The sequence below is a fragment of the Schistocerca gregaria genome, chromosome 8 (genome assembly GCF_023897955.1).
Source record: "Schistocerca gregaria isolate iqSchGreg1 chromosome 8, iqSchGreg1.2, whole genome shotgun sequence".
NCBI lineage: Eukaryota > Metazoa > Arthropoda > Insecta > Orthoptera > Acrididae > Schistocerca > Schistocerca gregaria.
In genome coordinates, this window is record NC_064927.1 from 430,452,675 (window position 1) to 430,741,032 (window position 288,358).

A 288,358-nucleotide genomic window follows, 5' to 3' on the forward strand; every position below is an offset into this window, starting at 1 on the left:
GCACCGCGCATCGCTGCACGACGTGACAAGCATTCGGCTGCCCACATGAACGGGGTGTGAGTTGGCTTCCATCTCCGCTAACCAAACGAATTCCGAAGCAGTTTAATGATGCACGTTGTAATTGTCCCAGAACGGTATAGTGCAACGAAGTATGTGGACCTATATAATCTTTGAAATTGCAAATTGCGTATCGTGATCACTCTAGGCTGTATGATTAGTGAAAATTATCAGACTTCGCTTTCGAAAGACAGTAGGTTCAGGTTGATGATAAGAGAAACAGAAAATGTAAATTAGTAACAAAGTCACTCCAATGGTGGACTGGGGCAACGTCGAAGTGTTGCGTCTCTCCCACAACAAAAGCTGAGAATCTGAGTAGTAGCACAATGATTATTAACATAAATATGTGGACCGGTATTGTAATAAAGTATTCAGACACATTTCGAATTAAAATTAGTTTAATATATTACACTACTGGCCATTAAAATTGCTACACCAAGATGAAATGAAGATGATGAAAGGGTATTCACTGGACAAATATATTATACAGGAACTGACATGTGATTACATTTTCACGCAATGTGGGTGCATAGATACTGAGAAATCAGTACCCAGAACAACCACCTCTGCCCATAAAAAGGGCCTTGATGCGCCTGGGCATTGAGTCAAACAGAGCTTGGATGGCGTGTACAGGTACAGCTGCCCATGTAGCTTGAACACCACAGTTCATCAAGAGTAGTGACTGGCGTATCGTGACGAACCAGTTGATTGGCCACCATTGACCAGACGTTTTCAATTGGTGAGAGACGTGGAGAATGTGCTGGCCAGGACAGCATTCCAACATTTTCTGTATCCAGAAAGTCCCGTATAGGACCTTCAGCATGCGGTCGTGCATTATACTGCCGAACTGTAGGGTTTCGCATGGATCGAATGAATTGTAGAGCCACGGGTCGTAACACATAGAAAATGTAACGTCCACTGTTCAAAGTGCTGTCGATGCGAACGAGAGCTGACCGAGACGTGTAACCAATGGCACCCCATACCATCACGCCGGGTGATACGCCAGTAAGGCGATGACGAATACACGCTTCCAATGTGCGTTCAGCGCGATGTCGCCAAACACGGATGCGACCATCATGATGCTGTAAACAACACCTAGATTCATCAGAAAACATGGCGTTTTGCCATTTGTGCCTCCAGGTTTGTCGTTGAGTACACCATCGCAGGCGCTCCTGTTTGTGATGCAGCGTCAAGGGTAACCGCAGCCATGGCCTCTGAGCTGATAGTCCTTGCTGCTGCAAACGTCGTCGAACTGTTCGTGCAGATGGTTTTTGTCTTGCAAACGCACCCATCTGTTGGCTCAGGGATCGAGACGTGGCTGCACGATCCGTTACAGCCATCCGGATAAGATGCGTGTCATCTTGACTGCTAGTGATACGAGGCCGTCGGGATCCAGCACTGCGTTCCGTATTACCCTCCTGAACCCACCGGTACCATATTCTGCTAACAGTCATTGGATCTCGACCAACGCTAGCAACAATGTCGCGATACGATAAACCGCAATAGGGATAGGCTACAATACGACCTTTATCAAAGTCGGAAACGTGATGGTACGCATTTCTCCTCCTTACACGAGTCATCACAACGTTTCACCAGGCAACGCCGGTCAACTGCTGTTTGTGTATGAGAAATCGGTTGGAAACTTACCTCATGTCAGCACGTTGTAGGTGTCGCCACCGGCGCCAACTTTGTGTGAATGCTTTGAAAAGCTGGTCATTGACATATCACAGCATCTTCTTCCTGTCGGTTAAATTTCGCTTCTGCAGCACGTCAACTTCGTGGTATAGCAATTTCAATGGCCAGTAGTGTAGTAATTATTCATACCTACAGACAACGAGGCTGATGATATGACAAGTGCAGGATGGTAAAGGACATAAGAGAACAGATATGCGTCTCCTGCCTGTCCTCGAAGAAAATGTTGAACGCCACAATTATTGACGTTCGGCCTCTTGGGTCCTCAATCGACATATCAATTATATCTTCCTTTGCACAGGCACATACAAAATTTTACACAATAAAAATAATTTTTCAGAAAAGGTGGTGTTTGATGCCAAGAGAGAAAGCAAGAGCAGTAAGTGACTTCAGGGTAATCGGACGGGTACTCTGACGAATGCGGCAGCTACGCAGTTCTTTACTCTAGCCAACCAATTGAATGCATAGTGTGGAGCACATGCTCCTTCCTGGAGAGACTGTATGATAGACACATGTAGCGGCGTGAATGATAAGAGTAGTTGCTTCTGCGAGCGAGCCTAGCAGCCACTGTGACGGGTAATTTCTGTTGGAACATATCACTGTGCGTTAACTGTGCTGTGGCGTGTTAGAACCACTTGTTTGGTCACATCTTAAAATACTTATGTAACAGGGAACGGTCTGCATATGAATGTCAAATACATTCATTAGCGAAAGGGGCATGGCTATAAAACCACTACTCTTTCATGTGCTGTGGATAAAATGGTGCTGACCGTATGACTTCCGCAGTCATGCCAAAATAGTGTTCACATGTCAAATATCTAACAGAAAAGTTCACCGCCCTACCTCACTTTAGGTCATTTCAGTTTAATTCATTTCAATTTGCACAATCATAAAAGCATTTCATTGTAACACTTTTCTAAAGAAAGTAAAGTTTTTGGTTTTCTGTACGTTTTATGTCCTTGTTAAATAAGAATTTAAAATTGTCATTAAACGAACGGATTAGTATTTTCATTTAAGTAAGAAGCTTTTTTATGAGAAAATCGTCCCAATCTTTCTACAAGTATTTTAGTTTTTGTTTAGCATATTTCAGCTGTGGTGGTTTCTTCATGCTGTGCTGTTTGCTACTGATTATCCTGTAATTTTTCAGGTGAGATTCTTCTCACATTTTGTTGGTCCTTTCGTTTCCCATCTCATGTTTCCACTGCGCTAATTCTAAGCAGTTTCTTTGAAATTCAGATTTTTAATGGGCCATTGAACGTTGTGAGTTTCATAGTGTTGCTACGTTACTTCAGTGTTTCAATTTTTTTGAGCAGTGCACAGTTTGATTATGGTAGTGGTTTTTGAGTAATAGATCTGATATAACTTCAGCCCAGAACCGCGCTACTGCTACGGTCGCAGGTTCGAATCCTGCCTCGGGCATGGATGTATGTGATGTCCTTAGGTTAGTTAGGTTTAAGTAGTTCTAAGTCTATGGTACCGATGACCTCAGATGTTAAGCCCCATAGTGCTTAGAGCCATTTGAACTATTTGATCTAATTTCCTGCTGTAAAAGTAAACTACTTGAAACTTTGTTGCATGTTTTGTCCATCACCGGTCAATCCCTGCCAGCAGTACTGCATTCTTTAATACGACACATTTTTTTTCTAACGATGGATAACTGGAGGGATACCTTCTTTGTACAAGCCTGCATTCTGGCATTTTAGGAATCGTTCAAAATCAAAAGTTACATCTCTGTGACTCTGCATAAGACTGTACAGATTTATTCATCCGAGGAAAGGGCAAGAAACACCGATGTCATGGTCAAGTTACTGTGGTGTTATTCGATGTGTACCCTACAAAAGAAAATAAAAGAGGACAAAGAGCACCAAAAGAGCTTGTTGTTCCCCGCTAAAATCTTGTGCAGCAGTTCTCTTTGATGGTATCATATTTCCGAAGATGCCAAAGGCTAAATTGTTAAAAAAAATCCAGTTTCATCTTGTTGCTTCGGAAGAATTTCAGGGAGCACAAATGTTCGCCAAATAGGCTATAGAAGAAGCACAGGTATTAATCGTAAAACTGGCATTTCGTTGTGCCCCGAACACTATTCTGTTGTTGTTAATGAAGAAGACATTGGTCTTTCCTTTTTGGTGGTGGTTCTAATGTCAGACAATGTGCTCTTCTGCATATCTGGAAGTGGTAACATAGGAGATGTGCTTTGTTCCGAAACATCCTCCAGACTTAAAAATACTGTGGAAAACATATTTTCCTTTGCAGTTAGTGGTTGCCACCAACTCCACTCTGATCGGGCAGGAGGAAAGTAAATTTTGCACTATACTTGAGATTAATGCTTCCTACAGTAAAAGTGTTTCTATTTTGAAAGTTTCAGCTGCAGGCTCTTTTGTGAGCTGCACGGCTTAGTTACGGCTTCTTTAGCGAAGTGCTTGGGGATTTCCGTGTGCACCAGGACTGCGAACATGCACCTGGAAACAAACAAAGAAATACACTCCTTTAAATGGAAAAAAGAACACATTGACACCGGTGTGTCAGACCCACCATACTTGCTCTGGACACTGCGAGAGGGCTGTACAAGCAATGATCACACGCACGGCACAGCGGACACCCCAGGAACCGCGGTGTTGGCCGTCAAATGGCGCTAGCTGCGCAGCATTTGTGCACCGCCGCCGTCAGTGTCAGCCAGTTTGCCGTGGCATACGGAGCTCCATCGCAGTCTTTAACACTGGTAGCACGCCGCGATAGCGTGGACGTGAACCGTATGTGCAGTTGACGGACTTTGAGCGAGGGCATATAGTGGGCATGCTGGAGGCCGGGTGGACGTACCGCCGAATTGCTCAACACGTGGGGCGTGAGGTCTCCACAGTACATCGATGTTGTCGCCAGTGGTCGGCGGAAGGTGCACGTGCCCGTCGACCTGGGACCGGACCGCAGCGACGCACGGATGCACGCCAAGACCGTAGGATCCTACGCAGTGCCGTAGGGGACCGCACCGCCACTTCCCAGCAAATTAGGGACACTGTTGCTCCTGGGGTATCGGCGAGGACCATTCGCAACCGTCTCCATGAAGCTGGGCTACGGTCCTGCACACCGTTAGGCCGTCTTCCATTCACGCCCCAACATCGTGCAGCCCGCCTCCAGTGGTGTCGCGACAGGCGTGAATGGAGGGACGAATGGAGACGTGTCGTCTTCAGCGATGAGAGTCGCTTCGGCCAATGATGGTCGTATGCGTGTATGGCGCCGTGCAGGTGAGCGCCACAATCAGGACTGCATACGACCGAGGCACACAGGGCCAACACCCGGCATCATGGTGTGGGGAGCGATCTCCTACACTGGCCGTACACCTCTGGTGATCGTCGAGGGGACACTGAATAGTGCAGGGTACATCCAAACCATCATCGAACCCATCGTTCTACCAGTCCTAGACCGGCAAGGGAACTTGCTGTTCCAACAGGACTATGCACGTCCGCATGTGTCCCGTGCCACCCAACGTGCTCTAGAAGGTGTAAGTCAACTACCCTGGCCAGCAAGATCTCCGGATCTGTCCCCCATTGAGCATGTTTGGGACTGGATGAAGCGTCGTCTCACGCGGTCTGCACGTCCAGCACGAACGCTGGTCCAACTGAGGCGCCAGGTGGAAATGGCATGGCAAGCCGTTCCATAGGACTACATCCAGCATCTCTACGATCGTCTCCATGGGAGAATAGCAGCCTGCATCGCTGCGAAAGGTGGATATAAACTGTACTAGTGCCGACATTGTGCATGCTCTGTTGCCTGTGTCTATGTGCCTGTTGTTCGGTCAGTGTGATCATGTGATGTATCTGACCCCAGGAATGTGTCAATAAAGTTTCCCCTTCCTGGGACAATGAATTCACGGTGTTCTTATTTCAATTTCCAGGAGTGTAGTTTCGTAACTTTATGTTTCGAGGGTGTAAGCTAAAATTCCAAATTTCCGGTTGTACAATGTACGCCTATGACTTTGGAAGAACGGATTCATACTAAGATGTGAATATTTGGTAAAATACGCACATACTTTGAGAGACATGAAAAAAGCACTGCACCTAGATAATACATAATAGAAACAGTCCAGTACTGCAGAAGACCAGGTCATATTCTGCATCTTCAACGTGGAAGTATGAATTGAAAAACGGCTTCAGTCACCAATTTTTGTCTTTTATTAAATACACGACGCCCACAGGGTGCATCCTCAGGTGTAAGTTCTCTTAATACATGATTTATTTCCGCTCTTGAATGAAGTGAAATGCATGTTCATGCCATAAATCTTTTCAATACAGGAACATGAATTTCACCTCACTCAATAGGAAAACTAAATTATATTTTAAGACGATTTACACCTGAGGATGTATCGTCTGTTTATTAAAGCACTGAAATTTGTGATGAAGGCATTTTTTAATTCATGCTTCCAGTGCATTACACATAATACATTAGGATAAATAAATAAATAAAACAGAACATTATAAATTCTTAAGTGTTTATATTGATAAGAGCGTGAACTGGAAATCACGTGATACAGATTTCCTAAAACGTCTACGAAAGTTTCAAAAGGTTGACGTGGGTTTCCTTTTCTCACTCACTGACGTCTTAATAACATCATATTCTGCGGCAAGTAATTACAGAGGAACAGAGTGATTGCTCCACAGAAGCGTTAAATGCGAATAATATGTGGTCACTTTGTAACCTTTTGTAGATAGCTGTTTAAACAGTTGGACACAGTGACAACATCCCCACACTGCGTTTACTCGTTTATGTGAATTGATGTCAACAAAGAACCACAATCGAAAACAACATTAACAGAACGACTTACACTGTCCTTCACTAAGCCTTAGTGTGGCGCAGAAGGAAATGAGATATTCAGCCATAGAAATGCTTGACCACGTATCCAGTCATACAAAGAATACAATAGATTAACGTATTCTCAGACGTAAAGGGAAATCATATCTCCTTGACATTCAGTTCTATTCAGTAGATGAGTTAAGGGAAGTTTATAAACATAGAGGGTTTCATAAGAACGTAAACATACTCGATTTTTATCTTTTCTAACACCGTTTTTTATTTCTTTCAGCCGTTTCATTATCATGGCTAGTAATTTAAGCAACGATCGACGGAAGTGGATGAATACACAGCACTGGAAGACAGAATGCCGAACATGATCGACAAAAGTGGACAGGAGAATTCAGTGCACTTCCACCAAGCAGTCTATCAGTTTACAGGTTGCGCGACACATCTGATCGAACTGGGTCCCATCTGCAGTGCGCCAAGGCGTGGTCGACCAGTGAGCGCTTTTACTCATGAAAATGAGATGGTAGTTGCGCAGGCATTTGTCCAAAGCCCAAAGAAATTTGAAAGGAGAGCATGTCTTAAACATTTTCCGTAGATCCTCGGGTCGTCTAAGGCAACGTTTGGTTTTGCAAGCGTATCAGCCAAGATTACTTCAAGGTTTACAAGAGTATGATCCTGATCACCATTTATAAGCCTGCGAAATTCTTTTGAATGATGATATATGCTGTCATAATATTGTTCGAAAAATTTTTGGGTCTGACGAAATGAATTTTAAGTTGTCAAGTGCTACTCATAGGCATAACTATGTGCACTACAGCACAGATAACTCTCATACAGTAATTCAAAGCCGGTCGGGGTGACCGAGCGGTTCTAGGCGCTACAGTCTGGAACAGCGCGACCGCTACGGTCACAGGTTCGAATCCTGCCTTGGGCATGGATGTGTGTGATGTCCTTAGGTTAATTAGGTTTAAGTAGTTCTAAGTTCTAGGAGACTGATGACCTTAGAAGTTATGTCCCATGGTGCTCAGAGCCATTTGTTTGTAATTCAAAAACAACTGAATCAGCTTAGTGCTACAGTTTTGACATGTCTTTCAAGGGTTCATTGGACCTGTTTTCTTTCTTTTTTCATTAAAACTGTTACCGACGACGCCTGCCTTAACGAGCTGCCGTTTACTGGTATTTCACAATTATGCCTAAAGCGCTGTAATGAAGAGTTCTGATTCCAGCAAGAGGGAGCTCCATCCCTTTGTGCTTTAACGGCGTGTGGGTTTCTTGACAACGAATTACCAGACAGGTCGAGAGGCCGACGAGCGCAAATTGAATGGCACCACGATGCCAGACCTTACTCCAACGTCCTTGTTTTGGGTGCTGTCAACGACAAAGTCTCTGCAAGAAAATGACGCGCTGTTGATGACACGTGTCAGTTCGTAAGAGAACATGCCAGGATATTGATAACAATAAAGAATTCAGTGCCAAAGTGTGCCTAAATGTACAAAAAACAGACCACAGGAATGGGTAAATGCTGAAAACATATTTTCTGTAATTTTCTATAGTACATTTTTCATTCTCATTTCATTACCAAACGATATTCTGTAATACATAACAATAATAATAATAATGCCTACCGTATACCTACTTACGCGCTACCTCCCATATAATGTGTTGTGTGTGTGTGTGTGTGTGTGTGTGTGTGTGTGTGTGTGTGTGTGTGTGTGTGTGTACGTGTATGAGAGAGAGAGAGAGAGAGAGAGAGAGACAGAATGAACATAGTCAAGCAGAAGTCGTAGTACGTTAAAAAGAATACTTTAAGAGAAGCATGTAACTTTTCCGCATGTTACACTGGGAAAGTATATTATAATAACTGTGAAGCTGTCTTGTCCTCACCACCCACACCATAGCTATCGATCACAATGTAAGACATTGAACACGCAGAGAAGAAAACTAACTATACCAAAGTAGGTAATGCAGTCGTCGAATTTAATTAAAAATAAAACTTTTTTTAAAAAAAAATATTACCTATGTGATTAACAATGAAATCCCAGGTAACAATAATAAAAGTAACAGAAATACTGAGTATAAATTACTTTTTTTCAAATCATTCAAATATAGTTAATGACTTTATTTAAAAGTCTTCAAGAAATGTCAGACCTTGGACGTTTCCAACAATGTTTTAGAAGGACACCAAGGCCAAGTATTGTTGAAGGCTATTCAGAATTCATGTGGTACAGTGTTTCACACTTGTTTGACGAGTACCTAATGATATGATTATACCTCTGGCCTTGGTTCACTGAATGACTGCTGTTCCCTTGAAATAGACGAGTTTTGTTACAAGGTAAGGTCCGATTAGTCACGAAATGAAAAACCCATGTGAAAATAAAATAAAAGAAATGTTTTAATTGAAACAGTTAGCTACGCCTTGTAGCAACATCTCCACATAGTCGCCGCTTCGACTTCGATATTTGTCAAAGCGTTGTACCAACTTTTAAATACTCTCGTTGTAGAAGACAGCCGGTCGTTCTTTCCGCAAATTCTCTCCGCTGCTCTAAAGCTCGTTGTGTGTGGCGAAATGCTGTCCACAAACGCAGTGGTTCATATAGATGGAAATAAAGTTCAGAGGGAGCTAATTATGGGCTGTCTTGTGCCTCATCGAAAATCTTCTTTGCCCAGAATTGTCATGAGGAAGGGAGTGCATGACAGTTGCGGAATTGAAAACAGCGACATGACGCAATCAACGGGCATACTAGAGACACTGGCTGGCACACCCGTGAAAAACTTCGTCTGATTTTCACGGTGGTTTCCATTCCGGCCGAGTTTGGAACTTACGTTCCTAATAACTTTCGTATTATGTTGTTTTTATTGTGGTCTTCAGTCCTGAGACTGGTTTGATGCAGCTCACCATGCTACTCTATCCTGTGTGAGCCACTTTATCTCCCAGTACTTACTGCAACCTACATCCTTCTGAATCTGCTTAGTGTATTCACCTCTTGGTCTCCCTCTATGATTTTTACCCACCACGCTGCCCTCCAATGCTAAATTTGTGATCCCTTGAGGCCTCAGAACATGCCCTACCAACCGGTCCCTTCTTCTTTCCAAGTTGTGCCACAAACTCCTCTTCTCCCCTATTCTATTCAATACCTCCTCATTAGTAACGTGATCCATCCATCTAATGTTCAGCATTCTTCTGTAGCACCACATTTCGAAAGCATCTATTCTCTTCTTGTCCAAACTACTTATCATCCATGTTTCACTTCCATACATGGCTACGCTCCACACACATACTTTCAGAAACGACTTCCTGACACTTTAATCTACACTTGATGTTAACAAATTCGTCTTCTTCAGAAACGCTTTCCTTCCCATTGCCAGTGTACATTTTATATCCTCTCTACTTCAACAATCATCAGTTATTTTGCTCCCCAAATAGCAAAACTCCTTTACTACATTAAGTGTCTCATTTCCTAATCTAATTCCCTTAGCATCACCCGACTTCATTCGACTACATTCCATGATCATCGTTTTGCTTTTGTTGATGTTCATCTTATACCCTCCTTTCAAGACACGGTCCATTCCGTTCAACTGATTTTCCAAGTCCTTTGCTCTCTATGACAGAATTACTATGTCATCGGCGAACCTCAAAGTTTTCATTTCTTCTACATGGATATTAATACCTACTCCGAATTTTTCTTTTGTTTCCTTCACTGCCTGCTCAATATACAGATTGAATAACATCGGGGAGAGTCTACTACCCTGTCTCACTCCCTTCCCCACCACTGCTTCACTTTCATACCCCTCGACTCTTGGAACTGCCATCAGGTTTCTGTACAAATTGTAAATAGCCTTTCGCTCCCTGTGTTTTACCGCTGCCACCTTTAGTATTTGAAAGAGAGTATACCAGTCAACATTGTCAAAAGCTTCCTCTAAGTCTACAAATGCTAGAAATGTAGGTTTGCCTTTCCTTAATCTTTCTTCTAACATAAGGCGTAAGGTCAGTATTGCCTCACGTGTTCCAACATTTCTACGGAATCCAAACTGTTTTTCACCAAGGTCGTCTTCTACCAGTTTTTCCATTCGTCTGTCAAGAATTCGCGTTAGTATTTTGCAACTGTGACTTATGTAACTGGTAGTTCAGTAATTTTCACATCTATCAACACCTGTTTTCTTTTGGATTTGAGAGCAGCTGGAGATTATTTGGAGAAACTGGATGAGAAGACACAACTTTTCAGGCATGTTCTGACCTCCACGTATTTTCTGTTTAATGTATAACGCTGTGAACAAACGATAGGAATCATAGTGGGCAGCCTACTCTTGCCTGTGGGATTGGAATTATTATATTCCTCTTGAAGCCAAGATAGATTATGTTATCCCTTGCAAATCTCATAAGTGATTACAGTACTTGAGGTCCATGCCAGCGGATGAGTCCTCTCTCATAAAGTAGAACCATACATGAACTTTGCGACTTAACACTGCATATGGTTGAGACGGGTCGTGTCTAAATTAACAATATATTTTTTTTTTGTCTAATGTGAATCGAGAACATCGACATATCACTGGCGATGGACAGCACATGTACTCAGTCATGTGCTACACGTGCTGACCATACTCGGAGGCTGGAGGACTGATCGTAGTGTAGCACTTGGGTGGGAGGAAGTGTGGGTGGGAGGGTTTGGGGGGGGGGGGCAGTAATTGGCAAACAGGAGGGGCGCTCACTGTGTACTGTGCGCTGTTTGCAGAGCGTCCCTCGGATGGCCAGTGAATTCTGGCGCGAGCCCATCAGCCGCTTGGCTTCACCAGACGGCAGACCACCACGAGGATCTCCCGCACCACGAAAGCGTACCTTAGCGAGGGAGGCGGCATGAAGAAATGTGCGCCGTTGGCCATTACAACTGTGGCATTGTGATGCAGGCTTACAACAAGGGTGAAATTGGCGTGGAGAGTACTGAATGCTCAAATACGCAAATTATTAATACTTCATTGCAATCGACGACACAAAGAAGGTAGTGCCGCGCTGTGGAGAGGGAGCTGAAAACAGGACAATTATCTGCGACTCTGGAGTGGTGTGGAGACCTGTGGATTCTTCATCAGGTGCTAAAAAGCCTGAAGAAGGAAGCCAATAAGCTACTAGTGATACGTTTTGTCAGTTAGATAACTCACCAGGTTACAGGCAAGATTTGGAATTAAAGTTTGTAGACAGATATAGAGTCACAAAAAGACCATGTGAGGCATTCTACTGAAAGACTACTATCACCTACTGCTCCATCACACAACGATGGCTCTCCAGTAGTCTCCCATATGGAGACTGCCTGACTGCCTGACGATTGACGATTACTGGGTCCTTCGTCACTGCAACCCTCAAGTATCTATCTAGTGACGTGTGCTCTTTGCGTCACGTCCCAGAGCCCACACCCTCGCGTTTCTTCGAGAAATTTCCATTGCCATTTCAAATAACGTGTAAGTGGTCCTGTGAGCCCGTTTACATCGCTCTTGCTCATCCCTGAATACTTGCTAATTTGCTGCTTCTGTCTATCCGGTGCTACATTTTAAACATTTTCACCAACTCCTTTATTCGCCACAGCACAACTAACGCCATGTTCCAGTATAAAACGAAAGATTATTCTGCTGGTTTTTCAATCAGAAATCGCATTTGAATGATAGCTGTTTGTGGAAAGATAGTACTATGCCTCGTATAATCCAGATGAAATAGGATGTCCAGGACACAATCTGTATCGTATACTGCAGCCGTACAGGACGACAGTTCTTCGTAAGGAAGCAGTCAAGTCCAGCCAGACACAGCAGATTGAGGCAGGTCCCGTCATTTATATTATATGTACGAATGAATTTCCGGAGCAGATCGGCGGAGAGATTGCTCACTATGCCGATGACGCCGGCGCTTACAAAAGTAGTTGCAGCGTGTTAAAAATACATTGAAACCTGCAACATCACGTGGACAAATTTTGTCCAGTGGTGTAATCGATGGAAGATCAAGACCAACCCAGCCAAGTGTAAGGCCATCTGTTTTACCCCAAAGCCAAGCTCCCTTATCGTCAACTCGCCATTCACGGCAGGGAATTGGTTTGGAGAAACATTATCACATACCTGGGCCTTCAAACTGATGGACACCTAATGTGGAACATGCATCGCACCATTGCAGCAAAGAAAGGCTTGCGCACTTTTCTACAGCTTGTGTCCCCTCCTGAAAGGTGACGGAATCGGCGTTCAATGCAAACACCTCCTCAGACGCCAGCTGATAGCTCTGATCATCTTGCATGGCCCGGAAGTATGGTCTATGGCGTCGGACACAGCACTAAAAGACTGCAGAGTCTCCAAAACAAAGTTTTCCTTGTCATCTCAGGAGCTGGTAGATACGCTCCCAACACACATGTAACAGACCTTTTAGGCCAACCCACCATCGGCACACTTATTCAGGATAAATCTACAGAATTTTGCGAAACAACACAAACTTCGCCCCACATTCTCATACAAAATTTAGGACACGAACTACCATAAGCTTCTCACAAACGCCAATAAATAGCCCTTAAGCGCAACGTTAGGGGCCAATAACACACATCCAGAACAAAGCACAAGTTTACACCCTGAAAACACGTACACATCTTCACGAAATCCCCTACAGCATTCGAAGTCAGAAAGGCAAAGCGCAGTGGTACTTCACGTACAACATAGCACAAGCATAGCCTTCATCTCCTCGTATAAGAAGAAAACACCTCTTCCAGCATGTGGCAGAATTCGATAGCAGCTGGACCGTGGCCTATAGAGACTTCAGTTCATCGTTCGCAATATTGTTGCTCGCATCCGGTGGGACCCCAGCATGCAAATATATAATCGATGGTTAACGAGAGCCATATATAAACCACGCAACATCTCGACGCAAACGAGCGACTAGCGTTGAGACGACAGCCATGTTAATTACTCTGGCATGCAACAATTCACAGTCACAATACATAGGTTGAGTCACGAAATTGGCCTGTTGGTAGCAAGACACCATCCTTGCGGAGACTGCGGCGACACATGCAACACCATGCAATCTCATCGTGGTGACAATGTTGTGGCTTCTCTCACTGCAGAAGCAAAGTGCAATGGAGCACCCATCAATAACAATAGACAGAGGAGTCACCACGCCGTCCTTTCAGACTAGTTATGCTTCTGCGTACACCATCACTATAAACCTAGCCATTTGTGGAGGCTCCGAGAAAACTTCTTACATTTGTGATCGTCACACGTGCCTACTACGTGACGTCATGGTATAGACCGAGACTGCGTCGACAAGAACACTGGCTGTTGCTCACATAGCCAATATTTTCGACAGTAAGTTTTACATTACTCATCTGTTAAAGGGTGCGATGACGTTGTTGACGTTATGTCATTAGCAACTTTACCCCACTAGTAGAGATGCCATCTCATCGGAACTCCCAAGGTGTATGTGACGCTAAAGTAAGTCATTTCCCATCGTTTATCATGTCATCTTTTTCCGACTTCCGCTGATGGTGTCCTGCACAAGTCCCATCCCCAGCCACTCTCCCAACGTTTTATTCCTTTGTTTCGTAAACAACTGATACACATACCAAGTTTGGCTGAAATTGCTCCACGAGCGCCTGAGTTTGTTTACAGTGTCAATTTCCTCACAAAAACTAGCAGCGGTGCGACGGGTCTTAGCCCTCTCTCCCCCTTCCCGTATACTGTGACTGTACTCGGTTTGGTTCAAAGCTCTCCGCGTATAACAAACTGCCTGTTGGCTTCTCTCTCGGGTTTTTCGACCGACGTTCATCTGATGATATTTCTGACTTTTTCCAGGACGACTGGCTGGAATTGTCAAAGTTTCACCCTCCACTGTTTGTGGTGGACTGGAGCCGTGGTTGCGGCGCCATACTACATGTACCTGGCGTGCCGACGTCCAACGGCTTCTACGCGGTCTTTTCCGGTGCTGTTCTCTTGTTACGTGCGACAGTCGTTCGCTGCAGCACGGGAAACCAGGATCCGTTTACCTTGAGGCTTTCTTCTTTCTTGTTAAAACTATTCTAGTGTTTCTGTATTTCTACGTCTTCTCTGAACAAGTGGGTGCAATAGTTCTTCTCTACAGCCAGAACTTCCGTGTCGGCGAACTTTACTACGTGGTCGCTCTCACACAGCGCGTGCTTTGCAACAGCCGATTTCTCCACCTGCCCAAACCTGCAACGTCGCTTATGTTCTGTGATTCTGGTGTTGACCGATCTTCAGTTCATTGCAACACAAACTTTTCCGCATGTGCATGATATGCGGTATACCCCCGACATTTCAAGTGGGTCCCTTTCTCCTTAACCGATCTCAGACACTCTTTGGTTTCTTTGTCGGTTTGTATATAGTCTTCACGCCGTGGTTGTGCAATATACTGTAAAAATACTGTCCGTCACTCTGGAAATGTCAAACTCGTCATTTCATTTTCTGATTTGTGCTTCTGCGAGTGTGTGGCTCTGTTATATTTCTAATACAACTTATGGAGTACCCACTGCTCCTCAGAACACTTTCCAAGTGTTGTCTGTCGCGTCAGACGTGCTGCGGCTCACATATTCGTCTTGCTCGCGTTATGAGATTGATAATAGTGCCTTTTTTTTGGCTCGGGTGGTGATTTGATAGTCTGCTCAGGTATCTGTCTGTGTGTGTCGGTTTTCGATACCCACTGTGTTCCAATTTTTCACCATCCCTTGTGACCAGCACGTCTATCTCCATGGTAAGTTTTATGTAGCCAAGGAAGTTGTTGAGGTAGCTTAGGAAGTCACCGAGCTGTTCATCACCACAACGAAGGTATCATCCATGTATCTGTACCACAGCTTAGGTTTACAAGGTGCCAAGTCAAGTGCCTGTGCTTCGAAATGTTCCATAAAGAAGTTGGCCACCTCTGGACGAAGAGGACTACCCATGGCGAAGCCTTCAAGTTGATTGTAGAAGTTGTCATTCCACATGGAATAGCTCGTGGTGAGACATGTTTTCGGGAAAATGGAACCCATGTGCTCCAGAGAGTCACTGAATAGCACTTTAGTACACAAAGAAAGAACACCAACGCTGACAAGGATGTCGTTTGGTGTGAGTTTTAGTTTCTTCAGCTTCTCAATGAAATGTCCTGAGTCTTTTATGTATGTGTCAGTCTTCCCATCGTACTGCTGGAGCGGAGAGGCCACGTGTTTTGCCAGTTTATACGTCGGTGAGCAAGGAGCGTTAACAATCTTCTTACGGATCTTAGGTAATCCATACAGCCGAGGTGGTAAGGTTTCTGTGCTGCTCAGGTCCCCTGTACGTCCGCCAGCAGAGAAGGCGTCTTGACTAACCGATTCATATTCCATGTGACACGCTGCGTCGTGTCTGTTCTTAGTTTTCGGTAATCTAATAGTTTTCGTCGAATCTAATAGGTCCCGGACCTTCAGTTAGTGATCTTCGGTCTGCATTACGATGGTCGCATTTCTCTTGTCGGCAAGCAGTAGCAATATACTGTTGTCGGCGTTAGGGTTCTTAATAGCTTGTACGTATTCTCTCTTCACGTTGCAAGCTGGTGGTTTTGCTCAGAGCAGTATCCTGAAGATCGTAGATTATGAGCAGAAGATCTTGAACCTAACAGATCCGACGGCACACCGAAAACTAAGCGCAGATCCGAGGCAGCGTGTCATACGCAATACGAATCAGTCAGTCAATCTTCTCTGCCGGTGGACGTACAGAGGATCCTGCACAACACAGAGTCAAAAAAGAGATATGATTAAGACGATCACAAAACGAGCAAGACGAATATGTGAGCCGCAGCACCTCTAACGAAAAATACGACACTTGGAGAGTGTTCTGAGGAGCAGTGGGTACTCCATAAGTTGTATTAGAAATATAACAGAGCCATACACTCGTAGGAGTAATGAAATGTCGGGTTTGACATTTCCAGAGTGACGGACAGTATCGACAGTATATTGCATGAACACGGCGTGAAGACTATATACAAACCGACAAAAAAACCAAAGAGTGTCTGAGATCGGTTAAGGAGAAAGGGACTCACTTGAAATGTCGGGGGTATACCGCATACCATGCACATACGGAAAAGTTTATGCAGGAATGAGCGGACGATCAATCAATACCAGAATCACAGAACATAAGCGACATTGGAGGTTTGCGCAGGTGGAGAAATCGGCTGTGGCAGAGCACTCGCTGTGTGAGACTGAACACGTAGTTAAGTTGTCCGACGTGGAAGTTCTGACTGTAGAGAAGAACTATTACACCCACTTGTTCAGAGAAGACGTAGAAATACACAAAAACGAACATAGTTTTAACAAGTAAGAAGAAAGCCCTAAGATATACGTATCCTGACTTTCCGTGCTGCAGCGAATGACCGTCGCAGGTAGCAATAGGAGAACCTGTAGCGTCCCCTTAGAAAAATTATTGAATTACTGTGCTGATAAATCTCTTACATTATTTGATTTTCAAACAGATGAGCAAAACTGAACGTACTCAAACATTCCGCTCTTTACCTATTCTGATCAAAACTAAACTGACACGCAATATTTTTAGCGCAACGCAATCTGACTTTCAATAATCCCTACAAAAGAATGGCCCTGACTAACATTAATACCTTTCACAAATCAATTACCTCACAAAAATCTTCGTTACTCAAGCTACTGCAATACAGCGAGCGCCACTACCGCCAGCTAAATAAAAGATTCAAACTACTGAAGGCACTAACTACTGATAGGCATAGTTAGCAAATGAAAGATTTTGATAGAGAAAAAAACAATGTTTTTACCTTAATATTGTTCAAAAGTCATATTACATATATCAGTTCATGACATCTACTCTTACGAATTTGCTGTCTCTGTTGGACACACGTCCAGATCGTCCGCTCTCAAAATTCCGCCATCTCTCTCCCCACATCCACCACTGCTGGCGGATCAACCCCAACTGCGCAACGCGATGCGCTGTTAACAGACCAACACTACAGTAGTGAATATTACAACAGTGCCACCCAGCCACAAACTGCACACAGCACAGCCAGTGATTTTCATACAGAGAGCTACGTGGCGTTACCAATATAAAAACCTAAACAGCCTACTTACAAACCGCACCGGAAATCATCGCGGAGATGCCCTTGGACGATGGTACGCCAGGTACATATATCTTGGGGCCGCGGGCACGGCTCCAGTCCAACACAAACAGTGGAGGGTGCTGGCGAAACGTCAGAAAAATCATGAGATGAAGGTCGGCCGAAGAACCCCAGACAGAAGCCAACAGGCAGTTTGTCAACAAGTGGCCACGAAAGCCTTAACAATTGTCCATGTATTCCAGAAATCAGAAAAATATTGAAACACTAAAACACAACACATTATCGCTCCTAATAAGATGTGGGAACGAGGCTGGCGTTCAAAACAGCTTCCCGTCGTGTCGGAATAGATAAATACAGGTCCTGGGTTGCGGCCGGCCGCGGTGGTCTCTCGGTTCTAAGTACGCAGTCCAGAACCGTGCGACTGCTACGGTCGCAGGTTCGAATCCTGCCTCGGGCATGGATGTGTATGATATCCTTAGGTTAGTTAGGTTTAAGTAGTTCTAAGTTCTAGGGGACTAATGACCACAGCAGTTGAGTTCCAAAGCGCTCAGAGCCATTTTGAACCTGGGTTGCGACCTTGTACAATACTCAACGTCAGGAAACTCATCAGATCAACGTCGGCCGAAAAACACAAAACAGAAGCTATCAGGCAGTTTGTCAACAAGTGGCCACGAAAGCCTTAACAGTTCTCTACGTATTCCAGAAATGTGCGAAATATGGAAACACTGCAACACAACACATTACCATGCCTAATACGTTGTAGGAACGAGGTTGACCTTCAAAACCCAGTCGTCTGGGAATAGATAAATACAGTTCCTGTTTTGCGACCTTGTCGAGTACTCATGGAGTCAATGGAATACCATGAGATGGCTTCCCAAATCGTCACCGAAGCCGCACAGTGTTTCACTATGGGACATAGACTCGGCCAGAAGTTGGAAGCAGTGTGCAAGCAGATTCATCCAAGCAAATGAGTTTCCGCCATCGTTCCATAGACCAGGTTATATGACTTCGGCACCAAATTTTCCTATTACTGGCATTTTCATCACTGATGAGTTGTTTTAGGATTCCAGTTCGTCCTGGAATTCCCAGAAAATGAGCCCCCTTCATCTTGGTTTGGTGGGGACAGGATTCATGCTTGAGACATTCATTTCTACAGTGACTCTAGCTCCGTCGTCCGCCTATTTTACGTCAGTGACCATCCGCTACAGTCAGTCAACACACACTTGCATCCGCGTTGTGACTTAGCACATGATGTTTTCTCACTGCCCCTGCGTGCAGTATAAATGTTCGATGCGTTGCCCCTTGAAACACCGAACACCATATAGCCCCTATGGGGATGCAGGAGGTTTTGGCGGAGCTACAGCGGACGAACGGACAAACCAAGGTTACATTTATTATTTCGTCGTAAACAAATGCCCTTCTACACACACATATCTTCGTAACTACATCGTGAAATTCCAAAACAAATGGACGGGGATGGAAAGTTACTATACCACAAAGCACCAATGGGGCTGCAAAATTCGGTTGCAAGTTTTTGGCTGCATACACAAACACACAACACTTGCTTTTCTTGCATATACTGATTTTTCTAATACGCCTTATTGTATTGTAAGATTGTAATACTACAAGTTTTAAGTTGTCTTACAATGATACCTGTAAATACTAGCCTAAAACATTATACAATTCATGTGGCCGCGTTAGCTGTCTTACTTTTCTGATACAAAATTAAAATGCTTCGGGTCTTAATAGTTTAGTATCGCTTGTATATGAACCTACACGAACCTTTGTTTCTGGATACAAGTGAGAGTCAAACGAAAATCTTAAATAATTTTACTAATCTTTTACGCCGGCCGGGGTGACCGAGCGGTTCTAGGCGCTACAGTCTGGAACCGCGTGACCGGTACGGTCGCAGGTTCGAATCCTGCCTAGTACATGGATGTTTGTGATGTCCTTAGGTTAGTTAGGTTTAAGTAGTTGTAAGTTCTAGGGGACTGATGACCTCAGAAGTTAAGTCCCATAGTGCTCAGAGCCATTTGAACCATTTTTTTGAAACGTCGCTACGCATCGACCAATTTACTCCGCTGATACACCGAGAAGGGTTCGGCAGTACAGGGATTTTACTCCACTGGGATATCTTTCAAGCGTGCTTTCTTAACAGATGTCTTATTGCGCCTCACTATGAATACACAGTGCTACGTAACATACTTTAAAGAATATTATACAAGACTAAAACATGAGTGAGTTCTAAAATAATAATCAAGGTTACTACGACTAAGAAATGAGCATGCTGAAGCAGTACATGATTCTTTTTCCCTTTGCTTATTAATTTCATTCGAGATAACACGTTACACTTTATATTTTATCATTATAATAATACTATTAAGTGATATAGTCTAGCTATGTAGTCTAATCGCATCGGTTTGCTCAAAGGCTGACGAGAGAAGAACTACAGAGGAACAATAAAAAAATGAAAGTCACACAAGACGTTTGATGGACGAATTTAAGCGAAATTGCGTTTGTATTATCTTTTACTGTATCTGCTAATTACTAGAGTGCCCGATGTAAATACTAGATGTATGTAATCAAAACACTACATAGCTCCTAACAACTAGCTGTAATTTACTTTAACCAGTTAGGGGGTTCTTCAAAATAAGTATCATATCTAGCCGCGAATTTGTCATAGTGGACACAGTTTCTCTTACACTTTACCTTTGTCTGCACCTTTTTCTATTCTTCTGCACACCCCCTTCACCGCACATTTATTAACGGAACTGTAAGTCGGTTTTCCAATACGTTTCTTCTTGTGCGAAATGACATCTACAACGGTTCATTTTCCAGTCATTTCATATTGAGAATGCAAATACACAAAATGTGTTCTTGTTTCCCCAGCTTCCATTCAGACTGTGTAATCAGCTGCCTTACAATTTTCTTGATTACATCTAAGTTTATACTTGCTGTGCACGTATCTATTCATATTTAATACAGAGTAATATAGCGTCTCCCCAAGCTCAGCGCAATACCTTTATTTCCCCAGCGTCCTATTTCTGTCCTGACGCTTCTTCGGTGGCCAAGAATTGAGTGTCTTGGTTCAGTGCGGGCCTAACTGCCATTTTATGTATTATATCACTCGTTGGGGCGGTGCCAGTATACTATGTCTCCACAGCTTACAAGTTCGTACTATGTGTTCAGCCTGTCCAACTGTGCGTCAATGCTAAGGTAATTGTCGAAGCACTTCGCGTAAATGGGAATACATAACAGGTACCTGGTAAGACTCACACCATCGAAATTCCGAAAATCACCAATATCTTTATTGTTACAAAGCGCAGACCTGTTTAATATTAAGACCCCCCTTTATGACTTTTGAACCTTATGTTCGGGATGGAAGTATAAACTGTGTGGTGAACGAAAACCTAGTTGATGTGACTACGCCACTTGCAAGTCGACAGCACCAAGGAGCTGGATATGGAATGCTGCGTATGAGTTCTTTGAACTGGCACACGACAACGCCATTTATACTGTACCACGGGCTGGGATCAGACGCTATTTAAAAAGTTTTTACCTTATATTATCTTCTCCCTAGGCTGCGACAGCGAACTGCTTTTTCCAGGCGGACAACACCAGCGAAAACCTACGTCTTACTAGGTATCATCAGCAGTTCCTTTTTTCCAATATCCATGTATAATATTGTGGTAACCGTACTTCGGCTCTATTGTCCTATAAGAAGCAATGCAAAATATAGCTACCAAGTCCAGATGGTACAGTTATTTCTAGGAAGACAGTACAGTTCAACGTTTATTGGGCTGCCGTGGTTAGTGCTAAGATTATCATCATAAGGAGAAAATTGCGCCGGTCGGAGTGGCGGAGCGGCTCTAGGCGCTACAGTCTGGAATCGCGCGAGCGCTACGGTCGCAGGTTCGAATCCTGCCTCGGGCATGGATGTGTGATGTCCTAGGTTAGTTAGGTTTAAGTAGTTCTAAGTCTTCTGTGCCCGTGGTCTAGGGGTACCGTCTTTGATTCATAATTAAAACGTCTTCGGTCCCGGGTTCGATCCCCACCACCGCTGCATAAATTTTGATACATAATCAGCATTGGCGGCCGAAGACTTCCGGCGTAAGAAGTCAGCCAACGGCCTTGTCAAAGAGGGCGGAGGAGCGGATAGAGGTTCAGGGCACTCTCTTGTCCTAGGGGTGGGAAATTGCCCCTAAAGGCGGAAGAATCAGCAATGATCAACGACATGAGGATGCAGAAGGCAATGGAAACCACTGCATTAAAGACACGTAACATGTATCCACAGGACGTGTGGCCTGTAGTTGAAGAAGTGTCATTGGCAAAAGATTCCGGAATAGTCCCCCATTCGGATCTCCGGGAGGGGACTGCCAAAGGGGAGGTTACCATGAGAAAAAGATTGACTAATCAACGAAAGGATAACGTTCTACGAGTCGGGGCGTGGAATGTCAGAAGCTTTAACGTGTTAGGGAAACTAGAAAATCTGAAAAGGGAAATGCAAAGGCTCAATCTAGATATAGTAGGGGTCAGTGAAGTGAAGTGGAAGGAAGGCAAGGATTTCTGGTCAGATGAGTATGGGGGAATATCAACAGCAGCAGAAAATGGTATAATAGGTGTAGGATTCGTTATGAATATGAAGGTAGGGCAGAGGGTGTGTTACTGTGAACAGTTCAGTGATCGGGTTGTTCTAATCAGAATCGACAGCAGACCAACGCCGACAACGATAGTTCGGGTATACATGACGACGTCGCAAGCTGAAAATGAACAGATAGAGAAAGTGTATGAGGATATTGAAAGGGCGACTGGAATGCAGTTGTAGGGGAAGGAGTAGAAGAAAAGGTTACAGGAGAATATGGGCTTGGGACAAGGAATGAAAGAGGAGAAAGACTAATTGAGTTCTGTAACAAGTTTCAGCTAGTAATAGCGACTACCCTGTTCAAGAATCACAAGAGGAGGAGGTGTGCTTGGAAAAGGCCGGGAGATACGGGAAGATTTCAGTTAGATTACATCGTGGTCAGACAGAGATTCCGAAATCAGATATTGGATTGTAAGGCGTACCCAGGAGCAGATATAGACTCAGATCACAATATAGTAGTGATGAAGAGTAGGCTGAAGTTCAAGACATTAGTCTGGGATACGGATGTTCTAAGGAATGACGGGTTATGTTTGATGTTCTCTAACTCTATAGATACAGCAATAAGGAATAGCGCAGTAGGCAGTACAGTTGAAGAGGAATGGACATCTCTAAAAAGGGCCATCACAGACGTTGGTAAGGAAAACATAGGTACAAAGAAGGTAGCTGCGAAGAAACCATGGGTAACAGAAGAAATACTTCAGTTGATTGATGAAAGGAAGAAGTACAAACATGTTCCGGGAAAATCAGGAATACAGAAATACAAGTCGCTGAGGAATGAAATAAATAGGAAGTGCAGGGAAGCTAAGACGAAATGGCTGCAGGAAAAATGTGAAGACATCGAAAAGATATGTTTGTCGGAAGGACAGACTGAGCATACAGGAAAGTCAAAACAACCTCTGGTGACATTAAAAGCAACGGTGGTAACATTAAGAGTGCAACGGGAATTCCACTGTTAAATGCAGAGGAGAGAGCAGATAGGTGGAAAGAATACATTGAAAGCCTCTATGAAGGTGAAGATTTGTCTGATGTGATAGAAGAAGAAACAGGAGTCGATTTAGAAGAGATAGGGGATCCAGTATTAGAATCGGAATTTAAAAGACCTTTGGAGGACTTACGGTCAAATAAGGCAGAAGGGATAGATAACATTCCATCAGAATTTCTAAAATCATTAGGGGAAGTGACAACAAAACGACTATTCACGCTGGTGTGTAGAATATATGAGTCCGTGCGACATACCATCTGACTTTCGGAAAAGCATCATCCACACAATTCCGAAGACGGCAAGAGCTGTCAAGTGCGAGAATTATCGCACAATCAGCTTAACAGCTCATGCATCGAAGCTGCTTACAAGAATAATATACAGAAGAATGGAAAAGAAAATTGAGAATGCGCTAGGTGACGACCAGTTTGGCTTTAGGAAAAGTATAGGTGCGGAGAGAGGCAATTCTGACGTTACGGCTAATAATGGAAGCAAGGCTAAAGAAAAATCAAGACACGTTCATAGGATTTGTAGACTTGGAAAAAGCGTTCGACAATATAAAATGGTGCAAGCTGTTCGAGATACTGCAAAAGGTAGGGGTAAGCTATAGGGAGAGGATGGTCATATACAATATGGACAACAACCAACAGGGAATAATAAGAGTGGACGACCAAGAACGAAGTGCTCGGATTAATAAGGGTGTAAGACAAGGCTGTAGCCTTTCGCCCCTACTCTTCAATCTGTACATCGAAGAAGAAATTATGGAAATGAAAGAAAGGTTCAGGAGTGGAATTAAAATACAAGGTGAAAGGATATCAATGATACGATTCGCTGATGACATTGCTATCCTGAGTGAAAGTGAAGAAGAATTAAACGATCTGCTGAACGGAATGAACAGTCTAATGAGTACACAGTATGGTTTGAGAGTAAATCGGAGAAAGACGAAGGTAATGAGAAGTAGTAGAAACGAGAACAGCGAGAAACTTAACATCAGGTTCGTTGGTCACGACGTCAATGAAGTTAAGGAATTCTGCTACCTAGGCAGTAAAATAACCAATGACGGACGGAGCAAGGATGACATCAAAAGCAGACTCGCTATGGCAAAAAAGGCATTTCTGGCCAAGAGAAAACTACTAATATCAAATACCGGCCTTAATTTGAGGAAGAAATTTCTGAGGATGTACTTCTGGAGTACAGCATTGTATGGAAGTGAAACATGGACTGTGGGAAAACCGGAACAGAAGATAATCGAAGCATTTGAGATGTGGTGCTATAGACAAATGTTGAAAATTAGGTGGACTGATAAGGTAAGGAATGAGGAGGTTCTACGCAGAATCGGAGAGGAAAGGAATATGTGGAAAACACTGATAAGGAGAAGGGACAGGATGATAGGAAATCTGCTAAGACATGAAGGAATGACTTCCATGGTACTAGAGGGAGCTGTAGAGGGCTAAAACTGTAGAGAAAGATAGAGATTAGAATACGTCAAGCAAATAATTGAGGACGTAAGTTGCAAGTGCTACTCTGAGATGAAGAGTTTGGCACAGGAAAGGAATTCGTGGCGGGCCGCATCAAACCAGTCAGTAGATTGATGACCAAAAAAAAAAAAAAAAATTAAAAAAAAAATGAAAACAATGTGAGAAACCACGCTTGAACATAAATGCGATGCTAGCCAAGTCTTCAGACTGCGCTCTTGTATTTGACCATGAATGATATCTGTACAGTGTCCTTAATACGCTACAAGAATCAGTTGTGGCCAGAACAGTGTTCTATGTGATTATGAGCGGATTATGAAGGAATAAGTGAATTCAAACTTGGGCGAATAAGTGGTTCTCGTATGGTGGATGATGCCGTAACCGAGAATTATTTCCTTAACTTGGCTACAAGTCTGTGCTAGGTGGTACAGCTATTTCTCAGCAGACAGTACAGTGTTTGACACTTACCCCGCCGTTGTGATTGCGAAGCTTAAGAAGCCTAAATTACTGTGGTTTCGTTCATACCTGACGTCTCGCCAGTAGTGCGTCATGTCCGGCACCTTAAAGTCACAATGGAGCAGGTAGTATCTAACATCACCCATGGTTCTGTGTTAGGTCCTATACTCCTCTCATTTTGTGTCAATGGAATGACAGTAAACATGAAGACAGCCATAGAAATCTCAATGCAAACCTGTGTACACTATCAAAATGGGCGCAGGATATGCTCAGCCGATCCTAAACCGAAATGGTAATATTTGGTTATTCTTGGCTCATTATACCGAAATGTTGGAAATCTCTACCATCTTGAATCCCAAATAGGACAAATATCAACTTCTCTCCTTCAGCAAACAGTCTGGGAGTAGTAATAGATAATAAATATAAATTGGACTGAGCATGTAACTCTACTGTGCAAGAAGCCATCGGCATCTCTCCAAGTTCTCCAGACATATAAAAAGTTCTTCCTTCTTTACCAGAAGAAGAAGCTTTTACGAAAACTTATAGTTCCAGTTATTGATTACAGCAATGTTCTGCTTCAAGGCCTTTGTTAGGTAAGAGCACTGCTCCTGGAACTGGTTTTATCTGGCTGTGTTGATAATATCTGTGATGTTTGGCTTTTTGATCATATTGCACCTCATATACACAGCTATTCTGGCTGCGTGCAGACAAGCGCAGAAATTTCTATACCCTCTCTCTTCTCTACTGCTTTATTTATGTACACTGTCCCTCACGTCTCTCCTCTACCTTAATGCTCTTGTCGGAACAACAGAACAACATGGCGGGAACACCCGTTTCCATCGGACCAAAATCCCTTCTGCCCCACTCCATCGTTAAGCCACTTTCTCGAAGCCCTTTTCAATAACAGGAACCAGACTCTGCAATAAACTCCGGCATTATATTAGAGAACTGAGTAACATCTTCAGCTTCAGAAGACAGTTAACGACATATGTACCAAAACAAAAATACTGATCCCCGCCGTCTCTGTACGCATTCGTTACCCTTGTACATCTCGTCGTCGGCCGTGCGGTTCTAGGCACTGAAGTCCGGAACCACGGGACTGCTACGTTCGCAGGTTCGAATCTTGCCTCGGGCATGGATGTGTGTGATGTCCTTAGGTTAGTTAGGTTTAAGTAGTTCTAAGTTCTAGTGGACTGATGACCTAAGATGTTAAGTCCCATAGTGCTCAGAGCCATTTGAACCCTTGTACATCCGTCTTTCCAACCAGGCCTTCGTCAATCCGCAGTGTTCTTAAATGTCCATTCCTCAGAGCTCGGTATATTACTGTTTTCTAACCTCTAAATTCTCTTTATATGTACCAGTAACGTTACTGTTATTATTGTTATTATTATTTTCGTTATTATTATTAATAATAATATTAATATTTTCAGTGTTATAGACAGCAGCATTAGCAGTGCGAGCACTGCCAATGTTAACTTTATTAAATCACCGGCAGCATTATTTAATCATATTGTCACTAAAGACACTCACATCAGTTTAACGCATTACTGACCACTGTCCCTTTTTTGGGACGCGTATATTTTACTTATTTCTACGTAAGAAATGGAGATTTTAGCCTTTATTGTTGCACCTGTAGGTTCAACTAACTGCTACAAAGCCTGTAAATGTAAAATAAAGACCTTTTTCCTGGACGACAATGAACACTGATTTAGTTGTCCGGGCGTGTTTGTTATGATCATATGGATATCCGTGTAAGATTAAGTATACTTCAGATTTTTTCAAGTAAGTGCAACATCGATATATCTTATGAGTCCCAATAATGGAACAATGGCATGTTTCACCATCATTTATTGTTGATGTGCCCTTTTCATGTATACACGTATTGTACAGAGAAGAATTGCATTTTACGTTCTTTATATCTGCTTTTTTTTCATATTGTATTGAATTTGACGATTCCAACAGGATAAAAACATGCCGCGTGGACTTACACTTGAAGAAATTCCATCAGAACTAGAGAACCATCAAGAGAGTGACAATGAAGATGATGACGTAGAATTGGCGATTATTCCACCCGATGCAGATGTAATAACAGATGAAGAAGACATTGAGGAAAATGTACTGAACAATGAGTGTGTTGTACAAGACGTAGGCTGTACTTTAGAGCTCATAACCAGCCGAGATAAACCTAATGCTACAGTTGTACCTCCAGAAGACAAAAAAAGGAAAGCGTTAGGAGATGGAGAAGAAAGGGGTACGTTATCTACAAAAAAAATATAAATGTAAGTGGTATAAATGTTAACCAACGTGCACAAACACTAGTGAACCAGGGAAGAGCAATGAACATTATGTTGCGGAATGTCTATCAAATAAGACAGTGCCCTAGGTGTTAGAAGATTTTTTTCTGAGAAACTAATGGATATAATTATTGGACAAAGCGGAATCTATGCTTGCCAACATAACAAAATAAATTTTATGCTAACCAAAGTAGAACTAAAATCATTCATTGGCATACTACTTCTGAGTGGTTGTCATAAGCTTCCCCGTGAGAATATGTACTGGGAACAGGCTCCTAATGTCGGTGTTCCTTTAGTCTTCAACTCCATGTCAAGAAATAGGTTACGGGAAATAAAGAGATTCATTCATCTCAATGACAACTCGAAAATAGACAGAAACGACAAGATGTGCAAACTGAGGCTGTACTTTGAAATGATGAAAAAGGAATTTGGCGTATTTCATTTAGAACTCTCAATTGATGAAATGATGGTACGTTATTATGGCAAACATTCAGCTAAAATATTTATGAGGAGAAAGCCTTACAAATTTGGATATAAAATTTTGTGTCTTACAAGTTCCAATGGCTTTCTTTATAATTTTTCGCCATACTGTGGCAAGACTGACAACAAACAGGAGCCTTTAGGTGCAAAGGTAATAAATGAACTATCCAGTATGATTCCAGAATAAGAGTATCCCAATTATAAGCTTTTCTCTGACAACTTTTTCACCAGTGTTGGCACACTGATCACAAGCTACAGAACAATGAGATTCGAACTAATGCATGTCCTTTGATTGACTCGAAAAGAATGGCAAAAGAAAAGGAACGAGGATTCTATGACTACATGTTTGCCAAAGAGAACGGAGTCCTGGTTGTGAAATGGAGTGACAACAAACCAGTATGTGTAGCGACAAATTACAGTACTATTTCTCCTCTGAGTTCCACTAAAAGATACTCACGGGCAAATAAAAAGGAAATATCTGTTACAATGCCACATCTAATTGAAGAATACAATGCCCATATGGGTGAAGTAGATCTACTGGACTAGCAGATATCGCTTTATGGGACTGTGTAAGGTGATAAGATGATAAACATTTGCGTAGTATAAGCATGGCGTGCATACCAAACTGCTAACTCTAATGGATGTCCGACGGAGAATAGTGATGTTTTACCTATGAAAGAAAACAGGATCAGTACCAAAACGCAGAGCACCACAAGGAAGCAAACTGATGGGAGGACGGGTGAGCACAGATGTACGACTAGACCCAGGAAATCATTTCATTGTGCCAAGTAAAACACAGAAGAGATGTGCTTACTGCAAGAAAAAAACAACAAAAATTAGTGATAGGTGCAATGTTGGTGTACACGACAAGTGTTTTGCTTCATTTCATACTGAATAGACATTCAATAACATTAAAAGATTCTTGATTTATTGTTTGTGTTGTTTCTTACAATATTATGCATGGAGAATAAGGTTGTGAATTTGGATAGCGCATTTGGCCTATGTCCCAAAAATGGGACGGTCTGTAGTTTTTGTTCTACTAAACTGAAAATTTTCAAAACAACTTTTTATTCAGTTAATCACTCAATATAACGTATTTATGTATAAAAGTTTGCAAAAAATGATCCGATAGAGTTTTGGCCAGTAATGGGTTAATACTCTTTGTCATATTAAGATTGTTATTACTTAGGTAACTATGATATAAAAATGTTACTGTAAGTGTGAAAACATGGTTCGACGTAAGAGAGGGCCTGACAGCCCTAATCACATCAGGTTAAATAATTAAATATCTACACCTACATCTACATCCATACTCCGCAAGCCACCTGGAGGTGTGTGGCGGAGGGTACCCTGAGTACCTCTATTGGACTGGAATAGAAGGGAGAACCCTTCTATTCCAGTCTCGTATTGTTCGTGGAAAGAAGGATTGTCGGTATGCTTCTGTGTGGGCTCTAATCTCTATCTAATCTCTAAAAATAAGTAGATAAATATCAGGTATATAATTTTGATTCCGAAAATGTTGGTAACTAATGAGATACGTGTTCGTCTACAGTAGTTGGAAACGGAATAAGATTCTAAGTACGACCAGTTGCTCGTAAATGGTTAGACAGACAGTTTATAAGTAAACAGGCTTCACACAATGTCGACACATTTGCCCAGAGAGGTTCTATACCTTTGATGATATTTACAGATTATCGTTTACTTAGCTCTCTCAGTTGCACAGTTATGTTTAAGAAATGACTAGTTTCGATCAATGCTGAGCATCTTCAGACATATGTAGTTGCTTAAGCAACACACCGTATCCATATGGAAGCATACATGAAAAAACTTGCAACCTCCCCCTCACTTATCGACCTTCATGACAGTCAAAAGTTAAACCGCGTGCACCTAATGGAAATTTGAGAAAAGCAGTCGTCACTTAAGTTAATTTGGCGGTAAAGAAGGAGGAAAGGGTTACATCTAAAGGAAAGGAATACTGCAAATGAAATTGGTGGAAATTACTTTTGAGAAGTGGGTAAAATTAGTAAAGAAAGTAAATATGCGTTCGTTACGTTAACAATTAATTGGCGTTAATTAGATATTTGAGATTTGGGGAAAATTACGGACGCCAGTCCTATGGACAGCTACTATAATAACTGAAAATGAAAGATTAATGCACATATAATTAGCACTAAAATCGTGGCAACTGAAGGTTGACACGTGTTGTGTGAAAACTGAATGTTTGTCAGAAGTAATAAATTTATCTACACTCTGACTTAATTTAGCGAAAGAATTAATAAAATCGGAAAATTGAAAGTTAATTTAGTTACTGAAATTAATAGTGAACTTTGTTTCTGAAGCACTACGAAATTCAATAAAATAAGGATAGTCTTGGGATACCTCAACAATCATTTCTAAAGATACTTGAATCCACGCATTTTAGAAATAAGAGATTTAACTTTGAACTTGAATTAAATGATTCTGAACAATTAACAATAATAAAATTTAGTACGTAACAAGCTGAGCTTTAGTTACAGGTAAGCTAAAATATGGTAACAAAACCCGCACTCTTAATTTGTGCTTTAAACATTGTAGCGAGCTATTAATACTTTAACTGAACTTTGATATTAAAGCAGTGAAATGGAATGATATTACTTAAATGCTGGCGTTTGAATTTCAACGACACTCGGGTTCATTCCGGAAAAGGAAGAGACCCTGCTTGGTAATGCAATTGGGACAATGAGCAACAAATGTTCATACTACGTTGCTCTAATTTTGTGAAGCAAATTGAACAGTTTGAAAAGCCGAGGTCTGCCATACAGCTCTAAAACTTAACATGCTTCCAGTCTTCCTTGTTGGTTGATTGAAGGTTTGAAGTCGTCGATCGAGGAGGTGGCGACAGTGACTCATTATCGGCGGTCGCTGTTGCAGAAGCTGGATGTTGGCGCGCCTTCTTCTCGACACCGTCACTAGGCGAAACGGGCTCTTGATGTGCGGCAGCTAATGCTTCCCGTCCGCGACACCGTGTCAGAAACTATCATAGCAAGTCGAGCGCAATTACATGCTGCCAAACCCCGAAAGCGCGGCAACTCGCGTGAGTGTCACACAGCACACCTGCTCCACCGTTCTACTCTCGCCTGACTCTGCTCTGCCTGCGCTCCACGCGGCAGAGTTAACACGGCCAAAGATCCTAAACACTTTGGTTCTCCACACGATCTATCGATGTAGTCGTTCGATAGCATAGTTTTCTCTAGGCAAGACCCAGCGTAAAAATACAAATAATATTTACAAAACAAACCAATTATACATCGACATATATCAATTACAATATATAATGACCCAGAAATGCCATACCTTCAGGTAACAAAATAAGGAAAAAATTTATAGTACAATAGATGGAAAGAGGAGGATATGCATTTGCGGCGTTACAAACTGTTCACACAACTACGTACATCTGAAGATGATCGACATTGATCGAAGCCAGTCACATCATAAAAATAAGTGTGCAACTGGGACATCAGAATAAACTGAAAATTTTAAACAGCTTACTAAAACCAAATGACACATACTATTATTTTAAAAGTAAAAAGACTGCACAAACGGGTATTTGTCGTTTAAGTCTTACAATGCACCCTGCTACATGAGCAAATTTAGAGAGTTTGTTCACTCAACTGCACACCATCTCTTAAGCGACTTTTAGTGCAAACTTTGGTTCTAGATAGCAACAGAATAACATCCGATTTACAAACGATTAATTGAACGTTTTATTATTCTACGAGCTCTACCGTTTGCAACAGGGTACTTCGAGCGGAGTTTTACTGATGTGAATAATACCACAATACAAGCGTCCCAAATTGAACTGCGTCAGTTAAATAAAATAATCGCTTCATAATATCGACATTCCAGTCAAGAAAAAAACGCAAAATATTTACGGCATCTGGGCGAAGCTCACTCCTTTGATCAAACGCAGTTGATAGAAATTTTAATTTAATCGAGTTTTCGTTTGTCTCGCATTTTTTTATTAATCTGTCACAGGCAACATTCAAATCCACTGTTTTCTCCAGCAGGGCGATGGTGAAACGCAGGACGGGGGTTTAATTAATGAAACTGAAGCCCCTGATCGTCGTCTGCTTTGAATGGAAAACGTATCGACAGGACATCAAGTCTCGCGCACACGGCCTCGACGCAATGTTCTCAGTCACTGCTGATTAGCGCTCTCTCTAATGAATTAGTTTTTTGGTGAGCACTCGTTCTTTTTTATGTATAGCGGTTGTATCATCGCGACAGTTTTCGTTGGCTTGGTTGTCAATCTTCTGGCTGCTTCACACCTGTCTTTCGTTTTCCTGCTTGGTTCAATGTAGACTGGTTGGTTTCTCTGTCTACAATAAACTCATTCCGTAATTCCAATGTTTATTATCTGCTGCATGAAATATAGCAGTATAAGCTAGTTACGAATGAAATTAATAGTAACTACAGGGAAGGTGAAGCGAAACAGCTGCAGGAAGAAGGAGAAGAAGTCGAAAAGGAAATGAGTGTTGGAAGGGCCGATTCAATATGCAGAACAGCAGAAATAAATTCAAGCGAAGCCACCTTTTCACATGTGACACCCATGCAGGAGTTCTCATGCGATGTCTAAGAACAAATAAAGATCACGTGTTTAATGAAATTAAAATTCATGTTCCTACGGAATATTGATTCCCTCATTACAATTAACGCTCTGCTGTATTTAATTTTATATAAAAAACTATTTGTATAACGTAACATGTGCATATCCCAATCAAAGAAAAATCGGGGAGTAAAGAAAACTATAATAGCCAGATTCCTTTATACTGCATAATGGTACACGAAAATCTGGTCAATGATGCGATCATTATGAGGAAACGTTGTAATTTCTGCGAAAGGGCGACAACCGCTACAGTCCGCGAAACAGTAAACGACTCCTTTTTCCTGAAAAAGGCGCCTGGCGTCGTTTGGGGCCTAGGAATGATGGGAAACCTCTGAGGAACGAAGGTATTACCTGCTTTCTACATTGACAGAAAAAAATAGTTAATGTATGGTAATGAAATTTCGGGCATATGTTACTCTATGTAACACTTTCAAGTGATTAACATAGCAAAATGACAAGCTAATGTAAGTGCAAGATGAAATCCTTCTTACCAATGGAGCATGGAGGTTTTATGTCTAAAAGAAATTGCTGTGATGAAGTCCTTGCCCTCACAACCTATATCGAAAAGGGCTATCAGGATACGAAGAAAACTGGCGTTGTCCTGTTGGATCTAAACTCAGCATATGATACAGTGTGGAGGGATGGCCTACTTCACAAACGGGTAGAAAAAATTCAGAGGACGCAGACCTACAGACTTATGAAGAACATTTTAACTGGAATAAAAATTAGAGTAACTCTTAATGGAAAAACCAGCAGATACATAGCCATCAACAACGGACTCCCATAGGGCTCGGTACTGGACCCCTTATTGTTTAACTTTTACACTGCGGATATCCGAGAAACAACGTCTCGTAAGTTTAAATACGCGGACGATATGGTAAGAGCTTATCAAAGCAAATCTTTTGAAAAAATAGAGCTGAAGTTGAACGAAGATATAAACCTGGTGCACCTATACTACACGAAATGGCATCTACAACATAATCCAGACAAGGCGGTACGTGTAAACATGCATCTTATTAACAGAGAAGCCAAGATAAACCTGAATATATGCATGAATAATCGGACCATTAAAGATGAAGACAGTCCTCCGTACCTTGGAGTAAATCTCGACCGGTCCCTAACGTACAGGGCCCATCTGGAGGATAAAAAACAAAACCTGAAATCTAGAAATCCCATTCTTGCCACCTGGGGATGTGATCCAAATACCTCGAGAACTTCAGCCTTGGCACTAGTATACAGCGTGACCGAGTACTGTGCATCTGTATAGGCCACAAGAGTGCATATATCAAAAACTTATGTCCAGCTAAGAGAAACAATGAGAATAATATCGAAAACCTACACCTATAGATTGGTTACCCGTACTGTCTAACATAGCACCTCCAGAAGACATCAGCTACTATCAACAGAATATAGTTAAATACTAGCAAACCCATATCTTCCCATACACCAGGGCCTGACCCCAAAGAAAAGCCGCCTGAAATCAGAGTCATCTTTATGGGAAAAAGATGAAGAGGTGTTTCCCTGCGACCCAGAAAATGAGTGGAAAATGTATGGAGTAGAAGCACAGCAAAGAACAGAAAACAGATTTTCTGACCCGAGCATACCAATGGAAGGCTTTAAGCTTCCCAGAAGAGTGTGGACTACGCTGTAACGTGTGAGGACGGGTGTCGGAAGATGCATGGAAATGAAGACAACATGGGGCCTCGCGAACGACCCTCAATGCGAATGTGGGCTCAACCATTCAATGGCCCACTTGATTGAGTGTACTGTGCACGGTTTTAATGGTAAACTGGAGGATATACATAACGTCACGGACAATGCCATGGAATGGATAAAAAATAAGTCATATTGTATAAAATCTTGTATTTTTTATTATGACATTAAGTACTGATGAATGTGTCATTCTAATGGTGTAATCTTTCCCCCATGAACCATGGACCTTGCCGTTGTTGGGGAGGCTTGCGTGCCTCAGCGGTAGCAGTGCCGTATGTGCAACCACAACGGAGGGGTATCTGTTGAGAGGCCAGAGAAACGTATGGTTCCTGAAGAGGGGTAGCAGCCTTTTCAGTAGTTGCAGGGGCAACAGTCTGGATGATTGACTGATCTGGCCTTGCAACATTAACCAAAACGGCGTTGCTGTGCTGGTACTGCGAACGGCTGAAAGCAAGGGGAAACTACGGCCGTAATTTTTCTCGAGGGCATGCAGCTTTACTGTATGATTAAATGATGGTGGCGTCCTCTTGGGTAAAATATTCCGGAGGTAAAATAGTCCCCCATTCGGATCTCTGGGCGGGGACTACTCAAGAGGATGTCGTTATCAGGAGAAAGAAAACTGGCGTTCTACGGATCGGAGCGTGGAATGTCAGATCCCTTAATCGGGCAGGTAGGTTAGAAAATATAAAAAGGGAAATGGATAGGTTAAAGTTAGATATAGTAGGAATTAGTGAAGTTCGGTGGCAGGAGGAACAAGACTCCTCGTTAGGTGACTACAGGGTTATAAACACAAAATCAAATAGGGGTGATGCAGGAGTAGGTTTAATAATGAATAGGAAAATAGGAATGCGGGTAAGCTACTACAAACAGCGTAGTGAACGCATTATTGTGGCCAAGATAGATACGTAGTCCACGTGTACCACAGTAGTACAAGTTTATATGCCAACTAGCTCTGCAGATGACGAAGAAATTGAAGAAATGTACGATGAATTAAAAGAAATTATTCAGATAGTGAACGGTGACGAAAATTTAATAATCATGGGTGACATGAATTCGGTAGTAGGAAAAGGGAGAGAAGGAAACGTAGAAGGTGAATATGGATTGGGGTAAGAAATGAAAGAGGAAGCCGTCTGGTAGAATTTTGCACAGAGCACAACTTAATCATAGCTAACACTTGATTCAAGAATCATAAAAGAAGGCTGTATACGTGGAAGAAGCCTGGAGATACTGACAGGTTTCAGATAGATTATATAATGGTAAGAAAGAAATTTACGAACCAGGTTTTAAATTGTAAGACATTTCCAGGGGCAGATGTGGACTCTGACCACAATCTATTGGTTATGACCTGTAGATTAAAACTGAAGAAACTGCAAAAAGATGGGAATTTAAAGAGGTGGGACCTGGATAAACTGACTAAAGCAGAGGTTGTACAGAGTTTCAGGGAGAGCGTAAGGGAACAATTGACAGGAATGGGGGAAAGAAATACAGGAGAAGAAGAATGGGTAGCTTTGAGGGATGAAGTAGTGAAGGCAGCAGGGGATCACCTAGGTAAAAAGGCGAGGGCTAGTAGAAACCCGTGGGTAACAGAAGAAATATTGAATTTAATTGATGAAAGGAGAAAATATAAAAATTCAGTAAATGAAGCAGGCAAAAAGGAATACAAACGTCTCAAAAATGAGATCGACAGGAAGTGCAAAATGGCTAAGCATGGATGGCTAGAGGACAAATGTAAGGATGTAGAGGCTTATGTCACTGGGGGTAAGATAGATAATGCCTACAGGAAAATTAAAGAGAATTTTGGAGATAAGAGAACCACTTGCATGAACATCAAGAGCTCAAATGGAAACCCAGTTCTAAGGAAAGAAGGGCAAGCAGAAAGGTGGAAGGAGTATATAGAGGGTCTATACAGGGGCGATGTTCTTGAGGACAATATTATGGAAATGGAAAAGGTGGTAGATGAAGATGAAATGGGAGATATGATACTGCGTGAAGAGTTTGACAGAACACTGAGAGACCTGAGTCGAAACAAGGCCCTCAGAGTAGACAACATTCCATTGGAACTACTGACAGCCTTGGGAGAGCCAGTCCTGACAAAACTCTACCATCTGGTGAGCAAGATGTATGAAACAGGCGAAATAACCTGAGACTTCAAGAGGAATATAATAATTCCAATCCCAAAGAAAGCAGGTGTTGACAGATGTAAAAATTACCGAACTGTCAGTATAATAAGTCACAGCTGCAAAATACTAACGTGAATTCCTTACAGACGAATGGAAAAACTGGTAGAAGCCGACCACGGGGAAGATCAGTTTGGATTCCGTATAAATGTTGGAATACGTGAGGCAATACTGACCCTACGACTTATCTTAAAAGCTAGATTAAGGAAGGGAAAACCTACGTTTCTAGCATTTGTAGAATTAGAGAAAGCTTTTGACAAAGTTGATTGGAATACTCTCTTTCAAATTATGAAGGTGGCACGGGCAAAATACAGGGAGCGAAAGGCTATTTACAATTTGTACAGGAACCAGATGGCAGTTATAAGAGTCAAGGGGCATGGACGGGAGGCAGTGGTTGGGAAGGGAGTGAGACAGGGTTGCAGGCTCTCCACGACGTTATTAAATCTGTATATAGAGCAAGCAGTGAAGGTAACAAAAGAAAAATTCGGAGTAGGTATTGAAATGTATGGAGAAGAAATAAAAACGTTGACGTTCGCCGATGACATTGTAATTCTGTCAGAGACAGCAAAGGACTTGGAAGAGCAATTGAACGGAATGGATAGTCTTAAAAGGAGGATATAAGATGAACATCAACAAAAGCAAAACGAGCATAATGGAATGTAGTCGAATTAAGTCGGGTGATGCTGAGGGAATTAGATTAGGAAATGAGACATTTAAAGTAGCAAACTAGTTTTGCTATTTGGGGAGCAAAATAACTGATGGTGGTAGAAGTAGAGAGGATACAAAATGTAGACTGGCAATGGGAAGGAAAGCGTTTCTGAAGAAGAGAAATTTGTTAAGATCGAGTGTAGATTCAAGTGTCAGGAAGTCATTTCTGAAAGTATTTGCATAGAGTGCAGCCATGTATGGAAGTGAAACGTGGACGATAAATAGTTTGGACAAGAAGAGAATAGAAGCTTTCGAAATGTGGTGCTGCAGAAGAATGCTGAAGATTAGATGAGTAGATAACATAACGAATGAGGAAATACTGAATAGGATTGGGGAGAAGAGAAGTTTGTGGCACAACTTGACTAGAAGAAGGGATCGGTTGGTATGACATGTTCTGAGGCATCAAGGGATCACCAGTTTAGTATTGGAGGGCAGCGTGGAGGGTAGAAATCGCAGAGGGAGAGCAAGAGATGAATACACTAAGCAGATTCAGGTTGCAGTAGATACTGGGAGATGAAGAAGCTTGCACTGGATAGAAATGTACCCCTCCCCTCCCCTCCCCCCCTCCCCAGAATGCTGTTCATGAACAGCAGAGCGACAGGTCGAATAATCACAGATTCACGTCTGATTTTGCAGTCAGGGTGCAAGGGGTAGCTACAAGAGTGCTCCTGTTGTCATATCAAATGACATCTCAGAGCATAACTCCATGTGTAGGTCCACGTAGCATGCAGGACCTCAAGTGGTCTTCTTTTAACCAACAGACGGCCGTGGCTGGCACCGGGGAAGAACCCCCACCAGAAAGCACGACTGATTTCCACCCTGCCCTCCAATCAGCTCTCGCTTAACGTCACTGAAATAGCAAATGGCGATGGTTTCAAGTCAGTGGAATGCACGCCACAGAACCTAAAGCCCGGGGCTGTCCTTGAGGTAACTGATTTGTAACTGTTCGTTGAGGCACTTTGCCGCCAATGGCTGTTCAGATTGCTGCTGCAGGTGCAGTACGATGCCATAGGGCCATAGACCGAACAGGATGGTCTTCCCTCTCCGTAGTGCCACGTGTCCATTGGGAGACTGGTCTCCTTCCCACGGTACTGCACATTCTCGTCGTCACCGTTGCCAGTTATCATGTACAGATGCCACAGTCCTGCCAAGTCTTTCTCCAGTTTTGTGGATGGAACATTCAGCTTCTCCTAGCCCTATTACACGACCTCGCTGGAGCTCAGTGAGTTGTTGATAACGGCGTCTTTGTCGCCTTAAAAGTATTCTTATCTAATACCAACGCACCACGTCCAATCTCAAGGGTAACTAACGCTCAGTCCCATTGCAGTTTGTATTTCAAGCAGACCTGATTTACATCCTCATTGTGGAGCAATTGGCGCGAGTATTATGCGACTGGCGCGAAATTTGAAGAGACATCAAGCTTCACGTCTAACAATTTCCATTTATGTCCGACAACTCCTTGTTTGTGCTACAGTTTTTTCCTGTCAGTTTATTTTTGATACCGAGACTAAACTACACTTAACTCCGTTTGAACAGGCCACGAAGGCCCAAAGGCAACGAGCGGCCGCCGTGTCATCCTCAGCCCACAGGTGTCATTGGATGTGGATATGAAGGGGTATGTGGTCAGCACACCGCTCTCCCGGCCGTATGTCAGTTTACGAGACCGGAGCCGCTGCTTCTCAATCAAGTAGCTCCTCAGTTTGCCTCACAGGGGCTGAGTGCACCCTGCTTGCCAACAGCGCTCCGCAGACCGGATGGTCATCCATCCTAGTGCTAGCCCAGACGGACAGCGCTTAACTTCGGTGATCTGACGAGAACCAGTGTTACCACTGTGTGAAGGCCCTTTGCTCTTGATACAGACACGGAAACATAAATTAAAATGTCTTCTACTATAGCGAATCAACGCAATTTTTCCGGATGCACAAGGAATCTGCAGCGTTTCTAAGCACAAAACGAAGATGGTTGACATTAAAAAAAATTCTCTTTCTTCCAACGGTCTGGATACAAACTGGATGAAACGCAACATTTCACTAAATATCGAAGCCGAAAATTGGCGAGATGCAGTTGAATGTATTTTAATAGCATTTTCTCGCGTAGCAATTTCTTGCTCGTTGTGAAACAGCTGTGAACACGTTTTAAGGCCCTTGATAAAGTTTTTAACTAGCCTATAGAAATAAAAGTAGCATAAATTTTATTGTAATAATGAAAAAATAGTAAACAGCCAAATAACGTTGGAAATTCAATAAAATTTCATGCAAATACACGTGTCTTTTCATCATATTACCTTTCAAATATAATATTTACGAAATAACGAGACTAGTATTTGAAAAAATATAAATTAAAAAGAATCAGCAGAAGGCGACCCAGCGATTCACCGATTACGAAGTTTGAATGCTAACCACATGATCGCCGGTAGATCATGTCCACGGTCGCAGCGCATCGGTGCACCACTGACGAGTAAAACATTTATCACGATTTTCTCGACATCGCTTTTGCGGCAGATTAAAACTGTATGCCCGACCGCGACTCGAACTCGGGACCTTTGCCTTTCGCGGGCAAGTGCTCTACCAACTGAGCTACCGAAGCACGACTCACGCCCGGTACTCACAGCTTAACTTCTGGCAGTACCTCGTATCCTACCTTCCAAACTTTACAGAAGCTCTTCTGCGAACCTTGCAGAACTAGCACTCCTGAAAGAAAGGACATAGCGGAGACATGGCTTAGCCACAGCCTGGGGGATGTTTCCAGAATGAGATTTTCACTCTGCAGAGGAGTAGAGCACTTGCCCGCGAAAGGCAATGGTCCCGAGTTCGAGTCTCGGTCGGGCACACAGTTTTAATCTGCCAGGAAGTTTCAGTATTAGGACAAGGTATATGGTACGTCTTAGTACCGTTATCCAAGATGGCGGCGATGACGTCAGCTGATGATGCAAGTACCATTACCCAAGATGGCAGGAAATTGCCACGCCACCTGCCACGCCCCCTGGCAGGAAGTTCAAATACCATCAGGATAATGCAACCTCTACTAACCTAAGAAAATGCTAGGAAGAAAGGTCACTTGGGCTACCTCCACTAAGCTATCATCTAAATGCCACCTCTTCCTAGGAAGTGGCAACAAGTTTGATTTTTGGGGGTAAAGAAAGGTCAATTCGTATATCTCTACTAAGCTAAGAAAATGGTGTGAAAGAAAGGACACTTGGACTACCTCCACTAACCTAAGTCACCCAACCACCACCTTGTACTATGGATTGGTGGGAAAAGGACTCAGCCTGCACTGGTCTGCTGGAGAAAGGAAGGAGTGTATTTATTTTGGAGCAATTTATTTATGGATGGAGTATATTTATCACAGTGATACAGAACACACGCTCTGACATGCCACACAGCATGCAGACCTTGAAACTACTCCTAAATGGCTCTACACACGCCCTTGCTAATTGTAAACTGTCAAAAAAACGCATTGCACAGTCTACAGACATACGAACCACTCGTAAATAATGCAATACATTTATGTCCAGAGAGCCAACCAACTCGTAAATTGTCAAAACATAATCCATCTAGAAGACTCTGCAAACATACTTGATAATTGTCAGCCGTCGAAATCATGCACCAGTCTTTATTTAAATTATTGGAGGCAGCACCACCATCCAGTGTGTTCGCCACAAGGTCCACACTCCAACTGACTGAGTACACAGTACCACCACCAGCAGGCGTGTCGTCCATTTTGTAACATAATCCAAGATGGCATCCATGATGTCAGCTGATGACACAAGTACCATTATCCAATATAACGCCAAACAGTGTGTTCACCATGACGTAGTACCCAGTACAACTACCAGAGAGTGCTGTCATCCATTTCGAGATGTAATCCAAAATGGTGGTCTGGAGGGGGAAAATGGCGCAAAAATGACAGCCTGCGCTGGGCTGCTGGTAAGGGCAAGGAAGGGGTGTACTTTATTTATCTTGGAACAATTTATTTAGGGGTGGAGTATACTTTTGTCACACTGGCACGAAACACATGCTTGGGGACATACCAGATAGCCGACAGCCCTGTAAACTACTCCTAAATAACGCTTTGCAGACACGCAAACAACTCCTAATTTACCAAAATTATGTCATTACAGGCATGCAGACTCCTCCTAAATAATGCAGTCCACTGATATGTAGTCATGCTCAGTACTCGTAAATGTCGAAATAACGTATAGCGCAGCCTACAGACCTGCTTGCAAAATAATCCAACAGACACGCAAGCAACACCGTCCACCACCCCCTTTCCGGTAGACCATACAGGAGGCTGCCTGCAACCCCACAAAGTTACGCAACCGTCAGCTGTCAAATCATGCACAGATGCCAGCACGCATGAGGTGGTGACATCCTTTTCATACTTGATACGTGAGAAATTCCTCTCACAATACGTGTTCACCTAGGTACGGCTACTGACACGACCGGGTGGGAGCACAGACGCTCCAGGGGCACAAGCGCCATGACAGCCACGAGCTGCCACCAGATGCAGGTGAAAGTTGGCTCTATGTTTGGGAATAGAGTCACAGAACTCTATGGCATGCAGCTCCCATATTCGAGACACCTCTGAGCAGCATTTGTCTTTACCGTTAATGACAGGGTAGCACAGGGTGCATTATTCCTAGCGTGACATGAGGGACACATCTAACCGTGCTTAACTGCCCAGCGTGACTGATGCAATGCCGCAAAGTGGATGCACGTACCTACAAACCAATGCAAGTGCATCTAACAAGGTCTTCAATCTTCTACTGATATCTAACGATTATGTAAAAAATAAGAACCCAGTTCACTTTGCAGAAATTGTACAATGTCCCAGACATAGTTAACACTCGCTTTCTTGATGTCTCAGCTTACATGCAAGGAAATTCTTGTCCTAACAGAACCCGTTTACGGATATAGCGCAGAATAACGTCGACTGCAGTCTTCCTCACGGACCTAACGTGGTACCTCATCCATCACATGTTACCTTTCCTGCTTTCAACACACACAAACGTTCCCTCCACTATGTATAGGCTCCTATATCTCAGCACAAAGGATTTGAATGAATCGAGGATTATGATTGGCTTTGATCGAATTTACCCACCGAATTACTGATCCTGCCGGTACCGAGGCACTGTGCGCCTTTTTTACTTCTGCAAACGAGACTTTCGGCAGTTATTTTACACAAATCGCCATATTGCAATGGAAATTAAATCTTACAAACTACCATACATATCGTCAAATATGGAAAGACTCCTACTCAATTACACTGCTCTCCCATGTCGTGTGCAGTTGTTCTGATGGGCTAGACAGCCGATGCTGTTCGATTGGGGATGTTGTAATGATCAGAGTGTATTTTTGGCCAATATATATGAGGTAATTAAAGTATTTTTATATTTTAAATTTCGTAAATAACAATGCCTGTTGCCCACAGGTTCAGTCAACAAAGCATCTGGCTTGTGTTCATGTATTAGAGTGTAATTCTGGTTTCTACGTGCAATCATAGTATTTCTGTTTTCTTTTTAATTACTTCATTGTAAATGGCGTTTAAAGCATCTTTTCGTATTGAGGAAGAACCGTGGCGGATGTGTAGGTTGAATCACACCTCCACACACAGAATAGTTACACTTATGCTTTCTTGTTTCGTACCTCTTATAGTTGCTGGTTACTTAATTAATTAATTGTGTTAACGGAAATTTCCTTTCAATCTTTGTTATTATTCTGTGCAGTCAGATTGCGTACTAATATTATTCCGGGCCAACCGGTTACGAGACTGTGTAACCGGACAAACAGCGACTCAAATTAAAATTATTTGCATTTTATTTAATTAAGCCCCCATGCACGTGGCGACCGCTACTTCGGATCGTCCCTAGGAATTCTTTTGATAGTAAAAATAGCAGACAGCAGTATTGTTGTAGTTATTTTGTAGTTTAGTAATTGTAGTCTATATTGCATGTGTAGATTTGGTAACTGAACATTTGTAGTTGTCTTGTCATTCTTTTAATGGTATTTTGGCAGAATTTAATTTTTGATGTCTTTTATACGGGTTTGACAATTTTGTGCATTTATGAAAATTTCAATTGTTCGTTAATCGTGTTTGTCGGGAAGCATTTCGTGTGAATGGTATTGTTGGTGATAAAGTGTCATATTGTGTGTAATTTTTGTATAGTGACGAGTTTTGTAAATGATTACGCGATCGATGCAAAAGGCAAAAATGATAGATAGGTAGAATGAAGAAAATGTTAACATAGCGAACTCGCCAACACAGGAGAACAGTATGATGAATAATGAAGCAGAAAACAATTTAATAAATCGGGAAAATAGTCCGGAACCAGTTCAAAATTTTTCACAATCAAAAAATTTTCAGATATGAGATAAACGATAGAAGATTGTGAAATAGTATCGAACACAGATAGCTTTACGGCTATGCCGAAGGAAGTTAGTTTTACAGGAAATGTTAGGGGCGAAAGGAATTTCGAACCAGTTAAAATGGAGCAGTTGATGAGTGCAATATTAAATTTGGGATCAAAAATAAAAACAAAACTGGTATGGGAACAATGGAAACACAGTTAAGATCTGAATTAAAAACAGTGGGATCACAAATATGAACAATTAAAACTGATATGGGAACAATGGAAACTCGGTTAGACTCACAAATAGGAACAATTAAAACCGAGATGGAAACAATGGAAACAGTGTTAGACTCACGAATAGGGGCATGTTTTATAAACATGAAAGATGAATTAAAGAAAGAAATTAGAGAAGAAGTACAACCGATTTTGAATGCTCACAATAATAGATTAATTTCAATAGAAATCAGACAAAAGGAACAGGATAAAGAACAGGAAGAAAGAGATCGCGTGATAGTACAAAAATTTTCAGAGTTAAATTTACAACGTGCACACGATAAGGAAGAAATATTTGAAAGACTCGAGGAATCTGTACCAAATGAAAGAATAAATAACCTAACACAACAATGTGAACAGTTTACTACTAAATGCGTCAATACTGAAACCCGAGTCGCGACACAGACGGAAGACGTAAATAAACAGAAAGAACAAATAGGTGACTTATCGGAAAGAGTTGAGGAGATATCAGACAAATTGACAGGTCTTAATTTAAATGGGGACAGAGAGTCAGATGATACAGCTCCATTGCCATTTGTAGAAACAGAAGAGTACCAGCATATAAATAAACATGCTGAAAATCAGGGAAAATTTAATGAACGCATTAAAAGGGAATTTGAAGCGGTACGAAAGCAAGTCAAACAAATTGAAAGCAAAATCGTAGGAAAAGACAGCAGAGGGCATTGAAGAAAATAATTTATTTCATTTACGAGAAGCAACAAGTGAGCTCCAGGCCCGCGAACTTGACAATAATCGACAATGGGAATGGGACAGACGCTGTAGGTCTTTGTCGCCAAGAGGCGAAAACTTTGACTATAAACACTTCTTAACTGTTCGGAAATTTAAGATAATTCGCAATTCTAAGAATGACATACATCCATATTCATTGTTAGATCAATTAATGTACGCACTTCCACCAAATTGGCCACCAACTCACAAACTGGAATTTATGTGCGGCTATTAAAGTCCTCAGGGGATTCGCTACACTAAGTGAATATGAGCCGTAGCGTGCACAGGGCCCCGAGCTGTAGTGGTGCTACTTCCCTTTTAGTTTTCTGCACTGCTGCCTACTCTTTTACTATTCTTTGCATCTATCAAAACAATTCTTCAACTATCAATCTATCTAGAGAGTCGGTAAAGAAAAACCGGATATGACTATTTTACCCAAAAGTGATTTCGGAAATTACCGCTTGGACTTATTGTATCTCCATCAGCATTCATTCGTAGTTTAAACGAAATTTCACCTGTTTATCTTCGTGACAATATTACTTCATATGTTGACGATTTTCTTATTGGTCAACGTTTTTAGAGTGAGCATAACAAAATTTTGGATTCATTATTACGTATTTTTGCAAGAGATGGCATTACAGTGAACTTGGAAAAATCTGAATTTGTTCGTTTTCAGGTGAAATTTCTTCGTCATATTATTTCTACAGAAGGTATTCTTCCTGATCCAGAGAAACTAGACGCTATTCGTAATTATGTTGTCCTACTACAAAACGTGATGTTCGTAGTTTCCTCGGTGTCTGTAATTTTCTTAGACGCTTTGTTAGATTGGACAATTTGATCACACCTCGTTTATGTGAACTATCTGGAAAGAATTCTAATTGGTGTAGGGATGAGGAAGCTCAATGAGAATTGAGGAAGCTCAATCAGAATTTGAACAACTACGTAATGCTTTAGTTGCTGCTCCACTTCTTCCACATCTGGATTTATCTAACGATTTTTGTTTGGCGACGGACTCATCATACAAAGGCCTAGGTGCACACTTATTTCAAGAGATCGAAGAAAACGGCGTTGTAGTACAGAAAACTATTGCATTTGGAAGTCGTGCTCTCTAAATCAGAAAAGAATTATTCGATTTGGCTGTTGTTTGCGCTTTCACAAAATTTCACATGTTTTTGTATGGCAGACATACTAAGGTTTACACCGATCATCGAGCTCTGGAATTTCTTATGTCAGCAAAATTAACACATGGAAGATTGTCACGATGGGCGCTGTATCTATAGGAATTTGATTTTAGTATTGTTTACATACAGGGTTCTTCAAATATTATTGCTGATGCTTTATCACGTGCACCTATGGGTTTGAAACAAAGTGCTGAGGAGGAATGCAAAGAAAACAATTATTGTTTGATTTATATTCAAGGTGTTGCGTTTGAAAATTTTACTTCGTCTTCGCTCCAGGACATCGCTAAGGAGCAAAATAAGGATCCAATCTGGAAGGACATTAAGGAGAAGTGGAGGAGAAAGGAAAGCGTAGCGATTAGACAGTTTTATTTAGTTCGCAATGATATTCTTTTTAAAAGAAAATCGGTCGACAACTCTGGTTAGTTTGCATACCTGATGAGTGGGTTAATAAATTGATTTGGTATACACATTTCAGTTATGCACACTTTGGTCCCAGAAAATGCTTTCCTAAATTACGAGAACATTGCTACTTCAGTAATATGGAAAGACGTATTCTTGCCAAATGCAAATTATGTTAAAAGGCTAAGCCGCCAACTATTTCTCACAGAGCACCGTTGTTTCCTATCATTCCAGCGAAATTAAAGCACATGGCTGCAGTCGATTTGTTCGGTCCAGTGGTTCGTTCTACTAATGGTTTTGCGTACATTTTGGTAGCAGTGGAATTGACATCAAAATATGTGTGTTTTACACCTTTACGCAAAGCAACAGCTCGTTCAGTATCTAATGCTTTCATCAAACATTTTCTTAAGGAAATGGGTCATGGTGATAAAGTTATATCAGATAATGGATCACAGTTTCGCTCTAAAATTTTGGCTTCGTACCCTACGGCGTCGTAAGATTAAACCAATTTTCATTTCACTTTTTCACCCTCAGTCCAACGCCTTAGAGAGATGGATGAAGGAAATCAAAAAATTGTGTCGACTTTATTGTCATCAGAATCATAGAACGTGGGATCAGCATCTTCATATTTTTCAAAACATTCTGAATGAACTCCCTAATGATTCAACTTCTTTACCGCCTATATTGATATTAAAAAATAAAGCACCGAGAAATCGCATTTCTGAAATCGTTCCTTTTCCGCCTTCACGGAAACTGCGGCATTCCGAAGTTGTCAATCTGCCTCTGCAAAATTTTGCGTCTGCGGCTGCTAGAAGAGAGAAATCAGCTAAACGTCCTGGTCGTTTAAAAACCTTGTCAGTTGGTCAAAAGGTGTTAATTAAGTCTCATCGTTTGACACACAAAGGAAAAGGCTTGTGCCGCAAATTTTTTCTGCTTTATAACGGTCCATTTAGAATTCGCAAAATTATTCATGATAACACTGTCGAAGTAGAAACTCTTAAATCTCGGCGCTCTAAGGGAATACATCATATATCGAACGTTAAAATTTTTGTGGAATGACATACTTTTGAGAAACTAGCAGTTATACGTAAACACACGGAGAGTACAAGGATACCGGGCCGTGTTCCGGCGGCGGCACATACTCAAAGCAACAATCAAGTCTGCGAGCCGAACAAGGCAGTTGTAGACCGCAAACAATTACTTCTTACGTCACGCGTACCTACAGCTGATCGAGCGCTCAGTGCGAATGCACTGACAGCCGTAAACAAATACACAGTCTAATTTCTCCGAATAAATTCAGTATAAAGCTATAGTGACTTGATGAATTATGTTATTAACGTTCAGTATTTTTCAGGATACGCTTGTATAAAATACTTAAGAACTTCAGGTAAATTCTGTGTATGTCCGACGTTAAAAGGACTTGCTATCGAGAAAATCTCAGGAAGAATGTAATTTCGAAGAAGAAAGTAATAAACTAGAAAGGTAACTATTAATTGAGTTTATTTTTCAGGAAACATATTTCCATTTAGGTACGTGCTTTAGACGTAATTTACTGCTCGCGATTACGTGATTTATACTTTGTGCTAAATTTTATGTTCTATGAATTTACTTGTGAAGCGACGTGCTTGCGTATATTTGCTGATTTTGACAATGTTTTATTAATGAACAGGGTTGTTACTTGTGTATATTATGCATCGCGTGGCTGCTATGCTTTTTCACTGATGTCACATTTTTTATTATGTGCCTGCTGTGCTTATTTATTTAAATTATAATTGTCACCTGATTAGTCGTGCTGATATGGTTATGTATGTGATTTATCTGCTTGCGCCTTCATGTTTACTTATTAAGATTACATATGAACATTTATTTGCTTATGCTGATATGATGCTAATGACCTGTTTATTATGTAAGATATATATTTGCTGCTTTGCGTATGGATTGCATATTTAGACATTTCTGTTTTGTTGTCGTAACTACTCTTTAATTTGGTATATAGAAATGCTGATATGCGGTGTACGAACATGGAGTTTAGGTCACACTATGGTATTAATTATAGATTGTTTGCTTGGCAGAGCCTCGTTATAGGGATTGTGCTACATCCACTTGTTAACACTCTGTTCTCTACTGGTATAATCACTCGCTATTGCATGTATTGCTTACGCTCAGTGCTTTATATTTTAAGATAAGAAAATGAACTTCTGTAATTCTACGAACGACATTGGTACAAGAAACTTCATTGAAGTCACATGAGCTGGAGGTTTTATGGAAGCTGTATAAATTTAAGCTAATAGGAAGGAAGCTAACGACATGACATACCAACACTAGGTTTAGACCATTGACAGTTATTACACTGCATTCTTTGCGAGCAATTGAAACAGCAAGTGACACTTGACACAAGAAATACTCCACATTTTTTCATCTGTTTTGCCATGATTCTTGAAGTGGTGTACACACTGTGAAATATTACGATCATTCATACTCCGTACTCGTACTTACTTACTGAATGTTATTCAAACAAAGGGCTGTTAGAGGTCATGTATGCATTTCTTTTATTTAATGATGGACAAGGTAACCAAAATGTATTTTATAATTCATAATGAGTAGAAGATTTGGGTCAGATGGATTACAAAGAGGTTGTTTGTGGACATTGTGTCTTCGGCTTGCATGGGATGATAAATTGAAGTTTGCACTAGGATTTTATCTGTACTTGTTCGAGGAGACTGACTAGAGGAAAGAGTTATTATGGAAGTGAAATGATATTGGCGATAAGGTTTATATGTTTCGACGTATTGAAGAGGTATTATTGAGGTATTGAGATTGTGTGATGTTGATGATAATTGGAGTTTTGATGGACAAGAGGTAAGGTAAATGATATTGGTGATAAGGTTTATATGTATCGACGTATTGAAGAGGTATTATTGAGGTACTGAGATTGTGTGAAGTTCATGATTATTGGAGTTTTGGTGTATAAGAGGTAAGGTAAATGATATTGGTGATAAGGTTTATATGTATAGACGTATTGAAGAGGTATTATTGAGGTATTGAGATTGTGTGAAGTTGATGATTATTGGAGTTTTGGTGGGTAAGAGGTAAAGTAAGTGAGGAGCATAATTTTTTGTTGTTGGTTTATGTGGACCAAGGAGGATGAAGATGGCAGACTAGAACACTCAAGAAGAAGGAAGATTGTCTACACACACACTTTCTTAAATCAATAAGCAGTATATACTTTTTTTTGGAGAGAGGAAGTAATTGCATATCTTGGCACATAGACAGTTGTTCAGCAACTGTACTTTTTGATTTGGCTTGGCAAATATTGGTCTTGACATGATGACTATGACGTTGACTAACTATTATTCACTGTTATACACTGTACCACTACTACTTGATACACATATTGAGCATCAAATTTTGACAGAATTGCTTTTATGCAGTTAACACTATTCAATTACACAGTAGTGCTTAATATGTGGATGAGAGATGAGTGAGTGTGTTTTGTGTGTTTTCCTTTCCTAATCCCAAATAGCTGGTACCGACCTATCTCCTAAATATTATTTTACTTGTTTGTTGTGGCTTGCACTGACACCCATAAATATTATGGGTTTACTGATATTTGTGTATTTTAATAGTTAATATGACAATTATCTGATATCATTTGTGTGTTTATTATAATTTGTATGTTTAGTGTAAGAGCATTGATAATAATTTTGTAAAAGGAATTGTGTGTGCATTCAAACTGTTGTTCGTGCTTACATGTATTAACATTGGTGGGTGCCACTTGGAAATGTTTAATTACTGCTGATGAACTCTGATGAACTGTTTAATTAGTGATAGTGAATATTACGGACTGTTACCTGCACTTGTTCAACATTGATAGGTGCCACTTGGAAATGTTTTATTTCTGCTGATAAACTCTGATGAACTGTGTGATCAGCGATAGCGAATATTATGGACTGTAACCTGCACTGGTTCAACATTACTGGGTGCCACTGATGGAACTGCTTCTACTGAAATAATGTTACTTCTTGCTGTCTGCACCTGTTGAACTTAGCTGGGTGCCACTGATGGGCTGCTTCTACTGACATAATGCCACTTGTTGGTGTCTGAACCTGTTCAACAATGCTGGGTGCCACTGATGGAACTGCTTCTACTGAAATGATGTCACTTGTTGCTGTCTGCACCTGTTTGACATTAATGGGTGCCACTGATGGAACTGCTTCTACTGCAATGATCTCACTTATTGGTGTCTGCACCTATTGAACATTGCTGGGTGCCACTGATGGAACTGCTTCTACTGAGAAGATGTCACTTGTTAGTGTCTGTACCTCTCAACATTGCTGGGTGCCACTGATGGAACTGCTTCTACTGAAATAATGTCACTTGTTGGTGTCTGCGCCTGTTCAACATTGCTGGGTGCCACTGATGGAACTGCTTCTACTGAAATGATGTAACTTGTTGGTGTCTGCGCCTGCTCAACATTGCTGGGTGCCACTGTTGGAGCTGTTTAAATACTGCTGATGAAATGTTATGAGACTGCTATTTGCAGCTGTTGACCATTGCTGGGTGCTACTGTTGGAACTGTAAACTACTCTGAGAAGTGCTACCTGTTTATTGAACTATTGAAAAGATTTTATGTGAATATTTGTATAAACTGAATTTTTGTGTGTTTACCATTTATGAAATGTTATGAGACTCTTGCCCGCACCTATTCGTCATTGCTGACGCTATTGATTGAGTTGTTTAACCACATGATACTTGTGTAAACTATTATGTAAAATCATATGTCTGCAAGCATTTGTATTCCTTACTGTATTTTATATATTAGGTTACTGAAGGGTCAGTGCAAAGCCAAAATTTATTTAATTATGTAATATTTACTTATTAATGTTACTCTTTTACTTTTGTCTGTAATTTTTTTTGGACGAATTTGGTGGTATTTTCACCACCAATGCTGGTAAAAATACCGTCAAATTCTAACCCGTGGAGGAGGGGCATATGAAAGGTGGCTACACTGAGATTGCGCCAAAGAGCATTATACAGCCGCCTCCACTGGCAGTGCTTGTTCAGAACTTATTGTGGGCAGTTGTAGTTGAGGTAGCCGTAGTGGCAGTACTAGTTGTGAGCATGTCGTGTGCAGTTGTTCTGATGGGCTAAACAGCCGATGCTGTTCGATTGGGGATGTTGTAATGATCAGAGTGTATTTTTGGCCAATATATATGAGGTAATTAAAGTATTTTTATATTTTAAATTTCGTAAATAACAATGCCTGTTGCCCACAGGTTCAGTCAACAAAGCATCTGGCTTGTGTTCGTGTATTAGAGTGTAATTCTGGTTTCTATGTGCAATCATAGTATTTCTGTTTTTTTTAATTACTTCATTGTAAATGCCGTTTAAAGCATCTTTTCGTATTGAGGAAGAACCGTGGCGGATGTGTAGGTTGAATCACACCTCCACACACAGAATAGTTACACTTATGCTTTCTTGTTTCGTACCTCTTATAGTTGCTGGTTACTTAATTAATTAATTGTGTTAACGGAAATTTCCTTTCAATCTTTGTTATTATTCTGTGCAGTCAGATTGCGTACTAATATTATTCCGGGCCAACCGGTTACGAGACTGTGTAACCGGACAAACAGCGACTCAAATTAAAATTATTTGCATTTTATTTAATTAAGCCCCCATGCACGTGGCGACCGCTACTTCGGATCGTCCCTAGGAATTCTTTTGATAGTAAAAATAGCAGACAGCAGTATTGTTGTAGTTATTTTGTAGTTTAGTAATTGTAGTCTATATTGCATGTGTAGATTTGGTAACTGAACATTTGTAGTTGTCTTGTCATTCTTTTAATGGTATTTTGGCAGAATTTAATTTTTGATGTCTTTTATACGGGTTTGACAATTTTGTGCATTTATGAAAATTTCAATTGTTCGTTAATCGTGTTTGTCGGGAAGCATTTCGTGTGAATGGTATTGTTGGTGATAAAGTGTCATATTGTGTGTAATTTTTGTATAGTGACGAGTTTTGTAAATGATTACGCGATCGATGCAAAAGGCAAAAATGATAGATAGGTAGAATGAAGAAAATGTTAACATAGCGAACTCGCCAACACAGGAGAACAGTATGATGAATAATGAAGCAGAAAACAATTTAATAAATCGGGAAAATAGTCCGGAACCAGTTCAAAATTTTTCACAATCAAAAAATTTTCAGATATGAGATAAACGATAGAAGATTGTGAAATAGTATCGAACACAGATAGCTTTACGGCTATGCCGAAGGAAGTTAGTTTTACAGGAAATGTTAGGGGCGAAAGGAATTTCGAACCAGTTAAAATGGAGCAGTTGATGAGTGCAATATTAAATTTGGGATCAAAAATAAAAACAAAACTGGTATGGGAACAATGGAAACACAGTTAAGATCTGAATTAAAAACAGTGGGATCACAAATATGAACAATTAAAACTGATATGGGAACAATGGAAACTCGGTTAGACTCACAAATAGGAACAATTAAAACCGAGATGGAAACAATGGAAACAGTGTTAGACTCACGAATAGGGGCATGTTTTATAAACATGAAAGATGAATTAAAGAAAGAAATTAGAGAAGAAGTACAACCGATTTTGAATGCTCACAATAATAGATTAATTTCAATAGAAATCAGACAAAAGGAACAGGATAAAGAACAGGAAGAAAGAGATCGCGTGATAGTACAAAAATTTTCAGAGTTAAATTTACAACGTGCACACGATAAGGAAGAAATATTTGAAAGACTCGAGGAATCTGTACCAAATGAAAGAATAAATAACCTAACACAACAATGTGAACAGTTTACTACTAAATGCGTCAATACTGAAACCCGAGTCGCGACACAGACGGAAGACGTAAATAAACAGAAAGAACAAATAGGTGACTTATCGGAAAGAGTTGAGGAGATATCAGACAAATTGACAGGTCTTAATTTAAATGGGGACAGAGAGTCAGATGATACAGCTCCATTGCCATTTGTAGAAACAGAAGAGTACCAGCATATAAATAAACATGCTGAAAATCAGGGAAAATTTAATGAACGCATTAAAAGGGAATTTGAAGCGGTACGAAAGCAAGTCAAACAAATTGAAAGCAAAATCGTAGGAAAAGACAGCAGAGGGCATTGAAGAAAATAATTTATTTCATTTACGAGAAGCAACAAGTGAGCTCCAGGCCCGCGAACTTGACAATAATCGACAATGGGAATGGGACAGACGCTGTAGGTCTTTGTCGCCAAGAGGCGAAAACTTTGACTATAAACACTTCTTAACTGTTCGGAAATTTAAGATAATTCGCAATTCTAAGAATGACATACATCCATATTCATTGTTAGATCAATTAATGTACGCACTTCCACCAAATTGGCCACCAACTCACAAACTGGAATTTATGTGCGGCTATTAAAGTCCTCAGGGGATTCGCTACACTAAGTGAATATGAGCCGTAGCGTGCACAGGGCCCCGAGCTGTAGTGGTGCTACTTCCCTTTTAGTTTTCTGCACTGCTGCCTACTCTTTTACTATTCTTTGCATCTATCAAAACAATTCTTCAACTATCAATCTATCTAGAGAGTCGGTAAAGAAAAACCGGATATGACTATTTTACCCAAAAGTGATTTCGGAAATTACCGCTTGGACTTATTGTATCTCCATCAGCATTCATTCGTAGTTTAAACGAAATTTCACCTGTTTATCTTCGTGACAATATTACTTCATATGTTGACGATTTTCTTATTGGTCAACGTTTTTAGAGTGAGCATAACAAAATTTTGGATTCATTATTACGTATTTTTGCAAGAGATGGCATTACAGTGAACTTGGAAAAATCTGAATTTGTTCGTTTTCAGGTGAAATTTCTTCGTCATATTATTTCTACAGAAGGTATTCTTCCTGATCCAGAGAAACTAGACGCTATTCGTAATTATGTTGTCCTACTACAAAACGTGATGTTCGTAGTTTCCTCGGTGTCTGTAATTTTCTTAGACGCTTTGTTAGATTGGACAATTTGATCACACCTCGTTTATGTGAACTATCTGGAAAGAATTCTAATTGGTGTAGGGATGAGGAAGCTCAATGAGAATTGAGGAAGCTCAATCAGAATTTGAACAACTACGTAATGCTTTAGTTGCTGCTCCACTTCTTCCACATCTGGATTTATCTAACGATTTTTGTTTGGCGACGGACTCATCATACAAAGGCCTAGGTGCACACTTATTTCAAGAGATCGAAGAAAACGGCGTTGTAGTACAGAAAACTATTGCATTTGGAAGTCGTGCTCTCTAAATCAGAAAAGAATTATTCGATTTGGCTGTTGTTTGCGCTTTCACAAAATTTCACATGTTTTTGTATGGCAGACATACTAAGGTTTACACCGATCATCGAGCTCTGGAATTTCTTATGTCAGCAAAATTAACACATGGAAGATTGTCACGATGGGCGCTGTATCTATAGGAATTTGATTTTAGTATTGTTTACATACAGGGTTCTTCAAATATTATTGCTGATGCTTTATCACGTGCACCTATGGGTTTGAAACAAAGTGCTGAGGAGGAATGCAAAGAAAACAATTATTGAAACTTCCTGGCAGATTAAAACTGTGTGCCCGACCGAGACTCGAACTTGGGACCTTTGCCTTTCGCGGGCAAGTGCTCTACCAACTGAGCTACCGAAGCACGACTCACGTCCGGTACTCACAGCTTTACTTCTGCCAGTATCCGTCTCCTACATTCCAAACTTTACAGAAGCTCTTCTGCGAACCTTGCAGAACTAGCACTCCTGAAAGAAAGGATATTGCGGAGACATGGCTTAGCCACAGCCTGGGGGATGTTTCCAGAATGAGATTTTCACTCTGCAGCGGAGTGTGCGCTGATATGAAACTTCCTGGCAGATTAAAACTGTGTGCCCGACCGAGACTCGAACTCGGGACCTTTGCCTTTCGCGGGCAAGTGCTCTACCAACTGAGCTACCGAAGCACGACTCACGTCCGGTACTCACAGCTTTACTTCTGCCAGTATCCGTCTCCTACATTCCAAACTTTACAGAAGCTCTTCTGCGAACCTTGCAGAACTAGCACTCCTGAAAGAAAGGATATTGCGGAGACATGGCTTAGCCACAGCCTGGGGGATGTTTCCAGAATGAGATTTTCACTCTGCAGCGGAGTGTGCGCTGATATGAAACTTCCTGGCAGATTAAAACTGTGTGCCCGACCGAGACTCGAACTCGGGACCTTTGCCTTTCGCGGGCAAGTGCTCTACCAACTGAGCTACCGAAGCACGACTCACGTCCGGTACTCACAGCTTTACTTCTGCCAGTATCCGTCTCCTACATTCCAAACTTTACAGAAGCTCTTCTGCGAACCTTGCAGAACTAGCACTCCTGAAAGAAAGGATATTGCGGAGACATGGCTTAGCCACAGCCTGGGGGATGTTTCCAGAATGAGATTTTCACTCTGCAGCGGAGTGTGCGCTGATATGAAACTTCCTGGCAGATTAAAACTGTGTGCCCGACCGAGACTCGAACTCGGGACCTTTGCCTTTCGCGGGCAAGTGCTCTACCAACTGAGCTACCGAAGCACGACTCACGTCCGGTACTCACAGCTTTACTTCTGCCAGTATCCGTCTCCTACATTCCAAACTTTACAGAAGCTCTTCTGCGAACCTTGCAGAACTAGCACTCCTGAAAGAAAGGATATTGCGGAGACATGGCTTAGCCACAGCCTGGGGGATGTTTCCAGAATGAGATTTTCACTCTGCAGCGGAGTGTGCGCTGATATGAAACTTCCTGGCAGATTAAAACTGTGTGCCCGACCGAGACTCGAACTCGGGACCTTTGCCTTTCGCGGGCAAGTGCTCTACCAACTGAGCTACCGAAGCACGACTCACGTCCGGTACTCACAGCTTTACTTCTGCCAGTATCCGCAGAAGAGCTTCTGTAAAGTTTGGAATATAGGAGACGGATACTGGCAGAAGTAAAGCTGTGTGTACCGGACGTGAGTCGTGCTTCGGTAGCTCATTTGGTAGAGCACTTGCCCGCGAAAGGCAAAGGTCCCGAGTTCGAGTCTCGGTCGGGCACACAGTTTTAATCTGCCAGGAAGTTTCATATCAGCGCACACTCCGCTGCAGAGTGAAAATCTCATTCTGGAAACATCCCCCAGGCTGTGGCTAAGCCATGTCTCCGCAATATCCTTTCTTTCAGGAGTGCTAGTTCTGCAAGGTTCGCAGAAGAGCTTCTGTAAAGTTTGGAATGTAGGAGACGGATACTGGCAGAAGTAAAGCTGTGAGTACCGGACGTGAGTCGTGCTTCGGTAGCTCAGTTGGTAGAGCACTTGCCCGCGAAAGGCAAAGGTCCCGAGTTCGAGTCTCGGTCGGGCACACAGTTTTAATCTGCCAGGAAGTTTGATATCAGCGCACACTCCGCTGCAGAGTGAAAATCTCATTCTGGAAACATCCCCCAGGCTGTGGCTAAGCCATGTCTCCGCAAATCCTTTCTTTCAGGAGTGCTAGTTCTGCAAGGTTCGCAGAAGAGCTTCTGTAAAGTTTGGAATGTAGGAGACGGATACTGGCAGAAGTAAAGCTGTGAGTACCGGACGTGAGTCGTGCTTCGGTAGCTCAGTTGGTAGAGCACTTGCCCGCGAAAGGCAAAGGTCCCGAGTTCGAGTCTCGGTCGGGCACACAGTTTTAATCTGCCAGGAAGTTTCATATCAGCGCACACTCCGCTGCAGAGTGAAAATCTCATTCTGGAAACATCCCCCAGGCTGTGGCTAAGCCATGTCTCCGCAATATCCTTTCTTTCAGGAGTGCTAGTTCTGCAAGGTTCGCAGAAGAGCTTCTGTAAAGTTTGGAATGTAGGAGACGGATACTGGCAGAAGTAAAGCTGTGAGTACCGGACGTGAGTCGTGCTTCGGTAGCTCATTTGGTAGAGCACTTGCCCGCGAAAGGCAAAGGTCCCGAGTTCGAGTCTCGGTCGGGCACACAGTTTTAATCTGCCAGGAAGCTTCATATCAGCGCACACTCCGCTGCAGAGTGAAAATCTCATTCTGAAAACAATTATTGTTTGATTTATATTCAAGGTGTTGCGTTTGAAAATTTTACTTCGTCTTCGCTCCAGGACATCGCTAAGGAGCAAAATAAGGATCCAATCTGGAAGGACATTAAGGAGAAGTGGAGGAGAAAGGAAAGCGTAGCGATTAGACAGTTTTATTTAGTTCGCAATGATATTCTTTTTAAAAGAAAATCGGTCGACAACTCTGGTTAGTTTGCATACCTGATGAGTGGGTTAATAAATTGATTTGGTATACACATTTCAGTTATGCACACTTTGGTCCCAGAAAATGCTTTCCTAAATTACGAGAACATTGCTACTTCAGTAATATGGAAAGACGTATTCTTGCCAAATGCAAATTATGTTAAAAGGCTAAGCCGCCAACTATTTCTCACAGAGCACCGTTGTTTCCTATCATTCCAGCGAAATTAAAGGACATGGCTGCAGTCGATTTGTTCGGTCCAGTGGTTCGTTCTACTAATGGTTTTGCGTACATTTTGGTAGCAGTGGAATTGACATCAAAATATGTGTGTTTTACACCTTTACGCAAAGCAACAGCTCGTTCAGTATCTAATGCTTTCATCAAACATTTTCTTAAGGAAATGGGTCATGGTGATAAAGTTATATCAGATAATGGATCACAGTTTCGCTCTAAAATTTTGGCTTCGTACCCTACGGCGTCGTAAGATTAAACCAATTTTCATTTCACTTTTTCACCCTCAGTCCAACGCCTTAGAGAGATGGATGAAGGAAATCAAAAAATTGTGTCGACTTTATTGTCATCAGAATCATAGAACGTGGGATCAGCATCTTCATATTTTTCAAAACATTCTGAATGAACTCCCTAATGATTCAACTTCTTTACCGCCTATATTGATATTAAAAAATAAAGCACCGAGAAATCGCATTTCTGAAATCGTTCCTTTTCCGCCTTCACGGAAACTGCGGCATTCCGAAGTTGTCAATCTGCCTCTGCAAAATTTTGCGTCTGCGGCTGCTAGAAGAGAGAAATCAGCTAAACGTCCTGGTCGTTTAAAAACCTTGTCAGTTGGTCAAAAGGTGTTAATTAAGTCTCATCGTTTGACACACAAAGGAAAAGGCTTGTGCCGCAAATTTTTTCTGCTTTATAACGGTCCATTTAGAATTCGCAAAATTATTCATGATAACACTGTCGAAGTAGAAACTCTTAAATCTCGGCGCTCTAAGGGAATACATCATATATCGAACGTTAAAATTTTTGTGGAATGACATACTTTTGAGAAACTAGCAGTTATACGTAAACACACGGAGAGTACAAGGATACCGGGCCGTGTTCCGGCGGCGGCACATACTCAAAGCAACAATCAAGTCTGCGAGCCGAACAAGGCAGTTGTAGACCGCAAACAATTACTTCTTACGTCACGCGTACCTACAGCTGATCGAGCGCTCAGTGCGAATGCACTGACAGCCGTAAACAAATACACAGTCTAATTTCTCCGAATAAATTCAGTATAAAGCTATAGTGACTTGATGAATTATGTTATTAACGTTCAGTATTTTTCAGGATACGCTTGTATAAAATACTTAAGAACTTCAGGTAAATTCTGTGTATGTCCGACGTTAAAAGGACTTGCTATCGAGAAAATCTCAGGAAGAATGTAATTTCGAAGAAGAAAGTAATAAACTAGAAAGGTAACTATTAATTGAGTTTATTTTTCAGGAAACATATTTCCATTTAGGTACGTGCTTTAGACGTAATTTACTGCTCGCGATTACGTGATTTATACTTTGTGCTAAATTTTATGTTCTATGAATTTACTTGTGAAGCGACGTGCTTGCGTATATTTGCTGATTTTGACAATGTTTTATTAATGAACAGGGTTGTTACTTGTGTATATTATGCATCGCGTGGCTGCTATGCTTTTTCACTGATGTCACATTTTTTATTATGTGCCTGCTGTGCTTATTTATTTAAATTATAATTGTCACCTGATTAGTCGTGCTGATATGGTTATGTATGTGATTTATCTGCTTGCGCCTTCATGTTTACTTATTAAGATTACATATGAACATTTATTTGCTTATGCTGATATGATGCTAATGACCTGTTTATTATGTAAGATATATATTTGCTGCTTTGCGTATGGATTGCATATTTAGACATTTCTGTTTTGTTGTCGTAACTACTCTTTAATTTGGTATATAGAAATGCTGATATGCGGTGTACGAACATGGAGTTTAGGTCACACTATGGTATTAATTATAGATTGTTTGCTTGGCAGAGCCTCGTTATAGGGATTGTGCTACATCCACTTGTTAACACTCTGTTCTCTACTGGTATAATCACTCGCTATTGCATGTATTGCTTACGCTCAGTGCTTTATATTTTAAGATAAGAAAATGAACTTCTGTAATTCTACGAACGACATTGGTACAAGAAACTTCATTGAAGTCACATGAGCTGGAGGTTTTATGGAAGCTGTATAAATTTAAGCTAATAGGAAGGAAGCTAACGACATGACATACCAACACTAGGTTTAGACCATTGACAGTTATTACACTGCATTCTTCGCGAGCAATTGAAACAGCAAGTGACACTTGACACAAGAAATACTCCACATTTTTTCATCTGTTTTGCCATGATTCTTGAAGTGGTGTACACACTGTGAAATATTACGATCATTCATACTCCGTACTCGTACTTACTTACTGAATGTTATTCAAACAAAGGGCTGTTAGAGGTCATGTATGCATTTCTTTTATTTAATGATGGACAAGGTAACCAAAATGTATTTTATAATTCATAATGAGTAGAAGATTTGGGTCAGATGGATTACAAAGAGGTTGTTTGTGGACATTGTGTCTTCGGCTTGCATGGGATGATAAATTGAAGTTTGCACTAGGATTTTATCTGTACTTGTTCGAGGAGACTGACTAGAGGAAAGAGTTATTATGGAAGTGAAATGATATTGGCGATAAGGTTTATATGTTTCGACGTATTGAAGAGGTATTATTGAGGTATTGAGATTGTGTGATGTTGATGATAATTGGAGTTTTGATGGACAAGAGGTAAGGTAAATGATATTGGTGATAAGGTTTATATGTATCGACGTATTGAAGAGGTATTATTGAGGTACTGAGATTGTGTGAAGTTCATGATTATTGGAGTTTTGGTGTATAAGAGGTAAGGTAAATGATATTGGTGATAAGGTTTATATGTATAGACGTATTGAAGAGGTATTATTGAGGTATTGAGATTGTGTGAAGTTGATGATTATTGGAGTTTTGGTGGGTAAGAGGTAAAGTAAGTGAGGAGCATAATTTTTTGTTGTTGGTTTATGTGGACCAAGGAGGATGAAGATGGCAGACTAGAACACTCAAGAAGAAGGAAGATTGTCTACACACACACTTTCTTAAATCAATAAGCAGTATATACTTTTTTTTGGAGAGAGGAAGTAATTGCATATCTTGGCACATAGACAGTTGTTCAGCAACTGTACTTTTTGATTTGGCTTGGCAAATATTGGTCTTGACATGATGACTATGACGTTGACTAACTATTATTCACTGTTATACACTGTACCACTACTACTTGATACACATATTGAGCATCAAATTTTGACAGAATTGCTTTTATGCAGTTAACACTATTCAATTACACAGTAGTGCTTAATATGTGGATGAGAGATGAGTGAGTGTGTTTTGTGTGTTTTCCTTTCCTAATCCCAAATAGCTGGTACCGACCTATCTCCTAAATATTATTTTACTTGTTTGTTGTGGCTTGCACTGACACCCATAAATATTATGGGTTTACTGATATTTGTGTATTTTAATAGTTAATATGACAATTATCTGATATCATTTGTGTGTTTATTATAATTTGTATGTTTAGTGTAAGAGCATTGATAATAATTTTGTAAAAGGAATTGTGTGTGCATTCAAACTGTTGTTCGTGCTTACATGTATTAACATTGGTGGGTGCCACTTGGAAATGTTTAATTACTGCTGATGAACTCTGATGAACTGTTTAATTAGTGATAGTGAATATTACGGACTGTTACCTGCACTTGTTCAACATTGATAGGTGCCACTTGGAAATGTTTTATTTCTGCTGATAAACTCTGATGAACTGTGTGATCAGCGATAGCGAATATTATGGACTGTAACCTGCACTGGTTCAACATTACTGGGTGCCACTGATGGAACTGCTTCTACTGAAATAATGTTACTTCTTGCTGTCTGCACCTGTTGAACTTAGCTGGGTGCCACTGATGGGCTGCTTCTACTGACATAATGCCACTTGTTGGTGTCTGAACCTGTTCAACAATGCTGGGTGCCACTGATGGAACTGCTTCTACTGAAATGATGTCACTTGTTGCTGTCTGCACCTGTTTGACATTAATGGGTGCCACTGATGGAACTGCTTCTACTGCAATGATCTCACTTATTGGTGTCTGCACCTATTGAACATTGCTGGGTGCCACTGATGGAACTGCTTCTACTGAGAAGATGTCACTTGTTAGTGTCTGTACCTCTCAACATTGCTGGGTGCCACTGATGGAACTGCTTCTACTGAAATAATGTCACTTGTTGGTGTCTGCGCCTGTTCAACATTGCTGGGTGCCACTGATGGAACTGCTTCTACTGAAATGATGTAACTTGTTGGTGTCTGCGCCTGCTCAACATTGCTGGGTGCCACTGTTGGAGCTGTTTAAATACTGCTGATGAAATGTTATGAGACTGCTATTTGCAGCTGTTGACCATTGCTGGGTGCTACTGTTGGAACTGTAAACTACTCTGAGAAGTGCTACCTGTTTATTGAACTATTGAAAAGATTTTATGTGAATATTTGTATAAACTGAATTTTTGTGTGTTTACCATTTATGAAATGTTATGAGACTCTTGCCCGCACCTATTCGTCATTGCTGACGCTATTGATTGAGTTGTTTAACCACATGATACTTGTGTAAACTATTATGTAAAATCATATGTCTGCAAGCATTTGTATTCCTTACTGTATTTTATATATTAGGTTACTGAAGGGTCAGTGCAAAGCCAAAATTTATTTAATTATGTAATATTTACTTATTAATGTTACTCTTTTACTTTTGTCTGTAATTTTTTTTGGACGAATTTGGTGGTATTTTCACCACCAATGCTGGTAAAAATACCGTCAAATTCTAACCCGTGGAGGAGGGGCATATGAAAGGTGGCTACACTGAGATTGCGCCAAAGAGCATTATACAGCCGCCTCCACTGGCAGTGCTTGTTCAGAACTTATTGTGGGCAGTTGTAGTTGAGGTAGCCGTAGTGGCAGTACTAGTTGTGAGCATGTCGTGTGCAGTTGTTCTGATGGGCTAAACAGCCGATGCTGTTCGATTGGGGATGTTGTAATGATCAGAGTGTATTTTTGGCCAATATATATGAGGTAATTAAAGTATTTTTATATTTTAAATTTCGTAAATAACAATGCCTGTTGCCCACAGGTTCAGTCAACAAAGCATCTGGCTTGTGTTCGTGTATTAGAGTGTAATTCTGGTTTCTATGTGCAATCATAGTATTTCTGTTTTTTTTTAATTACTTCATTGTAAATGCCGTTTAAAGCATCTTGTCGTATTGAGGAAGAACCGTGGCGGATGTGTAGGTTGAATCACACCTCCACACACAGAATAGTTACACTTATGCTTTCTTGTTTCGTACCTCTTATAGTTGCTGGTTACTTAATTAATTAATTGTGTTAACGGAAATTTCCTTTCAATCTTTGTTATTATTCTGTGCAGTCAGATTGCGTACTAATATTTTCCGGGCCAACCGGTTACGAGACTGTGTAACCGGACAAATAGCGATTAAAATTAAAATTATTTACATTTTATTTAAATAAGCCCCCATGCAACATACAATTCGTTTCCTGTGCCAAACAAAATCATCCCCTTTACATCATTCGTACATATACTGGGAAGACAGACAGTACCATCTGCACTCCTTACAGTACTAGATATTTTCCCACAGCCAACGATCACAAGTCATCCACCCCCAATGCGCGACCAGAGCATCCTCAGGGGACTGAAGTCCCTCACAGAACTGTTCTACATTCGGGCTTGTTTCCCCTCTACACAAACATGTTTCTGCTCCAAACCTGGTTCCTTGCTTGCTTGCTTTTCTACACACATCTCCAGACTTGGGGATTTCAAGAATACATATACTTTTTTGCATGGTTATTATGTATAAGTGAAACATAGTCGAGACACTAGAGAAAGATACTGAGGAAATTCGTAGGCACTCCATACCTGAAACTGTCGGTATTTATTACTAAATTGACTGAGCACAGAATAACTTTGCCTGTACCTGAGCAGACGACTTGCGGAGGGCAGGGTATTGTGGTAGTGAGGGGGGTTCGGTTGCGGACGACCACCACACGATAAGGAAGGCGCAGTTCGACAGCTGAAGTCTACGCAGAAACGTAGTGCACATCTTGTACAACTTTAAAATAATGCTTAGAGAGTCTGTGAATGCTAGAATTAGCATTTTATGTCACTACGACTAATAATTCTACAATACAGGCGTTTCAAGTCAGTGCTCTCTCACCTGAGTAAAACAAAACAAAAGAAGTAGCATAAACTAAGGACCAACCACAGCAAAAAGACATAAACCACGAACTCCCAGAAGAAAAACTCATAATAAGAAAAGGGGTAAAGGGTGCAGTACAGTGGATAACGTTGATTTATACAGTCCGAGGGATCCACTGGTATGTGGAGCCCGGTTTTGTAATATAATTCATGAAAAACGACCTGAAATGGTTGTCATATGTAGAGGAGATTGTATCTTTGGCAACACTGAAACAAAGATTTTGCCTGAGTGGCAGAATCGATTGTAAGTAGAGGCGCGTGGAGTGCAGTGGCAGATGCCGTTTTACTCTGTTATAGGTATGATGTAAGACTTGAAGCTAGTGGCTAACTGTGAGAATTTCGATGATCAGCTGTGGACGCAGCATAATGCAGTTTTTATAAAACGAAGTGATGAATGATATTGTTTATGTTCATACAGAGCCAGTAAACGTTAGGCCGTAATTATTTCTAGAAGAGTGTAACGTGTGTATTATTAATTTGTGAGGCTACAGGATTATCAAGAACTTACGTGATACTGATCATTAACAAATACTGATTACTGTCCATATCAATTATAGAAGAGCAATGAATTTATACTGTAACTCAAAGGGAAAACAGCTGGAACAAATTCGTAAGGTAATGAAAAAAAGCACTCCGTTGTCAGGCCACGAGTGGCCTACCGGGAGCATCCGATCGCCGTATCATCCTCAGAGGAGGTTGCGGATAGGGGGTGTGTGGGGTCAGCACACCGCTCTCCCTGTCGTAATGAGGGTATTCTTGGCCGAAGCCGCTACTATCCGGTCGAGTAGCTCCTCAATTGCCATCACGAGGCTGAGTGCACCCCGAAAAATGGCTCTAGCGCATGGCGGCTGGATGGTCAGCCATCCAAGTGCCGGCCACGCCCAACAGCGCTTAACTTCGGTGATCTCACGGGAACCGGTGTAGTCATTGCGGCAAGGCCGGTGCCCGCAAGGTAAAGAAGTTTTGTATATTTAGTTTTGCAGCAACGCAGTGTATGGATTTGGTTGAATTTTACAATACTGACCCTTGGATGCAGGAATCAAGTAATTTCCCTCAGGTTTAATATATAGGTTGATTAGGCATGTCCTATTCGTAATATTTTGTGTGTTTTGAGTCCTGATAGAGGTAAGTTAAACTTTGCAATCTATTTTATCAAACGATGTTAGCTTTTCCTCATGTAACAATTCAAGTGTTTTTAATTGCGGCAGTAAATGAGAATTGTAGAACAGTTGAGAAGTTCACTGATTTTGAAGTTAATGTAAAAGGTTTCATATTAGATTTTATGAAAGTGAAACTTTGTTTTGAATACAATTTTCAACATGAAGCATTCAGTCTGAGCATATCGCCTTATCAGTACCTTTTTCTCTCCCATGTCGCGTTTATTTCAATTCAATGAATATTTTTTCTAAAAGAAATCTTCTTTGAATCAGAAAAATGTTAATGTGACAGAAGCAGAGGAGTATTAATGTTTGTAACAGTTACAGTGCAGGCAAAATTGCACAACGTTGAGCCAGTATGCAGTATTTTCACTGAACTTTTGCAAGGTTATTCATTTTCAGCCAATCTTCTGCTATTACTGTATCAAGCTATTTTACGGCCGGTATTGCACTTCACTGCGCCAAGATGGAATATTTTCTATGCCTACTCTGGGTAGAGAACCGATTACCGAGATTATACTCGTTGCGACCTAGAGCTAAGGAAAATTTGTTTCATTACTTATTTGCGCAGGGAATTTTGTCAGTTTACTATGAAGTTTCCCACGCTATGGGGTAAGGGACAGACACTGGACACTAAGTGTGGAGGTCAGCAGAGGGTAGACGGCTGAAGTGACCACCCCTAGGAACATGAACGTGCAACCATCTGGTACTTATAACGAGAATTCATTTCTGTGCGAGAGCTGCTTTATTTGGCGCGAGCACCGCACGAATGTCCAAAAAACGTTTAGAACGTTCCAAATATGTCACTCATGGTTCTTAAAATTGGTTCTATAAAATAAATATTTTCACTGTAATAAATTGTGAGATAAAGGTTGTTGTGAAGATACTTTCGACTGACTGCATATGATGTGAAAGAGTATGTTGGTTCCCAAATGAAGCGCTGCCTATGAATAATCTGAGTACACTCACATGTACAGCAATGAAAAAGAGATAGTGGAAGGGCACTTTAAGGTCATGTTTGTAAATTTTGAAGCATGATCTGATAGACTTCCAACGTCGTTATGCGACACGTGGGTTCATTAACTCCATGTCAACACCATTTTTTAAATTTGGTTGTAACTGATCTGTTTCATAGCCTCACCAAAATTTCTTGACATTAAAACTACGTATCGCTAATTGAATTACCTGTGTGCATCTCTGAAAGCCTACCATACACTTTCAAACTGGCATGAAGTTTCAATGAGCACCTCATTTGGAGAGGCTACAAGTGCCGCAAATGGTTGTATGTAGAGTTCTAAAGAAATATCTTCCTCAAGAGAACACAGAAATTGAGGTTCAGCATGTTCAAATGTATGAAGTTTTCAATGAATGTCACACTGAGAAGTATTTTTTTATTTTGTTCCAGCTAACTAAATTTCATTTACTTGATGTTTTTACCAAAATTATTCAAAAATTGCCGTATCTCTTGAGAAATAATGTGCTAAAAAATGTAAAGGTAGTGCGGCTGCAATAACCATATAGGTCATGATGTACTTCATTGCGTTCTGCTGTTACTTCCACTTTTATGCGTCCTGTGACTCCTGCCATATTTTTCGGTGCCGAAGACGTAGCAATTTTTTACTGGCACCACCGAGAGTTGTTGTAACGATAGCCTTATCTACAGACACTGCTTCCAAGATTTTATTGCAGGATTCCTATTACACGCAATGTCTCTCCGCCTTGAAACTGCTCCGGTGTAGCGCTTCCGATACTACGATTCCCTGCAGATTTATATGTCATTCTCGGTGTTAGAGTCAATGCCAATAAACACGGAACAGCAGAATCGAGAAAGCTGTCGTCTTCTTTATGGTGAGACGAAAATGTCTCTGCCAGCGGGATTCTGGGAATTCTCGATAATGGCATACGTGTAGATTAAAAACGTTTGATCTGCATTTCACTCAAACATTCTTTCAGTCTACCTGTTGGGAACACTCTAAACAAAATCTCAAATTTAAAAAAACCCTGTCGATGTATCTGTATGTACAACGTACATATAGTAATATTCACGAAACTTCTGCAATACCTCTTCATCATAAGCACTGTTATCAAACAAAAAATGAGGAAAAAATCTGAGGAAACAAAGGTATAATAATATATTTGTCATTAATTTTCGGATATATCTCTGATTTGCTTGGTTGTCTCTCGTCTGCTTTTTTAAACGAGTGTTTGGCCAGAAACCAAACTTCTTTCGGCTGGTCTCTCCAAGCATTATAAGTTCAGATTTTCTATATGTCATTAAAACGTCGTGCATTTATAAGCAGCTTCAACATTGCTTCCATCGGAGGAAAAATACATCCACACCAGGAGAACAAAAAGGTTTCTACCACTACAGAAAAGAAAAAGTGAGCTCCAAACTTCGTTACATTGTCATGTCCTAAGAGACGATCGAGCGAAGACAGACGACAATAAGTCATTCTACACTTCTCGAGCCTGTTAGGAACTACTGCACAAAAACTTCCAGCGATGGCAGGCTGATTGCTTGGATCAGCATAAAACATTGCAACAGGGCAAGTACGAGAGACGCGCATTTTGGGACTCTACAGGAAACAAAATACTTTTAGTAGGAGTTAAAGTCCAGGGAGCAGAAATACAAATTTGAGGTTTACCAATGACATTTTAATTCTGTCAGAGACAGCAAAGGATTTGGAAGAGCAGTTGAACGGAATGGCCAGAGTACTGAAAGTAAGATATAAGGTGAACATCAACAAAAGCAAAACAAGGATACACGAATTAAATCAGATGATTCTGAGGGAATTAGATTAGGAAATGAGACGCTTTAAGTAGTAGTTGAGTTTTGCTATTTGATGATGTTCGAAGTAGGGAGGATATAAAATGTAGACTGGCAATGGCAAGGAAAGCATTTCTGAAGTAAAGAAATTTGTTAACATCGAGTATAGATTTCATTGTCAGGAAATCCTTTCTGAAAGTATTTATATGGAATGTAGCCACGTATGGAAGTGAAACATGAACGATAAACAGGTTAGATAAGAAGCGAATAGAAGCTTTTGAAATGTCGTGCTACAGAACAACGCTGAGGGTTGGATGGGTAGATCACGAACTAGTGAGGAGGTATTGAATATAATTGGGGAGAAGACGAATTTGTGGCACAACTTGACTAGAAGAAGGGATCGGTTGATAGGACACGTTATCAGGCACCAAGGGATCACCATTTTAGTACTGGAGGGAAGCGTGGAGGGTAAAAATCGTAGAGAGAGACCAAGAGATGAATACAGTAAGCAGATTGAGAGGGATGTAGGCTGCAGTGGTTACTCGGAGATGAAGACGCTTGTACAGGACAGACTAGCATGGGGAGCTGCATCAAACCAGTATTTGGACTGAAGTCCACAATAACATAGGATTCTCGCAACAGGAAACTCACGGGTCTGAATAACACCACATATTTGCATTCAGACTATTACAATGAAGGATGCAACTGGTTCCACAACATAAGTCAGCAAGTCCGTGTGGTGAAAGTTGACAGAAATAGCATCGCTAGCAGCATTGTGAAGTAAGAACTTAGAAAGCAGCACTCCAAGTGAGAAAAACAGATTTGTCAGAACTTACGTGAGGCTGGCTACGAAGTAGAAGCTGGTGTCCCTATATCTGGCGGAGAACTCCACTGAATACAAAAGAAGTGTGTTTTTAATGGATTATGTCGGCGCTCTGTTTCTCCGTATCTATTACAGGCCTTGCAATCCGAAGCCACTTTACAGACATTAGCCAAACTGACGGGGGCTCTACATTACCCTCATGCTCCTGGCAAACCAGGTTTACATTCTTTCCCTCCTCCTATTCTAGAGGTGTGGCTGTTTCTGGCCTTTGCAGTAACAAACTCCAAGTTTGGTGGCAACAGCGTGTAGCTGAAAGCTAAACGTCATTGACAAGTGTTTTGTGGCTAGCAACAACATTGCTTTATGTCACTTGACCTCTTCCTGCAACCTTTCGTGAGCAAGGACCGCTGTTGCAGAAATTTTAACCACTTCCATCTTAATGTAACCTGTGCAAAGTCTTTGACTTCGCGGTTCTTGGGCGTAAGTATCAAGTTTACTGCTTATGCTAAGACTTGCCTGCTTGTCACCATCTTCTGCTGTGAAGCTACACGACAGCGTCAGGCGATGACTGGAGTTACCAGTTAATTCCCTTCTAATTTGGGACAGCTGTCCAAAGCGTCTGCAGTTGAGGGCTGTAGCGTTAGTCTTTATCCCTAGTAACCTAAACGGTAACTCCTCTGACTGCTTCTGCTTTGTGTCTCTGATTCCGTATCTCGGAGTGTTCTCGCTGGCTCCCGACAGTCTTGAGCTTGACCATGTACCAGTCAGTGCGTCGTTAATATATGACAACGCTCTTAACGAACATCAACAAGAGAGACCCCGGCTCTTTTTAAGCTGAGCTTCTCAATACGGACAAAGCTTCTTGAGGCAAACCAAGACATTTAAAGAATGATGTCTTGCAACACCCATTAAAAATTGCTGTTAAAAAAAATCTAATTGAGGAAACGTTTTCAGTCCAAGTACGAAGTCTTCCTCGTTTTCAGTCTAAACAGGATCGCTTTCTGAACAGATTTGTTGTATTTACTGTTCTCGGTACACTCATCGATTAATTCTTAATGCAAATCTAAACTCCCGACACTAATCACCATTCCCTTTCTTGATGAAGACAATAATGATAGTTATCGAATGTACGTATTGTTTTGTAGAGAGTTCAGTCGAACAGTTTTGAGGCTACCAACCATGTTCTGATACCGGCACTAAAAATGACATTAGACAAAAGAAGCGTAATTTAAACATGGTTCAGGTGCTACAAGACAGTCAAGTGACAGTAAACATTGGCCCCAATAAAGTATTATTCTAACAGCAGCATATCGTTGTAGTCGGAAGAAAGCTTTGGAACCTAAAATGTCGTCGAATTCAACAACGGACAGTCGAACTGCAATACGAGACCCGACCTGATAGAGGGGCACGTTAATAGATTGCTTCCGGGATTCGGGGAGGCGAGACTATACGATATCGAGTCCGCCTCACAGATTAACGACGAAGGCTGTTGAGTTATCTAGCCTGGAGTGGTTTTTAGGCGGTTTTCCTCATCCAAATTAGTAAATGTCGGACTCGTGCCCACGAACTGCGTCTGATACACACTACACACACAACAGCCTTGGTTGTTGAATTGATTTTATTGTTTTCATTCATTCATGACACGTGTTACGCATGTAGAGATTGACCAGGGTGGGTTTTGAGTACCACAATTAGAGCTTCGGCAAAAGTAGATTGCTGTCGTCATATATAGTAAAATTAATCGAAGGCTCTGAGCACTATGAGACTTAACATGTGAGGTCATTAGCCCCTTAGAACTTAGAACTACTTAAACCTAACTAGCCTAAGGGCATCACATACATCCATGCCCGAGGCAAGATTCGAACGTGTGACCATAGCAGTCGTGTAGTTCCGGACTGAAGCGCCTAGAACGGCTCGGTCACCGTGGCCAGCAATCGAAGGAAGTGTATGCTCACATCATATGTTAAAAGCGTAACACCCGTAACACGCTTTCAACATATGACATGACCATACACTTGCTGCGGTTTATTTTACTGTTACGGTGAGGACCGTCTTCTTTTGCCGATACCCTAATCGTGACACCCAAAATCCACTCACCAACACTATACTGCTCACTCTGATGATGCCTAGTGTCACGTGAAACGTGCGTTATGAATAATTAAAGCTATAAAATCATTCTTGCAACCAAGACGTTTGTTTTCACCACATTTCCCGTCCTGGTAGCTGTACCAACGAGCCGTGCAGTGGAAATCTTTTTACATCTGCAAAACTTTCTCACACTTAAACATGAGGTTTACTTGACGCACAAACGGAAGCTGTACACAAATTTCGTGCTATGGGGAAATGATGACGTCAGGAAGGGTTTCCGGCCTCCAACGTCATTGACACTGCCAAAACCCATATAACAAACGCTGGCTCCTTAGAGAAGAGTGAAAAAGCAAAGAAGAATGTATGGTGTTCCTTCTAAGATTCGTCCGGCGCATGATCTCTTATGTTTTGGCAGATATATGTGATTTCGTTTTTTCGCTGTGTAGCTGGAATCAGACCAAACACAACTTATCGCATCTTTATTGCGATGTCCAGTGTCAACTGCCTGTTTCCCGATACAAACAAAATGACTTTTAAAGCGAAATTTTATGCGCCCATTCTACAGAGAGTGCCTAAGACGATGTAGTTCGCGACATTCATTTTTTCTACACTCCTGGAAATGGAAAAAAGAACACATTGAAACCGGTGTGTCAGACCCACCATACTTGCTCCGGACACTGCGAGAGGACTGTACAAGCAATGATCACACGCACGGCACAGCGGACACACCAGGAACCGCGGTGTTGGCCGTCGAATGGCGCTAGCTGCGCAGCATTTGTGCACCGCCGCCGTCAGTGTCAGCCAGTTTGCCGTGGCATACGGAGCTCCATCGCAGTCTTTAACACTGGTAGCATGCCGCGACAGCGTGGAAATGAACCGTATGGGCAGTTGACGGACTTTGAGCGAGGGCGTATAGTGGGCATGCGGGAGGCCGGGTGGACGTACGGCCGAATTGATCAACACGTGGGGCGTGAGGTCTCCAGAGTACATCGATGTTGTCGCCAGTGGTCGTCGGAAGGTGCACGTGCCCGTCGACCTGGGACCGGACCGCAGCGACGCACGGATGCACGCCAAGACCGTAGGATCCTACGCAGTGGCGTAGGGGACCGCACCACCACTTCCCAGCAAATTAGGGACACTGTTGCTCCTGGGGTATCGGCGAGGACCATTCACAAGCGTCTCCATGAAGCTGGGCTACGGTCCCGCACACCGTTAGGCCGTCTTCCGCTCATGCCCCAAAATCGTGCAGCCCGCCTCCAGTGGTGTCACGACAGGCGTGAATGGAGGGACGAATGGAGACGTGTCGTCTTCAGCGATGAGAGTCGCTTCTGCCTTGGTGTCAATGATGGTCGTATGCGTATTTGGCGCCGTGCAGGTGAGCGCCACAATCAGGACTGCATACGACCGAGGCACACAGGGCCAACACCCGGTATCATGGTGTGGGGAGCGATCTCCTACACTGGCCGTACACCTCTGGTGATCGTCGAGGGGACACTGAATAGTGCACGGTACGTCCAAACCGTCATCGAACCCATCGTTCTACCATTCCTAGACCGGAAAGGGAACTTGCTGTTCGAACAGGACAATGCACATCCGCATGTATCCCGTGCCACCCAACGTGCTCTAGAAGGTGTAAGTCAACTACCCTGGCCAGCAAGATCTTCGGATCTGTCCCCCATTGAGCATGTTTGGGACTGGATGAAGCGTCGTCTCACGCGGTCTGCACGTCCCGCACGAACTCTGGTCCAACTCAGGACTACATCCAGCATCTCACGATCGTCTCCATGGGAGAATAGCAGCCTGCATTGCTGCGAAAGGTGGATATACACTGTACTAGTGCCGACATTGTGCATGCTCTGTTGCCTGTGTCTATGTGCCTGTGGTTCTGTCAGTGTGATCATGTGATGTATCTTACCCCAGGAATGTGTCAATAATGTTTCCCCTTCCTGGGACAATGAATTCACGGTGTTCTTATTTCAATTTCCAGGAGTGTTTATATGTTAACAGGGACTGTAAAACTGCAGTGCAGCAGAGCTGCTGAAGTGCTGTTGGAGTGTTGGTTATTGTTCGTGTTTGACTGTCCCTATTAAAGCACATCGATAAAAGGAATAAGACTAATTTGCGACCGCTCTGTCAGATGAGCACGTAAAATCCCGCTTTAAAAATGATAAAAGAATTTTGTTTTCAAGGGGAAACAAACCGACGATACTGGGCGTCGCATGAAAGAAGTGATTAGCAGTATTTCTTTGGACTGACTGCAGCTAAACATCGCGAAATCGGAATAGCAAATACTGCCGAAATATAAGAAAGGATGCAGCTGTCGACTCTTACATCGTCGTCGAGGGTTTCAACTTCGTTGTTGACGTGTATTCTGCACAATGTTCCGATCTGTTGCCTTTGAAGACTTTCTTAGGTATGCTGCACTGCAGGTGGGTATGGTGACTTCAGACCAGAGAGGGTTCAAACACTGCCCTAGCTTATTTTTGATTTTCAAACACAGTGTGACTCGGAAGACTGTTTCATGTAAGCAAACATGAAGTGTCCCTCGTGTGATAAGCAGCTCTTTTTCTAGCACTTTATAATCTGTGGCCGTCTTCATCGTCGTAATCTTTTCCTAAACCTACCAACAACTCATTTTTTAAACACGGTGTTTGAACATGTGGATGATTGTGAATATATATATATCGTTTGTGTGGAACCTCCCTTATTGAACAAAGGTCCATATGTGTGAAAGCACCCCTATTAAACGAAAACAAGTGTATAACTTAACCAGACAAAGACTAAGTATATGTTAACATCTACGAGTCTGTTGGAATGAAATATGTGAAGAAGCAGTTACAGAAAGAACAAAACAGTCGAAAAAATGGAAACGTTCTGGGAAGCCTGATCACCTTGATGAATTTAGAATGCAAAGGAAAGAAACAGCAAGAATAACAAGTAGTGCTAAAGGATCTTTTGAGAAAACACAACTTCTTGACATACAAAACAACTTTGTAAAAAATAACTCCTGGAATTTCTATCAGATGCTTAAAAATGGTCTAAAGGGCTACCAAGCTCCAAATATGTGCTTCACAGATGAAAATGGTAAAGTAGGCCTAGGCAACAGCCAAAGTTGTTAAATACTAAGAAAGTACTTTGAAAAATTATTGAACTGTGGCGACACAAAACTGTAAGCTAGAATTTGCAGATCTCTATGAAAATACAGAAGCAGATACACCACCTACAGCTGAAGAAATTAAAATAGCAGTAAGTACCCTGAAAAACAACAAGCCAGTGGAGAAGACTCTATTACAGCCAACTTATTAAATGGTCTCAACCAAAAATTGTAACTAACTTTCAGCTCATGTTTGAAGAAATATGAGAAACTGACAAGATACCTGAAGACTGGAAAGTGGCTCTCATCCATCCCTTGCACAAGAAAGGTGTCAAGCAAAATGTAAATATCTACAGAGGTATGTCTTTGTTGCCAGTGTGCTACAATACTACTAAACAAGTAGAAGTAACACTTGATAGCCATTTGGGAGAAGATCAATGAGGATTTAGAAAGGGCATATCTTGCTCAGAACAGATTTTCACCATAAAGTCCATAATTCGCAACTGACTTACAAACTCCAAAGATATAGTTGAACCTTTTATACATTTTAAAAAGGCATTTGACTCGGTTGATAGGAAAACACTAGATACAGTGATCAGAGAATTTGGCATCAAATCTAAATAAGCAAACCTTATTCATGAAACGTTCACAGACACCAAATCGAAAGTAAATTTTTGGGGCGAAATATTGGAAGCATTCAAGAGAATAACTGGCGTAAGGCAAGGTGATGGCCTGTCTCCAATCCTCTTTAACTGCGTACTAGAGAAAATACTAAGAGAATGGAAACAAAAACTAAAAGAACAGAAGCTATCATCAATCTGACTGGGAACTAAAAGCAAAGGTATTGATGTTCACTGTTTGCATTTGCGGATGATTTTGTCATTCATTCTGAAAACCTAACAAATGCTGGAAGACAAATCAATCTCTTAGAAGAAACAGCCAACAAAGCAAGCTTAAGAATATCTGTGGAAAGAACAAAATTTATGACAAATATAAAATAGGCTCCGGAATCCCTAACAACAGATATTGCTCAGATAAAGAGAGATAATAAACTTAAATATTTAGGAGAAATTATCCAAGAAAATGGTTTAGAAAAATTCGCTGTAGAAGAAAGAGAACATCAAGTTGAGAGAGCTTATGGAATGACTACAAAAGTTTTCTGTCTATGAATTTGAAGATACAGCACTGCACTACAGTATCAAAACCAGAATGTCTTTATGCAAGTGAATGTTTAGTGCTGAACTAGAAAGAAAAATAATTCGAAAAATACTTGGGCCACCACAAAATACGGAGGTATGGAAATTAATAAGCAATTATGAAGTTCATCGCTACGTCTGAAACATAGATGAAACACTACGAAAGAGGCGACAACTATTTTTGGGGCACTTACGCAGAATGAACAGCAATAGGTTAACCGAACAGATTTTTAAATATCTTTGGGACGATAAGTTTACAATAGCCTGGATGCAAGAAGTTGGGAAAGATTTGGAAAGAAACAACATAAGTGAAAAAGATGTGACAGGAAGAGAGATTTTCAAGAGGGCAGTATTAAAAATGGAAGGATTCCAAGGCAGGAGGGAGAAGAAGTCTGGGTCAAAATGGTCCGAGGAGAGAAAAAGGATACATAGTGAAAAGATGAAAGAACACTGGAGGAAAAAGAAAGAACAACAAAGAAGGAAGCATTGAAATTGATGCTTGGTCCTTACATAGTCTAACAAGTTACTCTTAGGAAAATGTAGCTCTTCTTGAAACACGACTGCATGCGATATATGTGCCCATGTTGTACCGAATTTGGTAAGGTGGCGGACATAAAATCCAGGTAACGCAAACGGGAAGGAGCTTGTACTCTGCACATGCTTACCGATAGGAGAAAAGCTCAGGGAACGTGCAAGAATGTACCATATACCACCAAGGGATGGCCTGAAGAAGTGGTTACAAGGATAAAAGCGATAGCAGCGCCCTCTGACTCACGTGAACCAAGCACGTCAAAAGATATAATCAAACGCTTTGTCGTTGCGATAAACGGAAAGAATATGAACAGGCAGCAGGAGGGAAAGAGATTAAACGTCTTATGGACACTCAGACTGCACACGTGGGGCAATCGTTTTACACATCGGTAAGAAATGACCACAATGATTCATTCAAAAAATTTGGAAGAGAAAAGAACTAAACATCACCGGTAAATTAACAGCAAGAAGGAAGCAGCTACATCTGAGAGCTAAGAATGGCGCTATTATCTGCCATTAACACTCAGCGTGAAACATGGCCCAAAGATCAAGCTCTCGATTTATGAACTGTAATCCTGGACTTCTCGTCAAAATTCCACAAGCAAAACTAACATCACACGAATCATTGCAAAATGGGCAGTCAATGGTGGTGATACCATCAACATAGTTTGATTCGTGGCGTTCTCAACACACTGCACTCACACCCCGACGGCTGGAACAACTGTGTCTTAAAATGGCCACTTCTGACTCCCCGTAAAGAGTGAGGCCGTTCTTTCTACCGCGCTGCTTGAAGAGGTCGCTTAGAACCAGTCATTGAGGGCACACTGGACTAGGGGGCCAGAAACCGAATTTTTACCAACAGTAACAGCCCAATACGGGATGTGATTCGCAGTTGGGTCGGAGCAAGCAACTTACGGGCAGCATAAAGATGAGGCGAAGTAAGCGCTGTATCGTTGTAAGAGGTACAGAGGTGAGACAATGTGTTAAGGCCTATCCCAGTTCACTAATTCCAGCGGTACGCCATCATAAAGCGTCTGTACTTAACATACAAAGAACTGCACCATAATCAAAGAGTGAAATTAAAAATTAAAATAACTTTACCAAACTTCGTGAGTGTATGCTTCAGTATATTAATGTAAACGTTGTTAGTTCTCAGAATGATCAAATGAATATGTTAGGCAAAATATACGATCTACAGAGAAAAAAAGTGACGAGGTTATTTTTCACTTTTGAGCCGTGCAATTAAATTTTGGTGATTAGAAGTCAGGGTGATAGACCATTTACTTCGAAATTCCACAAAAGGTCGCCTCTGAAATGTTAATAGTGCTGTTCCCGATAGACATATTAGACAGAATACTAAGATTTATGTTTTATGCGTGTGAATATAACAATCAGTTAAAGTTCAAGCCTTTTATTTATAGTCATAATTCCTGATCCCGCTTAGTAAATAGCCATTACAAACATTTTCTTTTAGTGCGCACCAAGAGTAATGTGAACTTGCGGACTGGAGATTACTGCCAGCTCGTTTTTCACCACTCTCTGGCTGACCGCAAAAATAGTTCCCAGGCTCTTGTAAAGGTAAGTGTAAAGCACGCTGTGACAAGTCATGAGTTTCTTCATAAAGACATAACGAAGTATCGATAATTTGGATAATTACCCGCCGGTCTACAGAGACAATAAAAGGAAAGAAACTAGGTTGGCAGTACTACGTAGAAGAGCTGGAAAAAGAGCGTTTTTGGCTGAAGGAAAAAGTTTGAAGCTAACCTCCCGTTACCACCGCACAGAAATGGACGGGAGAAGAAGGCATCCACGATGGAACTCCACTGCCTGTCCACCATCAGATCAACAAAAGCAAATGATGAACCCAGAACATCTCATACTGTGAGCAGCGACCACCAGAAATCTTAAAAGGTAGAAAATAAGTTTCACGGTGCAAAATTCTACAAAAGAATAATAATAATGAAAAATACTCCATGTAAGAATGGATTACAGCGTCCTACTTACGAGGTCACTGGTGCTTTAACTACATAGTCTTATTTAATTGAAAGCGGAGGGAGCGGAAAGAAAGGAAAAGGGAAGGAACTGATGAAAGCAGGTGCATCGGGCATTGTGCGAAGTCAGCAGCTACGAATGAAACGGAGACTCGAACGTGGGATCTGCTGTTTACTAAGCAGTTGGGTTAAACACTGAGCCATGCAGACACAATGCTTATCGGCAATGTGTGGACTATCCCGACAAGCTCCCTGGCCGAGTTACTCTCCCAGCCAGAGCCACAGTCGGACAAGCCCGAAAGAACAGACACCACGCATTCATATAACAATCACAATTACCTTTCAGACTCACTTTTACAGCAACGTTTTGGCTTCTACGTATTATCATGTAGTTCCACCCGAGTCAGTTTTCGCTATTAATTATAGTCCAGTCTTCATAAACATAGAGCATGTTTCAGATAACTTGTATTCCAATGCTGGTTTCAAAACGTTAAGTGAAATGAGTCCTTATTTAGAGACAAAAACTTAATAAAAGCTAGTTTTTCTCTCTGTGGAATAAACAAAGACGTGATGCCATTCAATCAGGTCAGGAGGACAAGCACATAGAGCGGCTTGCAGTATGTGGTACAACAACAAGATTGGTAGAGTCATAAACAATCAAGAAATCAGACCTGTCTTCCAGCCTTTCTTTTCTTTTCTTTTGCTTGTGCTTTTTTTCCCACAGTGACGCAGGGTCGGCAAGGTTAATCGGATTTGGTAAGGTTAAGGTAAGGGGTTGCCAGATGCCCTTCCTGCCACCACCCCGCCCCCCCCCCCCCCCCCCCCAGGACGAAATTAGTGTGCCCCAGCTGTCTGTCTCTAGTGTAATCCATGGAATAGTGCGAATGTGTTCAGATATTTGCGAGCCGTGTAACTGAGGTTGGCGAAGGGACCAGCCCTATATTCACCCAGTGGGATGTGGAAAACCGCCTAAAAGCCACATCCAGGCTGGCCGGCACACCGGCCTCCGTCATTAAGCCGCCGGGCGGATTCGATCCGGGGCCGGCGAGCCTACCCGAGTCCAGGAAACAGCGCATTAGCGCTCTCGGCTAACCTGGCGTGTCAGACCTGTCTTCCTGCAACCTGGGAAAATTAATGTTAAAGACCTGTTAGAGATAATCTGTGCCTGAGACTACAAGAGGTCTAGAAGATGCCTTGTGAGTTTGGCAGCAGTTACGTGATTGAGTATTAGGCCTATTACAGATCGTTCTGTTAAACTTCAACCTCCTCTTAGTTACGGAGATTTTAGAAAATTTGCGGTGGCCGAGCACTTCAACGTAATAAAAACGGTTCAAATGGCTCTATGGGACTTGACATCTGAGGTCATCAGTCCCCTAGACTACTTAAACCTAAGGACATCACACACATCCATGCCCGAGGCTGATTTGGAACCTGTGTCTGCAGCAGCAGCGCGGTTCCGAAATGAAGCGCCTAGAATCGATCGGCCACAGCTGCCGGCTCTACTTAATAAGGGCGGGATTATGTTTGAACAAACACTATGTGATTAGAAGCATCCAGACACATCCATTTAATGCGAATTCACCCACTAGATGTCAGGAGAGGCGGATCCACCAGCATAAAATGAGGCGAGAGGTATTGTGTGGCCAGTACCGAAGCAGTAACAGCAGAATAGATCTGGCAGGAGAGCTCATTGACTTCCATCGCGGAAGAGGCATTGCATGTAAGCTGAATAACTGTTCCATCTGGAACATTTATACCCTCCTACAGCTGCGTGGATCGACTACTGGCGATGTGATTGTGAACTGTAAACAAGAAGGAACAAACAAAGCTTAACCTAGACCAGGCGGACTCTATGCACTGATGGAAAGAAGTACGATGGACGGTTGAAAAAAACTGCATCAAATCAGGGAAAGGAATCACTGGCAGGTTTCAAAGTCCTACTAGCACCCCGCCTAGCACAATATCTGTGTGCAGAGAGTTAAAAACAATTGGGTTCAATGGCCAACCAGCTCCTCATACGCCGCATATTTCTGTAAGATTTAAGAAGTGTAGACACACCCCGCATTAATGTCCACCAATAAGTGTCCAGATAGTGTATGGACGCAGAGGGTGCCACCGCAGAATGCTCCATCTTCGTCACGTAAAATAGCCAAACAAATACCGTTTGCAGGGCTTAAAAGCGGAAGCCTAGGCAGTTTCACCCCATTCTAATTTATCCTCTGCCGACGATAATGGAGGTTGTCACTGACAGGTTGGGAATTTATCCAAATCTGACGCGGTGGGTCAATCGAGACCTTTTAATCGTAAGATTGTCGCCTAAGGCTTTGTAGCTATATTCGTAACATCTATCGTAATTTTCCCAAGCGAAGGTACAAAGTGTGAGGGCGTCATGGTTCTATTGATCTCCTGGTTTGTCCTACATGTCTTCTAACAAACGTATTGCATCATAAATTCCCAGCTTTCTGACACAGATTAGTATTTTTCTGTTGCTCTTGGGAAACAATTTTGAATTGTTTCATGAGATTCTTTGTGCTTTGTTTCCTGGTAATGTTAGATATTCTATGTGTGCATTTATGGTTTATGTCATTGTATACCACATTTTGTTTTCATTTTCTTTCTCACTCTGTGTTCTTGTGTCCCGTATGTCTGTTTGTGAAGGATTCTTTCCTAGTGTTTTTGGTAGTCGGGTGTTTACCTTTTCTTGTTTTATGATTTTGTTTTTCAGCTTTGTTACTAAGTTTTTTATCCATTATTTCTAGCTATTCGTACCATGGTATTTATTTGTTTTGAGTAGGTCTCTGTAACAAGTATTTCTGTGTTTAATTTGTGGGGCATGTATGTAATTGCTGCTCATACGTTTGAGTTCGTGTGTAATTGTATCTGTCGATGTGGGTTTTCTGTGTATCGTGGGCGGCAGGAGTCATTATTGTAATGTCCAAGAAATTTAAGGGCACGTTTCGTACTTTTTCCAATCTAGAATTTAGATCAAGTTTATCCATTGCTGATGTTTTAGAACCCTTAACTGTATGCTGAATGTAAATACAGAAAACTGCAACCAGTCATTTTTTGAAATATCCATTAATTCCCTTAATTAGTTTCCGTATCTTTCCAAGTTCATCTCCATATAGTGCAAATGGAAGTTACATCTTTGTTTCCATAAGGTGATGCTGGGTGCTGGCTTCCAACAGCACGGTCAGCTTTGTAATTTATGTGTATTCACCTGTCACTGTCCATTGTGATTGCCAATGTGTACAATAGAAAGCCATATATTCATTAAAACAATTGTTGCTCTTAATTAACACTTAAAATACAATAAAATACGTCACAGACTTACGCAGACTAGAAACATTGCTCACCTCATGAGCGTCTCTGGTGACCTTCAACACCTTACTGTGTAAGTAAGCAAGTCTTCTGGTCCAGACTGTATACCAATTAGGTTCCTTTCGGAGTATGCTGATGCATTAGCCCCATACTTAACAATCATATACAACCGTTCGCTCGATGAAAGATCCGTACCCAAAGACTGGAAAGTTGCACAGGTCACACGAATATTCAAGGTAGGTGGTAGGAGTAATCCACTAAATTACAGGCCCATATCGTTAACGTCGATATGCAGCAAGATTTTAGAACGTGTATTGTTTTCGAAAATTATGAATTACCTCCAAGGAAACGGACTATTTACAAACAGTCAACATGGGTTTAGAAAACGTAGTTCCTGTGAAACACAACTAGCTCTTTATTCACACGATGTGCTGAGCGCTATTGGCAAGGGATTACAGATCGATTCCGTATTCCTGGATTTCCGGAAGGCTTCTGACACTGTACCACACAAGCGACTCGTAGTGAAATTGCGTGCTTATGGAACATCGTCTCAGTTATGTGACTGGATTAGCGGTTTCCTGTCAGAGAGGTTACAGTTCGTAGTAATTGACGGAAAGTCACCGAGTAAAACAGAAGTGATATCAGGCGTTCCCCAAGGTAGTGTTATAGGCCCTTTGCTGTACCTTATCTACATAAACGATTTGAGAGATAATCTGAGCAGCCGTCTCCGGTTGTTTACAGATGACGCTGTCGTTTATCGACTAATAAAGTCATTAGAAAAAAATATCTGAATGGTGCGAAAAGTGGCAGTTGACCCTGAATAACGAGAAGTGTGGGGTCATACACATGAGTGATAAAAGGAACTCGTTAAACTTCGATTACACGATAAATCAGTCTAACCTAAAAGCCGTAAATTCAACTAAATACCTAGGTATTACAATTACGAACAACTTAAATTGGGAAGAACACATAGATAATTTTGTCGAGAAGGCTAACCAATGGCTGCGTTTTATTGGCACGAAAGTTAGAAAATGTAACAGACCTAATAAGGAGACGGCCTACACTACGCTTGTCCGTCCTCTTTTAAAATACTGCTGCGCGGTGTATGATTCTAACCAGATAGGACGGACGGAGTACATTTAAAAAGTTGAAAGAAGGACAGCATGTGTTGTATTATCGCGAAATATGAGAGAAAGTGTCACAGAAATGATACAGGATTGGGTTGGAAATCATTAAAAGAAAGATGTTTTTCGTTGCGACGGAATCTTCTCACGAAATTTCAATCACCAACTTTCTCCTCCGAATGCAAAAATGTTTTGTTGACACCGGCCTACATAGGGCGGAACCATCACCACGATAAAATTAGGGAAATTAGATCTCGTACGGAAAGATATAGATGTTCATTATTTCCGCGCACAATACGTGATTGGAATAATAGAGAATTGTGAAGGTGGTTAAATGAACCCTCTTCCAGGCACTTAAACGTGATTTGCAGAATATCCATGTAGCTGTAGATGTAACGAATTCATATCACATAATAATGACCTCCTAAGAAATCGTAACCAGACATTCATGATACATTTTCTGTTACCTGTGACTGCTTAGTAGCAATTAGTGAGTGTATGTTACAATGGTGACTACGCAAGCGTAGAAATACGTCAAAAAATCCGCACATGAAGGAAAATAACACGTACGAAAATAAGTCGAATGATATCGAAAAAACATCATCTGTCTCCTTATGAGAGATATTTAGAAAGGAAGGCTGAGGATCGAATGAAAGTCAGTCAATACGGGTTCTCCATCTCATTAAATCCTACCGATTTTTCGCCATTGCTCTCACTCAACGCTATTCCTCTATTTCCCTAGGCTTATTTTATGGAAAAAACTGATGATACTATGGTCAGCGACGAGCGGAAATTGCTGCCGAAAGGGGAAGAGAGTGGGGTATCACTTTTTATCATTTGTTTTTAGCTCTCTCACTACGACAGATGATGACAGAGGTTGTAAAATGACTTGGTGGACACGTCGTGATTTGTCTTGACCGCTCTGATATAACAGAATACCTGTGTCAGGAGGCTCTCAAGGAGAACGCAGAAAGCAAAGTTGAATAGAGCTCATAACGCCTCCCCCCCCCCCTCCCCCCTCCACACACACTCATAGTGTGCGTTGTAGTTAAGTCCCTTGAAGTAATATTAAATGACTTTTCTGCAGCGAGTCCTCTCGTGAGATGAGATTACACCAACGAGAAAAATGCGTTACGCTGTTCATAGGAGGATATGAAATGCAGCAGTTTCCGCTGACCTAATGCCCTTCCACTTTGTCCTGTTCCTCTCTCTGTCTTTTTCCGTACTTTTCTGCCTCTTTTTCTCTACGCACACACACACACACACACACACACACACACACACACACACATGGAAGACAGAGCAAGCTCCCCTTCCAATTCTCTTCTTACTTTTGCTGTATATACCATCATTCCTCTCTGCCCCTCTCTTTGCCACACACACACACACACACACACACTCACACTCACACACATTTTAGATTGGGCAGAGGGTTGGTCCCACCATACCTTCTGACTTTTTGAGTTAATGAAACAATTCCTCTCTCCGGCGTTATATCCGGTGACATTTCCTGCTAGGCGGAAGCGCGCTAGAAAATTTGTCGACTTAATGCAGAGACAAATGAACTGTCAACGACACTGCCGTTGCGGAAACTGGAGAAGCGGAAGGGAAAAAAAGGGGAGCTGAGGGAACAGCGTGCACGCAAAAAACGTCGCAAGCCAGCGCAGCGTCCCCGCTACTGTGCGCCACCGACGCTGTTGCTGCTGCTGCAGCTGCTGTCTCACGGTATTCAGTGGTCGGGACTGGACATCGTTCTCTGTCAATGTCGTGACCACCTGCGGCGTCATGTTGTCCGACTGATGGCTTTCAATCTAGCCAAACCAGTTTATTTCTGACATAAAAGAAAAAAAATGGTATTCGCCGATCATAGGCGCAATGAGTACCTGTCAGTACACGTTCCATATCCTACCCATTTACTAAAAACACGGCAACGCCCCACAGACACCTGTGAATGGGCATGTGGTGAGTGTACTGTGAGACCTTCAGCACACACACCATCAGATTATTTGACTTGTCGCTCTAACGAAGTAGGCGAATGTCAGCAATAAGTCTCGTGGTCTTATCGTGGCGTGTTTATCGTCTCCCGTTAGGTCAGACGATAGAAACGCCACTTGCACGCTTAGAGTAGCAGATTGATGGTGACCAACTTTGGACAGAACTTGATTAATTTTCACATTATTAAAATAATAAAAAGCATAAAAATTACTTAACTTGGTTCTGGATGCTATTTACAATTGACAATCTGAAGTTCCTTTGCTATTGGTACGTTAATTTTATTCTCCCATATATCTCTGATACCTGACAAAAGTGTCTATACATTTATCTTCATGGCTATGTACAGGAATATTGTAATCTTATTAGGCGCTGACTGAAACTTGACTATATACTGGTACAGACAAATGTAGAACGGGTACAGACTGGTATAGACTGGTGCAGACAAATGTAGACTGACTAATCAGAAATCTGTATACTCGTTATAATACCTCGCGCGTTCATATATCACTGCACGAGTGTGATCCACGAGGAGAAAAGGTTCTACGTTAGCAGCAATCTCATTGGCTGCGTTACATATTGATACGCGGATCGGCGGAAGCAGAATTTGGTCCGTCTCTATGGCAGCGCCATCTCATAGTGTGGAGACGGACGAGAGCTGCGTCCTCGCTGTTGTGCTTAGCGGGGCGCGCTGTAGTGGGGAAGTTGTGTACGCGCTGACTACGCGGAACTATGTACACAACAGTGGAGCTATCAGCATCCCGGACCAAATAGTCGGAGAGTGTATCAACATAAAAGACGTTACAGAACAGGATATGAAAATCTTTTTTTTAAATGACTCAAATGGGTATGAGCACTATGGGACTTAACAACTGAGTTCATCAGTCCCCTAAAACTTAGAACTGCTTAAACGTAACTGACCTAAGGACATCACACACATCCATTCCAGAGGCAGGATTGGAACCTGTGACCGTAGCAATCGCGCGGTTCCAGATTGAAGTGCCTAGAACCGCTCGGCTATTACTTTTTTTTTAAATTTGTATAAAGAATTCTAAGGCCTTTGAGATATGTGTGGAGGGTAGAACATCGAGCTGCTGTTACGTCCACCTGTAACACTACTCTCATTAATTTCTTGTTGAAGTAACGACAGCGGAAGATACTGCCTTACTTCCTTTCTTCTTAACAGTAGCAGCTCCGGAATCTTCTTCAGTGGATTTCCTCTTACCAGAAAAATAAATTTCTTCTGGCCAAGTCCCAGCGAAAGGCGTCGACCTAGAGATAAAATATTTTCGTAGTAGGAAGCTTGGCAGAGCTAGGTTTTTCCTCCTTCTAAACAAAACCCCAAACTTGCAGTAAACACTATATTAAATACTTTTTGATAAAAGTTTAAATTTTCTTCTCCACACAAAAGACGGACCGTCTCCATAAAGCATCCTCCCATGGAGGCGTCCGAAACAAGAGCAGTGATTAATAAAAAAAGCTGTTGACAAATGAACATAAAAAAATTGAAATTGCTAAGATAATATTGATTCTATACCATATTCTGTGTAATCTTGTTAGGTTTATCTTCTCATGAATCACTAGAAACAGAGAGACAAACAATTTAAAAAATACAGTCTTCCAGGTTAGGTACGCTACAACCGTTCTTTAGCGCAATAACGAATGAGGATTCACCCGGCAGATTAAAAATGTGTGCCAGGCTGTGATCAGAGACTGGAATCTTTGAGTTTCGAGCGAAAATGCCAAATGCTGTACTTCCGTCCTCCACTTACAGCCAGTCCACGGCTTATCAGAATTGCCTTCAGTGGAGCCTGCTTTTTCTGTCGTCCGGAACTTTTCATTGCTGTTCCATTTATGTTGTGCTGAAAAGTACATCCGTCATCATCATCGATGCCCTTCCGCCAGTGCTAACGGCAGTCCTTGTTGACGTGATTTCAGGTTGTTGAAATTATCCCGCATCTTGTGGTCGTGCGGTAGCGTTCTCGCTTACCACGCCCTGGTTCTTGGGTTCGATTCCCAGCGGGCTAAGGGATTTTCTTTGCCTCGTGATGGCTGGATGTTGTGTGATGTCCTTACGTTAGTTAGTTTTAAGTGGTTCTAGGGGACTGATGACCATAGATGTTAAGTCCCATAGTGCTCAGAGCCATTTGAACCATTTTTTTGTTGAAATTAAAGGAATCTGCTCTTAAATTGAACAAAATAACATATCCGTATCTTAGTAAGCTCAATTCTTGAAACTGCGCAGCTCTCCTAGTGCTATATGAGTAGCTCGCTTCTGTCCAAAGCAAGCTGTAACGAAACGAATTATGGCGCAGGACGATAAAATCGCTAATTCTCTTCTGTATTTGGTGAAAAGTGAACTGAAAGGGTAGGGGGGGGGGGGTGTAAGAAAGAACATGTGGATGGGAAAAGTGTGGTGGTGGATTAAGGTATGCACATTACGATGCCGATGAAGTAACGAAAAGTAGGTTTGTATCTCGTTCGCCGACGCCTCAATAGATGCAAGTGACGATTTTCAAAATGCACCCTGAAGTTTTCGAGATCACGATTTGCATTCTGTAGGGCAAAGGACGAGAAGACGCCAGTCTTCCACATGTAGTTGTAACGTTTGGTTGGTGCAAAAAATTCCCAGTCCTATTGGATAAATGTGCTTTCGTGGTTGTGTGACGCACCGTCCTATTGATGAAAGCCAGTTCCTTTTGTGGACGATATTAAGTAACGTTTAGGTCCCGACACAAGATTTGATGTTTAGTTGTACACGGAACTGAGCAATGATTGCAGCACGGACACTGTTCAAGGTTGGCTCAGTTTATATTCTCAAGTGTAGGTACGGTGTCGGTAACGGTTTCATAAGACATTGCCTCTACGGAGGTTGTGTCATTGGATGGGAAATGTTATTCAATACTGTGGAAAAATTGAGCTTAAGAAATCCGCTGACTAGTTGGTGCAGCTTAGGAGGGCTAAGCAAACTATTGTTTATGAATGATGTGGAGTTGCGAAACAATCCCTTGTCCAGTTCTTTCAGGGCTTGGTAGTGAGCGGCTAAGTAATTTGGTACAACATTCCTGGTGGAAAGATACGTGGATGTACTCGTATTTAGTTATAGCGTCGTTAGTGTTACTGATGTTTCTGTGCTCCTTTTCCAGAAGAATCGTTGTGCAGTGGATTCCTGGATTTTTATGTCCAAGTCCTCCTAACTTGCTGGGTGTCGCGGTGTCTCTAAATGTTTATTTGAATGTGTTGTATTGTCAGACGTTCCAAGATGGAATTTGGAAATTTGTGGTAAGTTCCTATGGGACCAAACTGCTGAGGTCATCGGTCCCAAGGCTTACACACTACTTAATGTAACTTAAACTAACTTACGGACTTAAGGACAACACACAAACCAATGCCCGAGTGGGGACTCGAACCTCCAACGGGAGAGCCAAGAGAACCGTCGCAATGCGCTCGAGACCTCGCGGTTACCCCGCGTGGCGTACCAGGATGTTGAGGCCATGACTTGTTGGACGATCGCGTGAGGAATGGGCAGTATTGCTGCTATATACTGCAGTGAGGAAGATAACTTTTGGAGGCTATCAACGTACCTCTTGTTTTTCCTACATAACATGCTTTTATGCCAGGTGGTTATAATTAAACTGCAGCTACTCGTAGAGTCCAGTGTGAGCTGTAATTATCGTATCGTAGCGAAACTTTGTAGATATGTTAATGTATTAAAGTGGAATAGATGTAAGCTGGAAAAAAATTAGCACCAGTTTTGGCCGCCAGGTGCAAAACTAGCGCTGTACAGCACCTCGTCACTGTCTCTGGTTCTCATATTGAACAAACTGTGCCAGCGGCAGTTAATAACAAAATCAATATTATGCCTTTGTCTCTTGTTTGACCTTTTCCGTCTAGATTCCGTTCCTAATCCATTACATGTGGAAATATTCCTATATGTCTTTCGTCCATTTACAACATCAGATTTGCACTGGGTGGTCAAAATTAAAACTATTTTTTTTCATTGTATATCAATTCCTCATTATTGCATTAGAATACCCACCAAGTTTCACTGCCATGTGTCTATTACAGCCAACACTAGATCCCTGTCAGTAGCTAGCTTTTAATTGAAACCATCCAGTATTTTGGACCTTAGCTACCCAACCAAGACTCGTGGATGTTGGTTGGTTATCATAATGTGTGTTTGCCTTATGGTGGATAGTTTCCACCACGATACAGTGATTTGGAGTCCTTGCACTGACAGGCCCGACCGCATGTTATGCATTTCCAAGGACGAAAATTTTATACACCTAAAGATGTGAGTTTGAGATTCCTGAACCAGATGTGGTTTGAAAAAACAATTTGTATAACTGAAGCGGATCTCTTTTAATTAATTAAACAAGCCTTTCAGTTGTGGGCGTCCTACATACCAAATCGCGTGCATACCAGGAGATCATTTGACAATGGATGCAAACACCAGTAAGGGCACGGAGGTACAGAATGGGTTATTCAACCCTTGCCGAACAATGACACCGACACCAACATAAAATTACCACCATAGACACAACCCTGGTCCAAGGCGCTGCACTCATGGACTATGCAGCTGTCCGCGGAGGAGGTTCAAGTCCTCAAATGGTTCAAATGCCTCTGAGCACTATGGGAATCAACGTCTGAGGTCATCAGTCCCCTAGAACTTGGAACTACTTAAACCCAACTAACTTAAGGACATCACACACATCCATGCCCGAGGCAGGATTCGAACCTGCGACCGTAGTGGTCGCGCGGTTCCAGACTGTAGCGGCTAGAACCGCACGGCCACTTCGGCCGGCTTAGAGTCCTCCCTCGGGCATGTGTTTGTCCTTAAGAAAATTTAGGTTAAGTAGTGTGTAAACTTAGGGACTGATGACCTTAGCAGTTAAGTCCCATAAGATTTCACACACATTTTAACACAAGCCTGGAAACCATGAGCGAGCCTTGTTGTGGTTGACCTTGCCACAGTGTCTTCATTTACTTTTTTCCGATGCCTTGCGCTAGTTTCTATGGTTCTGGTCACTGTTGCGGTTGGTAAAAACAATGGGTACGAGGGCGATAGGGGAGCCAGTGAGATCAGCGCGTTGGAGTGTATGTGTCGCAACTTCAGAGTGAACGCTCTTCTCTACTCAGAGTAGAGGTGGAGGCACTGAGTGATTAGCAGTACGCCACAGAGCAGCTTGTGTAAGTAGGCTGTTTAGGTTTTTATGTTGGTAACGCCACGTAGCGGTCTGTATGAAAATCACTGGCTGTGCTGTGTGCAGTCTGTGGCTGGTTTGCATTGCTGGAATTTCTCTGCTGTAGTGTAGGGCAGTTGGATGTGAACAGCGCGTAGCGTTGCACAGTGAGAGGTGAGCCGCCAGCAGGGGTCTATGTGGGGAGAGAGATGGCGGAATTTTGAGTACGGACGATCTGGTCGTGTGTCCATCAGAAGGAGTAAATTTGAAATACTGATTACTTTTGAATATTATTAAGGTAAATATATTGTTTGTTCTCTCGCAAAATCTTTCACTTGCTAACTACGCCTATCAGTTGTTAGTGACTTCAGTAGTTTGAATCTTTTATTTAGCTGGAAGTAGTGGCGCTCGCTGTATTGCAGTAGTTCGAGTAACGAAGATTTTTGTGAGGTAAGTGATTTGTGAAAGGTATAGGTTATTGTTAGTCAGGGCCATTGTTTTGTAGGGATTTTTTAAAGTGAGATTGCGTTGCGCTAAAAATATTGTGAGTCAGTTTAGTGTTGATCAGAATAAGTAAAGAGAGAAATGTCTGAGTTTGTTCAGTTCTGCTCAGCAGTTTGAAAAAATAACGTAGAGGTTTACCATCACAGAAGTTCATTAATTTTTTAAAGGGGATGTTTCACTTGTTGTGTCCTGTATGGACTCAGGGTTGTACGTGCCTGCGTTGGGATCTGCCAGGAGGAACGGCGTACACAGCTAAATGGATTCGCAATTGCAAATATGGACAACCATTAACTGTAGATTGGAACGAAGCCAATGAAAATTTGTGCCCGACCGGGACTCGAAGTCGGATTTCCAGCTCACCACGAGCGGTCGTCTTACCATACCATCAGCGATTTCCGTGCACGACTGAGAACCAGACCCAAACTTCAACCACTCGTCTACTTTCATTGTAGTTGGGTCGTGGACTGCTTGTGTTCATGCCATTTATTGTTTGGCATCTTCTATTACTGTACTGCCGCCTCGTTTTCCTATTCCATTTACTGGCGTCGTTAACTTCCTGCCTCACTTGCCCGTGAGCGCCAGCAGCAGCGCGTATCGGTAAGTGCACTGTCGCGCAATCTCTGGAGCGACCGATAGTATTGAAACGTCACCTTAGACAAATTCATGAATGACTGTGCTGATAAGCCTCTCACATTATTTGCTTTTGAAACAGCTGATCAAAACTGAACGTACTCAGGCATTACTCTCTTTACTTATTCTGATCAACACTAAACTGACACACAATATTTTCAGCGCAGCGCAATCTGACTTTCAAAAATCCCTACAAAAGAATGGCCCTGACTAACAATAACCTATACCTTTCATGAATCACTTACCTCACAAAAATCTTCGTTACTCGAACTGCAATGCAGCGAGCGCCACTACTGCCAGCTAAATAAAAGATTCTAGCTACTGAAGTCACTAATAACTGATAGGCATAGTTATCAAATGAAAGATTTTGATAAAGAACAAACAATATATTTACCTTAATAGTGTTCAAAAGTCATAATATATGTATATCAGTTCATGACATCCAGTCTTACAAATTTACTGTCTCTGGTGGACGCACGTCCAGATCATCCGCTCTCAAAACTCCGCCATCTCTCTCCCCACATCCACCACTGCTGGCGGCTCACCTCCAACTGCGCAACGCTACGCGCTGTTAACTGCCAGCTGCCCAACACTACAATAGCAATATTGCAACAACGCCGACCAGCCACAGACTTCACACAGCACAGCCAGTGATTTTCATACAGAGTGCTATGTGGCGTTACCAATAAAAAAACCTGAAGAGCTTACTTACACATTTACTGGCGTCGCTAACTTCCTGCCTTACTTGCCCGTGAGCGACAGCAGCAGCAGCGCGTATCGATAAGAGCATTGTCATACCATCTCTGGACCGACCGATAGTATTTCCGGGTTGTCCTGTGTCTGGCAGTCATTTGCAGACGGACCAGCAGTGCAGTCGGGACGCAGCAGCAGTGAAGTCGGAGGACGGAGCGCCGCTGAGGCACGGACAGACAGTGCTCGCCGAACGCTGGCGACACTCATGAACTGTCCGACGGAGGGAGATTGGAGCGGGACGACCGTTGGCTGGTCGTCTCATCGGCCGACGTATATTTGGTCCTTTCACCGTTTCCGGGCCTGGGAAGTTGGTCGGTTGGCTTGGAGCAGCGAGGAAGTCTCCGTGGCACGTGTCTGACCGAGGCATGGCGCCTTCCACGCGCGGTTGGAGTGTTAGGGGCTGTTCCCATTGGCAGGATGTCCGTAGCTCATCGGTCCAGGACACGAAAGATAAGTTATCCTGTCACTTGGTCCGTTGACTGTCAGTCGGTTCGGTTGTCGTCGGATAGTGAATGGTTGACCTGACTGCCTGTCTTACCTATAAGCTACCTTTTGTGTTTGAATTTCAGGCCGACCCTCCACCATCTGAACGCCCTTGGGTGTACTGCCTTTTCTTTATTTGTTCTTGTTGTGTGTACTTGTATGGCTTCTAGCTGATTAAAAAAAATTAAGGTTGTTTTTCCTTTAAGGCGTACGATTCTTTAGTCCTTCAGCCTAATTGAAAGAACTGTTTCACGTAAGGCGTTTCGTATTTAAAAAATCAATGTTGTGGAGTTTTAAGTGCTATGTCGTCTGCCGATTTGAATTTAACTTGTTTGCTGTTGACGTGTCTGATTCTTTGGGCCTTCAGCCTAACTAAAGAAGTGTTTTAAGATAAGCTGTTGCCTTTTAAATTTCTGTTTTGGTTGAGTTTCGCCTAACTAAGAACTGTTTTACGTAAGGCCTTTTTTATTTTAATGTTGTTTAACCTTAAGTGTTGGGCTTTCAGCTGATTTTGAATTCAAATTGTTTGCTCTGAAAATCTCAGATTCTTTGGGCTTTCAGCCTAAATAAATAACTGTTGTATGATAAGGCTTGCATTTTAAATTTCTGATTATGCTTGCGTTTTCAGTTATTGGACTTCAGCCGTTTTTAAATTAAAGTGTCTTTCAGCCGGTAACTAAGTCACAAAGATTAAAGCTGTGTGTTTAAAATATTTTTTTTGGGCTCTTGTAATATTTGATCAAATAGTAAAGTTGTATGTTCGAGTGTAACTGACAGTCCCTTATTCTAGCCCCTTTCCACAATGTAAACAACCTATCCTGTCCTGCGGGTTAAGGCGGCCGTCTCAGTAGTTATTCCAATGTACTGCTGCTGGTTGTCCATATTTGCAATTGCGAATTCATTTAATGTATTACATAACGACTGCAGTATGTGTTTCTTTGCAAATGCATGCATGTACAACGGAAATTTGCATCGTATTCGGTATAACACAGGCAGCACAATATCGTATTCACCCGCAGACAATGGGCAAACGACTTTCAAGTAAAAGGTATCGCCTACACGGGAATATACGTAACGGATGTACAAGTACAGATTGTTGGTTGATCGATTTGGGGGATGGGACCAAACAGAGATGTCATCGGTCCAATCGGGTTAGGGAAGGATGGGGAAGGAAGCAGGCAGTGCTCTTTCAAAGGCATTCGCCTGAGTGCAGGTTGTCGAGACACACAGTAGACGTCATATGAAAACTTGTGTCTGGCCATGAGCCATGCATGGATTTCCAAACGCTAAGACAACTGTTCGCGATAATGGGGAAATCCGGGTTCGACTCCCAGTCTGTTACAAATTTTTACTGCCGTCATTCCATTCTACATGCATGCATATCCAAAGGAATACCTGCAATAACACAGGGATTGTAATATCGAAGTACACAGTGTCCCTGTACCTGCACTTGGAGGGTGTTACCTTGGCTTACTTCGAAGGGGGTATCGCCGTTCTCGGCAATTTCTGTCTGTTCCCTGTTGAAGGCACTGCTCAAGGTGCAGCTCACCGAATGAGTTATTACCTACACTTCAGAAAATTTACTAGTGCGTCGAGTCATAGAACATTCTGTCCCTTTATGATAAGAGGCTTGGCAAAAAACACAGTGTCGGCAGATTGGTACTTAATTACTAAGACATAATGAGAGGATGCATTACATGTAGTTTATATGCTGAGTAAAAGTTTCCCACTCGTGGCAGGAGTCTGTGTTCGTGAGGGGAGGATTGCGACTACAAATATTTGCTTTTGCATCTGCACAGAGCAGGCCCATTTAGTTGACTTAACAAAATAGTTTCATATGCTTTGTAATGGGACATTTGTTAGAAGTTGACATGTTAACTGCTGTTGTTTTTCTTAATGAAAACTTAGTAGTATGCAACTGTGTTCACTGAAAAAAAAAGATATTTCTGTTCCTTTCTAATAAAGTCTTAGAGTAGGGTAGATTTCTTTAATTTTGAAAGTAAAAGTGTTCGAAGAAAATTCTTGTTCATTCTAAAGTTTAGAAGGTTAGTAGTGCTGTTGGTGGTGAGAGGGGAGGCCGTCGATGGTGATGGTGGTTGAGGCGTAAGGGGTGGGGGTAGGGTCTTGCTGCTATATATATGACTGCATTAGGCGTAATGGTCTCAGAAATGTCGGGAACCGCTGATGTAGAAGTATCGGATGAATATCTCTGAAATAACCTGTATATTGTTGGCAAGACACACACGCATGGATGTGCTCCCCAGAACCAGTTTCAAGTCTGTAGCGAACCCGGAACGAACGCATTTCGAAAGTCAACTACGACTGCATTAACTCAGGTTCCAGTACTACAGTTTTTATGTCTCGTCAGCGAGCCAAAATCGCTGGACTTCAGAAGATCGGAGGCGATGGAATCAATGAGAGATTGTACGTTAGGGATAGGCAAATCCGGCCGGTTTAAACCGATATCGGTATTTGAGCTCTGAATAACTAATATTTTTCGGCGTTTGGTCTCGGTTATAACAGGTTTTCTTTTTACTTTTTTACTAATAGATCGATAAAAAAACTTGTACGTCAATTTGCTGGAATAGAAATGGTGCAGTGTTTTGGTTTTAAACATATACATATTTTTTAAGCGTGTAATATATGAATGCATTGTTTCGCAGTGGTAGGCCTATATACTGATAAAATTGTCTCGGGCTCCAGGCGCTACAGTGATTTAAAATCCACGAGCTTTCGGCCGAGTTCTCCTCGGCCGAGAGGTCGTGGATATCAAACCATTGCACGCGGCTGGAAGCCCGAGAAAATTTTATAAAAAAACTCATAAAATTTCCATCGATTTGAAATATTGGCCTGCTATACAGAATTGGGAAAGTGATCATTGCAGTTTTAATAACAATACCAACAGAAATGACCAACAAATATATTGTAACGTCCTCTTAGAAAAATTATAAATGACAGTACTGCTAAACTGTTATTTGATACAAAGACAGCTGAGTAAAACTGAACGTACTTAGACATTTCTCCCTTTACTTATTCTGATCATCACTAAACTGACACAAAATATATATATATATATATATTTTTTTTTAGCGCAGCGCAAGTCTGACTTTCAATAACCGCTACAAAAGAATAGCCCTGACTAACATTAACCTATACCTTTCATGAATCACTTACCTCACAAAAATCTTCGTTACTCGAACTACTGCAATACAGCAAGCGCCAATACTGCCAGCTAAATGAAAGATTCTAACTACTGAAAGCACTAACTACTGATAGGCATAGTTAGCAAATGAAAGATTTTGATAGAGAACAAACAAGTCATATATATAGGGTGTTACAAAAAGGTACGGCCAAACTTTAAAGAAACATTCCTCACACACAAAGAAAGAAAATGTTATGTGGGCATGTGTCCGGAATCGCTTACTTTCCATGTTAGAGCTCATTTTATTACTTCTCTTCAAATCACATTAATCGTGGAATGGAAACACACAGCAACAGAACGTACCAGTGTGACTTCTAACACTTCGTTACAGGAAATGTTCAAAATGTCCTCCGTTAGGGAGGATACACGCATCCACCCTCCGTCGCATGGAATCCCTGATGCGCTGATGCAGCCCTGAAGAATGGCGTATTGTATCACAGCCGTCCACAATCGATAACGAAGAGTCTCTACATTTGGTACCGGGGTTGCGTAGACAGAGCTTTCAAATGCCCCATAAATGAAAGTCAAGAGGGTTGAGGTCAGGAGAGCGTGAAGGCCATGGAATTGGTCCGCCTCTACCAATCCATCTGTCACTGAATCTGTTGTTGAGTAGCGTACGAACACTTCGACTGAAATGTGTAGGAGCTCCATCGTGCATGAACCACATGTTGTGTCGTACTTGTAAAGGCACATGTTCTAGCAGCACAGGTAGAGTATCCCGTCTGAAATCATGATAACGTGCTCCATTGAGCGTAGGTGGAAGAACATGGGGCCCAATCAAGACATCACCAACAATGCCTGCCCAAACGTTCACAGAAAATCTGTATTGATGACGTGATTGCACAATTGCGTGCGGATTCTCGTCAGCCCACACATGTTGATTGTGAAAATTTACAATTTGATCACGTTGGAATGAAGCCTCATCCGTAAAGAGAACATTTGCACTGAAATGAGGATTGACGCATTGTTGGATGAACCATTCTCAGAAGTGTACCTGCGGAGGCCAATCAGCTGCTGATAGTGCCTGCACACGCTGTACATTGTCCGGAAACAACTGGTTCTCCCGTAGTACTCTCCATACAGTGACGTGGTCAACGTTACTTTGTACACCAGCAACTTCTATGACGCTGACATTAGGGTTATCGTCAACTACACGAAGAATTGCCTCGTCCATTGCAGGTGTCCTCGTCGTTCTAGGTTTTCCCGAATCACAGGCTGGAATGTTCCGTGCTCCCTAAGACGCCGATCAATTGCTTCGAACGTCTTCCTGTCGGGACACCTTCGCTCTGCAAATCTGTCTCGATACAAACGTACCGCACCAAGGCTATTTCCCCGTGCTAATCCACACATCAAATGGGTATCTGCCAACTCCGCATTTGTAAACATTGCACTGACTGCAAAACCATGTTCGTGATGAACACTAACCTGTTGATGCTACCTACTGATGTGCTTGATGCTAGTACTGTAGAGCAATGAGTCGCATGTCAGCACAAACACCGAAGTCAACATTACCTTCCTTCAATTGGGCCAACTGGCGGTGAATCGAGGCAGTACAGTACATTCTGACGAAACTAAAATGAAACATGGAAATTAAGCGCTTCTGGACACAGGCCCACATAACATATTTACTTACTTTGTGTGTGAGGAATGTTTCTTGAAAGTTTGGCCGTACCTTTTTGTAACACCCTATATATATGTATACAAAATCAGTTCATGACATCCAGTCTTACAAATATCTTTTTCGTGACAGACACACGTCCAGATCGTCCGCTCTCAAAACTCTGCCATCTGTCTCCCCACATCCACCACTGCTGGCGGCTCACCTCCAACTGCACAACGCTACGCACTGTACACATCCAGTTGCTCAACACTACAATATTGAATATTCCAACAATGCCAACCACCCACAGACTGCACGCAGCATAGTCAGTGATACTCATACAGAGCGCTAATTGACGTTACCAGCATAAAAACCTTAATAGTCTATTTACAATATGACACAAAAATCGGTAGACCATTTGTGAAACAATAGTTCAGATGTGTGTGCGAGGCATGGCCACTTAAAAGACATGCGTATATGTGCAGTGTACAGTTTTAGCTCACACTGGGTCTGTCATTGCTGAAACAATGAGCTATGAGTTATTTATATTTTATAATAAAACTAGAAAGTAGCTATGAGCTGCCTGTGTTTATGTAATGTACCTTTGCCTGCTTGTAGCCCTTGGGAGTTAGAGTGAAGTACGATCAAGACACTAAGCAGATTCAGAAGGAGGTGGGTTGCAGTAAGTACTGGGAGATGAAGAAGCTTGCACAGGATAGGGTAGCATGGAGAGCTGCACCAAACAAGTCTCCGGACTGAAGACCACAACAACAACAACGATCAAGACACGTTCATAGGCTTTGTCGACTTCGAAAAAGGTTCGACAACGTAAAATGATGGAATATGTTCGAAATTCTGAGAGAAATAAGGGTAAGATGTAGGGAAGGCGGGTGATATACAGTATGTGGAAGTGGCAGTAAGGCACAACTAGAATGGAAGACTATGAAAGAAGTGCTAGCATTAGAAAGGGTGTAATAGAAGGACGTAGTCTTTCACCCTATTGTTCAATCTATATACATCGAAGAAGCAATGGCAGAAATAAAAGAAAGTTTCAAGAGATGGATTAAAATTCAAGTTCAGAGGCGGATATCAATGATAATATTTCCTGATGAAACTGCTATCCTCAGTGAAAGTAAGGAACTGTTAAAGGATATATTGCATGCTACGAGTAATCTAATGGGTACAGAACATGCACTGAGAGTAAATCGAAGAAAGACGAAAGAAATGAATGGTAGCAGAAATGAAACAGCGAACGCCTCACTTCTTTTCGAAACAAGCAGTGAGCGGGGGACTGACAAAATTTTCTTTTATTGACTTATTTTATTTGATATTTTTATCCTACGTATTTTGAAATGTGTAATGCAAAAATATGTGGGGGCCTTAGAGATTTTCTGTGTGTGTGTATGTGTGTGTGTGTGTGTGTCTGTAGGCGTGTGTCGGTGTCTACGTAGAATACCGGAAATAACAGCAATTAAAGAGCTGAAATCAGCTATACCTCCTGTACGCTCTCCAAAACGGTGTCACATTGAAACGCAAAGAGGATTACACGGATTTACATCTGAAGTCTATAACACAGGTATTAATTCAAAGTGTCTGCCCCACAGCCGCCAGGTTGCGAAGAAAACTGTCTCTTAGCTTACAAGGGAAACTGATCATCGCCCCTCCCCCAATACCCCTCCCCCCCCCTACCCTCTAGCTCAAGACGTGCTAAAATTAGCAAATCGCAAGAACAACGGCGTCGTGGTTGTGTTGTCACGCTGTTGGAATGCAATGCGGAATATCCCTGTTCACATTTCCCTCGCAGTCCCTTTTTTTCCACAAAATTATGATATTTCCGTCCAACCATTGACGTGTCGGGTCTCCTTCTGTATTCTTCGCAATTGTGACACTGTACCTTGGTTACAGAATATGAATCACGTGGTAAGAATATATTAGCGTCGTACGTAAATGTGATGAATAGTGAGAGCAGGCAAGACGCTTCATACACCTCTCACAGAAAAGGAAACAATAAAAAAACAGGTATGAAACGGGTTACTAGAAAGGAATTCAAGAGTCAAAACTTACACAAAGGAACGCAACAGTCATAACATGTGGTACCTATACAGAAAAAAGTAAGAGGTACTTGTGTATGGTGGTCCCTTCCTCACACCACACTGTTGCAAGCGGACGTTACATCACGGCACAGACACAAGTCTGAACACAGCAAAAAGACACATCAGTGACCAGACGGACAGTGCATAATTTTATGAAAAAAGAAAATCGGGCACTAGAGAAATTTGAGCACGAGTCCTCCCCCTTGGCAATCCGACAGCAGGACCACATAGGCACGACCCTGCAGGCTATTGCCAATCGCTCGATGTTGCACATCATTCTACTTTGCTTCTTTTTTCACAATTCAGTACACCTTCTTCCTGTTTTCAGGCTTGATCGGCGTTCAGTTTTTTACGTACTGTCCACTGATACATCTGACGGGGTTGCAATGGCGAGTTTCCCTTGTAAGCAGCGAAGCAACCGCCAGGTGCCTCGTACCAGCAATCACTCCGGGCAATGATCGACCTGATGATTTCGTACAAATAGAACTCGACTCGCAAAACATGCAAATAACGAAAAAAACCAATTCCGAAATTTGAGTTGTAACGAAGAGTAGGTGCGGGGGCGGAAGGGAGGGGCCCCACTCACCACATCACCCATCCTCTCAAAGTAGCAAACGCAATTTCGGAAATCAATATGCATCGTCCCTCTGGGTTCGAGAGGCGAGCGGCCTGTTCGTTTATTTTCAGGCGGTGGCGTGCTGATCGTGTTTCACGACCAATTTATTGGTTTATTTGTTTATTGGTTTATTTTCGTCGTGACCCACTGGAAACTGTGATTACCTTTTGGGAGCGGCAAATCGAAACCGTAGCAATATTCGGAAACGATGAGGCTCCTATATTAGTAACCTGGTTACTGTCGGCCATTAGTCTGACGCTCTTAGCGACCGCCTGCTGCCGGCGCGTGTGACGCGGCGTTTGTACGCGCAAGGAGAGCGAATGGTGCGACACCTGGCGGTAAACGACACACACATCCTGCTGAAACAGTGTGTCTCACATCTTACTCACATTGAAGTAATCCGCTCGCCTACTGAGATTTCAGTTAATTCGACAGTATCATTGTCTTTCTTCATTCATTTACACGCTGGAGAGGAGTTGTACCATCATGAAGACATGGACCAATTTTCTTCAACAGTTCCGCTGATGTTCACCACCGCCACACAAAGGGGAACGAACTCATGTCCATCGTCATCAGTATAAGATGCGACCCTCATTCGGACAAAAACTGTACATATACATTTACGTCCACATCGACATGGCTACTCCGCAGTTCACAGTTAAGTGCCTGGCAGAGGGTTCATCGAACCACCCTTAGGCTACCTCTCTATCACTCCACTCTCGAATGGTGCTCGGGAGAAACGAACACTTAAATGTTTCCGTGCGGGTTCTGGTTTCTCTTTTTATTAAGATGATCATTTCGTCCTAAGATGGTGCGCGACATATAATATTTTCACACTCTGAGGAGAAATGCGGTGATTGAAATTTCATGAGAAGGTGTTTCCGCACCGAAAAACGCCTTTGTTTAAGGACTGTCATCCCAGCATATGCACCATATCACTGGCACTCTCTCTCTTATTAAGCGATAATACGTAGCGAGCTGCCCTTCATCGAACTTTTTCGATGTCCTCCGTCAATCCTATCTGGTGCGGTTCCCACGCTGCACAACAGTACTCAAGAACAAGGCAGACAAGCGTAGCGGAAGCAGGCTCTTTAGTTGATCTGTTACATTTACTAAGAGTTCTGACAATGAATCGCAGTCTATGGTTTTGCTTTCGCCACAACATTATCCATGTGATCGTTCCAACCTAAGTTTTTCGTAATCGCAATCCCTAAGTATTTTGTTGAGTTTACAGCCTTTAGCTTTGTGTGGTTTATTATGCAACGGAAATTTGGTGCTCTTGTGGATAACGTCATACCTTTCGTTACTTACAGTCAATTTCTACTTTTTTCTCGATAGGTATATCTTGTCTACATCATTTTGCAACCCGTTTTGCTCACTGATGACTGTACATGACGATAAGTGACACAATCATCTGAAAACATGTAAGAAAGCTGTTCAGATTGTCTCCTGAATTGTTCACATTGGACAATAACAGCAGAGGGTCTATAATCTTTTCCTGGGGAGCTCCAGATATTACTTATGTTTTACTCAATGGCTTTCCTTCAGTTACTATGACAGGAAATCAGGAATCCAGCGGCACAAATGAGACGATACGCCAGAGTCACGAGGTCGAGGCGAGGAAGGGCGTCAAAAGTCTTCTGTAAATCTAAAAGCATTTGAATCAATTTAACATCCCTTGCCGGTAGCACTTATTACTTCGTGAGAATAAAGAATTCCCAGAATGAAATTTTCACTTTGCGGCGAAGTGTGCGCTAATATGAAACATCCTGGCAGATTAAGTTTCAAATCAGCGTACGCTCCGCTGCAGAGTGAAAATTTCATTCTAGAAACACCACCCAGGGCTGTGGCAAAGCCGTGTCTCCGCAATATCCTTTCTTCCAGGACTGCTAGTTCTGCAAGTTTTGCAGGAGAACATCTACGAAGGTTGTAAGGCAGGAGACGAGGTGCTGCCGGAAGTAAAAGCTGTGAGGACGGGCCGTGAGTCGCGCATCGGTAGCTCAGTTGGTACAGGCACGGTAGCTCAGGGTGATCGGTCAAAAATGGTTCAAATGGCTCTGAGCACTATGGGACTTAACATCTGTGGTCATCAGTCCCTTAGAACTTAAAGCTACTTAAACCTAACTAACCTAAGGACATCACACACATCAATGCCCGAGGCAGGATTCGAACCTGCGACCTTAGCAGTCGCGCGGTTGTGATCGGTCAGAGGGCTGCTTGATCTCTATGATAAAAAAAAACTGATTAAAAGGAATCAACGATCAACTTGAACGGAAGTCATGTGACGACGTCCGCCCATGCCAAACGCAACTAACTACATCTAAAAAAAAAAATGTTGGTTGAGCATTTTCCCGCGAAAGACAGAGGACCCGAGTTCGACTCTCGGTACGGCACACACTTTCAGTCTGGCAGGAAGTTTCAATATAGAACTTGTTGTGTTTCACAAGAACGATATTTTCTGAATCCATGTTGGCTGTTTCTCAATAAATTGTTAAATTGTTTTCATCGATGTGATTCATAATATTCTAGCACAGTGTATATTCCATATTCTACTGCAAATCGACGTTAGCTATACGGGTGTGTAATTCAGAGGATTACTCCTATTTCCTTTCTTGGGTATTGGTGTGACTTGAGCAACTTTGGGTACGGATTTTTCTACGAGGGAGTGATTGGTTACTACTGCTGAGTACGGGGGTATTGTATAGGCATACACTGAAATGAACCTGATTGGTATACAATCTGGACCGGAAGACTTGCGTTTTTTCAAGTGACACAGTAGGTAACAGCCTTAGAACGTCACCCGGAGGAATGTTCTGTAATGCACGAAACACATGCATTGTCATTTTGTCAACAATATTGACAAGAGGCTGATATGGTAGCACAATATTCCCAGCGCGCCCCAGAAATGTTCTCGTTCTGCAGTCATCGCAGTACGACAACCTATCTGTGCCATTTGTTGGTGTGATGCTGCCGTGTCCTTCCTGCCGATCATTAGCTCTTTCTCTGAAAAATACTTCTCTGATATCTGTAACAGTCTATAGATCCCATCTAGGTAACTTTCAACAATTTATGGGAAGTCTAGATGCGCAATTTAGCTAAGTATCAGACAAGAAGAAAAAGTAGTTTCTCCAGATTTCAGTGAAGATTTCTTAAAAGACGCGGACAGAAAAATGAACAAGGATTGTAATTGGGTGTTTCAATCTAATTTCAGTAGTCAGTTTTCCAAAACGTGTGCAGCAAAATAGTAGTACACTGATTTTTGTAGTGTTCAGGATGAAACAATTATTATGTAATCGGTTGCTAATAGATTATCTAAGCATGCTGCACAAGTACAGGAAATAACAATTTGGCAACTTACACCATTGAACACTGGAGCAGGTTAATACAAAACAGTGAGGGTCATTATTGAGAAGATGATACAGTGTTTTACGAGTAAGTTAAAAGCGGCAATATGGGATGAAGTACACGTAGAAGAAGCTGAAGAGCTGCGAAATTCAATTTATTAGGTACTAAATTTTTGTCATTTGGCAGTTGCTTTCCTAAAAAATTATCAAGAAGATAAAAAAAGGTAACTAAGGCAATTATGTCGCATGTAGGAGGAAGAGAGAAACTGGTGTAAAGGCAAGAGTAAGTAAAGATCCGACATTAATTGCATACTGCAAAAACTACTGTAGTATTTTAAGGAAAGTCATTAAAAGGTCTAGAGGTACGCACGCCTTGACAGAAATAAATAGATAATGCCCATAATAAGATTAAAACTACATGGGAATATTAAAACGAAAGAGAGAACAGCCAGACAGTGTACCAGATTCCGTAACAGTCTAAATGATAATATCGTGACTGATAATTCACAAGTTGCATGTGATTTAAACAATCACTTTCTATACGTAGCAGAAAATATTGGATTTAATGGTTCAGTTGAAGGATTAAGAGAATATATTTAAAATTTCATTGCACAAAGCTTTAAGCAACTAGAAGTAACTCCGAAATCGTTTATTGAAATTAATGCAGTTAGAAAATTGCAGGGAAACGAAAGCTCATGTGGGCTCGGAATTTCAAACAGAATTCTGAAAAGTCATCGAATGCCTCACTGCCACAGGGAAATTTTACAGGTAGGTTGTTCTGAACAATTATTAAACCAGTTTGTAAGAAAAGTCACAAGAAAGGCTCAAAAAATATTCGTCCAGTTCCCTTGCTGATACATTTTTCGAAAATATTCGAAAAGTAATGTACTCAACAGTACTCGCACACTTGAGTGATAAGAATTTCCTCGGCATACAGCAGCTTGGATTCCAGAAGGATTGCTCAACTTAGAATGGTATTATACACTCACTCATCGAATAGTACAGGTGCCAATAATAGTATAAAGCCATTTGGTATTTTTATTATTTTACTAGACGTTTGATTAAGTGGATCACGATGCTCTCTTAGAAACACTCTAGTTTTATGGAACTGATGGCTTTACACTTAGCTGGTTTGAATCATACTTAAAAAACTGAAAGAAAAATATTGGCATTAATAACTCACACAATCGTATTGAGTGAGGCAGAGAATGTCGGAAAGTTAGAAAATTTTACCGACTGGTGTAAAATCACAAAGGGAGTCCAATAGCGTTCAATTCGTTGTCCACTCTTCTTCCTTATACATGTCAATAACTTTCCATTTAACGTTCAATGAGCAAAATTGATACCTTATGCAGAAGTTACTACTGTTATAATAAATCCGATTAGAGTGAAACCAACAGAAGAATTAATAAATTATATTATCCAAAGAATTATTAAGTAGTTCTCTGAAAATGGACTCTCTCTAAATTTTGGAAAACCACATTACATTCAGTTCTGTGCAACAAATGAGATCATACGGCAATTTATGTAGCACATGAGCTACAGTCAGTAAGCAGATTAGAATGCTCTAAATTACTGGGAGCACATATTGATAAAAACGTGAAGTGGAAGAAGCGCATTACTGAGCTTCTCAAACAGTTAAATTCAGCTGGTTTTGCTCCATGTACAGGTGCTAATCCTAGAACAAACGTATCAACCTCCACACATATTTTGCGTATTTGAAAAATGGTTCAAATCACTGTTAGCACTATGGGGCTTAACATCTGAAGTTATCAGTTCACTAGAACTTAGAACTACTTAAACCTAACTAACCTAAGGACATGCCACACACACATCCATGCCACAGACAGAATTCGAACCTGCGACCGTAGCGATCGCGCGGTTGCAGACTGAAGCACCTAGAACCGCTCGGCCACAACGGCCGGCTTTTGCGTATTTTTACGCAGTAATGTCCTATGGAATAATTTTCTGGAGTAAATCGTCACTTACAAAGAAAGTATTGATTGCACAAAAGCGTTCATTCACTGACCTCTTCAAGAAGCTAGGTTTTTTACCTGCGCCGTCACCGTACATATATTTGCTAATAAAAATCTCCGTAGACAGCGTATCACCATTCGAGAAGAACAGTGATGTTCGTACCTAGAGGAAAAAATTACCTTTATTACCCACTGTTTACGCTGTCGGTAGCTCCAACAGGAGATCAATATGCAGCAACAAAAATTTTTGACCATTTGCCCAGAAACATACAGGAGCGAAGCAAGTTTTACGTGTATTTTAAAATAATTTCTTCTGGATAACTCCTTGTATTCTATTAATGAATTTTTACTTAAAAAGTGGTAGCCACAAAAATGCGTAGTTACATAAGTAGGACTAAAAATGATAGTGTGTTCATTAATGTTAACACTAATCATGTATGCATATCCTGTAAACTGACTCGTTCCGCATCATTTTGATAGAGGAATCGTTCAAATGATCTCTTTAACATGCAACTAACTAACTACCTGTCAAAGACGGAGAAATGACGTAACGACGCACGTGTGCGGCCTGTGAGCATGATGTGATCTTCATCTAAAACGTTTCAATGACGTCAGACAGACCCAGTAGCCATCACGCACTTTTCACCTGTAGGAATGAATTTTTTCTGTACTGAAAATAAAGTAGTGTCAGGTTGAAATTATAATCAAAACATCCTGAGGACATGGGAATACAGAAATATAGCACTGCAAAAAGCTGGGAATTTAAGGAGATGCGATGTGGATAAACTGGCAGAACCAGAGGTTGTACAGAGTGTCAGGGAGAGCGTAAGGGAACGCTTGACAGGAATGGGGGAAAGAAATACAGTAGAAGAAGAATGGGTATCTTTGAGGCATGAAATAGTGAAGGCAGCAGAGGATGAAGTAGGTAAAAAGACGAGGGTTAGTAGAAATCCTTGGGTAGCAGATGAAATATTGAATTTAATTGATGAAAGGAGAAAAAAAAGAAATGCAGTATATGAAGCAGGCAAAAGGAATACAAACGTCTCAAAATGAGATCGGCAGGAAGTGCAAAATGGCTAATCAGGGATGCCTAGTGGACAAATATAAGGATTTAGCGGCATATATCACTAGGGGTAAGATAGATACTGGCTACAGGAAAATTAGATACCTTTGGAGAAAAGAGAGCGTATGAATATCAAGAGCTCAGATTGAAACCCAGTCCTAAGCACAGAAGGGAAAGCAGATAGGTGGAAGGAGTATATAAAGGGTCAATACAAGGGCGATGTACTTGAGGACAATATTATGGAAATGGAAGAGGATTTAGATGAAGATGAAATTGGAGATATGATACTGCGTGAAGAGTTTGACAGAGCACTGAAAGACATCAGTCGAAACAAGACCCTGGGAGTAGGCAACATTCCATTAGAACTAGTGACAGCCTTGGGAGAGACAGTCCTGAGAAAACTCTACCATCTGTTGAGCAAGATGTATGAGACAGGCGAAATACCCTCAGACTTCAAGAAGAATATAATAATACCAATCTCAAAAAATGCAGGTGTTGACAGATGTGAAAGTTACCTAACTATCAGTTTAATAAGTCACAGCCACATTCTTTGCAGACGAATGGAAAAACTAGTAGAGGCCGACCTCAGGGAAGACCAGTTTAGATTCTGTAGAAATATTGGAACACGTGAGGCAATACTGACCCCTACGACTTAGATTAAGGAAAGACAAATCTACGTATCTAGTATTTGTAGAAGTAGAGAAAGCTTCTGCGAATATTGACTGCAGTACTCTCTTTCAAATTCTGAAGGTGGCAGGGGTAAAATACAGGGAGCGAAAGGCTATTTACAATTTGCACAGAAACCAGATGTCAGCTATAAAAGTCGAGAGGCATGAAATGGAAGCGGCGGTTGGGAAGGGAGTGAGACAGGGTTGTAGCCTGTCTCCTATCTTATTCAATCTGGATATTGAGCAAGCAGTAAAGGAAACAAAAGAAAAATTCGGAGTAGGTATTAAAGTCCATGGAGAAGAAATAAAAACGTTGAGGTTCGCCGATGACATTGTAACTCTGTCGGCGACAACAAAGGACTTGGAAGAGCAGTTGAATGGAATGGACAGTGTCTTGAAGGGAGGGTATAAGATGAACATCAACAAAAGCAAAACGAGGATAATGGAGTGTAGTCGAATTAAATTGGGTGATGCTGAGGGAATTCGTTTAGGAAATGAGACGCTTAAATCAGGAAATGAGTTGTGCTATTTGTGGAGGAAAATAACTGATGAGAGTGGAAGTAGACAGGATATAAAACGTAGACTGGCAATGACAAGAGAAGTGTTTCTCAAGAAGGGAGGTTTGTTATCATCGTGTGTAGATTTAAGTGTCAGGAAGTCGTTTCTGAGACGGCCGCTGTGACCGAGGGTTCTAGGCGCTGCAGTCCGGAACCGCATTGCTGCAACGCTCGCAGGTTCGAATCCTGCCTCAGGCATAGATGTGTGTGATGTTATTAGGTTAGTTAGGTTTAAGTAGTTCTAAGTCTGGGGGACTGATTACCTCAGATGTTAAGTCCCATAGAGCTTAGAGTCTTTTGAACCATTTATTTGAAGTCGTTTCTGAAGTATTTGTAGGGAGTATAGCCATGTATGGAAGTGAAACATGGACGATAAATAGTTTGGACAAGAAGATGAGAATGATGTGAGTCTTCACGATATTGTCCATAATGACAGACTTTCTATAAGGAGCACTGTTTAAGTTATCGGTAGTAACTGGGGGTGACATTTCTTTCCGCTTGTGCCGTCTACATTATATGCTGTAATGGGTGTGTTTAGACGTGTTGGAAGTGTTGAGTTTATGTTCAGGGCGTCGTGAGCAAAAGCAATGACAGGTATATTATGCCTTCATTTATGTAAGCGGACATAATGTGCTTAAAAAATATTAGAAACTAGTGGTCTGCCACAACTTCTCAAGGGGTTGCACTATCAGTGACCGGACAACTTGTTGGCGTAGTGGTAAAAAAGTACCTATTAGTGGAGAAGGTATCCAAATCCATGAAGTATTTTATGAGAGTAGCCTTCACATTCTTTAATTCTTTCTTTTCCCAGTGCCCTTTTTCCCGCGGATACGCAGAGGCGCTTTTTTTTTTTTAATCTCATTTTGTTCGTGATTGTTCGTTCAATTTGTCCGGGACGGACGTCACATGCAGACACAAAATTACGTCGGGGGAGTTTAATTCACCGCAGTTCAGCCAACATGTACGAAGTATTTATAAATTACATAAGGGAACCTCCTACGTTAATCTCTCTGCTGGTGAAAAAGGTATCGACATCCTTGTGGTACAATTTCTGACATAGTGGTGGGGGACTTATATTATGTGTAGATGGTGAATATTAGTAAAATACTTGTGGTCAGTAAGTCAGGTCATTCTTTAAAACCAAAAAGAGGATGAAAAGAAGCCAATATTAGGAACTTATACGGAATTTTCATGGCATGTTTAGTGATGTCTTTTTCTATTTTATTCTTTAAATAATGTTATTTATGTTACCTGAAGTTTATTTATTTGTAGGTAAGTGCAGTACATGTATATTTTATGTTATATGGTTCAAATGGCTCTACGCACTATGGGACTTAACATCTGAGGTCATCTGTCCCCTAGACTTAGAACTACATAAACCCAACTAACCTAAGGGCATCACACACATCCATGCCTGAGGCAGGATTCGAGGCAGGACTATAGCGCCTAGAACCGCTCGCCCAGCCTGGCCGACTTCTGTTTGTAGTACAAAAACAAACAGAATTACAGTGGTGTGCATAAAAGTGTGTCGTGAAGACCGTAAGACATGCATAGTGCGGCAGAACAACGTCGTGTAGTACGTTGTTTAGGTTTTTATGTTGGTAACGCCACGTAGCGCTCTGTATGAAAAATTACTGGCTGTGCTGTGTGCAGTCAGTGGCTGGTTGGCATTGTTGTAATATTCGCTATTGTAGTGTTGGGCAGTTGGATGTGAATAGCGCGTAGCGTTTCACGGTTGAAGGTCAACCGCCAGCAGTGGTGGGTATGGGGAGTGACATGGCAGAGTTTTGAGAGCGGATGATCGGGACTTGAGTCCATCAGAGACAGTAAATTTGTAAATATATATGACTTTTGAACATTATTAAGGTAAATACATTGTTTGTTCTCTAGCAAAATCTTTCATTTGCTAACTATGCCTATCAGTAGTTAGTGCCTTCAGTAGTTAGAATCTTTTATTTAGCTGGCAGTAGTGGCGCTCGCTGTATTGCAGGAGTTCGAGTAACGATTTTTGTGAGGTAAGTGATTCATGAAAGGTATAGATTACTGTTAGTCATGGCCATTCTTTTGTAGGGATTGTTGAAAGTCAGACTGCGTTGCGCTTAAAAAAATATTGTGTGTCAGTTTAGTGATGATCAAAATAAGTAAAGAGAGAAATGACCGAGTACGTTCTGTTTTACTCAGCTGTCTTCGTATCAACTAACGTAGAAGTTTACCAGCACAGTACTTCACTAATTTTTCTATGGGGACGGTTCAGCCGCAAAAAAACGCCAGTGATCTTTCTTCTAGAAAGCTGCTGCTTCTACTCCGTCTCCATGACGTCACAAAAATTTTTACATGTTGTGCGTTTTAGTACCTCATATCAGATGTCCTCTGAAAGCAAGGCTAGGCTCTTATTTGTCTTCAAGGCATGTTTTTAAGAAAGTGTAACAATGTTATCTCCTGAAAGTGGTCTTCAGAACACGAGAGAGCACGAGCTCCCGCTTACAAGGATCCATTCTCTGGCCTGAGCTCGGCCACAAGGCAGGGCTCTGTCGTAAACGGGCGGTAGATGATACCTGCCCCCGTGGATGGGCTGGCGCAGCGAACTCATGTTGTCAACACCAGAGGCTGCCCGCGTTTGCCGGCGACAGGGACCGCGTTTCTCGTTACCTCATACACCGATTCGCCTGTCCTAACATCCAGCGTGCTTCCCATTCCTACCCACACGCAGAAAGCATAGAGAACACGCAAGGAGTCCTTCCACCTTGTTAATATATTTTCCAAGATGTTAGCTAGAAGAGAGTACACGTAGCCATTGTAATACAATTCCCTTTGATAAAACATTGTTATCGTATTTTGCTCCATCATTTTCCTCTAAATTGGGTGTTATTCTCAGATTAAATGAAAAGGGGCATGAAAATTGCCTTGCTGCTTTTCAACATATTTGATCCATATTCCACGACCATAATAACATCATACACAGCATCAGTTGAACTTTGCCAGACCAAGGTACACAAGAGCATCAATAATTATTTTAGTGCGCATTAGCATAAAACCACGGAAGGCACAACGTCATCAAAGTAAAATCAGTGAAGGCAGAGACTGCAGCATAGTCTTAATAAATTCTAAGCTTATGCAGCGTGGTCCATTGATAGTGACCGTGCCAAATATCTCACGAAATAAGCATCAAACGAAAAAAATTCAAAGAACGAAACTAGTCTATCTTGAAGGGGGAAACCAGATGGCGCTATGGTTGCCCCGCTATATGGCGCTGCCATAGCTCAAACGGATATCAACTGCGTTTTTTAAAATAGGAACCCACATTTTTATTACATATCCGTATAGTACGTAAAGAAATATGAATGTTTTAGCTGGACCACTTTTTTCGTTTTGAGACTGATGGCGCTGTAATAGTCACACACGTATTAGTACGTGATATCATGTAACATTCCGCCAGTGCGAACGGTATTTGCTTCGTGATACATTACCCGTGTTAAAATGGACCGTGTACCAATTGCGGAAAAGGTAGATATCGTGTTGATGTATGGCAATTGTGATCAAAATTCCCAACGGGCGTGTGCTATGCTGCTCGGTATCCTGGACGACATCATCCAAGTGTCCGGGCCGTTCGCCGGATAGTTACGTTATTTAAGGAAACAAGAAGTGATCAGCCACATGTGAACCGTCAACCACGACCTGCAACAAATGATGATGCCCAAGTACGTGTTTTAGCTGCTGCCGCGGCTAATCCGCACAGCAGTAGATAAAAAATTGCGCGAGTATCGGGAATCTCAAAAACGTCGGTGTTAAGAATACTACATCAACATCAATTTCAACCGTACCATATCTCTATGCACCAGGATTTGCATGGCGACGACTTTGAACGTCGTGTACAGTTCTGCCACTGGGCACAAGAGAAATAGAAATTACGGGACGACGACAGATTTTTTGCACGCATTCGATTTAGCGACGAAGCGTCATTCACCAATAGCGGTAACGTAAACCTTCATACTATGCACTATTGGGCAACGGAAAATCCACGATGGCTGCGACAAGTGGAACATCAACCTTGGCAGGTTAATGTATGGTGCGGCACTATGGGAGAAAGGATAATTGGCCCCCATTTTGTCGATGGCAATCCAAATGGGCCAATGTATGCAGCCAGCCAGCCAGCGGTACAGCCGAGCAGCAGCAGCAGCAGCAGCAGCGGTACCGGCCGACAGCAGCGGTACCGGCCAGCCTCAGCGGTCTAGCCTGTAGCAGCCAGCCCGCCCTCCAGCAACCGCAGCAGCAGCGGATCCAACCCCGTCCGCGGCAGCAGCAGCAGCTGCAGCATACCTGCCAGTCGTCGTCGCCGTCAGCTTCAGCTTCCGCGCCAGCAGCGTGGGACTCTGGTCGTCGTCCGTCTTCGTCTTCGTCTGTCCCCAGTTCTTTTCTTCTTCTTCTGCCCCTTTCCTTTTTGTCCTGTGTCTTTTTGTGTATTCTTGTCGTCATGTCAGCCCCCACCAACACTACGACCACTACCACCACAGCCATAGAGAGCCCAGTCACACCCCCCTCTTTCCATCCCTCCTCTTCTCACTCTCCATTCGCCTTCGCTCTTTGTCGCCCTCTATCCAGCTTCTTCCTCCCGCTCCTCTCCCTCTGATTCTTTCCCCCCACTCCCCCAGCCTGTCACTGCAGCTCCAACTAAGGTGGTGGCCCGTCGGGCCACTGCCCATGCCCAACTCTCCCCATCGCCTTCGCCATCACCGCCACCGCTGTCGCCGTCGCCAATGCCTTCACCGTCACCATCTCTGGCGCCATCTGCTGCGTCCAAACTGGGACCTACCCGTTCCCGCCACCTCCCTATAGCTCCCATCCCTCATATCACCACCCACCCTACTGCCGCCGTTAAACGCCCTAGTGGCCCCGCCACCTACTCTGCTCCCAAAAAGGCCCTGCCCCATCCTCCTTCCCCCTCCCAGGGTGCCATGGATGTCTCCACACATGCCCCTGCTCCCTCCGCTTCCTCCTCCTCCTCCCCCCGCCTCTTTATACAAAAACCTCCTCTCCCGTCCGGATCCTTCCCTTCTCGAGGCCCGGAATCTCTCCCTCCTCCTCCATCAACATGTCCCTGGTGCCCCCATCTCCCTCCTCACTCCCAGACGGGATTCTGTTCTCATCTCCTCCCCCAGCCCTACCCTCCATACTGACATCCTCTCCTGCCTCTTCATCACGCAATTTGGCCCCAAAGCTTCCCTCACCCCTGCTCCTTCTCCATCTCCAACCAACCCGCCAACCCCAACCCCCATGGCACCCGCCAACCCTCACCACTGTAATCACTCGGCTCAGTCCGACAATCACAGAGGAGGAGGTGTTGGCGGAGCTCAAGGCGTATCCCACACTGGAGGTGCGGGCGGTCCGCTGCATTTTCAACTCGTCCGGCCCCACCCGCCCTATGCGGGTTTATTCTGAGGATGCCACCTCCATTGACCATCTCTTGAAGGAGGGTGCCCTCCTCTTCCACCAGCGCTATAAGGTCGACCCCTCCCATTCCCCTCCTAAATCCCTGCGCTGCCAGAGGTGTCTGAGCTATAACGCACACCCAACAGCTGAGTGCCGCGAGACCCCCACCTGCCGAATTGTAGACAAGTGCACTTCCTCCGGCAGTGCCCTAACCTACAATCCCCTCCCTCCTGCAATACCTGCAATCTCCCCCATCCCACCTACTCCTAAAAGGGTAAAGCCCGACCCCCTCCGACCACTCCTTAGCTCACTGTACCTGTCCGTCCTCTGGCCGTTCTTACCCATCCTGGCAATTCCCTTCGCCCCCCCCCCCCCCCCACCGCTGAGGACATCATCAGGTTCCTCACCATTGTCTTACAAAACGTCCACTCTTTCCAGCGCCCTCACACCCTCCAACTGGTCTCCCTCGCCGCCCATTCCATTTTCCAGTTGAAAATGTATGCCACCTACTCCAACAACCAGGCCCATTTCACCTTCTCCCGTCTTGACACCCTTGTCTAAATCCCTGTCATGGCGCGACAGCACCATACCCTTCTCAACAACATCTGCTGCCTTCCCGCCAACAAGAACCTCTTCCTGCACACCCTTGCCACCCACTGCGTGGATGCCTTCCTCCTCAATGAAACTTTCCTCCAACCCCACCACACCATCCGCACCTACCCTACCTCCTTCACCACTCCAATAATCCCCTTCCGATTGCGCATGGCGGAGTTGCCATTGGTCACCACCGCCAGATCCCAGTTCGGCTCCAACCTCTCCTTCCTGACCCCACCGAACACCTGATCCTTAGTCTCTTCTTCCCTGGCCTTACCGTCACCTGTGCCACCACCTATGTCCGCCCTAACGTCCCTATTCCCTTCGACTTCCTCTCCCACATTGATCTTACCTTCTCCTCCTAAGTGATCGCCGCCGACCTCAACATCCATAGTCATTCCGCCGCCCAGTTACAGCGGTGGCATCGGTTCCTCTCCTCCCTTCGAGGAGACCTCATCCCCATCCCCCAGCACACCCGCTCTGAATCCAACTCCACTCCCGATGTTACCCTTTCCTCCCCTAACCTCCTTGGCCGCATAACGGTGGATGTCCTGGAGCCTATTGGTAGCGACCATCTCCCTGTCCTCCTCACCGTTTCAGACGATCCTCGTAATGACCCTCCCCCAAAGTACATCCATGACTATTCCCGTGCCTACTGGAATGCCTACCAGGATACCCTCTCCAACCAGGTCGATAGCCACCCCTTCACCTACCACCACCCTGATGATGTAACCCATGCTGCCTCCTTTCTCCAGCAGACCTTGTCTGAGGCCGTGGAGGCCCACGTCCCTACTGTCGCCATCCACCCCCACCGTCCTACCTTACCACCACAGGCCGTCCTCCTCCTCCGTGAATCCCGTCGTCTCTACCGTACCTTCCTCCACATGCGTGACCCGGAGACACTACGACGCCACCGGCAACTCCAGCGACACATTCGTAATTTGCTCGCGGCCAAGAAACGCGGGATTGGCGGCAGACATGCACCCGTTTAAATGCTACCCTACCTATCAACTCGTCCAAGTTCTGGTCAGCCTTCCGTCGCCTTACCGGAATTAAACCCTCCCCCTACTATCCTCTTCTCCATGATGATCACACGTTTCCTGACACCCTTAGTAAGGTCAATCACTTTGCCTCCTACCTCTCCTATGTATTTTCCATCCTCGACGATCCCCAGTCGATTACTTCCTCTTCCCGGATGTCCGCAATCGAACTGACACCTCTGTCCCTCCCCTCGCGCCTGGTTTCCAGTACTTGGACAACATTGCACACACGGAACTCAATGCCCCTATCACTACACAGGATCTCATTGCCACACTCCGCACCAAACACAACACCGCTCCTGGTCACGATAGTGTCACCTACCATCACCTTCGTGAAACTCCTGTCTCTTTCCTCTCCACCCTGGCCAGGCTCTACAATGTAGTCCTGTCCACCGATTACTACCCCGACCTGTGGAAAACCTCACGTATCCTGATGTTCCTTAAACCTGGTAAACCACCATCTGCCGTCTCCTCCTACCGTCCCATCAGCCTTACCTCAGTCTTCAGCAAGGTCCTGGAATCTATCCTCACCTGCCGCATCCACCAGCATCTCCGCCAGCACTTTCTCCTTCCCATTACCCAGTGTGGCTTTCGGCAATCCTTCTCTTCCGCCAACCTTCTCCTTCACCTTACTCATCTCCTTTCCGAACAGCGTAATTCCCGTCGCTCTGCAATGTTCCTCTCCCTGGACTTCGAACGTGCTTATGACTGCGTATGGCATTCCTGTCTCTTCTTCAAGCTCCAAATCTTCGCCCTTCCCATTAATTACGTCCGTCTGATTGGCTCCTTTCTCTCCCGCCGTCCTTCCTATGTCACCAGCCATAACACAGATTCCTACACCTTTTTTTCCCTCTGCCAGTGTGCCCCAAGGCTCCATCCTATCTCCTCTTCTGTACCTTTTATATACAGCGGACATGCCGTCGCCGTCACCCCCCGTCCGCCTTCTCCAGTTTGCCGATGACACCGCCTTCCTTGCCCTTGCCCCCACCCTGCAGCACTCCCAACACCTTCTCCAATCCCATCTTGACCGGTTCACCGCTTGGTGCAACCAGTGGTTGATCAATCCCTCCAAAACCCAGGCGATCATTGTAGGCAAAACCACCCCTTCCTTCCGCCTCCTTGATTTCTATCTCACCATCTATGGCCATTCTATCGCCCTCACCCCCACCCTCAAGTACCTTGTCGTCACCCTCGACCGTCGACTCTCCTGGACGCCACATCTCCAGACAATCCAAGCCAAGGCACACTCCCGACTCTGTCTCCTCAAGTTCCTTTCCGGCTGTACGTGGGGTCTGGACCCCTCCACCATACTCCACACCTATAAATCCCTCATCCGCCCTATCCTTTGTTACGCCCATCCAGCGTGGATCTCCGCCCCTCCTACCTTTTACAAATCCCTCCAAATCCTTGAACGCCATGCTCTCCGCCTCGCATATCGCATCTGTCTCCTCTTCCCCACGCGGATCCTGTATGATCTCATTCTATTCCCCCACCTTCTCCTTTTCCTTGAGAGGATACGGATCCAGTACACCTCACGCAAACTCGATCCTCCTCACCCGCATGTATCGCCCATCCTCTCCCGCCCCCGCCTGCTGCCGCGCCTGTATTCCCACGTCCCACCCGTTCTCCATCTCTCCACCCTCCTCATCCTCTCCCAAGGTGGCTTCCGCCAGCTCCCTCTCCCTGATGATGTCCTCCTCCCCTCGATATGCCCCTGCTACCATCTTTGATTCTCCTTCCCTCTTCCTGTGTCTGTTCCTTTGGGCACCCTCCCTCCCTCATCCCTTTCTCCCCACTCCTCCCCCGGGCTTCGCCTCCCCTGTCCCTCTACTCCTCCTGCCATCTCCTCAGCCATTGGCGTCTTTGTTCTCCCCCCCCCCCCCCCCCCGCCGCCCTTCTTCCCCTCTTGGCAGGTCCCCACACTCGCACAAGCTACATGGACTTTCGCGCGCCGGAGATCATTGCCATCAGTGTCTCGGGTGTGCCGTCGTGTTTAGTGTTCAGTGTTCACTGTCGCCCTCTATCGTTCACCTGTGCCATCGCCGTCTTCAGTGTTTGTGCGTCGTGTCAACAGTTTCAAGTCTGGATTCTCGTCGAGTGTGAACGGCTCCGTGTTTTTCTTTCTGTGTCAACTGTTTTCTTGCCCACCGTTCTGTAACCTATGTGTAATCTTTCTGAAGAGGAGCATAGAACGCTGCTGACAGCCTGCCTGTTGTACAGGCTTTAAAATAACAATAAAGAAAAGAACACACTTTCAGAGGTTTTAAGTTAGTTTCGAGGTGGGATCGGTCGTCTTTGTCCTCTCTCTGAATTATCGAAAGTCCACACACCTCGATATTCCTTCCTTCCGACGTTCCTTCACTTTGTAGTATCAGATTTGTGTTGGCCAGTGTGAACCGACGTTGATGAAACCACTACCTAATACCTACCACACATAGGGCGCGTAACTCGAGTTGAAAGTCATCTCCTGAAAGTTCATTTTTAAAAAAATTGGGCGTTCGGAGGATACAGTCTACTTGCAGAAAGCATTTAAAATTTAGATTGAATCTTTCTATTCATACGGAAACACATGAAATTGCTACCAAGTCCATATTTAATATGGTAAACGTTATCCTTCAAAATTCACTGTCTGTACAACACATTATCACTCGAAAAGCAGCCAGAATTTTTGCAAGACCGACCTCACTAATTTTCACTATCTAACAGTCACAGATCAATCACTGTTCACGAGTTAGACATTCTGTCGTTTCAGTGGTCTTCTTAGTAAGAAGTGGTCGCGAAAGTATTCCGTACTTACAAGCTCATAAATCTCCAGTTATTTAATTTAGTAACTCCAAACTTTCATTAAAATGTTCGTAACTCCAGTCGCTTCGTCACGACACGTTCTAACCGAAAGGAACTCACTAGTTCTTCATCTCAAAAACTATTTTTACGGAGCTATCTAACATGGTGTTATCCGTAGGCTGGTTAGCAAGCGACTATCTCGAGGTACTCTCCTCTCTGCACAAACCTTTATTCGCGCGGGAACAGCTTAATTCTTATTAGCTGTTGATCTAAACGACCAATCAGAATGTTCCTTCCAGATCACTCTCACGACAAAACTTGCCTTATCCAATCACTAATCTGATAGTAATCAATTACATTAAAAGTTCAATTTCTGGTATATTGTTTAATCAGAATAAGCGAAGTTCACAATATTCTCCAAATTGATAAGTAAACTTATTCCGCTTCTTACTTTCATTCTAACTGCTTTTATACAAAAGCAAGCTCACACCGACATACGTCACCTGGATCGCGCTTGCATCTTAACTTTCCCACGGTTCGTTTGTACAAGATGTTACATAAAATGACATATTAAATTTTAACGTATGTCCCACATAGACTATCTGAATCATACTCATGCGCTCACACAGCAAAATTATAAGCATCTAATAATTTTGAGCGACTTTTGTATTATGTAATCTAAAGTAACTCAAATTGTGAAAAGAAAATTCTGATTAATAGATTTTATGCACTGAATACTTTTAATGGCTTCAAATGATAATGCAAGTCAATTTGTTATTTTTCCTAACTGGGTTTTAAAACATAAGCGTCGGTTTTAGGACTTTAAGGTAATAAATAAAAATCTGAAATTTTGACAGCGTCATTCCATTAATAACAAAAGGCTGTGTACAAAATTTGAAGAAAATCCAATAATAACTAATATGGATTATTTAGATTCGTAGACGGTATGAATTTTCGTACCGACTGAGTGTTAGTCTACGCAGTTCTCACGGCAGGCAGCGTCAGCTGCGCTGTGAGCAAAGCGGAAAAAAAAAATTCGTTGCCGTCCGTATTAGTATTTGACAGTGTAGGTGCTTCTCTCATCCAGTCGTTCGTACAGGTGGGGAATGCTGTGCTAGGAGACATTATGCCACGCCTTCTCGACCTGTCCATGTAGTTCAGTAAGAGTTATTGGTTGACGAGACGCACGAATCACTTCTCGCCCCATCATAACCCACACGTGCTCGACTGCAGACAAGTACAGAGATTGTGCTGGTTAGGGGAGTAGCTGCACGTCTTACAGAATACATCGAGTTTCACAGGCAGTGTTTTGGCGAGCATTATCCTGGTGGAACAACACATCACGACAAAAGAACGGATCTGGCAACATTCTGCTTGTACCGAGCGCTGGTTAGCGTCCCCTCCAGAAATACCCAACGTGAACGAGAGTTGTAGCTTGTAGCATTCCAGACCATAAGGCCGGTGATGGGGCCCAGTGTGTCTTGGGCGAATGTGCTCTACGGGACAGCGCTCGCTAAGTCTACGTCGTACGAACAGACAATGATCACTTGGCCTACAGGCAGAATATGCTTCCTGTTACTTAGTAAGTCGGGATGAGGGGTACACCTAGGATGGAAGGTCAAAGTTCCTGTAATGTTACTCCTTAAAAAACAACTACCAAATTTATTGTTTATTCAAAACATGTAAGAGACAATCAACGTGGGAATCTTTTTATAAAATATTACAGATACCTTGCTTCTCAAGCCAGACAGCAGGTAACAATTACCAACAGACTTAAAGAGATGATCCACAGAGATTTCAAATAAATTACAGTATGGAGCTGATTTTAAAAAATGGCACATTTAAAAAAATTACAATATGAAGGTAGTTTACCAAAAGCTTCAGTTCGTTTAGAACCCCCAAAAACCCAACCAGCACAACATGTGTCTATAATAATTCATATTCAACGAATTTAAAACCATTTTTAAAAAAGAAAAAAACAAACAACACATGAAATAGGTTATATTTATCAAACGGGCAGTGACCCCAGGCTGCCCTGGGCAAGGGTGATTTAACTTAAATGCCGGAAGCAGCCGACCAGCCGCTCAAACAACACCTAAACGTCGGGGCTCAACCGGGAGTCACTTCTCATTAGACGGCACGTCACAGCTTCTGTGCACCGAAGCGGGACGAGACGCCTCACCCAAGCACCCCAACTCGCAGAAACTGGACCACAAACAGACCGCAGAAGGCACGGCAAACAGCAACCAAACATCAATCAATATACGTTAATAAATCGATAAAATACACAAACCAATTACTGTTGAGTGAGTGCATCCAATAAGTGCACGTATACAAGGAAGTACATATTCAAATTCACAAGCACGCCTTCGTGCTAATCTGCCTTTTAATAGTCATCCAACCAGAGGATCTTAAAACAAATAGTAACTGCTGGCCTGCACAGTCACTGATTCTGCCGGCTGCCAACCGACCAATTTCGTTGTCCCCTCAAGCACGTCCTAGCGCCTCTGGAGAGTCCGACGACCAACTCCCCTACCGCAAATACCCGCCGCCAGAACACAAGAGGGGCAAAGATAGTAGAACAGCCGGGTAACCGATAGTACCGCCAAAGAGCTGGTGTGCCAGAAAAGGTGCACCACTGCTCACTTTCATCACTCAGTACCAGGGTGCGCCATTCCAAGTCCAGCTATGCACGTCGATGCTGTGGCGTGAGTGGAAGGCGGGCTAGAGGTGTACGTGCCTATAGTCCCAATGCTAATAAACGGTTCGCAACATTTCGCGTAGACACGTCTGGGACCACCTTTGCTGTGGCATCTGTACGATATGCCCCTGCTGCTCTTACAATAGGACGGTCTGTTGCCTATTTGTTGACATCTCATCCATTGTCCTAAAAACTATGTAACTACTGTTTCAGAAACATGAAAAGCAGTTGTACTTAAGTCTGCATCAGGCCGTTTATACCGTTACTACACTCCAAATGCCAGTCTTCAAACTGTTGTGGCGCGATAAATATGTTCTTTTCGTGGTATGGCACTGCACTGCTAGTCGAATTTGGATTATATACTTTCATATAGGTCCACACTGAATGTCGTTAACTTTTACGTAGATCATATGTCAACTGTATTTCCTGGTGCGTTACAGGCCGATTGCTGTCGCCAAGGGCAACAGCACGCCTGACATTGGCTTCCACATGCAGCATAGGGAACAAAAGGTTATGAGCTGTCTTATCACAGTTGTTATTCCTAGTATAGTTTTAATGTTATTACAGTCTAACACTACAAAGATAATTTATGTACAACCTGTCGATCCGGAACGAGTAAATAAATCGCAATATGGGTTTCGATAAGTTGAAGCGGACAATGTCATGAATTTTCTGAAGTACGCTGCTTATTTTAACATTCATAACCAGCGAATTATGTCAGTAACCTTCATTTAATGGAACTATGTAGTTTTTCCGTGACACTGGAAAGAGATTACTATGTACCATGGGAGGAACTTAATCAAATAGTAACAATATAACAGCTTCGCTACACTACTAAACCGCCATTACTCGCGTTTCCTTTTTTCCCTTTCTTTGTTGCCAGTATTCTGAATAGTTTCATACGGCCCACCACGAATTCCTCCCCTGTGCCCCTTTCTTCATCTTAAAGTAGGGCTAGCAACCTGTGTCTTCAACTTTTTGCTGGACGTATTCCAGTTTCTGTTTACAGTTTTTCGCCTCTACATATTATTCTACCACCATGGACGATATTACCCCCTTTACCCCCTTCTTCTTGTCAGTGTTTTCCATACATTCCTTTCCTCATCGGTTCTGTGGAGAACCTCCTCATTTCTTACCTCATCCGTCCATCTAATTTTCAACATTCTTCTGTAGCATCATATCTCAAATGCTTCGATTCTCTTCTTTTGCGATTTCTGCGCAGTCCACATGTCAGTAGCATTCAATTCTGTGCTCCAAATGTACATTCTCAGAAATTTTTTCCTCAAGTTAAGGCCTCTGTTTGACAGTACTACACCTTTCTTGGTCAGGAACGCCCTTTCTGCCAGTACTATGTGTTTTAACGTCCTCCTTGTTCCGTCCGTCATGGGTTATTTCACTAACTAGGAAGCAGATTTCCTCAAATTCATCATGAGTGGTCAGCGAGACGGAATATCGTACCTAACGGCCGGGGTTCAATTCCCAGCTCGGTCGGAGATTTTCTCCGCTCAGGGACTGGGTGTTGCGCTGTCCTTATCATCACCATTTCATCACCATCGACACGCAAGTCGCTGAAGTGGCATCCACTCGAAAGACTTGAGCCGGGCGAACAGTCTACCCGAAGGGAGGCCCTAGCCACATGGCATTATTTATCTACTTTGTGATCACCAATCATGATGTTAAGTTCTTGCTGTTCTTATTTCTGCGCCAGTTACTTTCATCTTTCTTCGATTTACTCTCAGTCCATATACTAATTAGATGCTTCGTTTCATTCAGCAGGTCCTGCCAGTCTTCTTCACTTTCACTAAGGGTAGCAACGTCGTCAGCGAATCTTTTAAAACACGGATTTTAACCCCAGTCTTGAACCTTTTATTTCCATCATCGCTTCTTCTATGTACAGAATGAATAGTAGGAGTGGAAGACATCTTACATCCTTAGTAATTCGAGCACTTCTTTCTTGGTCTCCCACTGTTATTGTTTCCTCTTGGTTCTTGTATATACTGTATATTACCCGTCTTTGCATATATAGCTTGCTTCTACTTTTCTCAGAACTTCAAATATCTTGCTCCACGGGACATGGTTGAACTCTTCTGTGCGTTATTCTTGGCAGCCGTTATAATAATTTTCACACTTGTCGGCTCTTGCAGTCATCAGAATTGTGTGGACGTTGCTCCGGAAGCCAGATGGTATGTGGATAGACTCAGACCAACTTGATTCATCTACATCTACATCTACATTTATACTCCGCAAGCCACCCAACGGTGTGTGGTGGAGGGCACTTTACGTGCCACTGTCATTACCTCCCTTTTCTGTTCCAGTCTCGTATGGTTCGCGGGAAGAACGACTGTCTGAAAGCCTCCGTGCGCGCTCGAATCTCTCTAATTTTACATTCGTGATCTCCTCGGGAGGTATATTCGATAACTCATCCAGAAACGCACCATCTCGAAATCTGGCGAGTAAGCGAGTAAGCTACACCGCGATACAGAGCGCCTCTCTTGCAGAGTCTGCCACTCGAGTTTGCTAAACATCTCTGTAACGCTATCACGGTTACCAAATAACCCTGTGACGAAACGCGCCGTTCTTCTTTGGATCTTCTCTATCTCCTCCGTCAACCCGATCTGGTACGGATCCCACACTGATGAGCAATACTCAAGTACAGGTCGAACGAGTGTTTTGTAAGCCACCTCCTTTGTTGATGGACTACATTTTCTAAGGACTCTCCCAATAAATCTCAACCTGGTACCTGCTTACCAACAATTAATTTTATATGATCATTCCACTTCAAATCGCTCTGCACGCATACTACCAGATATTTTACAAAAGCAACTGCTACCAGTGTTTGTTCCGCTATCATATAATCATACAATAAAGGACCCTTCTTTCTATGTATTCGCAGTACATTACATGTCTCTATCTTAAGGGTCAGTTGCCACTCCCTGCACGAAGTGCCTATCCGCTGCAGATCTTCCTGCATTTCGCTACAATTTTCGAATGCTGCAACTTCTCTGTATACTACAGCATCATCCGCGAAAAGCCGCATGGAACTTCCGACACTATCTACTAGGTCCTTTATGTATATTGTGAGAAGCAATGGTCCCGTAAAACTCCCCTGTGGCACGCCAGAGGTTACTTTAATGTCTGTAGACGTCTATCCATTGATAACAACATGCTGTGTTCTGTTTGCTAAAAACAATCCAGCCACACAGCTGGTCTGATATTCCGTAGGCTCCTACTTTGTTTATCAGGCGACAGTGCGGAACTGTATCGAACGCCTTCCAGAAGTCAAGGAAAATAGCAACTACCTGGGAGCCTGTATCTAATATTTTCTGGGTCTCTTGAACAAATAAAGCGAGTTGGGTCTCACACGATCGCTGTTTCCGGAATCCATGTTGATTCTTACAGAGTAGATTCTGGGTTTCCAAAAACGACATGAAACGCGAGTAAAAAACATGTTCTAAAATTCTACAACAGATCGACGTCAGAGATATAGGTCTATAGTTTTGCGCATCTGCTCGACGACCCTTCTTGAAGACTGGGACTACCTGTGCTCTTTTCCAATCATTTGGAACCTTCCGTTCTTCTAGAGACTTGCGGTACACGGCTATTAGAAGGGGGGCAAGTTCTTTCGCGTACTCTGTGTAGAATCGAAATGGTATCCCATCAGGTCCAGTGGACTTTCCTCTGTTGAGTGATTCCAGTTGTTTTTCTATTCCTTGGACACTTATTTCGATGTCAGCCATTTTTTCGTTTGTGCGAGGATTTAGAGATGGAACTGCAGTGTGGTCTTCCTCTGTGAAACAGCTTTGGAAAAAGGTGTTTAGTATATCAGCCTTACGCGTGTCATCCTCTGTTTCAATGCCACCATCCCGAAGTGTCTGGATATGCTGTTTCGAGCCACTTACTGATTTAACGTAAGACCAGAACTCCCTAAGATTTTCTGTCAAGTCGGTACATAGAATTTTACTTTCGAATTCACTGAACACTTCACGCATAGCTCTCCTTACGCTAACTTTGACATCGTTTAGCTTCTGTTTGTCTGAGAGGTTTTGGCTGCGTTTACACTTGGAGTAAAGGTCTCTTTGCTTTCGCAGTAGTTTCCTAACTTTGTTGTCGAACCACGGTGGGATTTTCCCGTCCCTCACAGTTTTACTAGGCACGTACCTGTCTAAAACGCATTTTACGATTTCTTTGAACTTTTTCCATGAACCCTCAACATTGTCAGTGTCGGAACAGAACTTTTCGATTTGATCTGTTTGGTAGTCTGAATTCTGCCTTCTATTACTCTTGCTAAACAGATAAATCTACTTCCCTTTTTTTATATTCCTATTAACTTGCATATTCAGAGATGCTGCAACGGCCTTATGATCACTGATTCCCTGTTCTGCACTTACAGAGTCGAAAAGTTCGGGTCTGTTTGTTATCAGTAGATCCAAAATGTTATCTCCACCAGTCGGTTCTCTGTTTAATTGCTCGAGGTAATTTTCGGATAGTGCACTCAGTATAATGTCACTCGATGCTCTGTCCCTACCACCCGGCCTAAACATTGAGTGTCCCAATCTATATATGGTAAATTGAAATCTCCACCTAAGACTATAACATGCTGAGAAAATTTATGTGAAATGTATTCCAAATTTTCTCTCAGTTGTTCTACCACTAATGCTGCTGAGACGGGAGGTCGGTAGAAGGAGCCAACTATTAACCTAGCTCCATTATTGAGTGTAACCTCCACCCATAATAATTCACAGGAACTATCCACTTCTACTTCACTACAGGATAAACTACTACTAACAGCGACAAGCTCGCCACCATCGGTTGCATGTAATCTATCCATTCTAAACACCGTCTGTGCCTTTGTAAAAATTTCTGCAGAATTTATCTCTGGCTTCAGCCAGCTTTCTGTACCTATAACGATTTCAGCTTCGGTGCTTTCTATCAGCACTTGAAGTTCCGGTACTTTACCAATGCAGCTTCGACAGTTTACAATTGCAATACCGATTGCTGCTTGGCCCCCGCATGCCCTGATTTTGCCCCGCACCCTTTGAGGCTGCTGCCCTTTCTGTACTTGCCCGAGGCCATCTAACCTAAAAAACCGCCAAGTCCACGCCACACAACCCCAGCTACCAGTGTAGCCGCTTGCTGCGTGTAGTGGACTCCTAACTTATCCAGCGGAACCCGAAACCCCACCACCCTATGGCGCAAGTCGAGGAATCTGCAGCCCACACGGTCGCAGAACCATCTCAGCCTCTGATTCAGACGCTCCACTCGGCTCTGTACCAAAGGTCCGCAGTCAGTCCTGTCGACGATGCTGTAGATGGTGAGCTCTGCTTTCATCCTGCTAGCGAGACTGGCAGTCTTCACCAAATCAGATAGCCGCGGAAAGCCAGACAGGATTTCCTCCGATCCATAGCGGCACACATCATTGGTGCCGACATGAGCGACCCCCTGCAGATGGGTGCCCCCTGTAGCCGTTTCGTTGCCACTTCCCCCAATGTTTTTAGAAATTCTGATACAATGTTATCTACTCCTGCTGTTCTAGTCGATCTTACATCTTCCAAAGCTCTTCTAAATCCTAATTTAATACTGGATCCGCTACATTTTCCATATAGACTCCTGTTGCTTCTTCTGTCACGTCATCAGACAAGGCCTTCCCCTGACAGAGGCCTTCAACGTACTCCTTTCACCTATTTGCACTCTCATCTGCATTTAACAGTGGCAGTTCCGTTGCACTCTTAACTTTACCACCATTGCTTGTAATGTCACGGAAGGTTGTTTTGACTTTTCTGTATGCTGAGCAGGTCCTTGCGACAGTCATTTCTTTTTCAGTTTCTTCGCATATTTCGTGCAGCCATTTCACCTCAGCTTCGGGGCACTTACAATTTATTTCATTTCTAAGTGGCTTGTATTCTTGTATTCCTGAATTTCCCTGATCATTTTTGGATGTCCTCCAGCTCAAGTATTTCTTCTGTTACCCACTGATTCTTCGCAGTTACCTTCCTTGTACCTACGTTTTTCTCTCCACCTTCTGTGATTGCTCTTTTTAGAAATGACCATTCCTCGTCAAATGAACTTTCTTACTGAGCCATTCATTATCGCAGTATCTATTGCCCCAGAGAACTTCAAGCATAACCCTCCATTCCTTAGTACTTCCGTACCCCACTTCTTTGGGCACTGATTCTTCCTGACTCGTCATCTTAATGGAATTCTGCCCCTGTGTAGATCTTACAGTCCCATATCTGGTCTGGGAATCTCTACCTGACCAGAATGTAATGTAACTGAACTCTTACTGTATTTTCCGGCCTTTTTCAAGTATACTTCTCCCTTTTGTAATTTTTAAAAAGGATATTTGCTATTAGAAGTTGAAATTTATTGCAGAACTCAATTAGTGTTTCTCCTGCCTTATTCTTAGTACCAAGCCTATTTACTTCGGTAACCGTTTCTACTATCAGATTTTAATCTCAGTTTAAGTAGTGAATTATCTGTTAAATATCCTTATATATTTTCTCTGTTTCTGCGGCTTGTAACGTTGGCCTGTATTTTTGAACTATCGTTGTCGGTGTTGGTTTGCTGTCGATTCTGATAACAATACTATCACTGAACTGTTCACAGTACGACACTCTCTGCCCTACCTTCCTATTCATAACGAATCCTACACCTGTTATACCATTTCCTGCTGCTGTTGATTTTATCCTATACTCATCTGACCAGAAATCCTTGTCTTCTTTTGATTTCATTTCACTGACCCCTTCTACATCTAGATTGAGTCTTTGCATTTTTCTTTACAGATTTTATAACTTTCCTACCACGTTCAAGTTTTTGAAATTCCACACCCTGGCTCCTAGAACGTTATTCTGTTGTTGGTTATTAAATCTTTTTCTCATAGTCACCTGCTCTTTGGCAGTCTGCCCCCCCCCCCCACCTTTGAGATCAGAATTGGGGACTAGTTCGGAATATTTTGCCAATGTACGAGTAGAAATCGTCATAACGTTCTTTGATTTACAGGTCACATGACCTATGGATGTACATTTTGTGACGTTGAAGCAGTGGTTTCCATTGACTTCTGCATCCTAATGCTGTTGATCATTGCTGATTTTTCGACGTTAGAGACAGTTTCCAATTCCTAGGGCAACAGGGTGCCCTATACCTCTGTGGTATCCTCCGCCTCCTTCGACAAGGCTGTGGGCAGAACGTGCAATATCTCCTATGCCGGAAGGCTTCGGCAGCCATTGTTGACGATTTTTATTCAAAATTTAAGCGGTGGCTTGATTCGAACCCTGACGAAGGACTTTTTGATTAATCAAAGACGATAACCCTAGCCCGTGGGAGCCCAGTAAATTCGTTATCATATAATGAAAACCGAAAATCGTATATTCACTCATTGTCGGTGTATTTAGGATGGCGTGTCTTAATAGTCTCGCCCTTTATGCCAGTAACACAATATTTATTGATGTTTTGGCATCTGCGCCCATGATATCTCACATGCAAAATTCAATTGTCTTCAATTACTTCCCACGTGGTTGTCGTTTCAACCCCTTTTCTCGAATGTTCTTCGGGAGTTTGGTGTGTTCACGGTTATTTGAACACTTAAGGTGCAGAGTGATCAGCTAACTCGCAACTGCAGAATATCCTGAAGAAGATCCCGGCAGCGCGGTCGAAACAGTGATCGTATGAGAAGAATTTGAAGAGCCTCAGGCTGCTGTACACCAGAGCGTTCTGACGGAAGAGAAAATGGTTCTGAGCACTATGGGACTTAACATCTGAGGTCATTAGTTCCCTAGAACTTAGAACTACTTAAACCTAACTATCCTAAGGACATCACACACATCCATGCCGGAGGCAGGATTCGAACCTGCGACTGTAGCGGTGGCGCGGTTCCAGACTGAAGTGCCTAGAACCGCTTGGCCACACCGGCCGGCTCCGACGGAACAGTGTTGGCCATGGGAATCACTACTAATTCGTGCGAAGTGTCACACATTGCTGTGTTTATCAGTGATATCACCGTCAAGATGATATTTTTACAATATGACACCGAAACGCTATTACAAGTTATTGGTGAGAGGCCGCTGCCCTCATCAACGCGGTACCAATGGCGTTTCCAGCAGGTCTGCTTGTGGGAAGTTGAGTGGCTTTTCCCTGAAGCCGAGTGGGTGCAGGGAATTACGCTGAAAGTTGAAACAGGCCTCCGTGGAGTGATTGCGGAAACTCTGCCCCGGTTCCAATTAGCAGGCGGGCTCTCTCCGCTTCCGCTGCTTATCAGGTATCTCATGAATAAACGTTTCCACTGGCGTATCGACCGATCGCTTAACGTACGAGCACTGATCTTCATTAAGCTCAGACTGACTTGCCGTTGTTCCTCGCACACAAGCTGTGTGTTGGCGCATCTGTTTCTGATTTTGCGTGACTCATTCACAAGATCTCTATGCGAAGTTCCTGATCCAGTTAAACGTAATTTCTTACGGTAATACCGGAACAGTCTTTGAACTACACAATACTGTGATGCATTACTTAATAGCATGGAGTAGAAATTCATTGATTTTTTAACATTCTCTCCATGTTTTGAATTTTATTGTTTTAAATGTTTGGCAGTTCGTATCTGACACGAAATTGTACTTTGTAAGAATTCAGAAGTTTTAATTGGATTGGTACTGTTATAAACTTGGAATTTTTCATCACCTCATCTAGGTTATCAAACTATCTGCCAATATGGTCCTTGCTGAAACCTGCTGCTCGCTGTAGAGTCGTGGAGTCATCTGTGCTCCGCCTTATATCTTAGTATCTTCCAATAAAGTCGTAGTAAAAGTCTTACCCACTTTCATCTTTGTCTTAAGGGACCTATTTTTTTAGCTGTTCAACGTATTTATGCACTAGGTTCAAGTACTCTTCTTTACTCAAAGTCATACGCAGCCTACCTATACCTTTAACTTTATAGTACAATACTTGTCCTTGCTCCTACAGTGTCTTGCTACGCTGCTCCTCACGCCTGTGTGGAGGATATGGCTGTCGATGTTCCCCTGTCCTAACGTCACCTCTCCTGATAATACCCTTTGTGACACTGTCGAACCGTTCCGATAGTCTTTTTTTATGTCTCCTCCATTCATTGTTGATCTTGTGGTATTGAAGATGTTCCAATATCACTTTCCTGGCTACAGTTTCTTTGCATGCGACTCCCCTGTTCCTGTTTCGAACAGTAACGCTTTAAATTCAACCTATTTGTCCTTGACATCTGCAGCGCTTTTCATCGCCCCGGGCATGTTATTGTTCACTTCCTACGAAATTCTCTCGGCACTGCTATCCGACAATACAAATCTGTAACGAACACCAAGTACGCGGCCTGGCTGGAATGAAGTTGGTAGGCTACGAAAGAGTTTATTCGCATGACGACCGTAGCCTGTACCATCTGCCAGCAAATTTCAACACAGTATGGTCCTCCCTCAGTGGCATGTCGCTATATTGAAATTTTTCTAGTAATACAAATTTCAGCACAAAGGAAATTAGTGGCTACCGTAACATCGATCAAGGCAATACAGTTTTAGTGAACTTCATTTTGCAACTGCTCTTTCTCAGGGGTGCACTGTTCATACGTTGCTTTTGTACATGAAACTGAGTAATTTTCACGATCAAAATACGCAGATCTCCCCATCGCCTACTCGTGAGCATAATTACGATCTTCCCAGTTCAGTCCACATGCTGTGGCAGGTGTACACGGACGTAAGCTTGTATTCCGCATGATTTCGCTTTCTAGGAACTATGCACTATTATGCGACAGAAATCCGTACACGTACTTTTTCAACTGTTATTTACCACATAAATCAACTCTTCTGGCCTCACATACCATTCAGCTCTCCAAAGGGCGAGTTATCCACTCTCTCTGCGTGTCGGTGAACTACAACAGATATTTCATGCGCCAACCGCCATCGCTTATGCGTCAAGGAAAACACACACGGCGGCAAAGGCGCTAATACCGTTATCGGTACAAACGATATGTAGCTTATGCACTGATCAGTCAAAACATTATGACCACCTACCTAATAGAACGTATGTCCATATTTGGTACGGATAGCCGGCCAGTGTGGCCGTGCGGTTCTAGGCGCTTCAGTCTGGAAACGCGTGACCGCCTGACCGCGGGACCTCAGATGTTAAGTCCCATAGTGCTGAGAACCATTAACCATTAACCAGATTATGGCATGCAAGCAATGAGGCCTTGGTGGGTCGCTGGAGGGTGTTGGTACCGCATCTCCATGCACAACTAACATAATTCCCCTAAATTTGTGGGAGGGAGCGATGAATTCTGACTTTCCGTTCACTCACATCCCAGATGTCTTCGATCGAATTCAGATCCGGTGAGTTAGGGGACCAGGAGGTAGACTGGAACTTTCCACTGTGTTCCTCAAGCCACTCTATCACGCCTCAGGCCTTGTGACATGGCGCATTATCTTGTTGAAACATGCCACTACCGCAGGGGAAACACGGTTGTGGTGAGGGGGCGTAAGTAGTTTCCAACCAGTGTACGATACTCCTTGGCCGTCATGGTTCCTTGCACGAGCTCCACTGGACCCTTGGATGTCGACATGCATGATCCTCACAGCATAATTAGCCGCCACCAGCTTGTTTCCGTCCCGTAGTACATGTGTCAAGAAACTGTTCCCCTGGAAGACGACAGGTTCGCGACCACCCATCGGTGTGCTGAATAAGGTATCAGAATTCATCAGACCGTGCAACGCTCAGACGCCGCGCCAACAGGCAGTGGTGACGGTCACGAGCCCATATCAGTCGCAGTTGCCTATGTCGTGGTGTTAAGATTGGGACATGTGAGCGTAATCAGCTGCGGAACCCAGTAATTATCAGCGTCAGTGCACTGTGTTTTTGGAGACGATTGTAATCTACCGAGCGTTAATGTCTGATGTTAGTTACGCAACAGTTTGCTTCCTGTCCTGTTTTGCCAGGCCGCTCAGCGTACGACGTCCGACATCTGAAATTAGGGGTGACCGCCCAACCCCACGACGTCTGGGTGTGGTTTCACCTTGATTTCGTCAAGTGAACCGCTCACCGCAGCACCTCTGAAGCACCCTAAAAGTCGTGCAGTTTATGAAATGCTCATGCCGAACCTCGGTGCCATCGCAGTCTGCCCTCTTTTACATTCAGAGGGATCGCGCGTATTCTCCATTCTACATCTGCATCTACATCTACATCCATACTGCGCAAGCCACCTGACGGTGCGTGGAGGAGGGGACTTGGCGCGCCACATGGACAACACGCTCACTGGTACTACATGCACAGTGCGTCAGTCTGACTAGCAGTCAGTCCTCGCCAGGAGACGGTGCTATCGCCTGAACGGGTTTATGTTTATAGTAGGTCGGTGGTTACAATATCTACATCTACATCTACCTCCATACTCCGCAAGCCACCTGACGGTGTGTGGTGGAGGGTACCCTGAGTACTTCTATCGGTTCCCCCTTCTATTCCAGTCTCGTATAGTTCGTGGAAAGAAGGATTGTCGGTATGCTTCTGTGTGGGCTCTAATCTCTCTGATTTTATCCTCATGGTTTCTTCGCGAGATATACGTAGGAGTGAGCAATATACTGCTTGACTCTTCGGGGAAGGTATGTTCTCGAAACTTTAACAAAAGCCCGTAACGGGCTATTGAGCGTCTCTCCTGCAGAGTCTTCCACTGGAGTTTATCTATCATCTCCGTAACGCTTTCGCGATTACTAAATGATCCTGTAACGAAGCGCGCTGCTCTCCGTTGGATCTTCTCTATCTCGTCTATCAACCCTATCTGGTACGGATCCCACACTGCTGAGCAGTATTCAAGCAGTGGGCGAACAAGCGTACTGTAACCTACATTCTTTGTTTTCGGATTGCATTTCCTTAGGATTCTTCCAATGAATCTCAGTCTGGCATCTGCTTTACCGACGATCAACTTTATATGATCATTCCATTTTAAATCACTCCGAATGCGTAGTCCCAGATAATTTATGGAATAACTGCTTACAGTTGCTGACCTGCTATATTGCAGCTAAATGATAAGGGATCTTTCTTTCTGTGTATTTGCAGCACATTACACTTGTCTACATTGAGATTCAATTGCCATTCCCTGCACCATGCGTCAATTCGCTGCAGATCCTCCTGCATTTCAGAACAATTTCCCATTGTTATAACCTCTCGATATTATGGCTGATCACTGTATGTTGGTCGCTGAAAATGTTCGGGAAATCTTATCATTCGGAAAACAGGTTTCGTGGGAATCTCGTTGTTTTCCTCTAAAGCCTTGAGCTTATCTAAATAAATAAAAATTTAAACGTTCGTTTGCACAAAATCGTAATACTCCGAAAGTTCTTCACCGACTGATTTTGAATTTTGACACAATGTTCCATTCAAATACCCACGTCCCTAGTAAGCGAAATAATGAGGGATACAAACTTATGTCCGTGTACATCTGCCACAGCATGTTGTCTGAACTGGAAAGATCGTAATTATGCTCACGAGTATGCGATCAGGAGATCTGCCAGTACCTACTGGAGCGACATAGAGGATGAGTCAGGAGGAAAGATGCATGATTTGACCTATTGCGAATGGTTTCCGAGATGGAACACGTTTAATATCACCTTTGTATGTTTCCTTTAATAACTGGAAAACCACACACTCCAACTAAAACGTGTCTCAGTACACAATTAAAGTAAAAGAAATTTGCTACAAAAAATGTACTATTTATTTTTTTGTCTAGAACTAACAGTTGGCGCGGTGAGATCGCAGCAATATAAGAAATCTCGCTTCACACCCGTGCGCTGTACTGTAGGTACTTCTTGTAGGCCAGTCCGAGGTAGTTTTCCGACTTGATAGACCACAAGTGTCCAGTATCAAAATGTTCGTCTCAACTTCCTCTATATTACTGTGGCACGTTGTATACAATGTCAATGAATAATACAGAAAATAAATAGAAATGAACATTAAAAGTGTACTACCTCGGAAACCAGTTGGACAGGGCATATGTTCACATCAAGTTTTTTGTTCAGAATCAGTAATGCTATCACCCGTCGAAACTCGTACCTTTCCTCCTGACTCACCCTGTATATTAGGTACTTTGTTAGCACAGATATCATGATCGTTTGTTCAAGATCTTAAACCACGGAAGTTCTCCACCGATTGCTTTTGAAAATTTGACACAAAGCTCCATGCGGTAAATACCTGTTTTTGAATATATATAACAAATAAATATTTAATAAGTAAAAGAGAAAGGTGGTTACCAAAAACCTAGGAAAGTGAATGATTGATTTACTTGAAACTTTTACGCGATGCTCTAATGAACTTTCGGAGGGACATAGATCATATTACCAAAATCCCAAAAAGTACTTGTCCGATCTGCTTGAAATTTGGAACGATACTCCTATTAAACGTACAAACGGTAGACCATACAACATAATAATAATGTGTATATATAACACCAGTGCACAAAACAGCATTTGTCCGATATGCTTCGAATTTGAAGAGGAACTAAAATACACGTACAATAGATCATATTACCAAAATCCCAAAAAGTACTTGTCCGATCTGCTTGAAATTTGGAACGATACTCCGATTAAACGCACAAACGGTAGACCATACAACATAATAATAATGTGTATATATAACACCAGTACACAAAACAGCATTTGTGCGATATGCTTCGAATTTGAAGAGGAACTAAAATAAACATACAAATGGTCGTGAACTTTGTACTTGTTTAAACTTCAATGAAAAGCAACTTTTCTAAACTGGCTGCGAGAATGAAAATGCTCTGCTACAAAAAATATGAGGTTTTGTTCGCTTTTTGTCAGTCAGTTGTAATTACGATAGCAGAGAATTTAAACCATTAGACAAATGTTTCTCCAACATACATTCTTTGTCATTACATATACTTTTAAAAGTAGACTGTTCACGCGAAAATTTACTGTTTTGCTTTCTTCCTCACAGGCAATTTTCACAGAGAACAGAAAAGTTGTATTCCTGGCTTATCGGCTTACGATGAGAATACCACTACATAATGTGAATTTGCGACAGCGGCAAATAAGGATCAATGTCAGAGAAAGAGGGGGAGGGGGGGGGGGGGGGAAAGGAGGGGACAGATGGAGGGGAGAACGTAGACAGCGGAAAAAAGAGAGGAGGGAGAGGGGGCTGGTCAAAGAGATGGGAAGGAGCAGATGTATAATGTCTTTAAAAATGTTTTTGTTGATAAGAAAATGTTTTAATGATTAGTGATTTATTATTTACCTCTTTAGGTTTGCTGTTTTCGAAGTTCATTAATATAAATTTCGGCTGAAGTATCTTCGTTGGGTTTGTGGCTATAGGATTATTTCACTGAGTCTCGCAATGAATTATTCCTAATAATAATAATAGTTTCGCCTTAGCTAGCATAACAGCATGAGTGTAGAATCATGGGATGAGACACATCTGTGGCTAGTCCTAGCGTAGATAGACGTAATAACACAAAATTCAGCGTGAAATCTGTCACCAAAAATTAAACAGCAAACAGTTTGGATCAACTTCAGTTCTCATTTAGTTGCTCTCATACCACTTAACTGAGAAAATAATTGTGATGGCTCTTCGCTACACGTAGCCTGGCCAGCAACACAAAGAATTATTTAAACTCCACCTAATTGAAAAAACCGTAAAATATTGGCTGTACCACGTCCACCTAGTCCTGTGAAAGAAATTATTATTAGTTGTTGCACTGATATGAGCGCTACTGGAAATGAAAAGTTTTAAATTCAATTTGTCACTTAATGGTGGCGATCTGGTCGATCAGGCGCTGTTAGTTTCGCCGTCGGCCTGCTATGAATAATGAAATAATGCAGATATTTGACACAGGGCACACAGAGCTACGGAGTAAAGGTTTGAAATAACCAGTTTTAAGCAACTATCTATTTTAACAGTTAATTCACCACATACACGGCTACAAACCAGATACAACTACGTTAGGTGTTATCACAACTACGAGAACAACGGAAGAAGAGAAGATGAGAGACGACGAACAAGAGACAGGGAGCGTATATTCCCTCGTACCTATATAGTAAAATCATAGATAATAATTCTCATTAATACAGGGTGAAAAGTATTTAAACCGAGAAACTCTGGGAGGTTTTAGGGGACATCAAAACAAATATTTTTCCCTAATGTCATTTTCTCCTATGAGGAGTATTTAAATCGGTAGAGGAAAATTACTCTGACGGCAAATTAGTTAAACCAACAAACACTTTTCCATTTTTTATTACCAAAACGCAACACATTAACACAACCCGATTTCAATTACAGTAGGTTTTCAAAAATGCCTCCACTGATAAAGGTTACACCGTCGGATCATGTTCTGTCTGACACGGGTAAAAACTCCAGGAGTATCCTGAATTGTTCCTGCTGCTGCTACTATCCGGGCAACCAGCTTCTCTTGTGATGCAACAGGAGTTACGTAAACAATGTTACGTATCTCTCGCCTCACAAAAAAGTCTAGAGGGGACATTTCTGGGGATCGAGCAGGCCATGGTACAGGACCATATCTGCCAATCCACATTTCTGGGAACCGTCGGTCCAGGAATCGACGCACACGACGACTGAAATGTGCCGGCGCCCCCTCATGTTGGAACCACATGCGTTATCTTGTGGGGAACGTGACGTCTTCCAGCATTTCTGGTAACGCTCTGGCGAGAAAATTCTATCAGTGCGTGCCATTTAATGGCCTAGGTAGCAGATACGGCCCAATTAAACAGGCCCCAACAACACCAACCCACGCATTAACGAAGAACTGCACTTGATGAGCGCTAGTAACTGTGGCATGTGGGTTATCCTCACTCCAAACATGCGAATTGTGCATGTTGAAGACTCCATCACTCCCGAACGTTGCTTCATTGGCAAACAACACAGAGGATGGAAGTGTAGGATGCATTTCACACTGTTCCAAGTACCACTGCGAAAACTGTACTCTGGGTGGATAATCAACTGGTTCCAGGTTGTGGACACGCTGTAAGTGAAATGGACGTTACAATTGTTCTCGGAGGCCTGTTCTTACATTCGTCTGATTCGTCCCGATGTTACGTGCAATTGCACGAGTGCTGATTGAAGGATCCCGCTCCACATGTTGCAAGACAGTTTCCTCAAATTACAGCGTCCTTATCGTGCGACGGCGTCCCTGTCCAAGTAATCTGCTAAATGACCCGGTCTCAAGCAGCAGCTGCAAAGGTCTTATGATGCGGGATACGGCGATTAGGATATTGTTGTTGATAAACCCGCTGTGCAGCTCGTCCGATGTGGTGCGCTACGTAGTACGCACCAACCATATCAGTGTACTCACCCCATGTGTATCGCTCCATTAGTAAACAGAGACAATGCATTGCTACATTGGTGGACAGCAGTTGCCTACAACTGAAGATCGTAATACGGCCTCTAACAACTGAAGAGCGTAATACGGCCTCCACCGGTTTAAATAATCATCATGGGAAAAATGACATTAGGGAAAAATATTTGTTTTGATGTCCCCTACATCCCCCCAGAATTTGTCGCTTTAAATACTTTTCACCCTGTAAAAATACCATAGCATGTGTATGCGACGCATATCGTCTGTGAATAGCTATGTCAGTAAGATTTACAAAATTAATCAGTTTTGGTTAAAGGTTTGTTCGTACCCCCACGTGACATGTTGTGCTAACTTCATACAGACTCATATATATTTCGTCGAACTGTATTTTGTGACACCATGTCGGGAAGCCACAGATGGACAGAGATAGGAGCCATAAAGAGATTAGGACATGTTAGAAACTGTACTCCCCCTTTTCTTTCTTTTCCATTTAAGCAAACCGATCTACAGCATAACGTGCTGGGATACAAGCAGTTACTTATATGGGCGTCCGCAATTGAGATTGGCGGGGGAGGGGGGTTGACAAGAGGACGAAAATGGGGCATTTGCCCTCTCCTGGAATCTGGGTAAAGCCTTTCCAACCGTTATCGAAGGCTCTTGAATTGCTGACAATCATCGTCTTGGACTGCACTAACCAGCAGCGACTAGAAGCTCTGCAGCTTTAGCAATCACCATATCATGGGTTTCCCCAGTTTTCTGACGGATGATTATGGAGATTCCTAGCAGCGGCACCAGCTTCTTCGCTGATATGCAGTCAAAATGGGTACGAACCATTACAAAAGTGCGGCGAAATGATGTCTACTATCTTTCTTCTTTCGCTTCCCCGTTAAACCCTCGTTGAGCAGAAGGGACCAGGTCTAACAACCTGGTCCCACAGATTCCGCCGCCGATTCCCAACACATAATCACCGCAGCGGCCGACATGTCAGTCGTGCGTCCGCATTTCCCCTCTCCCTTTGATGGGCGGTTGAATGATACAGTAGTTTACCGTTTGTCTGTGGAAAAAGGAAATCCATGGTGACTTGCAGATTCTGCATTCAGCTTTATACACCAGAGTTGTTGCACGCTCGGATAAACACAGCCGTGCTATGTTGCAGGTGTGTACAAATCTATACTGAATCCCAACCACATCAGTCTAAAGAAAGGAGGACACCATTTTCCGTGCTAGGAGAGAAGATAAAAGAGTGTGAAGTTTCAAGTAGAAAAAAAATACGGTCTCCAGGACTGGCACTTTCTGAAAGGCCATGAGTGCAACACAGCCCAAAATGCATACACAGTGCTGCACAGTAATCTGATACACTGGAGAAACGAGTACTACATTTGTTCAGTGCTAGGGTGTGTGGCGTCTCTTTTCTAGATTTAAGTTGTTTTATGTATTTTATTCACGTTTTATTTCTTACGAGTAAGAAAGGGGCAAAGTCTCGGAGACAGTAAAGTAACGGAGCAAAGAATTATACTTTAACCAGCGACATGAGGCAGAATACGTGAACACATCATAACAGTCTTAAACTGTTTCTTTTGTAAAAGTATAAATGTGACGAAACAAGGTGAAATCATTCATTCTTCTTTGCTGATGCATGTAAGTGTATTCAAATTGAAAATATAATTTCAAAGTATAGTATTACCGGAAGTCGCGTGCATTATTTAAATATTCTGAATCATATTTCATTTCAAATAATTACTGAAAGTGACCTTCGGCATTTGAATAATTAAAGCTTTCGTGGCAGAAATTTTTTACTCGGATTCACAAACAGGGAGTTAATCAATTTCATCTGCAAAACGGGATCTGCATCTCTTCCAAATTACATTAAAGGAGTTAGATAATTTTTCTACGGGCTACTAGACGATTATCCACTTCCTAACCTCAAAGAAATTCCGCAAGCCGAGGTTACTCCAACTTTGGCTTGGAGTAGACTTGTTTTAAATAAAACACAATAACTTTCATATTTCAATAAATAAAATAAATGTGAAAACATTTATGAGTATTTAGGCTTTTTACATCATCGAGTTTTCTGTACTCCACATAAATAATAGACATAATTAAATAAAATACCTGCAGTCTCCAATATCGAAAAATAAGTTTTATTTAGTAATGGGTGCTAAAATTAGATTCCACCGGTTAGCTTGGGAATGGTTTAGTGGATGTTCCCCACATTATTCGTGTATTGGCGCTGGACTACGCTTTACCTAACCACGCCAAATAAATCTAACTTTCCAGAAACGTTGCGTTTTATTTCAGTTATGCCAGACGACAGTGAAAAATACAAATCATGAAAGAAATCTAACAGATGTGGAGTTCAATAAGCAAATAAAGTGTCGTAGATGGCATCAGAACTAAATAAGCCTTTTTCTAAAGTTCATTCCCCGTTTCTGCACTTCGTAGTGTATGTGGCATTTGTTCCTTTTTTTTATATCCAGGAAGCGTTTCTCAGTCAGTCTGACTTTTTCAACCCATTTCAGATTTTTATGTTTATGTGTCAACCTAATATTGTGGAAAAATAAGTAAATTATTTTCGTGAATGTTTTCTGCCTTTATTTCATCACTCGTTCCATACCCTGAATTTTTTCATATCAGGATGTAATTTTAGATCCTTGAATCGAAAAGGTGACATCCCTATTCATGTTAATAACATTAATTGATGTGCTTTATATATACCATTGAAACATGCTTACCATTTACGTACCAAATTAAGCTACCTTAAATTGCTAAGTAGATAACTGTTAGGCATTTGAGATACATTAATTTTTGTGTATTTCTCGTCAAATTTAGTTCTTTGGTCACGACAGGTCTTCAAATCCACCGAATCATTTGTATATAACTTGAACCTTTAGAATCTTGTCCCGCCTTGGACAAACATCTGCTGACGTCCAAGATCACCTAATGTACTTCTTGGAACACACACTCGCTTTCCTGACTGTTATTTCAATGTTTGCCTTTTTAAGGCTTTTTTCGTGTTATTTTCATTCCATTTATGTCCTGACTCCTCCATCTTTGCCTGTTACGTGTACGTGCCGAGAAGCGCAGAAACTGTCATAACCTGTGTTTGCTCTGCCGTGTTCGCTATCATTGGACTTCCTGTTATCTACAACTCTCACACTACTATCTGAACAGCGCAACAGAAATACTTGTTCTGAACAAAACAAGATCCTTGTGTAGTCCAGTTGTCAAGGATAAAGACCATATCGATGATGTTTCATTGAATGGTTCTCACGCTGACACTTGTTGATTGCGCAGCATTGAAATCTGCAGCAGTTTGCGGAAGGGTTGCACTTCTGCCACGCTGAACGATTCCCGTCAGTCACCGTTGGTCCCGTTCTTGCAGGACCTTTTTCCGGCTGCAGGGATGTTGCAGATTTGATGCTTTACCGGATTCCTGATATTCACGGTACATTCGTGAAAAGGTTGTACGGAAAATTCCCACTTCATAGCTACCTCGGAAGCTGTGTCCCATTGCTCGTGAGCCGACTCTGACACCACATACAAACGCACTTAAATTCTGATAACCTGCAATTGTAGCAGCAGTAACCGATCCAACAACTGCGCCAGGCACTTGTTCTCTTATGTAGGCGATGCATACCGCAGCGGCATATTCTGCTTGTTTACACATCTCTTCATTTGAATACGTATGCCTATACCTGTTTCTTTGGCGCTTCAGTGCACGTTCCAGGTCTTTTGGACTAAGGTTAAAGAAGAAACAGTGTAAAAGCAGCGTACTAAGTTACAGATATTTTATTGTTGTTACGATTTACTTGTGTTACATCTTTTACCAAACCACTACTCTGTATTACATAAGTAATCTCTCAATGAACAGAACGAGTTGCCGTAATAGGTTCTTTTAACTTGGTTTGTAAATGAATTCGTTGTAGCAACATCTTCAGTCTCTTCAGGCAATTTATTTTGCAGATTATTCCTTGGTAGAAAATCATGGCTTTTAGTTTTACGTTTATTCGTTCTTGATAACTGGAAATTCAGTCTAGATGTTGTTCCACGGTTACAAAATTCTTACGGTATTTTTCTGTAGTTTGAGAACTTCGTCCATGTTTCTTGCATTCGTTCCCCCAAAACGAATTCCATAGCTAAAATCGGAGTATAGAAATGAACAGCATGTACTTAAAAGATACTGGATGTTACGCTCTGATGATATGATTCGGAGGGCAGTGTATGTCTCTTAAAACTTTTCCAGTGTATGTGATCAATATTTGGCTCTCTGTTCTATCGCAAGGTCACACTTTGGGCAACCCGCAATATTACATCGAGGTAGCGACTCGAGATTGCCATTTGGTGGTTGCTCGTTACTGATTCCATGTAGCAACATCAAACAAAATTTGTCCTTTGCGGGAAGGGTATAAATGTTTCTGATGCGCTTGGTCAGCAAAATAATTTAAAATCTCATTGATAATAGCTACTTCTTTTACTGACAGTGTGTTCTATTGAGTGAAAGCATCACTGATTGGTGTTTTCTCTGTAAATTATTCTGTAATCTTTTCCCGCGACAGTTGTAGGCCTATCTGATTACAACATTTCATATGAATTTCTATCTTAACATTCTGTCAGAGTGGTGAAAGCAATCATTTCTGATATCATGTTGTATATTATTCCTGACTGAAAAATTTTCGTATTTCGCTAACGATAGCATTGTTTTTCAGCCCCTCAGTATAACAAATCGGAATGCGAGGCTTGCAGAACATTCATATGTCGTTAGCTACAGCGTTCAATGATCAAGTCACGAGGGTAACTTGTAGTCCTATTAAAACCAGTTGCTACCTCGCCAGCAGTAACCAAAAGCCACCACCTGACAATGTAGAGTAGCTGTTTCGCAGAAGTATTGTGTGATACACAAAACGTGATCACGTAGCACCCCTGGTAACCATCTATTGATCCCGAAATGTAGTCATTAATGTGATTGGTTACCTTTTTTACCTGGATTATTTCAATGTCTGGTTAATGATACAACACAAAATTCCAAGAGAGTAAAAACAGACCGTATAGAAATCAATCAGGGTTTTCGTACCGTGGTATTCTCTTCTACCATTCTTGTTAACATTTGTATTGTCTATGTTCTTAGTATCTGTATGTCAGATAATTATCCACAAACTAAATTAACTCATTAATCTAAGTGGACAGCTATTTTCGGGCGATGAAGTAATACGAACATGTAATTAGAGTTGGCGACACTAATATAAATTTTTAGACAATAGTCCTACCAGAATGAAATTTAAGCAGATATTTTCTTCTTTAAACGTGTCTCTGCTTCAGTTGTTCCTACCCATCATATGAACGATAGTAACAATCTGGTACATGTATGTGCAACGAAATCCCTGTATAGAGTAATTCTTACCTCTCAGATATCTGCAACTGATCTGTCAGCTCATGACGCACTGGGTGGAATGTCCTAGAAAGTAACCACAACTAACTAGATATCGATAGTTCAATCGCATCAATTAATCTGAAATTGCAACAGTGCCGCAAGAAACTTTGGAGGCGTCTTCTATCCCCTTCTGGGACATCAACGAAAACCTTTATGGGTTTACGAACAATCTTACTCAACTATATGGCAAATAGTCTCCTCTGAAGAAAGAACGATACATCTTGCTTAACTGAAGAACTGAAACAACTCATGGATCTCAGAGAGGTTGTACAATGGGCCCCACACAAAGCAGAAGCAGAAGCGGAACAGTCAGTCAGGTTATGAGGAATGCAAAACTCAAGCATGCCCATACATTAACCGACGACAGAAATAGACCTCCTATTCTAAGGATAAAAGCCTTCGTGGCCTACAGGTAAAATAAAAGCTACTGCTGATCTAACTGTCTAAGCCGAAGAACTGCACTGGTACTTCAGATTACTTACAACCACAAACGGCAGAGAGACTCATTGAGTGCTTTATCCACGAAAAATTCTATGGTTCAAATGGCTCTGAGCACTATGCGACTTAACTTCTGAGGTCATCAGTCGCCTAGAACTAAGAACTAATTAAACCTAACTAACCTAAGGACATCATACACATCCATGCCCGAGGCAGGATTAGAACTTGCGACCGTAGCGGTCACTCGTTTCCAGACTGTAGCGCCTAGAAACGCACGGCCACTCCGGACGGCTGAAAGCTTTTATCTAAAGCATGTTACTTGCAATACCGTTAAAAAGCTTCATGTGCCTTCGATCGTCATCATCTACTGGGTACGATGGCATCAGACTCCAAATGATTGTTGATCCACTACTGTTCCTTATAACAGATATCTTGAACAACTCCTTAGCCGCAACTGCTTTCCCTGAGGCCTCGAAACAGGGAATAGTTAAACCCATAAATAAGAAGGACATTGTCACAGCACCCTATGATTACCGATCTATTTGCATTCTTCTGGCACCGACTAACAAACTACATAACTACAAACACTCAACTAGAGGAACACCTATCAGGTTCCTGTAAACATCACAGTACACTTGTCTCAGTAAATTTCTCGTAAAGTGCAGTGCAGTGGTTTCCCTAGGATCTCACGTCTCGGCAGCAGCGCGTCATGTTCGACTCCATAAAGTCACAGTGTGGGAAGGTAGTATCTGGCGTCACCCAGTGTTGCGTATTGGGCCCTCTACTCTTTTCGTTTGTAGGTCAGTAATGTGTCATCAGTTTAGACGTACTGCAAGCAGCAGAAGTACGCTGATGGCCGGCAATTGCATGTGTGGAACTGCAATATAAATAAACCTGGAGGCAGCTATCTAGAAGCTCAGTACCGACCTTTGTGCACTGTCAAAAAGGGCGCAGGATATAGATTTATAGCTCAACCCATCCAAAATACAAGCGGTGCTGGTTGGTCTCTCTAGGCTCATCCGCTCGAAATATAGGGAGTCCCTGCCGTCTTTAACCTAAATGGGACAATATATCAGTTTCTCTCCCGCAGCGAAGAGTCTAGGTGTGATAGTAGATGAAAATCTAAATTGGAATGGCTGGTAACCGCAACATGCAAGAAGACATCAGCGTCTCTCCACGCCCTACAAAAATATGAAAAGCTCTTCCCGCTTTACCTGAAAAAGAAACTCTTGCAAACACTTATGTTTCCAATTATTGATTACTGCGATGTTATCCTGCAAGGACTTTCTCAAAAGTGGTTCAAATCGCTCTGAGCACTATGGGACTTAACTTCTGAGGTCATCAGTCCCCTAGAACTTAGAACTACTTAAACCTAAATAACCTAAGGACATCACACACATCCATGCCCGAGGCAGGATTCGAACCTACGCCGTAGTGGTCGCGCGGTTCCAGACTGTAGCGCCTAGAACCGCTCGGCCACCCCGGCCGGCGGCCTTTCTCAGGAAAGCTCAAGGCCGCTGGAATTGGTTTGACTCCTTCTGTTCTGTTATATCTGTAATGTTCGACTATTTGATCACATTTCGCCATCATATGCACAGCTTTCCCGTCTGTGTGCAGATAAGAGCAGACATTTCCATACCTTCTGTCTTCTCTACTGTCTTATCAATGTGCACTGTCCCCCATATCTCTTCTCAACCTTAACGCTGTTGTCTGAAGAACACGGTAGAAAAATCCGTTCCCATCAGAACAAAGCCCCTTCTGTCGTGCTCCAAGGTCCAGCCACTTCCTCAAAGTCCTTATCAACAGCAGGAATCCGACTCTGCAATAACATCCGCATTACGTTACAGAATAACACCTTCAGGCCGGCCGAGGTGGCCGTGCGGTTCTAGACCCTGCAGTCCGGAACCGCGTAACTGCTACGGTCCCATGTTCGAATCCTGCCTGGGGCATGGATGTGTGTGATGTCCTTAGGTTAGTTACGTTTAAGTAGTTCTAAGTTCTAAGGGACTGATGACCTAAGATGTTAAGTCCCATAGTGCTCAGAGCCATTTTGAACACCTCCAGCTTCGGAAGACAGTTAGTGACATATCTACCAACGCAAACTGTGCGCAGTTGTTACCCTTGTACGTTCTTTTTCCCAACCACATCTTCCTCATTTCCCGATACCCTTAACTGGTGCATTCTCCTTAAATTTCCTTGATCCAGAATTGCTCTATCGGAAAACATCTAATTTATTAACCTAAAAACTCTTTTAATATTTGCTACTATGTGTGTTGAATCCGTGTCCGTTGGAAGACAGCTTCTGATGGCCCTTCTCAGATCAGTTAAATCAATATATGTTACAAAAGTTGTATACAGTGTGCGTGCCGGTAAAACTCAGAAACTAGTCCCTGTACGATCGAGGGAGTTATATGCTGCGATAGTTCTCTGTCCTCATCCATGAAGAAGGTTCTCATTTTTATCTGAAGTGCGTGCCTTTGAAGATATTGAGAATATTCGAGAGCCGTCCAGAACATTCCAGAATGTTAAGGAATGTTGCACAACGATCCGTGAAGTTCTGGAATGTTCGGCAATACTCTGGAACATTCGAGAAGATTACAGAATGTTCGGCAACATCCCAAATCATCGTGGTACATTCAAGAACACTCTCGAATGTTATGGAGTGTTCTAGAACATTGTGGGCCATTCAAATCCTTTTGGTAAGTTCTGAAATTGGCCACTAGTGGGCATACACATGGGTACATATATATATAAAGTGAGACTCGTCGTGAGTCCGAACGTCAGTTTCTTATCAGTGACGAAAGGAGGTACCAAAAAATTAGTGCAGTGAGTAAATAGAAACAGTAGTGAAGTGTGGGTGGTCACATTGAAGTAGTAACTGAATATAAATCGAAACTAAAGAGTGAAAAGTGTGTAAAGCGTACTTAGCGTATTTGTTAGTAAAAACTTGATTTGATTTATATTTTAGACAATGCCCAAACGCAGAAGTGGAGATGTTGCCAGTTCTGAAGCAAAACGGCAAACACAGAAAGAACAGCTAAAACACAAAACAGATGAAGAGCGCAACGAACAACAAACGGTTCAAATGGCTCTCAGCACTATGGGACTTAACTGCTGTGGTCATCAGTCCCCTAGAACTTAGAACTACTTAAACCTAACTAACCTAAGGACATCACACACATCCATGCCCGAGGCAGGATTCGAACCTGCGACCGTAGCCGTCACGCGGATTTAGCCCGTAGCGCCCAGAACCGCACGGCAACTCATGCCGGCAACGAACAACAATGGGCACCGTGAGAAACAGAGAAACCGAAAGACGACGAAATGAAAAGACAGAAGAATCAAGAAATGCGACACAATCATATAACAAGAGATTGCGAACTCAAGCCAGCCATGAAAATATCACCCTATGAGAAGCGGGAACGTGGACAAGTAAACAGAACAACCTAACAAATGTAGCATTCCACTGCGTCCCGATGAAAGAATATAACAAACACAAACATGTCGTAATCGGGAAAATGGATAACATCTGCCAATTTTGCATCGCGAAAAAATTCAACAAAGGAATACCGGGATTCTGTTGCATGAATGAAAAAATTCGATTACCACCTTTGGAAGCACCTCCGCAGGAATTTTTAGATTACATTACCAAACTCCAGAACCAAAACACTTTCTTAAAAGTATAAAAGGTTACATCGCCTGCTTCGAAATTACTGTTTTCGGTGTCACTTCAATCAACAGTAACAGAGATGGAATGGATTATGTTTTTTTCCTTCGAAGGATAAATCTGTCGTTAAACGGGACCGTTACTAGCACTAACAAACGAAGACCATAAATTTCCGCAAGTATATTTAATCGAAAGTGAAGAATCAGGAAATGATAAACGATGCAGAAATGTCAGTGGAGACGAAAAGTAGTGCAAGATATACAGAGGATCTTACAAATATACAAAACAGCACTCGACCGAATGATTTCTTATGACTAGAAAGTTATAATTCGAGCCGACCACCTGGAGAACACGGACGTCGATTTCATGCACCTCAGGTAGACGAAGTCGCCATTATAACTGTGGACAATGAAAACACATGATTGTAGCCTGTTTCAGTCACACACCACCTTCACGGATTAGGATAAAACAGTTTAAGCCATAACATCACACTTGTCATTACATACATAATGGTCAAGTCTCATATGCACAGCATGCCATGAATTACAATACAACACACAGAACGGGTTGGCTTCCAAAGTCCTACATTTTATAATGGAGGCCATGGCATGCTGTACATATGAGACGTGGCCATTTTGTATGTAATGACAGATGTAATGTTGTGCCTCAAACCCTAATCCGTGAAGAAGGTCGATATTTAGGTTTGAAATCAAAAAGCAAGTCCTATCAGTTTTTACATTACTTGACAGCTATGGAAAGTCACCTTCCAGAAATGTTCAAATTTCGTTTAATTTGTAATCACTTGAAACGTCCTTACCCTAGAAGCCGGCCACCCGTGGTAGCGGCCACGGATGGGATCAGCCAGCAGGTGGCACCGAAACAGACGGCGTGACGCCGCGCAGAGCCCACGTCCTGACCATAACTCACCAGCGGACGGCCGTAATGGTGGCTGACGTGCCGATGAAGCCGCGTGTCATTTATACCGTGCCCCGGGCAGCGGACAATTTAGGTCGTCATTCAACTGTCGCGCCATATTTTTAATTTGCGGACGTTGCTTCCAGTTCCCTCCTTCCTCTGCCCATCCTCCTGTTTTATTATTATTTTTAGATGATTGTTTTCCCCTTCCGCGTAATGGACACAGCAGCGGGACGAATCCCGCAAAACGCCGATGACGTCGGCACTATGCATGCGGCGCGTGACTTTTTAAGCTCCACGGGTGCTGTGCGATGCCATGTGTGCCGAGTACGCCGTGTCAGTGGAGGAGAGAGAGGTCAACATGCTCGCTCGCGCTCGGAAACTGCTTCCACATCCGTATTGCATTCCTGTGCTGATTGATGACCTCCCTCGCCGGTAGCTGTGTTTTTCAGTTTCGAGAGGGAGAAAACTACGTTCCACAGCACTTTCTCCAGCAGTAGCAGTCAACACCAACACCTTTCCCATACCGTTGCCGTTTAACTCTTTTTAATTAGCTTTTTTGTTTCGGTTGCGAGCTTTCGGATTCCCGCAAGTCCTGAGTTAACGCTACAATTTTCTATTAAGCCATTGTCGATATACGATTCCACGGATAACCTCCTTTTCCATATAATAATTTGCATATATATTTATACTCCGGAAAACACTGCGCTCCACATGGGAGAAGGTACACTCTATATTATCGATTTTCTTTCGTATTCCATTCGCGTTCTGAGCGAGGCAAGAATTACTATCTGTGTGCCTCTGTTAGCACCTTAATTACTCTTATGTTTTTGTCGTGTTTCCCTCATGAAATGAACGATGACCACAGAATAAAGGTCGCAAAGTCTTCATCGAATCTCTGAAGTTACGCAGAGAGTTTGTGTTATACTTTCTCATGAGACGCACGAACTGTTACGGACTCAGTAGGATATTTTTGAATTCGTTAGATTACTTGTCATGCCTGCTTGTCAAAGACTCGAAACACTGGGACTATGTTGTACAAATGGTAGCACTAACGTCTTGTATGTGATGGCTTTTCCATGTGGATTGCATTTTCCCGTGACGCTTCCAGCAAATGTAAGTGAGACCAGATAGTCAAGAGAAGGCACGATTCAGTTTTGACTGTGAACGGGGCCATAATCAGTTATTATTGGTTGCCTTTGAAACGTCCCCTTAGAACAATTATACATGACTGTACTTAAACTGACACACAATATTTTTTTTAGCGCAACGCAATCTGACTTTCATTAATCCCTACAAGAGAATGGCCCTGACTAACATTAACCTATATGTTTCACAAATCACTTACCTCACAAAAATCTTCGTACCTAGAACTACTGCAATACAGCGAGCGCCCTACTGCCAGCTAACTAAAAGATTCAAACTACGGAAGTCCTAACTACTGTACTTACACCTTTTACATTTACACACAGTTTATTTTAAACTAGTAATTCCAGACTCAGCAATAAATAAAAAACCACAGGTTATTAATGAAGAAATAATCAACTGTGTAAATAATAGTGTTTTCAGTGAGCGACAATTTAGCAAATCACCAATAAATACAGATACAACAGATAATGTTTTAAAAACAAGCCACTGTGATCTGTGCAGAACGCCTTACACGCCAGGAATGGCAATAAATTAAGAATTGTTTAAAACTCGCTGCAACTTACAGATTGCAGGTATTGAAATATTAATCGCAAGTCGCCACAAACACAGCGGAAGGCACCAGACGCCAGGAATGGCAGGCTCACTGCGTAAAAACAAATACTAAATTAGAATTTTAAGGCAAGTGACCACAATCACGGCTGAAGGCCTTACACATAAAGAATAGTAATGAATTAACAATTGTTTAAGAATTAGCTGCAATTTGCAATTTACAGGTATTGAAATATTAAAGGTAAGTCACCACAAACACAGGAGAAGGCATCAGAGGCCAGGAATGGCAGTAATAAGGTATTAAGTCTTACTGCTAAAATACAAATACAAAATTAGAATTTTAAGGCAAATTACCTCAATCACAGTTGAAGGCCTTACAAGTCAGGAATGGCAATAATATAAAAAATTTAGAAACGTGATGTAAAACAGCAAATACTGTAGCAAAAGTTAATAAAAATTTAAAAAAAAAACAAGCAACTGATCTCTGTGAAATAAGATGATGGTAAATTATGTAACACAAGGGGCCACAGACGGTGCTCCAGGAAGCAACCTCTGAGAAGGTTCGGCAACAAACACTTCCGCGAGCGATGGGAAAGGCAGTCAAGAGTTGCATTCACTTCACAAGATGGCAACTCAGACTAGTGGCAGGCTAACGAATGACTAATGATGATCTTGCTGAAGCTAAATGATGTCCGAGTGCAACGATGGAACAATACGCCAAAGCCGTAACCGGCAGTCTGCACTATGTCCCCACAATAATGTGTTCAGAGCGCCCAGAACGAGAAAGTCGCCACTACCACCAGAGTAGAAAGCACTCCACTCGCTGCTCTTCGCCTTGGCGACACTACGAGCAGCAACACCAACCCAAGTCACTGGAGAATCGCAAGATATCACAATGGTGGAGTTTTCTCTATTTGGATTGAAATGCACTTATTGTAAGGCTTGCTGGATCCGGTTTACGACGAGGTCGTGCACCCTCGTAACCACAGCCCTTCCATCCATCACGCCATGCGTGCCGCCAGCGGTCCCAGCGTGTTCTTGCACTGTGCGGACCTGGTTCCTCCTGAGTCCCCAACCTAACTGGCCCACTCTCATGATCCGGGGATACAACGACGTCGCCCCAAAGACAGGGCAAAAGTTACTACATATCGATAACCGCCGCTGCTGCCACTAGCAGACGGGCAACGCTCTTAGCCTTTAACATGGGTGGGTCTCAGAAGCCGAAACGATTTAAGATAATAGAATAGATTCCCACAACTTATCGATCAGACAAAAAAAAATGGTTCACAGAATTGTTTAATGAACTGCTGACCTCGGTTAGTCGTGATAAGTAAAAGCAGAAACGCCAAATTTTACTGTTTTTGTGCAACTGAGCCGTATGCAACAACGCACTACCACTGAGATCGCGTATTTTTTTTTTCTTACCAAACATATATTCGACACTGCAACCATTCGACCAGTGTATATGAAACAAACTTTCGAAAACTTTCTACCCCAGAGGTATTGTTTCAATTGCGCTAGATACCACTGAAAAAGATTAGAAGCCGTGCTTGACGGTTTTGACAGCTGTAAAATGATTGTTAAGGTTCAAAAAAATGGTTCTGAGCTCTATGGGATTTAACATCTGAGGTCATCAGTCCCCTAGAACTTAGAACTACTTAAACCTAACAAACCTAAGGACATCACACACATCCATGCCCGAGGCAGGATTCGAACCTGCGACCGTAGCGGTGGCGCGGTTCCAGACTGTAGCGCCTAGAACCGCTCAGCCACCCCGGCTGGCGATTTATAAGGTCTGGAAGTGTCAGCCTAAACACGCTTTCTAACGGCTTCAGAAAGTGTGGATTTGTAACGCAAAGAGGAAACGGGGGATAGCTATCAGAGTAGCGAGAATTAATTAATACAGTCCCGCCAGACTGAGGGTGGGAATTTCTGTACAGCAGTGTAATTTTACTTTTGGGAATTTTGTTTATATTGAAGACGATATCGGTGTCCAGGATGTTCTATCCGATGCTGAACTGTTGGCCTGCCAGGATGAGGACGAGGAAGATAACGAAGAAAGACCGCCAACGTTGATCACATTGACCGAGGCAAAGGCACCTGTCTGTTCGTTACGATTTCACGCACTCTGGACGGAAAGGAAAGATGATTCCTTCTCAGCTCACATCACCATTCGATGAACAATGCTAGATGGAAGTCGCTCTGTCAAAAGAAAATCCCCGACTGTTTGTCAAAAAGATGTACTGGGTGATCAAAAAGTCAGTATAAATTTGAAAACTGAATAAATCAAGGAATAATGTAGATAGAGGGGTACAAATTGACACACATGCTTGGAATGACATGGGGTTTATTAGAACCAAAAAAATACAAGAGTTAAAAAAAGTCCGACAGATGGTGCTTTATTGACCAGAATAGCAATAATTAGCATAACAAAGTAAGAGAAAGCAAAGATGATGTTCTTTACAGGAAATGCCCAATATGTCCACCATGATTACTCAACAATAGCTGTAGTCGAGTTATGGTGAGGCATTGGCGTCGGATGTTGTCTTTCCGCATCCCTAGAGATGTCGGTCGATCACGATACACTTGCGATTTCAGGTAACCCCAAAGCCCATAATCGCACGGACTGAGGTCTGGGGACCTGGGAGGCCAAGCAAGACGAAAGTGGTGGCTGAGCACACGATCATCACCAAACGACGCACGCAAGAGATCTTTCATGCGTCTATCAATATGGGGTGGTTCTAATAAAACCCCATGTCATTCCAAGAATGTGTGTCAATTTTTACCTCTCTATCTACATTATTCCGTGGTTTATTATGTTCTCAAATTTATACTTACTTTTTGATCACCCGGTATAATATTCCAGTTGGTATGTTTTTGATGTACGGTATGTATACACATATGTATTACTTTGCATGCCATGAAAATAAATATGAATGCACATATTAAATTTTTTTCAGTCAAACTCTCGTTTCTTTGATTTTTTTCTGCGTCCCTCTCGATTGTCTGAATTATTATCTTGAACTCTCCACAATTTGAACTTTTACCCTGGTCCTGCGAATCTCAAATTATCGAGAATCGACTATACTTCTATTAAAACAAAACTCAATTTCGGAGTGTAATCTACAAACGCTAAAAGCACTGAGAATGAACAACACAATTGTACACTGAGCTTAAAGAAAAAAATTACCATGAATTTCAGTATGAATTTGGAAGATGATACAATGTAATTAAATGTTGATGGTACCTCCGTAGTTTTTGTAAGAAACAAAAATTTCTGGTGAATGATATTGATTCACAATTGAAAGGATGTGACACAGAAAGATATTTGCAAACAGAATTTCAGCAGCATGTAATGCCCTCAGAATTATGTCATCAGTTTGTAACAGCCAATATATTCTATTTACATGATTTAAATGCTACGAACATGAAAGCACAGGTTTTAGCTGTGTAATTCGTTTCGGGGAAAAGAATGCACGAAATATGGACATAGTTCTCAAACTGCAGAAAAGGACCGTAAGAATGGTAACAAGAAATAATAATACAGCGCTTTTCAAAACGTTGGGGATTTAACTGTGCTATGTGAGTGCATATAGTAATCAGCTGCCCACATAAAAAGCAACATCGATTATTTGTTCACAAACAGCTATGGAACAACATCTAGACTGAATTTCCAGTTATCAAGAATGAATAAACTGAAAACTAAAAACCAAAGAATAAACCTGAAAAATAAATTGCCCGAAGAGACTGAAGAGATTGCTACAACTAACTCATTGAGAAAGCAAGTTAAACTATTATGCGATACATTTTGTGCAGTGAAGGATTACTTATATAACACAGGGTAGGAATTTGGTAAAACATGTAACACAAACCTTACTCCAAAAGATCCGAAATGTAATAGTAACACTTCACCCACTTTCTGAGTTCAACATATAACTCATTACAGAGTTATTGAGGCTCGCAAATAGGAAGTCGCGGAAGACACAATGGTTGCTACTGTCCTGACGTCATGTGATGATTTTTGCAGAGTTGTATTATGAAACAATGTCTGTATAATGTGTGCAGTGAGTAAAGAACGTATACTGTAGCACTAGCCTTTTGCGCTATTAAATGAGTTCTTTGTAAAACATTTTTGTACAGCAGGGATAAATCGAATGCGATTAGCGCTGTTTTAAAGTGGCTTGTACTCAGAAGGATCGAGGCTATAAACTTCGACTTTCCATCCTGATTTAAGTTGTTTGCGGTTTCCATAAATCATTATAGGCAAGTACAGGGAAGGTGTCTAGTATAAGGCCACAGCTGATTACCTGTTCCCTTCTTATCAAACATCAACTTTAGTATGGAAATGCCATGTAAGAGACATGCGAGAAAAGTAATGAGACTCAAGGAACATAGTATAAAAAAGGTATGCCAGATTGGCTTAGTGCGCTCTCGTTGGTCAGCGACCTGCTACGTCACCTACCAGCCAGACGGTAGCAGTCTCCGTTTGTAGAATATGAGAGATTTGCAAAAGAACTGTTTTCAGGTCTCTTCTCTTCTCATATAACTTAAAGTTTCGCGCTCACAGGGTTGAACACACTTCATGTCAATATTTTATACAAGGTTTCCGAAAGAAATACGTTAAATATTAGTACCAATGATGATATATCGCCACGCAAAACTAGTGCCCGATGTTAGCATCCGCATTCATGCTCGTGTTTTAGGCACCTGACTACGGTAAATGTTTTACAGTTGGGTACTGCCTATTTTACACATGTTTTTGTAAATACTTACCTTATAAATCTGATGCTGAAGCTACGTCGAAATTGCTGAAGGCGACGCTGACCAGAGCTGATTCTTCCTTGCCGAATTCCGTTTCATTGCATCAATTTTGGCTCTTTTGTTTAAATGTCTAATCCGTATAAAAGTTCTTGTTCTGACATATAACTGAACTATTTTGCTATGAAGTTCGGGAAATTTCGCACTTATATGATCTGCTAAGGTTGCCATCACTCTATTACAGTGAGAAATATTTGATCCATGAAAAGAAGCAAATATAATTTCTAACTCACGTATTTTAGTAAACCAGTCAGTAGAGGGAAGAATGAGGCCCCCTTTTGAAGTAATAGTAATCCAGTCTTGCTTCAGACTTAATTCTGTATTAACAACACACTGTCCTGCTGTATTTCCCAAAGAACTGTCAAAGTTTCTACACTTGAATGCTATATATCCTGCTAGATATTTTAAAGCATCATCATTTACGTCTTCACTGGTACACACTGAATCACTGAGCTCGAAATCTAAGAGCAAGTTTTCGTCATCTGTAGCGACGTCAAATGATTTATCAGTTACTCTTATACATAATTCACTCGAGAGAAAACGTGCAAAATCTTCCTCAGTTTCATCAGCTGATGTCGGGTAGTTTTCAGAAGCAGAATTCTCATTTCAGTCCTCTGAAGTCGAAACACCAGAAGACAAAGGTATTTCACGTGCACTTCCAGTCAGTAACAATAAACGAATCCTGTTTTTCACCTCGAATGGTGTGGGATTGTTGTAGAAGACACCAAGGCCACGGATTATGGAAAAGAAATTTTCCAAACAATCTTGATTAAGTCTAGTTGTCATATATAAATAGCTCTAGAATTTTTCATATCATTGTAAATTCCAAAACGTGACTTTACTGATATAATGAATCCCTTCTGAAACGGGAGAAGACTGTTTCTTTTTCCTACTCTCATATTAGAACACATTTCAAGAAATCTTTTTAGAGAGTTTTCCTGAATTATAATATTAAACCCGTAACCAATTCTAAGGGGAGCTTTCTCATCTAGAGGGTATCTCGAATTCAGCACATCGGAAACATCGTTCACGAGCTCAGTGAAGCTTCCTTCGCGATCTTTATGCATAACATCAGCTTGGGCAGTGCTACGTGAAAATATCTGTGCGGCCCGTCGGACATTCTGACGATCACGTCCACTAACGTTAAGATGAACCTCCGATGTGTGGTGATTGATCGAAAGATCGCCTTTCTGATGTCGAAGAAGGTCTTCTATAACCATTTTTGTAATCACAGTACCATCAGGCAAAGTGATTCCGTCATCAAGAACATGATTTCTTCATAACTTAAGCAAATGTGGAACATCAAAAATAACCCAGACTTTTCTGCTATGATCAACAGGTTTTGAAAAGAATGTGTTGGACGTAGACACACCAAGTTGCTTCCAAACATTCATATTTTTTGGTCCCATGTCACACGTAACAGCTACGATACGGATTCCTGCTGTTTCGACTTCTTTTATGACATTCTGCAACAAATCACTAGACAATGCAACATCAAAGTCATAATACACTGGCTGCTTCCATTTTGAAAACAAGCTGCGAACCATGACGACTTGGACATTGTTGTGTGGTCCGAGTACTACATCATCGGACGAATCGTTAAGTCACACGACCGCCAATGCTCATCTCGTCCAAGCTTAGGACATCAATCGCCTCTAATGATGTGAACATTTCTGACCTACCTTTAATTAACTCCAAAACTGGTTTCAAAATTCCTGGTGGGCGCTTGAACTGTTTCGTCCATGTCTGGAATGTTGACATGCAGGGAAAAGGATAATTCTTTCTCCTCAGGTAGGCATACGCTTTAGGAGACAAAGCTCTCAATGTGAGAGCATTTGCAATGTCCTCTGAGCACCACTTTACTTGCTTCCTCTTCTTTAACAGACAACGAATTTGTCCTGGTGTGAAACACTGAGAAAGTGTACTTCTCACATCCGAGCATACACATTTGTGCTTTTTAGTGTTATCGTCCAAGTTTCACTTCCATACATGGCTACACTCCAAACAAATACTTTCAGAAACGACTTCCTGATACATAAATCTATATTCGATGTTAACAAATTTCTCTTCTTCAGAAACGCTTTCCTTGCCATTGCCAGTCTACATTTTATATCCTCTCTACTTCGACCATCATCAGTTATTTTACTTCCTAAATAGCAAAACTCCTTTACTACTTTAAGTGTCTCATTTCCTAATCTAATTCCCTCAGCATCACCCGATTTAATTTGACTACATTCTATTATCCTCGTTTTGCTTTTGTTGATGTTCATCTTATATCCTCCTGCAAGACACTGTCCATTCCGTTCAACTGCTCTTCCAAGTCCTTTGCCGTCTCTGACAGAATTACAATGTCATCGGCGAACCTCAAAGTTTTTACTTCGTCTCCCTGAATTTTAATACCTACTCCAAATTTTTCTTTTGTTTCCTTTACTGCTTGCTCAATATACAGATTGAATAACATCGGGGAGAGGCTACAACCCTGTCTCACTCCTTTCCCAACCACTGCTTCCCTTTCATGCCCCTCGACTCTTATGACTGCCATCTGGTTTCTGTACAAATTATAAATAGCCTTTCGCTCCCTGTATTTTACCCCTGCCACCTTTAGAATTTGAAAAAGAGTATTCCAGTCAACATTGTCAAAAGCTTTCTCTAAGTCTACAAATGCTAGAAACGTAGGTTTGCCTTTTCTTAATCTTTCTTCTAAGATAAGTCGTAAGGTCAGTATTGCCTCACGTGTTCCAACATTTCGACGGAATCCAAACTGATCCTCCCCGAGGTCTGCATCAACCAGTTTTTCCATTCGTCTGTAAAGAATTCGCGTTAGTATTTTGCAGCCGTGGCTTATTAAACTGATAGTTCGGTAATTTTCACATCTGTCAGCACCTGCTTTCTTTGGGATTGGAATTATTATATTCTTCTTGAAGTCTGAGGGTATTTCGCCTGTCTCATACATCTTGCTCACCAGCTGGTAGAGTTTTCTCAGGACTGGTTGTCCCAAGGCCGTCAGTAGTTCTAATGGAATGTTGTCTACTCCGGGGGCCTTGTTTCTACTCAGGTCTTTCAGTGCTCTGTCAAACTCTTCACGCAGTATTGAATAGGATTGGGGAGAAGAGAAGTTTGTGGCACAACTTGACTAGAAGAAGGGATCGGTTGGTAGGACATGTTTTGAGGCATCAAGGGATCACAAATTTAGCATTGGAGGGCAGCGTGGAGGGTAAAAATCGTAGAGGAAGACCGAGAGACGAGTACACTAAGCAGATTCAGAAGGATGTAGGTTGCAGTAGGTACTGGGAGATGAAGAAGCTTGCACAGGATAGAGTAGCATGGAGAGCTGCATCAAACCAGTCTCAGGACTGAAGACAACAACAACAACAACAACAGTGTGAGACACATTACGTTTTATAGACGTAGCTTGCTTTATAACTTCTTTCATGGACTTAATTCTTTGTTCCAGTCGAACATTTTTAATCTTCAAACTAACCAATTCTTTCTTCAGTGCTTGATTTTCCTGGTCTTTAAGTGAACTTAGCGGATCAGCAAAAACGTCGGTGTTGCTGGATTTGTCCAGCTTACTTTGGAGATAAAGTTTTCAACGTTGAGAGAGCTCTTTTTTTTTTACTGTTCTAGTGTCACAGCGACGTTCTCTCTCTATTAGAAGACTACCGGTAACATTCGCGGTGCTGGGACCTGGAACTTCGAATACATTTCCTTGCCAGTTTGGTATTTTTAGAGACGGAACAGCATCGTCCTGTAGCAGTTTCTGTGTAGGTAGACCTAACAATTCATTATGCAAGTCTTGTTTGTAATCGCTTTCACAAAAATGTTCAGAACAAACTCTTGCATTATTAACATTAATTTTGTCCTCTCGTTTAGAACGAGCAATCCACTTACGCTGTAGTTCAACATTTTTTGGAAAACGATGATAAATTACGCCTTCAGTTTTACGTCCACTATTACTACATTCAGCAACTGCACAATACGACGTATTTATTTATTTATTTAAATGTCAAGTTCCGTAGGACCAAATTGAGGAGCAAATCCCCAAGGTCATGGAATGTGTCAGTAGATGAACTTACAACATAAAAAGTAATTACAGATAAAAATAAATGTTCATGAACCTGAAAGAAAATCAGTCCATAAGTTTAAGCAAACGCTATCAGCAATACAATGAGAATCATCGTAATTTTTCAAGGAACTCCTCGACAGAATACAAGGAGTGACCCATGAGGATACTCTTCAGTTTCGATTTGAAAGCGCGTTGATTACTGCTAAGATTTTTGTATTCGAGTGGCAGCTTATTGAAAATGGGTGCAGCAGTATACTGCACACCTTTTTGCACAATAGTTAAGGAAGTCCGGTCCAAATGTAGGTTTGATTTCTGCCGAGTATTAACCGAGTGAAAGCTGCTTATTCTTGGAAATAAACTAATATTGGTAACAAGAAACGATAATAAGGAATATACATGTTGAAAGGGCAATGTCAAAATACCCAGACTCGTGAAAAGAGGTCGACAAGGGGTTCGTGAACTCACACCACTTATTCCCCTAAACCTCCCGTTTCTGAGCCAAAACTATCCTTCTAGAATGGGAAGAGGTACCCCAAAACATAATACCATACGATATAAGTGAATGGAAATTAGCAAAGTGGACTAATTTACGTGCCGAAGTATCACTTACTTTTGATACCGTTCGAATAATAAAAATGGCAGTATTACGTCTTTGAAGATCATGAACGTGGGCTTCCCACGACAGCTTACTACTTTTCTGAACATATAGAAATTTGAACTGTTCACTTTCACTAATCATAGGCCCGTTCTGTGAGATTAAAACGCCAGCTTTTGTTGAATTGTGTGTTAGGAACTGTAAAAAGTGAGTCTTACTGTGATTTAACGTTAGTTTATTTTCTACAAGCCATGAAATGAGATCATGTACTGCTCTACTTGAAACCGAGTCAATGTTGCACACAACATCCTTTACTACCAACCTAGTGTCATCAGCAAACAGAAATATTTTAGAGTTACCCATAATACTAGAGGGCATACCATTTATATAAATAAGGAACAGGAGCGGCCCCAACACTGATCCCTGGCTCCCCCCCCCCCCCCCCCCCTCACTTGACAGTACCCCACTCAGATCACACATCACAGCCGTTATCAACATTGTGAATAATGACCTTTTGCTGCCTGTTCCTAAAGTAAGACGTCTACCAATTTTGAGCTACTTCCCTTATTCCGTAATGGTCCAACTGCTGGATAATATTGTGTGATCAACGCAGTCAAATGCGATTGTTAAATCAAAAAATACACCAAGCGTTCGAAACTTTTTGTTTAGCCCATCCAGTACCTCACAGAGAAAAGAGAATATAGCATTTTCAGTTGTCAAACGACTTCTAAAGCCGAACTGTACATCTGATAGCAAATCGTGTGATATAAAATGATCAATTAACCTTACATACACAGCCTTTTCGATAACTTTTGCAAACATTGATGGCATAGAAATAGGTCTAAAATTATCTACATTATCCCTTTCTCCCTTTTTATAAAGCAAGTTTACTACTGAGTACTTTAACCGTTCAGGAAACTGACCATTCCTAAAGGAAAAATTACAAATATGGCTAAATACAGGACTAACATGTGCGCACAGTACTTTGATATTCTACTTGATATCTACGTTTATAGCATTTGAAGACTTAGAGAAAGCTTTTGACAATGTTTACTGGAATTATCTCTTTCAAATTCTAAAGGTGGCAGGGGTAAAATATAGGGAGCGAAGGACTACACTCCTGGAAATGGAAAAAAGAACACATTGACACCGGTGTGTCAGACCAACCATACTTGCTCCGGACACTGCGAGAGGGCTGTACAAGCAATGATCACACGCACGGCACAGCCGACACACCAGGAACCGCGGTGTTGGCCGTCGAATGGCGCTAGCTGCGTAGCATTTGTGCACCGCAGCCGTCAGTGTCAGCCAGTTTGCCGTGGCATACGGAGCTCCATCGCAGTCTTTAACACTGGTAGCATGCCGCGACAGCGTGGACGTGAACCGTATGTGCAGTTGACGGACTTTGAGCGAGGGCGTATAGTGGGCATGCGGGAGGCCGGGTGGACGTACCGCCGAATTGCTCAACACGTGAGGCGTGAGGTCTCCACAGTACATCGATGTTGTCGCCAGTGATCGGCGGAAGGTGTACGTGCCCGTCGACCTGGGACCGGACCGCAGCGACGCACGGATGCATGCCAAGACCGTAGGATCCTACGCAGTTCCGTAGGGGACCGCACCGCCACTTCCCAGCAAATTAGGGACACTGTTGCTCCTGGGGTATCGGCGAGGACCATTCGCAACCGTCTCCATGAAGCTCGGCTACAGTCCCGCACACCGTTAGGTCGTCTTCCGCTCACGCCCCAACATCGTGCAGCCCGCCTCCAGTGGTGTCCCGACAGGCGTGAATGGAGGGACGAATGGAGACGTGTCGTCTTCAGCGATGAGAGTCGCTTCTGCCTTGGTGCCAATGATGGTCGTATGTGCGTTTGGCGCCGTGCAGGTGAGCGCCACAATCAGGACTGCATACGACCGAGGCATACAGGGCCAACACGCGGCATCATGGTGTGGGGAGCGATCTCCTACACTGGCCGTACACCTCTGGTGATCGTCGAGGGGACACGGTACATCCAAACCGTCATCGAACCCATCGTTCTACCATTCCTAGACCGGCAAGGGAACTTGCTGTTCCAACAGGACAATGCACGTCCGCATGTATCCCGTGCCACCCAACGTGCTCTAGAAGGTGTAAGTCAACTACCCTGGCCAGCAAGATCTCCGGATCTGTCCCCCATTGAGCATGTTTGGGACTGGATGAAGCGTCGTCTCACGCGGTCTGCACGTCCAGCACGAACGCTGGTCCAACTGAGGCGCCAGGTGGAAATGGCATGGCAAGCCGTTCCACAGGACTACATCCAGCATCTCTACGATCGTCTGCATGGGAGAATATCAGCCTGCATTGCTGCGAAAGGTGGATATAACTGTACTAGTGCCGACATTGTGCATGCTCTGTTGCCTGTGTCTATGTGCCTGGGGTTCTGTCAGTGTGATCATGTGATGTATCTGACCCCAGGAATGTGTCAATAAAGTTTCCCCTTCCTGGGACAATGAATTCACGGTGTTCTTATTTCAATTTCCAGGAGTGTATTTACAATTTGTACAGAAACCAGATGGCAGTTAGAAGAGTCGAGGGGCATGAAAGGGAAGCAGTGGTTGGGAAGGGAGTAAGACAGGGTTGTAGCCTATCACTGATGTTATTCAATCTGTATATTGAGCAAGCAGTAAAGGGAACAAAAGAAAAATTCGGAGTAGATATTAAATTCCATGGAGAAGAAATAAAAACTTTGAGGTTCGCCGATGACATTGTGATTCTGTCAGAGACAGCAAAGGACTTGGAAGAGCAGTTGAACGGAATGAACAGTGTCTTGAAAGGAGGATATAAGATGAACATCAACAAAAGCAAAACGAGGATAATGGAATGTTGTCGAATTAAGTCGGGTGATGCTGAGGGAATTAGATTAGGAAATTAGACACTTAAAGTAGTAAAGCAGTTTTGCTATTTGGGGAGCAAAATAACGGATGATGGTCGAAACAGAGAGGATATAAAATGTAGACTGGCAGTGGCAAGGAAATCGTTTCTGAAGAAGAGGAATTTGTTAACATTGAGTATAGATTTAAGTGTCAGGAAGTCATTTCTGAAGGTATTTGTATGGAGTGTAGCCATATATGGAAGTGAAACATGGACGATAAACAGTTTGAACAAGAAGAGAATAGAAGCTTTCGAAATGTGGTGCTACAGAAGAATGCTGAAGATTAGATGGGTAGATCACATAACTAATGAGGAGGTATTGAATGGGATTGGGGAGAAGAGGAGTTTGTGGCACATGTTCTGAGGCATCAAGGGATCACCAATTTAGTATTGGAAGGCAGCGTGGAGGGTAAAAATCGTAGAGGAAGACCAAGAGATGAATACACTAAGCAGATTCAGAAGGATGTAGGTTGCAGTAGGTACTGGGAGATGAAGAAGCTTGCACAGGATAGAGTAGCATGGAGAGCTGCATCAAACCAGTCTCAGGACTGAAGACGATAACAACGACAACTCCATCATAACCGTTAGAGTCCTTAGTCATCAGTTAATTGATTATTGTCTGGATCTCCCTCTTGTCTGTATCACAGAGGAGTATTTCAGACGTCAATCTCGGAAAGGCATTTGCTAAAAAATTTATATGATTTCCTGTAGATACTAAATTCTTATTTAATTCGCCAGAAATGCTCAGAAAATGAAATATTATTACTGCAAACTGACTTTATATCGTCAACCTTGTGCTGCTGACCAGACACTTCCTTCAAAACTGACCATATGGCTTTAATTTTATCCTGTGAATTAGCTATTCTATTTGCATACCACATACTTTTTGCCTTGCTAATAACATTTTTAAGCACCTTACAATACTGTTTGTAATGGGCTACTGTAGCTTGATTGTGTATACTTCTAACATTTTGATATAATTCCCACTTTGTTCTAATGATATCCTTATCCGACTAGTCAGCCAACCGGGCTGTCCATTACTGCTAGTACCCCCGTTTAGAATCTTCTAATGGAAAGCAACTCTCAAAGAGCATAAGAAATGTGCTATGGAAAGCATTGTATTTATCATCTTTATTATCGGCATTATAAAGATCTTGCCACTCTTGTTCCTTGACGAGTTTTAAAAATCTCTCTATTGCTGTTGGATTAACTTTCCTACGTAGTTTGTAATTAAATACGACATTGTTTAGAGTACAAAAACCTTTTAGTGTTAAAATTTGTGCATCCTGGTGTGAAAGGCCATTCACCCTTTTACTAACAGAATGCCCATCTAATAATGAAGAATGAATAAAAATATTGTCCATGACTGTGCTACTGTTCCCCTGCACCCTAGTTGGCAAAAACACAGTTTGCATCAGATCATATGAATTTAGGAGATCTACCAACATCCTTTTTCTTGCACAATCATGCACAAAATTAATATTGAAGTCACCACAGAGAACTACTTTCTGGTACTTCCTACAAATTGAATCAAGAACCCTCTCTAGTTTAAGCAAAAATGCTCTGAAGTCGGAGTTAGGGGTCCTATAAACAACAGCAATTAGAAGTTTAGTTTCACTAAATTCAACTATTGTTGCACAACTTTCAAATATCTGTTCAGTGCAGTGTAGTGATACGTCTATGGTCTCAAATGAAATACTGTTTTTTACGTACAGAGCCACTCCCCCACCCCGCAAGGAACTCCTTGAGAAGCAGCCTGCTAATTTGCAGCCTGTAGACATAATTCCAAGAACGAAGCTACATGACTCACGGAGCAATTCCTTTCCAACTGAACACTCGGCAGGACAAGAATTAGACACAAAGTAACGTGTAACACGAACTCACATACACGCCTTCGATAGAAACACTCAGCGACACCGTTGTAAACTAACTGCAGTAGCTGCCAGGTGACGTCACAGCTCGAGATTCATCATGGCGGATAAAGGAGTGGGAGGACGCATTTGCACTCCCGTGAGTCTGACAACACGACAAGCAATCTTGCAACAATGTGTTGTTCCATTTCTTGCTCAGACCGAGATTTAGCTCCGTGTAGCCATCACATGATTATTGAGAGGGCCTTCAGTGAAGCTGTGGTTCTGTTGTGTGTTACTAAAATGGAACAGTGAAATCTAGAGCAATGATATGCCATCAGGTGTTGTGTTAATCTTGGGGAGATCACGAGTGTGATCCCTGAAAACTTGAAACAGACCTACGGGGAACATTGCTTATCAAAAACACACAACCCATAGTCACAGCTTTACTTCTGCCAGTACCTCGTCTCCTACGTTCCACACTTCACAGAATCTCTCCTGCGAACCATGCAGAACTACCACTCCTGGAAGAAAGGAGTCCCTAGTTCGAGCCTTGGTCCGGCACACAGTTTCTATCTGCCAGGAAGTTTCGTATATCTGTTGTTCCACATCTCAATCTGTTCACTTGATCTGAGTCCTTGCAACATTTTTCTTCCCCTGAAACTGAAAATTTCTTAGACGGATGTCATTTTGGGACTCTGCTGAACATTCAAAGGAATGGGACTGACATATCAAAGGCCCTACCAGTTAAAGCCTTTCAGCGCTGAAACTATGACAGGGAACTCCCACTCCGGCGATGTATAGCTGCCGAAGGGAACTACTTCTAAGGAGATGATATTGTTGCTTGAAAAAGTTAAAAACTGGATCTGAGCACTATGGGACTTAACTTCTGAGGTCATCAGTCCCTTAGAACTTAGAACTACTTAAACCTAACTAATCGAAGGACATCACACACATCCATGCCCGAGGCAGGATTCGAACCTGCGACGGTAGCTGTCGCGCGGTTCCAGACTGTAGCGCCTTGAACCGCTCGGCCACACCGTCCGGCGATAAAGTTAAAACTTTAGAAGATAAAAATCGGTCTCGTTAGTTTTCTCACATGCCTCGTTTATATGAATTCTGTTATTTTGTGTTGTTCTTAAACTGACAGGGTCAACATCCTTTCAAAAGTTTTCAAACTATTAATAAAACTGCTACAACTAGTGTTACTACTACTACTCAGATTGAGAATGAACAGCCCAATTTTATCGAGTAATCCTTTGTGGATGTTTACACTGTGCCTCATTATGTTTGCTGTGAGGGTTATAGCGAACGTCGGTTCCACATGTTTTAGTCAGCGGATTCCTGGACACAGATGAACTAAAGCGGGTCATACTCTATTCCCTCACACACAGTATCCTACGGAGAGCAGCCGGAATTACGCATCGTCGACGGAGACGCAGTACCCAGTGGCCGTTGCGCACTTACTGAGCAGTCCTTGGCTTGCATTCACTGCCAATTCATGTTGAAAATGTTGGCTTAAAGCTTTTATCGATCTAGCTTCTACATTCGCAGCTAAAAGCTTGCAATTTCGTGATAGTGCTGTCTGAATGTCAACTGATTCTTAAGTTCCTTTTGCTTTAACCTTTAAGGAAACCATTTCCCTCAAGATATCAGACTCCACTTCCCTCCATTCACAACTTTTAGTCTGGGGCACGTGACTCTTACCTCGAGTCCAGCGAGACGTTTAGTACACCGCCAAACTCCAGAAACATTGTCATGATTTCCAACCATTTCTCTCCTGAGGCGAGGTGGCGTGGTCTTCTAGGCACGGTGCTCTGTAATGAAGCTCTTCTGAATACATCAGGTTCTATGCACCAACTTTAATTTCTGTAGAAGATGTTTTATCACGCATACCCTTTATAATTTTCATAAATTTTGTAAATACGCTGAAGCGTCAAAGAAACTGCTATAGAAATGCATATTCAAATACATAGGCATGTAAACAGGCACAATCGCCTATATAAGACTGTAAAGTGTCAGGCAAATCCAACACCTTACAGGAAAACCCTGACATGATAAGCAAATCCAGTAGTATGTCACATAGCTCCGAATAAATTGTGACATTAAATTAACCAAAGTAATACGAGTAACGAGTGAGCAAATGGAATACCACAGACTAACACAAGAATGCCTAAATGCATGTCGTACCTTCCCACCGTGAGGCAGACGCAGTTCCGAGGGGAGAAACGAGGACAGAAGCCGAGAGCACAACCGTGTTAAGCTAGAAGGCCCTACGATAAGGGAGATGCTGGACACCCACGCCGCCAGACTACCTGTACGACTACACAACCCGCACGTTTTAGCGTGAGGCTTTTTCGCGTCTCTGTTACGTAAAGTACCACCCCCCAGCCCATGTTAAAAGCTAGAGCCCTCCAGAAAAGCAGTATAGATCTTACGATAACACAAAAAGGGTCACTATCACCCGCAAGTTTTAGCGTGAGACTTTTTCTCGTGTCTGTTACATTAGGACAATCCTCCAGCCCATGTTAAAAGATAGAGCCCTCCAGAAGAAGAGTATAGATCTCACGATAACGCTAAAAGGACCACACCAGCTGCAGATTTTAGCGTGAGACTTTTCAGCGTCTCTGTTACGTTGCAAACTTTAAAAAACATTGCCCCACCACGAAAAGTATAACGTTTCTCATTGGATAGACAGAATTTTTGTAGGCGTAGCTTAAGGTTAATATTGAGACCCTGATTGGTCAGATGAACACATAGCCAGATAGTTTTTTTAAACTAACTTCGGTAAATTGTAGTAAGGAGAAGTTAGAGGAGTGTTGGTTCCGAGACGGCGAGCTGGATGGCTGCTGCGCCGGCCGCTGCCGCCCTGACGCTGCCTTAACACCGACAAGGTAATGAACGCACGCGATGCCGCATTTTTGAGCGCATAAGGCTTCACTCAGAACTGCAGAGGACTCATCTGTTACACCCCCTTTTTGCGTAATACTAGTGTCGATCGTTAATTAAAACTCATGGTGTTCACATTTGCCACTTGAAGAACAGATCTGAAACGCGAAGATTTTTCTTTTATATAGTTATTGAGAAGCCACATCAGCCACTGTAATCTACGACAAGTTAGATAAGTAATTAAAGATAATTGAGGGTCACTGTAGACCATTTTGATAGTTTTCTCTTTTGTGAAACTTAAATTAAACCTAGATTATAGATGTGATATGGCATAGGTCATCCTTCGATCGATTGTAGAACTTGGAAACTCATTTAGGGAATATTCATTCACATTTTTGTTGAACGCAGTTGGTTTTTACCATCCTGTATTATAACATTTCCTTTTATCAATAGTGCAATTTATAAACGATGTTTTGTGAGTAGAATAAAATTTCCAATGGTAAACTCAACTGCTTTTTCGACGTTATTTTACCAGCTAACTAAAAATAGGAAAGCCTTGAACCCTTTCCACTAAATTTAGTTAGTATTAAGATTTTTTTACAGGGAGTGCAGTGGAGCTGACGCTGAGATCATTAAGTATTTGGTTATATCATCGATAGTCTCACTGAACTCTTCTGAATTCTACATGTCATGTGTGGTCTGGCGTCTCCTTACCAGCAGCAGGTCCCAGGTTCAAACTAGTTAATTCCCTAAAAAACACACTCAGAGCGTCGAACAATCAGAAACCACCATGAATGTTTAGAAGACAACAAGTGTCTGGCATAGTTGCTAGATCGGCTACTGTTGCTACAATGGCCGGCCGCGGTGGTCTAGCGGTTCTAGGCGCTCAGTCAGGAACCGCGCGACTACTACGATCGCAGATTCGCATCCCGCCTCGGGCATGGATGTGTGTGATGTCCTTAGGTTAGTGAGGTTTAAGTAGTTCTAAGTTCTAAGGGACTGATGACCACAGATGGTAAGTCCCATAGTGCTCAGAGCCATTTCGGCCATTTTGTTGCTACAATGGCAGGTTATCAACATTTAAGTGAGGTTAAACGGGGTGTTGTAGTTAGCCCACGAACGATGGGACACAGTATCTCCGAGGTAGCGATAAAGTGGGGATTTTCCCGTACGAGCATTGCACGAGCGTACCGTTAATATCAGGAATCCGGTAAAACATCAAATCTCCGACACCGCTGCGGCCGGAAAGAGATCCTGCAAGAACGGGACCAACGACGACTGAAGAAAATCGTTCAACGTGAGAGAAGTACAATCCTTTCGCAAAGCTGATGCAGGTTTCAATGCTTATATATCGAGCGGATGGACCTGTAAGGGTATTGGGACAAGAACAAGAATCCAATGACCCAGTATGCCTGCAGGGGAGGGTTCAAGCTGGTGGAGGCTCGTAATGGTGTGGGCGGTGGGGAGCTGCAGTGATATGGGACCCCTAATATGTCAAGATACGATTCTGAGAGGTGACACGAACGTAAGCATTCTGGCTAATCACCATTAATGTCCACTGTGCATCCCGACGGGCTTGGGAAGTTCCAGCAGGACAGTGCGACACCCCACACGTCCAGAATTGCTACCGAGTGGCTCCAGCAACATTATTCTGAGTTTAAACACTTCTGCTGGCCACCAGACTCCCCAGCCATGAACATTATTGAGGATATCTGGGATGCCTTGCAACGTGCTGTTCAGAAGAGATTTATGGACAGCCCTGCAGGATTTATGGCGTCAGTTCCCTCCAGCACTACTTCAGACTTAAGTCGGGTCCATGCCATGTTGTACTGCGGCACTTCTGCATGCTCGCGGGGCCTTACACGATATTAGGCGGGTCTATCAGTTTCTTTGACTCTTCAGAGTATTTCTTATAAAAAATTTTTCGTTATTATTTCGATGAATGTAAATGTAGAGAAGTATGTAAGCATGCAGAAACTTAATAATCTAAAACCAGCATGTCATTATTTTAGTATTTAACAATATATAGGCAGTCAGTGGGTAAATAAAGTTAATTACTGGGGAGTAGTTTGCCGAGAGAAGTAGTGTACTGCCGCATGTGGTCAAATTTGGGCGAGTGTTGCCCGTTATGTATAAACAATAATGCTCTAAAGTACCTTTTTGTAATTCTGGACCACAAAGAAAAAGAGTCTCTTAAAATTTCTGAAATGATTTCAAGGATATATCAGCAAAGTGAAAACTGAAACGGGTTCATAGTTTTCTTTAGAAACAAGATCAAACCCGTGAACCTCTGCAAATGCAAATATTTTGTCAATATTCTAAAGGAAAGAGAGAAAGAAGACCCTTAGACGTGAACCACGAGAAACAAACTAATTACCAATTGGCCGGCCGGTGTGGCCGTGCGGTTCTAGGCGCTTCAGTCTGGAACCGCGTTACCGCTACGGTCACAAGTTCGAATCCTGTCTCGGGCATTGATGTGTGTGATGTTCTTAGGTTAGTTAGGTTTAAGTAGTTCTAAGTTCTAGGGGACTGATGACCACAGATGTTAGGCCCCATAGTGCTCAGAGCCATTTGAACCATTTTTTGACAACCAATTACTTTTATCAATCAACATTTCTAAACTTTCCACTCTGTTTGCCTGTTTGCTGAGTGTTCTGTTACGAATTATATGTCTTGGAAATCAGAACAGACAGAATTTAAATAGTTCATTTGAACCAGAAATTATAAGGGGTTACGTTTGTAAAAACTAGCATTCGAGAATAATAGTGTTACAGTTCTCGCACTCTCGCGTTCGGATTCTTGTTTTTCATAGTTTTTGTGACCTCTTAAAGTTGACAGTTGGGATGGTTTGTGTGAAAAGGACACGTCAGATATCTTTCCTCTCCCTGGTGCAACTGAGTTTGCGCTCCCTCAAAATGCACCCCATAACGATGAAGCTTTATTTACTAACTGAGGAGACTTTCTTGGCTGCTCAGAGCTTTACCTTAGGTATTGCATTAAGATTCGTTTATCAAACGAATATACCGTATGTAATGTAGAGTTTCATGGAATCTTGAATGAACTGGAGCTGATAGGACGTATCCGTGCTCCAACTCCTTAAGCGCTCTTAAACTTGCTCAGCGGATGTATCCAGTACGAAAGTATTTTTATAACATCCTGAAATACCTTCTCTGTCAGCAAAGGCTGGGGAAGGAGTTGTCATACTGTTGGGTACAGGGTTCCTGGGAATCCAGGGAAATAAATTAGCAGATGCTGGCTCTGAGCACTATGGGACTTAACATCTGAGGTCATCAGTCCCCTAGAACTTAGAACTACTTAAACCTAACTAACCTAAGGACGTTACACACATCTATGCCCGAGGCAGGATTCGAACCTGCGACCGTAGCGGTCACGCGGTTCCAGACTGAAGCGCCTAGAACCGCTCGGCCACACTGGCCGGCTAGCGGATGCGGCAGCCAAGGAAACGCATCAGCTAAATATGTTGCCTCAATGTAAAGTCTGCCGACATGCTATATTCTCACTTTTGATATACCAGACTCCACTTCTCTCCATGCAGAAGAGTGGCAGAAATTAACAGACAATAATACGCGATCGGTAAAACGAACTGCTAGGAAGTGGCGTACCTCCTCTCGCCCACTGAAGCAACATAAAACCATCTCACCCGCTTTGAAGTAGCATACACTGCGATGATGCACTGCTTCCTAGTCCTGCAGAGTGCTTGTTGCCTTCAGATTGCATTACGCCACATCTTAAGCGAACTATTGTATTTTAGGTTCCGATAACATGGTAGAGGTTAATCTACCAACTGATGAGTCCTGTATTTTAGCAAAGGAGCGTATGTGGTACAACTTTTAAGATTTTTGGAGATGTCTGACCTACTCCCTAAACTTTTAGGAGGAGTACTTTGCAGTATTATAAGGGTGCCTGGCTCATCCTGTATTTTTTTGCAAGTTAGCTGCCAGCTATGCTCTACTGAGATTTTTTAAAAAACTTTAATCCTCCTGTTCGATTAGGATTTTAATTTTACAAATTAACATTGACAGTGAGACAGATTTTGCGTTCTTCGTGAGTGTATATGACTATGTGAATGTGAGTGAAAACATGAGAGGGTGCTCATCAGTTCAAGCGAAAGTGTATTTTACTTATTTCTGTTTTAATTTCTTTTAACCACAATCATCTAGGACTATATTGGGAAGTGCGTTGGAACATACGCGTTGAGAGGCCTTAACTAAAAAAAAAAAAAAAAAAAAAAAAAAAAAAAAAAAAAAAAAGACACATGTATGCGGTTACACACACACACACATAAAGGTGCGCAATAGAATGCACGCACACGCACACATACGCTAATGGAACAGTCATCAAATAACATAAAAAATAGACTTACGTTCCTCTTAAAGACACTATCCCAACGCTGCTTAGAAAAATCCGAATCAGGGTGATCAAACGGGGATTTCAGTAAGTATTGTGGAGAATACGAGATCAGTTTCGAAACCACTGGGTATGTGCATGTGCATCTACATCTACATCCATTTTCTACCAAACATCGAGAAATTCGTGGAGACGTTATTTACTATGGTATAACGTTTGAGATCTTCATCCCATTGCATTAGCGTATGAAGGGCGGAGAAAAATTATTGTTTAACTGACGCTGAGCGTACTGTAATTTTTCCATTCTTGCCGTAGCCGTTCTTACGGGATCTATACACAGCGGCTATGTATGGATCTAGACGTAGCGGCTTTGTATATTCCTTGAGTTCTGACATCATACCGGTTCTTGAAACTTTCGTTACCAGGCTTTCGTGGGATACTTGGTGTCTATCGTAAAGCACCTGTCTGTTCAGATTTGCCAGCATTTCCTTGATGTTTCTCCACTAGTCAAACAAAACTGCGAAAATTGGTGCTACCGTTCTTTGTCTTCATTCAATGTATCACTGTAGTTCTATATGGTATGGGTGCAACACACTGGAGCAGTATTCTGGAATGGGTCACATGCGCGTTTTGTTACCCATACTGCATTCGAATACTGACTTCATTTTCCCAGCGTCCAACCAGTGAATCGACGTCTGTCACCTCCCATACCAATGACTGAGCCTACCTCAGTTGGGAGGTGTACGCATATACTGATGCGCCTTCATCAGACTACAAAGTGCCAGGAATGCTGAAAAATCTAACCTGGAGATAAATGCCATCTCCAGCGATAAGCAACTAGTTGGATTCCCCTACCTCCTAAATGAAATTCTACTCACATTTCAACCATTAGTTCCTTCTACATTGTTGTTGTCGTTGTGGTCTTCAGTCCTGAGACTGGTTTGTTGCAGCTCTCCATGCTACCACATCCTGTGCAAGCTCCATCTCCCAGTACTTACTGCAACCTACATCCTTCTGAATCTGCTTAGTGTATTCATCTCTTGGTCTCCCTCTACTATTTTTACTCTCCACACTGCCCTCCAATGCTAAATTTGTGATCTCTTGATGACTCAGAACATGTCCTACCAACAGGTCCCTTCTTCTTGTCAAGTTGTGCCACAAGCTCTTCTCCACAATTCTGTTCAATACCTCCTCATTAGTTACGTGATCTACCCATCTAATCTTCAGCGTTCTTCTTTAAAGCCACATTTCGGAAGCTTCTATTCTCCTCTTGTCCAAACTATTTATCGTCAATGTTTCGCTTCCATACCTGGCTATACTCCATCCAAATACTTTCAGAAATGACTTCCTGACACTTCAATCTATACTCGATGTTAACAAATTTCTCTTCTTCAAAAATGCTTTCCTTGTCATTGTCAGTCTACATTTTATATCCTCTCTACTTCGACCATCATTAGTTATTTTGCTCCCAAAATAGCAAAATTCCTTTGCTACTTTATGTGTCTCATTTCCTAATATAATCCCCTCAGCATAGCCCGACTTAATTCGACTACATTCCATTACCTTCGCTTTCATTTTACTGTTGTTCATCTTATATCCTCCTTTCAGGACACTGTCCATTCCGTTTAACTGCTCTTCCAAGTCCTTTGCTGTCTCTGACAGAATTACAATTTCATGGGAGAACCTCAAAGTTTTTATTTCTTCTCCATGTACACTCCTGGAAATGGAAAAAAGAACACATTGACACCGGTGTGTCAGACCCACCATACTTGCTCCGGACACTGCGAGAGGACTGTACAAGCAATGATCACACGCACGGTACAGCTGACACACCAGGAACCGCGGTGTTGGCCGTCGAATGGCGCTAGCTGCGCAGCATTTGTGCACCGCCGTCGTCAGTGTCAGCCAGTTTGCCGTGGCATACGGAGCTCCATCGCAGTCTTTAACACTGGTACCATGCCGCGACAGCGTGGACGTGAACCGTATGTGCAGTTGACGGACTTTGAGCGAGGGCGTATAGTGGGCATGCGGAAGGCCGGGTGGACATACGCCGAATTGCTCAACACGTGGGGCGTGAGGTCTCAACAGTACATCGACGTTTTCGCCAGTGGTCGGCGGAAGGTGCACGTGCCCGTCGACCTGGGACCGGACCGCAGCGACGCACGGATGCACGCCAAGACCGTAGGATCCTACGCAGTGCCGTAGGGGACCGCACCGCCACTTCCCAGCAAATTAGGGACACTGTTGCTCCTGGGGTATCGGCGAGGACCATTCGCAACCGTCTCCATGAAGCTGGGCTACGGTCCCGCACACCGTTAGGCCGTCTTCCGCTCACGCCCCAACATCGTGCAGTCCGCCTCCAGTGGTGTTGCGACAGGCGTGAATGGAGGGACGAATGGAGACGTGTCGTCTTCAGCGATGAGAGTCGCTTCTGCCTTGGTACCAATGATGGTCGTATGCGTGTTTGGAGCCGTGCAGGTGAGCGCCACAATCAGGACTGCATTCGACCCAGGCACACAGCGCCAACACCCGGCATCATGGTGTGGGGAGCGATCTCCTACACTGGCCGTACATCTCTGGTGATCGTCGAGGGGACACTGAATAGTGCACGGTACATCCAAACCGTCATCGAACCCATTGTTCTACCATTCCTAGACCGGCAAGGGAACTTGCTGTTCCAACAGGACAATGCACGTCCGCATGTATCCCGTGCCACCCAACGTGCTCCAGAAGGTGTAAGTCATCTACCCTGGCGAGCAAGATCTCCGGATCTGTCCCCCATTGAGCATGTTTGGGACTGGATGAAGCGTCGTCTCACGCGGTCTGCACGTCCAGCACGAACGCTGGTCCAACTGAGGCGCCAGGTGGAAATGGCATGGCAAGCCGTTCCACAGGACTACATCCAGTATCTCTATGATCGTCTCCATGGGAGAATAGCAGCCTGCATTGCTGCGAAAGGTGGATGTACACTGTACTAGTGCCGACATTGTGCATGCTCTGTTGCCTGTGTCTATGTGCCAGTGGTTCTGTCAGTGTGATCATGTGATGTATCTGACCCCAGGAATGTGTCAATAAAGTTTCCCCTTCCTGGGACAATGAATTCACGGTGTTCTTATTTCAATTTCCAGGAGTGTATATATGTTAACAGGGACAGTAAAATTGCAGTGCAGCAGAGCTGCTCAAGTGCTGTTGGAGTGTTGGTTATTGTTCGTGTTTGACTATCCCTATTAAAGCACATACCCACTCCCAATTTTTCTTTTGTTTCCTTTACTGATTGCTCATTATAAAAACTGAATAACATCAGGGAGAGGCTACAACCCTTTCTCACTCTCTTTCCAACCACTGCTTCTCTTTCATGCCCCTCGACTCTTATAACTGCCATCTGGTTTCTGTACAAATTGTAAATAGCCTTTGACTCCCTGTATTTTACTCCTGCCACCTTCAGAATTTAAAAGAGAGTATTCCAGTCAACATTGTCAAAAGCTTCCTCTAAGTCTACAAATTCTAGAAATGTAGGTTTGCCTTTCCATAATCTTTCTTCTAAGGTAAGTAGTAAGGTGAGTATTGCCTCACGTGTTCCAATGTTTCTACGGAATCTAGACTGGTCGGCTTTACCAGTTTTTCCATTTGTCTGTAAGGAATTCGTGTCAGTATTTTGCAGCTGTGACTTATTAAGCTGATAGTTCGGTAATTTTCACATCTGTCAACACCTGCTTTCTTTGGAGTTGGAATTATTATATCCTTTCTTGAAGTCTTTGGGTATTTCGCCTGTCTGATACATCTTGCTCACCAGATGGTAGAGTTTTGTCGGGACTGGCTCTCCAAAGACCGTCAGTAGTTCTAACGGAATGATGTCTACTCTTGGGCCTTGTTTCGACTCAGGTCTTTCAGTGCTCTGTCAAACTGTTCACGCAGTATCGTATCTCCCATTTGAACATCATCTACGTTCTCCTCCATTTCCATAACATTGTCCTCAAGTACATCGCCATTTTATAGACCCTCTATATACTCTTTCCACATTTCTGCTTTCCCTTCTTTGCTTAGAACTGGGTTTCCATCTGAGCTCCTGATATTCATACAAGTGGTTCTCTTTTCTCGAAAGGCCTCTTTAATTTTCCTGTAGGCAGTATCTACCTTACCCCTAGTGAAATAAGCCTCTACACCCTTACATTTGTCCTCTAGCCATCCCTGCTTAGCCATTTTGCGCTTCCTAACCATCTCATTTTTGAAACGTTTGTACTCCTATTTGTCTGTTTCATTTAGTGCGTTTTTATATTTTCTACTTTCATCAATTAAATTCAATATTTCTTCTGTTACCCAAGGCGCTTACTACTAGCTCTCGTCTTTTTACCTACTTTATCCTCTGCTGCTTTCACTACTTTATCCCTCAGAGCTACCCATTCTTCTTCCCCCATTCCTGTCAATTGTTGACTTTTGCTCTCCGTGAAACTCTGTTCAACCTCTGGTTTAGTCAGTTTATTCAGGTCCCATATCCTTAAATTCTCGCATTTTAAAGTTTCTTCAGTTTTAATCTACATTTCATAGCCAATAGATTGTGGTCAGAGTCCACATCTGCCCCTGGAAATGTCTTATAATTGAAATCCTGGTTCCTAAATCTCTGTCTTAACATCATATAATCTATCTGATACCTTTTAGTATCTCCAGGATTCTTCCTTCTACCCTAACTTCTCGTTCTGGTCCGCCCCTTTGCAGAATGAAATGTCTCGGGATTTGAGTACTAAACCACTCCGCGTTGAACAACGCCTCTCTTGTAAAGTCTGCCACTGCAGTTTGTTAAGCATCCTCGCAACGCTCTCGAGCTGACTAAACGATCTCGTGACGAAACGGACTGCTCTTCTCTGGATATCGTCCATCTCTTCTAAACTGCATGACCAAAAAGGATTAAGCAGCCAGGAAGTGAGGAGGAAACAAAATGAAACCTAGCGGGATGGGAGGGTAGACGACGTTATTCCAGCGACTGCAAAATCGAGTCAAATTTACTTATAGACAACTTACTGTGTGACTGTTATACACCGTCTGTCCTGGATACATACCCAGATTCGCTTGGAAAGAGTGTCATGAAGGCATTGTAACCTCTCATGGGGCAAGGTGGTCCACAACTATTGTAACATGACAATGATATTCTGGATACTGTCTCCGCCCTATGTTGCTGGCCAGACGGTATAAGTGGTTCATGTAATGTTAAAACAACAGCTGATTCCTCAAACTGGGGGGCTATCAAGTGCGGGGTCGTAGATCCTTTACTGTTCTTGTTATACATTAATGACTTACCATTCCCCATTGATGAAGATGCAAAGTTAGTTCTTTTTGCTGATGATACAAGTATAGTAATAACATCCAAAAACCAAGAACTAAGAAATGTAATTGTAAATGATGTTTTTCACAAAATTATTAAGTGGTTCTCAGGAAAGAGACTCTCTTTAAATTTGGACAAAACACAGTATATACAGTTATGTACAGTAAATAGTACAACTCCAGTAATAAATATAGACTTTGAACATAAGTCTGTTGCTAAGGTAGAATTTTCAAAAATTTTAGGTGTGTCCATTGATGAGAGGCTAAACTTGAAGCAACACATTGATGGTCTGCTGAAACGTCTGAGTTCAGCTACGTATGCTATTAGGGTTATTGCAAATTTTGGTGATAAGAATCTCAGTAAATTAGCTTACTATGCCTACTTTCATTCGCTGCTTTCGTATGGCATTATATTCTGGGGTAATTCATCGTAAGGTAGAAAAGTATTCATTGCTCAAAACGTGTAATCAGAATAATTGCTGGAGCCCCGTCACAGTCATCCTGCAGACATCTATTTAAGGATCTAGGGATCCTCACAGTAACCTCACAGTATATATTTTCACTTATGAAATTTGTTGTTAATAATCCAACCCAGCTAAAAAGTAATAGCAGCGTGCATAGCTATAACACCAGGAGAAAGGATGATCTTCACCATGCAGGGTTAAATCTGACTTTGGCACAGAAAGGGGTAAATTATGCTGCCACAAAAGTCTTTGGTCAGCTACCAAACAGCATCAAAAGCCTGACAGATAAGCAACTAACATGTAAAAATAAATTAAAAGAATTTCTAGATGCCAACTCCTTCTACTCATTGGCTGAATTTTTAGATATAAATTAAGGGAAAAAACAACAACTTAAACATTAGTGTCATGCAATATTTTGTGTGATTTAATATCTTGTACAGACATCTTTTATTAACCTGACACGTTCCACATCATTACGAAGTGTCATATTCATGATCTATGGAACAAGTATTAATCTAATCTAATCTAGAAACGAGTCAAATTTTCCAATACATGACATAATTAAGTTAACTTAACAATTAAGTTAATATAACAAATTTTACATTTATTGTTTTTTAATTGTTTTTTTCTTTTTTTCTAATCTAATGTAATTTAGTTTGCATGGTTGCTGTTGTTTGTCTTCTTCTCGTGTTGACTGGCGCCACGCGGTTTCGCAAGCGTTGCCTGTCCGCTAGTGGCAACAGCGGCGGTTATCGATATGTAGTAACTGTTGCCCTATCTTTGGGGCGACGTTGTTGTTTTTCCGGATCGTGTCAGTGGGCCGGTTCGGTTGGGAACTCTGGAGGAGCCAGGTCCGCAAAGTGCTAAAACGCCTCGGGACCGCTGGCGGCACACATGGGCTGCCGGCTGGAAGGGCTCCGGTCACGAGGGTGTACTACCTAGTCGTAAACCGTATCCTGCAAGCTTTCAGACGAGTGCATTTCAGTCCAAGTACAGAATCCTCCACCACTGTGATATCTCGCGATTCTCCAGTGACTTGGGTTAGTGTTGCTGCTCGTAGTGTTTCCGAGGCGAAGCGCAGCGAGTGGAGTAGTTCAAATGGTTCAAATGGCTGTGAGCACTGTGGGACTTAACATGTGAAGTCATCAGTCCTCTAGAACATAGAACTACTTAAACCTAACTAACCTTTAGACATCACACACATCCATGCCCGAGGCAGGATTCGAATCTGCGACCGTAGCGGTTGCGCGGCGGGTGGAGTGCTTGGGGAAGGCGGATCTGATTAGGATTCCTCGACTTCTTATTACTATTTACTGCGTTAAACTAGTTACAATTTGTTAAGTTCAACCAGCGGTAATTTTTCTTGCCTAATGCCCCAGTTATCTGCCCTGGGGATTAGCGTATGTAACGGAAGTATATGTTTCCTCGGCTTGCCGCTGCTGTCCGGTAAGATGTGTAGTTTTGATAGCTTTCTTGATTGTAGGCCCGTTGATGATTCTTCTACTCTCGTGGTAGTGATTCCTTTCTCGGTCTGGGTGCTCCAAACACAGTATTGGATCAAGTGGCTCTGAGCACTATGGGATTTAACTGCTGAGGACATCAGTCCCCTAGAACTTAGAACTACTTAATCCTAACTAACCTACGGACATCACACACATCCATGCCCGAGGCAGGATTCGAACCTGCCACCGTAGCGGTGGCGCGGTTCCAGACTGTAGCGCTTAGAACCGCTCTGCCACTCTGGCCGGCCAAACACAGTATTCTGGAGACGTAGTGCAAACGGCCGGTTCCGGCTTTGGCGCATTGTTACATCGCTGCATTTGGTTTATCGGACGCCAGGTAGCTTCAGCAAGATTATCATTGGTCATTCGTTAGACTGCCGCTAGTGTGAGTTACCATCTTGTCAAGTGAATGGTAAATGAAAGTCTTCGCTGCCTATCTCATTGGTTGCGAAAGTGTTTGTTGCCGGATCTTCTTGGAGGTCGATTCCTGGAGCACCGTCTGTGGCCCCTTGGTTCTTGTAAGACATGTGTGTTCTAAAAGGAGGTGTGATGGCCAGTAGTTCAACGTAATGCTCCTTCAGTCCACTCCTTCTGCGGGTATAATCTGCCTCAATACCCTTTAAGGAACTTATGTTCTGGTCCTTGTGTTTTATTATTGTGTTATTTATTACAGTACCTTGTAATGCCTACATTAAAGATTATATATGGCTAGTTAATAGTTCTGGTCGCCTTCTGGAATAGATCTAGCAGTGTAGTGTTCAGTGGATGTTATGTGTTATTTCTGCAATAAGTAATATTTTTCGTTCATTTAATGTATTTGATACACTAACTAGCAATACTCCAGTACCCAAGTATTGAATTTGTTAGGTAAGAATAAAATTCTTTTGTGTGTTTTGCTTACAGCAGACGACTCCAGAAGATATCTGTTGCTGAATGTTTTTGAAGCAGCTCTAACTGGTACATTAGGAGCGTCTGTCTGACTTCTAGAGTAGTGTGAGGTGGAAATTATTTCTTGCAGGATCCAAAGGGTACTTGTTGGGTCAATTCATTGCGCAACTTGACAAAATAAAACCGGCACACTCACAGAAAATGCGACGCTGCCATGATAGGTAAGATAGGTACGTTACCAAGATAGAAAAGTGTCAGAATAGGTGAGCTATGATAGTTAAGTACAGCAGGTCGCACCATTATCACTTTGAAAAAATTTTCTTTCATGTATTGAAGAGTTACTTGCGAAGTTTATGGATTACAAGAGATACAAGTAGCGAGGAAAGCAGAATTGAAGAGACAAGGTCTTGTGTTATTGTGTTGAAAAATTTGGGATTTTTACGACTTTTGAGTAGCTGTAGGGCATAGGAGTTTCAGGTGATAGGCACAGACACTGAGTGAAGCAGGGATGCAGAATGACGCAGTATCAAAGGAGTTATAATTAAGAAATAACATTTATGTCCCTTTGCAAGAGCGCAGGTGGAGACTGGAGACTGTAGCAGAGCAGACAGAACAGCCTAGACGTTGTTTTTGATGGTTCAACCAAGTGGTAAGTGGTCATACAGTTTTGTAGATAGGGTTGTGGTGTGTTGAAAGAACTTCCATGTCAACGAAAGCACAATCCAAAAGGTTGCTTGATAGACAGCAGATAGACAAGATGGGACTAAATCAACCAGATAAACAGCAAGTAAACGAACTAATGGAAAATAGGACAGACGGTGAACCAGAGGATAGGTCAGTGGGTGAGCTGCAAAACCAGCACGTTCAGGTAGATTTGCATAGAACTGAGACAGATCAGACACATAGGAATCGAAGGGACGAGAACACCGAATTTTCAGAATATGAAATTCCGTGTGGGGCACATTCTGAGCCAGAAATAGATAGCCCACGCAGGAAATGGCAAAAGTTAGCAGCGAAACGAGCTCAGGAAACTAGTTTGCTACGGGCATATTCAGAGACAGAATACGCGTCAATACAGTCAACGAATCTGCAGTTAGCTGACGTCCAAAGAGAAATGGACAGTGAGGAAGAGGGGGAATATTTAGAATACATCAAACCCCTTGTACACATTCTAAATATGCCTCAGCAACATGCACAGGATTTTGTGGAGTTGCGAGCGCCGCGGAAGGGCACCGTAACAGACACAACTGTACCTGCAAACACAAGACATACACAACAGAAAGGGCAGTGGGCGGAGTTGGTTCAATGACATACGCAACTAGTCCTCAACACAAAGGACGACAAAGGGGGAAGGGAGAACAGCACGGATTGTTGCAGTTACGAAACTTAGAAACGCCACAGCTTAGCCCAGTACGCGACTTAACGGACAGAGTAGAAAACAGCAGAGCGAGAACACACAGTTCAGCAGAAGGCAGTGCTACAGGACAGGACGCAGTTATGGAGATGTTACAAAAAGTGAACGATAGTATAACGAAACAGATTACACAGATGTCGAAACAGCATCAGCAATTGAAACAGGATAATCAGAACTTGAGACAAGAGATAAAGACACAGATTCAACAGGTCAAAATCCAGATGGAGGAAGGGATCGCTAGAATTGATAGTCAGATCACACAGATAAACAAAGACGCGAAAGAATCTAAAGAAAGAAGTCAGGCACTAACACAAAGTCAGCAGCAATTACGCACTGACGTGGACAAGGTCCAATTGGACATCGTAAACTTTGACAAAAAGGAGGAACGTTTTACGAAAAAAAGCCACTCGAATAGCAATACAAATTTTGGAAGAACAAGAAATTCAAATCAAGGTCGCAAAAGTTGCACTGAAAAAAATATGATCTGGGGGTCAATAAGATAGAACTTAAAACCAAAGGTCAGTTTGAAAATCTTCGAACAGAGTTGATACGAACTATCGAAGAAAAGATCGAGACCGATTACACCTGTAGCCGAACAGCTGATACGTGAAACAGTAATTGAGTACACGAACAGGCGCCGTCTAAGAAAGTTCAAGTAGAACCAAGACCAGACCTAACACTCGCGCAGAAATCGCAACAGAAAACCCCGATTAAGGTAATACACGACATACCCCAGAACCAGGCACAGTAACTAGAGAAACAAGACATATACAGTCAGCCGATAGCAATAGAAAGACAGGCGACTGAACCAGTAAATCCAATGACACAACATAACACTAGCACAGGTACAACCGCGAACGACGAGAGTAGAGACAAACGAACAATACTTTTTCTCACCAATGTTACGATATGATGCAGTTATGAGGCAAGAAACTGAACATATGCAGACAGGCGGTAGATAACCAGAGAATAGGCAATATTACACAATCAGTGGCAGATTATTTCAGTCCATGAATCAGCCACAAACGGGATTTATGAGTAGATATGATACAGACCACTTCCTAACAGTTAGAAAATTTCAACATTTCAAGGAAGAAGGTGGTAGCTTGCATGCGCGCACATTCATCGATCAGTTCCAAGTAGGCTTGCCAAACCATTGGTGCGTGGCTCACAAACTTGACTTCATTTCTGCACACATGTCAGGAACAGTAGCGGAGGTGATACAAAAGATCGTTGCTACCTGTACGTCTTACCTATAGTTCAGAACAACATTCTCGAAAGATATTGGTCTAAGGAGGCGCAAAACAAAATTAAATTGTGGAACTCGAGGCGGAACGGGATACTTAATGTTTAACAATGTGTATAAAATAAGTGAACACAAGGAACCACTTCTTAAAGATATAAAAAAACACCTTGTAGTGAAACCTAATGTACCTTATTATAAAATCACTTAAAACTATACATTTTGCATTTTTTACAGTTTTTCAAAGAAAGTCTTGCAAATTTCCCGTTCAGCTCCATCCACGGGGCAGAATGGGATAAGGTTATTTTTCCTTAAATTATTGCATAAACGTTGAATGTGAATTACGAATATATTAAACTATGACAAAATGTTGTATAAAAGGCAATTCAGACTAAGGAATGTGTAATTTAAACAATTGAAAGTCATTCTTCAAAACAAGAGAAGATTATAATGTCATACTGAAAAATGTACAATGCTTGATAACCACCAGACCACTAAGTACTAGTTCTTTCGACGATAGTCAGAAATCAGTATTTCCTCTTCATCTTCACTGTCTATGGCAGCACATGAATTGTGTGCCCACTTGAAACACCTCTCTCATGCGACCCAGCCCTCATTAGAAACGGAGTAAAAGTCCCCACAGTAGAGACACTCAGCATACTCTCTCTCTCTGATTCTCCATCACTTCTTCCTTTTATATTTCTTAAGATCTTTGACGTCCTCTGTTTTGTTTTGCCTTTTTTTTTGGGTGTATAGTCTGGTATTTTTGCGTTAAGTTGCATTGCACCAGACGTCTCTGTCCTGACATTGTTCATAATTGTGCACCCTCCTCCTTTCTGTAGGCCTACTTTACGTGCGACAGCATTCTACAGTTCCTTCTTATAAGGAGAATCTGTTAATACGACGGTTTTTCCTATTCGTCTTGTAGTCTACCGAGTATTTTGACAGATTAGTGGGATTGGAAGACAGCCTCGAGCGATGTCTGGAAAGCTGAACTGTTCGGCGAACATATGTGGTTGGAAGAGTTAAACTGTGAAACTGCTACTCTGTTGAGTCCCATTGCTCGAGAACCTGAGGTATTTCTGGCTTGCGAATAGACAGTGTAGGATGCCTCGTAATAAATTCTTTAACCCAGTCTTTTCCAGCTAGACAAGTTTGTTTGTGTGGTAAGCCATTTCTTTCGGCTAGTTGATAGGCTAGTGATCTGAGATCTTGTTAGACCAAAAAGTCTGCTTTCCATTGACTTGAGATGTGTTACCATCTCATGTGCTTGTTATGAAGTGAACACCTTTTTAAATTTCCCATCTGATTTGTCAATTATGTAGTCAGTATTATTCGTAGCTTTAGGCACATATCTTTCAAATGTTTATTTCGGTACATTGAAGTGCTTAGATGCTTTTAAGAATCCCATATGGGAAGATGAAACGGCTGAAACTGCCATTTCCATTGCTTTTACTTCCCATCGCTGTCTATCAGTACTATCTGGAACAGCATGGGGAAAGAAAAAAGAATAAAGCTTGCTTTCTACTTGCATCAAAATATGACAGGGCAGAACGGGACACTATCCCGTTCTGCCCCGTCCCGTTCCGCCTCAAGAGCACTTTAAGGTTCAAATGGTTCAAATGGCTCTGAGCACTATGGGACTCAACTGCTGTGGTCATCAGTCCCCTAGAACTTAGAACTACTTAAACCTAACTAACCTAAGGACATCACACACATCCACGCCCGAGGCAGGATTCGAACCTACGACCGTAGGAGTCGCACGGTTCCTGACTGCGCGCCTAGAACCGCGAGACCACCGCGGCCGGCGCACTTTAAGGTTAACAACTTTTGTGCAGTGTAATAACTGACGTATTTAAACGCATTAAATAACTAAAGTATAACAAATGCCATGCACTTTAAGGGAATGTGTCATTTTAGGGTAAACAGTTAACAATTAGCGGCCTACCTGGCGTTGAAATTCCCAAACCTTAGAACAACGCAAGCAGTAACGTGACGGACAACAATTCAGTTAGATCTCGCACTTCAAACTAAATAAAAAGGGCTGCCGTAACTTCCCTTCAGTTCGGAGAAATAGTTACATGCCCATACAACACGTTGCAGCACTGTGTAGTCTACAAAAGAGCAACTTCCCATTGTGCCCCGAGTTCTCCTACGAGTTACTTCAGATGACACCATATGAAAACTCAGGGGAGAAAAGCGTGGTAAAGTTCTTTTACACAATGTACAAAAAGAATCAATGCCTATACAGAACATACAGTAACGGAGAGCTGATACGCCTATGTAGAATGAAGTTACCGGTAAAATATTAACAGGTCACAGCAGGAAAAAATGAAAATACCGAAGAACGGTAACTTCAATTCATGGTTAAAGAAGACGAGGTAAAAGAAAAAGGAAAGGAGAGGGAACAGCAAAAGGAGAGGACTAGTAACGAATATTCCAATAACAATAATCGTAATCCTAATACCAATAGTTTCAGCAATTTAAGAGACCAGGAGAGTGGCATAATGAAGGTAACTGGCATAGAAACGAGTACCAGAATAATTGGTACCGAAATAGGAAGGGTAATGGACACTCATACAATGGTGGATATGGGTTTAGGAATCAAACTGCCAACGGTCAAGGGTACTTTGAAAGAGGTCACGATGTCAGAATAAGCAACTGGCGAGACCAGGGAGCGAATAATTACAGAGGAAATTATGGTCCACAAAAACAAGAACAACACAGCAAAAAGAAACCAAAAATAGAAGTTAGGCCACCGAATACTGCAAAACGCAGACACAAAAAAGGGGACACAAAACAGACTAACAATTTCTTGTAGTACTGAGTATCCTGTAACATGCACACAAACAAGAAATGACACAACCCATAAAAGGATGAAAAAGTGGTAAGACTGAAACGTCCCCTTAGAAAAATTAATGAATTACTGTTCTTAAACTGATACACAATATTTTTTTAGCGCAACGCAATCTGACATTCAATAATCCCTACAAGAGAATGGCCCTAACACTAACCTATACCTTTCACAAATCACTTACCTCACAAAAATCTTCGTTACTCAAGCTACTGCAATACAGCGAGCGCCACTACTGGCAGCTAAATAAAAGATTCAAACTATGGAAGGCACTAACTACTGATAGGGATAGTTAGCAAATGAAAGATTTTAATAGAGAACAAACAATGTATTTACCTTAATATCATCAAACGTCATAATATATACAGCAGTTCATGACATCCAGTCTTACAAATTTCAAAACTCCGCCATCTCTCTCCCCACATCCACCACTGCTGGCGGCTCACCTCCAACTGCGCAACGCTACGCGCTGTTCACATCCATCTGCCCAACACTACAATGGCAGACAACAATGCAAACTACCCACAGACTGCGCACAGCAGAGCCAGTGATTTTTCATAAAGAGCGCTACGTGGCGTTACCAATAAAAAAAACCTAAACAGCCTACTTACATAGCCCCTGTGCTCCCCACAAAAAATTTTACAAATTGTTTTGGACAGTGGTCAATACAGATTTGAAAAAAAAATCATAATTACAATAACAAAGAAAGCAAATGCACACACTTATCGATACAATGTTGGTCAATAGCTAAAATTTTCTCACAGTCCATAAAGACAGTCCTGATCATTTATCACAGTAAAAACGCAGTGCTTTTCTCAAAGTCTGAGCAGTAAAAGAAAATGCACACGTAAGTAGTGGATTTCCATGCAGTCTTGAAGAAGTAATGTTGTCCATCCAACGGAAAGACAGTGCTGACTCTTGACATGCAGACAGTTAATAGGCCACAATAGAGCAAACCCACAGCAGAATCAGTCGAAGTATTGAAGAATATTGGTAGGTAGGTCATCACAGAGCAGACCACAGTAGTCTTGTTAGAGATTACGGTATTGGTGGGCCACCAGAGATGCAGACCCATTGTAGTCCTTGTAGAAATAATGGTATTAGTGGGCCATCAAAGATGCAGACCCACCGTAGTCCTCGTAGAAATGGCCAGCAGCCATCTGTTGCGACTGCGCAGGTGCACAATCATCATCAAAGAGTCTTGCGGACAATATAGCAAGTCAATGAATCACATCTTGTGCACACACAATTTTTTTTTTGAATGTCCTTGGAACCAGCAATGCTGTTAACCAGTCCCTTGCTGAATTATTAACACACGTGCAAACACTAACAGTCCTCTTTTTTTCACATATTGTGCGTATACTATGACCAACAGAAATATGTGCAGTGAAATGAATGCTTACAAGGTACTTAATTTGATGAACTGGTGTCCATTACAATTTTATAACATGAGAATGCAATTACAGAGATACAGAACATCATGAAAACATAATAATACAGATAACATTTGTAGCAATACAGACTTTACAAAAGAATAGAAATAGACATATACATCAGTGATACAGGAATTATGACAAAGTAAATATATAAAACAATGACAATAGTTTGCGAAACATTAATTTCACACATGAACATTAAAACAGAACAGAATAAATAATGTCTAAACATCTGTACAAAGTAAATAACATATTACTAATGCAAATTATATTTGAGGATAACAGTATTCCTCATCATAGTGAATGTAGGTTAGTACTAGAAAAATTCTACAACATAAATCTTATTAGGTAAACACATCAAGACAGGAAAAACATAAATACGCAAGGGTACACCAACATATAGCTGAATAATCCAAAAGGAAAGGTCAGGGTTTGTTTTACTGCAGTATTTTGCAAACAAAACTTTCTTTAAACTTCAGATGGTAGAGCACTTGGCCACGAAAGGCAAAAGTCTCGAGTTCGAGTCTCAGTCGGGCACACAGTTTTAATCTGCCAGGAAGTTTCATATCAGCACACACGGAGCTGCAGAGTGAAAATCTCATTCTGAAAACTTTCTTCTTGGTGATCTCCCTTCGTTCTTCATTATTTCCAAAAAGTCCTATCTACACCTACTTTCTGTACTTTTTTCGTATAACTTCTCAATTCATTTCTTCCAATTCATTGCAACTCATTCTCTTATATAGTCTACCCTCTCATAAGCTAACTTAAATCTACTGAGCTCAGATGCATAAACTAAGAGACGAGGCAATGCAGCAGCACAAAACAATTATCACAAACATCAATGACAAAAAAATGGAAACTGGCAAAGCAAGCAGCAGTACCTAAATTATCAAAGCAATTGCAATATTACAACTAATATAAGCTAATGTGCAGCAAACAAGAAAAATAAATCAGTAGTAAATCTGGCTTAACAGAGTAATACAAAGTGAAATTCAGTAGCATTATGTCTGGTAAACAGCAGCAGCAAAAGCTATAACTTATACCTAAACATGACAAAGCTCAAGCAGAAAAAATATTACAGTAAAAATGGCCATGTGTAATACCTATGTCACACCTTAACACTAGAGTGATGCATCACAAAAATTTACTCTGCAAAAAGTTATCAAATCGTTGACAAAAATTAATTATGCAATTCCTGTGAAGTGGAATTATCTTTTTGTGCTCCCTCATTTTTTTGGAAGCATATCACAAAATTATCATTTACTGGATCTGTAGACAGAAAATGTTTAAATTAGTACATGTATTAAATTTTATTTTAACCATTGCTGCAGTGCAGCTAGAAACTAGGTATTAAACGAAAGAGCAATCTCTCAACTAGAAAGACAATAAATGTAAAAATATTTCTCATCATTTCATTAGGCATTTTAGTAAATATCATAAATTAATAGCTCCACAGTATACTCATATATTTTCAAGTTTGAGCGTGTCGTATTTGCGATGCTTTCTACAAAGAAATGTCAATAGCGGGGACAATGGCCTCCTTCTTTTCTCCACCTGTGCCCCTCAAAGGCACACACTAATGGCTTTTTTCCAGGCGACTGTCGTGCAGCTGGGTGCCCACAACGCATTACATGAAGGTAGTCACTTAACTTTCTTACCGAAATATTTATGACACCAGTTTGCACTACAGTGACAGGCTCATATAAAATTTCACAGGTCGAGAATTTGCGTTGCAAATGTGTAGAAACAAAATCCTATGAATATTAGAGTGTCCAAAAAATTTTGGCCGGCATTGTAATACATCCAAGCATTTACACACATTTCATAACTCTTAAAGTACGATTCTTGGTCCCCAACATCCCTTTTCACAAGTCAGAGTTATTACACATATACATATTCGTCGACACTTCTTCAATATTTTATCATAATAAATACATAGCATAATCAAATTCCTCATATAGCATCAGCTTATTGATCATAAACATACCTCAACAGCAAAATACACATTGTCGTCATAATAATAACATCACAACACCTCAGTCAAATCTCAAAATCGTCGAAGCTTTCTGCAATAATTTGAAACCCTAAGAAATATGCTCTGCTCATTTCAATAGTCATCTGTCTCAAACGTACTTTAAATATCATGATCTCATACCAAATACATTATTCAAATCTCTCATAGTATCACAATGGTTCCGAAAAAATATGAACAGTACACAAAGTACAGACAAAGTACAGTTTCGTAAGTGTGAAGTTATCCAACTGTGTAATTACGTAAACATCTGTCACAGATGTAGTAAAATAAATATTTGTCGCTCTCAGTTAAATGATCAGATAGCTGTGTAATTCTGTGTTAGAGAAATATGGTACCGATGTGTTAAATTGTATAAGCAAATAACATATTAGCTAGGGCTCCTTGTGCTTGCCATACACATGGTACACAAAATAAGCATGTATCCCCCTGAGAATTAATGCAATTATACCCTCAGGTGTTACAGATTACAGCAATGGAATGAAATGTATCACTGAAAACTTTCTTTGTAATTGAAAAATCTTGAAAAATAAATGGTTTAAGTACAAAATTAATCACTCAAATGCGTGTCCTGTAGCGCTAAATGTGCTTCTTGCTGTAAGATAATTGTGTGGAAGTGTCGTAGTTATCGTCCTCTGTAAGGAAAGTTCTGCTCAAGTCAATGTACTTACCTCATCATAAACGAAAGTGAAATGCTTTGCGTATAGATATCGTAGTTATTACGGCTGTCTTATTGTAGCTATACCACAAAAGTTACTACTAAAACATGTTTTACTTTCCAGAATAATTCAGAAAAACTGTGCAGATATAAAACAGATACGCCACAAAAGCAACATTGTAAATTGTCACTCATTAGTAGCGTCGTGATAAAATCGTGTAGTTGTCACATAAACTAACCACTGGTCATCTGGTATCTTTACTTGAAATCCAGAATGTATCTTCAAGTAAACCAAAATGTTGCATTAAAATCTCATTAGCAGTACCAGTATATGTCCTAAGTATGTAAGCCTGATAGTCGTTACGTAATCGTGCAACTAACAAGCAAGAATATACAAATACAACACTGTGTCGTCTGTTCACTATAACAATGCATTCGTAATTTCTGTTTAAAAATGCTCCAAAGGTTCTAGACTGGATATTTAACTTCAAAAATTGTTGCAAGTTAACAGTTTCTTAAGACTGACAAAGCATACTAGAAATGTGAAGTGAAAAGTTTTATGCCAAAGACAAAGTTAAAAACCAGATTATCTTTCAATAAACGGTTTCACATGTGAAATGTGGTGTAAACCTTTACTCTTCCTAGTACGCAGAGTTTCAACTTCAACGCAATTATCATGTGGTATGCGTCGGATTCTGTAAGGTCCATTGTAAACTAGAAAGATTTGTGACTCAAGTGGTTCTTCATATGTGACAATGAATGAGCTTTAGTGAGAACTTTCTGACCAATATATAATTTCTTTGCATTTGTTTTATCGTGTAGTTTTCTCCTTTTGTCTGCTGCAGATTTTATATTTTTAATAGCTAAATCAATTATGTCTTTGTATCAAAGTTTACGTGTATTCGGAAAAGGTACAAGCTCTCTGATTCTGTTCGGTGGTTCTTCATTCTTTAGTACACGAGTAGGTGGTAAAGCAATGGAGTCGTGAGGCATTTCATTCAGCACGTTTTGAAATAAGTGTAAATATCTGTCCCAATGCTGATGCTTTCTGTGACAATAAAGTTTGCAAAGCTTATTGATTTCTTTCATAATCCGTTCAGACGGGTTACAATGTGATGAATACAATGAAATAAAAACAGGTTTGATCTTACGATTCCGAAGCATTCGTGACCAAACAGCAGATATGAACTGCGGTCCGTTATCTGAAATGACTTTACTAACATGTCCAACTTCACGTAAGAAATTTTTAACAAAGGCGCTAGATACAGACCGTCCAGTGGCTTTACGTAACGGAGTGAAAGAAACAAATTTTGAAGTTAAGTTCAACAGCGAGTAGAACGTACGAAAATCCATTCGATGTTCTGATAAGGGGTCCCAAGAGATCAACAGCAGCAAATACTTTTAATTTAGAAGGAATGATGGGAAACAACGGAACACGACGTGAGATAGTAGATGGTTTCGCCTTTTGACAACGTTTACAAATAGACAAGATTCTTCGAATTCTCTTTTCGATTTTGTTAAAATAACAAGTCGTTCGAAGAATATGATAACATTTTCGTGGACCAAAATGTGCATAGCTGAAATGAATGTACCAAATGATCTTATTAACAAAATCGTCTGGAATGCAAAGTACCCATAGCTTGTCATCAACAGTGCAGCGTTTGAACAGTATGTTGTTTCTAACCAGATAATAATGACGAATCTGTGTGTGTGTCTTTTCATGCCATTTGTTCTTAATGTCTTTCCAAATCGGATCTTTATCTTGTTCATGAGCAATGTCCTTTAAAGATGTGGTGATGAAGCTTTCAAAGGCGACTTTCTGAATGTAAAGAATACTGAAATTTTTCTCGAGGTTGCCTTCTGTGTTACTTTTCTCAAGCCCTGTCGGTGCGCGTGACAGTGCGTCCGCAACAATGTTCTCCTTGCCGGGAATGTAGACTATTGTGAAGTGGAATTCTTGCAGAAACAATGCCCAACGTTTTAACCTGTCATGATTTAATTTTGAAGACATAAGAAAGTGTAATGCACGATGATCACTGTATACTTTTACGTGCTTACCATAAAGAAAGAAACGGAATTAGTTTAATGGCCAATCGATAGCTAAAGCTTCTAATTCAGTAACTCGGCTAGCAAAAGCAATGGTTTTCTGAACGGTAGTGTCATTTTCTATGGCTTCTTGAAATAAATGGGCACCAAGACCGACTTTAGAAGAATCCGTGCTAAGGAAGAAGTCTTGTGACAGATCTGGATGAGCTACTATTGGCGCATTAAGTAGCGATTCTTTCAAAGAATAGAGTTGCAACTGTGCTTGTTCGTCCCAGTTCCAAATAGTATTTTTTTCCACTGAGAGAATAAAGTTTTGGTGTAACTAGAATTTGCTTATTCAGAAAACTACGGTAAAAATTTACGAGACGTAGAAAACTGAGGACTTGTTTTCTTGTGGATGGAACTGGAATGGCTCTGATTGCTTCTAACTTTTCAGAATCCCGCTGAATGCCTTCAGAAGAAATAATATGTCCCAAAAATCCTCACCTTTGACTTACCGAATTCAGACTTTTCCAAGTTAACTGTAATTCCAGAATCTGCAAAAATACGTAACAAACTGTTGAGGATGCGATTATGTTGTTCCCATGAAGTTTCTGCTATTAGAATATCGTCCACATAAAAGGTGATGTGACGTTTTAAGAACCCAGGTAATGTGGAATTTAGCCCGCGAATGAATGCTTCCGAAAAAATGTTCAAACCAAAAGGAAGTTACCGAAACTGATAACAAACGCCGAAACAAAGGAAAGCTATGTATTTTCTACATTCTGGATGAAGATCGATCTGATAAAAGCTGGATCTGAGATCAATGGAAGACAACACTTTTACACCATTAAAATTTTGAAGAAGTGCTTCCAACGTTTGCGGACTGTCTGTTTCAGGAATATTGATAGTATTGATTTGTCTCGAATCTAAGACAAGCCGGATCGATCCATTTTACTTCTCAAAAACATGTAATGGATTGTTGTATGAGCTTACCGCAGGCTCAATAATGCCCTCGTCAAGCATAGATTGTATTTCTGTTCTAACACGGTCCCTATAATGTACTGGAATTACGTATAGTCTAAAACAAAATTTAGTATGCTCACGAACACGAAATTGGTATTGAAATCCCTTGATTGTTCCTGTTTTGTGAGTAAAAACTGTGTAATGTGCTTGTAAAATCTCAAAAAGGTCCTGCCTATCAGTGTCATTACAATTCTTCATTGTTAGAATTTTATTCTGAATTAACTCATTAGTATCAAATACGTTGTCGATATCATCCCTGTCAGTACTTGCAGAGTGATTGTTAGTGTCTAGTTCCGTAGAAAAATTCCGAACTGTTTTCTAACAGAAAGTAAAGCTCATTAATTTCCTCGTCATGGTTTGTGAGCCATACTTCAAATTTCAAAGCTATTGACTTACCTTCTTTCTCTAAATTTATTACAGATTCACGAAAGTTTAAGATTGCTTTGTATTCATTTAAAAAGGCTACTCCCAATATAATTTCAGTCGACAATAATGGAACAATAAGAAAGTTCATAGAGAAGCTGTAGCTTTGACAAAAGAAATCTAAGTTGGTTTGTTGGTGTACATCTACACTTTTTCAAACGATTGCACCTTGTAATTTAATCTTACGTAACGGAAGTGTGGAGCAATCATTCGATTTGTTGCATTTGCTAAAGGCTGTTTCACTAATTACTGAAATGGGACTGCCAGAGTCAAGTACTGAAGTAAATTTTACGTCATTTACTGTAATGTGAATCACAGGATATGCAATGTTGTTATGTTTTACGTCGTGTTCCTGGAGTAAGACGTCCCTAATGTCTTCTATTTTTACGTAATTACTAGCTACGGCAGCTGCGTCGTCAGTTTCATACGTATGTTTTGTGGCTGCCAGTGGTATAAGTCGTTGCCTAGTGTCTCTTTGTTGGCGCGCGTCGTTATTGGGATTTGGAGACCTAACTTCTACAAATTCGCCTTGTCGAGAGGGCCCTGCTCTGTTTGAATCCCGCCAGTTCTGATGCAAATCAGGTCTGTCGTTACGATCATATCGTCTGTCGTTATGTCGGTAGATTCCATAGATTCTTCCTTGTCGGTCAAGTGGTGGAGAATTTCTCCCTGAATCGTAACTGCGCGCTGGGCCATTGCGTCTAAAGTTATTCTGTCTCCCCTGATAATATTTATTTTAGTTCCCATATTGTTTGTTTCTCTGTGATAGTCATTACTGTGGAGAGGTGATCTTTCCCTGTAATTGTTACTACTCTGCCAACGGTTGTCATACGGGTGGTGTCTGTTTTGGTCACGATTTGTGTTGTGAGAATCACCTTGTCGTGTCCAGTTATTATTTCTGTCGTCGCAGAATTGCGACGGATGTGACCTGTAATTGTTGTGTTCCTGTTTTCGCGTTCCGCGATTGTCAGTGTCAATTTCTAATTCTTGTAAGAATCCCTGAAAAGCTTCAGTGTCATCTTAGCAAAGTCCTGCCAAGATAATATGCCGTAAATGTTCAGGTAATTTGATTAAGCAAATGCGGATGAGTTCTGAGGGGCTGTATGGGTTTGACAGGTACTGATTCTTGTGCAACATGTCTTCAAAATATTTCACAAGACTGGAAAATTCAGATTGTTCGAAATGTTTCATCATTATGATGCCATGTTTTACTCGGTCTTGTGTGGCTTGAGACCAATAAGCTGAGAGGAAGGCATGGTAAAATTCTCCTTCACTGTGGCAATCGTGAATGACCGATCGCATTCTTACAGGTGGTTCATTCTCTCCGTAGCCACACATAAATTCTAATCTGTGTTCTAATGACCAGTTGGGAGGAAAACAATGAGGGAATTGATGAAGCCACGCTTTGAATTTACGTGTAGTAATGAACAGCTTATAGTCAAAATCATCATGCCGGCGAGTCGCATGTCGGTCATTGTTACGTCGTTTCGGCGGTTCCATCTCAAAATTCGGTGTTCCTTGCCAATTTCTTTCATTATTTCCGAAGTGCCCTGTGTTATTATTTTGTGGTTGTTCAGTATTTCTATGTCCCTCTTCCCGTATTGGAGCGCGAGTGTCCTCTGAAATACGTAATTCTTGTATTACCTGTGTCAGCTGATCTGTACTTCCCGGATTTCTCTTTGGTGTTCCGTATTAATTTGATTCTGATTTTGTTTGAATTTCCTAAATTGTTCACTCTTCTGTGTCACTAAAGACTACCGGTTTTGTGTCATTCAGATTATCATCTACCTTCGCAGATAAATTATTTAGCTGATCCGAAAGTTCAACTACTTTCTCTGATAATGAACTAATTTCCTCAATGTGTCTTTCTGAGTTTTTGAAAGTTGCGTAACGGAATCGGTAGATGCAACTGAGTCAACTTTAGCTTGCAAGGTCTCATGATTTTCATGAACAATAGTTTGCAGTTCTTTTATGGCTGCTTCGTGATTCTGTAATGCATTTTCATGCCGCGAAAAAAAGGTTAAAATCTGTGTCTTTACATGATTACAGACTTTTTGACGTTTTGATTCAATGTTATGTAACTCAGTAGTTAAATCTTCACGTGTTTGTTCAAGTGTGGTGTCTAACGTTTGAAGCTTTTGCTGTGTTTGTCTCTGATTTTGTTCCATTGTGTCTAGCTTTTGAAGCTTTTGCTGTGTTTGTCTCTGATTTTGTTCCATTTGTTGCATTAATTGCAATAATAATGTATTAGTGTCTGGAATCCTTTTTCTCTATGCTTTTTGGCAGTGCATTTTCACCAGCTATATTCACATTTTGCCAAGCAGAAAATGTGTCTTGACTCATTTGAGAAAACGGTGAGGACCCAAAACCTAAGTCTACAGTATTTGCAGTATTGTGTTCTGTCATTTCGGATTCCTGAGGCGAGCTGTTGCCAACCGATCGATCGATAATGGTTCCCTGTTCACTACTTGTTGCATTGTCTACACCATTATTTGCCGCCCGCTCCATTACACTATGCACAATTACCAAATTACTACTTCGAATGTCTGTTAATTCACTACACAGTGGTGCTGATAAGTTATGCTCGTCGTCACTATTATTTGTCAGTTTACTTTGGAGCCTAGTGTTACGTTATTCACACGCTATTATTGTCACAATATTTCACACGATGAGACAGAAAAGCACTATTTGAAGAGCAAAAATAAGAGAACACATTAACATAGCACTGAAAATAATATCTAGTTAATTGCAAGCGCAGCTGAGAAATACTTGGTGCAAATTTACATGCGTGCCATACCTGTTTTACTGTACAACAATGAAAGACTGCAACTACAACGGAGATTCTCTCTACAATTAAGCGCTACGAATAAACAAAATCTACACTAATTACACAAACTACAAGAAAAAATCAGAAGATATCAGTGAGGTATCTTCGGTTAAGGGTCGACATATGAAACGTCCCCTTAGAAGAATTAATGAATTACTGTGCTTAAACTGATACACAATACTTTTTTAGCGCAGCACAAACTGACTTCCAATAATCCCTACAAGAGAATGGCCCTGACTAACGTTAACCTATACCTTTCACAAATCACTTACCTCACAAAAATCTTCGTTTCTCAAGCTACTGCAATACAGCGATCGCCACTACTGCCAGCTAAATAAAAGATTCAAACTATGGAAGGCACTAACTACTGACAGGGACAGTTAGCAAATGAAAGATTTTAATAGAGAACAAACAATGTATTTACCTTAATATCATCAAAAGTTATAATATATATAGCAGTTCATGACATCCTGTCTTACAAATTTCAAAACTACGCCATCTCTCTCCCCACATCCACTACTGCTGGCGGCTCACCTCCAACTGTGCAACGCTACGAGCTGTTCACATCCATCTGTCCAACACTACAATGGCAGACAACAATGCAAACTACCCACAGACTGCGCACAGCATAGCCAGTGATTTTTCATACAGAGCGCTATGTGGCGTTACCAATAAAAAAACCTAAACAGCCTACTTACAAGCCATATTTAGAGTAAAGAAAGGAAATTATATATATATATATATATATATATATAATTTTTGCCACTATCAGAAAATTTTTGCATTATATAAAACCAGAGTTTTTTTGTAAATAATAATAACAAATATATGTAAAAATCGTAAATATTTCTATGCGTCAGAGGGACATCGCCACCAACATAAATCGTCCGATCCCTCAACATCAGATGTTTCGAGATAGCGATGGGGAGAGTACAGACTTGTTGAGAAAGCACTTAGGGCAACGACAACAACATGAAGACCAACGCCACACTGGAAATGATGGTTGCAGCCAGGTTGGACTTCAAAGGACAATACACAGCATGAAAATGTCATATGCCGCGATACTGCTACTTCATGAACAAGTGTGGGGAGAATCAAGGTACAACGAGACTACAAAGAAGGTACAATGAATAAACTCATCAACTTATATTTGGAAAGGCAGTCAGATCCTACAAATCCTATGTCTTTCCTACATTAAAATTCACATATTCCTTGCCCAAGAAGAACAGAAGAAAGCAAGACAGAAGAGAACAGAAGATGCAAGACGAAGAAGGGCAAGAAGACAGCAAGATACCTTTCTTTCCTATCCTACAAAGAAAATACTCAATAAAACACAGTCATCATCATCGGTTAAAAAAAATCCAGGTCATGATGACATCAACAACAAATAAGACCCGGCATTGCATGCTAGAGTGCTTCTCACATGATTTGTGACACCCATATAAATGAGTCGACGCCTTCCAGCACTTCCATGTGGATCGTTGAACAAAGAAACCGACAGGGTAAAGACAAGCAGTGTACATTATAAAAATTAGATATATGCGAATAATACTCACCTTCTTGCCATTTGTAAAAAATAATTATTTTATTAAATATGTAAAGTACCTAATTTATAGATGCCTCAAAATTTTTGAGAAAGAAACTGAATTAGAAAAGTCACACAATCTCTTATTTCCTTTATCTGTAGGATTAGAAAAAGAATTATCTAATATTTTACTTCTGTAAAGAATGTTCATAAATACATTTTTGTTGCAATCATAACACTAGTACTGAGAAGAGAATTAAGAGAAAAGCTTATTCATTCTTTAAAAAGAAAAACAGTAACACAAAAGAAATAAATAAATGAGACAAGGTGATGCAACAGTGCTTTTGCAAACATTCATGCAAATCTTAACTAAAGAAAAGAAATAACCACACTGAGACATGATACACTGTACACTAACGAGTTTAGAAAAATTAATATTGTAATAGCAACTTTTGGAAATGAAAAAGAAAAACAGAGACACATAACGGCAACGACAAAGAAAATCAGCCTTTGTAAAGTCTGTTTGCCTAACAACAAAACACAAATTTTATAGTTAAAAAACTAGAAACAATAGCCATAAAAAATAATTACAAAATTGTTAAGAATGCCTGAGAAAGTTTATTGGAAAATCTAAAAGAACAATTTTTGCCTGACTTCCTCAATGTTTTCCTCGCCGTTGACAAACCCCAGACAAAAGTTTTGTCACAAAGGGGAGGGGGCGTGGTCTCCTGACCTTCATTTCTTACATATTCTACATCAAGACACTTCATTCGAACTCAAACTCGATAAGGTAGAGTCAATTTTGTACGAATTCATGTAAGCGATATGCAAATCTAATAAGTAAATCGCAAGTACGCACCGAGGTTGAAAACGTCGAGGCTGGCGTACACAACATGACGGCCACAGGAATTTTCATTCTAGGGAGACGGCAGGCTCACTGGGGTGCGTGGGCACACACCTACTTTGGCCGGAACGACCGCCTAGAGAGAGGACAGCTTTTGCCATAGGATAACAACCCCCATGTTCAACTTAAAAGCAAATTCCGCTACATTGTGTGGGAGCACACAGAAGACACAGTTTTTGATGGATCGACTGCGTAGTTATGGATTTCTCACAGGAGCACAATATATGCGTAACAGAGACGCGACATCTTTCTGCATTGGTCGACTTAAACGAAACGTCATTCTCCCATTTAAAAGAGCAACGCTGTTTGGTGGAATATTTCTGACGCACAGCCAGAGGTGTGAGGGAAGGCAGTGAATGATATACACTTGCAACTTTTCCAGAAAAAGGGGCCGTTCCATAGTCACTCTTGGTGTGGGAACATGTAACGCGAACGAGTGCTCTGGTACGTGTACGCAAAGAGCAAGGAACAAAGTCTTTCCTGAGTACTTCACTGAGAAAGCAGTAAATGGCTCTGATCATTATGGGACTTAACTCCTATGGTCATCAGTTCCCTAGAACTTAGAACTACTTAAACCTAACTAACCTAAGGACATCACACACATCCATGCCCAAGGCAGGATTCGAACCTGCAACCTAGCCATCACACAGTTCCAGGCTGTAGTCCCTAGAACTGATTATCTGTCTGACTTCTGTAGTAGTGCGATGTGGAAATTATTATTGCAGGAACCAAAGGGTACTTGTTCGATCAATCCATTGCACAACTTGACAAAATAAACCCGCACACTCACAAGTGTCTTAAAAGGAAGGTATATGAAGAACATGAACAAAAGCAAAACGAGAGTAATGGAATGGAGTCTAATTAAATCAGGTGACACTGAGGGCACTAGATTAGGAGTAGCAAATGAGTTTTGCTAATTGGACAGCAAGATACGTATTTTTGGGCGAAGTAGAGAGGATAAAAAATGCAGATTGTTATTGACAAGGAAAGTGTTTTTGAAGAGGAGGAATTTGCAAACTTCGAATGTATATTTGTCAGGAAGCCTTTTCTTAATGTATTTGTATGGAGTGCAGCCATGAATGGAAGTAGAACATGAACGATAAACAGTTGTACAGGAACAGGATAGAAGCTTTTGAAATGTGGTGCGGTGGAAGAATACTGAAGATTATGTGGGTACATCACGCAGATAATGTGGAAGTACTGACCAGAACTGGTGAGAAAAGGAATCTTGTGTCACAGTCTGGCTAGAAGAAGGGATTGGTTGATAGCACACATTTTGAGAGAGATAAATCCACTAAGAAGATCCAGAAGAATGTAGGTCACAGTAATTATTCAGAAATGAAGAGATTGTACAGGGTAGAGTAACATGGAGAGCTGCATCAGAAAAGTTTAAGACTGTAGAGTACAAGAACAAAACGTTTCCAACGATTTGTCACCAGTTGTGTGATAGTGGATCAGTTGATTTTTTGGATATTAAAGTGCAATATGTTACATTTATTTTCATTAGTAGTCAACTGCCAGTCTTGGTAACAATCAGCAATCCACAGATGGTTCCACTACAGTTCGATGTAGTTTTCTGGTGATTCTACATATTATGAGACAACCACATAAGGGAGGTACTAAAGTTGTCAACTATCAGTCTCACAAAGACAACGCGTCACCTGGCGCTACGTCAGTGAGCTGATCTCGCCAAACGGGCACACTTAATCGCGTATTTCCCGCACACCTACCAGCGGGCTCTCTGCATCCGCCGCGTATTTTGACACACGTCTCGTCTGAGGACAGGGCCCGTACACGGGTGATTGGATGCGGCAATTTCGCACCTGGTCGTATCGGAAACCGATCGGAAACAGCTCCCGGAGCCCGCCCGACGGCCAGCCGTTGCCAGATGGCTGGCTTTTAATACTGACAGCGTCCTGAGTGTGTGTGTGTGTGTGGTGTGTGCCAGAAGCCTCGTGCAGCGCGCTTGTTCATTACTGCCGACATGGATGCCGTTCCTGGAGGGAGGGAGTGAGGTGGGGAATGTTTGGGGATGGGCGGCTAGGTGGTTGGGCGGCGCCGGCCCTGGCGGGGCGCGCCCGCGCAGAGGGGTGGCGGCTCCGCCCGGCCATCAGCAGATGAGCGCGCGCCGGATATGAGGCGCCCCTGGAATGTGGCCGGCGTGCCGTACTGCCGTCTCCTCCCTCAAGACGCCCGCTTCAGCACAGGAGGCGGTGGCTGCTGCTGCTGCTCGGAACGAGGCGTGAGCTCAGTCCGTTACCGATGATGATCTCGAATTCCTCATACACAGCTGAAACTATCCCAAAACACTGATGTTTTAATTGATGTTAAATCAAAAACTTAAACAGCAATACACAAATACAGGATATTAATAAATTATCTCTACAACTTAAGGTTCTAACATCCTAAACAGGTTTTTTTTTCTTTATTGTTATTTTCACATCTGATACAGGTAGGCCAACAGCGGCACATTACGCCGCTCTTCGGCCACAGATAAAACTAAAGATACAAATGAAGACAATCGTAGAACAGACAGGGTGGATATACAGACGTAGACATACAAAATTGAAACACACGGAGCTGTTCACGGGCACAGAAATGGCCCAAAATGGCTCAAATGGCTATGAGCACTATGTGACTTATGACCTGTGGTCATCAGTCCCCTAGAACTTAGAACAACGTAAACCTGAGTAACATAAGGACATCACACACATCCATGCCCGAGGCAGGATTCGAACCTGCGACCACCGCTAGACCACCGCAGCTGGCACGGGCACAGAGTCCATGATAAGTTCAGGCACGTGGACATGAACAGAGATGATAGATGGCACACGCGAACGTCGGAGCACAAACGAATAAACACTGGAACATTTGAGCACGAACACGACGCCACACATAAACACTAGGCGATGATCACCGACGCGCGAATGTCCATGTAACGTGTGCAAGTCTGGGGACCTGCCAAGAGGGGAAGAAGTGGGTGGGGGAGGGAGAGGTGCCCTAAGATGCCAGTGGCAGAGGAGATGGTAGGGGGAATGGAGGTATGGTGGTAGGGGAAGCCTGGGGGAAGGAGTGGGGAGAAATGGAGGAGGGAGGGAAGGGGGAGAGAAGGGAGAGAGGGTGCCCAAAGTAACAAACACAGGAAGAGGGAGTGAGGATCAAAGTTGGTAGGAGGGGTAGATGGAGGGGAGGAGGGCATCATCACGGAGGGGGAGCTGGCGGAAGCCCCATTGGGAGATGGTATGGAGAGTGGACAGATGGAGAGCAGGTGGGACGTGGAAATACAGGCGCGGCAGCGGACGGGGGCGGGATAGGATGGGAGAGACCAGCGGGTGAGGAGGATCGAATTTACGGGAGGTGTAGAGGCTCCGTATCTGTTTGATTAAAAGGAGGAGCGGAATAAGGTCGTACAGGATCCGCGTGGGGGAGGGGAGACGGATGCGATAGGCGAGGTGAAGAGCATGGCGTTCTAGGATCTGAAGGGATTTGTAAAAGGTTGGGATAGCGGATATCCAGGCAGGGTGGGCGTAACAAAGGATAGAGCGATTGAGAGATCTATAGGTGTGGAGGATGGTGCAAGGGTCCAGACCCCATGTACGGCCAGAAAGGAGCTTGAGGAGACAGAGTCGGGAGCGTGCCTTGGCTTGGATTGTCTGGAGGTGGGGGGTCCAGGAGTGGCGACGGTCGAGGGTGACGCCAAGGTACTTAAGGGTGGGGATGAGGGCGATAGGATGGCCATTGATGGTGATATAGAAATAGAGGAGGTGGAAGGAAGGGCTGGTTTTGCCTACAATGATCGCCTGCCTCGAAGACTGTATATATATAGTTGGTTGGTATTGAGTGATAAAGTACTTTTGAGAGCGAAAATGAAATATCTAGCGACTGAAGTTTAAATTTAATTAGTTAGTACTAACGCTCATAGATGTCTTTATTACGCTTCGTACAGTTCGATATACGTAAAATGCATCCAGCATATACAGTTTGATAAATGAAATTTGCATGTCGCTAAATTCAGTTGCTGTAACGGAGTTGCAGAATACACGAGGAGGTAAACTACTGATGATGTGCGAGCAGTGTAGATACAGGAGTCAGACAGCAAAACGAGTAACGCAAATACTTCCTCGTGCCGCTCGGCAGAGCGCTTGTGTTGAGATGGTCAGTAATCTTTATCAGCGACTGGAGGTCAAGAAGTAAGCGTGCCAACACTGACCAGATAACCTGAGGCCGCTCCAGGGAAAAGGAGCTGTCATGCAGCTGACACTGCTAAATAGATCGATTTTTTCAAAAATTCTCAGCAAGTATTCTGTGTTGCGAATCATAAGACAGATTCTTCTTATCATACATAATCACGTATGCGACTTTATGGGCTGTAACATTTTCGTTAAAGAATGCGCATTATTTCATCGTTGTTTTTTGAGTCGTTAGGCTGTTCATCCTCTTGCAAATATTGATCACTTAGATCGGGTAATTTTCAATGAAGTTTAAGGGATTCACGTTCACATCGTTGCTTAAGTGTGTTATTTTCTTAAAATCTCTGAAACTATCGTAAGCCTTCAAGAACCTATTTCGTGGCTCAAAATTCCACAATTTTTGAGGAAAAACATCGTTTCTCCCATTTTTGACATAGACATTCTACAACTTGACATGATCGAACAACAAGATAATGTATGACATGTCAAATTTAGCAGAATTGTAGTAGTTTGTGATGTCCAGCTTAAAATTTCTTTTTGAATGTATTCCAGAAAATTCAGTTGTTTGGGGCTCAAAGAAGGAGATTGGAATTTTTCAGTTTTTAAGCCTTTCTTGTTCTCATTCAAGGGAATATTCTGGCTCATATCCATCAACTGGAACACGAATTTCCATGTTTGGAACTACAACTTTTCCTTCCAAAGGAAATGTACCTTTTATTTCAACTACATCGTAATTGTAATGAGACCATCTAAGAAACACATCTCCAGCACTTGAAATCCAAGTAAAACTTACTGTTAAGTCTCTTTCACACATGATTTCTTTATAATTTAAAAAAAAAACTCCAAGCATTGGTAGTGGATACAGTACTTCTTGTTCCTTTCTCCATATTTTTTTTTTTAGGGTGTAGTATGTGTACTTCCATACAGGTCTCATGAGCAAGAGATGAAGTTAAATTTAGCAGAACTGGTGAGGAAATAAAAGAACAAAATATTACTTCCCTTCTTTATAGTGATGACCTCGCACAGTTTTGCCACATAATTGTCGATAAATTTTTTATTGAATTTCCCATCGTATGTTGGATAGTCTGACCCATCAACTTCAATAACCTCAAAGTTCATGTATAATTGTGCATGATTTGGATGGACCCAACCATCACCAATATTGATGTTAATCTCAGTCTCCTTGCTGATGAGATTCAAGTTATTTTTTTATCTTCTCATTTACGGAGAATGAGTAGAATTGATAGCTGTCGCTGTCATTCATGATGTAGTCTACAAACACGTTAGATGACAATGATTCGTTTACGAAAAACTTTCACTGATCCATTTTTAAAATTATGGAGACGCAGGCACCATTGAAGTCGATCAAGCTATCATTTTCGTCAGTTACAGTGACTTCTGAGTCTTGAACGATGCCAAAAATTGAAACATTGACTGGATAAGGTGGCTCATGAATGATTGGTCCTCCAAATTCTGCATTTGGCTTAAATGAGGCAATGATGTTGGTCTCTCTATGAAAATGATCTGTATGCTTGGCAAACATCCCACCAGTAAGATTGAAATTTGTATTGATCAGTTCAAATGGAATAATTTTAGGGACATCGTTACCAACAGTCTTTTTACTGGCTTCAACAGTTTGTTCACTGATCCCAAGCACACTTCCAATACTATCTGCTATATCCATTATAATTTTAAATCACTCTCAATAGTTACTCTGTTTAAAGCTGCATCTTCGTTGATGTGAATATTAGGCTTCTTTGAGCGAATGAATCTATCTAAATTTTTCAAACTGTATTTACCTAGAGGAATTTCCACTGTCTCCCCGTAGCAGTAAAGTTTATTGTTTTTCGATATTTCGTGTCAAAAAAGTGGAGTAGAAGCTGATCAACGAGACAGTTTACAAATTTCGTATTGGGACAGTCAATCGCTTCTTCAGAACAGACGAGGTACCACTCAATAGAAACAGACGCCAACGCTATGTTAAGACTGTGAAAAGATACTCATTTAAGTCGATAAAAATTCTAATTAAATGAGTCGTAGACAAGAGGACGTTGACACAGATTGAGAGCCAAAAGTGTGGATTCCAGAAAAGAAGTCAAAGAACAAACATGGTCGACTTTTGCCAAGTTCAATCCGATGTGCGATAATTGGACCGAGCGGGTGTGGAAAAACAACATTAATGATTGACAACTGTATTTCGGCCCCCGGTTGGTTGAAATGGAAGAAGATCAACCACTTCTATGTGTACTCTAAAAGTTTCGACCAGCCAAAGTACCGTGAATTTAAAAAAGCTGCAGAAAATTAGAAGACCAGTGACAGCTAAAGTAGTCTAAGGACTGCGTCAAGCACAGTGAGAAAATTGCCAACTTAATTGAAAACAGTAATGAAATTATTCTATTGGATGCATCCTAACATAATTCAGTTGTAGTCTTCGACGACTTCATCTCGAAAATCAAGACATAGTCAGAGAATATTTTACTAGAGGAAGGCATAAGGTGATAGATTGTTTTTATTTGAATCAAACATACTCAGAAATGCCTAAACAGCTAGTGCGGGACAACCTAAATTTTTTTAACATTTTCAGTCTGGACGACAGGAATTTGATTCATATCTATCATCCATTTGTTGGTGGTGATTTGAAGTTTGACGACTTTAAGTAGCTGTGCAGTAGATGTTGGAGTAGAGGCAAATTCCGGTTCGTCACAAACGACATGTCAAGAAAGACTAATGAGGGCCAATATAGAGAAAAAATTAAGGATTTTTTTAACGTTGAACGTAGTTGTTTAACTATAAACGTAAACTTTTAATGTTGATGATGAACGCAAACAGCTGAAATAAACAAGAAGGTGCTGAGCCCACATGACAACAAAAGACATGTCCGGGAAAATCGAGCAGATACACTGCCGTGTGGGCACTACTCATTATTGTCATCATCATCAGTGTAGTAACCACATTCATAATCATCGTATTCATCTTCTGATTCAAATAAAGCTATTAAATCCTGTCTGCTGTAAATCATTTCCGTTAGCTCTTCAACAGTGTAGACTGTTGTGGAGTTGTTGTTGCTCTGGCTTCTATTTATAACATATAAAATTTAATACCGATTAAACAAAAATTACGTGTGGGTGTGAACGACGGTGCACGAAGGTGAATGACTTCGTCAACCTTAGAATTGTTCGAGAGAAATTTGAGCTGAAGAGATTGGGTTAAAGTACATAGATTTTGTGGGTTTTGGGAAACTGGCTCAGTTTCTGATGAACCCCGAGGGGCCTTGAGGTGAGCCAGAAGCCAGAGAGCCAGTGTGCCAGAACCTCCAAAATGTATCTAGTTGTAATATACTTCTGATTCTGAATCTGTAAGCTTTATTGCAGAAACGACATTTAATACGTAATCGATGTGATAGTGTATTTATTGTTGACTGTATATAATAGATCGTGAAGATAATGAAAATATTATAAATTTCTGGACAGTAGGAAGGTGAGAAGAATGGAAGGTCGTTTTCCAGCGCCATTATCGTCATCAGTCATTTGACGTCCAGCTCTGGATAAAGGAGTCCTCTAGACATCTCCGTTCATTGTTGTCTTCAGCTAAACAGTTTCATGCTCTGAAGTGTGTTTTTTCATCTGTCAACATTATACAATGTGACTGTCACAATTGAGGCACCGTGAAGGCAGCTTGCAACAAATGTCAAAATCAATAGCAACCACGAAATGTCAGTAGCTGTGCCGTTGTTTATCTTTGCGTATGGAAAGTCTCTGTCGCCCTTCGAGCAGAGAAGAGGCACAGCAACTTGAGCCAGGAATGACTGCCAAAGTGTTTGTTGGCCGCTCCCGCAGATGTGGTGTGCAGCTATGCTCGCGCCAGTGCAGGAGCACCTAATTCTTTAGCCTGCGAGTACTTAGAGCACGGTATGAGTGGACAGGAGGAGGAAGCTGCAGTTCTAACTGTTGCCTGTCCCATGATTACCCGTGACTGTGGAGACTACTCGGGGTTCAGAACTAGCAGCAGCAACAACGGCAGCTCAGCACTGCCGTCGGCTACGTTCTTCGTCGTCAGCACAGCTACAACATCGGAAGACCGTCAAGTGACAGCTATAGGAATGTAAAGGATTTACCCAGTTGAATTTCTTTCAGAAAGTATGACTAACTTGAATAATAACCTGCAATAGTTAAAACTTGTAGGGCACCTGTCTTGCATTGTCCTCAGACATTACTACCAGACAGGGTCTGTTTTCTTTCCATGCTATCACCACCTGTCGTAAGAATATGAAAACTGACTAAATAATTACCGTCAGTTGTGTGTGTTTGCCAATACCCAGTTTCAGTTTAAATTTTCTGTCTCAGTAACTGTTCATTCTTGTATTGCACAACACAGGCAATTTTGAGTATGAACTTCGCTCGAAGTAACGTAAAATTTCTCTGGAGAAACTAATAACTAAGGATACAGCATAAAATAAGAGTGCGCAATTTCATTTATTACGTATTTAGCTTACCGAGTCACTTCTACTAGCTTGGTATGCATTTTATTTTTGTTGTTTCAAAAGTGAAATCAGTTGCTCATTCGGTTAAAGTAAATTCAGTTACATCTTTCAATAATCAAAGGCAAATTGCTTTCTTTTTTCAAAATTTTGCATAACTTTACACTGGGGTTACTGAAAGTCATTTTTACATAACAAAGTTTAACTTAAGCCAGTCATTTATTTAGCCAGTAACTCTATTTGACTTTACTAAATTTAGTATTTCAGAATAAGTAACTGCAAACCTACGGACGTCACACACATCCATGCCCGAGGCAGGATTCGAACCTGCGGCCGTAGCAGCCCCGTGGTCCCGGACTGGAGCGCCTAGAACAGCTCGACGACAGCGGCCGGCTAGCACTGGTGCGCTACTTAATGTAAACAACCACTCCAAAGCTGCTCACCGGCTATTGATGGAGAGACGTAAACATGCTGCTTCCGGTCCCGTGGTGGCACGTAAAGTAGAACCCTGACACAGACGGCGGTCTGCAACAGCAGTCCGATGGAAAAGACCGTTCTCCTCGCGATATCGCCAGCTATGGTGGAACGCGGCCCACCCTGAACCACCATATACTTCACACGCCCCAAGAGTCCTCCAGCTAAGAACCACTTGCTCCTCGGCGGACTGTCAGCGAGTGTGCGAGCTCGCCACAAACTTCTTAGAAGCAGACCGCGGACGTCCTCTAGCCAAAGATAAGCGCGTAAAAAAGCCTGGAGTGATGGGTCGATTGGCGAGAAACCTAACTAGATATTAACACATGGTTTTCACGTCCGATAACATAAATTTTCGTTCCCCCACTGTGAGTTTAATGTAAAACCGGAATTCCATTTCTCTCCACTTAAAATTCAAGATCTCACGGTGACATGCTCAGATGAATTGCGAATGTGTGCCTTCGAGTACTGTACGTCTCTAACTTCGGTGCACTAGCTATGACCAACAGGAGAAAGTGTAGTATTGTGACGTCAGGGGAACGTAGGGGCTATCGAAATGGGCCATCTCGTCCAATCCACCTATCTGGAAACTTTTAATCTAGAAACTTAAGGACATTTACGGACCAGGAGGGTCGTGGAATATGACAACAGGTTGCAGGTGTTCCAACTATGGCACAGCAAACTCATAACATGTCAGCATGTCCCGATAAACACAACTGCCCATGGCAGACTCTATGGAAAAGAAAGAACCAATGCGGCCATTATGCATCAGTCCTCACCAGACGTTGATCTTAGCACTGTCTCTTTCTGTTTCACGTGTAACATGGGGGATACTGTGTGTGTGTGAATTCCTAAGCGATCAAACTGCTGAAGTCATCGCTCCATAGACTTACGCACTACTTATACTTCGTTATTCTAAGGGCAATACACACATCGAAGCCCGAGGGAGGACTCGAACCTCCGGCGGTAGGGTCCGCGCAATTCGTGACATGGCGCCTCTAACCTCGTGGCTGAGGATACTGCGATACCCATATACAAACGTTATGATGATTCAGTATGCCGGATACATGAAACGTTACCTCATCGCAGAAACAATCTTTTCCAGAAATATTTGCGTCAATGTTACCTAGCACATCCACTGCAAACTGTTCGCTCTGAGGTTTGTCCGTAGGCTTTAATGTTTGAAGCAGCTGCACCTAGTGGGGATGTAGCCGTAAGCTCTTATGCAAGACAGTGTACGCTGTTGAGTATCTGTTTTGCAAGTATCTGGCCGCCGTAAGCACTGGTTTTGTCGCACCCCCTACAAACACCTGCCGTACCTTGCCCACGTTGGCATCTGCAACACTTGGGCGAACAGCCCGCTTTTTATGGAGAACAGTGTTTCCATAAATGACGTATGCCAAGCTCAAACGGTGGTTGCCCTCCATACCGCTTTCGAAAGTTTCTTTACTCTGTACGAACCAGGCCACGCACTAAGCTTTCTCCTGTGGCGCCCACATTTTTTCAGATTTTCAAACACAATTTTTCGTCAAAATTGCGTCATCTGGAAGTTAAAAGGTATATTTTCACATGCTGAAAACCTTTTATTAATTTCTAGCGGCCGGCCGGTGTAGCCGTGCGGTTCTAGGTGCTTCAGTCTGGAACCGCATGATCGCTACGGTCGCAGGTTCGAATCCTGCCTCGGGTATGGATGTGTGTAATGTCCTTAGGTTAGTTAGGTTTAATTAGTTCTAAGTTCTAGGGGACTGATGACCTCAGAAGTTAAGTCGCATACTGCTCAGAGCAATTTGAACCATTTTTGGGTTTCTAGGGTAGTTTCAAAGTTACTAAAGTTTTCAGTTGTAAAGATAATTTATGGACACCCTGTACTTCTGTTACCTTTCTTCTTCTTCTTCCTCTTCTTCTTGTCCGGAATGAGTCTTGTTTGGATCACGCTTGTTTAACATTTGTGCTTTGGTCTTTCCCCAGTACTCTAGCATCCACTGCCGATGTAATTCTTTTCTTTCTTCTGTCCAGGGAGTACATTTCCTTCGGTGCTTTTCCCGAAATCCTCGGGCGTCTTTCAGGGTACGTGTCACAGACTGTCTGTTCTGGAGATTAGTTATTCCCAGTTCTTTAATGTCCTTTTCAGTTTCTTTCAGCCAAGTGGCGCGAACCTTCTTGTTTTGCTGGAAGGTGAACAGACGGTTGCTCAATCTGTTTGAAGGCAATCTTGAAACATCGCTATAGTTACGGCAGGTGTTTGCAGGGGGTCTGACAAAACCAGACACGTTACCTCTATTAATCAGTAAATACAGCAATACTTAGCAACACACGTCTCATACCTTTTTTGTCTACAGACTGTAAAAATAACATTTTGAGAGACTTCAGTTACTGAAAACGGTCACGATCGCAGAATATCTCCTTTACTAAAATGACCAGTTTTGGGCACATTTAAAAGGCTAGCTTTAGAGTATGGGCTCTGTAAAGATAGGAACGCGCTGCTAGATTAGCAAAATCAGCCTTTACAATACTTGTATGAAAGATTAGAAACTCTATAGCATAGTGTTCAGCCATTCGGCGGCAGCTGGCGGTGTGGTGAACATCTGTGTGACGTCACAACAGTAACTGCTACTGGTTGGCTATTCTTGGTAATTCTAGTGATGCCGTTTGGTTGAAAATATCGGCAGGATGCCATTGGTAGTCAAAGATTGTGCTGTAAGGCACTACTTACATGGAGACGCTGTATAACAACCATAATCGACCGAAGATATACACTGAAGAGCCGAAGAAACTGGTACGCTTGTCTAATATAGTGTAGGGCCCCCGCGAGCACCCAAAAGTAGCGCAACACGAAGTGGCATGGACTCGCCTAATGTCTGAAGTAGTGCTGGAGGGAACTGACACTATGAATACTGCAGGGCTGTCCATAAATCCACTAAAGTAAGAGCGGGTGGAGATTTCTTCTGAACATCACGTTGCAAGCCATCCAAGTTATGCTCAGTATTGTTCATGTCTGAGGAGTTTGGTGGCCAGCGGAAGTGTTTAAACTCAGAACAGTGTTCCTGAAGCCACTCTGTAGCAATTCTAGACGTGTGGGGTGTCGCACTGTCCTACTGCAGATGTCCAAGCCCGTCGGAATGTACAATGGACCAATGGACATAAATGGATGCAGGTGACCAGACAGGATGCTACGTTCGTGTCACCTGTCAGAGTCGTATCCTGACGTATCAGGGATCCCCTATCACTGCAACTGCACACGGCCCACACCATAACAGAGCCTTCATCAGCTTGAACCCACCTCTGCTGACATACAGGGTCTATGAATTCTTGAGGTTGTCTCCATACCCATACACGTCCATCCGCTCGATACAATTTAAAACGAGACTTGTCGGACCAGACAACATGTTTCCAATCATCAACAGTCCAATGTCGGAGCTGACGGGCCCAGGTGAGGTGTAAAGGTTTGTGTCGTGTAGTCATCAGGGTACACGAGTGGACCTTAGGCTCCAAAAGCCCATATCGATGATCTTTCGTTGAATGATTCGCACGCTGACTCTTGTTGATGGCCCTTCATTGAAATTTACAGCAACTTGCGTCAGGTGGCACTTCTGTCACGTTCAACGATTCTCTTCAGCTGTCGTTTGCCTCGTTCTTGCAGGATCTTTTTGGCCTCAGCGATGTCGGAGATTTTATGTCTTGCTGGATCCCTGATATTCACGGTACACGGGTGAAACGGTCGTACGGGAAAATCCCACTTCATCGCTACCTCTGAGATACTGTGTCCCATCGCTCGATCGGCAACTATAATACCACGTTCAAACTCACTTAGGTTTGGAAATTTGTGGTAAGGTCTTATGGGACCAGACTTCTGAGGTCATCGGTCCCTTAGCTTACGCACTACTTAATTTAACGTAAACTAACTTACGCTATGGACGACACACACACCCTTGCTCGAGGGAGGACTCGAACCTCCGACGGAGGGCGCTGCACAGACCGTGATAAGGCTTCCCTGACCGCACGACTACCGCACGCGGCCAAATCACTTAAATCTTGATAGCCTGCCACTGTAGCCGATCTAACGAATGCGCCATAAAACATCTCTGTATTTGAATACACTCCTGGAAATGGAAAAAAGAACACATTGACACCGGTGTGTCAGACCCACCATACTTGCTCCGGACACTGCGAGAGGGCTGTACAAGCAATGATCACACGCACGGCACAGCGGACACACCAGGAACCGCGGTGTTGGCCGTCGAATGGCGCTAGCTGCGCAGCATTTGTGCACCGGCGCCGTCAGTGTCAGCCAGTTTGCCGTGGCATACGGAACTCCATCGCAGTCTTTAACACTGGTAGCATGCCGCAACAGCGTGGACGTGAACCGTATGCGCAGTTGGCGGACATTGAGCGAGAGCGTATAGTGGGCATGCGGGAGGCCGGGTACACGTACCGCCGAATTGCTCAACACTTGGGGCGTGAGGTCTCCACAGTACATCGATATTGTCGCCAGTGGTCGGCGGAAGATGCACGTGCCCGTCGACCTGGGACCGGACCGCAGCGACGCACGGATGCACGCCAAGACCGTAGGATCCTACGCAGTCCCGTAGGGGACCGCACCGCCACTTCCCAGCAAATTAGGGACACTGTTGCTCCTGAGGTATCGGCGAGGACCATTCGCAACCGTCTCCATGAAGCTGGGCTACGGTTCCGCACACCGTTAGGCCGTCTTCCGCTCACGCCCCAACATCGTGCAGCCCGCCTCCAGTGGTGTCGCGACAGGCGTGAATGGAGGGACGAATGGAGACGTGTCGTCTTCTGCGATGAGAGTCGCTTCTGCCTTGGTGCCAATGATGGTCGTATCGTGTTTGGCGCCGTGCAGGTGAGCGCCACAATCAGGACTGCATACGACCGAGGCACACAGGGCCAACACCAGGCATCATGGTGTGGGGAGCGATCTCCTACACTGGCCGTATACCTCTGGTGATCGTCGAGGGGACACTGAATAGTGCACGGTACATCCAAACCGTCATCGAACCCATCATTCTACCATTCCTAGACCGGCAAGGGAACTTGCTGTTCCAACAGGACAATGCACGTCGGCATGTATCCCGTGCCACCCAACGTGCTCTAGAAGGTGTAAGTCAACTACCCTGGCCAGCAAGATCTCCGGATCTGTCGCCCATTGAGCATGTTTGGGGCTGGATGATGCGTCGTCTTACGCGGTCTGCACGTCCAGCACGAACGCTGGTCCAACTGAGGCGCCAGGTTGAAATGGCATGGCAAGCCGTTCCACAGGACTACATCCAGCATCTCTACGATCGTCTCCATGGGAGAATAGCAGCCTGCATTGCTGCGAAAGGTGTATATACACTGTACTAGTGCCGACATTGTGGATGCTCTGTTGCCTGTGTATATGTGCCTGTGGTTCTGTCAGTGTGATCATGTGATGTATCTGACCCCAGGAATGTGTCAATAAAGTTTCCCCTTCCTGGGACAATGAATTCACGGTGTTCTTATTTCAATTTCCAGGAGTGTACGTATTCCTGTACCAGTTTCTTTGGCGCTTCAGTGTATACAGGGGACGGAATTACCTCGGAGACGTCGTCGAACTGGCTGACAACGTATTAACCGGACTCTGTACCCATGGTGATATGGTTGCAACGGCCGTTGGCCGAAAATACCACAGCAGCAGTAAGTTGTCGTTATGCCGTATGATGCTTGAATTTAGCAGCACTAGGATGGTTGAAAGAACTTTGAAGTTATAACTGGGTGGGAGAAAAATAGAAAAAAGTTAATTCCAAATTAATTACCTTGTAATAAAACTTCTGTATAGCATGAGAGTTTTTGATTAAAAGTCTTAAAGCTTAACAGAAACAGTAAAAAGTATGGATTTTTACCGGTGAAAAATTACAAGAAATACAGTGATCAGCCAGAGCATTATAACTACTGCCCTGCTATCGTTATAAACCCTATCCATGTGGTAGCAGCGTCACCTGGCGGGGAATGACTGCCAGTCAGAGACAAGCAAGGAGCATGTCGTATCAGTGAGCGTGGTGTCCGTCTGTAGAGTGGGGAAGGCGCACGATGTCTCGGAGATTGAACGAGGCCAGATTGTTAAACCCCGTAGGCTCGGCACGAACATTTCGAAATCTGCACGACTTTTCGGTGTTTGAGGAGTGCTGTGAGGAGTGTCTTCAACGCCTAGCGAAACCAAGGTGAACCCACGCTCAGATGTTGTAGGGTTGGCCTGCCACCCCTCTTTACAGATGTCGGACGTCGTAGGTTAGGCAGACTGGAAAAACAGGACATGTGGCGAACTGTGGTGGAGCTAACATAGAACTCTAACGGTGGACGGAGTACATGTGTGTCTGACACACAGTGCACCGAACACTCTTAACGATGGGCCTTCACAACCGACGACGTATGCGTGTGCCAATGTTAACACCGCGACATCGGCCACTACGACTGTAATGGGCAAGAGACCGTCGACACTGGACGTTGTCACAGTGGCAGAGCGTTGCGTGGTCTGATGAATCCCGACACCTTCTTCATCTTCTGCCGACGGGTGGGCACGAATCCGTCGTCGTCCAACTGAATAGCTCCTTGACACCTGTACTGCGGGATGGAGACAAGCTGGCGACGGGCCCTCTATGCTCTGGTGAACATTCATGTGGGTATCCTTGGGTCCAGTGGAGTTCGTACAAGGTGGCAAGACGGCCAACGAGTATCTTTCGCTGGTGGCAGACCACGTACACCCCGTTTTCCACGATTGTGTTTTCAACAAGATAATGCGCCATGTCACGAGACCAGGAGAATGATGGAGTGGCTCGATGTGGCCAGATGTGGATCATATCGAATACATCTAGGATGTGATTGAACGTGGCATCAGAGCTCGTCGGATCCCTCCCCAGTATTTACGGAAATAAGGTTTGCGTGTAGAACTGGTGCCAGCTCCCTCCAGCGACGTATCAAGATTGCATCGATTCCATGCCAAGATGTGTCGCCGCTGTTACCTGCACCAGAGCTGGACGTTCCCGTTAGCAGGTGGGTGATCGTAATTTTCTGGCTTATATTGGGGCTATAGGATGACTCAAGCGATAGAAACAATAAAAATATTTAATTTCTGTGACTCTTTCTAAATCCTACATTTTGTTAACAAATATTTTACTTATAGTCTAAGAAAATTAAGAACGAAAAGCAGCAGTCATTCGCCTTATCTTTAAAAATACCGAAAAAGATTTGGTCATGAAAATTTATCTCTTCATTTAGAAGAGTTTGAGAGTTTTTTTATGATGAAAGAAAATTCCCAGCCCATGCAAAGCGTTCAACAGTAAGCCTTTGGGGACAATAAGCTTTGGACAATATCGCCTTCTCCACGTTTTTTGTTTGTGAGGTGTTGTCCAAACTTCGATTTTTTTCCGCGAGGCTTCTAACAAGCTTTCCTTAAAACGAGTTTAAAGTTACATCTCGTCTGGGGTCCCACCAATGCCACTAACTCCAGCGAAATGGGTAAACACCACAGCTCCATCCAAATATCACGCTACAGTACGAGTATTTCTGGTCTTTTGTATAATTAATGGAAAGGCTGGCTTCCCTAATTAACAGGTACCTTCACATCTTTAAACTGCTTATAATCTGAAGGTGGTCGATTAAATGTGCCGGACCTATCATTTTAATAAATGAGATATTCTGCGATCTTGACTGTTTCTACTGACTAATCATATAGAACAGATCGCTGTTACCCCCTTACCACATTGGTTAAAATTATTTTGGGAGACACTGCAAGCTCTTCCTCCTCGTGCTTGTTACTATTAGCTGGTTCTGAATAGTTGCTGTCGTATTTCCTTGGCAGTGGATTTTAAGTATTTGGAGGCCACTGGTAATCGGATATACTACCACCTAGGTAACAGAGTATCTAATACACTAAAGAAGTTTAGTTACCGTGTGCTTAAAGCCGTCCTCAGACATAACCTAAGGGCTGAGTAGACGTGAATCTGGACGAGTTTCGTTTACAATTATATCACAATGAGAAGGTAAAAGTCACAAAATAAGTTCTACTCTATTTCGGTACCGTGCCAGAAAACGTAGTGTGAATAAGAGGCAAGAATGCTCTCTACGTCACAAGCAGAACTTACGAGACGCTATACTGAATTTCGTCGTTTTTAGTTGGAGCCCATACTTATCGAGATTTATATTATAGCTTAAGTTTCATGAATATACGCCACTTCAAATCACAGCACATTCAGGATCTCTCAAAAACGCCTCGTTGTTGGTAGGATTTGTTGTAATTGAACGACGGGAAATGTCGGTGGATAAAGAATTTTCGTATTTAGTTATTTACCTACTATAAGTTGCTTGTTATGAAATCATATCTTTTTAGGTAACAGCATACTGAAGATTCATTAAAAAATTCATTGTTGTTGGTAGGATTTGATCACTTGAAGTCCTCTAGTAACAAGTGGGCGATTAAAGCGTTCTGGAGGTGGTAACGAGAAATATGAGGACATGTAACAAGAAATACGGGAACATATGTTACAAAAGTTCAGTGTAGTACTGGTTGATTTGGGGGAGGGGACCAAACAGCGAGGTCATCGGTCCCATTGGATTAGGGAAGGAAGTCGACCATCCTGGCATTTGCCTGAAGCGATTTAGGGAAATAACGCAAAATGTAAAGCAGAATCGTCGGACGCGGGCTTGAACCGTCGTCCATTGTGCTAACCTCTGCGCCACCTCTCTCGGTCAGTGTAATGTGGTGGACAGACCTGTCGACTTATGTAGCAGACTTTCGCTGTCTGATATCCAAAATTTAGTTTTAGTTTTGTCGTTCACTAGAAGATTATGGCACTCTTATTTATTTCATACAAATATTCTCTGCAATATTCAATATTACTTAAATATAAGTGCACTCACAAGAGTGAGTTTGTTCAAATTTTTAACTTATATAAGCTGATGTCCTTATTGTGTGGGGCTGTAACTACCCTGTGATAGTGACACTTGACATATATCCTGAATTAGCTCTTCGGTTTCTGGCACGGATCGAAGTGGGTGAAATGTGGCCGGCAAATATTCTTTGGAGTGACGAGGCATGTTCTTCACTGCAGGCTGTAGTTAACACACAGAACTGCCGAATTTGGGGCACTGTTCAACCGCAGTCGCCTTATGCGACTATGTGGTATGGTTTCACAAGCACTTTCATTATCAGTTCGTTCTTTGAAGAGAATACAACCAATAGTCCTGTCAGGTGTACCATGACTTTATGGAGACCTCTTTGTACAGCAGGTGATTATTACTTGGCAAAGCGCAACTATATGGAAATCAGTGATTCCTTGCAAAATGTGGCAACACTTTATGTGGCTCGCTCAGTGATAGATACGCTTAAGGCATCCATCCACGAATGGGTTACGTCTACATGTATGGCCTGCAAGATAATCTGACCTGAATCCATGTGACCTTCTTCTCCGGGAGTATCTGTAAGAACACGTTTACGGGAGCCATATTTAGTCTCTGACTGATTTGAAGGGCAGTATACAGGACCATGTTGCTCAGATTCCACTGGATCTGCTGCGAGCAACTGTTGACCACTTCGTTTTATGGATGTAGCAGATCGTCGACGTCTCCCATGGTCGTATTGAACAAATTCCGTAAGTGACGGTTACTAATAAAATCATTTTGCCTTTCTCACTTGTTTGACCTTTCCTGTCTACGCCCAGGTCCTAATCTATTACACATGGGAACATCTCTATACATCTTTTTCGCATTCAGATGGTTCAAATGGCTCTGAGCACTATGGGACTCAACTTCTGAGGTCAGCAGTCCCCTAGCACTTAGAACTACTTAAACGTAACTACAAACATCCATGCCCGAGGCAAGATTCGAACATGCGACCGTAGAGGTCACGCGGCTCCAGACTGAAGCGCCTAGAGCCGCACTGCCACTCCGGCCGGCTTTTCGCATTCAAAGGGAAGATTTGCACCTGATGGGAAGAATTGGAACTAATTTTTTCCCCAGGGAAAATCGTTTCCTCATTAACGCACTAGAATATTTGTCCAGTTTCGCTGCCGTACGTTAACTGCAGCCCACACTGGACCTCCGTGAACAGATGCACATTCATTATAGCCACCTGGTACTAAAAAGATGAATTCAGTAAACAGGTGCACATGGACGTAGGTTACAGTTTTAAAGTAGAGATGAAGAGGCTGGCACAGAATAGGCTAACGTGGAGAGGTGTAATGAGTCAGTCTTTAGACTGAAGACCACAACAAAGGCAACAACGGATTATTAGACAGTCAGTGAACATAAGATCCGATAGTGCATATAGAATTGTCCGTAATGAGGTGTGGCGGCTCCTGGGTACTCTAGTTCAAAGAGTAATAAGATGAGCAGTAATGCAAAACGTCTTCAGCAAAATGAAAAGTCATTACACTAATTCATTAGGAATGGAAGATCAGCAGTTTTTAACTACCACAGAAGAACAAGGAACATCACTAGCAGATGCAGCGAGTGTGATACGTGGCCTTTCCTGTTATAGCAGTTGTTATCAGTGTACGTAAGAGCAGGTTCAAAACAACTACTAAAAGGAGACAGTGCTTTTGATTTGGGTGGGGGCGTCCAATATCCTACTCTCCTGAGACATTCTACGAGAAATACTCCTGATGTGGAGGGAGAGAACATATATAGCCCCGCTTTGGGAGTGTGCCACCATTGACGTTACACCAGCAATTTTTTTAATGGATGGCGTATTGGCTATCTCCCGTTCATTAGTAGAAACTACTTTGTTTATAAAAGAACTGATGCTGATTTTGTGGTGTCACCGCCATACACCACACTTGCTAGTTGGTGCTACCACCTAGCAAGTGTGGTACTCTGTAGCTGCTTCAAATTCTGCCGCGAAGGCAAGTCTTGTACGGCACGAAGGTGCATGGGACTGGGATGTATGCCTTGGGCATTGAGTACATGTCCCAAGTATTACAAGTCCCGAGCAAAAAACACATTTGTCCTTTCGCAAGCGAAGACCATTTTGTCGCAAGACCTGAAATAATGTTCTGAGATTGGCCAAATGTTCTTCTTCCGTCTTTCCGGAGATCACAATATCGTCCAGATAATTTTCTACAGTAGGGACCGACGCACAAACAGTTTGCAGATATTGCTGAAACAATGCAGGGGCGGATACACACCCGAATGGCAGTCGTTTGAATTGATACAACCCAAGATGCGTGTTAACCACCAAAACGAGCTGGAATTCTTTGTCCACCGGTATTTGCAAGTACGCATCTGCGAGGTACAACTTTGAAAAATATTTAGCCGGGCACAGTTTGTCAAAAAGATCTTCCGGACGGGGTAAAGGAAAATTTGCAATCATTAGCTGTGGATTCACTGTTGCCTTGAAGTCCACATAAAGTCTCAAATTGCCGGAAATTGGCAAAATTACTAAGGGTGATGCCCAGAGAGAAGCCTGCACACGTTCAATTACACCTTGTGATTCCAAATCGTGTAATGTTTTTGCGACCTCATCACGCAATGCGTGGGGAACATTGCGCGCTCTGAAAAATTTCGGTTGCACGTTTAATTTCAGTTCCAAATGTGTTTCATAGTTCTTAGCGCAACCGAGGCCCGGTGCAAAAATGAATGCAAATTCTTCACATAGACGAGAAACACTGTCTGAATGCACAGTCTGGTTCAGTGATATGACCTGATCTACTATAGACAAATTAAACAACTGAAATAAATCGAAACCAAACAAGTTCACCGCAGAAGAAGAACGAAGGACGTAAAATGACACAAGTTTTGTTTGTTGCAAGAAGGCTGCGATGTCCTAACACAGGGATATCTTGACCGGAATAGCTAGATAATTTAACATTTAAGGCACTCAACGGAGGTGTACCCAACAGTTTGTAAGTGTCTTGATTGATCAGTGAAACTGCAGCTCCTGTATCGAGCTGGAATGGTATCACTTTGCCGTTAATGTCCAAGTCTACAAAAAGTTTATTGTCCTGCTGACGACAAGAGCGACTGTCTCGTGCAATGTGAACTGACACTGGTACATAATCACTTGCGACTTGACAGGAGTTCCGGCGATGCCGACGCACACTATTTTTGGGACGAACACAGTCACTGTGAGGGAGAGTGGCACTGGGCGGAGTGGAATGAACTACATGAATTTCAATGGGCGAAGTTTCGCGAGCCTGAGTATCCTTGGTTCGATTCCGATGCCGGTGCGAAGCAAAGGGCCTGGAACGGTTTTGGACTTCTGATCTGAGCCTTTTCTGGCAAACACTCTGAACATGTCCTTTATTACAATAAAAGCTAATAACTTGGCGTGACGGGCAATTCTCACGCGAATGTTTAGTAGCACATCGCGGGCATGATTTGATCACAGCATTTTCTTGCCGGCGCGGTACACGTGGCTGAGAGCCTGGCGGCAGCGGCGAGGGCTGTTTACTGCTCCGTGCAGCTCGCCCGGCGGGCCGGTTAACCTGACACACTGCTGCCGAAGTTGCAAATGATTCCTGAGCAAAGTCAAGCGTGTCCTGCCGATCCATTATGTCCATCACTTGCTGAAAGGAGGGATTGACTAGTTTCAAACTCTGTTCCCTTATACGAACATCAGAAACGTTCTGTTCAACTGCATCACGTACCATAGTATCTGAATAAGGGAGTCCACATTGACACTCAAAAGCACAATCCTTAGTAAGGCCTTGCAAGGTTGCAACCCACACCCTATTAGTCTGACCTGCCGTAAGTTTTGTACGAAAGAAGCTACACCGTTTGGCAACGACATTGATTCTTTGAAATATGCGTTAGATAAAACGCGTGCATTTCGGCCTCCTTTAGTACCAAGGGGTTGGCTCTCCTGCCAACCACAACAGATTTAATAATATAACAAAGGATATAATTATTCAACGGGAGTCATACTGTACTTTGCAACGTGTAATCATCGTGAGTAGTCACACTTACCTATCTTTCATAACGTAGGTGCAAAATGGTTCAAATGGCTCTGAGCACTATGAGACTTAACTTCTGAGGTCATATGTCCCCTAGAACTTATAACTAATTAAACCTAACTAACCTAAGGACATCACACACATCCATGCCCGAGGCAGGATTCAAACCTGCGACGTAGCGGTTACGCGGCTTCAGGCTGAAGCGCCTAGAACCGCTCGGCCATTCAGGCCGGCTAACGTAAGTGCAGATAGTGAACACGGGAGTCCCAGTATTTCAGGAATACCTGGTAGTATTCTCTATGTAAAGTGACAACTCTAAGTTACATCACAAAAGCGTGATATAGGGGTTGGATGGTGGTATCCTAGGATAGATCATCCTTGCTGTAACAAATACATGGTGTTAGGGGTATAAATGCCGATATTTTTATCGTTAACTAAGTACAGTAACCTAATCAACTGTGCATCAGTATTTACTGCATTTGCAGACTGATAATTTAGCTATTATGAGTAATTTTTTTCTAATTTGGTTAATACTGGCAAGTACACGTGGCAACAGCAAGCTATTAGTACTTATTTTGCGTAGGCAGTAGGTCAGGTGTTGAAGAGTTGATGCGTGGACGCAAAATGGTAAGTCTATACTAAGTCTATACTGACAGGCATTGTCCACTTAGTGGTGCAGTTATGACAGTGTAGAAAACCTCAGGTAGTAAATTATGTGACGTGTTTGCGGATAGACTGTTAGACGCAGAGGAAAAATAACTATCAGACTAAAGTTGGTACTTATCAAGATACCAATTATCACAATATCTGTGCTTATACCGTAACACACCGTAAAAATGATTTTATCAAAACAATAGATTAGAGCCCGATGCTTCGCTCGAGTAGACTGTATGACCTGAAGAGATTTGTTTTGCTTTCATCAATTTTCTACGTTGTTTACAAAATGCAAAGCCTTCTAAGCTTTTCACACTAATTAAAGCCATGTAAGTATGGTCTTTCTCACCAAAAAGCGATTCCAGCACATGGAGTCCAAAGTTTTTGTTAACTGTGCCTTTTGTGTTTTTGTGGATGTATTTCCACTTCAGCTTTCATCCCCTAACAAATATTTCTCTGTATCTAACCGAGAAGTGAAATACCCGTTTTCATAAATTTAGCTTTAAATTTTTCTTAATGTAATGAAATATTTTCTTCAAAATTTTCATTCCCTATGGAAATCCCATAGGGACTGTGATCCCAGAAAGACTGAAAGACGTATTTTTTCATCTCCAACTGAGAAGCCAAACACCAATTTTCCGAGATTTAACTTAAAAAGTTCTTTTGCAATGAAATATTTTCATAAAACGTTCCACCTTCTATTTCACCCTATTCGATGTTGAATTTCCGAAAACAGCGAAACTCGTATACTTTTACTTTTAACTGAGAATCCGAATTTAAATTTTCATAGATTTAACTTTCAAAAACGTTCCGTAATACAATATTTTCATAAAAAATCTCAGCCCCTATCTCACCCCCCTAGAGGTTTAATTTCCAAAAACACTGAAAAACATATTGTTTTATTACCAACATGTCAAATATCAGTGTTCACATGAGGCTTTAAAATACTTTAGTAGTTCTTTAATAACTATATATTTTCTAAAAAAGCTTCCTCCACTGTTTCACCCCGAGTAATGCTAAATTTCCAAAAACTCTGAAACGTGTATTTCTTCATTATTACCGAGATAGCAAATACCATTTGTCGTAGGTGTAGCTTCAAAACTGTCTTAACAGCGCCATTTTTTAAGGATATCCTTCATCCCCTGTTTCGAACCCTTAGGATTGGAATTTCGAAAAATCCCTCCTTAAACGACCTCCACATTATAAGAGCCATATTTTGTCCAATCTTGAAGCTTCTATTCTCAGCGGTTCGGGCTGGGCGATGGTGAGTCAGTCACTCAGTCAGAACATTACCTTATATGTACAGAGATTACGTTACTGTTGCAAAAATTGTAATACGTATTGTGCAATTCTCATCTGGTAACGAGACTGCGTCTTCTTGTCAGTTGTAAATAAACGAATGAGTAAGTAAATAGGTTTTATAAACGTTACATTACGTTATGTCACAGGCGCTGTGATAACGCATATCTCAGTAGCTTATCTTCAACTGAGAATTTTACCGTATCAGCTTTGTCTCCTTATTTCGTTGAGGGTAGTTTGAGTCTGAAAACAAGTACGTCTCCCTATACTCATGCCAGTTAGGTTCATTAATTATCCTGTTAATAAAATTCGTCATAGGTTTCAGCTTCGGTGACACGTTGGGTGATATATCTGTCGTACGTCTGTTCCCTTCTCAATGGTCTCTCAAATTAACTTCGAGTCCTATCAGCCTTAGCTTTCCGAATATTCCAGAATGAAACACGAATGAAAAGGAACGTATTTCAAAAGAGAAAAAGTTCAGGGAATACTGGTGTTCGCAATGTTCTGTTACTTTCCGCAGTTACACCACAGAACTCGTCGCCTTTGAAACGAATCGGAAACTTCGGAAAAAAAGATAGGCTTAAAAAAAACTTTCTTTAATCATCTAAATAACTTTATTCATTACTGCCACCGCGTCGGTGTGGAAGTCAGCATCTTATGAAAGACTTGTCGCTCCGAATGTATCATCTTGTCCCTGGAAAAATGCGTAAACTACGTAACAAGTGCATGATATTTATATCCATAAGAAAACGTAGAAGTATGTTCCAGTAACCTACAAGTAGCAGATTGTAAGCACAAAGTTGGGTACTCCAGTGTTTTAGGTAAACGTCAGCATCCGCGACGTGTGAATGTAAAGCTGAGAAGTACTTTATGCAAAAGCAGAAACTAGATAAAAATCATATCTTGATATTTTCAACTATAACGCTTAGTTTCATCCACAAAGATATTCCCTAAGATTTAACAATAGTAGTTCAGATTCAGAACTCTTAGACATGACAGAAACAATAAACGTTGGTGACTCGATTTTTTTTAATATTACCTAACCTGATAGTGAATAATGTAGACAAAAATACAAATACTCCAGAAAATTGGCGGCATTGTACCATACACTGATGGAGAAAATGAAATATTTTCCCAAAGCAATTGACACATTACGCTTGTAGAGGAAATATCAAGATCATGAGCCCTATGTTTTTAAAACAAGTAGCTAAACACCTGTTTTAATATACGAATATTAGACTTCCTTTCTAACTTTTGGTTTTTAGCATGACGGCAGATATTGCTAAACATAAACTGGATGAATACAGCTGACAAACGTGAGTCTCTGGCATTGTTGGCGCATTGATGAGACATTCGATTCCTATACCTGAGGACGGCGGTTGAAAACGATGGCCGGCCATCCAGTTGAACACAAAATAACGCGCGCGCACGTGTATGTGTGTGTGTGTGTGTGTGTGTGTGTGTGTGTGTGTGTGTGTGACAGATTAGAATAGATTAGGTTTAGTTTTTCTTCTCCAGACCCAAAAGATGAGTTGATTCCCATGGGTGTGGAACATGTTAGAAAGTATAACATAAGAAACGTAAAACATTTGATTATAGCACTTACACCCTGATCATTTAACAGTAGATTGTCAAAATAGGCGAATACAATACAAAAAACTGAAACAGGTAATATTTACAGAATTAATACGCTGTCAGAATGAAACATTGTTATGCACTATTAATATAATTTTTAATATACACAAATTACCTAATCTCGAATGTTGAGATCAAGGGCTGTAAAAAACGGAAATCTAGCTGACGCAAACTCCTCTTCTCCCGTATTCTATTCAATACCTCCTCATTAGTTATGTGATCTACCCATCTAATCTTCAGCATTCTTCTGTAGCACCACATTTCGAAAGCTTCTATTCTCTTCTTGTCCAAACTATATATCGTCCATGTTTCACTTCCATACATGGCTACACTGCATACAAATATTTTCAGGAACGACTTCCTGACACTTAAATCTATACTCGATGTTAACAAATTTTTCTTCTTCAGAAACGCTTTCCCTCCCACTGCCATTCTACATTTTATATCGTCTCTACTTCGACCATGATCAGTTATTTTGCTCCCCAAATAGCAAAACTCTTTAATTACTTTAAGTGTCTCATTTCCTAATCTAATTCCCTCAGCTTCACCCGACTTAATTCGACTACATTCCATGACCCTCGTTTTGCTTTTGTTGATGTTCCTCTTATATCCTCCTTTCAAGACACTGCCCTTTCCGTTCAACTGCCCTTCCAAGTCCTTTGCTGCCTCTGACAGAATTACAATGTCATCGGCGAACCTCAAAGTTTTTATTTATTCTCCCTGGATTTTAATACCTACTCCAAATTTTTCTTTTGTTTTCTTTACTGCTTGCTCAATATACATATTCGAATAACATTGAATAATATATTACTTGCAACAAATTTCATTAAGGAATAAATTTGTTGAGAAGCAATGGTTAGACTACAAAGTTCCTCAAACAGGTTTCTACATGATGTTCTTGAATTTACACCACAAATGATTCTTACTACACGCTTTTGCACCCTGAAAACGTTTGCTCATTTTGATGAGTTACCCCAAAATATGATCCTGTATGACATAATGGAATGAAAGTAAGCGAAGTATGCAAGTTTTCTTGAATTTATATCTCCTATGTCTGACATCATTCTCACTGCAAATGCAGACTTGTTTAGGCGCTTGAGCAATTCTGTCATATGGCCTCCCCAACTGAATTTAATATCGCATTGTAATCCCAGAAATTTAACAATGTCAACCCCTTCAATCTGCATGTCTTCATATGTTAGCCTGGGAAAATATGGTATTAAGACACAGCAGCCAGTGTTATTACCGGTTCTTTCAAGAGGTAAGCCGAGCTGACCAGTCAGACGTAAGGACATACCCATACCAAGTTTTACACAATGCAGGAATTGAGATCCCTCTAATGCTGGTGTGCTGAATTAATGCCAGTAACATATTTGCGCCACTATGTCACGTCAGGACGTTCAAATGGCTCTGAGCACTATGGGACTTAACATCGGAGGTCATCAGTCCCATAGAACTAGAACTATTTAAACCTGACTAACGTAAGTACATCACACACATACATGCCCGAGGCAGGATTCGAACCTGCGACGTTAGCAGCAGCGCGGTTCCAGACTGAAGCGCCTAGAACCACTCGGCCACACCGGCCGGGTCAGGGAATGGTATTAATTTCTTTAGTATTCATGTTATTCGATGATATCTTTAGCGCAACTGCAGCTTGCAGTGTACAAGCAGTGCGCCACTTGATATAGAGCTTTAATTAGTTTCGTGTGTTGTGTATGAATGTGTAGCGTGCTTTGTGGAAAGCTCGTGTTAAGCCTTATTTTATTTACCGTGCAATTTGTGTTTCATTCCCACGGACTTAGTCGCTCCTATTCTGCTGCACCATGTGGGTTTGTTTGTAAATCATGAGGCTCAACCTCTTCAACCTCTCGCGTTCGAACTGAATCCTCAGTTTCATCGCGATTGTTAAATTTATTTACAAAATCACCGAGTTTTAAGGAATTTCGGAAGTGGGCATTGCTCACTGAAATTGACCCTTAAAGCCAGTTGCGCTTTGCCCCAGTGAGTTTACATGCGGAGCATAGAGGGTTTCTTCTAAATTTTATCTCTTGTTGTTTGAGTGATCAGTGTCGGGTCAGTTGTTGCATTGTATAACGTAGCATGTGTGGAGATTCACTAGCCAACATTCCAAGTAACTGTGTTTTAACTTAACGCGTCTGAGTGTGTGAGTTGTTTTTAATGAGGAAAGAAATGTTAATTGTTGCTATTACATCTCTCAGCTCCATTCCGCATCCTAGTGAGGATCGTTAAAATCAATTAGTTTGCACCTACCCTTAATAATGTTCCAATGACATTTATCATGATTATTGAATACACAATATATAGATCGGTAGTTTACTAAATCGTCAAATGATCTATGAACATGCGCCTTTGCATCAGTTTAATTAATTAGTATTGAAATTGAATTGACCAAGTAATCAAAAATTTTGTATGGTACTTGTTCGAATCAAGTGAACGTAGGCTCTACTTGCAGAATCATTTTTGGGATTTAGTAAATCAGAAAAGAGATGTTCCGCGAAGCTGATCCTACCAGTACCTCGCAGTCGTAGAAAACGACAGGTATCATTCACACTCTGTATCTCGAAAACGGATAGAGACTTAAACAAAATTTTGAAACTTATTCGATATTTGGATCTTAGGAACACATCGCAGAAAATTTAAGTCATTTGTTCTGTCTAGGCACTTTGGATTCTGTTGCTCGATTTTGGTACGAAAAAATGCTAAAAAATCTTTTCTGGGGTGTTTTCTAAGGAACTGCCCATGAATTAACATTGAATCTTTAAGCTCCTTAAAGCCCACGGTGGACCACATGTGATGCAAAAAGAAATAACCGATTTCCTGCGTTTGCATAATTACGAGGAAATGTGTAATATTTATAGTTTCATCATGTACTGTACGATAGTGACTCTTAGACGGTCCTTCTGTTGAGTATAGGAATGAGACCTAGGCCAGGCGATATCCAAACAACTTGACCCTACCCTTCTATCACCAATAGAACTCAGACGTAAGTCTCGAAAGAATTTCGTTTTTATGTGCTGCGTTTTGGAGCATATCAGGTGAGCGTGCGTGCCCATTTATTAATTAATGTGTGATGTGGATGTAAAATGATCCGTTCCACACCATTACGATTTATAGTGCAAACCATCCACGGAAAACGAAACTAACTTGCAGTCACCTCTTTACAATTCTGAGTTCAAGGGGCCACAGAATAAGTTCGATTATTTGAGAGTTCGATTTAACGAAGCTGACGCAGGAAAATGACACAGCAAAGAGATCATGCACAAATTAAAAGTCAAAACATAGTGTCATAATATGAATAACATTCGTATTCCTTATAAAGGATATCCTAAATTTTCACGAATTTCTATTCAGTTTAACATTTCAGACAAAAGACACACACGAAATTGAAAATATGTAGAACAAAGCTTCCATTCTGGAAAGAAATCGACGATATCTTCCTGCTCCTGTGATCTCGATCGTGTTTGCTCAATCGTATTTTCTATTCTTGCGAAAGGCGAAATTACATAAATTAGTTGTGATCTACGGGTGTAAATGACATGCGCTTTTCTCTTTTCGTGACACGGTATCTTCTTTTGCTTTTTTCACTGTCTTCGGAGAAGTCAATTACAAATTTCAACCTCTCTCAGCGCACTTCATAACTCCGCATGATCATCGTAATGTGCGAAATCCTCAAATGTTATGAATACTTCTAGATAAGGGAAATGACCGTGTGAGAGCCAGGTATTTGTGCTAGTCAGTTGTAACTTTTTTGGAACTTATATTATGAGTCTAAGAAAATCACCTGAGGTATACTGTTCAAAACAGAAGAAAAGTTCCAATAACGATACGTGCGGAACCCAATACGTGTTGAGATATGGACGGCTGAAGATCATCATTTGACAGCCGTAATTTTATTTACAAGTGACGCAGGGTTCGCAAGAGATGTCATTGCAAATGACCTCAATACTCTCAGGTGGGCAAATGCAAATCCTGGAGCAATAAAGGAGGTGAAGCATTACGTTCCCTGTAGTATCAATACAAGGACGGGAATTAGCAATGAGTAATAAAGGTCATTTTTCCCTGCAGTGTTGTAGGTATGTAGGTGACGGTTCTTCTCAAATTGCGATTGATTATTTATGATGAATTTCATTAGAGAAAGTAATCATTGTGACTGCACAATCAAATTGCCTAGCTCCCTGAAGAGGTATCTGCATGACGCCCGTGGGCGAACAGCACATATCTTACTTACTGCTCGCTTTTGTCTAATCAGTACTTTCTTTCTAAGCAACGAGTTATCCCAGAAAATTATTCCGTACGACATCACTGAGAAGAAATAAGCAAAATATCTCGGGAGAGTGATAAGTTTGTTTTCAAGGTCAGCAATTATAAGAAGAGCAAAGGTAGCTGAACGTATGTGTTTCAGAAGCTCATTGATATACATCTTCCTTTTTAAGATTTCATCACTATGTAAACCCGAAATTGGAGCATTCTAGTCAATTTCCTGACTGCTAATCATGCACTACATGAATTGTTGGTATGAATCTATTTGTTATGGAGAACGTGTGTAGTGTGTTTTCTCCTAAATTTAGGGTAACTCCATCTTCAGAGTACCAATTTCGCTTGTTGAATATTAAGTAAATTCTTATTTGGATGAATAAGAAATAGGAGTGGACCGAAAATTAAACTCTGTGAAATTCCCTTAGTGGATTCCCCTCCTCCCCCCCCCCCAATCAAAGTCACTAATTCATAAGCTTCCGAGGTTGTCTGAATTATTCAGCACAACATTTTGCATTCTTTTTGTCAAGTACCCTTCAAACCAACTGAGTGTAAATCAACAGTTCAATAAAACTAAAGTGTTTCTAAGAGAAAATCTTGATCTACACGGTCAAACGCATTGAAAAGCTCAAAAATTGTCAACGAGAGATGTATTATTATTTAAAACTTGTAATATTAGAGAAATGAATGTATAAATAGTGCTCTCCGTCGATAAACCTTACTGAAATCCGAACTGTGATACATTAAGTGAGTTGTTTACATTTAAGTGTGCGAGTAATCTTGACTACGTTACCTTTTTCGAATATGGTGGAAAAAGATGTCAGTAAGAAAACTGAACTATAATTGTTTGAGTCTATCTTGCCATTTATCTTATAAAGATGTTCAATAACCGGATATTTTAACCTGTCTGGAAAAGCATTCCTGGGCCAGTGTAGCGTTGCATGTTACTTATTAAGTAGAAAAAACTTTTCGGAACGCAATTAGTAGTAGGCCTACACTCTCCCCCACCAGTCTAATCCTCGCATGATTAGATTTTCCTACAACAGCGCCATTTTTTTTCTGCTGACACGTTACATTCAATGACGTTGTGAAATGGTTGCTCGAGTTCGACGTCAACATGCAAGGGATGGGAAAAGCCGGCCGGTTAAAACAATACCGCATTTAGTTCTGAATAACCGATATTTTTACGTATTTCTTTGGTCTCGGTTATAATAGGTGTCTTATTTTTTACATATAACCGAGTAAAAAAACAAATATTAGTTAGCCAAAGCAGATTAATGGAAAGGAAAGGGATCCTGCCTGGTAATAACGTCTGAGGACAATGACACCACAGGTGCCCTACACGTTTTAGCTATTGCAAGTTACTGTTCATGTTACTCATAATATGTGAAAAAATTGCAACTGGATGAAGCCTCTACATTTCAATATTTGTCGGTTAAGTCTTACGACGTTGTAGCCGTGCGGGCGACGAAGAAGGTAGCCAACGACAATGCTAAGCTGCCGCTGTTGTTGCAGCCAAAGTCGTCTTCAGAGTCACGGATAATTATGGGACAGACAACAGTTAAAATTACAGTTCCTTCCGCCTTACCACTCCTATCGTGTTCTCAATACTCAACGGGTAAAGAGAGGGGCGCGTCTAGATTGGCGCGAGCATAGCTGCACACCGCGTCGGCGGGAGCGCCCAACAAACACTTCCGCACACTTTCATGAGTCAAGCTGCTCTGCCTCCTCTCTGCTCGTTACTATCGATACATTTGAGTGAAGTTCTCTTGACTATTGCGCAACAATTTACATTTTCATTACAATTAAAATCAATCATATACACTCATAAATAAATACACAATTAAATCTACTACTTCTTAAATATAATTTCTGTAATAAAGGTTACAGCTTCAGAATCAGAAGCACAGTACAAGTAATCACGGGATATTAAACGGTAAAATTTTTGGATGGTGCAAAAGGTATCTTATCTGCATTCTCAGTGTTACACACTTTTTAAGAAAAGAGTAATTTTTATTCATAAAATTTGCATTTTTTTACGCACTGCGTTAGTATAGAGAATGGGAAAAGCAATCAGTGCCACTTTAATTACAAATCCGACAGAGACGGTCAACAAACGCGTGGCATAAGAATTGATACGGCACTGCTGAGACAATCTCCAGTCGCCGTGTGATGTGGCTTAAAGTACGAGTTACGTGCTGTGTGCAAGACTTTCTCCCACCTCATCCATACCGTAGTTCCGAATGTCCGTTGTTTTACACATTGGAACCAACCGTTGTGTTGCAGCGTGTCACCAACTCTAACCTGGAAGTATTTTTTAGAAGCGTTATGACAGAGAAGTAAATTGCCTAATTTGCTTTAAAACTCTAGAGATTTGTCTGACTTTTTTATGAAATAATAAAAGGGGAAGGCAATTATGGTAACAGTAATAAATTGAAAACTTAACAACTGAGTCATAGTGTACAATAAAAACGGAAAGTAGATCTGCTGCCTGTCTCTACTCAATATGCCTTTATCTGCTTGTAGCCATTAAGAACGGACAAATTAACAGACTTAGCCTCAGTTTTCATCCTTTAGCACTGACTAGCTGTAATTACCAAATAGTGTTATAATCTATTATAAAGTGATTTTCGTGCAGAGTTTCAAAAAATTAGAATCAGTAGGAGAATACTGGTGATTTTTGTAGTGTTCAACCCCTTATTACTTTTCGAGGAAAGCAGCGAACACTGGACGGACTAACTTTTCTTTTGTGTGTCTGTTTAATTTAATGTTTTCATTATATGTGTCTTTAAACAGAGAGAGTCGAAGTTTTTCAATCCTTGTTTGATTTCTACTTTCATTACAGGAGATAATAGGAACACAAAACCGAAAATCGGTTAACAGTTATTGATGTTGCTGAGCAACAGTCATACAATATTTTTTAAAGCAACAGTCATTTGAAAGTTTTATTGTTTATTTGTACAACCCAGTTTGAGACTTTTAAGTCATTTGATAGTATTTGATTTTATGTATTAATATATATTGCAGGATATTTAAGATCTTTTCAAGCTTAAAATTGTCCCCACGAAATGACAGATATAAAATGTGATTTCACATTTGGCATTTCGTGGGGAGTGAAGATTTTTCTTAACTTATGGCCAACTTTGAGCTTGATAAGATCTTAAATATCCTGCAATATACACTCCTGGAATTGGAAAAAAGAACACATTGACACCGGTGTGTCAGACCCACCATACTTGCTCCGGACACTGCCGTAGGGGACCGCACCGCCACTTCCCAGCAAATTAGGGACACTGTTGCTCATGGGGTATCGGCGAGGACCATTCGCAACCGTCTCCATGAAGCTGGGCTTTGGTCCCGCACACCGTTAGGCCACCTTCCGCTCACGCCCCAACATCGTGGAGCCCGCCTCCAGTGGTGTCGCGACAGGCGTAAATGGAGGGACGAATGGAGACGTGTCGTCTTCAGCGATGAGAGTCGCTTCTGCCTTGGTGCCAATGATGGTCGTATGCGTGTTTGGCGCCGTGCAGGTGAGCGAAACAATCAGGACTGCATACGACCGAGGCACACAGGGCCAACACCCGGCATCATGGTGTGGGCAGCGATCTCCTACACTGGCCGTACACCTCTGGTGATCGTCGAGGGGACACTGAATAGTGCACGGTGGGTCCAAACCGTCATCGAACCCATCGTTCTACCATTCCTAGACCGGCAAAGGAACTTGCTGTTCCAACAGGACAATGCACGTCCGCATGTATCCCGTGCCACCCAACGTGCTCTAGAAGATGTAAGTCAACTACCCTGGCCAGCAAGATCTCCGGATCTGTCCCCCATTGAGCATGTTTGGGACTGGATGAAGCGTCGTCTCACGCGGTCTGCACGTCCAGCACGAACGCTGGTCCAACTGAGGCGCCAGGTGGAAATGGCATGGCAAGCCGTTCCACAGGACTACATCCAGCATCTCTACGATCGTCTCCATGGGAGAATAGCAGCCTGCATTGCTGCGAAAGGTGGATATACACTGTACTAGTGCCGACATTGTGCATGCTCTGTTGCCTGTGTCTATGTGCCTGTGGTTCTGTCAGTGTGATCATGTGATGTATCTGACCCCAGGAATGTGTCAATAAAGTTTCCCCTTCCTGGGACAATGAACTCACGGTGTTTCAATTTCCATGAGTGTATGTTGATAAAAGAAATCAAATACTTGAAAATGGCATAAATGGCCGAAACCTGGATTGTACTTCAGTAACCAGTAAAACACTCTATGGCGATGAGTACCATCGGAAATCGATTATTTCATAAACCGATTGTTTCGATCGGTTTTAGTGTTCTGATTGAATTGGTGTGAAAAAAAACTATATAACCGAAAACCGGTTGTTTCATCTATATCCGCTGTCCCTAGCAACACACGTAACTACTTGCGTCGCCCTGGGGACGCCCGCGCCCGCCGGCCCCCAGCCGGGCGCAGGTAGACTCCCGCCGCTGCACGTCCGCCGCCTGGCGCCGCACGCTAATGGCGGAGCTGGGGCCGAGCTCCGCGTCTGCTCCTGCTTCTGCTTCTGCTGCGCTCGTTAGGCGCACACTCCTGCCGCTGATTACCTGACACGTGCCGCCAGGGGGGAGGCGAACCCCTGCAGGCCACGTAGCTGCAGCCCGCCGTGATCGTACGTGTCGCTGTCAGCCGCTTGCGAAAAACTAGGTGCGGATGTAGAAACCTGAATGGTGGTACGTTCACACTGAGGTGGCGAAAGTCATCAGATACGTTTCGATATCATGTCGAGCCACCTGAAGCACGGCGAATTGTAGCAACTCGACATGGCCTGGGCCCAACAAGTCGTTGGAAGCCCCTGCAGAAAGGAGCCGTGCTGTCACTATAACTGTCCATAATTTTATCTAAGCACGTCTGACGTTGTAATTCTTCATGCTTTCCCGGCGATCTGTTGACATCTTGAGCTTGTGAAAACTCAAAGCAGGACACTCCGGGATTCTACAAGAAATAGAAGTGGAGACCGAGAGAACAGCCGTGAGACAAGGTGTCGGACATTAGAGACCAGATCTGACACACCCCAGGTCATGAACGCGACTTCAGAAGACGGCTGAGTGAACACCGCCGACCAGAGAGGAACAATGTAGCCGCGTCTGGCGGGCGCGGACCACAGATGGAACACTCGACTCGGCGCGGACCGATTAGGGAACGCCCAGCACCTCCCAGGCATAAATACTGGACTCGATCGACCCAAGGACCAGTCTCAGGTAGCACCTGAAGAAGGCAGCGAGGCACGCTGTTGAAATATCGTGCGAGGACGACGCGAACATCCGGCTGGATTCCCGAATATCCAAGATGTCACGTCTGACATTACCTGAATGACTCCGTTCCAGGACGATGAATTTGAAAAGGGCGAGCGGGAGATGAAATTCATCACCAGTTGCCTCTCCAAACCTCACAACTTGTAACGTTTATGCAGAATGACAGTAATTGAACTACACAAAATAAAGTCGACATAACTTCTGAACGGTTGGCCGCGGGGTGTGATAGGAATTATTATGCTCATGTATGGTTGGTTTAGAGACGGAGCCCACTTTCATTTGGATGGGTTCGTCAATAAGCAAAATTGGCACATTTGGGGGACTGGCGCTTCTCGCGGTCGAGAAGTCTCTTTACCCTCAACTGGTGACTGTGTGGTGTGGAATGCCCAGTCACAGAATAATCACTACGATATCCTGCGATTTCATGGTGACTGCCGAACGGTACCTGGAGGTTTCTGAAGGTGATTTCATCCTCATTATCCAAAGTGACACTGATTTCGACAAGATGTGTTTCATGCAAGACGGATCGCATCCTGGAGGAGCACTCTCGGGTTCGCATTCTGGCTGTAGGGTACCGGGAAACCACTGGCATGGACCTCAATTGTCCCGCCGTATTTTCCGGATCTGCGCACATGAGACTCCTCTAGGTGGGGCTATACTACAGACAAGGTGTACAGCAATAAACCCAAGCCCACTGCTGAACTGAAAACAGCCATTAAGGAGGTCATCGACAGCATTAATGTTCCGACGCTTCACCAAGTCATGCACAATGTCGGTAATTGTCTACGCCACATCATTTCCAGTGATGGCAGTCAGATCGAACATGCCGTAACCTAAATCCGAATATTTTAGTGACAATTACAAGTTAAATAGAGTGTGTGCATTCCGCAGCTTGTAACTAATTTCTTTTTTTCTGTATAATTCAATACTTGCATTCTGTATATGGGTTAACGTGAAAGACAGCGTTTTTACCCAAACCTCTATTCCCTATGCCTGATACTCTTGAAAGTTTGCGATATCGCATTATTGAAGCTGTGAATTCTATGAGAGACCATCTGCTTGATGTGTGGCAGGAAATGAGCCACTCTTTTGATATTTATCGTGTATCAATTGGTGCCCACATTGAATGCATACAAGTATTGAACTTTTCTGTTTTCACTATCGTTACAAGTGTATCTCTGTCTTTTGTAGTTTGAAGTAATAAATGTTTGAAATCTGTTGCTTACTCTTGAATAGCCCCGTGTATCACAGTGTAGTCAAGTGTACATTATCAGTCAGTTAATTCCAGTAATGTAGCACTCCGCCTTCAGACCACAAGTGGCCCATTAGGCCATCCGACCGCCGTGTCATCCTCAGATGAGGATGCGGATAGGAGGGGCGTGTGGTCAGCACACCGCTCTCCCGGTCGTTATGATGGTTTTGTTTGACCGGAGCTGCTACCATTCGGTAGAGTAGCTCCTCAATTGGCATCACGAGGCGAGTGCACCCCGAAAAATGGCAACAGCACATGGTGGTTGGATGGTCACCCATCCAAGTGCTGGCCACGCGCGACAGCGCTTAGCTTCGGTGATCTCACGGGAACCGGTGTATCCACTGCGGCAATTCCAGTAATGCAGTGCAATCTTTTATGGACAATATACTTCGCATAGCGGTGGTTTGCTTAGCTGAAAGTGTTTACTTGCAGTACATTAGAGCAGTTGCCTAAAACAGCCTAAGAATTTATTCCTCTTGTCCGTTTCATCGCTGAGAATATTTTCCGGTTTCTCTTTCAGGCCCTACAAAGCTCAATATCTTCCAGACCGTCTATTGACTAGCACTTTTCCTCCCTTCCCCGAGTATCTTCTCGTTGTGTTATGACAGTAGTTGTGAAAACGTGCACTAAATGGGTATTTATTATGAGTCATTCGCTTGTATTTGTGTACCACCCCAATCTTCTGCAGCAGCACCTACATGTTTGCCACACATAGATACTTCCACATTACTGCATTTCATCTTACAAAATTCTGACTGCGTGGATCATTTAGTTTTGTGGGCGCTGTGTCTGACTAATTTCTGCACTTTGTTATCCGCGTCATAGCCGACTTGCATCTAATGTTTGTGAATATCAAAGAGAACTGCATCCGATAAGGTAAAGAAACAGAAATGAAGCTTTTGGCGTTCAGCCCGCAACCGACCAATTGGCTTTTAGCGCACGTAGGGTGCACCCTCTTAGCGTCGCGCCACTAGGAGGGGGAGGGTGGCGGACCAATCGCCCTGGCTGCCTTTTACCCCATATTCATTTTATAGCTGGGGACCGTCTGGGGGGGGGGGGGGGGGGAGGGACTGGAACGGGATGGGATTGGAAGCGGAACCAAGATTGGAAGACGAGACGCAATTGCTCCACCGCCGCTTCTTATCTGGTGCTGCACAGTAGCAACACAAAATAAAGTAGCTCGTTTCTTGTGCGTCCGCTTACTTTATGTACATCGTTGTTCTTTTTCTGTTATTTTGAGGCACTAATTTTACCTACCACAGCAGACCAACATCTGCCACATCAAAATCGCAGCCCCAAGTTGCATTTTCAGTATTCCATACAGCTACTGCCCGATTTTAAAAATTTATAGTGCAGTCATAATGCACTGACTAATAGCTACACTGATCATCCAGAAGATTAGAACCACCTATTTACTACGGACGTAAGCCCGCCGAGGCAATAGCAGCGTCACCTGGCAAGGATTGACGGGTAGTCAAACACATGTACGGTGCAACCAATGTCAGTGAGCGTACTGTCAGCGTAGAGTGGGGAAGGCTAGCAATCCATCTGAGTTTCACCAAGGCCAGATTGTGATGGCCCGGAGACTCGGTACGTTCATTTCGGAAACTACACGACTTGTCGGGTGTTCGAGGAGTACTGTGGTGACGAACATGTAGCGAAATCAAGGTGAAACCACGTTCAGACGTTATGGGGTTGGACGGTCACTTCTTATGATAGATGTGAAACGTCGTAAAGTGAGCAGGCTGGTAAAACAGGACAGACGCCGAACTGTGGCAGAACTAACATCAGATTTTAATGCTGGGCAGAGTTCATGTGTTCCTAAACATACAATGTACCGAGCACTCCTAATGATGGGTTTCCGCAGACGACGAAATGTTAACCCCACGACATCGGTAACTACGAATGAAAAATGAGCACACATGACCACTGGCACTAAGCGTTGGTGCAGTGGCAGAGCGTACAGTGGTCTGATGAATCTCGATACCTTGTTCATCTTACCGATGGGAGAGTGCGAATCCGTCGTCTTCCAGATTAAGAGCTGCCCTTGACACCTGTACTATGGCTGGAGGCGGCTGTATTATACTCTGGGGAACATTCACATGGACATTCATGGGTTCAGTGGAGCTCGTACAAGGCACCATGACTGCCGACGATTATCTTACATTGGTTGCAGAGCACATGTACCCTTTCATGAAGATCATGTTCCTGACGGCAGTGTCATTTTTCAACAAGATAATATGGTATGTATTAAGGGCGGAAGTGTGAACAGTTCTTCGAGGAACACATTGGAGAGTTGCAATTGATATGCTGGCCCTCCAACTCGCCAGGTCTGATTTAGATATAACACATCTGAGCTGTGATTGGACGTGGCATTGGAGTTCATTTCGCCCTTCCCCGAAATTTCCGGTAATTTTGTGACTTGTGTTGGCGAGTGTGGTGCCAACTCCCTCCAGCTATTTACCAAGGCCTCATAGCTTCCATGCCACAACGCGTCACCGCTGTTACCTGTGCCAAAAGTAGGCGTACCTACTATAATGTACATGGTCAAAATATTCTGGCTGATCTGTGTTTGGTCTTATGTTAAACTTTCAACACAATAAGACATGTATTACAGTCAGAAACTGAGGAGGCCTATATATATCTTGTGGTAGCGTAACTCACAGCTCGCAAATACTCAGTTTATTTTCGTCCAGTATCTGAGAATGACTGCATCTACAGCTTCGCAGCAAATTTTACACATAATTTCAAACTCATACGAAACCTTTTCTCACTGACACATCAAAAAGTGGTGAAAGGGGAAAAAGTTTATAGCTTTCTAAGTCATGTTTTCAGCTTATGCAGTATAACTGCTGCATCAGGCATAACAACTTATTTTCTTACCGTAACTCTGTTCGCAACTCATTTTGCAGACAGTATCAAAACATAAAAACTAGTGTACCTGCAAACGTGTATCATTATAGAAAACAAATTTCAGGAGAGGCACATAATAAACTAAGATTTATACCCGTGAGCTCGACTCTTGGAAGAATCGGTCATCTATGTAATAGTGAACGTTCTTAGAAAACAGGGAAGTTATTTTTATGTCTTATCGGCTTGTGATTAGAATATTACTACAGGATCTGAATCTGTGATAACGATAAACAGGGTTCAGGTTTAGAGAGGGAGAAGGGTTAGGGGCATGGATCGATTGGTGGGAGAAATGGACATAAAGAGCGGAAAATGAAGAGATGAACAGATATAAGTGGCAGAAGAAGATGGAGAGGAGAAGATTGGTAGAGAAAGCGGAGGAGGTTGTGGACAAAGAGAGAGGAGAGAAGAAGAGATGGACGGAGAGAGAAAGAGAGGGTAGTTGGACAGAGTCGGGGGAAATAAGAGGTGTATACAATTCCCATACATATTAGAAGTGTGTGCTTTCTCTTTTCTTTCTCTCCCACTTAACCAGTCTCCGCCATAGCAACGCGTAGCTACGAACAGTTAGTAAATAATAATAATAATAATAATAATAATAATAATAATAATATATGTGGCGTTGTGGAATGTAAAAAATATTTCTCAGTGGCTATGCAAGTAAACAGCGGATTCTGTAATTGTGTGGCCTGCTGAAGACTGAGCTGACATAACAACGTGGTTTCAAAAAGGTTGAGGAGTAATTTGGAGAAAAAGAGCGCTTTCACAGCCAGACACATTAATAACTTGCTTTCTTAGAATACAACTCCTTTTGTAAAATATGCAGGCATAAACAGAACTTCAGTATTCAACATCAGCACAAAAGAAATCACTTTAGAATATGTAACGCCGAAAATGCATATCCTCCTATTTCCATCTATTGCACTATTTTTTTCCTTTATTTGTTAACTGAAGATATGACATTTGTGTCTTTATATATTGTAATTGTTTTACTATTTATGCATTTATGTCGATGTGTAATTGGTTTGTTTTGTAAATATTATTTGTATTTTTACGCTGGATCTGGCTTAGGGGAAACTATGCTATCGAACGATTACATCGATAGGTCGTGTGGAGAACCAAAGTGTTTAGGATCTTTGGTAGTGTTAACTCTGCCGCTTGGAGCTCGGGCACAGCGGGGTCTGGCTGGAGTAGGGAGTGGAACAGGTGTGTTGCGTGACGCTCCCGCGAGTTGCCGAGCTTTCGGGGTTTGGCAGCATGTAGTTGCGCTCGACTTGCCATGATAGTTTCTGACACGGTGTCGCGGACGGGAAGCATTAGCTGGCGCACATCAAGAGCCCGTTTCGAATGGTGACCGTGTCTAGAAGAAGGCGCGCCAACATCCAGATTCTGCAATAGCGACGGCCGACAATGAGTGACTGTCGCCACCTCCTCGACCGACAACTCCAAGCCTCCAATCAACCAACAAGGAAGACTGGAAGCACGAAAAGTTTTAGAACTGCACGGCAGACCTCAGCTTTGCAAAGTGTTCAATGTACCTCAATAATTACAGTAACGCAGTATGAACCTTTGTTGCTCTTGTCCCAATTGCATTACCAAGCAGGGTCCTTTTCTCTTCTTGAATGAAAACGAGTGTCGTTGAAGTTCAAACGCCAGCATTAATGTAATATCATTCCATTTCACTGCTTTAGTTTCAAAGTTCAGTTAAAGTATCATAGCTGGCTACAATATTTAGATTACACAAGCACAAATTAAGAGTGCGAGTTTGTTACCGTATTTTAGCTTACCTGTGACTGCATCTCAGCTTAGTACGTACTAAAGTTTACTATTGTTAATTATTCAGAAACATTCAATTCAAGTTCAAAGTTATATCTCTTATTTCTAAATTGCGTAGATTCAAGTAGCTCTTGAAATGATTGTTGAGGTAGCCGAAGACTAGCCTTATTTTATTGAATTTCGTAGGACTTCAGTAACAAAGTTCACTATTAATTTCAGTCACTAAATTAACTTTTAAATTTTCCTGTTTTATTAATTCTTTTGCTAAATTAAGTCAGAGTGTAGTGAAATTTATTACTTCTGGGGGTTGTGTGGGGAAGGAGACCAGACAGCGAGGTCATCGGTCTCATCGAATTACGGAAGGATGGGGAAGGAAGTCGGCCGTGCCCTTTTAAAGTAACCATCCTGGCATTTGCCTGGAGCGATTTAGGGAAATCACGGAAAACCTACATCAGGATGGCCGGACGCGGGATGGAACCGTCGTCCTCCCGAATGCGAGTGCATTGTCTAACCACTGCCCCACCTCGCTCGGTATATTACTTCTGACAAACATTCAGTTTTCACACAACACATGTCCACCTTCAGTTGCCACGCTTTTAGTGCTAATTATATGTGCATTAACCTTTCATTTTCAGTTAATACAGCACTTGTCCATGGGACTGGCGACCGTAATTTTCCCCGAAACTCAAATATTTAACGCCGATTAATTCCTGAAGAGGGGCAGCAGCCTTTTCAGTAGTTGCAGGGGCAACAGTCTGGATGATTGACTGATCTGGCCTTGCAACATTAACCAAAACGGCCTTGCTGTGCTGGTACTGCGAACGGCTGAAAGCAAGGGGAAACTACAGCCGTAATTTTTCCCGAGGACATGCAGCTTTACTGTATGATTAAATGATGATGGTATCCTCTTGGGTAAAATATTCCGGAGGTAAAATAGTCCCCCATTCGGATCTCCGGGCGGGGACTACTCAGGAGGATGTCGTTATCAGGAGAAAGAAAACTGGCGTTCTACGGATCGGAGCGTGGAATGTCAGATCCCTTAATCGGGCAGGTAGGTTAGAAAATTTAAAAAGGGAAATGGATAGGTTAAAGTTAGATATAGTGGGAATTAGTGAAGTTCGGTGGCAGGAGGAACAAGACTTCTGGTCAGGTGACTACAGGGTTATAAACACAAAATCAAATAGGGGTAATGCAGGAGTAGGTTTAATAATGAATAGGAAAAACAGCATAGTGAACGCATTATTGTGGCCAAGATAGATACGAAGCCCACACCTACTACAGTGGTACAGGTTTATATGCCAACTAGCTCTGCAGATGATGAAGAAATTGAAGAAATGTACGATGAAATAAAAGAAATTATTCAGATAGTGAAGGGAGACGAAAATTTGATAGTAATGGGTGACTGGAATTCGAGTGTAGGAAAAGGGAGAGAAGGAAACATAGTAGGTGAATATGGATTGGGGCTAAGAAATGAGAGGAAGCCGCCTAGTAGAATTTTGCACAGAGCACAACTTAATCATAGCTAACACCTGGTTTAAGAATCATGAAAGAAGGTTGTATACGTGGAAGAACCCTGGAGATACTAAAAGGTATCAGATAGATTATATAATGGTAAGGCGGAGATTTAGGAACCAGGTTTTAAATTGTAAGACATTTCCAGGGGCAGATGTGGACTCTGACCACAATCTATTGGTTATGACCTGTAGATTAAAACTGAAGAAACTGCAAAAATGTGGGAAATTAAGGAGATGGGACCTGGATAAACTGAAAGAACCAGAGGTTGTACAGAGTTTCAGGGAGAGCATAAGGGGACAATTGACAGGAATAGGGGAAAGAAATACAGTAGAAGAAGAATGGGTAGCTCTGAGGGATGTAGTGAAGGCAGCAGAGGATAAAGTAGGTACAAAGACGAAGGCTGCTAGAAATCCTTGGGTAACAGAAGAAATATTGAATTTAATTGATGAAAGGAGAAAATATAAAAATGCAGTAAATGAAGCAGGCAGAAAGGAATACAAACGTCTCAAAAATGAGATCGACAGGAAGTGCAAAATGGCTAAACAGGGATGGCTAGAGGACAAATGTAAGGATGTAGAAGCTTATCTCACTAGGGGTATGATAGATACTGACTACAGGAAAATTAAAGAGACCTTTGGAGAGAAGAGAATCATGTGTGTGAATATCAAGAGCTCAGATGGCAGCCCAGTTCTAAGCAAAGAAGGGAAGGCAGAAAGGTGGAAGGAGTATATAGAAGGTTTATACAAGCGCGATGTACTTGAGGACAATATTATGGAAATGGAAGAGGATGTAGATGAAGACGAAATGGGAGATACAATACTGCGTGAAGAGTTTGACAGAGCACTGAGAGACCTGAGTCGAAACAAGGCCCCCGGAGTAGACAACATTCCATTAGAACTACTGACGGCCTTGGGAGAACCAGTCCTGACAAAACTCTACCAGCTGGTGAGCAAGATGTATGAGACAGGCGAAATACCCTCAGACTTCAAGAAGAATATAATAATTCCAATCCCAAAGAAAGCAGGTGCTGACAGATGTGAAAATTACCGAACTATCAGTTTAATAAGCCACGGCTGCAAAATACTAATGCGAATTCTTTACAGACGAATGGAAAAACTGGTAGATGCAGACCTCGGGGAGGATCAGTTTGGATTCCGTCGAAATGTTGGAACACGTGAGGCAATACTGACCTTACGACTTATCTTACAAGAAAGATTAAGAAAAGGCAAACCTACGTTTCTAGCATTTGTAGACTTAGAGAAAGCTTTTGACAATGTTGACTGGAATACTCTTTTTCAAATTCTAAAGGTGGCAGGGGTAAAATACAGGGAGCGAAAGGCTATTTACAATTTGTACAGAAACCAGATGGCAGTCATAAGAGTCGAGGGGCATGAAAGGGAAGCAGTGGTTGGGAAAGGAGTGAGACAGGGTTGTAGCCTCTCCCCGATGTTATTCAATCTGTATATTGAGCAAGAAGTAAAGGAAACAAAAGAAAAATTTGGAGTAGGTATTAAAATTCATGGAGACGAAGTAAAAACTTTGAGGTTCGCCGATGACATTGTAATTCTGTCAGAGACGGCAATGGACCTGGAAGAGCAGTTGAACGGAATGGACAGTGTCTTGAAAGGAGGATATAAGATGAACATTAACAAAAGAAAAACGAGGATAATGGAATGTAGTCGAATAAAGTCGGGTGATGCTGAGGGAATTAGATTAGGAAGTGAGACACTTAAAGTAGTAAAGGAGTTTTGCTATTTAGGAAGTAAAATAACTGATGATGGTCGAAGTAGAGAGGATATAAAGTGTAGACTGGCAATGGCAAGGAAAGCGTTTCTGAAGAAGAGAAATTTGTTAACATCGTATATAGATTTATGTATCAGGAAGACGTTTCTGAAAGTATTTGTTTGGAGTGTAGCCATGTATGGAAGTGAAACATGGACGATAAATAGTTTGGACAAGAAGAGAATAGAAGCTTTCGAAATGTGGTGCTACAGAAGAATGCTGAAGATAAGGTGGATAGATCACGTAACTAATGAGGAGGTATTGAATAGGATTGGGGAGAAGAGAAGTTTTCATCATTTTGATGTGCAGCTCCTTGTATTGGCCGTGTTTGCCGTTAAAAATATTTTGGATTTGAGGTCCGCCAGTTATGCAAAACACATTAAAGGAACTTTACAAATAAAGACAGCACAAACAGATAAAGTCCACACACACACACACACACACACACACACACACACACACACATACACACACACACACACACACACACACACACACACATACGAAAAGTAGACACACAAAAAAAAAATTCACAAAGACGCACCATTCACACACAAAAGAAATACCACATAAAAATGACAACGCAAAAAAGCGAAAGAAGCGTACAGAAAACACACACACACACACACACACACACACACACACACACACAGACAGACACACACACACACACGCACACACAAAGATAAAACACAAACAAGATTCAAATTTAGCGCCGAACTCTCTAGTGAACAAATGAACATCGACTGGGCTGGGACACACAACAAACCTCGATCATACTGTGTTTTGGCGAGGTGGAAAAGTGTTTTCATCAATATATTTGTGATAAAACCGGCTATACTTGCGTGTGCATCACTACACGTCAACATAATGCGGGAAATGAGAGTGCTGGCCACGGAAAACTGTAAGTAATAACCGAATATAGGCGCGAAAACATCGCGAGTAACTAAATTACATTCCAGAAGATAGGTTAATTCCCACCAAAAAACGTTCTAAACAACATTGTTTGGTTACAGATGACAAGCTACAACATAAAAGGGATCTGTAAATTTCACATTCATCAAATGTAAAGTTGTTGTTGTTGTCTTCAGTCCTGAGACTGGTTTGATGCAGCTCTCCATGCTACTCTATCCTGTGCAAGCTGCTTCATCTCCCAGTACCTACTGCAACCCACATCCTTCTGAATCTGCTTAGTGTACTCATCTCTCGGTCTCCCTCTACGATTTTTACCCTCCACGCTGCCCTCCAATGCTAAATTTGTGATCCCTTGATGCCTCAAAACATGTCCTACCAACCGATCCCTTCTTCTAGTCAAGTTGTGCCACAAACTTCTCTTCTCTCCAATCCTATTCAATACCTCCTCATTAGTTATGTGATCTACCCACTTAATCTTCAGCATTCTTCTGTAGCACCACATTTCAAAAGCTTCTATTCTCTTCTTGTCCAAACTAGTTATCGTCCATGTTTCACTTCCATACATAGCCACACTCCAAACAAATACTTTCAGAAACGACTTCCTGATACATAAATCTATATTCGATGTTAACAAATTTCTCTTCTTCAGAAACGCTTTCCTTGCCATTGCCAGTCTACATTTTATATCCTCCCTACTTCGACCATCATCAGTTATTTTACTTCCTAAATAGCAAAACTCCTTCACTACCTTAAGTGTCTCATTTCCTAATCTAATTCCCTCAGCATCACCCGACTTAATTTGACTACATTCCATTATCCTAGTTTTGCTTTTGTTGATGTTCATCTTATATCCTCTTTTCAAGACACTGTCCATTCCGTTCAACTGCTCTTCCAAATCCTTTGCCGTCTCTGACAGAATTACAATGTCATCGGCGAACCTCAAAGTTTTTACTTCTTCTCCATGAATTTTAATACCTCCTCCAAATTTTTCTTTTGTTTCCTTTACTGCTTGCTCAATATACAGATTGAATAACATCGGGGAGAGGCTACAACCCTGTCTCACTCCTTTCCCAACCACTGCTTCCCTTTCATGCCCCTCGACTTTAATAACTGCCACCTGGTTTCTGTACAAATTGTAAATAGCCTTTCGCTCCCTGTATTTTACCCCTGCCACCTTTAGAATTTGAAAGAGAGTATTCCAGTCAACATTGTCAAAAGCTTTCTCTAAGTCTACAAATGCTAGAAACGTAGGTTTGCCTTTTCTTAATCTTTCTTCTAAGATAAGTCGTAAGGTCAGTATTGCCTCACGTGTTCCAACATTTCGACGGAATCCAAACTGATCCTCCCCGAGGTCTGCATCTACCAGTTTTTCCATTCGTCTGTAAAGAATTCGCGTTAGTATTTTGCAGCCGTGGCTTATTAAACTGATAGTTCGGTAATTTTCACATCTGTCAGCACCTGCTTTTTTTGGGATTGGGATTATTATATTCTTCTTGAAGTCTGAGGGTATTTCGCCTGTCTCATACATCTTGCTCACTAGCTGGTAGAGTTTTGTCAGGACTGGTTCTCCCAAGGCCGTCAGTAGTTCTAATGGAATGTTGTCTACTCCGGGGGCCTTGTTTCGACTCAGGTCTTTCAGTGCTCTGTCAAACTCTTCACGCAGTATCGTATCTCCCATTTCGTCTTCATCTACATCTTCTTCCATTTCCATAATATTGTCCTCAAGTACATCGCCCTTGTATAAACCTTCTATATACTCCTTCCACCTTTCTGCCTTCCCTTCTTTGCTTAGAACTGGGCTGCCATCTGAGCTCTTGATATTCATACACATGGTTCTCTTCTCTCCAAAGGTCTCTCTAATTTTCCTGTAGGCAGTATCTATCTTACCCCTAGTGAGATAAGCTTCTACATCCTTACATTTGTCCTCTAGCCATCCCTGTTTAGCCATTTTGCACTTCCTGTCGATCTCATTTTTGAGACGTTTGTATTCCTTTTTGCCTGCTTCATTTACTGCATTTTTATATTTTCTCCTTTCATCAATTAAATTCAATATTTCTTCTGTTACCCAAGGATTTCTAGCAGCCCTCGTCTTTGTACCTACTTTATCCTCTGCTGCCTTCACTACTTCATCCCTCAGAGCTACCCATTCTTCTTCTACTGTATTTCTTTCCCCTATTCCTGTCAATTGTTCCCTTATGCTCTCCCTGAAACTCTGTACAACCTCTGGTTCTTTCAGTTTATCCAGGTCCCATCTCCTTAATTTCCCACATTTTTGCAGTTTCTTCAGTTTTAATCTACAGGTCATAACCAATAGATTGTGGTCAGAGTCCACATCTGCCCCTGGAAATGTCTTACAACTTAAAACCTGGTTCCTAAATCTCTGTCTTACCATTATATAATCTATCTGATACCTTTTAGTATCTCCAGGGTTCTTCCACGTATACAACCTTCTTTCATGATTCTTAAACCAAGTGTTAGCTATGATTAAGTTGTGCTCTGTGCAAAATTCTACTAGGCGGCTTCCTCTTTCTTTTCTTAGCCCCAATCCATACTCACCTACTATGTTTCCTTCTCTCCCTTTTCCTACACTCGAATTCCAGTCACCCATTACTATTAAATTTTCGTCTCCCTTCACTATCTGAATAATTTCTTTTATTTCATCGTACATTTCTTCAATTTCTTCATCATTTGCAGAGCTAGTTGGCATATAAACTTGTACCACTGTAGTAGGTGTGGGCTTCGTATCTATCTTGGCCACAACAATGCGTTCACTATGCTGTTTGTAGTAGCTTACCCGCATTCCTATTTTCCTATTCATTATTAAACCTACTCCTGCATTACCCCTATTTGATTTTGTGTTTATAACCCTGCAGTCACCTGACCAGAAGTCCTGTTCCTCCTGCCACCGAACTTCACTAATTCCCACTATATCTAACTTCAACCTATCCATTTCCCTTTTTAAATTTTCTAACCTACCTGCCCGATTAAGGGATCTGACATTCCACGCTCCGATCCGTAGAACGCCAGTTTTCTTTCTCCTGATAACGACATCCTCCTGAGTAGTCCCCGCCCGGAGATCCGAATGGGGGACTATTTTACCTCCGGAATATTTTACCCAAGAGGATGCCATCATCATTTAATCATACAGTAAAGCTGCATGTCCTCGGGAAAAATTACGGCTGTAGTTTCCCCTTGCTTTCAGCCGTTCGCAGTACCAGCACAGCAAGGCCGTTTTGGTTAATGTTGCAAGGCCAGATCAGTCAATCATCCAGACTGTTGCCCCTGCAACTACTGAAAAGGCTGCTGCCCCTCTTCAGGAACCACACGTTTGTCTGGCCTCTCAACAGATACCCCTCCGTTGTGGTTGCACCTACGGTACGGCCATCTGTATCGCTGAGGCACGCAAGCCTCCCCACCAACGGCAAGGTCCATGGTTCATGGGGGGAAGAAATGTAAAGGTATATACAAGAAATGTAAAGGTATATACAAAAAAGCGATCGATTGTTTCTACTAAATATTAACATAACCTTACAAACTTCTAACATAAATGTTCATATTACAGTGCAAAATAAAAAGGAAACCCACTGATGATGGCACAGTGGTGCCGAAACATGTTTGGGTGTTAAAGAAAAACGGTGTTTTGCATAACTGGCGGACCTCAAATCCAAAAAAAAGAAGAGAAGTTTGTGGCACAACTTGACTAGAAGAAGGGATCGGTTGGTAGGACATGTTTTGAGGCATCAAGGGATCACAAATTTAGCGCTGGAGGGCAGCGTGGAGGGTAAAAATCGTAGAGGGAGACCGAGAGATGAGTACACTAAGCAGATTCAGAAGGATGTAGGTTGCAGTAGGTACTGGGAGATGAAGCAGCTTGCACAGGATAGAGTAGCATGGAGAGCTGCATCAAACCAGTCTCAGTACTGAAGACAACAACAACAACAATTGTTAACGTAACGACCGCACATTTACTTTCTTTATTTATTTGAACCTTTTCTCAAAATTAATTTCCATCAATTTCATTTGCATTTTTCCTTTCATTTAGATGTAACCCTTTCCTCGCTATTTATCGACAAATTGACTTCGATGACGATTGCTTTTCCCAAATTTCCATTAGGTACACGCAGTTTAATTTTTCACTGTCATTAAGGTCGACAAGTGAGGGAGAGGTTACAAAGATACACAAAAATAATGATATTAAAGAATAAAACTGACTTGTTATTGACTGAGAAGGAATTTTAGTGTCTAGCATGATCGTGAATAGCAATAGCACGTATAGGTATTATTGTGGATGTAGGCCTTGTCCTCGTGCTTAACCACGATCGGAAAACAACACATCCATCATGAATGCAGCCGATTATCATTTACGGTGCGTTCGTTAACCCAACTGTCTATTGTGAACCTGCCAATCGACCTGTAGGAGCATCATTTTGAACAGCAGCCGGCGACCGCGTGACTGTACCGACACAAGATCAGAACAAAAGGTGTATAAAACTCACCAGCAACTAGGGTAAAGTGCAAACCAGGCCCACATGGCGCCGAGTACAAGACAAATTCTTGTGTTAAGCTGTTTGACTGGCTATCACAAACGAAAGAGCCTCAAGTGAGACGTGCCACGCAACTGGCCAGACGAAAGAGCTACACTACGCACCGCATCATCAATACCAGTGTGTTAACACGCGTTCCTCTTTGGATAAGACAGGAGAAAGACACGATAATTTATGAAGGAAATGCGTGCAGTCGAAATTAGACACTTATCAATTTCAACAGTATACATGTTCGTCATTTAAGAGGAACGTTCAGATACTCTACTTGTCATATGGTATTTTATAGAGAGGTCAGACAAAGGCTTACACAGAATCTGAAAGATGTTAATTTACAAAAGTCATTCGGGGAAAGGTTCAAAACCTTTGTAATAACATCTTTGCAGGTACCAGCAAGGCAAGTACTAAATACGCAGATAATTCGGCACAGAGTGATAGCACCTACTGCTAGACATAGACTGACTGCAGTGCTCCAGAACGATTCAAATGTCGTTCACAGGTGCAGGCGTCTGAGAGAACTCTCGACTTTTTCGCATCGAGCCCTATATTCCAGGCTAATAAAATGGAATATAATTATTTTTTTCAAATTACAGGGAGGTTTTATTGATATATTGAAGTGGAAACTTCCTGACAAAGAGTGTGCGCTGATATGTACTTCCTGGCAGATTAAAACTGTGTGCCGCACTGAGACTCAAACTCGGGACCTTTCCCTTTCGCGTGCAAGGGCTCTACCAACTGAGCTACCCAAGCACGACTGACGGCCTCTCTTCACAGATTCAATTCTGCCAGTATCTCGTCTCCTACCTTCCAAACTTGGCAGAATTGATGCTGTGAGGGGTCGTGAGTCGTGCTTGCCTAGCTCAGTTGGTAGCGCCCTTGGAGGCGAAAGATAAAAGTCCTGAGTTCGAGTCTCGGTGTGGCACACAGTTTTAATCTGCCAGGAAGTTCATATCAGCGCACACTCCGCTGCACAATGAAAATGTCATTCTTCATATTGAATTTAATTAGAATCCTCTACCTCCAAAAAACGGAAGATAGAATTTTTCAAAAAGAACTGTTCTACATGTAAGTCAGCAGGTTTTTGTGGCCTTTGTCTCAGAAATTAAGGTCTTCTGGGTTATTAGGCCGCGTCATATTTCCTCTAAAATAACCGACATTTCCACCCCACTGCTGGGATTTTCCTCAGGACCTACCAGTGTCCACTACTGTCAGAACATTGTCAGAGACCAGCGTCGTGTTCTCTTATGAAGGGGAGTTTTCCCGTGCTTATGCTGGAGACCTGGTAGTATTGGTTAAATTTCTTATGGCTACCACTGGTGGGCCATCTTCATAGGCTAATATTCCGGCATTGATGCAGAAGGTGGTTTTGGCTAAACTCTTGCGGATACTATTCGTGGCCCATCACTGGACATAAAGGCACTATTCCACACTTTCGCTGGAGAAGGATCAATGGTTGAAATTGCTCCTACTGCTATTGGTTGCCCGTCATCATTGGCTAGATGCTATACGGACAGAGCAATGATGGGGGGGGTGGGGGGTGGACACATGATGGTTCAGTTGGTTCAAATGGCTATTAGCACTATGGGACTTAATCTCTGAGGTCATCAGTCCCCTAGAGCCTAGAACTACTTAAACCTAACTAACCTAAGGACATCACACACATCCATACCCGAGGCAGGATTCGAACCTGCGACCGTAGAGCGGTCTTGCGGTTCCAGACTGTAGCGCCTAGAACTGCTCGGCCACACCGGCCGGCAGGACCCATGATGCCAGAAGCCTATAGCTGTCCCATCTAATGAAATTAGATGCATTCTAGGAAATTTCAACTCTCGAACCTTTCTTCTACAAATGTTTGTTTCCTTAGCCTGCGCACATACGTTACTAAAATCGATGCTATAGCCACAGTTCCTATGATGTTCCCCTACTGCCGATTTCACGCTTTGTTTTAGCTGCGTATGCCGTTCATGTTCCTTAATGCGTTGTTTAACAGTTATTGCCGTTTTACCTGTATACTGTAATATGTCTGACCACGGCCACTTTCGCCAACGCGCCGCAAACGGCCGAGTCAGTCATCCTGGGGGGCGCGCCCCTCGGGAGAGGACACTGAAGTCATTGTGCAAGGACACAGTGGGAAGACAGGTTGGACTCCTACGCAACGTTCAAGGAGAGACACTGTACCAAGGGCCTGTCTGACAACGAGAAGCGTGTCGAGAACTGATGGACATCTGCAGCCATTGGTACGGAACGTCAAGAATGTACGTGAGAAAGAATCTGAGTTCTTCTGGCCTGGCGACAGTCACTCTCCCTGCTTTAGAAAGCAGGAACGCGCCGACACTTCCCGCACCGCACGACACAGCGACCAGGGTGCACAAAGCGTGGTGAATTGGCGCAGGGAGGAGTGTGAAAGAAGTCAGCATTCTTCAGAACATGTCTTTCTAGTCAGTGAGGAAGTTCCTTATCAATCACGGACGCTGGCAAATTTTGAGACGGAGCTGAAACATGAGTCTGCCCAGGATCCACTCAGGGAGAGTGGTTATAAAGAAGTGCTGGGTAGCTGTTCTCCCAACAGGCTCGGAATACATCTTAAGAATGTGAAATCGTGAAAAACATGCAGATTCACGAGGCACTCGCCAGCCCATGCCAAATAGGAAATTTCCATGTGACTTCGTAGGCTTTCCCGGCGTAATAAGTCTTGAAAATCTCTTCGGGTTTGCTGCCGGATCCTAAAATCAACTTGACTCGATATTTCGGTGATCCAACTAGTCGCCATCTTCAGGAGAATGCTGCTTGCTGATGAGTCCCGCTGAGAACTAACGCCTGGCTGCAAAACGACGTCCTATATAGCCCACCGTGCAGTACACGGCGCGTGCGCCGCCCGTCACAGTTGCTGCCCTCCAAGACAGGGAAGGGGCGCCGCCCCTGGTAGAACTTTGCGGCAACGATATATCGCACTCATGGTCGCAAGGAAGAACGTTCAATTTTGATGCGGGATAGTACCGGATTCCACGTCCTGCTAAGAGGAAACCCATTGTCTCTATTGATTAAATTATCCGCCAATCTAATTTCAATTGCCTCTTTATAAACACTATCCCAAAAACTGGAAATGTTGGCAACTACCACCGTTTCGTCATATTTCATGCCGTGTCCCTCAAACCCGGTGTATACAAAATTCCGTGTCAGTGTGGGAAAACTTACATTGGTCGTTCGATTCGCACAGTTCATGACAGGTGTGTGGAACACCGACGCCATACGAGGCTACAACAGCCGGAAAAATCGGCAGTAGCAGAACACTGTTTAAATGAGGGACACGGCATGAAATATGACGAAACGGTGGTAGTTGCCAACATTTCCAGGTTTTGGGATAGTGTTTATAAAGAGGCAATTGAAATTAGGTTGGCGGATAATTTAATCAATAGAGACAATGGGTTTCCTCTTAGCAGGACGTGGAATCCGGTACTATCCCGCATCAAAATTGAACGTTCTTCGGTGCGACCATGAGTGCGATATATCGTTGCCGCAAAGTTCTACCAGGGGCGGCGCCCCTTCCCTGTCTTGGAGGGCAGCGACTGTGACGGGCGGCGCACGCGCCGTGTACTGCACGGTGGGCTATATAGGACGTCGTTTTGCAGCCAGGCGTTAGTTCTCAGCGGGACTCATCAGCAAGCAGCATTCTCCTGAAGATGGCGACCAGTTGGATCGCCGAAATATCGAGTCAAGTTGATTTTAGGATCCGGCAGCAAACCCAAAGAGATTTTCAGGAAATTTCCACCCCGCACGGAGTGGCGTAGCAATGAAACAGCGATCTGTCATTGGGTTGCACTGAAAATTTCGTCCGCCAATGACAACGCTGAAAGGCAGAATATTTCGAAGAGGAGTTGAACTGAGAGATGGGAGGAGAAGCGAGAAGGGAGTCGTGGGTACACTACGTAAGCGAGAAGAAGTGGACCCTCTACCACCGATCGCCAACATCCGCCTTTCTACACCGTGGTAGCACAGCTTCGGACACGCGACCGACAACTGTCAGACAACACGGAGCTCGTACCTGGGCCCGACGCAACGCCGAGACAGCTCATGAGGACAGCCGACTTGACTATCACAGCTCCGAGGCGACGCACCGTACTTACACAGCGCCCTCCGCCGACAGCAGGATACGACGAACGATAACGAAGAATGGTGAGACGATTCGTTCCCTCATCCTTCCCCTTAATAACCGAGTCATGTCCACGCCCAGTAATTTTGTTTTGTTTTGTGTAAATACCACGAAATTAAGTACATTTATTTCATAGCTTGATCATGTAAGCAATCTTTTACACTCATACATAAACATCTTAATGTCGTTATACTTGCGGTTGATTTTATTTAATTATTGACATCGATTAATTGCTCGCCCCTAACGTGGAGCATTCTGCTCGTCATTTCACGTCCGACAGCAGAGAGAAGAATTCACAGTTCACTATATTTTTGGCTCCCAACATGGGGCGACCTTATTGGTAATGTTCACGGTATCTGATGACACAAAATAGTTTTTCTAGTTGACGACAATTGACTTTGCGGCAACCACATATCACTTGATGGACGCATTGTGGAGGCAAACAGGTGCAGCAGTTTTTCGTAGGAAAAAATCTTTTATTTTGTTTTGGTTAAGGAAAGACTTAGAGAAAGCTTTTGACAATGTTGACTGGAATGCTCTCCTTCAAATTCTAAAGGTGGCAGGGGTAAAATACAGGGAGCGAAAGGCTATTTACCATTTGTATAGAAAGCAGATGGCAGTTATAACAGTCGAGGGACATGAAAGGGCACCAGTGGTTTGGAAGGGAGTGAGACACGGTTGTAGCCTCTCCCTGATGCTATTCAATCTGTATATTGAGCAAACAGTAAAGGAAAGAACAGAAGAGTTCGGTGTAGGCATTATAAACCATGGAGAAGAAATATAAACTTTGAGGTTCGCCGATGACATTGTAATTCTGTCAGAGACAGCAAAGGACTAGGAAGATTAGTTGAACAGAGTGGACAATGTCTTGAAAGGAGGGTATAAGATGAACATCTACAAAAGTAAAACGAGGATAAGGGAATGTAGTCGAATTAAGTCGGGTGATGCTGAGGGAATTAGATTAGGAAATGAGACACTTAAAGACGATGGTCGAAGTAGAGAAGATATAAAAAGTAGACTGGCAATGGCAAGGAAAACGTTTCTGAAGACGAGAAATTTGTTAACATCGAGTATTGATTTAAATGTCAGGAAGTCGTTTCTGAAAGTATTTGCATCGAGTGTAGCCATGTATGGAAGTGAAACATATACGATAAATAGTTTAAACAAGAAGGGAATAGAAGCTTTTCAAGTGTGGTGCTACAGAAGAATTCAGAAGATTAGATGGGTAGATCACATAATTAATGAGGAGGTATTGAATAGAATTGAGGAGAAGAGGAGTTTGTGGCACAACTTGACTAGTAGAAGGGATCGGTCGGTACGACATGTTCTGAGGCATCAAGGGATCACCAGTTTAGTACTGGAGGGCAGCGTTGAGGGTAACAATCGTTGAGTGAGACCAAGAGATGAATACACTAAGCAGATTCAGAAGAATGTAGATTTCAGTAGGTACTGGGAGATGAAGAAGCTCTCACAGGATAGAGTAGCATGGAGAGCTGCATCAAAGCAGTCTCAGGACTGAAGCCAACAACAACATCAACAACAACAAAGAAAGATGTCTGAATACCATTTTTCTTTAGAATTCTGCTTATGCGGTCAGTGGTCCGAAAATGAACAGTATGCCGCCTAAAAACTCTGTCTATTGAACAACTATCGAAGTCATTTACCTTAAATGTCCTGCTTCAAAAATTCAACTCTGATTCCAAGTTGTCGTCATCGCTGATACGGGAGGCACGTGAAGACATTGAGCACTGCTTGCTTCTGGCCTGGGTGGTGGTGCGAAGTGGCATCTAAATATCTGTTTGTGTTGGTCGGCCTTCTGTACACTCTATGACTAAAAGTGTTACCAGATCTTCTGTATACCACTACATCTCAGAACAGGAGACCGACCACGCTCTCAACCTCCAAGGTAAAAATAATTAAAAAAGTTCTGAGTTGGGTGTTTCCTTACTCAGATACGTATAGTATTAAAATTTTTGGTTTGTAGCTTTTAATGCAAAAAGGGCAGATGGGAAAAAGTAAGTAAACTGTTCAATGTTTCAAAAGTGAAAGCCATAACAATTAATACATTTATCGCACTGTGACACAAGACATTCAATGCCTCCTAAAAAACGTGGTTGCGATTGCCTACGGAAAAATGACTGAACGCAGGCTTGCACCTCTTCGTCCGAACCAAATCGATGGCCACACGCCTTTTTTCACGGCTCCAAAAATATGGAAGTCTTCAGGGGGTAGATCGGGACTGACTGTATGGAGGATGTAACTTGTGCAGCGTACTGAAACAACTATGTCAACATGTGGGGCGCCCTCACATACCCCAATCTGTTCCCATTCGATTTCCTTACTTTTGGAGCGACGAAGAAAGATACTCGTGGCCGTTGGTCTGTTCCGGTCTAAGATCTGGGTACATTCATGATTCCGTAGGCAACTGCAAACATTTCTCTGTGAAGACTTTGCTAGCCTTATCTCACAGTGTGATATTAAAATTTATGGCGATTACTTTTGAAATAATGAACTCCACTTACTGTTCTCCCATCTGTCTCGTTTTGATTGAACTGTCCCTTATATGAGTTGGTGCACAAATTCGCAGCATTTTTTCGTGAGTTTAATATACCCAACAAATAAACATAATAGAGATATAAGTCATTAATAATATACAGTTACCCACTGTTTACAACATTTTGCCATTGCTTGGGTAATTTTTTTGATTGTGTGACTGTAGGAATCACGTGGTTTTGAGGCGACGAACTCGTCATGTTCTGAGCGCATTCTTATCCGCAAATAAAGTGTCTTGTAGATTGTTCAACAGAGAGCGGAAAGGGTTAAAACGTGAGAGCTCAAGATCTGTTGAACAATATGGGTGTGGAATGACTTCCCAACTCAACTACTGTATAGTGCTTTTTTGTCAATCTAACAGAATGCGGGAGGGCGTTATCGTCGAGTAGCACAACTTCACGCAGTCTTTCTGTTCGTTGTCCTTGGAGGAAGTTCCAGTTGCTGACGATAAACGTCAGCAGTGATAGTTACACCTCGGAGAAGCAATTCGTGGTACACAACATAGTCGATGCTCCACCCCATGCATAACATTATCTTTTGTGAATGCGCCCAGGTTCTTGTACGGGTAGCAGCTGCTTTGTTTAGGCTCAACCATTCGTTCCTTTTCGTTATTTTAGCATAAAGACCCCATTTCTCGTCACGAGTAACGGTACAGAACAGTAATGCTCGGTGTCGTTCAGGTCTCAGCTGATGACAAGCAGGCAGAGATATACACTACTGGCCATTAAAATTACTACACCACGAAGATGACGTGCTACAGACGCTAAATTTAACCGACAGGAAGACGATGCTGTGATATGTAAATGATTAGCATTTCAGAGCATTCACACAAGGTTGGCGCCGGTGGCGCCACCTACAACGTGTTGACATGAGGAAGGTTTCCAACCGATTTCTCATATACAATCAGCAGTTGACCGTCGTTGTCTGGTGAAACGTTGTTGTGATGCCTCGTGTAAGGAGGAGAAAAATCGTACCACCACGTTCCTGTCTTTGATAAAGGTCGGATTGTAGCCTATCGCAATTGCAGTTTATCGTATCGCGATATTGCTGCTCGCGTTGGTCGAGATCCAACGACTGTTAGCAAGATATGGAATCGGTGGGTTCAGGAAGGTAATACGGAACGCCATGCTGGATCCCGACGGCCTCCTATCTCTAGCAGTCGAGATGACAGGCATCTTATCCGCATGGCTGTAACCGATCGTGCAGCTACGTCTCGATCCCAGAGTCAACAGATGGGGACGTTTGCAAGACAACAACCATCTGCACGTAAAGTTCGTCAAAGTTTGCAGCAGCATGGACTATCAGCTCGGAGACCATGGCCGCGGTTACCCTTGACGCTCCACCACGGACAGGAGCGCCCGCGATGGTGTACTCAACGACGAGCCTGCGTGCACGAACGGCAAAACGTAATTTTTTTCGGATTAATTCACGTTCTGTTTACAGCATCATGATGGTCACATCTGTGTTTGGCGACATCGCGGTGAACGCACGTTATAAGCCTGTATTCGTCATCGCCATACTGGCTTATCAACCGGTGTGATGGTATGGGGTGCCATTGGTTACACGTCTCGGTCACCTCTTGTTGGCAGTGACGGCACTTTGAACAGTGGACGTTACATTTCAGATTGTGTTAAGACCCTCTGTTCTACCCTTCATTCGATCCCTACGAGATCCTACATTTCAGCAGGATAATGCACGACCGCATGTTGCAGGTCCTGTACGGGCCTTTCTGGATACAGAAAATGTTCGACTGGTTCCCTGGCCAGCACATTCTCCAGATCTCTCACCAGCTGAAAACGTCTGGTCAATGGTGGCCGAGCAACTGGCTCGTCACAATACGCCAGTCACTACTCTTGATGAACTGTGGTATAGTGTTGAAGCTCCATGGGCAGCTGTACCTGTACACGCCATCCACGCTCTGTTTGACTCAATGCCCAGGCGTATCAAGGCCGTTATTACGTCCAGAGGTGGTTGTTCTGGGTACTGATTTCTCAGGACCTATGCACCCAAATTGCGAAAATATGTAATCACATGTCAGTTCTAGTATGATATATTCGTCCAATGAATGCCCGTTTATCATCTGCATTACTTCTTGGTGTAGCAATTTTAATGGCCACTAGTGTACATATATGACCACCCAGTGAGTTTTGTGATTTTGGCTTACCGCGTGCGGTACACATACACCCGATTTTTAAGTCTTCTCCACTGCATGCAAATGTCGCACGATAGTGGAATGATCACAATTCATCACATTTTACAACTTTCGAGTATACTGGCTTGGATCATTGTGGATTAATGCCTTTATACGATCTTCATCTCTCAGACAATGAGAGTTACTAATGTAAAATGATCCTTCATACAACTAGAAAACCACTTTCTTGCAGAGCTCTGGTGAATGGAATTATCCCCATGCCCGCCGCAAATGCCTCAGATATTGTCATAGCTCTACTGAACTAAAAGAGAGGAATATGTCGGAATGCTTCCTAATTTCTTCAACTGGCACTCCACTTTGTAACTTCCACAGCTGCATTACTGTCTCCAAATGACAAAATGACGGTACGTTAACTGAAACAGTGTGATCTAGAAACGAAAAATGTCAATCGATAAATCAACCGATGGCAACCAGATTTCCAACAGATAGAACATAATCGCAACCAAGTTGTACACCAACGTATTACTTTGTGGTTATCAGAATTACGAAATAGAATAATTATCTATGAAACTAAGAATTGTCTAGGTTTAAAACTATGGACCGTTTACTTATGTTTACAGGGTGGTCCATTGATCGTAACCAGGCCAAAAATCTCACGAAATAAGCGTCAAACGAAAAACCTACAAAGAATGAAACTTGTCTAGCTTGAAGGGGGAAACCAGATAGCGCTGTGATTGGCCTGCTAGATGGCGCTGCCATAGGCCAAAAGGATATCAACTGCGTTTTTTAAAATAGGAACCCAATTTTTTATTACATATTCGTATAGTACGTAAAGAAATATGAATGTTTTAGTTGAACCACTTTTTTCGCTTGGTAATGGATGGCGCTGAAGTATTGATAGACATGTGGCTAACAATTTTAGACGAACAGTTAAAATACAGAACATAGGTACGTTCGAACATTTTTTTTCGGTTGTTCCAATGTGATACATGTACCTCTGTGAACTTATCATTGAGAGCGCATGCTGTTACAGGTTGATTACCTGAAAATACCACATTAATGCAATAAATGCTTAAAATGAAGTCCGTCAACCTCAACGCATTTGGCAATACGTGTAACGACATTCCTCTTAACAGCGAGTAGTTCGCCTTTCGTAATGTTCGCACATGCATTGACAATGCCCTGACTCATGTTGTCAGGCGTTGTCGGTGGATCACGGTAGCAAATATCCTTCAACTTTCCCACTGAAAGATATCAGGGGACGTCAGATCCGGTGAAAGTGCGGGCCACGGTATGGTGCTTTGACGACCAATCCACCTGACATGAAATATACCATTCAAAATCGCTTCAATCGCACGCGAGCTATGTGCCGGACATCCATCACGTTGGAAGTACATGGCCATTCTGCCATGCAGTGAAACTTCTTGTAGTAACATCAGTAGAACATTACGTACGAAATCAGCATACATTGCGCCATTTAGATTACCATCGATAAAATGGGGGCCAATTATCCTTCCTCCCAAAATGCCGCACCATACATTAACCCGCCAAGGTCGCTCATGCTCCACTTGTCGCAGCCATCGTGGATTTTCCGTTGACCAGTAGTCCTAATTATGCCGGCTTACGTTACGACTGTTGGTGAATGACGCTATGTCGCTAAATAGAACGCGTGCAAAATGTCTGTCATCCTCCCGTAATTTCTCTTTGCACCCAGTGGCAGAACTGTACGCGACGTTCAAAGTCGTCGCCATGCAATGCCTGGTGCATGGAAATATGGTACGGGTACAATCGATGTTGATGTAGCATTCTCAACGCCGACGTTTTTGAGAATCCCTATTCTCGCGCAATTTGTCTGCTACTGATGTGCGGATTAGTTGCGACAGCAGGTAAAAAATGGTTCAAATGGCTCTGAGCACTATGGGACTTAACATGTGTGGTCATCAGTCCCCTAGAACGTAGAACTACTTAAACCTAACTAACCTAAGGACATCACACACATCCATGCCCGAGGAAGGATTCGAACCTGCGACCGTAGCGATGACGTGGTTCCAGACTGTAGCGCCTAGAACCGCACGGCCACATCGGCCGGTGACTGCACCTAAAATTACCTAATTGGGCATCATTATTTGTTGCAGGTTGTGGTTGAAGTTTCACATGTGGCTGAACACTTCATGTTTCCTTAAATAACGTAGCTATCCGGCGAACGGTCCAGACACTTGGATGAAGTCGTCCAGGCTACCGATCAGCAAACACAGCACACGCCCGTTGGGCATTTTGATCACAATAGCCATACTTCAACACGATATCGACCTTTTCCGCAATTGTCCATTTAAACACGGGTAATGTATCATGAAGCAAATACCGTCCGCACTGGCGGAGTGTTATGTGGCACCACGTACTTATACGTTTATGACTATTACAGCGCCATGTATCACAAAGGGAAAAAAGTGGTCCAACTAAAACATTCATATTTCTTTACGTACTACACGAATATGTAATAAAAATGGGGGTTCCTATTAAAAAAACGCAGTTGATATCCGTTTCACCTATGGCAGCGCCATCTAGCGGGCCAACGATAGCGCCATCTGCTTTACCCCTTCAAGCAAGACGAGTTTCGTTCTTTGTAGTTTTTTCGTTTGATGCTTATTTCGTGAGGTATTTGGCCCGGTCACTATCAATGGAGTCCGGCCCTGGTAGCTGAGTGGTCAGCGTGAGACTGTCAATCCTAAGGTCTCGGGTTCGATTCCCGGCTGGGTCGGAGATTTTCTCCGCTCCGGGACTGGGTGTTGTGTTGTCCTAATCATCATCATTTCATCCCCATCGACACGCAGGTCGCCGAAGTGGCGTCAACTCAAAAGACCTGCAGCTGGCGAACGGTCTACCCGACGGGAGGCCCTAGCCACACGACATTTCATTTTACTATCAATGGACCACCCTGTATATTCTCAGTTTTTTCTAATACGTTATGATTTTAAAGACGAGGTACTGCACAGTTGTTAGCCATCACGCCTGCTGCGTTCGCAGTTTTATTCGCCCGCTGCAGCAAGCGATTAAGAGTGAGGAGGGTGGGGGGGGGGGGGGGGAATAGGCTCGCCGGGGAGGGGTCGCATCTACTCTCCCTCAATGTACAAGATAAACCATCGAATTACTAGTGCGTTCCAGGCCCGCTTTGACCCTGAAACCATGGTGCAGAATTTCCTAAATGTCTGGCTAGCAATCCATGGTGAGTCTCCCAGCACTAGCCACCCTCCCCTACCTCCCCCACAGGTACATTCGTTAGCGTCTTCCCTTCTGATTTGGCCCAAGCACGTGGCACGTGGCGACTCCTGAGGAAATTGGCCAGCCCTCTCGACGGGCAGTTGCCGACAGCTTTCGCACCAGCCAGCAGGGCGCCGCTGTCGTCGTGGCGACCTCGGGCGGCCGTGTTTATCCGCGGTCCCCCGTAACGCAATAACCCGCCCCCGGCTCGCTGATTGCTTCCTCTGGCGGCGGTCCCATCCGTCTCCAGGGCGGTCGGCCGATTAGCTGCCGTCAGCCGCCCCTCAGCCGGGCTTCCGGTGACCTGGCTGGCGTAGATCCGGCCATAAGCCGAAATAACCCCGCTCAAGTTGAAGCACGCTCTCTGCGACAGGCAGTAGGGAAATCCTACAGCGGAAAATGCTGTAGCCTTTCGGTAGCTTCAGCAGTGCTAGAGCTCCAAGCGGCTGTAGTGCAATAACAGACTAATGGCGTGACGTAAGCTGATAATTTGTTATTTTAAATTGGTCTACTTTCCTATTTTCCATTCACTAACTGGGGGGGGGGGGGCGGCGATGGTTTTCCCAATACAGTTATATAAACTTAATTAAAGTAACAGCGCTAGCAGTTGCTAATGTCAACGCACAACAGTATTAAGTCACTGTGTGTCCATCTTCTCAGGGATGATTGTGGGACTCGATTGTTTAGCACAGAATGTCAAACCAAACACCCCCCATCCCCAGATTCTACAAGTCTCTCCAGATCTTCGAGCGCCATGCACTCTGCCTCGCCTTCAGTACACGCTTCCTGTCCTCCTCACGGATCCTCTACGACCTCATTCCATCCCATTCCTTGAACATATCAGCATACTCTACACCTCCCGCTGCCTTGATCCCTCTCACCCCCTGATTGCTCCTCTCCTCTCCAATCCCCATCCTCTACCACACCTTCACTGTTGTGTTCCCCCTACCCTCCACCTCTACACCCTTCATCTCCTTTCCCAAGGTGGCTTCCATCAACTCCCCCTCCCAGATGATGCCTTCTCTCCCTCGATTAATCCATGCTATCAACTCTGATCTTCACCCCGCTCCTTTGCTCTGTCCTTTCCCCCAGCTCCCTCTTCCCCCTTCCATCCTGTTTTCTCCCTGCCTAAGTTCTCTCTGCCTCCCTTCTCTCCCCCGAATTCTTTTGCATTCCTCTCCTCTGCCTTTCCCCACTCCTTGTCGCATCTGCCCAGAATCCTCCCCCCCCCCCCCTTTCTTATTTATTCCTCGTATTCCATCGGCTCGTTTTCCCCCTCCCCCACTTCGTTTTTCCTCTCCTTCCCCCCTTTTCTTTCCCATCATCTGTCCAGGTTCCCCCAGTCTGCCCTCGGCTGTGGTTTGTTATATTTGTGCCAACTATTTAGTGCAGTGTTCAAGTGAATGTTGAGAGTTGTTCGTCTTTCCAGAGTGTTGTGAACAGAAGTCATGCTGTCGCTCGGTGTAAACTTTATATCTCTTGAGAACAGAAACCAGAGTGTCGCCGTTTTTTTTAATTGTCTGTCTATTATTTCACCTGTCTACTTCATATCTATTTTATTAGCATAATCAACCCTTTGTTCCATGTTTTAAGTTCCACGATTTTCCGCCATTTTACCATTTAAGTCACCGATTTTATCGCCTGCTTTTTTTCTTTATTATCTTTGTGTTTTTAAAACAAAATCTGCAGGCTGAAGAGCGGTGCACTAAGCTGTTACCAGCCTGCCCCCTTCAGGGAGAATCGAAACGCAATACAGAAAAAAAAAATCGGACACCTTTCAGCCGTCTAGTTTCCAAATTGTTATTTTATTTGGCTACTAGTTTCGGCGATATATTACGCCATCATCTGCCGATGATATTCGTAGGGATCGCTGTATCTAGCACAAATCTGCAGATAACAGTCTTTGAATGCTGGCCCCTATTTTGAATGGAACCGAAGTTGGAGTCTTCCTACACGTCTGTTAGGTGGCCTGAAGAGAGCGTAATACATCGCCGAAGCTGGTAGACCAATAAAATAATTGTTTGGGAAGTAGACGGCAGAAAGGTGTTTGATTCTATAAAAATATTAGGACGGTGCGTAAGTTCGTAGCGTTTTCGTTTTGCTTATTGGTATTCCGGTTGCTGTGGGTTCGTTTATCGTTTGCCATTTTTATTTGTAGTTCACTGTTTCTATCTGACTGAACCTACTGTCATTTTGAAATTTTCGGGTACTAAGTGGAGCTGTGGACGCTAGAGAATGAAGTGCTAAGTAGAGAAATCGGAACACATCCGACATACTCTTCTGTTTGAGTTCAATACAAAGGAGACGCCGGCGAAGGGTGCCATAGACACTTGCGTCGTGTGTGGGGATAATGCCATTGGGCAGGAAAAAAAAACGGTTTTCTCGTTTCAAGGAGGATTCTTGTAACATTAGTGACTCTCCACGTTCAGGAAGACTTTTGGGGTTTGATTAAGATCGTTACACCCATCAATCAACAGTGATCCATGTCACTGTACTCGAGAACCGGCCAATGTGACGAACTGAGATCGTTCCACTATTGTGCCACATTTCCATGCAATGGAGAAGGCTAAAAGAACTGTTGTATGGGTACCGCACGCTCTAAGCCAAAATCACAACTTGTGGACAACACCGACAATTTCTATTCTGTATAGTTACTATTGACGAGAAATGGTCCCTTTGTGGTAAAATAAGGAAAATAAACCAATGAGTGAGCACAAGAATTGCCTCCCCGAGGTGTAACTATCAATGCTGTCATTTTTTGTCAACAACTGAGACGTCTTGCAAACGCATCCCAAGAACAACGACCAGGAATGCTGCGTGGAGTGATGCTACTCCATGATAACGCCCGCCCACATTCTGCTAGAGTAGAGACAAACACTGTACAGAAATTTGGCTGGGAAGTCACTCCACGCTCACCTTGGTCACTTAATCTTGCGTCCTCAGATTTTCAAATTTTCTCCTCTGTCGAACAATCTTGAAGAAACTTTCTTTCCGGAAGATAAAGCGCTCCGAACGGGACGCGACGGGTTCTTCGCCTCAAAACGACGTTATTTCTACAGTTGGGGAAACGGAAAGTTACGTATGTGTTGGGAGACCGCTGTAAATTGTCAAGGACAATATGTTACTGTTGACCAGAGGCTCTGATATGTGTATCTGTTGCGTTTCTTAAATTTATGGAAAATCGTTGCGAACTTAAGGACAAACCTAGTAAACGCCATGTGCAATGTATTAAATACCGTTCGCAGTAGCCGAGACGTCCATATCATCAAAAATCCCTGAAGTCGAAAATGAATTTTTGATACATATCTGATGACGAGCCTGCTGTGGCTCGAAAACTAGCTGCCAGTACAACAAATTTCAAATTTTAAAAAGCAACTGGTTGCTTATCGTGCCTACACAAAACGCCAAGAGAAGTTAATCGTAACTTCAAGTGTCTGAGTTCTCCATGAAATAATTACGAGTATATGTGCGTGCTTCGCTATTGCTTTCTAATGCTTTAGGTCGACTGTAGTTTTGAGAATAACTTTGCATATTTGACACACATTTCACAGCCGGACGCTGTGGAAGAGCAGTTCTAGGCGCTTCAGTCCGGAACCGCGTTGCTGCTACGGTCGCAGGTTCGAATCCTGCCTCGGGCATGGATGTCCAAACTGGGCACCATTGCTTTATTCTTGGACATTAGCAGGAACTGCTTTGTATAAAAGCTCTATCGTATTATAGCATCGCTGCATCTATTCCTTAGGTTCAGCTCAATCAGTGGTAGATACCCACACAATACGAGGTACAGGGAACCTGATGGGCAATTCTCGTCTCAATGAAACTAATAGAGGTCTGTTGAGATTATCAAACAACGTTAGTACTGCATTCCGCATTAATTTCACCTGACCCGCTTTTACAAACTTCCTGGCCTTAAAATGAACAAATTTTAGCATTCTTGTGGAAATACTGTGTGTTCTTAACAAGACAAGACCATATCTTCTCGTGTGTAAAACCCAATTCTTCCTCCTGGAAGTGAAATTGAAACTTAAAATTCATGGTGAAACCTTTAGTCGTCATTTACACACATAAAAAAAAGACTTGCATCACTCCAGTTCCCAGAACTCCTGAACATAGACATTGGCTGTGGATAGCGTATCACAGAACAGTCCCTTTGACCTTCCAGAGATGTCACTAAAAGATGTCAAAGATGTAAAGATACATGTAGGTGAACAGCGCCTATTAGACGTAGGGGGTCCGACAGCCGATAAGTTCCAGTCATTCCATCAGGTAAGAGGTACACGGCTCGTGTTATCTATAGCTCGACCATGCCTAGACTGTTAATACAGCGGTTCGATCACGTTCACATTGTTACTTTGGACCAGGAAGGGCTCTCAACAAGGAAATTTTCCAGGCATCTCGGAGTGAACCAAAGCGATGTTATTCGAATATGGAGGAGATACAGAGAGAGGAACTGTCGATAACATGCCTCGCTCAGGCCATCTAAGGGCTTCTACTGCAGTGACGACCGCTACTTACAGATTAGGGCGCGGAGGAACCCTTTCAGCAACGCCACCATGTTGAATAATGCTTTTCCTGCAGCCACAGGAAGTCGTATTACACTGTGCGCTATAGGCTGCATGATGCGCAATTTTGCCGGCCTCGGTGGTCTCGCGGTTCTAGGCGCTCAGTCCCGAACCGCGCGACTGCTACGGTCGCAGGTTCGAATCCTGCCTCGGGCATAGATGTGTGTGATGTCCTTAGGTTAGTTAGGTTCAAGTAGTTCTAAGTTCTAGGGCACTGATGACCACAGATGTTAAGTCCCATAGTGCTCAGAACCATTTGAACCATTTGATGCGCAATTTCACTCCCGACGTCCATGGCGAGGTCCACCTTTGCAACCACAACACTTAGCAGCGCGATACAGATGGGCTCAACAACATGCCGAATGGTCCGCTCAAGATTGGCGTCACTTTCTCTTCACCGATGATTGTCGCATATGCCTTCAACCAGACAATCGTCGGAGACTTTGTAAGGAAACTGGTTCTCTACTTCTGATAAAAAAAAAACCTTTTAAATAATAAAACATGACCTATACAAGGACTCTGACTACCCCTGTTAGTCATGGACGAAAAAAAAATTGACGGAGTCTTTGTCAGAACATGCAGAATCTTATGTGGGGCCAATAAGACGTCAATTTTAATCTAAATGTGGTATGCCAATGTTAACATAATAAAAAAATAAATTAGGTTATACAGTACAATTATTATATAGATGCGATAAATCACTTTAACGAGGGCCAAATGAACAAGTAAAGTCAATATAATTCCAGTAAACCTGCAAAAGTAAAAAAAAAAGAAAATTATTATAGGGGCCTACAGAGACACGGCGCATATGCTAGATGCCCACGAAATACGTAATTTTGTTTGGAAGCTGACAGCCAATGAGAAAATTGGTGCAAAAATACCATTGCTTAGTTTTCAAGCAGCAATGACGTACAGCATCAGCTGGTAATATACGTTATTTTATGGTAGCTAATTTTTACTGCACAAAAAATGAAATATGTATTCCCTCCAAAAGAAGTTACACACGAACATTAAAATAAAATTATGATGTCTGAGCAGAAATTTGAAAGGAAATTATTAATTGAACTTTAATTATAATGACCAGGAAAATGTCTGAGAATAATTTTGAAAGGAAATTATTAATTGAACTTTAATTTGGCGGGTTTTCAACACTGTCAACAAGACGAAATAATGGAAAGAATATTTATTGGAACTAAACAAAATTGAACCTTCACATTGTGACAGTATTTTTGCAATAGATATTTTAACTACAATTGTTTTTAATTTTCAAATGAGAGAGAGCTTAATAACATTCTTTCAATGTAACTGTTGCTGCAGGCAATGCGATGACGTCAGCGGTGGTCCGCGCGGACTATGTGTCTAGTTAATCCCGGTTAGTGGTGTGAAGATAATGATGGATCCTCCTGTTTCATTAATATTCCAGTTACGGCGGTGGTCCACGTCTCCGTTGTAGTCGAATCATCTGGCAGCACTAGCACGATAATAATAGTTCCAGTGTGTGCGTTGTTGTTACGTACGCAACGTTTTATTTTTAAAAGTTTATTAACCACGTGGTGTGGGTAGGTCGGAATTATGCAATGTCTTTAGTATTTACGATATGTAGCCGGTTATTGGCAATACTTCGCACAGTTCTTTCAACGTGTTGCCACAGGAAAACAGTCAAATGTGTTTATCACTGTAACAGTCCGTTAAACATCAATTCAGTTTACGTCATCCTCTTTAAGACAGTTTGGATGATATAATAAATGTTTCTTGATCAAATCACAGCACTGTTCTTTTACTTAACATTTTGGTTTGTTCTAGTTTTACTCAGTTCTAACAGTTAGTGTCTCCACACGACAATGGTGTCTGGTTCACGGCTTATTGTCACAAGTTCACATAGTATGTAAAATCTCCACCGCTAACACTCGATATACTTTTCAGGTTTTACTGTTCACTTAATAGTACACGATCTCCTATTAACACAGCGGACGCACTGTAATTAATTGTTCCTCCGCGTATCGTCGTCTTTCACGCCTAACTTTGCAACGTTTCTCCACCCGCGAACCGGCCACGATACCACAACAATTCGCACGCTCTCTATCGATAGTCGTTCGCTCTCGCTTTGACACAGTACTTCTCCTAGCCTAACCAAAGATTTACAAAGCATATAAAACCAGAACATTCATATTCGTGCAATATAAAATATAAAACAGCAGCAAAATGAATGAAGAAACAATGTGACTTATTAACAAATAGAGAATAGTTAAAATAAATGATACATACGAATAGAACCCGGGAACCCGGGCGTGGGAAGCGAGAACGCAAACGCACGACCACGACATGCGGGCTATGGAGTGTAGCCATGTATGGAAGTGAAGTATGGACAATAAATAGTTTGGACAAGAAGACAATATAAGCTTTCGAAATCTGGTGCTACAGAAGAATGCTGAAGATTAGATGGGTAGATCACAGAAGGTATTGAATAGGATTGGGGAGAAGTTTGTGGCACAACTTGACTAGAAGAAGGGATCGGTTGGTAGGACATGTTCTGAGGCGTCAAGGAATCACCAATTTAGTACTGGAGGGCAGCGTGGAGGGTAAAAATCGTAGAGGGAGACCAAGAGATGAATACACTAAGCAGATTCAGAAGGATGTAGGTTGCAGTAGGTACTGGGAGATGAAGATGCTTGCACAGGATAGAGTGGCATGGAGAGCTGCATCAAACCAGTCTTAGGACTGAAGACCTCAACAACAACAACAACAACGACTACGACAAGGTAATGCACAAAAGAAAAAAAAATGTTATCGACTTTCGGGGAAAGCAATGCCTTTACATCGTGTTTGGAGACACCCCGGTTAGGCTGAACGCCTTAGAGACACTTTCCAGCGAGTGTAGCAAGGTGGAAGTTCCCTGATGTTTTATGTTGGCGTTATGTGGGCCCGACGTACGCCGCTGGTGGCCATTGAAGGCGCAGTAACGGCTGTACGATACCTGAATGCCATCCTCCGACGACAGTGCTACCATATCGCCAGCATGTTGGGGAGGCATTCGTATTCATGGACGACAATCGGCGCGTATCGTGCACATCTTGTGAATGACTTCCTTCAGGATAACGACATCGCTCGACTAGAGTGGCCAGCTTGTTCTCCAGACATGAACCCTATCGAACATACCTGGGATAGATTGAAAAGGGCTGTTTACCTTCAACGTTTCCACATGTTACGAAATGGGAACGGGCAGCCCTTCTTAATGCTCATGAAAACCACACAATGCATGTTGCACAACCAGATAGCGAGACCATCAGCGGTGGTGGTCCAAATTGCTGTACACGACGGGACTTCTAATACCCAGTACTTCGCCCTCTTGCACTGATGCATGCCTGTATTCGTCGTAGCATTCTATACACGAGTCCTTCAAGGCATTGTTGGTCCAGATTGGCCCACTCCTCAACGGTGATTCGGCATAGATCCCTCAGAGTGGTTGGTGGGTCACGTTGGCAGAATAGGATCAACAAATGATAAAGACATAATGTTGATTTTATTTTTAACCACCGCTTGCACAGTTCGTTTAATATGAGCACCAACGAGATGCTGCATCGGTAAAACTATGTGATCGACTGACAGTTGCTCGCAGTAGTTCTGGTGGAATAAAAGCGACGTGGCGCAGAGTCAAGTCACATGGATTGAGATCAGGCGATTTTGGAGCCCATGCATCAGGAAAATCTAAGGATATAATACGTTCGTGGTAGTTCACATAAGCAGACCTTTCGCTGGCCGAGTGACATGAAGTGTTGCACCATCCTGCACGAAAATATGGTTTCTATAGTGTTGCCCTCTTCCAAGGCAGGAATCACGAGTCGTATAAGGATGTACCGATAAAATGCCGACGCCATGGTGAACCTGACAGATCCTCAAAGAAGAACGGATCGAGAATATAGATGCTTGTGAATCTACAATCTGGATCATTGTGCAGAATATGCGGTCTAACCGTAACCCAAATTCGGCAGTTCTGTGTGTTCACTGCAGCCTGTAGTGCATTTACATCCACATTTTCATGGATACTCAGCAAATCGCACTTAAGCGTCTGACAGAGGGTTCATCGAAACACCTTCACAATGATTCTCTATTATTTCACAGCGCGCGGAGAAGACAAACAACTATACCTTTCCCTGCGAGTTCGCTTATTTTAGAACGACGATCGCTTCTCCGTATGTAGCTCGGCATCAATAAAATATTTTTGCATTCGGAGGAGAAACTTGGTGATTGAAATTTCGAGATAAGATTCTGCCGCAACGAAAAGCGTCTTTGCTTTAATGATGTGCACCCCAAATCTTGTATCATGTCAGTGACATTCTCTCTCTCCTATCTGGCAAGGAACCCACACCGCGTAGTAGTATTCTAAAGGAGGATGGACAGGCGTAGTGTATACAGTCTCCTTAGTAGATCTGTTACTTTTCACAGTGTTCTGTCAATCAAACGCTGCCGTCGGTTTGCCTTGCCTACAACATTTTCCATGTGTTCTTCCCTATTTAATTTGTTCGTAATTCAAATTGCTCGGTGTTTAGTTAAATTAACAGATTTTAGATTTTACTGATTTATTCCGGAACCGGAGTTTAACGGATTCCTTTTAGCACTCATGTGGATAACCTCACACTTTTTATTATTTAGGGTCAATTGCCAGTGGTTGTACCACACAGATACATTTTCTAAATCGTTTTACAGCTTGTTTTGATTATCGGAGCCGGCCGCGGTGGTCTAGCGGTTCTAGGCGCGCAATCCGGAACCGCGCGACTGCTACGGTCGCAGGTTCAAAAATGGCTCTGAGCACTATGGGACTCAACTGCTGTGGTCATTAGTCCCCTAGAACTTAGAACTAATTAAACCTAACTAACCTAAGGACATCACACACATCCATGCCCGAGGCAGGATTCGAACCTGCAACCGCAGCAGTCTCGCGGTGGTCGCAGGTTCGAATCCTGCCTCGGGCAAGGACGTTAGTTAGATTTAAGTAGTTCTAAGTTCTAGGGGACTGATGACCGTAGCTGTTAAGTCCCATTTGAAGCCATTTGATTATCGGATGACATTACTAGCCGATAAACGACAGCATCATCTGCAACCAATCTGAGGCGACTGGTCAGATTGAGCCGTGCGTAGCTCGTGTTCCCACCATCATGTATTTTGCCCACTGTTTCTAACGTACTTCCACCTCACTACGTTAATTTAAATTATTACTATCACTGAGTTGCTACTTTGCCTGAGCGTGAGCGGCGTTAACAGCGCTTATCGATGTATTCCCTACCGTAGTATTTTTGATGGACTGCTATTACTTCACGGTCGTTGGCTGTCGTAAGCAGTTCATTTCGGGTTGAGAGTTCGGGTCTGCCAATCAGTTGGAAAGTGCAGTCCGGACCTGCCAGTTGGAGAATTGCAATGCGGCACTAGTGCAGTCGGGTTGGAGCAGCTGTGAGGTCTGCGTCGACATGGGTCGCCCGACCATTGCCGCCATGGATCACTTGAGCCGGGCCGCAGTCTTGGTGGATCGTCGGTCGGTCGTCCAACCAGACGACGCGTTTTGGCTCAACGATCGTCATGAGTCGTCTGGTGCGTGTGTGTGTGTGTGTGTGTGTGTGTGTGTGTGTGTGTGTGTGCGCGCGAGCTCGAATCGACTACCGATTTGTCTTTGTGTGTGCTTAGTTACCGTTTGGTATCGTTCAGGTCTTCGTGCAAGTGTTTGTCAAGTTGTGTGTGTAGTTCGCGTTGTTTCCTTTGACAAGTTATTTTAAATGTTGTCATCGGGCACGTGCAACTGGTTATCTGAGCGCTTCTAGGCCCCTACAGTTACCATCTTGTGTGAGTTGAGTCGGTCCTTTCCTGGTGCAGGAATGTCGTTTAGCCAGTGGACGTGTTTCCTCTGCATGGTTGGGACCGATCCAGTGTTTCCGCCGTCGGGTGTCTGGAAGTGAGTGGGAACGCACGAGCAGTGCAGTCGCGACGGAGCAGCGGTCGCCGACGGACCGGCAGGCAGTCGGTCGGTCTATTGGTGCGGACCAGGGAGGATCTCTGCAGTCGGTTTGGCCCGACGGCAGTCCCTGCGCAGTGTCGGAGCGTGTGTGGAGCTGTTCGATCGCTACGAGCGTCGTGGTTCACCGACCCAGGACGTCAAAGTTGAGTAGTGGTTTCAAGTACCCAAGCCATGTCCATTCATGTTGTGATGGTTCGTTTCGGTGGTTCGCTAGTGGGGAAATTTTCCTGTGGGAAACACCGTGCGTTTCTATTGCTGAAATTTAGTCGCCATATAGTGCAATTAACTGTATTGGTTGACAACAAATTCAAGTGTACCAGCGGAATTTTCTGCCTTGTGGCCGTTAGTGTTCCGGTTACCTGCCCTGGCCACTAACGTAATTTCAGACACCGTCCTTTCCCCACCTGTTGTATCTGTCCAACATTCTGTGTAATTTTGACAGCTAATTCATACTCCATTATGGATTATCACGTTTGTAACCTTTTCTGTTTGAGTTCTCATGTACTGATTGACGGGAAGCAAGTCGTTGTGTTGGTCGGTCCGTGGCTGTCACTGGATGGGATCCGACGGATCAAGTGTAGTTGGGCCCACCACCTGTCTCCCCTGAGTGAACGAGTGCAGACCGACCTCCCTGGAGGCTTCTGAGTGCCACTGGTATTTACTTAGCTGTTTTCAGCTATGTAAAATTTAAAGGTTACGGTTATTTTTTCTTTTTTCTTTAAAAAATTTGCAAAATTAATTCTTGCCTTTTGCCTTTAAAAGGTTATGGATATATTTTAAAATTTTGAAACTAAATTGTGGCCATCAGCCATTAGTATTGCACCTTGCATATGTTTGTTCTATCTACCTTGCTTTGATGTTTTTTAATTGCTATCTTAATTGGATTTTATCCTCTGATTTGTTAAGATACCTTGTTTGGACGCCACCAGCCGTGAAAGAGTTGCATTAGGTAAAGGTCCGGCTATGTACCGCTTTGGTTGTAAATTTGCTGTTAGATTACAAAAAAATTACAATTACAAGGTGAAACTGATCTCAACCTATTTGGCCCTTTCCACAGTCCTAATTACCTGTTCTGCCCAGCGGGTTTAGCGGGCGTATTACAGGTTTTCTCCTAAGTGGTTTATATAGATAAGGAGCAGCTTAAGGCCTATGACACTACTTCGTGGAACACCAGAATTCACTTTTGTTTTACTCAATTGTTGTGAACTGTGAGCTCTCTGACAGCAAGTCACGAATCCAGTCACATAACTGAGATGACATTCCATAAGGCGCTTGTATGGTACAGTGTCAAAGGCATCTGGAAATCTAGAAATACGGAATCAATCTGAAATACCTTGTCGACTGCACTTCCTATTTCGTGAGTAGAAGGATTTCTAAATGCGTGTTGCTTCAATAGACTGTCCTCTTAGAGGTATTTCATAACGCTCCAAAATCCTGTAATATAGAGACGTTAATGATATGGGCCTGTAATTTACTTCCTTTCTGGAATATTGGTGTGACCTGTGTAAGTAGGCTGTTTAGGTTTTTATGTTGGTAACGCCACGTAGCGATCTGTATGAAAATCACTGGCTGTGCTGTGTGCAGTCTGTGACTGGTTTGCATTGTTGTTGGTTATTGTAGTGTTGGGCAGCTGGATGTTAACAGCACGTAGCGTGGCGCAGTTGGAGGTGAGCCGCCAGCAATGGTGGATGTGGGGAGTGGGATGGCGGAGTTTTGAGAGCGGATGATTGGGACAGAGACAGTAAATTTGTAAGACTGAATGCTATGAACGGCTATATATATATATATATATATATATATATATATATATATATATATATATATATATATATATATATATATATATAATGACTTTTGATCACTATTAAGGTAAATACATTGCTTGTTCTCTATCAAAATCTTTCATTTGCCAAGTATGGCTATCAGTAGTTAGTGCCTTCAGTAGTTTGAATCTTTTATTTAGCTGGCACTATTGGCGCTCGCTGTATTGCAGTAGTTCGAGTAACGAAGATTTTTGTGAGGTAAGAATTCATGAAAGGTATAGGTTATTGTTAGTCAGGGCCATTCTTTTGTAGGGATTATTGAAAGTCAGATTACGTTGCGCTAAAAATATTGTGTGTCACTTCAGTGAATGTCTGAGTACGTTCAGTTTTGCTCAGCTGTTTGAAAAGCAAATAATGTAAGAGGTTTATCAGCACAGTAACTCATTAATTTTGCTAAGGGGACGTTTCACCTGTACTACTTTACAGTATTTGGTTACGGATCTTTCTTCGAGCGAGTGGTTGTGTATGATTGTTAAATGCGGAGCTGAAACTTCTTGGCAGATTAAAACTGTGTGCCCGACCGAGACTCGAACTTGGGACCTTTGCCTTTCGCGGGCAAGTGCTCTACCATCTGATCAACCGAAGCACGACTCACGCTAGATACTCACAGCTTTACTTCTGTCAGTATCTCGTCTCCTACCTCTTAAACTTTACAGAAGCTCTTCTCCGAACCTTGCAGAACTAGCACTCCTGGAAGAAAGGATACTGTGGAGACATGGCTTAGCCAGAGCCTGGTGAATGTTTCCAGAACGAGATTTTCACTCTGCTTAGGAGTGTGCGCTGATATGAAACTTGCTGACAAATTAAAAGTGAGTGCCCGATCAAGACTCGAACTCGGGACCTTTGCCTTTCGCGGGCAAGTGCTCTACGGTCTGAGCTCCCGAAGCATAACTCACGCCCGGTAACTGTGAGTACGGGGCGTGAGTCGTGCTTCGGTAGCTCAGATGGTAGGGCACTTGCCCGCGAAAGGCAAAGGTCCCGAGTTCGAGTCTCGGTCGGGCACACAGTTTTAATCTGCCAGGAAGTTTCATATCGGCGCACACTCCGCTGCTGACTGAAAATCTCATTCAAGTATGGAGCTATTGCATTAGCATACTCTGAAGGAACCCAAAGGACTTGCTTTTATTAAATGATTTAAATTGCTTCACGCCTCCGAGGATACCCACTTCTAAATTACTCATGTTGGAAGCTGTTCTTGATTCGACTTCTGGAATATTTACTTCATTTTCTTTGGTGAAGGAATATCGTTAGGCTGTGTTTAGCAACTCAGCGTTGGACCCACTATCGTCGATAGTATATGCAGTGTTATCGCACAGAGAAGTCATTCATTGTGACTTGCCACTAGCGTACATTACATACGACCAGAATATCTTTGGATTTTCTGCCAGATTTCGAGACAAAGTTTCATTGTGGAAACTATTGTAAGCATCATTCATTGAATTCTTTGCCAAATTTTATCAACTTCTATTTTACCAGAAACCGAAGAGCAAATTCAGAATATTGCTGTGGATCATGAGGTCTCTGTGGCTGCACCGTCTGTATCCTGTAGGTCTATCAATGTGATCTGACAAGTGACGGGCAATTCTCGTGACACTGCACAATCAGTAGCGCTGCCAGCAGCATGTGCTGCATGGTCTGTTACAACGACAGCAATCTCGTCAGTAACTTCCACTGCAAGAGGACGCCTTCCTCCTACAGGTGCCACACCAAGCTAAAGCGTGTTACTCGAATTTCATTACAGTCTTCTTTTAACATCAGGCAACGGCCTTGCCACAGTGGATAAACCGGTTGCCGTGAGATCACCGAGGTTAAGCGCTGTCGGGCGTGGCCGGCACTTGGATGGGTGACCATCCAGCCGGCATGCGCTGTTGCCATTTTTCGGGGTGCACTCAGCCTCGAGAGGCCAATTGAGGAGCTACTCGACCGAACAGAAGCGGCTCAGGTCACAGAAATCCATCATAACGACCGGGAGAGCGGTGTGCTGACCACACCTCCCTCCTATCCGCATCCCTCCACTGAGAATGACACGGCGGTCGGATGGTCCCGATGGGCCACTTGTGGCCTGAAGACGGAGTGCTTCTTATAGCATCGGGTCTCGCCTGAGACTGTTCTGTAGACAATCGACTATATTCTCTCAAAGCAACACTGTATATGATGCAGTATCACACGCAGTCGAGATGAGAGGCATCTTATCCGCATGGCTGTAACGGATCGTGCAGCCACGTCTCGATCACTAACAGCTCTCATTCTCTCTTCTCGATAGCAGCACTGTTCACTCACACCGGATGACCGAAACCATAACTACTTTTTTCCACCGCAAATCGGTTCCGCATTAACGTAAGAGCTTATCTATCACGTTCCACTGCCATACAATACACTAGTGGGCATTAAAATTGCTACAACACGAAGATGACTTGCTACAGATGCGATATTTAACCGACAGGAAGCAGATGCTGTGATATGCAAATGATTAGCTTTTCAGAATATTCACACATGGTTGGCGCCGGTGGCGACAACTACAAACGTGCTGACATGAAGCAAGTGTCCAACCGATTTCTCATACACAAACAGCAGTTGAGCGGCGTTGCCTGGTGAAACGTTGTTGTGATGCGTCGTGTAAGGAGGGAAAATGCGTACCATCGCGTTCAAAGGTCGGATAGTAGCCCATCGCGATTTCGGTTTATCGTATCGCGACATTGCCTCGCCTTGGTCGATTCCAATGACTGTTAGCAGAATATGGAATCAGTGGGTTCAGGAGTGTAATACGGAACGCCCTGCTGGATCCCAACAGGCCGGCCGCAGTGGTCTCGCGGTTCTAGGCGCGCAGTCTGGAACCATGCGACTGCAACGGTCGCAGGTTCGAATCCTGCTTCGGGTATGGATGTGTGTGATGTCCTTAGGTTAGTTAGGTTTAAGTAGTTCTAAGTTCTAGGGGACTGATAACCACAGCAGTTGAGTCCCGTAGTGCTCAGATCCATTTGAAACATTTGATCACAACAGCCTCGTATCACACGTAGCAGAGATGAAAGGCACCTTCTCCGCATGGCTGTAACGGATCGTGTACCCACGTCTCGATCCCTGAGTCAACAAATGGGGGCGTTTGCAATACAACAACTATCTGCACGACCAGTTCGACGACGTTTGCAGCAGCATGGACTATCAGCTCGGAGACCATGGCCGCGGTTACCCTTGACGCTGCATCACAGACAGCAGCGCCTGTGGTAGTGTACTCAACGACGAACCTGGGTGCACGAACGGCAAAACGTCATTTTTTCGGATGAATCCAGGTTCTGTTTACAGCATTATCATGATCGCATCCGTGTTTGGCGACATCGCCGTGAACGCACATTGGAAGCGTGTATTCGTCATCGCCACACTGGCGTATCACCCGGGATGATGGTTTGGGATGCAAATGGTTACACGTCTCGGTCACCTCTTGTTGGCATTGACGGCACTTTGAACAGTGGACGTTCCATTTCAGATATGTTACGACCCGTGGCTCTACCCTTCATTCGATCCCAACGATACATTTCAGCAGGATAATTGACGATCGCATGTTGCAGCTCCTGTACGGGCCTTTCTGGATACAGAAAATGTTCGACTGCTGCCCTGGCCAGCACAATCTCCACATCTCTCAACAATTGAAAACGTCTAGTCAATGGTGGCCGAGCAACTGGCTCGTCACAATACGCCAGTCACTACTCTTGATGAACTGTGGTATCTTGTTGAAGCTGCATGGGCAGCTGTACATATGGTGTTGAAGCTGCATGGGCAGATGTACCTGTACACCCCATCCAAGCTCTGTTCGACTCAATGCCCAGGCGTATCAAGGCCGTTATTACGGGCATAGGTGGTTGTTCTGGGTACTGATTTCTCAGGATCTATGCACCCAAATTGCGTGAATATGTAATCACATGTCAGATCTTGTATAATATATTTGTCCAATGAATACCCGTTTATCATCTGTATTTCTTCTTGGTGTAGCAATTTTAATTGCCAGTAGTGTAATTACAGCCCACGCTTGATTTCCGTGAGTAGCCGCACATTAATTGTAACCATCCGGAATCGTCATAACACCGATGCCACTATCAGACACACTGCATCGACGGTAACGTCGACGTATTTCTTAAATACTTATTTCTACGCTGAACCGCCTCGACTAGCGAGGCAAGAGCTGCTGCGCCGATAGGGCAGCATGTAGAAAGTGCTGGGGATGGGACAGCGGTGTGAGGCGGAGGGTACTGCTGGAAAATGAAACTGTGGCTGCTCCCTCGCGTTAGCTGGTTGCTCGGGCCTCGTATGATTTATCCACGTCGGCTCTTCGGAGCCCAACTGCCGAAACCGCGGCGACCGTAAATTCGCCACTGCGCTCGCAGGAGATTTACGAACTCTCTTCTCCTTTTACTCTTTTTTTCGCCCTCTCCCTTTTCCCAGAGCCGCTGCGGCTGCTGCGGTGGAACGCGAATTTATTTACTTTATTGGTCGGTGCTTCAATAGCGCCGCCATTAGGGTTATGAGGTGTGCCCGGCGGCACATTCGACAGGCAGGCGGGGTTGCCATGAATGCACCCCGGTCTGGGACTGCGCTGATATTCGGGCCAAGGCTCTCCGAAGTTCAGACGCTCCAGAGCCTAACCTACTTGCAGAAAAGAAAGAAAAGAACTATAATACGAAAATGAGACGCTGTGACTTGAACGCGGCTTAGTCTGCCTCTGTATAATGTGAAATGTCTGTGGGTTCTCATCTGGGCATACCAGCCGAACATGCGCCTAAATTAATGTTTCCCATCATTTCAGAGTCGATTACTTGCGAACTATTTCGGTTAAGTCTGCCTTTTGCGGATATAGCATTACTGAGGTGAGTATTCTGCTTGATCACATATTGAAATGTCCTCTCGTCAATTCGCGAGTAATTTTATGCCACTTTACGTGCTCTTCTTGTAGCTCACGTAACAGATTTTGTTGGATGCTTTCCTTGCTGTGAAACACACAGCTTCACCCAAGTACGTTTCCATGTTCTTTCCTTCTGTTCCTCTTCCAAATGACAGTGCAGCTGGGGTATATGCAACTGCAGACGGCAGTAGTAAGTCATCGTCGGCCATTCTGAAGGAAGTATGACGTTAAAGATCTTTGTCAAACAAACCTTGATAAGAGTGTAATACTCTTATTTTCACCACGTCAGATATCTTTTTCAAAGAAAATGTGGTGAATATTTATTTGATCACGTCTGTTTGTCAAAGAAATTCTGATAGTGTTATATGGTCTAAACAATAGATTCAAACAAAGGTTATGTCAAGTCTTTGGGACAAAAGTCTTTTTTTCATATGTATTCTGACTACACAGATATCGATATCCAATTGCCTGTTTCGAATGAAAACATAGTAATGTGTGCTGTCAGAGATGAAAGATTCATTGACGGTTCCCTGCGGCATTAAATGTCCCTTAATATTCGTCAGCTCTGTGACGACGAGATTTCACGGAACTAGCAGTGTCTACTAAGCAAGTGTGCTTCGTACTACCTACCCCAATAAAGACCGTAACAATGAGTGCCTCTAAACAGAGAAAGATATTTTTTAAGCGAATCAGTAACTTCAATTTTGGTAGGCTTACCGTCTTTCACACAGAGCAGATGACTGGACGATTAGGTTTTCCAACGCATTAAAGAGCAATCAGTCACAGTTTACTCGCTCTGGTATTCAGCCTGCTCTAGCCAGCAAGGATTCTCAGTAGCCTTGACATTTCACATGTTCAGCTTTCCACGAATTGTAAAGGAAGCTTCTTTGGAAAAGAGAATCCCTTCAGAAAGAACATATTGTGCCGATGTCGGATCAGAACGACCCAATGTCATCTATCTTCTGCCGTCTGAAACCTGGTTGGTAGGTACTTAGATAGCGCACAGGATAAGGTGACTTCTGTGCATGAGGCCATAAACAGTTGCTGAGTTGCACAATCAAACACACAACTTTATTTTTCTAAGAACTACTTATTTACATATTGCTTTAAAAGATCACAATTAGACAATACGGCTGAAGGTCATTTAAAGAAAACGTGAGATGCTTTCTGGGCTGAAGGCCCAAAACCACGCCAAAAACAAGAATGGCTGAAGGCCTGGCTTAGAAATCGAAAGCAATTAAAAATAGAAGGTAAAAAATTTAAAAAAAACATGTAATTGAAAACAACTAGCGGTTGAAGGCCTACACTACACGTCTGAAAGACAACTACAATTAAAACATGTTAATAAACATTTTTTTGTAACCGAGAAATTTCTTTTTAAACGTACAACACAACGGCCGAATGCCTAACTAAAGAAATATTAACTTATTGCATGGCTGAAGGCCACAAACAAATTTGAAACAATGGCCGAACTCCTGAACAACAAGTCAGACAAACAATTTAAAATAAACCCCTTCCTTCTTATAAAAAATTTTCCTTTAAAGAATACACACAGCTCAAGGCCTTATTAAAAGGGGTTCACGTAAATCCTTCGCTGAAGGCCACACGTAACACATCGAACAACGAACTGCTTAGGGCCTGGATTACAAACAAATTCAGATAGAACAATTTTTAAGGAAAAAAATGGTTTTTTAAAATAAAATCAATATTCAAAATTTTAATTTAACACGGCTGAAGGCAAAGAACTGAATACATGGCTGAAAGCCTTGCACAATACTTCAAACTAAAATGAAAATCACAATATAAAACAAACAGAACAAGTGGTGCTCAGAAGTGTTTCTAGGGTCGGCCTGGGGAGGCAGCTCAAACGTAAGGAGAGGTGAGACAGGCAGCGAAGATCTGAAGTTAAATAATCGGATGGCAACCCAAACTAGGGACGGCCCAACGAATGACCAACAATTTAACCAATTCCCTTCCGTCCGACCAATGGCGCAACGACTGAAAATATCGGCCGAGGAAGAGGATACGAACAGCACAACGTCTCCAGAAATTGGCATCTAAAAACAACCAAGGGAACGATAACCACTCTAAGCAAAATATAACGAAAGAACTTAAAAGACTGTCGAACTACACGCCATGCCGGACAGCATCAACACGACGAGGAAAGACACTCTGCCACAAAACTGCGCTAACGACCAGAGCAGGTAACTGGGGCGTTAACGGCCACAGGGCAGAAAACAACGCTGGTGCACTTCACTGGCAAGTATCAGTTAATTTAATAATTAATCACAAGATTTCGCTGGCTCCAACACATCATACGTTGCTGCTAGCCCGAACAGCCCATGGAACAACAAACTGCAAAAGAACAGAGACCACCACACACACACCACCACCACCATTTGGAAATACTAGCGGTCACACCAAAGATAGTACGACAGAACTAGTATCGATACGCGCTGCTGCTGCCTCTCAAGAAGGCAAGCCAGAAACTTCGTTACGCCAGTAAATAAGGAAGATACAAGACGCAACTCAATGTGACAAAATGCCAAAGAACAAACGCGAACTGCACATTGTTCACAGTCTCTCTGGTTAGTTGGGTGATAAAGTAACACGTGATATGGGAGGAAGCTGTGTTAGGCACTCGCAACTTTCCTAGAGCTAACAGGTTGTTAAGTCCCATAGTGCTCAGAGCCGTCAGCCAACAGGCGCCAACAGATGTAACCACATTTGTTTTATTGGCTTCTTACGGTCTGAGTAGTATTCCCATGCCTTCCCAGTAATAACGGCACATACGTTGAACTGTTATTTTTCTGCCTCGTGATGACTGGGTGTTGTGTGCTGTCCTTAGGTTAGTTAGGTTTAAGTAGTTCTAAGCTCTAGGGGACTGATGACCATAGATGTTAAGTCCCAGAGTGCTCAGAGCCATTTGAACCATGTGGTTATTTTAGTAGGGCACGGTCTGTTGGAATACCTACGTTTGTATAACTCAGCTGTTCTTTCAGCGTACATTCTCCATTCTGCGCAAAGAAGTGAAGCCTGTAGTTTGTCTTGGTTCGCGAAAGACATTTCCTTTTTCAAACTAACTAGCATGAGATACACGTGAACGACAACGGCGTGAAAGCTACATACATTTTAGGCCGGGATCGAGGCAGTGCAACACACTGATCTCTTTTCATCCGTCATGACATAGTTCCTGACTCGGGCACGAAATCACAAAGTTCTGCATAAGATAACCATTAGTTTCATTTTCAAAGTGGATAAACCGTTATCTGTTTAAAATGGCTCTGAGCACCATGGGACTCAACTGCTGTAGTCATTAGTCCCCTATAACTTAGAACTACTTAAACCTAACTAACCTACGGACATCACACACATCCATGCCCGAGGCAGGATTCGAACCTGCGACCGTAGCAGTCGCACGGTTCCGGGCTGCACGCCTAGAACCGCGAGACCACCGCGGCCGGCAAACCGTTATCTGTAAATGGGCTTATTACTACGGAACTGCTAATCGGATTTTGGAGTGAAAAACCCGTTCAATTCGTCTCTTTTACAACTGCGATACTAGCGGCGGACATAACTACACATCCTTTCAAAAATCCAAATCCATACCGTAATCCATTTAATTTTAATACTCTGAAAAGAGTATAGCGAATCCATCTGGGTGAAAATAACCTGTTTCTGGAGAAGAAGTAGATACACTGATGGAAATGAAACGCAGCACTAAGGAGTTGAGCGACATATACGGAAGTTAGTACGCATGTTTCTACATCTGAAAGATGATGTCTATTCAAATTTCTCGCCAGTAGCATAAAACGGGCGCTAAGCAGTACCACTGCGAGGATCCAAATCAGATTTGCTTTTAATACACGCTGTAACGGTTGTGAGAATTAGTCACCTTTGAGATTGAACGTGTTGTGTTAGTCAAGAATGCCTTTAAGGCCACAAGATGCCATTATGAGCACGCTCTGAGTTTGAACGAGGTCTGTCATAGGAATACCTGAAGCTGGAGGTTCCTTCTGCGATACCGCAGGCAGACTTGACAGGAAGAAAGCCACTGAAAACGATTGCTGCCGCCGGTGGTCACCAGGATGTACGGTTGAAAAACATCGGGCACGGCCGGCCACGTGGTATACCTGAGGGAAGACCGTCGTGTTCAACGTATGGTTCCGACACTTTGTACTGCATCTGCAGCAGCAATTCGAACAGCAGTTGGCACCACAGTATTGCGATAGTACTCTGTACATTTGAGCCGATTGTTAAGTGCCACACAACTGCATGTTGGGTGACACTAAAGGAAGGGTAGGCCAATTGCCTGATGTTTGAAATGGCGGAAATTCAGAATAATGACAGGGTATTCAAAGTAGCCCAGCCGTGCTACATCTAAAAAGACTTACTGGTAGGTAGTGGACCTAGAGTAATTGCCCTACCTACAAAATCCAAGCTAGCGGACCTTGGAAAGAATCTACGACGTCACAGTTCAACATGTCGAGCCAACTAGTGGAAGTTAGAAGAAGGTCATAATCCAAAGTGACATGTAAGTTTGGCAATCCAAGATGCCGATGCGAGATGTGTACTGGATATGCTCTGACGTCACTTGCCACTTATCCACAATTTAAAACGGCGGTGGCGCACTTGGTTTAAGTTTAAACAATTTCTGTAAGCCCTCTGACATCACAGCTTCCTACCCTAAGTTTGCAACACAAGAGCTGTGTTGCTGAACTGGGCTTCAACTGACCTCATCTGTGAGCTGCAAGCTGTCTGCAGAGTGTGACGAAGAGGCCCTGGGACCATGTGTTGGCTGTCAGTTGCTGGCCACCTCTGTCGTGTCAGCCACGTACAGCTGCATGCATCTGACAGGCCACTGTGCTTTCACCAGCGTTTGCCAGTGACTGAATAAGTGTCCACCACTTAGAATCCTTGACTCAGCATTACGTGACACAGTGTAAAGGCACAACTGCAGCTCTAACTAGTGTCGAATAAGTCTGCTAGCCATCGCTGTAGGCCCCCTTGATACATTGCATCGGTATTTGCATGCAGTGGTTGATTGGCCAGAGTGTGCGAGATCACTATCTTTGTCATGTCTGGTTTTGCAGAAAGTTTGTAATGCTGTTCATAGATAAGACAAACATATTTTCCCCTGCAGGCAGAAACCTGAGGCGTCATGTCTGAGCCTGTCTGCTATTTTATGGTTTTCCCAGTTCTGTTTACAGCTGACATACTTTCCACAACATGAATATCCACCTAATTGGTGCCAACTTATTTTTCTGCTGCAGGGAGAAATCTGTTATTGACTCATCAAGAATATAGCACAAAAAGCACTTGCTGTTAGGCATGCTATTCCTGCAACACTATTTGGTGTGGCGCAGTTAGTGTATTTTTAGTAATCATGTGTTCATTTTATAGACAGAGTGAGGCGTAGCGCCGTACACCGATCCTGCCTTGGAGGCGGTAAAGTGAGAGATGTGTCTCAGAGCTGGATAGTGACAGATGGTGAGACTGGACGCGCATGTAGTATATGTATCAGCCAATAGAGGACAATATTGGATAGGGGGCCTGTGATTTTAGTTACAATTGTGCCCACTAGAGTGCACTAAAGTAATAGAATAGTTTTCATAAAGTGTTCTAGTATTTTCATTAAGTGTTATGTCTTTTTTGTGTAGGTAAAATGCTATAAATGTGTTTTAGCAGTATCAATGATGCGTGAGTGTGGTTGGAGGTTAATATGAAGATAATGGTTTAATGAGGTATGTAGTGGATTTAGTGTGGGGACATTTCGAAGGAGTAAGGATATGGACAAACGGGATTTTTGTAGAATAGATTTGTAAAGTAAGTTTATGGTAAAGGGAAAGTTAATTCAGGTATAAATAGCAATAGTAAATAACTTAATGCATAAGCAACACTTCAGCATATTAGATAATTACGTCGATAAAAAGTGCAGTAGTTAGGTTTACTATTTAGCGATTGGTTATTGATGAAGAGCGCGGACTAACGCGGGAGAATGTTGTTTTGCTATTGGTTGTTGAGTAAACTGACTAATGGTAAAGCAGTATTCTTCGCGCGCCTTTCTCTGCTGGAAAAGAAGATTTAGAGTATTTTAGAGAGAGTCGGAGCCTAGCCATGAAACAGTTCAGACGTATGTATTAGTAGTTCCGATGGAAATGAAAAGTTGCCGGATCTAGCAGTGTTTCATACATCAAAAGTGTTGGAAAGTGACGGCGTAATTATTCCGATGGGTGTGTAGAAATTTCGGAATTTTTAAGTGAATTTTGTGACGAGAAAGGACATATGTTCCGCGTGGCGTATTGAGCAGGTTGGTGGTTAAAAACTGTGACTGCATTTGGTACCGACAGACTTAATTTTTGGCGAGAATCCTCAATCAAAAACAGTCAGTATTTTTGTAGTTATTACGTTTTCGGGAAATGCAACACCAATTAACTAGCTAACGTGAGTGAAAGGGATTGTGAGTGACTGTGTTAAGGCTAGCACGTGCTTGGCAGTGATACTTGTTCACCTAAGTTTCAGAATAAATTAACTGAGGAGAAAATTTCCAAACTTTCATTTCGTGTGAAAACTTTCTCCCGAAACGTAGTGACTTCAATTGCAGCCTGGTTCACGTCGAAGTACAGTAGGTTTCACTCGGCTTTCCTACTGATGATCTGCTGAGACAATGTCCACAGGTAGGTGCAGGTTCGTCGTAAAGGGACGGAAAGAACAGCGCTGCCGCAAGAGTTGTAATAGTAGCTTCAAAACGATTATTGAAGCACATGTAAACCCTGGCGCTCAATGCGAGGGAGTGCTGCCCTTCGACAAGAAGATCATTGCGAGAATTTCGAGAGATCGAGTAGAGATACTATCAGCGAGAGGTCGGTATTGCGGCTTGAATAGTGGGACGCGGGAGGACGAGAGTGGCGAGAGGGGGTTAAGAGAATTGCTGTCGGCCCACATGGGGTTTGGAGACCAGTCCGTGGTCAGTCGGCTGCTGCTGCCTCGGTCGGCTACGATTTTCCTTCGCTGAGGCAGTCCGCGGAGCTGTGAAGTGGTAGCCTCGTGTTGTTGATACCACTGTGAACGTGGCTCCATGGGACCAATTCCGGCGGTTGAAAGTGGTGAGCCTTGCTGCACATCGGACAACTCTGGGTGTAACGAATATTTGTCAAGCGGCGAGTGAATGTGGTTGTGAATGTTTCTATGAATCGAGTTGGGGGCAGGAACTGTGTACACTGGTGAAAGTGTTACAAGCGTAACAGGCCCAAGCACACGTGTACATGTGGCTTCATGGTCAGCCGAATTACATGGACTAGTCTGATAATATTCATAAGTGTAAACACTCTCTTGCCATGTCGTTCTTGCGTAATTACATACACCGATCGTCATTAGTACAGACTGGCAGTAACTTGGTACATTCATGATTCATTCTTGTCAACGGAGTTTAAACCTTATGTCAACGCCCATTCGCCAAGCGTCCCTTTAAGCTATGTAAGCTTTGGGTGTGCCAACTATTTCTCTTTAGTAATGTTATAAACTTAGACTGTTTTAATGCACTATTCATCAGCTCCTGTAATTGGTCCCTTTTCCCCTCCACGATGCTGGGTAAGCATTTCAACTTTTTTTTTTTTTGTCAGTCCAAATGTTCTGAGCAAGTCAGTTGAAAGGAAGGAAACTGTCCAATGCAATAAACATATTTGTAATATTTCTGTGACAAAAGGAGATCCGGTCGGCGCCTTGGCCTTGGATTATTGTGGACTAAGTTAGGTACATAACTTTTGTGCTGAAGTTATTATGTTTAAAGGTTTGTTAAAGCACCTCGCTTAATTTGCTGGCCGCTTGATATTAAAATGCATTTAAGTATGTGCCCTAGCAGTATTTTCTTACATTCTGTGCGAGTGCACTAAATTCATCTAACCGCGTTTCTACCTCTGTAAATTATTACTAGGTAGTTATTGAATGTTGGTTTTACGATTTTAGCCAGTTGTAACTCTTCAGAAATGATTGTTTCTGAAATGAAGTGACTAACGGTCTCATTGGTGTTAACGTTCTTCACAGTATAAATTTAATCTTTTTCTTTCTTAACTTCAGTATATGTTAATCTCAAGTTTTGGGCACCAATTCTGGGGGTTGCAAGTAGTTCAAGATACTGATACCCTTAATAATTGCTAGATATGTAAAGGGAACATCTTTCTTAAAATACCATCATTCTGAATATTTGCTTGGGATATGTTACAGCTATTTAAGATACAAGGTTACAAACTTTTGCACTTTCTTTGAGGAGATCATTATCTTTACCATTTTTAAGAGATAATAGTTCTAAACATATCTGAGATTGTTCAAACTGACAGTTCTGAAGACGTTTCCAATTAACTTTTTAAGATTTCATTATCACAAACACATGCAGTTAGATAAGGTTGCTATCAAATTATGCTTCCAAATTATCAAATAAATTTTGTGTTAAGAATTTTCAACTGTGAGTGATTTGGCTGTTGTGTTACCCTTGTCTTTACTCTTGCGCGCAAACGGTATTCGCTGTGAGAACATATATGTATCTTCAAAAACACCATTACAGCTAAAAACTACTGGAGCTAATGCTGTCCGACACTGGAAATTTACTACCACATGAAAGAGTAAAACCAAACATTGTATTCACATTGATGATGTGGCGGTGAAAAATCAAGAATAAATACGAAAAAACTTTTGCTTCGGATGAAATAGAGGGGATAATTGCTTTTATATGAGATAGACGTATTCTAGGACCCCAAAAAATTGATGAAAGATAATAGAAACCTACACCAGTACAGATGGGTTAATAGGAATTTATAACACAATTATCAGGTACATGTAGGAATCAACATGACATTCAGTAACCCTACACCTTTACTGAGTTATTGGTGGAATGATTTAAAGATCAGCTTTTTGGTTATCGATTACAGTAGGCAACTGAATGAAGGCTGATACTTACCGAACTTTTAGGATGTTTTCAAAAGTGAATAACATGTATATACAGTAAAACAACAGGATAATTACGGCATTATACATCCCACTATGGATAAATTTGCGTAGATGTCCCACAGCAATCGAGCTGAGAGTGTTAAGAGGGAAAATATTTGTCTGCATGTTGAAGCGAAAATTCAGATACTCAACAAAAGTATCAAACACATTACTACTAGACTTGGAGCACTCAGAAAAAGTATTAGGAAAGTAGATACTCAGTGTGAGAATCCTCAGTGAACTGAACACAAAGAACATAAAAGAAGTGAACGAGAGTGTATATAAGTTGTATACTTTTCCAAAGTATGCTTAGCATATAACAATATGTAGACAAATTGTTGTTGAAGAGTGCAAGGCCATCTGCTGGGGTTACGGCATTTGGAAAGAGACTTATCTTTCAGAAAAATGTTTAGGCCAGTTACTGAATATACTGAACGACTCTCAAAGACAAGTGACTTTAAAAAACAAGATCCTATTAGCGATATTACACATCACAGTCTTCAACAGATAGATAGAGCTTGCAGAGTAAGCAGGGGAAAAGCATGTAAGTTGGATACTCTACCTATAAGTTTAATAACGCAACACAAATCGGTGGTAGATAATTAGAGAGAACGCCAGGTTTACAAATCCAATTATGTTAAAAACAGAAAAACTCGACAAGTATTCGTCAAAAGATAGACAAAATTATGATAAACTATTTTGTTTGTGTGAAGTATATAAGAAATCAATGGAATGCGAAATTAATACCCCCAACAATTCGCTATACAAAATTATGCCACAAGGACTGATAGCTGCATATTCGTAGGGGTTGAACACATCACCATGGAACATTACTGCTTCATAGCCGATCATAACTCTTTACCCAATAAATGAAGCTGCCGAAGTCCATATAAAGTGGTCTCTAACATGTTTCACACATTTTTAGAATATTGCATTATTGAAGACTGTAAGAATCTTTCTCACAATCACATGTCACAGAAGCTTGTTTGAGGTGGTTACGTCAATGTATTCCTTCAACCAGCAACCTTGCTTGAAGGAAATAACGCAGGTAAATCCATCCAGTTTGTAATCCAGGCCCAAAGCACTGGTGAAGGCTGCAGAGCTACTGAATGCAATTTATCTATCCAGCCCTAACCCCCCCCCCCCCCCCCCCCCCCATGGCGCGGTTGCAAAAGGCATGCTGAGAGCCCATGTACCACTTCAGTCTTGATTTCCTGTAGTTCATATCATCGTTTTTATGGAGCAATTCACCTGCAGCAATGGCAACAGCAATGGTAGCAAGCACCCTCGTTACAATCAGTGTGGGGGTGGAGGATAGCATGCTCCATGAAGACATGGTCACACCATTTACGGGACATTTTATAGGGGATGATCTTATATGAAAATGCAATTGGTTTCCCCTGTGCGTTTTTTTTTGTGTATATTTTGCACTTTACTTGTCAACTGTACTGTTGGTTCAGGAGTTACTGAATGACGATTTCAGGGCAACCCTTGTATATATGCTTGATTTAACCATAATGACACAGGATGCTGAAGGTGGTGATGACTGCATGAAACATGTCTCATGTAGTTTCACATTTTACTTACTGAGTGTTGTTTTAGGATCATTGTAGGATTATGAGTGCTCCCCACACAGTTCAGTTCGTCGACAGTATTAGTAGATCAGTGTCCTGTCATCTACCACTGCATAGAGATATTGACCTTTCTATCCCATGTCACTTGTGATCGTGATGGTATCTAATAGGAGGGTTATCCAGAAAGTAACTTCCGATCGGTAGCGAAATGGACACCACAGTGAAAAGTCGACGAATCTTTCTACAGATGTGTTGGATAGTGTCGCTAGTATGACCGTCGATCGTATCAACACGCTCTTTTCAGTTATGAGCGCCCTGTGAGCGAGTAAAGGTGCCTAGAACAACAATGTCTCCCGCCAAGTAGGAGGGCCAGCTGAGAGGCTTCGCCTTAATGAATGCAGCCCACCTGACACAGCCACTCACTTCCTTCTTCATGGCAATTCTCAGCAGCACTCTACAATGGCAGTGAAGACGCTCCTGCAGCCTTTTCGATGGTATGTGTTATATCACCCGCAACAGAGGCCTAATTGGCTCGTCCTGAGTATCATCTCTGTTCGCATGAAATTCTGGATACGAAGACAACACATGGGCGCAGGCTATGCGCTATAGGCCATCATATAGAATTATCGGAAGGTATAGGCAGCTACCTTCTATGACGATGGTGTTGGAAATTTCGTGTTACGCTCCGACAGATGTCTAAGTCGGAGCGGCGGCTATGTAGAGGAGTATCTGAAAAGTGTAGCTAACTCTTGCATATAAAATGTTTCGGATTTTCACTGTGGTTTCCGTTTAGCGACCGATCGGAACTTGCTTTCTGGACAAAACCTCGTATTTTCCTGAAGAGCAACTCGTTTTACTTGCGAAACGCGTAGATGTGGAGAACGTAATTCGACCCAATCAGTATATTATTGTAAATCAGACACAATTTTGATACTAACCCGTAAACACTATAGGATCACATTATACATCTATTCACTTATCCCTGGAACCGTCAATAACCAAGTTATTACTCCCGAAAGATTGGTAACATGACTAAGTGGGATATAAACATAACTTACGTGGTTTGACAACTGTCACATTCAATTTTGCCCTCAACGCGAAGATTATATAAATAGCGAACAAGCAGCTTTGATGCTACTGGCCGGGGAGCAGAAACTAATGGCAGACATCGAGATTTACGCACGCCCCCGTACCAAACATTTAAACACTCCAGCTCACTTCTACAATAACACTACACAAGCACGTGAAATACTTGCAATTGAAGGAACATTAATTTAAAGCAAGAGAGAGAGAGAGAGTAAATATAAAAAAAATGCTTATAACTAATGGCGCGTCGACAGAGCTGCACTGAAAGTTAATAGTCAACTTCTAGCGATCTTATTTATGTAGAAAAGTTAATAAAAGGAAAAGAAAGAAAACGATTTTATAATGTAACAAAAGATTTACTCTGAACTGATAAATTCTGTTAGTCATTAACTGGGGAGAGCGCACAGCAATGCATCTTATTCTGCGAGGTGGTATACTGCTCGGAGCGCTGAGAGCACGTGACATGGTAAGAAAAGTGTGTGAGCAGAGTGGAGACAACTGGGTAATCATTCTAGTGACGATAAGCGTTGCAAATGTGACAACCGCCGACTTAAGCGACTTTGAGAAAAGCCAGATCACTGTGGCCCAGTGCCAGAGCGCGAGCATCTTGGAAACAGTGAAGCTGGTCGGCTGTTTGCGTGCTAATGCCGTGGCACCTGTGGAAAGTGCCTGAAGAATGCTGAAACCACGAGTAGGCGACAAGATATTGGACGCCCACACCTCGTTACAGAACGTAGGGATTGGAGCGTTGATTATGACTACAGAGGGCACAGAATTATCGAGAATGGACAGTGGGTGAATGGAATCGTGTCGTCTGGTCGGATGAATCTCATTTATTCTTAAACAAGGTCGAAGGTAGTATCCAGATACGCCGTCATCCAGGCGAACAGCTGCTAGAAATACACTCCTGGAAATGGAAAAAAGAACACATTGACACCAGTGTGTCAGACCCACCATACTTGCTACGGACACTGCGAGAGGGCTGTACAAGCAATGATCACACGCACGGCACAGCGGACACACCAGGAACCGCGGTGTTGGCCGTCGATTGGCGCTAGCTGCGCAGCATTTGTGCACCGCCGCCGTCAGTGTCAGCCAGTTTGCCGTGGCATACGGAGCTCCATCGCAGTCTTTAACACTGGTAGCATGCCGCGACAGCGTGGACGTGAACCGTATGTGCAGTCGACGGATTTTGAGCGAGGGCGTATAGTGGGCACGCGGGAGGCCGGGTGGACGTACCGCCGAATTGCTCAACACGTGGGGCGTGAGGTCTCCACAGTACATTGATGTTGTCGCCAGTGGTCGGCGGAAGGTGCACGTGCCCGTCGACCTGGGACCGGACCGCAGCGACGCACGGATGCACGCCAAGACCGTAGGATCCTACGCAGTGCCGTAGGGGACCGCAACGCCACTTCCCAGCAAATTAGGGACACTGTTGCTCCTGGGGTATCGGCGAGGACCATTCGCAACCGTCTCCATGAAGCTGGGCTACGGTCCCGCACACCGTTAGGCCGTCTTCCGCTCACGCCCCAACATCGTGCAGCCCGCCTCCAGTGGTGTCGCGACAGGCGTGAATGGAGGGACGAATGGAGACGTGTCGTCTTCAGCGATGAGAGTCGCTTCTGCCTTGGTGCCAATGATGGTCGTATGCGTGTTTGGCGCCGTGCAGGTGAGCGCCACAATCAAGACTGCATACGACCGAGGCACACAGGGCCAACACCCGGCATCATGGTGTGGGGAGCGATCTCCTACACTGGCCGTACACCTCTGGTGATCGTCGAGGGGACACTGAATAGTGCACGGTACATCCAAACCGTCATCGAACCCATCGTTCTA